General features: G+C 46.3%; 1 protein-coding gene and 4 non-coding genes across 5 annotated transcripts; 2 read left to right on the top strand and 3 right to left on the bottom strand.

The window, feature by feature from the left end:
- Positions 1 to 24,202: 24,202 nt before the first annotated feature.
- On the top strand, positions 24,203 to 24,340 carry LOC114806750. The gene has a single exon (XR_003754812.1). It is a non-coding gene; the product is annotated as a small nucleolar RNA SNORA7 (small nucleolar RNA).
- Positions 24,341 to 83,658: 59,318 nt separating this feature from the next.
- Positions 83,659 to 83,796, bottom strand: LOC114806825. Its single transcript, XR_003754883.1, has one exon. It is a non-coding gene; the product is annotated as a small nucleolar RNA SNORA7 (small nucleolar RNA).
- Positions 83,797 to 88,300: 4,504 nt separating this feature from the next.
- PDLIM4 (PDZ and LIM domain 4) lies at positions 88,301 to 230,615 on the top strand. The gene is made up of 7 exons (XM_029050829.2): positions 88,301 to 88,487; positions 131,818 to 131,969; positions 171,226 to 171,310; positions 215,737 to 215,906; positions 220,523 to 220,680; positions 228,681 to 228,801; positions 230,068 to 230,615. Exons 1-7 carry the CDS (start codon positions 88,395 to 88,397, stop codon positions 230,270 to 230,272), a joined length of 984 nt encoding a protein of 327 aa, XP_028906662.1. The 5' UTR covers positions 88,301 to 88,394; the 3' UTR covers positions 230,273 to 230,615.
- Positions 140,525 to 140,660, bottom strand: LOC114806969. Its single transcript, XR_003755022.1, has one exon. It is a non-coding gene; the product is annotated as a small nucleolar RNA SNORA7 (small nucleolar RNA).
- A 28,387-nt stretch (positions 230,616 to 259,002) lies between the features above and the next one.
- LOC114806872 lies at positions 259,003 to 259,140 on the bottom strand. The gene has a single exon (XR_003754928.1). It is a non-coding gene; the product is annotated as a small nucleolar RNA SNORA7 (small nucleolar RNA).
- Positions 259,141 to 288,358: the final 29,218 nt, after the last annotated feature.

Below are 288,358 nucleotides of genomic sequence, written 5' to 3'. Positions count from 1 at the left end.
TTCTCCCTGTCCCGCTGACTAATGTCCCAGGCAGTGACGTACTCCAGGAGGTCAGCCGTGGAGCGCAACATTTTGTCATGACTCCAAAATCCAGGTCTCTGGCCCCCTCCTCTGACATCCACCCAGTTTCAGCCAAGGCCAGCTCCTTTGCTGACCCACATTCAGCAAAAGCCAGCTCCTTTGCTGAGCTTCTGGGCTTGAGGCCTGGTTAATGAACTCAAACACAGTTGGAGAACTACCAGCTGTCTTCCGGGACCTGCTTCTGGCCCTAGCTGCCCAATGCACCTCGGGGGCATTGTCCTTCCACAGGAGAGTTGGAATTTGCATTGGAGGGAGTGGAGGGCCGATGCAGGAAAGACCTCCCAGAGAGCTACTGCCTAGGCGCCTTGAACAGGCTGGAGCTCTGCTGGAGCTGCTGGATGAATACGAAGGAGCTAGCAAATGCTAGTGAAAGGATCTCACCATCAAGAGTCACCTTTATTGCATTCAAAGGATGATAACAATAAGAATAATAATAATAGTAATGACGATGATAATAATAATAGTAATATGTGTTAAGTGTTTACTATATGCCAAGCACTGGGGTAGATATAAGAAAAGCAGATCGGGCACAGTCCCTATCCCTCACAGGGCTCACAGTCTAATGGGGAGAGAGACTGTAAGCTCGTTGTATGCAGGGAATGTGTCTCTGTACTCTCCCAAGCACTTAGTACAGTGCTCTGCACACAGTAAGTGCTCAATAAATATGATTGATTGTAACAGGTTTGAATCCCCGTTTTACAGATGAGGAGATGGAGGCACAGAGTAGTTAAGTGATTTGCTCAACATCACACAGCAGGCAAGTGGCTGAGGGCAGGTGCATAGAGCCCTTTTAGAGAGTGTGGACAGGAATGGGAGGAGAGAAAAGGGGTGATAGCTTAGTGCAGTGTGATCCAGGGAAGACTTTTTTTCTTTGGGAAAGGGGATTCGTGGGCAGTTAGGAGGGCAGAAGACAAAGAATCATCAGAGAGTGAATTACTGAAGATGGTGGCCAGGGAAGGGAAGAAGTGCAGGCGTGAATGCAGGTATTTTTAGTAGGTGAGAAGGGGTGGAGTTGGAGCCTCAGTCTGAGTGGGTAGATCTTGATGAATAGATGTTGGTGTGGTAGGGACCTGGGAAGGTGAGGGAGAGATATAGGGGGGTTCCAGCCTGATGACTTTGATGTTCATTCATTCATTTAGTCATATGTATTGAACACCTACTGGGTGCAGAGCACTGTACTAAGCGCTCGGAAGAGTTTAATATAACAATAAACAGACACATTCCCTGCCTACAACGAACTTACATGCTACACAGACTACAGAGTGTCAATCAGTCGATCATATTTATTGAGTGCTCACTGTGTGTAGGGCACTGTACTAAGCACTTGGGAGAGTACAATATAACAATAAACAGACACACTCCCTGCCCACAGTGAGCTTACAGTCTAGAAGGGGAGACAGTCATTAATATAAATAAATTACAGACATGTATATATTTGCTGTTGGGCTGGGAGGGGGGAAAGAGAGACGAGTAAACACAAAAGCCTTATGCCACCCTGCTTTACTGACTGTAGACGACTTGCTGGAATTTTAGTCCATTTCTCAAGGACACTGGCAAGGCTTACCTCAGTGTATCCCGGATCTCTGTCACGGGAGTCATGGGGGTCCCTGGAGGACTGACCCCTCTCCCCACCTGTGGGTAACACAGCCTAGACCCCCAAATGACAAACAGAACTCCACTGAGTAGAGAGCTGCTCCCCTCCCTCCCCTCCCTCTCCTCCCTCTCCCAGGGCTGATATAATTCCCAGGCTAGATGTCAGGAACACATTCCCTTCTTCTTCATGAATGAAGGAAACAGCACATCTGAGAATATCATCAGGAACAGCGCCAACAGCAAGAGATGCCCAGTACAAGTTGTTTTGGATTCACTGTGCTTCCCAGACTCACGGCAGGAAATACTGGAGAAAAACCACACACATGCATACACATGTATACGAATAAGTGTACACATGCACACAGAAAGAACACAAGTGCATGCACACGGGCACACATATGCACCTATACAAAGCAATGTTTTTTGGGGGAAGTTGATGTCATCAAAGCAGTCTATCATTAACACAGATAACCATACAAAGAGCTCTCCTCCCATAATATGGGGGCTACATTTCTGTTGAGCACCGAGGTAAGGAGAAATCGTGCAATAACAGGTTTGCTTTGATCAACACCACTGGCATTCATGTCCACATATGCTTCTTCTGACTCCGCATCGTGCTGTAATATCCGCACAGGTGTGCCCTCTCAATTGATCAGTGGTATTTATTGAGCCCTCACTGTGTTCAGGCAATGTACTATGTGCTTGGGAGGGTTCGAAGCCATAGATCTGGTAGACACTTCAGCCTTCTCTGGAGGATCTTACACACTAGAGGGGGAGACGGACATTAAGATAAATTACAGCATTATCAAAAGAATGTTATCAAGCGTATTATGTTCTCTTCAGCACTTATAACAGGGAAGCAGCGTGGCTCAGTGGAAAGAACCCGGGCTTGGGAGTCAGAGGTCATGGGTTCAAACCCTGGCTCTGTCACTTGTCAGCTGTGTGACTGTGGGCAAGTCACTTAACTTCTCTGTGCTTCAGTTACCTCATCTGTAAAATGGAGATTAAGACTGTGAGCCTCATGTGGGACAATCTGATGACCCTGCCAGTGCTTAGAACAGTGATCTGCACATAGTAAGAGCTTAACAAATACCAACATTATCATTACTGTTACAGTGCTCAATAAATTCACCGATTGATTAATTAACCACAAAAACCGGTGGAAATGAATAATCTGAAACAGGGACATCTGAGCAATCCAGTTGGTCCCACTGTCCAGAGAAGGCAGTTTCAACCCCTCCCATCAGCAGTCCAGTTTCCCATTGGGCCGGTCAGGCCACGGTGAGGTCATTGTGGAGCATTCATTCATTCATTCATTCATTCATTCAATCGTATCTATGGAGCACTTACTGTGTGCAGAGCACTGTATTAAGCACTTGGGAAAATACAACAATAAACAGTAATAATAATAATAATGTTGGTATTTGTTAAGTGCTTACTATGTGCCGAGCACTGTTCTAAGCGCTGGGGTAGACATAGGGGAATCAGGTTGTCCCACGTGGGGCTCACAGTCTTAATCCCCATTTTACAGATGAGGGAACTGAGGCACAGAGAAGTTAAGTGACTTGCCCACAGTCACACAGCCGACAAGTGGCAGAGCTGGGTTTCGAACTCATGAGCCCTGACTCCAAAGCCCGGGCTCTTTCCACTGAGCCACGCTGCTTCTCAGCCACGCTGCTTCTCAGTGACATTCCCTGCCCACAGAGAGCTCACACAGTCTGGGCTGGGGGAGATTCAGACATCTTTACAAATTAATAAATGCTTTTGGGCTGGGATGGGAAAGAGCAAAGGAATAAATAAAATGACATATGCATGTAAGTGCTTTGGGGCCGGGATGGGGGAAGAGTAAAGGGAGCAAGCTTGGGAAAGTACCATACGACAGTAAACAGTAACATTCTCTGCCCACAGATAGCTCACAGTCTGGGTGGGGGTGGCGGGGAAGACAGAGTGCTCTGGGGCCGGGATGGGGGAAGAGCAAAGGGATAAATAAAATGACAGATATGTACATAAGTGGTTTGGGCCTTGGATGGGGGAAGAGTAAAGGGAGCAAGCTTGGGAAAGTACAATACCACAATAAACAGTAACCTTCCCTGCCCACAGATAGCTCACAGTCTGGGGAGGGAAGGAGGAGGGAGACAGATATCAATACAAATAAATAGACAGATATGTACATAAGCGCTTTGGGGCTGGGATGGGGAAGGGCAAAGGGGTAAAGAAAATGACAGATCCGTAGATGAGTGTTTTGAGTTGGGATGGGGGAAGAGCAAAGGGGCAGATAAAATGACAGATCTGTACCTCAGTGGTTTGGGGCTGGGATGGGGGAAGAGCAAAGGGGCAGATAAAATGACAGATCTGTACCTCAGTGGTTTGGGGCTGGGATGGGGGAAGAGCAAAGGGGCAGATAAAATGACAGATCTGTATCTAAGTGGTTTGGGGCTGGGATGGGGGAAGAACAAAGGGGCAGATAAAATGACAGATCTGTACCTAAGTGGTTTGGGGCTGGGATGGGGGAAGAGCAAAGGGGCAGATAAAATGACAGATCTGTGCCTAAGTGGTTTGGGGCTGGGATGGGGGAAGAACAAAGGGGCAGATAAAATGACAGATCTTTCATTCATTCATTCATTCATTCATTCAATAGTATTTATTGAGCGCTTACTATGTGCAGAGCACTGTACTAAGCGCTTGGGATGAACAAGTCGGCAACAGATAGAGACAGTCCCTGCCGTTTGACGGGCTTACAGTCTAATCGGGGGAGACGGACAGACAAGAACAATGGCAATAAACAGCGTCGAGGGGAAGAACATCTCGTAAAAACCGATGGCAACTAAATAGAATCAAGGCGATGTACAATTCATTAACAAAATAAATAGGGTTACGAAAATGTATACAGTTGAGCGGACGAGTACGGTGCTGTGGGGATGGGAAGGGAGAGGTGGAGGAGCAGAGGGAAAAGGGGAAAATGAGGCTTTAGCTGCGGAGAGGTAAAGGGGGGATGGCAGAGGGAGTAGAGGGGGAAGAGGAGCTCAGTCTGGGAACGCCTCTTGGAGGAGGTGATTTTTAAGTAGGGTTTTGAAGAGGGAAAGAGAATCAGTTTGGCGGAGGTGAGGAGGGAGGGCGTTCCGGGACCGTGGGAGGACGTGACCCGGGGGCGGGGGTCGACGGCGGGATAGGCGAGACCGAGGGACGGTGAGGAGGTGGGCGGCGGAGGAGCGGAGCGTGCGGGGTGGGCGGTAGAAAGAGAGAAGGGAGGAGAGGTAGGAAGGGGCAAGGTGATGGAGAGCCTTGAAGCCTAGAGTGAGGAGTTTTTGTTTGGAGCGGAGGTCGATAGGCAACCACTGGAGTTGTTTGAGAAGGGGAGTGACATGCCCAGATCGTTTCTGCAGGAAGATGAGCCGGGCAGCGGAGTGAAGAATAGACCGGAGCGGGGCGAGAGAGGAGGAAGGGAGGTCAGAGAGAAGGCTGACACAGTAGTCTAGCCGGGATATAACGAGAGCCCGTAATAGTAAGGTAGCCGTTTGGGTGGAGAGGAAAGGGCAGATCTTGGCGATATTGTAGAGGTGAAACCGGCAGGTCTTGGTAACGGATAGGATGTGTGGGGTGAACGAGAGGGACGAGTCAAGGATGACACCGAGATCGCGGGCCTGAGAGACGGGAAGGATGGTCGTGCCATCCACGGTGATAGAGAAGTCTGGGAGAGGACCGGGTTTGGGAGGGAAGATGAGGAGCTCAGTCTTGCTCATGTTGAGTTTTAGGTGGCGGGCCGACATCCAGGTGGAGACGTCCCGGAGGCAGGAGGAGATGCGAGCCTGAAGGGAGGGGGAGAGGACAGGGGCAGAGATGTAGATCTGCGTGTCATCTGCGTAGAGACGGTAGTCAAAGCCGTGAGAGCGAATGAGTTCACCGAGGGAGTGAGTGTAAATGGAGAACAGAAGAGGGCCAAGAACTGACCCTTGAGGAACTCCAACAGTTAAAGGATGGGAGGGGGAGGAGGCGCCAGCGAAGGAGACCGAGAATGACCGGCCAGAGAGGTGAGAGGAGAACCGGGAGAGGACAGAGTCCGTGAAGCCAAGGTGAGATAAGGTATGGAGGAGGAGGGGATGGTCGACAGTGTCAAAGGCAGCAGAGAGGTCAAGGAGGATCAGAATGGAGTAGGAGCCATTGGATTTGGCAAGAAAGAGGTCACGGGTGACCTTAGAGAGAGCAGTCTCGGTAGAGTGGAGGGGACGGAAGCCAGATCGGAGGGGGTCTAGGAGAGAATGGGAGTTAAGGAATTCTAGGCATCGATTGTAGACGACTCGTTCTAGGATTTTGGAAAGGAAGGGTAGTAGGGAGATAGGACGATAACTGGAGGGGGAAGTGGGGTCGAGAGCGGGTTTTTTTAGGATGGGGGAGACGTGGGCATGTTTGAAGGCAGAGGGGAAGGAGCCCTTGGAGATTGAGTGGTTAAAAATAGAAGTTAAGGAAGGTAGGAGGGCAGGGGCGATGGTTTTAAGAAGGTGAGAGGGAATGGGGTCCGAGGCGCAGGTGGAGGGGGTGGCACTTGCGAGGAGGGAGGAGATCTCCTCTGAGGATACTGCAGGGAAGGATGGGAAAGTAGGGGAGGGGGTCGGTGGGGGGGAGGGGAGAGGCGGAGGGGTGACTTTGGGGAGCTCAGACCCGATGGTGTTGATTTTCGTGAGGAAATAGGTGGCCAGATCATTGGGGGTGAGAGATGGGGGAGGGGGAGGAACAGGGGGCCTAAGGAGAGAGTTAAAGGTCCGGAACAATCGGCGGGGGTGACGGGCATGGGTGTCGATGAGGGAGGAGAAGAAGCTTTGCCTGGCGGAGGAGAGGGCAGAGTTAAGGCAGGAAAGGATAAATTTGAAGTGTGTGAGGTCGGCTCGGTGCTTGGACTTTCGCCAGCAGCGCTCGGCAGCTCGAGCATAGGAGCGTAGGAGGCGGACGGAGGAGGCGATCCGGGGCTGTGGGTTAGTGGAGCGAGAGCGGCGGAGGGAAAGGGGGGCGAGAGAGTCGAGATGAGTAGAGAGGGTGGAGTTGAGAGCGGAGACCCGATCGTCGAGAGTGGGAAGAGAGGACAGGGCGGCGAGGTGAGGAGAGATGCTATTGGAAAGACGGATGGGATCGAGAGAGCGGAGGTCTCTGTGGGGCAGTAGCGAAGATTTGCAGGGGGGAGAGGGAGTGTGAGAGATGAGGCAGGTGAGAAGGTTATGGTCAGAGAGAGGGATTTCAGAGTCGGAGAGGGAGGAGATAGTGCAGCGGTAGGAGATGACGAGATCGAGGGTGTGACCGAGTCGGTGAGTGGGCGCGGTACGGTGGAGGAGGAGGTCGGCAGAGTCGAGGAGGGATAGCAGGCGGGCGGCAGAGGAGTCGTCGGGTACATCCGTATGGATGTTGAAGTCTCCGAGGATCAGAGTGGGCAGAGAGGAGAGAAGGAAGGTGAGAAAGGGGTCAAGGTGGTCGAAGAAGTCAGAGGTGGGACCGGGAGGGCGGTAGATGACGGCGACAAGTAACTGGAGGGGGTGGTAGAGGCGAATGATATGGGCTTCGAAGGAGGGGAAGGAGAGGGAGGGAGGGAGATCTGTGCCTAAGTGGTTTGGGGCTGGGATGGGGGAAGAGCAGAGGGAGCAAGGCAGGGCTTAAGCCGAAGGGAGTGGGCGCTGAGGCCAGGTCGGAGCCGGGGGCGCGTGCAGAAGCCGGGCTGGCGGAAAGCCCCCTCCCAGGCTCTTGGACCACCGTTAAAGTCCCGTGTCCGCGGGCCCGGGCGGGGCCGAGGGAGGGAGGGAGGGAGGGAGGGCGGGCCGGCGGGCGGCGGGCCACGGCTCGGGTAATTACGGTACTGAGCGGATGGGCGGGCGGGCCGGGGGGCCAGGGCCAGCTGAGCTCCATCTGACACTCACTGCTTGTATCTGGACATTTGCTGCTATCCACCCCAGCGCTTACTATGCTGTCTGCCACATAGTAAGCGCTTAACAATGCCATTATTTTTTTTTTATCATTATTATTATCATTATCCGGGGTTGGGGGGATCTGAGCCCCATAGGAGACAAGAACTGTATCCAATCCGATTTATTTGCATCCACCCCAGCGATTAGTACAGTGTCTGCCACATAGTAAGAGCATAACAAATGCCATCATCGTTATTATCTTTATTATTATTATTATTATCCGGGGGGTGGATCTGAGCCCCATAGGAGACAGGGACTGTGTCCAACCCGATTTGCTTGCATCCACCCCAGCGATCAGTACAGTATCTAACACATAGTAAGCGCTTAACAGAATGCCATTATTATTATTATCATTATTATCTGGAGGGGGGAGCCGACAGGAGAGGGAGGATCTGAGCCCCATGGGAGACGGGGACCGTGTCCAGCCCGCTTTGCTTGTATCCACCCTAGCGCTTAGTACAATGTCTGCCACATAGTAAGCGCTTAACAAAACGCCATTATTATCATTATTATCCCGGAGGGGAGTGGAAGCCCCGTAGGAGACAGGGACCGTGTCCAGCCCGCTTTGCTTGCCCTAGCGCTTAGTACAGTGTCTGGCACATAGTAAGCGCTTAACCAAATGCCATCATTATTATTATTTATTATTATCCGGGGAGGGGGGAATGTGAGTCCCATGGGAGACAGGGACCGCGTCCAGCCCGCTTTGCTTGTATCCACCCCAGCGCTAAGTACAGTGACTGGCACATAGTAAGCGCTTAACCAAATGCCATCATTATTATGGGGGGGCGGGGGCGGGGGGATGTGTTGGCTTTCCCGGCCGTGCCCGGCTGCACGTTCGCGGGCTCCCACGTGGGCGGCCGGGTCCCGCTCCCGCGGGGGGGCTGCCTGGTGGGGGGCGTGGGGGGGAAAAGAAGACGCCCCCTCCTGGCCCAACCCACACCCTGCAGACCTGGGGCGGGGGGCGGGGGGCGGGGTCCCCTCCGGACTTCCCCAAGGTCCCCCACCCCCCCACCCCGGCCACCCAAGTCCCCCTCTGCAGCGGTCCCCTCCTACCGGACTGTAGCTCTCTCTGCTCTTGAGCAGGGGAAACTGGCTCCTCCACTTGTCTGCTGCGTGACCTTGAGCCAGTCACTGCACTTCCCTGGGCCTCAGGGACCTCACCTGTAAACCTGTCTGCTGTGTGACCTTGGACAAGTCACTTCACTTCCCTGGGCCTCAGGGACCTCACCTGTAAACCTGTCTGCTGTGTGACCTTGGACAAGTCACTTCACTTCCCTGGGCCTCAGGGACCTCACCTGTAAACCTGTCTGCTGTGTGACCTTGGACAAGTCACTTCACTTCCCTGGGCCTCAGGGACCTCACCTGTAAACCTGTCTGCTGTGTGACCTTGGACAAGTCACTTCACTTCTCTGGGCCTCAGGGACCTCACCTGTAAACCTGTCTGCTGTGTGACCTTGGACAAGTCACTTCACTTCCCTGGGCCTCAGGGACCTCACCTGTAAACCTGTCTGCTGTGTGACCTTGGACAAGTCACTTCACTTCTCTGGGCCTCAGGGACCTCACCTGTAAAATGGGGATTGAGACTGGGAGCCCCATGGGGGACAGGGACTGTGCCCAACCCGATTTGCTTCTATCCACCCCAGTGCTTAGTACAGTGCCCGGCACACAGTAAGCGCTTAACAAGTACCACAATTATTATTAAACTGGGGATTGAGACTGTGAGTCCCACGTGAGACAACCTGATTGCTTTGTATCTACCCCAGCACTTAGAACAGTGCTTGGCACATCATTATTATTATTAGATTGAGGTCCAGAGACCTGCCTTGGAGCCGAGCGGAAGGATCTTTGTCTTCCTAGACCGAGAGGGCCACGACCCTTCGTCTACCGCTGCCTTTGTCCCCTTGCACCCTGGCTCACCTTGCCCTGGTCTGTCTGGACCTGTCAGACTTTTGCTACTGCTTAAACTGCATAAAAGTGGCTCAGTCACTTGTCTGTTGTGTGACTTTGGACAAGTCACTTCACTTCTCTGGGCCCAAGTTACCTCATCTGGAAAATTATTGTTTTCCCAATACAATACAGTACAATATAGTACAGTGCTCTGCACACAGAAAGAGCTTAATAGATATGATTGAATAAATGAATTGAATAAAATGGGGATTGAGACTGTGAACCCCATGTGGGACAGGGACTACGTCCAACCCAGTTTGCTGGTGTCCACCTCAGCGCTAAGTACAGTGCCTGGCACATAGTAAGCACTTAACAAATACCATATTATCATTATCATCGTTAACTCACGGGGTGCCTTTATTATTACACTATTATTGTATTTGCTAAGCATTACTATATGTCAAGTACTGTTCTAAGGGCTAGGGTAGATACAAGTTAATCAGGCTGGACACAGCTACTTTGTCTCATAGTTTCACAGACTAAACAGAAAGGAGAGCAGGCACTGAATTCTATTTTATGAACCCCATTTTACGGATGAGGAAACTGAGGTGCAGACTATTTAAGCAACTTGCACCAAGTCATACAGCAGGCAGCTGGCAGAGCTGGGATTAGGACGCAGGTCCTCTGATGCCCAGGCCTGTGCTCTTTCCACTAGATGCATGACTGCTCCACTGTTGCCCGCTACTAAGCCTCCTCTGACTAAGTCGAAGGTAAGTGGCCCCCAGTGGCCCCCAGGAACTCTGGATGCCCCTTTTCCCCATGCCCTACCCTACTAGCATTCTTATTTGAATACATATTTGTAACAACTACTAAAAATATGAACAATAAAAATCAGTGGGTATTTTACATTGTTTTCATACTTGTGTTTATACATACATCCATTCCTGGAAATATTCATGAGGTTTTGTTTTGAAGACAGTAAGACAGCTACTCTTGCATTTTGCATGTGCAAGCAACAGCCCTAACATTTGCATCTGTATCCGAAGGACACACATGAAAAGCTTCTTAGCAGGAATTTGAAGAACCTACATAGTTGTGCATCTCAAGATAAAAACACTGGACATAAAGACGCTCAGTGCCATATCAATACCGGACAGGGTTCAGACCAGCTACAAACCGGACTGTCTCAGCAACTGGCCACTATAATATCATAGAGATGGCCTGATTACTCATCAATGATATTTATTGAGCTACTACGGTATGCGAAGGCTCTGTACTAAATTAAAAGACATGATTTCAGCCCTCAGGGGTTTACATTCTAGGGATCGAGTCAGCTGGACAGTTTCCTCCTCAGGCTTTCCTAGAGTCACCTCTCTGACCACACCCAGGCCTTTTCCCACAGCTTCCTCCTCCTACTTAGTCTGTGAGCTCCATACAGTTCATTCAGTTAATCAGTACAGTTAACTTGTACCCATTCCGGGATAGAGTCCACCAACCTGATTAACTTGTACCTATTCAGGGACTGAGTCCTACCTGATTAACGGATACCTATTCCACTGCTTCGAACAATATTTGATGTATAGTAAATGCTTAATAAATACCATAAAAAGCCCTCTCTGGCTTCCTTGAGAACTCCTCATATAGGGTGGAAAACAGCCCTGCTGGAGCCACTCCTCCGTGTCTCCATCCCCTACCCCTTCATGTCTCCATTCCCTGCTTCTCTCCTCTCCATTCCCAGACCCTCTGCCTCTCCATCTATGCTCACTGAGGGGAATGAATGCCCTTGAATTTAGCAAACCTAAGTTTAGCAAACCTCCTGTGGTCTCCCAGAGGACTCAGCTGCCATCAATCCCTTCTGGTTCTTGCAACTGGATTCTAATTCCCGCTCTGCCACTTGCCTGCCCTAAGACCTTGGGCAAGTCACTTAAGACCTTGGGCAAGTCACTTAACTTTTCTGTGCCTCAGTTACCTCATTTGTGAGCCCCATGGATTGTTTCCAAGCTGATTAGTTTGTATTTACCCTAGCATTTAGAACAGCACCTGGCACATAGTAAGTGCCTAACAAATAGCATAAAACCCCCCAAAACCTTTGGGTTTGGAGCCCGTCCCTTATTTTCAGCCAAGCTCAGTTACTTCATCCATAAAATGAAGGCACGTCTCCTCCAAGAGGGCTTCCCTAAGCTCTCATCTCCTTTTCTCTCACTCCCTTCTGCATTGCCCTTGCACTTTGATTTGCTCCCTTTATTCACCCCTGTAGACTGTAAACTCATGGTAGGCAGATACTGTGTCTACTGATTGTTATAGGGTACTCTTCCAAGAATTTAGTACAGTGTTTTGCACACAGTCAGCGCTCAATATGATTGAATGAATGAATGAACCCCTCCCTCAGCGCTACAGCACTAATGTATGTAGCCATAATTTCGTTATTTAATTATATTAATGTCTGTCTTCCCCTCTAGACTGTAAGCTCGTTGTGGGCAGGGAACATGTCTACCAACTCTACTCTACTGAACTCTCCCAAGTGCTTAGAACAGTGCTCTGCACACAGTGTTCAATAGATATGATTGTGTGATTTGATTATTGTCTTGTCTTTCCTTATGTTTCTGTCCCCAGTCCCTTTTTCTCCTTTAAGCTTAGATTGTGAGTCCCCAGGGACCTTGTCAGATGTATTCTCTCACAGTGTTTTGCACGTAATAAGGAGCTTAATACATCCTATTACTCCTCCTCTTCTCTGTCTGGTATTTTGTTCCCTTGGGAAATACCATTCCGCCTCACCAGGAGATTGTGACATACGACTAGGTGGTCCCAGCTGACCAGTGAAATGGTGTGTCATATGCTGAGAGAAGGGCCCTCTAGGCCACACTCAGATAGGGTCTGGGTTAAGCACTGCACGGGGAGTCTGTTCGTTGGAATAAATGACATCATCAAGCAAATTACCAAAGGGGGAGCCTCAGAGATGGAAAAAGAGGGCTGACTCATGCTGCTCCACGGGCTCTGTAAGGAGCAAGATTCCTCTCAGAGCTTCTGGGACCACAGCCATTCTGGGTAATGCACACTCTGTGCTTAGCCAGCCAGAGGGGAGTCTCTTAAAAACTCGCTGCCACACAGAGAGAAGGAGAGAGCCCGTGGCTAGGGGGACAGAGCTTAGGGATGCCAACCTTCTCACTGTTCCTCGATTTTGTCTATCTCGCCGCCGACGTCTCACCCACGACCTGCCTCTGACCTGGAATGCTATCCCTCCTCAAATCCTACAGACAATTACTCTCTCTCCTTCAGAGGCTTACTGAAGACACATCTCCTCCAAGAGGCTTACCCTAAGCCCTCCTTTCCCCTTCCCCCACTCCATTCTGTGTAGTTCTGATTTGCTCCGTTTATTCATCAACCCCTTCCCAGCCCCACAGCACTTGGGTACATATCTGTAATTTATTTATTTATATTAATGTACGTCTCCCCTTCCAGACCGTGAGCTTGATAATGTTGGTATTTGTTAAGCGCTTACTATGTGCCGAGCACTGTTCTAAGCGCTGGGGTAGACATAGGGGAATCAGGTTGTCCCACGTGGGGCTCACAGTCTTCATCCCCATTTTACAGATGAGGGAACTGAGGCACAGAGAAGTTAAGTGACTTGCCCACAGTCACAGTGGGCAGGGAATGTGTCTGTTTACTGTTATATTGTACTTTCCCAAGCACCTAGTACAGTGCTCTGCACACAGTAAGCACTCAATAAATACGATTAAAAGAATGAATGAATGAATAAGTCCTCCATCGCCACCCAAAGCTCTACCTGGGAAAGTCAGCTCTCCCCCACTCCCCCACCCCATAATAATAATAATAGATATAATCATGGTATTAATTAGGCACCTATTATGTATAGATCACTGCACTAAGCTTTGAGGAAGATACAAGATAGCTTGGACACGGTCCCTGTCTCACATGAGGCTCAACAGACTAAGAGGGAGGAATAATGGGATATTTTATACTCAGTTTGCAAGGAAGGAAACTGAAGCACGGAGAAGTTGAAGTCAGTAGACCAATCAATCAACGATATCTACTGAGCCCTTACTGTGTGCAGAGCACTATACTAAGCATTTGGGAGTGTACGATATAACAGAGTTGATCGACGCATTCCCTCCCTACAATGAGCTGGTGACTTACCCAAGTTCACACAGCAGACAAGTGGTAGAGCTGGGATTAGAACTCTTGATTCCTGAATCTCAGTCCTCAGGTCTTTCCACTAGATCAGAAAGGCAAGAAGACGAGGGCTGAAAGGGTCAGATCTAGGGTGGCCACTTGTGGCTCTTGAGGCTACCACACACTCAGGCCAGCATAACATGATGTGCATTACATTGAGCACCCAGTGTGGTGTAATGGAGCCCTACTTTGCCGTCATCCAGCCGAGCCCATAGCGTTTCTCCACAAGCACTCCCATCCTCACCTTCCTTGACCCAGAACCCCTCCATCTCCCTCCCAGGTGGCTGGGAACCCGGGCGCTGCTTCCGAGCCACGGGGCTCTGCGGCAGGAGCTGAGGTGGAGGGAAGCTGCCACTGAAAATAAAGTATCAGACATAAAGGTGCCTGGTACCGCAGCTGCACTGGACAGGATCTCAAAACGGACTCTCGACTATTATTCAGACCCCCTCACCCGCCCATCCTGGAGAGAGGTCAGAATCACCAGCTCTGCTTGGACCTGGTTGGGGGTTCAGCTGCTGGCGATGGCCATTGGGAGGCCCTGCCTCTCCTTCCTCACCTGCATAGCTCTCACAGCCCAAGTGGAGTTCCCAGGGGGCTCAGAAGAGCTGGAGGGGGTGCCCAGGAGACTGACTGGAGGGTTTGTTGCAGGCTGCTAACTGTGGAGCTAGAGCTCTGAACTAGGGCCTGCAGAATCATGCACTGCGGAGCTGTGGGCTGTGGAGCTGTGGGCTGCAGAATTGTGCGCTGCAGAGCTGTGAGTTGCAAAAGTGTGGACTGCAGAGCTGTGGGCTGCAGAACTGTGGGTTGTGTGCAACTGTGGGCTGCAAAACTGTGGATTGCAGAGCTGTAGACTGCAGAACTGTGGGCTGCAGAACTGTGGCCTGCAGCGCTGTGGGCTGTGGGGTTGTGGGCTCTGACATATTGCTGTCTCCTGTCCAGAACTCCAGCCGCAGGCTGCTCCATTCCTGGACTCCTCCGTTACCGCCTACCCTGGCCAGGTCCCCGTCTAGGTTGGGGAGGCTCAGAGCCTCTGGGAGAGCCACAGCTGGTCAGGGGAGGGGTCCCTCACAGGGGATGGGGGAGGGAGGGGAGCTTGTGGGGAAAGGAAAGAATCCCTCTGTTTCTGGGAAGATTTGGGTCACTCGGAAGCAGCGCGGCATAGGAAGCAGCGGGCATAATGGCTAGAGCAAGGGTCTAGGAGTCAGAAGGCCATGGATTCTAATCCCAGCTTTGTCATTTGTCTGTTGTGTGATATGGGCAAGTCACTTCACTTCTCTGGGCCTCAGTTACCTCATCTGTGAAATGGGGATTAATAATGTTGGTATTTGTTAAGCGCTTACTATGTGCCGAGCACTGTTCTAAGTGCTGGGGTAGATACAGGGTAATCAGGTTGTCCCACGTGAGGCTCACAGTTAATCCCCATTTTACAGATGAGGTAACTGAGGCACAGCGAAGTTAAGTGACCTGCCCACAGTCTCACAGCTGACAAGTGGCAGAGCCGGAAGTCGAACCCATGACCTCTGACTCCGAAGCCCAGGCTCTTTTCCCTGAGCCACGATTGAGACTCTGAGCCCCATGTGGGACAGGGACTGTGTCCAACCAGATTTGCTTGTATCCCCCCAGTGTTTAGTGCAGTACCTGGCACATAGTAAGTGCTTAACAAATTCCATAATTATTATTATTATTATTTAACTAAAGGCTACCCCCAGCCTCACCCATCCTCACTGTCATTGAAACTCCCCTGGGACTGTGTCCCGGGTCTGCCTGGATCTCCTAGCAGGTAAATAATAGATGAGGTGTCCTGCTGGGGCAGGATATAGGGTTTACAAAGGTGGGAAGCATGGCCTGGTGGATAGAGCAAGGGCCTGGGAGTCTAAAGGACCTTGGTTCTAATCCCTGCTCTGTGACTTGTCTGTTTTGTGACCTTGGACAAGTCACTTATTTTCCTTGGGCTTCAGTTCCCTCATCTGTAAAAGGAGGATTAAGACTGTGAGACCCAGGTGGGACATGGACTCTATCCAATCTGGTTACCTGGTACCTACCCCAGCCCTTAGTACAGTTCCTGGTACTTAGTAGGTGCTTAACAAACTGCCATTTAAAAATAAAACAAGCTCCAGACAGTAAGCTATTGAGGCAGTCCCTTCAGGGCTCCACATGAGAGGGGCTTGCAGCCTGGTTGCAGGGGAGGCAGTGGTAAGCAACCCCTATAAATTGGAAAATACCCAGCTTCTCTCCGCCATTTCAGAAGGGGCTTCCGTGAAGGAACAGGGATATTGCATCCACCCTCTTGTCCTTTTCAGCCATCGCTCAAGAGGAGCCCTTTCAGCTCACTTTCAAAAACCTGTCCCCTGTGCCCCTTCCCTTCTAACCGCCTAAAAGCATCTGCAGCCCACAGGGCCACCACCTGACTGAAAATTCAGGGTGAGTCCAGAAGAGAGCCTGTGGGGCAACAGCAGGCTGGATCCCAGAGAGAAAAACCTGAACTACCACCTCCTCCTCTCCTCCTCCTCCTCCTCTTTCCCTCTTCCTCTTCTTCCTTCACCTCCTCCTCAGCTCTCTCTCCCTCCCTCTTCCTCCAGACTGCTGCTTCTCCTTCCCCGCAAAGTGCACACACACACAAACACACACAGACACTAACATTCTTGCGTGTCTGGGTGTGCCTGCAGATGTGTGTGTGTGTGTTTGTGCAGACACGCACCAGAGGCTTCTCCAACAGGCAAGACAACTCTCTGCAGATGCATAACCTCCCCCAACATTTTCACACGTCTCTCTCTCTCTCACACACACACACACATATGTGTGTGCAGACACCCACCAGAGGCTTCTCCAAAAGGCAAGAGAACCTTCTGCAGGTACGCAAACTCTCCCGACATCTCCACACTTCACAAACACACACACACACACGCCTGTATACGCACATTCAGATATGTGCAGACACCCACCAGAGGCCTCTCCAATAGGCAAGACAATCTTCTTCAGATAAACTACCTCCCCTGACACTTCATGATGTAGTGGATAGAGCATGGGCCTGGGAGGCAGCAGGTTATGGGTTCTAATCCAGAAACCAAAACTTTTCTCCATGTGGCCTCTGCTGAGAATTATTGCCAACTACTGAGAATTATTTTTTACAAAGTCTGTGGCGAATCTGGTCAGAAGCTGCCACATGCAGGGCCGTCGACACCCCCAATTCCCCAGAGGCCCGGCTATGACACTTTCCATCAGACCAAAACATCCAGGACAGGGCTATTGGTCACTGCCAGTCGGATCACCAGAGGGCGCAAGGAGACCAGGAATCATTATTAGCCCCTGCTTGCTGTAGCTTGGGCCTTTCCAAAAAGAGCCAATCGAAGCACTGGGGGCAACGTTCCCCTTATTTTTTAGTTAGAGCACATGCAAGACACCCCCCCCGCAGAATCCCAATCCTGGAAAATCCAGAGCAGGTGCCCTGCAGTGCCTTGATAAAGATTGATAGAATGGGGTGGTGGTTAGAGCACTGGCCCGGGAGTCATGTGGTCATGAGTTCTAATGCCTCTTCCACCATTTGTCGGCTGGGTAACCTTGGGCAAATCACTGCACTTCTCTGTGCCTCAGTTACCCCATCTGTAAAATGGGGATCGAGACCGTGAACCCCACGTGGGACAGGGACCGTGTCCAACCTGATGAACTTGTATATACTCTAGTGTTCAGTACAGTGCCTGGCGCATAGCAATCACTTAACACATACAAACATAAGTATCATTATTATTATTATTATTATTAACTAACTCCTTTCCCAAGTCCCAAATTCCCACAATGAGTCAGCTATGAGGGGAAGGACTCAGCTGAAAAAGGGAATCCTGGAAATGACGATGCTCAACTAGCACCTCGGAGCCACCAGATACATAATAGTTTGGTGGCACCAAATGTAATTTTAATTCATGGGAGAGGAGGAGAAAGGAATGCGATAGTGAGGTGAGAGAAGAAGGAGTAAAACTGAGGCAGGACCTCCGAGGACGTGGGAGGCCGGGTGTCAACGAGTGGAAAGGACAGGTGGTTGCCTGGTTCATAGGGTCCTCTGGGCTTCCCCCTTGGAACCATACTTTCTCTGTGCACCCACCTCCCCACCCCAGCCTGGAAGTCAGAGGTCAGCGAAGGTGGGACGGGACGCCCAGAGAGCAACAAGATGAGGGGTTATTTTCACAACCAAAGAATGCCAAGTGGAAACAGCTGTCCAGTGTGCAGCAAGAAAGGAAATAACTGGGCACAAATCCGTCCTCAGACATAGGCAGATGATTGATTGAATAATAGTCTCTGGGGGTGCTACAATTCTTAGAACAACACTCATTCATGCCGCTAAGCCTGGCGAGCAGGATGGAAAATGCTTGGATCCTGAGGGTTTCATAATAAAATACCTCACTGCCATGTTTTCACCAGAAATGCGCCAGTGAGCTTTAAGGTAACGGCATGAGCCTCATTAATATGAGCTTTAAAACAAGCAGGAGAATTGCTGGTAGAGAGAAAACTGACCACCACCCTGACCTAATCCGTCAAAGGGCAGGGACTGTCTCTGTCTGTTACCGATTTGTACATTCCAAGCGCTTAGTACAGTGCTCTGCACATAGTGAGCTCTCAATAAATACTATTGAATGAATGAATAATTAGCCCCTTTGATTTTTCATCTGGGGGTCAGGAGAGAGAAGCAAACTCTCCATTACTGTGTCCCCACTAGCGTGGACAGTGATGAGCCTTGTGAATTCCGGTCAACCGGACACAAGTGATGTCATGTGTTGTGCTGAGCTTGCAGGGAAATGAAATGGTGTAATAACAATAGTATTAATAATAATAACGATCGCGGTATTTGTTAAGCACTTACTATGTGCCAAGCACTGTTCTAAGTGCTGGGAGAGATACAAGTTAATCAGGTCACAAAGTAGACGTGTGGCAGAGCCGGAATTAGCACCCAGGTCCATGCTCTTTCCACTGGGCCATGATGCTTCAAAATTAGGAACTGTCTCATTTAGTTCTCTAAATTATTTATTGTAAATTATTTATTTATATTAATGTCTGACTCCCCTCTAGACTCTAAGCTTGTTGTGGGCAGGGAACACGCCTACCAACTCTGTTGCACTGTACTTGCCCAAGTGCTTAGTACAGTGCTCTGCACACTGTAAGCACTCAATAAATACCATTGGTTGATTGACTGATATGCTCCTTAAGGATCTACCCTGTGCTCTGCACCCCATGGATGTTTAGTAAATTTGGATGAAATGATGATTACGATGGTAACAGAGATGGTGTCTTTGATGGTGATGGTGATGATGATGATGGGGGGGTGGGGCGGAGGATAGTGATGAAGATGGTGCCATTTCATAACCACCTTATTATCCCTAAGTATGAGGTGGAAGGAGGACATGCCCTCAGAGCAATCCTGTCACCTGGCTGGGGAGAAGGGAGGAGACACGAAGAAAGTCAGGACAGGGGAAGAAGCCTAACTCTAGGGACTAGGGCTGAGTGGTTGGATGGTGAATGAACGATCAAGTGGGAAGAAGCAGGAAAATACATGTTTGGGTTCAGATGTAATAAGCACCAGTGAATACAGAGCAGCAGCTCTGACTTCCCTGAAAAGCAGTGTGATCTAGGGAGTCAGAAGGACCTGGGTTCTAATCCAGCTCTGCCCCTTACCTGCTGTGTGACCTTGGGCAACAAACTGAACTTCTCTCTGCCTCAGTTACCTCATCTGAAAAACGGCGATTCAGTACCTGTCCTTCCTCCTATTTAGACTGTGAGCCCCTTATGGGACCTCATTATCTTGCATCTACCCCAGCGCTTAGTACAGTGCTTGGTACATACCACTATTGTTATTATTTCAGCCATACCACCAGAGTGCCTATCAATCATTCAAAGCTGAGGAGAAACATTAACACTTATTCATTCATTCTTTCACTCAATCATGTTTAATGAGCACTTACTGTGTGCAAAGCACTCTACTAACTGCTTGGGACAGAACAACAACACACAGACACATTCCCTGCCCATAATGAGCTCACAGTTAAGAGGGGGAGATAGACATTAATATACATAAATGAATGAATGAATATATAAATAAATTACAGAAAAATACATATGTGCCGTGGGGCTGGGAGTGTACAAGTCAGAGAAAGCTTCTTGGAGGAGATGTGCCTTCAATAAGGTTTTGAAGTGGGGAAGAGCAATTATCTGTCTGATAGGAGGAGGGAGGGCGTTCCAGGCCAGAGGCAAAATGTGGGCGAGGTGGGGGGTGAACGCTATCTAGCAGTTTGGCATTAGAGCTAAAAGGTTAGCTTCCAGAGGTGCCTAAGTCAGATGGGTCCCCCACATGGCAGAATTTGCTCTATGTCTGTCACGAGAAAAGCACGTCTGCCTTAAATGAAGACAAGTTCCCCATTTAGTCACTGCCATCAGGCCTGGGGAAGGATTTTCCTCTTTTCCTACTAAAATGTCTTCAAGCACAAGGCAGAAAGAGAACAGAGGCAGTTTTGTTCAGAAAACACACACGTATTATTGGACATGTCAGTTACTAAATGGCCTAGATCTCATTAGAGGCATAAAAGACAATTCAAACCACCAGGAGGGCTGAGTAGACATGAGAGACAGTTAATACACTGAGCAACAATTAGCCATGCTAATTCAATTGTTACACAGGCCAATTCCTTTAGGGAAAGTCGGCTCTCTCTGCTTCTGGTCTGGCTGTTTCCATCAGTTTGGGTGAGAACGCTGGTTCCCATGGTAACCGCTCTAGTAACAATATCGGTACTTTCCATGCAATCATGTAATTTCCACTAGGTCCAGGAATAGCCATCAGAGCAATTCCTCAAAGTGTCCTAGTCTCTTGGCAGAGATATGTTTCCAAACTGGAGTTCCTGACTACTGGGAGAAAACGCGTGATCCGCTTTGGGATGCCGGAACTTCTCCGGTCCAAATTAGATCCTGAATTCCTATCTGGAGCCTATGCTCTTCTGCCCTGTGGGTTAGCTGAAGCAGGGACAAGTAATCATTTTTTTCTTATTGCTATTATGATATTTGTTAAGGACTTATTATGTGTGAAGCACTAGGAAGTGGAAAGAGCATGGGCCTAGGAGTCAGGGGACGTGGGTTCTAATCACTGCTCTGCCACGTGTCTGCTGTGTGATTTTGGGCAAATCACTGAATTTCTCTTGTCCTCAGTTTCCTTATCTGTAAAATGGGGATTAAGACTGTGAGCCCTCTGTGGATCAGGGACTGTTTCCAGCATGAGTAGTTTGTATCTACTCCAGCATCTACTCCAGCACTTAGAATAGTGTTTGGCACATAATAAGTGCTTAACAAATACCACAATTATTATTATTATTGTTAAGTGCTGGGGTAGATACAAATTAATCTGGATGGACACAGTCCCTGTCCCAGATGGAACTCATAGTCTAAACCAGAGGGAGTACAGGTATTAAATCCCCATTTTACAAATGAGGAAACTGAGGCACAAAGCAGTTAAGTGATTTACCCTGAACCACCCCACGGGCAAGTGGCAGAGGCAGGATTAGAATCCACGTCTTTTGGCTTCCAGGCCTGGAATCTTTTCCACCATGCCAGTAATATTTATTTAGGGCTAACTGTGTACAGAGTACTATACTGAGCTCTTGGGAGAGTACAATCGTGAGTCTCCTTAAGGAAACAGGGAAGATGTCTAACTCCCAATTGTGTATTCTTGCCCAGTGCTTAGTATAGGACTCGGCACCCAGTAAGAGCTTAATAAATGCTATTGCTTCTGCAACAGAAATTGCTTCTACAATACAACAGACTCGCTGTTCGCGATGAGCTTATAGTCTACAGGAGGCGGTCATTTGTTTGGTTTTCAGTTGCTTTTATTCATTCAATCCTATTTATTGAGCGCCTATTGTGTGCAGAGCAGCCAGTAAAGAATAGGGAGAGGGCTAGGGGATGGGTGGCCACTAATGAGTACAAGACCCAGAGACACACATATGGTCATATGTGTCATGCCAGGCACGCAGCATGTTGAGATGATGCCATAGGTGCCATTTTGAGGAAGTACGCCGAATTTGCGCCAAGCCGGGGTGTTCCTCAGGGAAGACCTGTACCTCCTCACTCCCTCCAGAGATGCCAGGAACAGGTGTCACTTCCAAGTTGCTTCACTTAGAAGCAGCATGGCTTAGTGGAAAGAGCACGGGCTTGCGAGTCAGAGGTCATGGGTTCTAATCCCGACTCCGCCACTTGTCTGCTGTGTGACCTGGGGCAAATCACTTAACTTTTCTGTGGCTCAGTTCCCTCATCTGTAAAATGGGGATTAAGACTGTGAACCCCACGTGGGACAACCTGATCACCTTGCTTCTACCCCAGTGGTTAGAACAGTGCTTGGCGCATAATAAGCTATTAACAAATACCATTGTTATTAATCATTAAGCCGCAAAATCCAGAGTCGGGAGGCTAGGTGCTGAAAATAAAAACAGTGCTGAATCCATCCCAGGCAAGCGACAGGCCAGCTGAAAACTGGATGAATGGCCAAACTATTGGCCAGGAAGGGGACAGGCCAGGGGAGGTCAGTATTCTAGAGGGCCTCCACAGGTCCCACTGAGTGTGGAAAGTGTTAATCTAGTAGCTTGCCAATGTATTTATAAGCCATTAAAGGATTTGCACCCTAGTAGAACTCAGTGAAGAAAGGACATAAGGAATCAAATAGAAATAAGGAAGTCCTCTCATCAAGGATCATTGGAAGAGTCCATTTCCTAGAAATGGCTTGATAAGTCTCTAGGGATTCCACTTGCTATCAAAATAAAGAACCTTTGGATTTGGCCATTTAGTCCAAAGCTCCCACTGTTTTGCGCTAGTGGGCTTAAAAATCCACCGCATGTCAAGAGACTCAAAATCTGAGAAAGAGGCCCCATCTTAATGAAACTTGCCATCCAAAAGGATAAAAATTTGTGATGGGGATTTCAGGCTGCCCGTGAGTCATTCTTTTTCCAAAGGATGGATGTGTGTGTGTGTGTGCGCATTTGCGTGTGTGTGTGTGTGTGTGTGTGTATCTGTCATTTCAGCTCCAAGAACTCCACAGATGGGGTAATCCAGAGGTCAAAGGATGAAGTAGTAAAGAAAAGTTTTATGAAGATCCCTTAGTTGTCCAGGGGCAAAAATCCCGTCCCCCGCCCCACTGGAAAATCCATCCAGTTGCATGCTTGTCTAATTAGGATAACACTGCAAAAAATGACCTTCTATTTTTTTCCTAAATGACTGTGGCGGTTAATGGCTCGAGCTGAACATCCTCTTAATCTTTCTGAAAATATGCCAAATAGTTTTGAACAGCTGAGGCCATAGTTTCTCAACCTACTAGATTAACTAAAAGCCAAAAGACTCGGAACCCACTGGGAGAGATTTTCCAGTAGTTTGAAGAAATTATCTCATTTCATCCATACCAGAATGGTTTCAGGAATCAGACAAGCACATTTGTTTTGATGTCCTGTCGGAGGGCGGATGTTGACTCAGAGAGAAATTTCAGATCTGACATTCATAAAATCATCACCCTGTGCTAAGCTTTTGAGTGGGAGTGGCTGAGCACAGCTGTTACCTTCATTTAGGGCCCCCACACCCAAATGGTGCCATTTGGTCTTTAGCATTCTCCCAGCACCCTCTCAAAATGGTGACCATGTCAACTTCCACTGACTTCAAAGCTTCATATCTCCAGCATCTTCAAGGCCAGCTGGGACCCAAGTATTTTGAGGTAAATCTGGTCTGGTTTCTTCTAAGGCTAAATTCACGATTCTCCAGGACATGCATATCCAACTCCCCAGAAGCCCTTTGTCTGTAGAAAAAGCTATTTCTACATTGGAGATAGAACTTCTTTGACTGTGGATCTTAGGGAGGGCTGGCTGACTTTCTCCTAGAGGCTCTGGAGGTGGTATCTGGACCAGTTAATGTCTTGGATAGGGGTTTTGATAGAGGATCCTTCAGCTACTCAGATTTCTAGATCCTGGTGAAATTTGATGTGTCCTCAGTTTTATGGAGGAGGAGTCTGACAGCTACATAAAACACCACCCACCTACAAAATGTCTTCAGTGACTCTGAAAGTCCAGAAGGTGATACTAGGAAAGAAAGGAAAGGTGATCCTGAAAGGCAGTTTGTTAGGGGTGGATCTAGGAAGAAGCCTGAAGATGCTCCAAAATTCCCTTCCTTCCCTCAAGATTGCTTCCTAGAGGGAATGGGGTTCTATAGTTTACAGTAGTCAAGGCAGACTGGTAAAGCCAAATGAAGTGAAGGAACAAGAGACTGACTCTAAAAGACCAGTTATCCCTTTGGAAGCCATATCGCACCTCCTTTGAAGAAGCTCTGTGAATTCTTCAATGATAACAATAATAATACTAAAGTAATAATAAAATAATAGAATACTATAGTACTTATACTTACAGTATTATAGTATTTACTGAACATTTACCAGGTGCTGAATAATCCTGACAGGGCTTACAGTCAACGTTGTAGGAAAAGTAGGCATTTAGTCCCCAGTCTTCCTCTCAGGGTCACACCTGGAGAGTTTCCAGTACACTACCAGTCTCGACTACGGAAGAGAGAGTCAAGAAGAGACCTACCCATTCCATTCCTAGCTTGGCCAGTGGCTAGCGAGTGGAAGGCAATCTGCTACAAGTCGAAACTCCCCTGTGCTGGGCAGCAGCAATATGGGAGACAGTCAAGGGAGGAGACTCAAGTTGACTGTGTGGAAGGAGGCAGTGGTAAACCACTTATGTATTTTTACCAAGAAAACTCTATGGATACACTTCCTAGAACGATTGCAGGTGGAAGTGGGGCATTCTGGAGGGGTGTGTCCATAGTGTCACTGTGTCGACTCTACAGCATAAGACAAGTCCCCAATCAATTAATGATATTTATTGAGTGCTTACTGTGTGCAAAGCACCATACTAAGCACTTGAAAGAGTCCAGTAGAATTTGTAGAGACATTCCCTGCCCACAAGCCGCTTACAGTCTAGAGTGGGAGACAGACATTTAAATAAAGTGTGGATAAGTTTATAAATGCTATGGATCTGAGGATGAGCTGAATGTCAAGTGTTTAAAAGAATAAAAATACAAACACATAGGTAATGTAGAAGGGAACTGGAGTAGGAGAAATGAGAGCTTAGTCAAAGAAGTCCTCTTAGAGGAGATGTGGTTTTAGAAGGGCTTTGAAAATGGGGAGAGTGAGGAAACTAAAGCCCAAAGAATGAATGAATGAATGATGGTACTCGTTAAATGTTTATTATGTGTCAAGCACTGTTCTAAGAGCTGGGCTAGATACAAACTAATCAGGTTGGACACAGTCCCTGTCCTACATGAGGCTCACAGTCTTAATCGCCATTTTACAGATGAAGTGACTGAGGCACAGACTAGTTAAGTGACTTGCCCAAGGTCATACAGCAGACAAGTGGCAGAGTCAGAATTAGAACCCAGGCCAAAGAGGTTAAATGACTTAAATCCTGGTTAAATCTCCGGTTAACATGGGGATTGAAACTGTGAACCTCATATAGGACAGGGACAGGGACTCTTATCACTGGGCTAGATACAAGTTAATCAGGTTGAACGAAGTCCCTGTCCCCCTTGGGGCTCACCGTCTCAATCCCCATTTTCCAGATGAGGGAACTGAGGCATAGAGAAGTTAAGTGACTTGCCCAAGATCACTCAGCAGACAAGAGGTGGAGCTGGAATTAGACCCCAGGTTCTGACCCCCAGGCTCTATCCACTGTACTATTACTTTTTCCTCCATTTTCCCTCCATGTGCCTGTTTCCGGTCTGCCTGTCACCCTTCTTGAGCTAGGGAAACATGGATTTCCCCCCACTCTCTTTCTTTCCTCTTAACTAACCAATAAGTAGTAGTTAATGAGAGTCTGAATAATACAGAACACTGTGCTATAACTTGGGAGAGTATAACAGGAGCAAGAATCACACTCCTGGTCTTCAAGGGGTGGACAAAAATGAGCTACAGAGGAATGTCAGAAAAAACAGATGTTAGGATGAAATAACTGAAAAAGTAATCGAATATACAAATAAATGTATACGTTTCTTGTTTTACTCTGCACCAGTTTCCCATCATAAATGGCCTTCCTCTTCTCCACCTGGGTTCCCACATTCACAGGCTGGCCCACTCTTTGGTATTGCCAAGTGGTCCATATGTCTTTGGGGAGCGGGAATTCCCACGCTCCCTGAGGCAAGGCCAGGAAAGTTTGCCAGTGCTGCATTTGGAGATGGAGAGTAGGGGATGGGCCATCATGGAGGTGTAGCCCTGGGGATCCCCGTAGGTATCCCCGGGCATTGGCCAGACGTGTCACTGATTCCCGTGGTAGCTGGGGGCAGAAGGGAATGGTGGGGATCTCTCCCTTCTCCCCCTGAGAAACCTGGCTGGTTTTGTTCTGGAATAGAGACACACTAGCCCAGAAGCCAAGGCAGCAGGCCAGGAAGAGGGACAGAACAGCTGGAAAGGGACAGCCAGGCAGCAGCTGAAAATAAACCGGCCATCGACTGTGGACAGGAGCAATGTGAGGGTGGAAGCCCAAAACAGATCTTGGTGATTAACCTGGAATTTGATGGAACTGGCCCTGCTGATGTCCTAAGCCCCAAGTTGTCTCTGCCGCCAGACAGTGACTCACGAGACAAGCCTGCCTAGGATCCGTCATGGCTCTCTTGTCCAGATGCATCGAGACAAAGGGTGGGAGGCTGTGGGAAGGTGCAGGCTCTCTTCAAGCAGTTTAAAAATATTCTCCCTGAAGAGTAATTCAATAATCGTGAGTCTGATGGGCTTCAAGGTGGAAAAGCCAAGGCATCCCTGGGCCTCATTTAGACTTAGGTCTGGGGTGGGGTGACTCACAACTTTGGATTTTGTTTTTTTTTAATGGTACACATTAAACACTTACCGTGTGCCAGGCACTCGACTAAGCACTGGAGTAGATACAAGCTAATCAGGTTGAACACAGTCCTTGTCTCATGGGTCTCACAGTCTTAATCCCCACTTTATGGACGAGGTCACTGAGGCACAGAGAAGTGAAATGGCTTACCCAAAGTCACACACAGCAGACAAGTGGGGGAGCCGGGATTAGTACCCAAATCCTCTGGCTCCCAGGCCTGTGCTCTATCCACTACGCCACGCTACTTCTCAGGCTAGATTCTGAGTGTGAATTTCCATGGCAGCAGACTGCTCTTAGTGAGGGTCCTGCCAGAAGATTTTACCGTGATGTCATTTCTAGGGAGCTCTGACATTAACTGGAGCTGGCCCGAGCAGGGCCGGTAGTGTTTGAGGCCAGTTGTGGATGTGGCCGGTGAGGCTGGACTAATCCGGGCAAGTGTTTGGCCATTCTTTTCAGAATCCACCAGTCGGTCCACCAACCACAGGGCTCACTTCAGACACTTGGCCATCCTGAAATGGGAGGAAATTGCCCCCCTCGCTTCCTTGTAGTTCTAGAAGCTGGATGGGTGTAATGCTGTAGGTGCTATGCTAGATCCTTAGGTACCATAATGATGTCATAGGGAAGACCATCTGAGTTGGCCCAAACCTAGAGTACTTCTCTAGGGGAACCCCTGATTCACAACACTTTCCATTTGGGTCCTTCACGTTCTATTCCCAGGTCCCTGTGTACCAGGATTCGGCACAGGCATCAAGGAGGAAGGAGGCTGAGCCATTTCAAACTTTCCATCACATCAGCCTTGTCTCCTGGCCTCCAGTCTTCCCCTCTCCAACTCATGCTTCATCTCCAACCCAAGCTTCACTCTGTTGCCTGGATCATTTTTCTAAAATGATATTCCAAACATCTCCCCATTCCTCAAAAACTTTCAACCGCTGCCCACTCCACAATCAAGCAGAAAGTCCTGACAATTGATGTTTAAGGCACTCAGTCTGATCTCTCCTTCCAATTTATCTACTCCTCCCACTGTACCCCAGCTCACACTCTCAGTTAATCTCAAACTAACCTACTCATTGTCACCTGCTGTTGTCTTTCTTCTTTTTTATGGTATTTGTTAAGTGATAAAAATAATAATAATAATGTTGGTATTTGTTAAGCGCTTACTATGTGCAGAGCACTGTTCTAAGCGCTGGGGTGGACACAGGGGAGTCAGGTTGTCCCACGTGGGGCTCACAGTCTTAATCCCCATTTTACAGATGAGGGAACTGAGGCACAGAGAAGTTAAGTGACTTGCCCACAATCACCCAGCTGACAAGTGGCAGAGCTGGGATTCGAACTCATGAGCCCCGACTCCAAAGCCCGTGCTCTTTCCACTGAGCCACGCTACTTCCCAATAAATTTACCAGCCAGCCAGGACTCGAACCTAGAATCTTCTGATCCGTAGTCAGACGCGTTATCCATTGCGCCAAGTTCTTACTATGTGGCAGGCACTGCTCTAAGTGCTGGGGTAGAAACAAATTAAACAGGTTAGACACAGTCTCTGTCCCACATGGGACTCACAGTCTTAATCGCCATTTTATAGATAAGGTAACTGAAGTTCAGAGGAGTGAAGTTCCCTGGCCAAGGTCTCACAGCAGACAAGTGACAGAGCCAGGATTAGAACACAGGTCCTTCTGAGTCCCAGACCCATGCTCCATTCACTAGGTCATGCTGCTTGTCTCAACCTTTTCACTCTCACTCTAGGCTTCAAGGCTGTCCATCACCTTGCCCCCTCCTACCTCTCCTCCCTGATCTCTTTCCACTGCCCACCCCACACGCTCCGCTCCTCTGCCGCCCACCTCCTCACCGTCCCCCGTTCTCGCCTATCCCGCCGTCGACCCCTGGGCCACGTCCTCCCGCGGTCCTGGAATGCCCTCCCTCCTCACCTCCGCCAAACTAATTCTCTTCCCCTCCTCAAAACCCTACTTAAAGCTCACCTCCTTCAAGAGACCTTCCCAGGCTGAGCTCCCCTTTTCCCTCTGCTCCCCCTACTCTCCCTTCACCACTCTGCAGCTAAACCCTCCTTTCCCCCCTTTCCCTCTGCTCCTCCCCCTCTCCCTTCCCTCGACACTGTACTCATCTGCTCAACTGTATATATTTTCATTACCCTATTTATTTTGTTAATGAGATGTACATCACCTTGATTCTATTTATTTGCTATTATTTTAATGAGACGTTCATCCCCTTGATTCTATTTATTGCTATTGTTCTTGTCTGTCTCCCCCAATTAGACTTTAAGCCCGTCAAAGGGTGGGGACTGTCTCTATCTGTTACCGATTTGTACATTCCAAGTGCTTAGTTCAGTGCTCTGCACATAGTAAGCACTCAATAAATACTACTGAATGAATGAATGAACCTTTTGCTCATGAACTCCATCTTCTTTCATGTCCGACCACTACTGCTCTCTGAAAACCATCAAAAATCACCTATACTCCTGGATTTCTTCCCTGATTCATCTCTAATCTTCCTACCTTTTATCCCCTAACTTCCACTTGAGCATTTTTGCATTTCCTAAGGGCATAATTACTTACAACCTCACATAGTCCTTATGTATATTTTTTCTGTGTGGCATTTGCTAAGCACTAACTCTCTGCCAGGCACAATTCTAAGTGCTGGGATAGATACAAGTGAAACAGGTTGGACACAGTCCATGTCCCACATGGGGCTCAAAGTCTTAATCCCTATTTTATAGATGAGGTAACTGAGGCACAGAGAAGTAAAGTGACTTGCCCAAGGTCACCCAGCGGCCAAGCGCAGGGCTGGGATTAGAACCCAGATCCTTCTGACTTCCATGCCTGTGCTCTATCCACAAGACCACACTGCTTCTTTTTCAGATGTAAAGCACGGTCATCCAGACCCCACAGAAAGTTCTCATAAAACCAGGTTTAAACTATTCCCATTTGCAGCAAATGTTCTGTGTCACCTAGACCCCTCCCGCTCCAACCCCTTACTTCCCCCAACCCCCACATTGGCTCTGAGCTACCTCAGACAGAGCACCCATTGTGGCATTTGACAGAAAATGCCAGCACAAGGCAATGCTCCTTTGTCCTGCCTACCAAACACTCCTTTTGTTCTCAACTATTTGGTGGATTTGCTCCCATATAATGGAGCTCTAGGGGCAGAAAGGGTTGTTTACATTCCATGAAGTGAAACAGAATTCCAACTGCACCCTACCCAGCATAAGAGGAAGGTGCCATCCACCAACTGACCAATTTAGCCTTGTGTTGGGCTGAGCCATAAGCATGGGAATAAGAGCGGCCCTTCATGCCCTTTTATACCTGACAGTCCTGTTTTTAGTCATACCCCATCCGGTTCAGATATGGCTCCAGATTCCTATATGCCTGGGGTTTTTATTTTAGGCTCCCAGCCTCCCTCCTTCTCAATCAGTGACATTTATTGAACACTTACTGTGTGCAGAACACTGTACTAAGCACTTGGGAGAGTACAGTACAGTTAGTAGACATGATCCCTGCCTTCAAGGAATTTACAGTCCTGTTCCTGAGTCCCACAACTCAGAAGTAGTAACCAGACTCAGAGAGCCCTGGGAGGGGGATGCGGTCAATTTGGAACAAGTAGGGAGGGGGCCAGGAGTCCTCCAGAGTACTTCTCAAATAGGCTTCCACCAAATGATGCGTATGACATCATTATGTTGCTTGCCTATTTCACGCTCATGACCTCACTGCCTCAGCATGTCCAGAATCCATGATGCCTACAGTATCCACCGTCTTGGCAGTCCTTCCTCAAGCCAACTTTCATTCATTCATTCAATCGCATTTATTGAGCACTTACTGTGTGCAGAGCACAGTACTAAGCCATTGGGAGAGTATAGTATAACATTAAACAGACACACTCCCTGTCCACAATGAGTTTACAGTCTAAGGGGGAGACAGACATTAACAAAAATAAATTATAGATATGTTCATAAATGTGGAGCAGGGCAGGCGGGGAGTGTCAAGCAGAGGCTTACCCATTCCATTCCTAACTTGGGCAATGGCTAGTGAATGGAAGGCAATCTGCTACAAGTCAAAACTTACCCGTGCTGGGCAGCAATGGCAAGGGAGAGAGTTGAGGGCAGAGACTCAGGTTTAAGCATTGCGCAGAAGGACGCAATGGCAGACCATTTCCATATTTTTACCCAGAAAACTCTATGGATAAACTACTGAGATGATTGGGGGGTAGGGCATTCTGGGAGAGACGTGTCTATGGTGTCACTGTGGGTCGGACTTGACTCAACAGCATAATACAACAACAAGAAGAGAGAGAGGGATGAATGAAAGGAGCAAGTCAGGGTGAGGCAGAGGGGAGAGGGAGAAGAGGAAAGGAGAGCTCAGTCAGGGAAGGTCTCTTGGAGGATTTGTGCCTTCAGTAAGGCTTTTCGAGAGAGAGAGAGTAATTGTCTGTCAGATTTGAGGAGGGAGGGCATTCGAGGTCAGAGGTAGGATGTGGGTGAGAGGGCGGCAGTGACTGTTTGAGTGCATTACTGGTTTTATAAAACAACTTCCATACCTGATGTGTTCATCTGGCCAATGGAGCCCAGGAATTTGGGGTTAACTCCCAGGAGGAGAGCTGGAAGCATCCTCGTGCCAGGCCACAATTTCCATGTACCAGGGCCTGCTCAGGAATGGGCCCCAGGGGCCAAGAATGTTTTTTTGATTTTTGTTTTAATGGTACCTTGTTAAGCAGTTATTATATGCCAGGCACTGAACTAAGTGCTAGAGTAGATCAAGTTAATCAGGTTGGACATAGTCCATGTCCCACAAGGGGCTCACAGTCTTAATCTCACATTTTACAGATGACGGTACTGAGGCACAGAGAAGTTAAGTGACTTGTCCCAAGTCAAACAGACAAGTGACAGAGCTGGAATTAGAACCTAGGTCCCTCCAACTCCCAGGCCTGTCCTCTGTCCACTAGGCCATGCTGCTTCTCAGTGGTTGGGTGTCATACCGTGACAATGGGCCTTCACCAGGACCGTTGGGGACTCTGGTTCTTCCTCCGGGAGAGAAATCAGGCCCGAGGCCTGAAGGGGAGCCAGAGGACCAAGGGAACACTGGACACTGAGTCTCACTTGGCTTTGCACATTTTTTACTGTGCTCAGGGTGTGACGTACCAACATCATAGTCATCATTTTGCAAAAGGCTGCCCCAGTCCGCCTGATCCCAGGGCATTTCCTCCATGGGGGACCCCGATTCCCAACCTAGAGTTGTTTTGTTCCACATATCTGTGAACACAGGCAGAGGGAGGTTGCATGCTGAAAATAAAAATACCGGACACAGAGGTGTCCAGTGCTGTATCAGTTCCAGATGGAAGAGGTCAACTGAAAATCAGACTGCCCAGTACATTACTGGATGAATGGCCACCCCACAAGCAGCTCCATGTACAGAATTCCCAGCCCAAATGTAAGCATCACTGTATCCCTGCCACTGCCAAAACAAGAGACAAGGCATCCCATTATGCCCAGAGACAGGGGTGAATCCACCTGGAGAAACATTCATCCAGGGAAGGCGGAATTTGACAATCTCCACAGCCCCTACCTAGAGTGCTTTGGACCTGGGGGGAGTCTGGAACAACATGGACTTGCCCTCCCTCCTGCTGTGCAGGTAATACTGCACTCAGGACATTTCAATGCTCCCTAATGAACAGGAAGCTCATTTTGTTGGTTTATCTGAACCTGTTTGAGAAGGATTTGGATCTCTCTTTCTGTGGCAGGAGAGAGAGTGGGGGATGAGGGAGAGGCAGAAGGAGAGGGAGAAGGAGAGAAAGAAGAAGAAGAAAAGAAGAGAGGAGAGAGAACAAAGAGAAAAAAAGAAGAGAAAGTAGATGAGAAAGAAAGGCAGAGATAGAAAAGGAGAGGGAGAGAGGTGGAGAAAAAGAGTGAGAAAAAGGGAGAGCGGGATAGAAAAGGAGAAAGAGAAAATGGGAGTGAAAGAAAAGAAGACTGGGAGAAAAGGGAGAGAAAAAAGAGGGAGGGAAGGGAGAGAGCAGGAGAGAAAGAATCAGAGAATAGAAGAGGAGAGAGAGAAGACAGGTGAGAGAGGCAGAGACAGCGACAGAAAGGGAAAGGGGGAAAAGGGTTAGAATGGGAGAGTGAAAAAGAGGGAAGGAGAGAAAAGGAGAGAGAGAAAAAGGGAGCAAGAGAAAAGAGAGAGATAAAGACAGGGAGGGAAGGGAAAGAGCAGGAGAAAGACAGAGAAGGAAAGGGAAGGCATAAAGGAGGTGAGAAAGGGCCAGAGAGTTCAGGGGCCAGACTATAAAGGGGTCAGGCCCCCAAGGGCCACAAAGATGTGTGTGCCAACGCCATCAGGCTGCTGAGCGAGGTGGCTTAGATCCCAGAGAGCTCTGAAACATTTGTGCCAGGAAAGAGGGATTCCAGCATGGCTCCATGTAGCCATTCCCCCTTTCAGGGCTGACCCATTCTATTAGCATAAACTGTTCCAGATGCTCAAGGCGGCTGAGGTCATGGGCCCGTAGAAGGCTTCAGGCCGCCTTGGGTGGGGGTCGAGCCAGGCCAGGCCATTTCCCTCAATACAGTAAGGGAGGCGCAGGGGGAAGGGTTGGGGGCTGTTGGGGGTCGGACAATTTCCGGATGCCTGCACCAGAGGTGGCTGCTCATAGCGGGAATGGGGACAGGCTGTCAGCCTTTATTTTTTCATTCATTCATTCAATCGTATTTATTGAGCACTTACTGCGTGCAAACCACTGTACTACGTGCTTGGGAGAGTACATTATGGGCAATGGGATGGACTCCAGCAGCCGGACATGGGCTACACTAAACTACAGGTGCCCTGGGGTCAGATGGCATGGACTAAGCCTCCTTCAACACTAATGGACATGTGAGCTCATTCTCTAGACTAGAAGCTTGTGAGCAAGGGACCAGGTCTATTAACTCTGTTGAATTATATATATATATATATAATGTATATATATTTTCCCATGCATTTCTAAACCCACCAGGAGCTTATACTCCAATGGCTAATAATAATAATAATTAATAATAATTATGGTATTTGTTAAGCACTTACTATGTGCAGAGCACTGTTCTAAGTGCTGGGGTAGATAGAGGATAATCAGATTGTCCCACATGGGGCTCACATTTTTTAATTCCCATTTTTACAGATGAGGTACCTGAGGCACAGAGAAGTTAAGTGACTTGCCCAAGGTCACGCAGCAGACAAGTGGCAGAGCCGGGATTAGAACCCACAACCTCTGACTCCCAAGCCCGGACTCTTTCCACTAAGCCATGCTGCTTCTCTAAATCCCAGCTCCGCTACTTGCCTGTTGTGTGACCTTTGGCAAGTCACCTAACTTTTGGTTGTTTCAGTAACCTCACCTGTAAAATGGGGATTAAGACCGTGAGGCCCATGCAGGACAGGGCAATCATGGTGTAGTGGATAGGGCACAGGCCTGGGAGTCAGAAGGTCATGGGTTCTAATCCCATTTCCACCATTTGTCTGCTGTGTGATCTTGGGCAAATCACTTAACTTCTCTGTGCCTCAGTTACTGAGACTGTGAGCACCACATGGGACAGGGACTTTGTCCAACTTGATTTGCTTCTATAAAACCCCAGCTCTTAGTACAGTGCCTGGCACATAGTAAGCACTTAACAAATGCATAATTAACATTATTACTACTCTACCACTTAATACAGTGTCTGGCACATAGAAAGCCCTTAACAAATGCCATTTAAAAAACCTCAGTAGAAACAGATATAAAAACAGCTAGAAAGTGGAATTAGAATAATACATTTATCTCAATGTACATAGATGCTCATTGCGGAAGAGGGGTATAAGTAGATATTCTTGGTGAGGCCTATTACCCAGCTTGATTAGCCAAAGAACAGCAGTGGCACAAAGATGAATCCTCAGAAAATGTGGGTGACTTCCGCCACTCATTAAAGTGGGGCATCTGGGTCAGAAATAGTGAGCTACTGATGGCAGTACAGATTTCAGGACACCTCTTTGCTGACTCCATTTCAATCTAGTCAATTATATAATAATTTAGAAAGCAATCAAAAATGAAAACCAGTTCATTCATTCAATAGTATTTATTGAGCTCTTATTATGTGCAGAGCACTGTACTAAGCGCTTGGAATGAACAAGTCGGCAACAGACAGAGACAGTCCCTGCCCTTTGACGGGCTTACAGTCTAATCGCTGTGCATTTGTCTTACGGAAATGGCTAGTGTCTGTACTGTTGATTCCTGATGACACTCATAAGCTTTTTGTTTTGAAATGAATAAGAAAACAACCACTCTCAAGTTCATGGTGCTGCAAGCAACTGCTCTCATGATGTCAGAACATCATAAGGACACACCTGAAAGGTTCTAGGTGGAGGTTCTGCGAGATGGATGCCTTCTCTCTATTCCGGGCCACTGCGTTCCCCTCCGAGGCCCATGCAAACACAAGGATGGCCCTTCTGACTTGGCAGTGGGAATGGAGGCAGGGAAGGATGAATGCTGAAAACATAAATGCCCAACATAAGGGCATCTAATGTGAGATCCATAATCATTAGGGGACAGCTAGAAACTGGACTGTCCAGACTAACAGCCAACCATCAGGCAAATGGCAGATAGTTTCAGATGGCTTTTACCACACTGCATGATCTTATCATCAATGATATTTATTGAGTGCTTACTATGTGCAGAGCCCTGTACTAAGCACTGTAAGAGTACAATGCATCATTTCTCCCCACAACAACCTTTATTTTTAAATAGTATTTGCTAAGCACTATGTGCCAGGCACTGTACTAAGTGCCGGGGTAGATACAGCTGAGGTAACCAATGCCCAGAAAAGTGAAGTGACTTGCTCCAGGTCACACAACTGACAGTGGCAGAGCTGGTATTAGAACCCAGGGCTTTCTGACTCACAGGCTCTGTCCACTTGGTCACACTGCTTCTCAACAAAAGTAGTTTACAGTCTAGTGCTCCCAACTACATGTTTTCTAGGGCAACTTTGCTGTTTGCCACTGGTGCCCTGCTGCTTCCAGGAACACTAACCCCAACTTGAGCTCACCATTCATTCATTCAATCGTATCTACTGAGCGCTTACTGTGTGCAGAGAACTGTACTAAACACTTGGGAAAGTACAATACACCAATAAATAGTGACAATCCCTGCCTCAGTGAGCTCACAGTCTAGAGTTGGGCAGACAGACATCAATACAAGTAAATAAAATCACAGATATGTACTTAAGGGCTTTGGGGTTGGGAGTGGTGAAGAGCAAAGGGATAAATAAAATTACAGATATGAACATAGGCGCTTTGGGGCTGGGAGGGGAGAAGAGCAAAGGGAGCAAGTCAGGGCAACACAGAGGGGAGTGAGAGCTGAGGAAAAGTGGAGCCTAGACTGGGAAGGCCTCTTGGAGAAGCTGTGCCTTCAGGAAGGCCCAGTAAGCGCTTAACAAATACCAACAAATACCAACATTAACTTGGGCAGTGGCTAGTGAGTGGAAGGCAATCTGCTACAAGTCAAAACTCACCAGTCCTGGGCAGCAGCGGCATGGGAGAGAGTCAAGGGCAGAGACTCGAGTTTACTGTGCAGAAGAAGGCAAGGGTAAACCCCTTCTGTATTTTTACCAAGAAAACTCTATCTTTAAACTACCAGGATGATTGCATTGGCATTCTGGGAGAGGTGTGTATGGAGTCACTATGGGTCGGAGTTGATTCGACAGCGTAAGACCAGAATAAGAACTGCAGAGAAAACGGGTCCCAGAGCAACGTTTTACCCATTCCTATAGTGGGTATAGTGGGTATACCCATGACTTACTTTACCACCTAACCCTCACTTTAGTCACTCTGTCATTTTCCAGTCAGCAGGGCTCCACCAACATTCCTCTGCCAACAGGGCTACAAAAGCCACACCAAAGCAATCACCCCATCCTGGAAATTAAGATGTTGATAAACTAAATGTGCACAGCTGTTGCTGCTTTCCCTTATCCAATCACAGAGGGGAATGTGGTCACACAGAAGAATTCAATCTCACAAGAGAATGCAGTCATCAGTCATCAGTGCTAAGTAATTAATGAGCACTTTGTGCAGAGCACTGTAGTAAGTGCTCGGGAGACTACAATACTCAACTGAGTTGGTGGACGTATTCTCTGCCCAAGGTGTATTTACAGTCTAGAGGGGGAAGTGGATGTTAATAAGAATAAATAATTTACAGATATGTACATAATTGCCAGGGGGCTGAGGGTGGGGTAAATACTAAATGCCCAAAGGGTACAGATCCAAGTGCATAGTTAATGCAGAAAGAGGAGACAGTTTGGGAAAAAGGGCTTAAACAGGGAAAGCCTCTTGGAGGAGATGTAACCTTAATAAGCTTTGAAGGTGGGGATACTGGGGCCTGGCATGTATTGAGGGGGAGAGAGTTCCAATGCAATTTCCTGGGAGAAAACAATCTCATAGAATACAATCACAAAGGTGAATGCAGTCACCCAGCTCAAACTCCATGTTGCCTCAATGGCAATGTCCTGGGCTTAATCGCTCAATCAAAGGAATTTACTGAGCACCGACTATATGCAGAGCACTGTAGTAAGCGCTTGGGAGAGAACAATACAGTAATATTAGCAGACATGCTCCTTGCCCATAACAAGCTTATAGTCATTAAACCAAGCAAATTCTCCAATTTGGGCCCTCCATTCACCAATCTTAAATGAGCCCAGACCCTCTGATGACATTCACATCACCTACCAAGCCCTTCTGGGTCAAGGCTGAGCCCGTGAGCATTACTTGAGGTGGAACCCAACCAGACATCACAGAAGCAGGCAGCTGAGCCAGCCTCAGGCACTGACTCTTTTGAGGTGGTTTGAATTGATGTACGGCCCTATGATGGGGGATCAATTACTGCAATACTGCCCTTTGGAATACCCTTTCATCAGCTTGGAGGTAGGGCAAGTAGGCAAGGTTGTTGGGAGGGGTTATCTTGGCTTACTTACAAATGAGAGGAGGTGGTCTGCAGGCCCAGGGTCTTACCATCATTCCTTTGGACAGGGCTTGACTCAACTCTGCTCTGCTCGGGTTGACCCAACAGCTTCCAACCAAACTTGAATTGTGACACGCCATGAACTGTCTGCCAATCTCCTTGGAGGAGTTGGGTGTGTGGGAGTGCCACCATGAAGGAAGTGGAATGAGGATTTTTCTTTGACATGAATGTTGGCTTTTGCACTTATAGTTACATCCACATAGCACAGTGCCAAGTGAATTTATCAATTATCCACGTACCTGCCTCAGTGCAGACCTCCAAAGGTGGCTCCTGAAAAGGAGAGTACCTCTCACTCATGCTCTGAGAGTTTGGGGCCCCCATCCAAGGTGTGAAAGCCACAGTATTTCTTAAGTTTCTCGGATCAAGAACCATGTGGACCTTGGATTTAGTCAATATTTATTGAGCGCTTACTGTGTGCAGAGCACTGTACTAAGCACTTGAGAGAGTAAAATATAACAATATAACAGACATATTTCTTCAATCAGCTGACAGTCTTGAAGGGGAGACAGACATTAATATAAATGACTTGGAGGGGAACTTTGCGTAGGCACTGGGAGCAGAGGCGTAGGGTTAACTTTAGACATTTGACTGCCTTGAGGCGAGAACAAATTAGTCTCCTCCCCACTAGAGTGGCTATCCCAGCACTCAGCAGCATGGCCTAGTAGACAGAGCAGGAACCTGGGAGTTAGAAGGACCTGAGTCATAGTCCTGGTTTCGCCACTTGTCGGCTGTGTGGCCTTGGGCAAGTCACTTCACTTCTCTATGCCTCAGTGATCTCATCTGTGAAATGGGGATTCAGACTGTAAGCCTCACATGGGACAGGGACTTTGTCCAACTTGATTAACTTGTACCTTCTACTTAGTCTAGTACCTGACACATAAGGAGCGCTAAACAAATACCATAAAAAGCCCCACAAAACCCCCCATGGCTCTCTGTGCACTGTGCTGGACAGGCAGTATAAACATGTCATACAAAGCGCATTGGGGAAGTCTCCCTGAGCGTTTGTCAAGATTGTAATAATAGTAGAAAAATGAAGGCATACATGATAAATGCAACAACTAGCAATGTTAATCTTACAGTAAGCTGTTTTCAAAATGGTCCTACTTGAAAAATTGTGAATAGAAAGTCCTCCCCGTGTTACAGGCCACCCTTTTGGTGTCTTTCTCTCCCTGCTCTGATTGTGCAGCTTGAAGTGGTTGCCAACCTCACTTACCTGTACATCAGTTTTGCTAATACTGATTCAAGATAACACTTTAGTTGGGGGTCGGAAATTAATCCGAATACCCCTTCTTAGTTTAAGAACAATATATTATAGTTCAATTCCTTTAAGGCACCCTATTTGGTTTTCATGAAGTCCTAATTTCCTTTATGGTTTGGGACAACTGGGCCATTGTTTAGTTTACTGGCTGAAAGACCTTTAGTAATATAGAAGATGGCAATGGTGAATGAGAAATTGATAGATCAAAAGACCTAGACATAGATAGATTAATAGACAGATTTATAAGCTGTTTATAAGTTTCCGTTCTCCCCCTCTAGAACGGAAGCTCATTGTGAGAAGGAAATGTGTCTGTTTTAGTGCTATATTGCACTCTCCCAAGTGCTTAGTACAGTGTTCTGCACACAATAAGTTCTCAGTAAATATGATTGTTGTTTTTTCTCCCATGTATCTTAAGTGAATTCTTATGTTTCTGAACTTTGGGTTTTTTTCCCCTTTCAGTGTTTTTGTTTCTATTTTTGCTGTCTCCCACATAAGACTATCAACTCCTAGAGGACAGGATCCATGCCTTCTTCTTCTTGTTTTCTTCCTCCTCCTCTTTTTTTTTTTAAAATTAAATGGTATTTGTTAAGAACTTTCTCTGTGCCGGGTACTGTATTAAGCACTGGGGTAGACACCAACTAACCAGGTTGGGCACTGTACTAAGCACTTGGGTAGATGCAAACCAATCAGATTGGACACAGTCCAAGTGCCACGTGGGGCTCACAGTCTTCATTCCCATTTTACAGATGAGGTCACTGAGGCACAGAGAAGTGAAGTGACTTGCTCAAAATCAAACAGCAGACATGTGGCAGATCTGGCATTAGAACCCAGGTCCCCTGACTCCCAGGACCACGCTCTTTCCACTAGGCCACATTGCTCCTTCCTTCTCCTCCCCTGTGGGTCCAGACAGGGGCTCTGTCCATAGCGAACACTCATTAGATACCGCTGACTGATGGACTGTCGGGAATTTTCTGAGAACACCATCCGAGGAGCAGTAAACTCCGCAAACCAAATGGAAAGATCTTAAATCTGTCAACCTTCAGGCAGGCATTAGGAAATCTTAATAAGTCACTCTGGCTTGGCACTTTTTTGGACCAAAAATTCTTCTGGGTGAGCATTTGCTTGACGGTGAAACACCTTACTTAACATTCCTTACATGCTTTTTGGAATATCTTGGGAAACACAATGCCTGCTCCCTCTTGAAAATATGAAATCAATTTATTTGATGAAAGATCTTTTGAAGCCAGCCAACTGGCAGGGTAATTTTTCACCTAGCCAAATCAATAACAATATCAAATATCTACTCTAAATTATTTTTTCTTGACAATCAATAATGAGCCTGGTACTGAAATGTAGAATTCTTCCTGTAACATAAATCTAGGCCCGCACCAAGCCGGAAAAATCCACCCTTTTGGAGAAGATCAGAATATTTTATCTCAGGAAATAGATAATATCTCTTCCAGAAAGCTTTCCCTGATTAACCTCTCAACTTCCCTCTCTTTTCTCCCAACCTTCTGCATCACCTAGGCACTTGATTCCATACCCCTTAAGCACTTTGAAATCCACTCTGCACCATCCCCACAGCACTTATGTACATATCCTTATACTTTGTTTCTTCCCCTCTGTAATCTATTTTACCATCTGTCACCTCTAATCAATCAACCATATTTATTAAGCACTTACTGTGCACAGAATACAGTACTTAGAGCTTGGTAGAGTAAAATACAACAAAATCGGTAGACATATTCCCTGACCACAAAGAGTTTACAGTCTAAAGGGGATTTTACAGTCACTAGATTGTAAGGTCAGTGAGGGCAAGAATCATGTCTACTGACTCTGTTGTACTCCCAAGTGCTTAATACAATCCTCTCCATAATATAAGTGCTCAATTAAAAGTATTTGATTGATGGCCTGGATTTACTTGCAGACTGAGTTGAGCCTCGGTGCTCCATTTTTCAAGCCACATTTTTCCACTCTCTGGAATTAACTTAGAATTGCTGCTGAATAATGGGAGAGCAAGATCTCTGTGCTACTTTTGGCAGTGTCATTTTGAAAACTAGTCTTCCAAGCACTTCCATGCAGTTCCTGGTGTGGAGATGACTCAGCCTTTGGTATAAATTCTGGGCAGCAGTTTTTTTCTCCTCCACTCCCCAAACAACAGTGATGTTGAAGATTATCACTAAGGAAATGGCAAATATTTCCAAAATACTTTGAAGAAACCAGGTGCTAATTCTGCCTTGATGAATCCCTCCCTAAAAGTGGGTGGATAATGGAAAAAAAAAGTCGAATTCTCTCATTTTAGGGTTCAAATTTTCAAATGGAGCTCTGTTAGTTTAGAAACAGGGGAATTTGATGTTTGGAACATTGTCGGGCTATAAGCTCCCTTGTGGGCAGGGAATATGCCTAATGACTCTGTTGTATTGTACTCTACCAAGTGCTTAGTTCAGTGTTTTGCACACAGTAAACAGTCAATAAATTTGGTTGGTTGTGGACAGAGAATGTGTCATCCGACTCTGTTGCACTGTCTTCTCCCAAGCGCTTAGTATAGTGCTCTGCATACAGTAAGCGCTCAGTAAATACCACTGATTGTTTTAGTGAAGACAAAGAACTAAAAAGACCAAAACAAATAACAATAATAATAGTGGTATTTGTAAAGCACTTACTCTGTGCCAAGCACTGTTCTAAGTGCTGGGGTAGATACAAGGTAATCAGATTAGACACAGTCCCTGTTCCACATGGGGCTCATAGTCTTAATCCCCATTTTATTGATGAGGGAACTGAGGCCCAGAGAACTGAAGTGACTTGCCCAGGGTCACACAGCTGACAAGTATTGGAGCCAGTAATAGAACCCAAGTCCTTCTGACTCAGACCCATGCTCTATCCTCTAGCCATAATGCTTCTCAAAAGTAAATCCAACAGAGAATCTGAAGGGATCCCATGTGTTATTTGGAAAAATTTCCAGAATTATTTGGGCTTTCAGATTAGCCTGTTCCTGGATCTCAGGAAGGATGGTGACACAGATATTATTTGATGAGAGGAAAAGCTATGCAATCCATGCCATTAGCTACCTTCCAAAAGAGGAACAGAAGTAATGGGATATGTCCATTTCAGAGGTTGATCTCTTATGCTTCCCTAGAAAGACCGGATGAAATCAAGTTCAGAGGCTAAGAAACTGTATTCAGCCTGACTGAAGCCATTAGTTTTTGGACTTCTGTGATCACGCTGTTTTTAAAAAAAAATGCTTTATGTGTGAGATCCTGGGTTTACAATGCTATTTTTGAAATGTCGAGCTAACACTTTCATTTCATTGAAACTATAAGAACAAAGGCAAGATAGAAAATGTTTAAAATATTATCCTCAAGAGACAGGCCCGGGGAATGAATCCTCCAGCTGAATAAACCCAACCTAGTCCTCCCATTCTCTAAAGCAAACATTTCGGCTATTTCTCCACCCTTCCCATTGCTGGGTAACATGATACAACCAACTGAGACATAGCTTAGCATGCCTTCCTATTTACGAGCAATTCTCACCTTGTGGATGTTAAAACGGGTTGTCATTTTCAGATCCACAGGCCATTTAAGGATTGGTTGAACCTCCAGGAGCACCCAGGAGGACAGGATGGACCAGTGAGACTGAAGAAATATTTGACCCTAACTCCCATTTGCTTCTTCAGAGAAGCAGCATGGTCTAGTGGCCAGAGCACTGGCCCGGGAGTCAGAAGGACCTGGATTCTAATCCCAGCACCGCCACTTGTCGGCTGTGTGACCTTGGGCAAGTCGCTTCCCTTCTCTGTGCCTCCATCACTTCATCAGTAAATTGGGGATTAAGACTGTGAGCCCTATGTGGGACAGGGACTGTGTCCATGGGACAGGGACTGTGTCCAACCTGATTATCTTGTATATACCCCACCACTTAGAAGAGTGCCTGGAACACAGTAAGCGCTTAACAAGTACCACAATAATTATTATTCCATCCAGGGCCTTGTAGAAAATGACCTCTTTTCCCTGCTATTCCTGTCATTCAGGTCCCTCTCCCCAGGAGTTCCCCATTGTAACAAGCTTAACTTGTTGGCTCCAGAACTTCGCATCTGCTGAAGTCATTAGAAGAGGTTTATTGGACACTTGAGAATGGAAAGGGCTCCATACTGGGAATCAGGAGGCTTGGGTGGATTCTAGCATTGACCCTGAGGCTGCATTCGTGGGTCGAGGATTCAAATCCCGGCTCTGCCACTTGTCTGCTGTGTGACCTTGGACAAGTCACTTAACGTCTCCGTGCCTCAGTTGCCTCATCTGTAAAAATGGGGATTAAAAAATGTGAGCCCCACGTGGGACAATCTGATTACCCTGTATCTACCCCAGCACTTAGAACAGTGCTCAGCACATAGTAAGCGCTTAACAAATACCATAATTATTCACGCCGGCCACAGATGGGTCCTGCAAGTCAAAGTCCTTTGCACTTTTCAATTTGCTACACCGAAGCCTGTCTACTGCCTCGCTCACCCATTACCCCAGAGAGAAAGATTACTTTCAGGGGCAAAAGAATGCACCACTAGCTCTACAGTCAATTTGGTCCTTGGGCTGGAAATTTAAGGACTGGGGCTTATTCCATTATTCTCGACCAATCAATCAACGGTATTTATTGAGCATTTACTATGCACAGAGCACTGTACTAAGTAATTAGGAGAGTCCAGTACAACAGGTACGTTCCCTGTTAATAATGATTCTCAAGGGGGAGATTCCATCATGTCAAAATGCCAAATACCTTGACCAATCTCCTGGGCAACTCATATGCTACTGTTGAAACCAGCAGTGTGGCCTAGTAGAAAGAACCTGGGCCTGGGAATCAGAGGACCTGGGTTCTAATCCTCTGTCCTCACTTGCGTGCTGTATGACCTTGGGCAAGTCACTTAACTTCTCTGTTGCTCAGTTGTCTCATCTGTAAAATAGGGATTGAATACCTGTCCTCCCTCCTACTTGAACTGTGAGCCCCAAGCGTAACAGGGACTCTGCCCCTTCCGACTGGCTAGTATCTACCTCAATGTTTAGAACAGTGCTTGACACATAGGAAGTGCTTAAAAAATACTTCAAGAAAACCCAAGGGTCAGGAACTGCAGTGCTGTTATAATAATGATAGTAATAATGGTATGTGTTAAACGTTTACTATGTTCCGGGCACCTTACTAAGAGCTGGGGTGGATACAAACGAATCAGGTTGGACAGAGTCCCTATCCCACATGAGGCTCAAAGTCTCAATCTCCATTTTGCAGATGAGGTTACTGAGGCCCAGAGAAGGGAAGTGACTCGCCCAAGATCACACAGCAGATGAGAGTTGGAGCCGGGATTAGAACCCGTGGTCTTCTGATTCCCAGGCCCTTACTCTATCCATTAGGCCATGCTGCTTCCTGCCAACATTAAATCCAGCTCAAGATTAAGGATGGAGCCCATGGGCTGTGGGCTATGAGCTGAACTACCTGGTCCAGAATCAACACTGACCTAAGGGAGCTACTGTTCTGGTCTGCTGTCCACAGGAGGATTTTCATGTGGTCATCTTGTCAGCAACACCCTTAATCACTTTCTCTGAGGAGCAGCATGCCCTAATGGATACTAGTGCCCCATGTGGGCCATGGACTCTGTCTAAGCTGATTAGCTGGTATCTACCCCAGTGCTTACAATAGTGCCTGGAACATAGCAAGTGCTTAACAAATACCATAAAAAGAGGTAGAAATAGCTGAGCCGTATTAGGCAGGAGAGTTTCCTGGGAGATAGCATGGGCCTGGTTGTCCCTTCCAGACATGAGAGAGCACCCAGATTAAGTCTGGGTGGTCTCCCGAGCTTCTGCTTACTACCCAAGATCCTCTATTGTTCTCTCCCAAGAGCCTAGTGCAGTAACAATAATAATAATAACAATACTACTACTAATATTTGTTAAGTGTTTCCATAAGTCAAGTACTGGGATAAATTCAAGTTAATCAGGTTAGACATTATCCCTTGTTCCTCTTCAGGTTCACTGTCTAAGTTGGGTAGAGAACAAGTATTGAATCTCCATTTTACAGATGAGGGAACTGAGCCCCAAGATCAAACAACAGGCAAGTGGCAGAGCTGGGATTAGAATCCAGGTCCTCTGACTTCCAGGTTTATTCTCTCTCCACTAGGTCACACCACTTCTTCGGTTTGAACAGTATACAGTACCCGGAATACAGTATCAAAGTGGCTTAGTGGAAAGAACATGGGCGTGGGAGTCAGAAGGACCTGATTCTAATCCCGACTCCCCCACGTCTGCTGACTGACCTTGGGCAAGTCACTTCATTTCTCTGAACCTCCATTACCTCATCTGTAAAATGCGGATTAAGACTACGAGCCCCATGTGGGACAGGGACTGTGTTCAACCTGATTAACTTGTATCTACTACAGTGCTAAGGACAGTGCTTGGCACATAGTAAATGCTTAACAAGTAACAAAATTATTATTATTATTGTTAGGTGCTCAGTAGCTACTCTTGATTGATGAATTGACCAATGGAGCCACTATCTGACGTTGAGAGTAGGCAAATTGGCACTCATAGTGTTGAGAGTTTCATCCAGTGTCACTAGCAGATGCCTGGAAGGTTCCAAGCTAAGACATGGTCCTTGACCTGGGCCCTGTTCAGACTTGTAATTTCACAACATCCCCTGTTGAAGTGTCCCCCTGGCTTCCCTGCCAGTGGTGTTCCCCAGAATGAGCCACGTGTCGTGCCTCGGGCTGGCCAGCTGGCCCTGGGGAGCATCTGTGAAAGTGGACTTCTGTCTGACCATAAAAGGAAACTGTCGGTTCTCCCTTTGGCAAATCCATCTGCGATGCATCCATCAAACGGCAGGTCGTGCGGGGTGTAGACATGACATACAGGAACTGCTTGTTTTCATAGCATAAGGGTGGGAGGTTTCATGCCGACTGTCCTGACTTTACCCCTTCCGCTGCTCTTAAAGCCACAGCAACATAACTCTTGGACACGATCTCTAGTCTCTCAACACTTTATTGGTGAAGCAGATCAAATCCAGTAGAAAAAGCTGACTGATTTTTTTTTTCCAGTCTGGAAAGCAATGGGGCAAGAAGTTCTGCTTGCCGGCAGTGGGAGGAAATCCTGTTTCTGCTCAAAGAATCGGAGATGTTGCCCAAAGTTGGCTCTCGGGTCAGAAGAAGAAACCCCCAAATCGATAAAATTCTCACTCACCACGGTGGTAGCCATGGGAAAGCTTCAGTCATTGTGCCCAGAGAATTTTAACTGGGTTTGAATCCACCATCAGTGGTATATATTGAACTCTTCAAGCTCTTGCAGAACACTGCAGTAAGCACTTGAGAGAATACAGTAAAGTTAGTAGACATGATCCCTGTTCTCAAGCGGTTTATTGTATAGTAGTGGTAATCCCATTTATTAAGCAAGATGTCTCGTCTTGTCTTATACTGTCTAGTCATCTCTGAGCCATAGTGACGCCATGGACACATCTCTCCCAGAACGCCCCACCTCCATCAGCAATCATTCTGGTAGTGCATCCATAGAATTTTCTTGGTAGAAATCTGGAAGTGGTTACCTTCTTCTAACTCTAATCTCCATCCTTGACTCTGTCCCATGCTGCTGCTGCCCAGAACAGGTGAGTTTTGACTTGTAGCCGATTGCTTCCCACTCACTAGCCACAGCCCAAGCTAGGAATAGAATGGAGAGGCCTCTCCCTGACTCTCCCTCCCATAGTCAAGACTTGCAGAGAACTGGAAACTCTCCAGGTGTGACCCTAAGAGAGGTAAGCAAGGAGACAGACACTAAAATGTAGTTAGAAGGAAGCAACAGAGAAGGAAGCGAAATCTACGTGAGTTGTGTAGAGGGTTCAGGAGTGACTGGGTGCATACGTGAAGCCAGAAGACTGAAGTTATAGTAAAAAGGGAATCCTGATATCGAGGAAGGTGTTTTTTGGTGAGGTGGGGTCTATTTGGGACAGTTGCCCAACTTCAACCCCAACTTGGGAACTTAAGGTTTTCTGCACTGACTCCCCATTGAGCCCATTTCTTCCAGATTGCAGATGGACTCAGAGGGAACTTGATTATTGCATCTGCCTCCTTGATGACCTCCCCACCTCCTGTGTCTCCCCACTCCAGTCCATACTTCACTAATAGTAATAATTTATAGTACTGTTAAGTGTTTACTACATGGTAAGCACTATTCTTATCACTGGGTTAGATACAAGTTAATCAGGTTGGGCACAATCTCTGTCCCACATGGGGTTCACCATCTTCATTCCCATTTTACAGATGAGGTAACTGAGGTACAGAGAAGTGAAGTGACTTTCCCAAGGCCACACAGCAGACAAGTAGTAGAGCTGGGATTAGAACCCTTGACCTTCTGACTTCCAGGCCCATGCTCTATCCACTACGCCATGCTACTTCAGTGTGTTGTCAGGATTTTCAGTGTATGAACTTGGTGTGTCTGACCTTTTGGGTTCATAAAATTAAGAAACATTTACATTATGGGGAAAATATTTCCAATTTAGATTGTATTAATCATTCCTTGAATTTTACGGAACCTGAATTTTACCAAAGCACCTTCCTGTTGTTTATCCCCCTATGTCCTCATAACATCCCTGTGAGGTATGGAGAGACAGGTATGAAACAGATGAGGTAGCTGAGGCATAGAGAGGTTAGGTCTCTTGCCCATGGACACACAGGTGGCAGAGCAGGGACTTGAACCCAGGTCTTTTAACTCATAAATTTGTGCCCTTGCTGCTAGACCATTCTGACATTATTCCATTTTATATCCTCTGAAGGAGAAAATGCAATTGTTTATAAGCCTACTTGAATTGCCACCTAAGACATCTGTAGCGTGGTGGGGGGCAGGGGGAAAGGGTGTGTGTGTGTGTGTGTGTGTGTGTATTTGTGTGTGTAAAAATCATCGTCAGTGATATTTGCCCAGAGCCTACTGAGTGCCCAGCCATGCACTGAACACTTGGGAGAGCACGGCAGTAGCAAGATACACAATCACTGCTCTTTAGAAGCTGTCAATCTCCCCTGCAGAGGGCTGGATTTTATGAGCGTGTGGGTGAAAGTAGGGGGTTAGACCAAGATTTAATTCTCCCATTTAATAATTATGGTATTTTTTTTAGTGCTTACTGTGTGCCAGCCGCTGTACTAAGCACTGGGGCGGGAGGGAATAAAAACAACTTTTGTATTGTGGTATACAAACTTTGCTTCTCGCCCTGGGCTGGATCAACCAAAGCTGAGGTAGCAGGAGTAGAAGCATGGCCTAGTGGATAGGGCATAGGCCTGGGAGCCAAAAGGACTTGTGTTCTAGTCCCGGCTCCATCACTTGCCTGTTATGTGACCTTCGGCAAATCACTTCACTTCTCTGGGCCTCAGTTACCTCATCTGTGAAATGTGGAGTAAGACCATGAGCATCACTATGGGACAGGGACTGTGTCCAACCTGTTTAGCCTGCATTTACCCCAGCATTAAGAACAGTGCTTGACACATAATAAGAGTTTAACAAATACCTTCATTATTATTTTTTCTGAGTCCAAGGGGCTAGGCTGCCCTGCCCTGCTCCTCACGTGGACCGTGATGCGGTTGACGTCAGGTTTAGCACTCCTGAAAACCATGCAGTGGGCCGGAATCTGCCTTGGTCAAGTGGTGGCCTGCCTCCTGAAATACCTTCTCACGTTATGTGTCAATCTTCCATCACATGGTCACCAGGAATGCCCCTAAGGGAGCAAGTGGACCTCACTGGGCCTTCCACCTGGGCAGTCAAGGTATAGAGTGGACAGTCATCCAGTGTGATCCTGGACTCCACTGGTTGGTCCCTTGTCTAGCACAGATATGACACCAGACATCTGTATGGTTGGCTTTTAAAATATAATTACTAATAAATTTTAATTTAATTTTAATAATTAATAATAATAATGGTATTTGTTAAGCTCTTACTATGTGTCAAGTACTGTTTTAAATGATGGTATAGATAAAAGCTAATCAGTTTGGACACAGTCCCTGTCCCACACGGGACCACAGTCTTAATCCTCATTTTATGGATGAGGTAACAGAAGCACAGAGAAGTGAAGACACTTTCCCAAGGTCACGCTGCAGGCAGGTGGGGAAGCTGAGATTAGATCCCAGGTGCTTCTGCCTTCTAGGCCTGGACTCTTCCCAACAGGCGACGTGGCTACTTTCATGGCCCAACCACCCTCCACTGAGTTCCATAGATCAGAAGTGGACCCCGTGTCCTCAGAGATGAGGGAGGGGAATGGCTCTGGAAAAGTTGGGCGTCAAGGAGGTACCCAGGAAGAGTGTTCTATGTTCCAGTGGTTTTGGTTACACTTTCACAAAATGTGGCCTGAGCCATGACTTCGTTCAGTTATTTGCCTGGCACAGTGCATGTGAAGTCTCCTGTGATTCTTTGCTCAGAAATCTGCCAGTGCCACCCTGAATAATGGACATCAGTGGCCTCAGAATACTGTGCCAGGATCTGATTTGGCTTTTGAGCTCATTGTGGTCATGATTCTTGGAAGGTCAAAAAATGTGAGCTTCTCTTAACAAGAACAGACATAAAAATTTGCTCTGTCTCCCTCCTCCTCATCCAGAGTGTATACAGTATGTCTAACATGAACCAGAAAAAAAACAACCCAGAATATCAGTTTGCGGGGAGCTTTATATATTGTTTCCTGAAGAAAAATAAACCAACAGGGTATTTTGGTTTTGTTTCAATTAAAGAAATGAAGCAGAGGAATGGCTCCTCTGGACTGTAAGATCCTTGTAGTAAGCGCTTAACAAATATCGTTATTATTATTATTATTATTACTTAATTTATTGGTGCCTCAGTTACCTCATCTGTAAAATGGGGATTAAGATTGTGAGCCTCACGTGGGACAATCTGATTACCCTGTATCTCCCCCAGCGCTTAGAACAGTGCTCTGCACATAGTAAGTGCTTAACAAATGCCATAATTATTATTATTATTACTTAATTTCTCGGTGCCTCAGTGACCTCATCTGTAAAATGGGGATTAAGACTGTGAGCCTCATGTGGGACAATCTAATGACCTTGTATCTACCCCAGCGCTAAGAATAGTGCTTGGCACATAGTAAGCGCTTAACAAATACCAACGTTATTATTGAAGGCAGGGAACGTATCTACCAACTCTGTTGAATTGTTCTCTACCATATGCTTAGTACAGTGCTCTGCACAAAGTAAACGCTCAATAAATTCCATTGGTTGATTTTATCATGTTGCTTTTAGAAGAATAAGGTGATAAATCAATCAGTGGCACTTACTGAGTGCTTGCTGTGTGCAAAGCACTGTACTAAGCTCTTGGGAGAGTACAATAGAATAGATAAGCATGATCCCTGTTCTCAAGGACCTTGTAATCTAGCTGGGGAAGACGGACACTCAAATAAATTACAGGTTAGGGAAGATTAGGGGGTGCTTTCTCCAGAAATGGAGGTTGAATGTAAGTTTGCTGTGGGTGGGGAACATGTCTGCTAACTCTGTAGTACTGCACTTTTCTAAGAGCTTAGTATACTGTTCTGCACATAGTAAGTGCTCCTTAAAAATGTGAAGCTCACATTTTTTGACCTTCCAACCACTGATTGATTGATAACCCCTAAACAGTAGCAGAATCACTTTGTATCCTCCTAAAAAGAGGGGCTCAGAATCCCATTCCACTTCAAACCTTGCTAATATTCAAAACACTGCTTTAGAAAATGAAGTTTCCTTCCAAGAAGGCTGAGTCACATTAAAGGCGTCTCCTCTTTTTTTCTACCTGAGGGAGATGGAAGACAACATTATTTCAGATGACACTGTCACTGTTCAGAGAGGTAATGAATTCTAGCTCAACCAGCAAGACAGCAGCATTCCAGGAATGGAAGGGAACCCCCAACAGGACTGTGGCTTTCTGGGAATTGAGCAGCACGACCTAGTGCATAAAGCCCAGGCCTGGGAGTCAGAAGGACCTGGATTCTAATCCCAGCTCTGCCATTTGTTTTCTGTGTGACCTTGAGCAAGTCACTTTACTTTGCTGTGCCTCAGTACCCTCATCTGTAAAATGGGGATTAAGACTATGAGCCCTTGTGGGACATAGATTGTGTCCAACCTGATTAACTTGTATCTACCCAAGAGCTGAGTACAGTACCTGGCAAAAATTCTATTGATCTATTTTGATGCTATTGATGCCTGCCTACTTTTTTTGTTTTGTTGTCTGTCTACCCCCTTCTAGACTGTGAGCCTGTTGTTGAGTAGGGATTGCCTCTATCTGCTGCCGAATTGTACTTCCCAAGCACTTAATACAGTGCTCAATAAATATGAATGAATGAATGAATGAATGAATGAAGATTTTAACAAATACTCTAAAAAAATGGAAGGTAGGCACCAGCAGGATTGCAGCCTTCTGGAAACAGAATGTAACCCCCAACACGGTAGAGGAATTCTAGCAATGGAAAGTAGCTTCCACCCTGATCTTCCTTCTGCTCCTGGCTTTACAAACCTAGGACATAGGTCCCAGATGAGACACACTTTGGTCCTTGTTCTCCACTTCACTGAACTCCCTAAATTTGATAGAACCTGCTTGATGTGGAAATTTGGTCAGCATAACTAGAGAGGGATGGGTGGGCAAAATGTAATACTCTTGGTAGGACATTTTTATTAACGGCAAAAATCATTTACTTTATGGATTTGGTTGTTAACTTGGGAACCTCCCCCCGACCCCAGGTGGTGATAAATAAACTACATTTAAGAGCCACTGAATGCTCCATCTCCTGGACCTGTCAAGGGGACCCATTGTGTCAGGAACAAATTAGGAAGAGTTCTGTGAAATTCCCTTAGATCTTTGATATGAGCATAATTTAAATACTGCAATGGCATCTGAGGAACTTGGCCTTTAAGAACAGTTGGTTTGCTGCTGTTATCTGGATGATGAAAGGGAAACTTTCCTTGACCTGCATAAATTAGGAATGTTCAGTTTAATCTCCACCAGTTGTCTGCATTCTACAGTCGTGTGAAACCCACAATGGGTTATGTTCCTCTGGAGTGAGGCACTCATGAGCTCATGTTTATGCCCAGAGAAAGCGTGCAAAGTTTCCAGATTGTAACAATAGTAACTGTGGCATTTATTAAATGCTTACTCTGTGCCAAGAGCTAGCATTGGGGTAGATAGAAGATACTCAGGTTGGACACACTTCCTGACCCATATGGGTCTTAATAGGAGGGAGAACGTGTTTGGATCCCCATTATACAGATGAGGTTACTGAGGCAGAGGGAAGTTACAGTGAATTGCCCAAAAATCACAAAGCGGACAAGTGGCGGAACTGAGATTAGAATCCAGATCCTCTGACTCCCAGGACTTTGCCTGTTCCCCTTGGCCACACTGCTTCCCTTTAAGCTACCTGGGGAGAGTCTAAGGTGATACGTCCTTGGCCACTGATGCTTCACTCCAAAATGGTAGGGCAATGTCAAATCATCCATTTATCAATGGGAAAACCCTTCAGAGACTGGCTATCTTATGCACAAAAGGAAAAAGCTTTGTTTGTTCCTCTAGGGCACTGTGACTCACCCTTACTTCTGTGCCCCAGCTCTGTTCTTCTAAGCAGCATCCGGAGAGGAAACTGATGAAATACATCATAGGCTTCTTTAAACCCTTCACTTGCGTGATCCTTCTCCAGACATTGTTCTTGAACATAGTCAGAATTTCCTCTTGGTGTCTTGAATTTTCACCTCTGGGCCTCAATTGTGTCTCTAAGAGGCCCCTGGGAATTCTGGGCACTTTCTAATTGACACATCCTAGTTCCGCACCTCCCTATTGCCTTATTTTTTATTTATTCTTGTTTATGGTGGTATTTGTTCAGCACTTACTCTGTGTCAAGCACTGTTCTAAAGCTGAGGAAGATGCATGTCAGGTGGACACAGTCTCTGTCTCACATGGGGCTCACAATCTAAGTAGGTGGGAGAACAATCATTAAGCCCCCATTTTACAAAAGATGAAACTGAGGCTCAGAGAAGTTAAGTAACTTGCCCAAGATCACACAGCAAACAACTGGCAGATCTAGGATTAGAACCCCGGTCCTTGTTTTCATGCTCAGCAAATCAATCTTCTGGATTGTTATCTAACCATCCTCACGTAGATCGTGCCCCCTATTTTATTCCTCCATTTTAAGAGGAGGAGCTGAGAAAGTGATAGTTTAAAGGTATAGGATGTGGTCATCTCTACCAAAGTACCCAACTAGAGAGGAATTTCTAGCTAGTCTCCCTGCAGCTCCCGAAATCCCAAAATAGCTACTGAAATCCCATTGCTCCCTGCTTGCTTTCAGACCTCTCAACTGTTCATCTTGAGCACTTATGTTCATATCTGTAATTTATTTATATTAATGTCTGCCTCTCCATCTAGAATATAAGTTCATTGTGAGCAGGGAATGTGTCTGTTTATTGTTGAATTATATTCTCCCAAGAGCTTAGTACAGTGCTCTGCACACAGTAAGGGCTCAATAACTAGGATTGACTGACAAGTCATTTGGCCCTTCTTCTCCCTTCTTTTCCTCCCCAGCTCCTTCTTCTCCTCATCCTCCACAGATCACTAAGAAAGATGAGGTTTCAAAGATGTGATCTCCCTCTTCAGATATATTATGGCTCTCTTTCCTCCAGATATAACCAGACTCCCCAAAGCCACTCTAGTGCATCTCTTCTTTTTTCCATGTCATCTGTCAAAAAAACCTTGTCCCTCCCCACAAAAAATCCAGCAGACTGTAGCTCTCCTCACGTTCAGCCTCCTCCTAAAATTCCACCTTCTTCAAGAAGCCTTCCCTGATTAATTTGCAGCATGCTTTTTGTGTCCATCCAACAGCCACACTTACATATTTAAATACTCTTCTCATCACTCAGGCATATATGTACATTTTATTAATATTCTCCAATATTTATTTAGCCATTCCCTCCTGATATACTGTAGTTCTTCCTACTATATCCTTAATCTTCCTTTTTCATCCACTACTCTTAGATGATCTGTGTCTGTCTACTGCATTATATAGTAATAATAATTAATAATTGTGACATTTGTTAGGTGCATACTATGTGTCAAGCACTGTTCTAAGTTCTGGAGCAGATACAAGGTAATCAGGTTGGACTCAGTCCTTGTCCCTCAAAGGGTCACAATCTTGATTCCCATTTTATAGAGGAGGTAATAGAGGCACAGAGAAGTTAAATGACTTGTCCAAGGTCATGCCACAGACGCACAGCAGAGCCGGGACAACCTCTGACTCCCAGGCCTGTGCTTCTTCCATAGGTCATGCTGCTTCTGAAGTAGGTTCCTTAAGGGCAGGACATATGTGTCAACAGCGGCCGAGTGGTATTTATTGGTTATTTCAACATGGAACTGCATGCTTGTCAGCCCCATTCATAAAAGGGACCACTCACTGATGCTCGGGAGAGTTGCAGGGGTGAAAGGGAATTCAGTGCCAACTCTTTTTTTATTTCAAAGCTTTTTCTGGCTTATCACGAAGTAGGGCTTTCAAGGCCCTTTAAGAGGGCCTGTGGTAGCTGAGGTTGAGTGGCTACTGGTCTGGTTTCCTAGCCCTTTTCAGTAGATCTCGCCCCCCTCCATTATGGATGCAGGCCAGAAGGCCTTTATGTCGGGCATCTTTATTTAAAAGGCCTGGCCTTCTGCTTTGGATCCTGCCACTGAGACTCACAGCTCAGAAGCTAAGAAGCAGCACAGCCTAGTGGAAAGAGCTCAGGCCTGGGAATCAGAGGACCTGCGTTCTAATCTCATATCTGCTACATGTCTGCTGAATGACCCTGGGAAAGACACTTCACTCCTCTGTGCCTCAGTTCCCTCATCTGTAAAATAAGAATTAAGAGAGTGAGCCCCATTAGGGATATGGAATGATTATCCTGATTATGATTACCCTGATTATCTACCCCAGCACTTAGAACAGTGCCTGGCACATAATAAGTGCTTAACAACTACCAGGTTTTATTATTATATCATTAAAAGGAGATGGGATGGTGGCTTTTGGGCCTGTTAGATCTTGAAAGACTGTTCCCAGAGTATTAAAATCACTGCCCATTCCTTCCCCCTACTCACGATGAAAAGTCAGCCACTGTGCCCTTACTGAGGGTGTCATGATGTCCTGAGGAAGGAGGTCAGCACTTGGGATTTGAATGGTAGCCAACAACGCCACTCCAGAACCCGAGACACATGTGCAGTCACACACATCACACTGGCACGCCCCATAACTTGATTTTTCAGAAAGCTGCTAGATTCGGCCTGATTCAGGCCGAACCAAGAGCTTTCCCTGGATGTACCCTGACCCCCTCAACTGTCCCAGGGCCTCTGGACTCCCCTTGGTAGAGCACCTGAGTTATAGAACTTGGCATCAGTATCAAAGAGACAGGGAGGCTCACTGAAGGAAATAAAATAGACCACATAAAGACAACCGGCCTGTCCAGTGAAATTCTGGCTGGCCTTCTGGCCATCCTAGAGGCATTCACAAATTCAGTCGTTGTTCCTCAGTTCTGAGAATCAGTTGGGGAATAGTAATGTAATAATAATGTTGGTATTTGTTAAGCGCTTACTATGTGCAGAGCACTGTTCTAAGGGCTGGGGTAGACACAGGGGAATCAGGTTGTCCCACATGGGGCTCACAGTCTTAATCCCCATTTTACAGATGAGGGAACTGAGGCACAGAGAAGTTAAGTGACTTGCCCACAGTCACAGAGCTGACAAGTGGCAGAGCTGGGATTTGAACTCATGAGCCCTGACTCCAAAGACCGTGCTCTTTCCACTGCGCCACGCTGGGGAATCTGAAAAGGAGAATCGATCAATGGCATTTATCGAGCATTTACTTTGTGCACAGCACTGTACTAAACGACTGGGAGAGTAGGACACACAGAGTTGGTAGATGCTACCCCTGACCTCAAAGAGCTTTCATTCTAGTGGAAGAAAGGTCTCCAGCCTGATACAAAAATGAAGAGCTGAAAGCACTTTGTTCATTTATTGCTATGGAAATCTTCTGGGGGAGTGACACTGACTTTTTAGGGTCAGTAGTAAGAATAGTTTTTTCAGAACTCCTGCGGGGTGCAAAACACTATACTAAGTAATAACTGTGGTACTTGTTAAGCATTTTCTATGTGTCAAGCACTGTTATAAGCGTTGGGGTAGATACAAGATAATCCGGTCGGACACAGTTCCTGTCCAACATAGGGCTCAGTCTTAATCCCCATTTTTTAGATGAGGTTACTAAGGCACAAAAAAATGAAGAGACTTGCACAAGGTCATACAGCAGACAAGTGGCGGAGCTGGGATTAGAGCCCAGGCCCTCTGACTCCCATGCCCATGCTCTTTCCACTAGGCTTCTCAACTTCTCTAAGCACTTGGGAAAGTACAACAGGAGCACAAGATGCATTCCCTGCCAAGAAGGAAATCACCCGCTCCACCCAAAGACAGACATAGAAATGTTTCCAACAAATACTAATTTCTGCAAAGGAAGAGGTGCAGAAGTCCCCTTTGGGGATCATAGGACTGATTTACTTGGGAACCTGGGGACAAGCTGGTCTAGGACCACAGAACAAAGAATAGCTGGCCCCACCGGAGGTAAAGACAAGAAACCTGCGGGGAGGAAAGAGTGAAGGGTGGAGGTGGATTCTGTGGAAATGTGGTCAGATGGTTTAAAGATGTGGGAGGCCAGGCACCGCCCTCTGGCCCTCGCCAAGCTCCCATTTGAGCACCTATTAAGTTCCAGCAAGGACCCAAGGCCTTTTCCTAGGAAGGAAATTGGCCTGTAGTGGGTCCACAAAGTTTCACTGCAAATGTTCTGAATCTGCACTGCTCCATAATGCTACTTCTTGGAGAAATTTATAAGCCAGAAACTACATGACCACTCTCCTGGGATTAAGACCCAGCACAGCTGGAGTGGCTGAAAGTGCCCTCCCCAAAGAGTCTTTTCCAACCTTCTAGAGTCTTCCTCCTAGGGGGAGGAGGAAGAAGGGGAAGAGAAGAGGCTGGAAGGAGAGAGGGAGGAGGGAAAGAGGAGATGGGGGAAGAGGGAAGGAGAAGGAAGGGCTCTGTCTTCCCCTGTGTAGATTTTCCCCTCCCTGCAGTGAAGCAGTGTGGCCTAGAGGAGAGAGCGGGGCCTGGGAGTCAGAGAACCTGGTTCTAATTCTGGCTCCGCCACTTGCTGGCTGAATGAAATTGACAAGTCACTTAACTTCTCTGTGCCTCAGTTTTCACATTTGTAAAATGAGGATACAATTTCTATACTCTCATCTACTTAGACTGTGATCCCCATATGAGACAGGGACTGTTTCCAACCTGATTAATTTGTATCTATCCCAGTCCTTGGGCACATACTAATAATTATGGCACTTGCAAAGTGCTATGTGCCAAGCACTGTTCTAAGCACTGGTGTAGTACAAGTTAATCAGGTTGGACACAGTCCATGTCTCACACTCTTAATCCCCATTTTTTACAGATAAGATAGCTGAGGCACAGAGAAGTTAAGTATCTTGCCCAAGGTCACAAGCAGACATGTAGCGGAGTTGGAATTAGAACCCATGACCTTCTGACTCCCAGGCCCATGCTCTATCCATTATGCCATACTACTACTAATAATAGCAATGATGGTATTTGTTAAGTGCTTACTATGTGCCAAGCACTGATCAAAGCACTGGGGTAGATACAATGTAATCAGGTTGTCCCGTGTGGGGCTCACAGTCTTAATCCTCATTTTGCAGATGAGGGAACTGAGGCACAGAGAAGTGAAGTGACTTGCCCGAGGTCACACAGCTGACAAGTGACCGAGTCAGCATTAGAACCCACAACCTCTGACTCCCAAGCCCGTGCTCTATTCAGTGAGCCACACTGCTTCTCTAAATATTTAACAAATATTATTCTTACCCGAGACACCCCCAAAGAGCAGTTTGTATTTTCTAGCAGTAATGTTTCATTTCTGGCCCAGTGAGTATGTCAGTGAGTAGCAAGGCAGGCATAAATATGCATTACAGAGCATTACATTAGGGAAGCAGCGTGGCTCAGTGGAAAGAGCCTGGGCTTCGGAGTCAGAGGTCATGGGTTCGACTCCCGGCTCTGCCACTTGTCACCTGTGTGACTGTGGGCAAGTCACTTAACTTCTCTGTGCCTCAGTTACCTCATCTGTAAAATGGGGGTTAACTGTGAGCCTCACATGGGACAACCTGATTACCCTGTATCTACCCCAGCGCTTAGAACAGTGCTCTGCACATAGTAAGTGCTTAACAAATACCAACATTATTATTACATAGATGCACAGCAATCCCCGTGGGAACCTGCACTTCTTGCTAAAGGGATCAGTGTGGCCATGGATAGAGCCCAGGCCTGGGAGTCAGAGGACCTGGTTCTAATCATTCATTCATTCATTCATTCAATAGTATTTATTGAGCGCTTACTATGTGCACAGCACTGTACTAAGCGCTGGGAATGAACAAGTCGACAATAGATAGAGACAGTCCCTGCCGTTTGACGGGCTTACAGTCTAATCGGGGGAGACGGACAGACGAGAACAATGGCGATAAATAGAGTCACGGGGAAGAACATCTCGTAAAAACAATGGCAACTAAATAGAATCAAGGCAATGTACATTTCATTAACTAAATAAATAGGGTAATGTTACTATACAGTTGAGCGGACGAGTACAGTGCTGAGGGGATGGGAAGGGAGAGGGGGAGGAGCAGAGGGAAATGGGGGGAAAAGAGGGTTAAACTGTGGAGAGGTGAAGGGGGGGCGGTAGAGGGAGTAGAGGGAGAAGGGGAGCTCAGTCTGGGAAGGCCTCTTGGAGGAGGTGAGTTTTAAGTAGGGTTTTGAAGAGGGGAAGAGAATCAGTTTGGCGGAGGTGAGGAGGGAGGGCGTTCCAGGACCGCGGGAGGACGTGGCCCGGGGGTCGACGGCGGGATAGGCGAGACCGAGGGACAGTGAGGAGGTGGGCGGCGGAGGAGCGGAGCGTGCGGGGTGGGTGGTAGAAAGAGAGAAGGCAGGAGAGGTAGAAAGGGGCAAGGTGATGTAGAGCCTTGAAGCCTAGAGTGAGGAGTTTTTGTTCAGAGCGGAGGTTGATAGGCAACCACTGGAGTTGTTTAAGAAGGGGAGAGACAGGCCCAGATCGTTTCTGCAGGAATTTGAGCCAGGCAGCGGAGTGAAGAATAGACCGGAGCGGGGCGAGAGAGGAGGAAGGGAGGTCAGAGAGAAGGCTGACACAGTAGTCTAGCCGGGATATAACAAGAGACTGTAGCAGTAAGGTAGCCTGCCGTCTGCTGTGCAACCTTGGTTGAATCACTTAACTTCTATGTGCCTCATTAAATTCATCAGTAAAAAGGGGATTCAGACTATGAGCCTTATGTGGGGCAGGGATTATTTCCAACCTGACTACTCTGTATCTACCCCAGTGCTTAGTACAGTCCCTGGCACATAGTAAATGCTTAAGAAAAAAAAGACCTCCTTTGCCTTCCAGGCTGACATATCCCTTGAGCTCTTCCCTTCCCTTCCTAGACGATTCACTTCTGGCCTCCCACAGCCTATTAGTCAGACCCATAGCGGGTTTTTTGATATGAACCAATAGGAAATGGGGTGGAGCCCTCCCCCCTAGACTTTACAGTCCTGTGAACAAAGGGAAGCCAGGTTTAAAGTCTGATTTTTATTTGAGGCAGGATTTGGGTGTCACCCTGTTGCAACAAAAGGAAAATTCTCTATTGTCCATCATCATTTTCCCCACTGTGATTATCATCAGAGTATTTGATAAGTACACAATGCTGTGCAAAGTTCTGGGTTAGTGTCTAGATTATCAGATGAAACTCAGTTTTCTGTCCTGCATGGGGCTCACACTCTAGGAGGGAGGTAGGGTGAACTGGTATTCTATCTCCGTTTTACAAATGAGGAAACTGAGGCCCAAAGAGGTTAAGTAATTTATCCAAAGCCAGATAACAGGCCACTAGCAGAGCAGGGGCTAGAACTCGAGTCCTCTGACTCTCAGGCACGTGCTCCTTCCACCAGCCACACTGCCTCCCTGCGGCCTGGGACTGGGACCAAAAGGACCCAATCTTGGGACAGATTTGCCTAATTCATTCAATCATAATTATTGAGTGCTTTCTGTTTGGAGAACAATGTACTAAGCAATTCATGAGAAAAGAAACCAAGAAAGGGAGAAAAAAAGGAGAGAGAGATTCCCAAGGATGGTAGGAACTTCTTGAGAAAAGAGGCCAAGAATGGAGGAAAGAAAGAAGAGAGAAATTCCCATGGGTGGGGGGAACTGAATTTTGGGGGTACAATTGCAGCTTTCTCTCGCAAACCAATCTTACCCTCCACCCCCTTGGTGAGTCTTCATACCCATACTCCTTCCTCCTCATTGCCCAATTTGACATTCACTCAGTCAATCAATCCATCATATCTATTGAGCAAACGTTTACTGTGTGCAGAGCACTGTACTAAGTGCCTGGGAGAGTATAACAGACAGTTCCTGCCCACAACAAGCTTGCAATCATCAATCAGTGAATGGTATTTTGAAGATGTTTCCTGTGTGTAGAGCAGTATACAATATAAGAGAGTTAGTAGGCCCAATCCCTGTCTTCAAGGTGCTTCCAATCTAGTGAGGGAGACAGATATTAAAATAAATTACAGAAAGGAGAAGCAGCTGAAAAGGGGTTGAAGGATACACCGGGAGTTGCAGTTTCCCTCCACTTTCCCCTAATTCAAACTGCCTTCTCCACCTGCTGCACCCTCTCACCTCTTTAAGCTTCCCACCTCCCTCCCTTTGCCCCCATCCTCCAGCCCTCACCGTATGTCAGCACTGGGATCATTCTGTGGGTGCCAGGGATATTCAGCCAACATCTGTGCAGTTTTTCTAAAATCCTCTCAGGTGATATTAATCACCTCAGACTTGGGCTGGAGTCCTTTCTCTACCCAGAATCCTGAAGGGTCATGCCAACCTTTCATTTCATTCAAGGCTGGGGGAGAACAAGGACCTTCTTAAGGACCCAAGTGAACAAAGACAGGAAAGAGACCCAGAGACCTAAAGAGGCTGCCAGGGGCCAGAGATGCAGTCAGAGATACAAGCAAGACAAGAAGAGACACAGCCATGACTGTGGAGACACAGGTAAAGTCCCAGATGCAACCAGGGACATTTCAGGGGACACGGTGCCAGAAATTCAGACTTGCTAGACCTGAAATCACCAGAGGCTGGAACGAGGCTCTCAGAGGGTGTGGGGAGGAGAGGCCAAAGAAGAGCCTGGGGCTGGGGTTGGGAGGCCATTAATAGCACTCATGGCAGAGCAAATTTGCAACCTGTGTTCACTCCTTTCTCAGCCCCTCAGCACTTCTCCCCTCTAGACCGTAAACTGGTCTTCTAGACTGTAAGCTCATGGTGATCAGGGAATGTGTCTGCTTATTGTTATATTATACTCTCCCAAGTGCTTAGTACAGTGCTTTGCACACAGTAAATGCGATTGAATGAATGGACTGTCAGCTCATTGTAAGTAGGGAATGTGTGTACCGACTTTGATATTTTACTCTCCCAAGTGCTCAGTACAGTGCACGGTAAGCACTCAATAAATATGATTGATTGGACTGTAAACTTGTTGTGAGCAGAGAACGTGTCCACCTACTGTTATACTCTACTCTCCCAAGAACTCAGTACAGTAAAACTGATTAAGACCCATGCGAGGCGGCAAACATTATAGGGGCCAAAGGAATGGTGTTCTGTAAAGGGGCCTTCTAAAGCTGGGGGTTTCTCCGGGAGGGACCCCTCGCCCAACCCACTTACTTGTTTCAGTAGTCCGATATGGAGAAAGTGTTTACTCTGCTGGATAGCTTGCTTTTTTTTGGCACCGTACCCCTTTCTCGTAGCTTGAATTTCCCAAGTAGTACCGTGGCCCAAAACTGACTGTCTTTTTGCCCAAACTTCTGATTTGCTTGGAAAGGCAGCTGGATTATTATTTACCTCTTCAAAAGTTTGTCAGCTTCTTGTGAACAAAACAAAGGTAATACAAAATATTTTTGAAATGCAGTTTGTTTGGGTAAAACAACTCCCTGGAGGCCTTGAAGGGAACAGTGATATTTTTACTTTTAAGATGTATATAGCTTGTTCATTGTAAGAAAACTGTGGTATTTTGACAACACACTTGAGCAGATCTCTCACTTTATAATGGCCTTATGGTAATCAGGGAATCAGTTAATGAAAGCTGTGTTGCCAGCCTGACTTTCAATCAAGTAGAGGGGGATTGGTAATTAGCTTTTCTTTGGTTGAAATGCACTTGTACTCACCTGGAAAATCTAGAGTAAGGTAGGACTTTCTTGCCTATTGTTTATGAGCAGATCATGAAGATCTATGTAATAGTTTGTCAGAGGCTTTGTTTTCTGTACAGATATAAGGTATGTGTGATAGTATGTTATTGTGAACTACGTGAAAACACAGAAGCCTTTCCTTTTTCCCCTCTCTCTTCATATCTTTCCTCTAAAGTTTCAACTTCTCCCTTGTCTTCGCTATCTTTTACTTGCTCTTCCAGCACTTTATGTGCAGGTCTTTTCTTGTGTGATCTTGAGTTCCCAAGTGTGTGTATAAAAACTCCTTATCTCCATCTATTACTTCATCAGTGTCAGTGTGTGTTTGACTCCCCATGTATAGTAACTGTATTTGTATGTGTCCAATTATTTCCATCCATGAACACCTCTTTTCCTTTGTACTTCTGCCACGTGCATGCATGCATGTGACCCGGCTATCACTGGACAGTCATACTGTGGTTAGACTATTGCGCTGCCTGTCCACAGCCTCCTACTTTACCCCTTGGTCTCCCTGCCTCCAACCTTTCTGTCCTCCAATCCAACCTACCACAGTGTCCCCTGTGTTCAAACCTCCCAAAACTCCACCCTTCTCCAATGAGCTCTGAACCCCCCTACAGAACTTTTTGCTTATCCACGACACTTACACTGTGTGTATATAAGTATATTCAGTTGCACACCGCATATCACATTATTCATTCTGATCCCTCTTATTTGTCGATATTTTTCTATGTCAGTGTGTCTCCCTCTTTCCTGCATCAGTCATCTCCTTGTAGGCAGGAAATATATTGCTTCTGTTCTGTTCTGCTTCTGTTATACTATGCATTACACCCACTGGATACTCAATAAATACAGTTACTATTAATGACCATCTCTTAGATGTGAGCTAGAGCAGAGGTTGAGGAACCTGGTCTTTTGAGCTCTTCCTGCTTCTAATACAATGCACAGAACAGTGCCTGGCACATAGCAAGTACTTAACAAATACCATAGGTATTATTAATTATTATTACTATGGGTCTGGGTTAGGGCGTGAGTTTAGCTCACCGGCATGGGCACGGAGAACCTCTACTAGACTGTAAGTCCGTTTTGGGCAGGAAATGTATCTGTTATATGGTTGTACTCTCCCAAGCACTTAGTATAGTGCTGTGCATTTAGTAAGCGCTCAGTAAATACAATTGTCCATCCGACTGACAATTTGTCAGTCAGATGATTATAGATATTGATGTCTATTGATGTCTGCCTCCTCTCCTCTAGATTGTGGGTTTGTTGTGGGCAGGAAATGTGTCTGTTTATTTTTGTGCTTTCCCAAGTGCTTAATACAGTGCTTTGCACACAGTAAGCACTCAATAAATACAATTGAATGAATGAATGACTATCACATTCCCCTCCCAGGTCCCTCTGAACCCAGGGGTCGCTTCCACACTGCAGAACTCTGATCCTGGGAGCCAAGGGAGGTGGAGGCAGCTTGCTTAGAAAAAAAATAAAAAATACCAGTGCCTCATCCATCCCAGGCAGAGGAACACACCAGCTGGAGAGCAGCCTGTCCGGAATAATAGTGGAAAACTGGCCAACCCAGCCCAGGGTTGGTGGGGATGGGGAAGTGGGTGGGGGGAGGGGGATCAGGGCCAAGATTTGCAGGAAAATGAAAGGAAATGCATAACTTCTTGTTACTGGGCTACTACAGATTATGCTCTGCATACTGACGTATGCACTATGTATAATTAGGCAGATGGAAATGCCATGTCAATCAATCAATCAACCATATTTATTGAGCGCTTACTATGTGGAGAACACTGTTCTGAGTGCTTGGAATGTACAATTCAGATAAGCACTGTTGCTGAAAATGCCCTGAGAAAGAGGTGGGTTCTTCTAGCACAGCTGGGACAGAGAAACAGCATGGTCTAGTGGAAAGTTCTCAGGCCTGGGCATCAGAGGACCTGGGTTCTAATCCTGGCTCTGCCACTTGTCTGCTGTGTGACCTTGGGCAAGTCACTTCAATTCTCTGTGCCTCTGTGCCTTCTCTGTGTAATTTTTTATGCTGTTTGTTAAGCACTGTGTCAGGCACTGCTCTAAGTGCTCGGGTAGAGTCAAGAAAATCAGGTGAGACACAGTCTCTGTCCCACGTAATCACAGTTTAACAGATGAGGAAACTGAGGCACAGATCAGTTAAGTGACTTGCCCAAGGTCACACAGTAGAAAAATGGAGTTGGGATTAGAACTCAGGTCCTCTGATTCCAAGACGGTTAGCCCCTTGTGAGACAAGGACCATGTCCAACTGGATTTGGCTTGTATCTACCCCAGTGCTTCATAAAATGCCTGGCACACAGTAAGTGCTCAACAAATAACAGTAAGAATAAACAAAACCACAAAAATCCCCAAAATACAGAAAGTATCTAGCCCTCCGGAGGTTGGGAGGTGCTAAGAGAAAGTGGAGGCCCCCAAATTTTAGCTTTGCTCCATTCCACAGCCATTTCAGGAAATAGATTCCAATGAAATTTTCTAGGAAAGCACCTCCACTTGACAAATAGTGATTTAAATAGTTTATTCAAGGGAAAGGATTGTCCTTGTTAGAAAGCAAAGCGCGAAATTCTCTTTTCCCCGCAACTGCTTGATTGATGAGTTCAGGTGAACTGCAGGATTAATAAACCAAGATCTATTAATATTGAAGAGTCCAATCCAGGGAGATTTTATATATATGTACATTTCTCTATGGTCTAAGTGTTTAGGAACAAAGAATTGCTTCTGTTCCATAATCCCAAAAGAAGTGTGGCTTGTTCCAAGCTTCTGTCTTGATTCACTATTACTTTTGAATTGACTTATTGGCAGGGGATTTTTATAATGAAGTCATCATTTCCAGAAGCGTTTTTTAATGAAAATAATTCCATTTGATTCATATGGAAGAAATTTAGGCCTTTATAAATTGTAAATGTAAACCTCAGCACCATATAACTCTCTCTATCCACACAAAACTTCTCAGGAAACGAGTGAGGGTTTCTACTACAGATCATAACCAGAATATGGAGCTACACAGAGCGTGGGACTAATATAGCATTACAACTGAGGAGCTGCTCTATTTTCAGCCACATCACTTGAAAAAGTTTTCTCTTAAACTCCATGATCCTTCTCTCTTTAAGGCTTGGATTATCTTCTACCTCGGGTCCCCAGGAATGTGTAGGAAGCCCTAAAAAATCAAAGCCGGGCAAATCACTCTTGTTGCCAGGGGATAACAGTTCCTGCAGACATTTGCACAAACAGCCTGCAGTTTTATCACAGGGCATGATTTAATAATCACTCTGCAAAGTCCACAGGCATGTTTGCAGCTGCTGACACACCCCGACAAGAGAGAGGCTATAAAAAGTCTTCTGAAGGAAGCACTCCAGCCAGGACAGATGTGTAGTACTATCTGATGGTCCATTATCAGTTAAACATTCTACCTGCACCGGGATGGGGGGTGATCAAGGGGCCAAGGGTTTGCGAGGGAGACAGGGGAGGAGGTAGAATCTCTCTCCACCTGGGGTTCATCTCTGATCCGAAGAGCGAGGCCTCTACCTAGCCTTATCCAATTAAGCCCTCCTTTTCCTGGCTCCCTCTCCCTTCTGCGTCATCTATGAACTTGGATCTGTGGTCTTTGGGCATTTGATATTTGTCGTCTCCCCCTTCCCCCCTCCCACACAACCCAGTAAATGCTTAACAAGTACTATTATTATAAGAATGGGGATAAAAAACATTCTCCCTCCTCCTTAGACTGTAAGCTCCAGGTGGGAGAAATACTGTGTCTGACATGATTACCTTGTATATGCCCCAGCACTAAGTATGGAATAATCACTTAATCATGCTATTATTATTATTTTTGCTATTATTATCATCAACATCACTGCATTTCTTAAGTGCTTACTATGTGCCAAGCACTGTTGTAAGCATTGGAGTAGATACAAATTAATCAGGTTGGACATAGTCTCTGCCCCATATGGGGCTCACAATCTAAGTAGGAGGGAGAACAGGCTTTGAATCCCTATTTTACAGATGAGGCAACTGAGGCCCAGACAAGGTCACACAGGCATGAGGTCACACAGCAGGTAAATGACAGAACTTGGATTAGAACGCAAGTTCTCTGCCTCCCAGATGTGGGCTCTTTCTGCTAGGCCATGTTTCTACCTCACTGATTATTTTGAATATGATGATTACTACTATCAGTAAATACTGGACATAAAGATAACCAGACCCACAGCTGTATTACACAGGGTACAGATAAGCTGAAATCTGTCTGGCCAGTATAAAATTGGATGACAGGTCACTGTAATGTTAATTCTCAAATAATAAATTATTGATAACAATAATGGCATTTGTTAAGTGCTTATTATGTGCCAAGCACTGTTCTAAGCACTGGGGTAGATACTAGGTAATCAGGTTGTCCCACGTGGGGCTCACAGTCTTAATCCCCATTTTACAGATGAGATAACTGAGGCACAGAAAAATTAAGTGACTTACCCAAGGTCACATAGCAGACAAAAGACAGAGCTGGGATTAGAACCCACGATCTTTGACTCCCAAGCCCGGTCTCTTTCCACTAAGTCACACTGCTTCTCTAATTGTATTTATTGAGCACTTACTGTGTTTAGGGTACTGTACTAAGCATTTTGAAGAGTATGATATAAAAGAGTTGGTAGATATGTTCCCTGTCCACAAGGAGCTTAGATTCTAGAATCTCCAGTCTAACAATCCAACAAGAGAGAAAGGGAAACAAAGAAAGTGGCCAGTGACGGCACTATGGAATACTGGACATCCCTTTATTAACTCTTTCTTCACATGAAGAAAAGGATGCTCTCAAAACCACTCATTCATTCCTCTGTCCCTTTTTCTGATCTCATACTGCTAATCCACAGGTCGGGATCACCTCCACAGTCCACTTCCTTCACTCCTGTGCATGAGCCACAGAGCGTTGCTGGTGGAAATCCAGGTATCAGTATGACTTCATCCGTCTCAACCTTGCCAGTTGTTTTGCACATTTAAGTCCCTCCTCAAACCACCTGCCCCAGAGCTCCGTCCATCTTTCCCTAATGAGTTGATTGCATACTTTATTAATAAAATTGAAAGCATTAGGCATGCTCTCCTCCAATTTTCCTTGCTCCAATCCAGTCCCTCTCTCATCCTGCCCCTTCTTTGATGGCCAACTTTCCCAGCACTTTCTCAAGAAAAGATTCCCCTGCTCCCTCTCAAAATTTACCCCCTCACCTGCACATCTGACCCCATCCCTTCACCCTTTATCAAAACACTCGCCCCCTCCTTTCTTCTCTCTCTGACCACCATTTTCAACTGTTCACCCTCCAGTTGGCCACTTTCCCACTGCTTTCAAACATGTTCATCTTTCTCCTATCCTAAAAAATCCCTCCCTTGACCCCACGGCTCCCTCCAGTTAGCTCTCCATTTCCCTCCTACCATTCTCTCCAAACTCCTTGAGTGAATTGTCTAGATCCGCTGCCTACCCACCCTCTTCTCCAATTCTCTCCTTGACCCTCTCCAATCTGGCTTCTACCTGCTGCATTCCACAGAAACAACCCTTCTCGAAGGTCCCAGAGAGCTCTTTCTTGCCAAATCAAATGGCTTCTGCTCCATCCTAATCCTCCTCGATATCTCAGCTGCCTTTGATACTGTTGGCCACCCACTTCTCCTGGTAATATTACCCAACGTTGGCCTCACTGATCAGTATCCTCTCCTGGTTTCCCTCATCTCTCTGGCCACTCATTCCGTCTCCTTCACGAGCTCCTCCTCTGTCACCACTCCCTAACTGTGGGAGTCCCTCATTGTTCAGTTCTGGGTCCCCTTCTATTCTCCATCTATACCCCCTCATTTGGAGAATGTATTAGCTCCCATGACTTCAACTATCTATGTGGATGATTTCCAAATCTATTATCTCCAGCCCTGATTGCTCTCCTTCTCTGCTGTTTCATACTTCCTCCTGCCTTCAGGACATCTTACTTGGATATCCTGTTAACATCTCTTAACTTAACATGTCGAAAACAGAACTCCTAATATCCCCACACAAACCCTGTCCTCCCCCTGATTTTCCCAACGTCATCATACTCCCAGTTTCACAAGCTCATAACCAGTGGCATTATCTTCTAATCATTTCTCTCATTCAACCCACATGTTCAACCCGTCACCAAATCCTTTAGCTTCTACTGTCACAACAGTGTTAAAATCTACCTTTTCCTCTCCATCCAATCAATTAATCAGTAGTATTTATTGAGCACTTACTATGTGCAGAGCACTGTACTAAGCCCTTGGGAAAGTACAATCCGTAATTAGCAGACATGGTCCCTACCCATAATGAGCTTCCAGTCTAGAGAGAGAGATAGACATTAATATAAATAAATAATTTATAATATGTATTTTGAAGATATGTAAGGTCCTTGTGGGCTGGGAACATGTCTACCAACTCTGTCATATTGTACTCTCCCTGATGCTTAGCACAGTGCTCTGCACACCGTAAGTGCTCAATAAATACAATTGATTGATAGTAGACAAAAAATTGGACTGTCTGGCTTCTGTCTACTGCTAATCAGTCAAGGAGATTACAGTCCACAGGGGGAAGACAGGCATTAAAATAAATTACAGAGAGGGGAAATGGTAGAGCTTAAGGATATTTATATTTTTGTACATATCTTTAAATTTCCACTATTAATTATTTATATTAATGTCTGTCTCTCTCTCTAAACTGTAAATTCATCATGGTCAAGGAATGTGTCTGCTCATTCTGTTGTACTGTACTCTCCGAAACGTTTAGTACAGTGCTCTGCACGTAGTGCTCACTAACTACCACTAAAAAAAATTACATTAGCCTTGTAGTGGTGGCGTGAGATAAAGAGTGTTTAAGGGGTACTTACTGCGTAGTTGACAATGAGGGGAAAGTGCATAGGAGATATGAAGACTTGGTCAGTGATGGTCTCTTAGAGGAGATGTGTTTGTTAAGAGGATTTTGAAGAGGGGGAGAGAAATGACAAAAGCTGTTGGAGATTCCTGTCATTTCCTAGTCACAAACTAGCTATTGGCAATATCAGTGAATTAAAGATTACCAACACACCAGATTTCCAAGAGAAACCTTAGTGTGTGCTCCACATAGTGGAAGCTGAATTGTCTAGACTGTAAATAAGAAATAAAATGAAACTGGATCTCATGGTTCAATGGAGAGTTTTCACGGAAACAATAAAGAAGACAAAGCAAACATGCTAAGTGGGAAAAAAAGAAGGTTTAAATTCTCAAACAGAGAGGCCATTTCCAAAGGCCTCTCTTAAGTGCTTGCTACGTGCCAAACACTGTGCTAAGCACTAGAGTAGGTACAAGAGAGTCAGATCAGACACAATCGCTGTCCCAAAGAGGCCTAGTAGTCTAAAGGGGTGGGAGAACAGATTTGTTATCCCCATTTTACAGATGAGGAAACTGAGACATAGGGAAGTTAAGTGACTTGCCCAAATATTCCTGATTCACAGTCCCAACCTTGTTTCTCTTACAAAATTGTACTTAGAAATTAGTTTGGGAAATCAAGAGAACCCACCCACACATTCAGAAGAGTTGGTCAAGTTGGACCATTGTCATGCAGAGCCCAAAATCTGAGGGCTTTCTCGATGATTCAGAACAGAAAAGCCAAAATCCCTGAGAGGGTGAAAGAAAACATACAAAAACTGTACTACATACTGGGCAGCATGGCCCAGTGGAAAGGTCCCGGGTCTGGGAGTCAGGGAGCCCAGTAGATGCTGCACAAATACCATGGTAATCACAAGGAAAACTCAAAGTTGTCAAGGTTGAGACGGGAGAAAAGTCAGAAGGCTGGGAGCAGCATGCCTCACCTCTCCAACTCCCCTGAGCTCCCTTTTCCTAAAGAATATTGCCCCCTCCTCTGACTGGGAACCCTGGACTCATCCTCTATCCCTTCCACTCCCTCCCCCACTGCCCCAGGATCATCTATCTTCCCCCATCTCATCCTCTCTAATTCTTCTCCACCCCCACAAAACAGAGACCTCCTGGACCTGGCTGATTTCCCTGTGGATTTCTGTCTCACTGCCCTCTAGACTGTAAGCTCGTTATGGGCAGGGGAATGCATCTATTTTTACTGTACTCTCCCAAAAGCTTAGTACAGTGCTTTGCACACGGTAAGTGCTCAATAAATATGATTGAATGAATGAATGAATGAATGTTCTCCTCCCCGGCCTTTCCAGCACCCTCTGTCTCCCTCCCCATCTCCAACCCAAACCCCAGAAGCCAAGGCTAAGCTTCCCAACCCTGCTCTGGGACCACATCCCACCCCCTCCACTCCCCAACACCTCCCACCCTATGGGCAGGGTCCTGGGCCGGCCCGAACTCCAGGGGCCTTGGGTCATCTAATGTAGCTCGGTCTCCAGGAGACAAAATAACAGTCTCTCTGGCCGGAATGAGACATTCTGCCAAACTACATCATCACCCGTCCTTTATGTTCCCTTCATTTGACTCAAGCACAACCCCAACCCAGTTCCTCCCAAGTCAACTCCCCAGAACCTCCCCTCATCCCAAGAGAACCCCAGCCTTCCTTCATCCCCATGTATAATAATAAAAATAATAATGGTATTTGTTAAGTGCTTACTTTGTACCAGTCACTCTTCCAAGCACTGGGGAGGATACAAGCAAATCTGGTTGGACACAGTCCCTGTCCCACATGGGGCTCACAGTCTCAATCACCATTGTACAGATGAGAGAATTGAGACACAGAGAAATGAAGTGAGTTGTCCAAGGTCACCCAGAAAAGAGGGGTGGAGCCATGTCTAGAAACCAGGTCCTTCTGACTCCCAGGCCTGTGCTCTATCTACTGCAACATGCTGCTTCTGGAGGTAGTATAGCCAACTTCAGCACTTAAGGATCCAGTTATAACCATCCTCAACCCTTTAGGTATCTGATTCCGATCACTCTCATTGCACATAGTTGTATCTCTGCTTCCCCTGTTAGCATGTAAGCCTCATGTGGGCAAGGAGTGAGTCTGTACCTTCTTAGAAGCAGTGTTGCCTAGTGGAAGGAGCACAGGTCTGGCAGTCAGAGAAATTGGATTCTAATTCCATCTTTGCCACTTGTATGAGGTGCGACCTCGAGTATGTCACTTAACTTCTTCGTGCCTCCACTTCCTCATCTGTAAAATGGGGAATAAATACCTCTTCTCCCTCCCCCTTAGACTAGTAGAGTGCCTGATATATAGTAAGCACTTAACAAATGCCATTTACAACAACATCGACAACAGGCGGCATCCATAAGCCTTTGAGGAATTTTTTGCCCTGGCAGATATGAGCACTAAGGAACTTAAGGAAAAATCCTCACCCCAAACAAATTTTCTTGTGTTGGAGTCAGAGAGGTCACAGTGAAATCCCGATTCACACAAGGGGGTGGGACTTGGTGGGTTTCCGTTCCTTTCTTGGAAGGCGGCTGCAGTGGCTATGGAAAGCGGAAGTTCAGATCTGCCACGCCTCCAACAACAGTGATTGACTTTGCCCAAAGATACAAGCCTGCATTGCAACATTCTTGAAATTCCTAAGTGATAATAATAATTATTGTAGTATCTGTTAGTGCTTACTATGTGCCAGGCACTGAATTAAAAACTGAAGTGGTACAAGCAGATCAGGTTGAACACAGTCCCTGTCCTACATGGGGCTCACCATCTTCATCCCCATTTTATAGATGAGGTAACTGAGGCACAGAGAAGCAAAGTGACTTGCTCAAGGTCACAGAGCAGACAAGTGACAGAGCTGAGCCAAGTCAGGTGCTTCTGACTTCCTGGCCCACGCTCTATCCCCTAGGCCACGCTGCTTCTCATGATATGAAGGGATACGGAAAAGATCTTTAATTCATCAGTCAAGGGTATTTACTGAGCCCTTGAGAGATTACAGCAAAGTAGACATAATTTAAAACTACATCCAGGACTTATTTTCCCATGGGAATAAACAGGAACTGGGTCCTGGATCCTCTGGTAACACGGGGGGGTGGGAGGGTGATAATGTCCAGTAGGTGCTCAGTAAACAGTCAACGAGGAAGAGCAGGAGAGCAGACCCTTAGGCTAAGGAAAGCTAAGGGGAGGGAGGAGTTAGCCTATCCCTATCTCACACCTCAGTCAGTCCATCATATTTATTAAGTACTTACTGTGTGCAAAGCACTGTACTAAGCACTTGGGAGAGTACAATAATAACAGTAAACAGACATATTCCTTGCCCACAACAAGCTTACAGTCTAGACAATTCTGAACGCCTGTTCAGAACCTTCTGGCTTTGGGGTCGGAGGACCAACATTAATGAGAAATTGTCTTCTCTTCCCTGCCTCTCACGCAAGCTCAGTCAAGGAAATCAATCCCTCAAAACCCTTTGCTCTTTGTAGAAAATTAATAATAATGCCATAACTTCATTTTCCCTGTCGAGTTCTCAGATCTGCTTTTGTTTTCCTTAAATGGCATTTGCTAAGTGCTTCTCTGTGCCTCAGTTCCCTCATCTGTAAAATGGGGACTGTGAGCCTCACGTGGGACAACCTGATTATCCTGTATCTACCCCAGCGCTCAGAACAGTGCTCTGCACATAGTAAGCGCTTAACAAATACCAACATTATTATTACTATGTGCTAAGCACTATACTAACTGCTGGGGCACAAGAAAATCAGTTTGGACACAGTACCTGTCCCAGTAGGGCTCATAGTCTTAGTCCCCATTTTATAGTCAAGGTAACTGAGGCACAGAGAAGTTAAGTAACTTGCCCAAGGTCTCACAGCAGATGAGTAGCGGCGCTGGGATTAGAACCCAGGTCTTACTCCCAGGGCATTGTTCTAAATTTAGATTCAGAAGCTCCATAGGTATAGAAGTTGAGTGTGGCTTATACAGACATGTGAAAAGGACAGCATGATCTAGTGAAAAATGCAGAGGATGGGAGTCAAGAGGCCTGGGTTCCAAACCCAGCTTGGCCACTGGCCTGCTGTGTGACCTTGAGCAAACCACCTAATCTCCCTGGACCTCATTTACCTCCTCTGAACAATAGGAATAAGACACTTGCTCTCATAGCTCTTAGAATCTGAGCCCAATGTGAGACAGGGACTTTGCCCAATCTGAATAGCATGTAACGACCCCAGCTCTTAGCACAGTTTTTAGCACATAGTACGCGCACAACAAATATCACAACTATTAATTATCTTTAAAGAGCACTTGATGAATACTGTAATTCATTCAATCGTATTTATTGAGTGCTTACTGTGTGCAAAGCGCTGTACTAAGCGCTTGGAATGTACAATTCGGCAACAGATAGAGGTAATCCCTACCCAACGATGGGTTCACTGTAATGAAAAAACTAAGGCTTACTGTGCTGACAAAGAGCAAAAAATAAATTGAATACTAGGGAACTGAAGAGCTAATGAGAAACACCGACCTTCTAGCCATGGCCCCTGGCTGTTACCCAGAGGAAATCTCCTTGACTAGAATGTGTATCGCCTGGTCAAGACTGTACAGAAAGTGTAACACTGTACCCAGAAATTCCATGAAGAGGAAGGGGCCAGGAGGTTCCTCTGGAAATAGCCACTTGGGCGAACGCTGAATGAGTTCATCAGCTTGTAATGCCTCCACACCTTTAAACAGCCGGAGAGCACCGCTGATGTTATTAACTACATAGTTCCTAGATGGGGCTGGGCAGTTTGTACTTACATTCACAGTTGCTGCCTAGGAACCCGCCAAAAAGGGTAATAAATGGGAGTTCAAGGGGCTGTCCTCTGATGTGGAGTTGGGCTCCTATAAGAAAGTCATCTGTAGAGTAACCATCATTTCAGTGGCAATTAATTTGGATGCAGGGGAGCTAGTGGTTGAAAGACACTATTATGAATAATGCTTTTTGATACAAATTCCTATATTATTGCTGTGTCCGATACTAACAGAAGGCTTAAGCCTCTGGCCACAGTATCAATAATAATGGTATTTCTTAAGGGCTTACTATGTGCCAGGCACTGTACTAAGCGCTGGGGTGGATACAAGCAAATTGACTTGGACACGGCCCCTGTCCCACATGGGGCTCACAGTCTCAATCCCCATTCTACAGATGAGGTAACTGAGGTAAAAAGAATTGAAGTGACTTGGCCAAGGACACATAGTAGACAAGTGGCAGACCTGAGATTAGAACCCAGGCCCTTCTGACTTCAAGGCCAGTGTTCTATCCACTGCTGCTTCCTAATCAATCGATCAGTCAATCAATGGCATTCATTTAGTGTTTACTGTGCACACAACAATGTACTAAGCACTTGGAAGAATAAAACACAACAGAATTGATAGACAAATTCCCTGCCCACAGTGAGCTTCAGTCTAGAGGAATATTATTAAATACTGTAAAATTGCAAAAGTCCACAAAAACGAAGTACTGCACGGTTAATTTCATAAAGCTGAGGCAGAGCTGGGAAGAATAACAGCATCAAAGCAGCAGGACTTAGTGGATAGAGGAGCATGAACCTGAAGTCAGAAGGACCTGGGTTCTAATTCCAGTTCTGCCACTTGTCTGCAGTTTGTGACCTTGGGCAAGTCACTTCACTTAGTGCCTCAGTTACCTCATCTGTAAAATGGGGATTAAGACTATGTAATATTTTTATTTATCGTATGTTTGACGATTTACATCCACTTCCTCTTGCATTGGACTGCAAGTTCCTTGAGGGCATAAATTGTGTCTTTTCTTCTGATGGATGTACTCAAGTGCTTGTTATGGACTGTTGCCCTCTGGATACTAAATGTTACCAATGATGAGGCATTTCAGACGTGGAGACGAGGAGGCTCGGTAAGCTCTTTGGGTATAAGGAATGTGTCCATTTATTGTTGTATTTTACTCTCCCGAGCACTTAGTAGCCTCTCAGAGGCACAACTGGAGAGTTTCCAGTCCTCTACCAGTCTCGGCTATGGGAGGGGAGAGTCAAGTAGAGGCCTACCCATTCCATTCCCAGTTTGGACAATGGCTAGCGAGTGGATGGCAATCTGCTACAAGTGAAAACTCAGCTGTGCTGCAGCATGGGAGAGAGTCGAGGGTGGAGGCTCAAGTTAACTGTGTAGAAGGAGGCAACGGTAAGCCACTTGCATATTTTTACCAAGAAAACTCTGTGGATACACTACCAAAACGATTGCAGATGGAGGTGGGGCGTTCTCAGGGAGATGTGTGTATGCTGTCGCTATGCGTCAGTGATGACTTGACAGCATAAGACAAGATGAGACAAGCACTTAGTACAGTGCTTGAGATGCAGTAAGTGCTCAGTAAATACAATTAAATGAAAGCCACCATATTTCACCCTGCCTCCTAAGTCCCCAAACTGTCTAGCACTAACTACTGAGAGGAAATTGAAGAATGCATAAGGTTCTTTCCTCGCGGCAAAACACTGGAATTCCTTTGATCTTGCAAGATACTGGAAATATTGGAGGATAGATATACTCCCTTAAGGATCCCCTATGTTTGTTTTTGTTTTTTTATTTTAAATGGTATTTGTTACGCTCTTACTTTGCATCCCTCTAGACCGTAAGTGCATTTTGGGCAGGGAATGTGTCAGCTAACTGTGGTATTGTACTCTCCCAAGCACTTACTACAGTATAGTGCACATGTGCTATGTGCACATAACATAGCACATATCCAGGCTCTGCCACTTGTCAGCTGTGTGACTTTGGGCAAGTCATTTCACTTCTCTGTACCTCAGTTACCTCATCTGTAAAATGGAGATTAAGACCGTGAGCCTGATGGGAGGCAACCTTACTCCTTGTATCTGTCCCAGCTCTTAGTATGGTGCCTGGCACATAGTGAGTGCTTAACAAATACCACCATCATCATCATAGTAAGCACTCGATAAAAGTGATTGATTACTTGATTGCCAGGCACTGTACTAAGTGCTGGGCTAGATACAAGATAATTAGGTTCATCCTAAGTCCATGTTCCGCATGGGGATCACAATCAGTCAGTGAATTGTATTTACCAAGCACTTAGTGTGTGCAGAGCACTTTTTTAAGCGCTTGGGACAGTACAATATAACAAAATAGACACATTTCCTGTCCACAATGAGACTACACGTAACTGAGGCACAGAGAAGTTAAGTGACTTGCTCATAGTCACACAGCAGGTAAATGGTGCATCTGGGATTAGAATCCAGGTCCCTCTGACTCCCAAGCCCACGCCCTTTCCACTGGGCAGTGCTGCTGCTAAAAACACCCTTTCCTCTCCATCCAAAAGGCTACCAGGTTGATCCGAGGACTTAATCCCGCACCATTTTGACTATTGCACCAGCCTCCTCACTGAATTCCCTACCTGCTGTCTCTCCTCACTTCAGTCATACTTCACTCTGCTACACAGATCATTTTTCAACAAAAAATGTTCAGGCAGTGTCTCCCCATTCCTTAAGAACCTCCAGTGGCTGTCCATCCACCACCTCACCAAACAGAAACTTCTTGCCACTCAATCACCTGGACACCTCCTGCCTCTCCTCACTAATCTCCAGGCCAGCAACCACCCTCTGCTTCTCTAACTCCAATTTACTTACTGTGCCCTGATCTCCTCTGTCTCACCACTGACCTCTTTCCCACATCCTCCCCTTAGCCTAGAACTTCCTCCCACTCCACATACATCAGATCACCGCCTTCTCCACCTTCAAGCACTGTTGAGGTCACATGTCCTTCAAGAGACCTTCCCCAATTAAGCCCTTTCTTCCCCTGGCTCTCTCTCTTCTGCATCGTCTCTAACTTGATCTGTGACCTTTGGACATTTGATATTCATCCTGTCTCCAGCCCCACAGCACTTATGTACCTATCTTTATATTATATATTATAAATTATTTTTATTAATGACTGTCTCCCCCTCTAGACTGTAAACTCATTTTGGGCAGGAAGCATTTCCACTCATTCTGTGGAATTGTACTCTCCCAGTTGTACAGTGTTCTAAACATAGTAAGTGCTCAATAAATACCATTGATTGTGTCTCATATTTTGCAAAATCAGCAGTGGGACAATCACAAAAATTTACAAACCTCCAGCAGCCTTGCAAAAGTTATAAAAAACTTGAGAAGCAGCATAGCCTCGTGGACCGACCACAGGTTTCGGAGTTAGAGGGTCCTGGGTTCTAATCCATATTCCGCCACTTGTCTACTGCGTGACTATGGGCGAGTCACCACTTCTCTGTACCTCATTTATCTCATCTGTAAAATGGGCATTAAGACTATGCCCCCCGATTTACTATGCCCCCCGATTACCTTGTATCTCCCCAGCTCTTAGAACAGTGCCTGGTACATAGTAAGTGCTTACAAATTCCGTAAAAGCAAAATAGAAAAAACCTAAATCCCAGCTCATTTTCACCCTCATTCGTGTAGGAAATAAATAGCTCCAACATTCCACCAGTCCACCGTAAAGTGCTATTGGTCTGGGCTTGTGAGCTTGTGACTATTTGCAAAGGTTGCTCTGTTGCATTAAACTTCCACTCTGGAGTTTTTTTGCAGTGTGAGGATTTATGCAATTGTATTGCTGATTTTACTGCTCCTATCTTGGCAGCTTGACCTCTACCCAGTACTAAACCAGGAAATGCAGTCAGAAAGAGGATGAAAGATTTTTGCTGATCTGCAAATAAACTACTGTGTGAGGGGTTTTTTGGAATCCAGCCCTAGAGAATTTTAATTATCTCATTCCAAATATCACAATCCCTTAAATGTGCATTTTGGGCTAGAATCACTCATTAGTTGCTCCGATCTAGTGTGGATATTGAAAATCTGACACCCCGCTCTCTCCAGAGCTCAGATCATTCAATAGTATTTATTGAGCGCTTACTATGTGCCGAGCACTGTACTAAACGCTTGGAATGAACAAGTCGGCAACAGATAGAGACAGTCCCTGCCATTTGACGGGCTTACGGTCTAATCGGGGGAGACGGACAGACAAGAACAATGGCAATAAATAGAGTCGAGGGGAAGAACATCTCGTAAAAAAACAATGGTAACTAAATAGAATCAAGGCAATGTACATTTCATTAACAAAATAAATAGGGTGATGGAAATATATACAGTTGAGCGGACGAGTACAGTGCTGAGGGGATGGCAAGAGAGAGGGGGAGGAGCAGAGGGAAATGGGGGGAAAAGAGGGTTTAGCTGCGGAGAGGTGAAGGGGGGGGTGGTAGAGGGAGTAGAGGGAGAAGAGGAGCTCAGTCTGGGAAGGCCTCTTGGAGGAGGTGAGTTTTAAGTAGGGTTTTGAAGAGGGAAAGAGAATCAGTTTGGCGGAGGTGAGGAGGGAGGGCGTTCCAGGACCGTGGGAGGACGTGACCCGGGGGTCGACGGCGGGATAGGCGAGACCGAGGGACGGTGAGGAGGTGGGCGGCAGAGGAGCGGAGCGTGCGGGGTGGGCGGTAGAAAGAGAGAAGGGAGGAGAGGTAGGAAGGGGCAAGGTGATGGAGAGCCTTGAAGCCTAGAGTGAGGAGTTTTTGTTTGGAGCGGAGGTCGATAGGCAACCACTGGAGTTGTTTAAGAAGGGGAGTGACAGGCCCAGATCGTTTCTGCAGGAAGATGAGCCGGGCAACAGAGTGAAGAATAGACTGGAGCGGGGCGAGAGAGGAGGAACGGAGGTCAGAGGGAAGGCTGACACAGTAGTCTAGCCGGGATATAACGAGAGCCCGTAGCAGTAAGGTAGCCGTTTGGGTGGAGAGGAAAGGGCGGATCTTGGCGATATTGTAAAGGTGAAACCGGCAGGTCTCGGTAATGGATAGGATGTGTGGGGTGAACGAGAGAGACGAGTCAAGGATGACACCGAGATTGCGGGCCCGAGAGACGGGAAGGATGGTCGTGCCATCCACGGTGATAAGGAAGTCTGGGAGAGGACCGGGTTTGGGAGGGAAGATGAGGAGCTCAGTCTTGCTCATGTTGAGTTTTAGGTGGCGGGCCGACATCCAGGTGGAGACATCCCGGAGGCAGGAGGAGATGCGAGCCTGAAGGGAGGGGGAGAGGACAGGTGCGGAGATGTAGATCTGCGTGTCATCTGCGTAGAGATGGTAGTCAAAGCCGTGAGAGCGAATGAGTTCACCGAGGGAGTGAGTGTAAATGGAGAACAGAAGAGGGCCAAGAACTGACCCTTGAGGAACTCCGACAGTTAAAGGATGGGAGGGGGAGGAGGCGCCAGTGAAGGAGACGGAGAATGACCGGCCAGAGAGGTAAGAGGAGAACCGGGAGAGGACAGAGTCCGTGAAGCCAAGGTGAGATAAGGTGTGGAGGAGGAGGGGATGGTCGACAGTGTCAAAGGCAGCAGAGAGGTCAAGGAGGATCAGAATGGAGTAGGAGCCATTGGATTTGGCAAGAAGGAGGTCACGGGTTACCTTAGAGAGAGCAGTCTCGGTAGAGTGGAGGGGACGGAAGCCAGATTGGAGGGGGTCTAGGAGAGAATGGGAGTTAAGGAATTCTAAGCATCGATTGTAGACGACTCGTTCTAGGATTTTGGAAAGGAAGGGTAGCAGGGAGATAGGGTGATAACTGGAGGGGGAAGTGGGGTCGAGAGCGGGTTTTTTTAGGATGGGGGAGACGTGGGCATGTTTGAAGGCAGCGGGGAAGGAGCCATTGGAGATTGAGTGGTTAAAAATAGAAGTTAAGGAAGGTAGGAGGGCAGGGGCGATGGTTTTAAGAAGGTGAGAGGGAATGGGGTCCGAGGCGCAGGTGGAGGGGGTGGCACTTGCGAGGAGGGAGGAGATCTCCTCTGAGGATACTGCAAGGAAGGATGGGAAAGTAGGGGAGAGGGTTGGTGGGGGGGAGGGGAGAGGCGGAGGGGAGCTCAGACCTGATTGTGTTGATTTTCGTGAGGAAAGATCATTGCTTTTAAGCTTTCGCCAGAAATAACCATCTTCACTTTGTGTGGTGAGAATTGCAGAAATGAATGAGCGTAAAGAGGATGTAACCTGATGATTAAACAGTCACATTCACCTCAGTTTTCTCTCAATCTCATCTATCTCACTGCTGACCTCTCACCCACATCCCGCCTCTGACCAGGAACTCCCTCCCTCATCATATCCGACAGATGATCACTCTCCGTGTCTTTGAAACCTTATATTAAGATCATCTCCTCCAAGAGGCCTTCCCCAACTAAACCTTCATTTCCTCTTCTCCAAATCCCTTCTGTGTCACCCTCGTACTTGAGTTTGCACCCTTTATTCACCCTTCCCTCAGCCTCACAGCATTGATGTACATATCCATACTCTAAGTTAATATCTTCCTCCCCCTCTAGACTGTAAGCTCATTGTGGTCAGAGAACATGGCTACCAACTCTGTTATGTTGTACTCTCCCAAGGGCTTAGTTCAGTGCTCTGCACATAGTAAGTGCTGAATAAATACAATAGATTGACTGAGTGATTCACCCTGGTCGACCCTCCTAAATAGTTGATGCAAGATTCCGCGGTGCGGTTAGCCACAAATTGCACTTGCCTTTTTTAAAAAAAATGGCATTTGTTAAGAGCTTACTATATGCCAGGGACTGTACTAATCACTGGGATAGATATAAGCTAATCAGGTTGGACACAGTCCATGACCTATGGGGGACTCACAGTCTTAATCCTCATTTGAGAAGAGGCATGAAGTAAAGCATGGGCATGAGACTCAAAGGTCATGGGTTTTAATTCCAGATCCACCAGTTGTCTGCTCTGTGACCTTGGGCACAGTTTCTTCACTTCTCTATGCCTCAGTTACCTCTTCTGTAAAATGGGATTCAGATGGTAAACTCCACTTGGGACAGGGATGACGTCCAAACTGATTACTTTGTATCTACCCCAGCACTTAAAACAGTGCTTCGCACTTAGTAAACATTTAATAAATATCATTGTTATTATTATTACAGGTGACTATATTATCATTATTATTACAGATTACTGACTCCCAGGACCGTGCTCTATCTGCTAAGCCATGCTGTTTCTCAATTTACTTGAGGTTGCAACTTGCTTGTTGCATTCCTTATCACAGCGGGAACATGGCTGGCAGGATGTAGCCAAGCTCTCTCTGAACATAATGATCTAATTCTTCTTTACTGTACTGATTCATCTATTTTTCTGGCAAAAAGTACGTGCTCGTGGCTACGAGCTGCTCTCTCTCCACCAGCCACAGAGAGCTCACTGGTGACAAAGTTTACTTGGGGGTGTGGGGTGAGAAGAGGGTGACCTCTAGCTCACATCTCTCCCCCGCCCCCAATCTAGCAAGGATGGGGAAACATAGTACAACCAGCAGCTCCTCCTACCTAGAGGGAGTGGAGTGGAATGTGCTTGGGACCAATGTTTTGAAATTCTTGCTGTTGCACTAAGCTGCAGGGTGCACATTAAAAATGAGTCTCTGGCGTTAGGAATCCTAAGACTCTGAAGGGAAGAAAAGATGGGAAAAGGAAGGGAAGGAATGGTGGGGGCTTACAGACAGGTGGCTGGAACCCAAAGGATTAAGGGATTTTTACTTTGTTTTCTCTTTCATCAGTCGATCAATCCACTGATAAGTACTGAGTGCTTATTATGTGCAGAGCACTGTACTAAGTGCTTGGAAGAGTACAATGTCCTATGTTCATCCCTTGAAGGAAGACATAAGACTGAAGGGGAAAGATGACAAGAGGATAATAATAATACTTATGGCATTTTTAAGTGCTTACTATGCATGTCAAGCACAGTTCTAGGCACCGGGATAGATACAAGTTAATCAGGTCAGACACAGTCCCCGTCTCAAACCATCTCACAATGGGCTCACAATCAATCTAAGTAGAAGGGAGAACGGGTATTTGAGAAGTAACTTGCCCTAGGTCATGCAGCAGAAAAGTGGCGGAGCTGAAATAAGAACCCAGGCCCTCTGATTCCCAGGCCTGCACTCTTCCTGTATATCATGCTGTTTACCAGGATAAGTGTGAGAAAGGACTGAAACTCAAGGGCGGAGAGTGTTAATATCCCACTACCTTGTTGGGATATTGAGAAAGTCACACAGCTTCTCTATGCTTCTGTTTTCTTATTGTAAAGAGGGACAGTAATTTTGACTTTAGTAGTTATGCTATTTATTCCACTCATACTAGATACCAAGCATGGAACTAAGAGCTGGGGTAGGTACATGATAATCCGATTGGACCCAGTCCCTATCCCACCCAGGGCTGAAGGTCTAAGAGGGAGGCCCAACAGGTTCTTGTGAGGAACATCTAAGAAAATATCACTGGAAAGTCCTTGGCAGTCTTTGCAGGAAGCACAGGGATTGGGATCGGTGCCTCACTGAACTCAAAGCAAAGGCGAGGTCCAAACCTATTTCCGGGGCTGGGAATCTTGGCAAGTTCCAGCTGGACCTGAGAGGAAATTAGCCCACCAAGGAATGTGCAGCAGGTCCCGGAGAGTCTCCTCCTGCCCCTCCCCGACCTGGGGATTGATCGGGGGGCTGGGACGGCAACAGTCACTGTGCAGAGGGCAGGTTGGATGGCCGAGGGACAAGGAGCCTGGACTCTAGAACCGAGACCCCTCCATGTCCCAGCAGCTGGCAGAAGTAAAGATGGGCATAAAATCACTCTAAAAGGCAAGCTGGGATAACACTCTTGGCTTGGTGACAAATCACCAACATCATCATTTTCTCTAAACTGTAAGCTTCTGGTGAGCAGGGAGTGTGTCTACCAACTCTCCTAGCATTTAGTACAGTGCTCTGTGCACACAGTAAGCATTTTCACTGCCTGGTGGTTGCCCTCCCACTCCAGGGGGCTCTCTAAAATCAAGTTTCAGTGGGGTAGAAATCTGGTGGCCAGGATGGCCTACTGGCAAATGCACAGGCTTGGAAGTCAGAGAACATGGGTTCTAATCTCAGCTCCTCCACTTGTCTGCTGTGTGACCTTGAGCAAGTCACTTATCTGTGCCTCAGTTCCCTCATCTGTTAACTGGGGATGAAGACTGAGAGCCCTAAGTGGGACAGAGACTGTGTCCAATCTGATTACCTTGTATCTACTCCAGTGCTTGGCACATAGTAAGTGCTTAAAAAATACCATAATTATAATTACTAATTGCACACAAGGAGTAGGTGCCTGGCAACATGGAGATATCTCATATGAGGAGACGGCATCCTACTCACTGAACTACAACTTTATCCATCTCGTCACAGATTCCTTGCCTGTGTTCCCCCTCTGGCCTGAAACTCCCTCCCACTTCATACCTGGCAGACAGTCACTCTCCTCACCTTCAGAGTCTCACTAAAATCTTATTGCCTCCACGAAGCCTTCCCCAATTTAGCCTTCATTTCCCCTATTCCTTCTCCTTTCTTTGGCATCTACGCACCTGCACCTGGATGGGTAGTCTGTGTCTTGTCTTATGCCGTCAAGTCGTTCCCGACCCATAGAGATACCACTGACACATCTCTCCCATGAAGCTCCACTCTCCATCTGCAAATCATTCTGGTAGTATATCCGTAGTTTTCTTGGTAAAAATACGGAAGTGGTTTACCACTGCCTCCTTCCACGCAGTAAACTTGAGTCTCCGCCCTCGACTCTCTCTTATGCCACTGCTGCCCAGCACGGGTGAGTTTTAACTTGTAGCAGATTGTCTTCCGCTCATTAGCCACTGTGCAAGCTAGGAATGGAATGGGTAGGCCTCTGCCTGACTCTCCCTCCCGTAGCCGAGACTGGTAGAGGACTGGAAACTCTCCAGGTGCGACCCTGAGAGGGGTCGGTAGCCTTTAAGCCCTTAATATTCAACCCACCATCAGCCATCACTGTGGTTTTGTACATAGCCATAATGTATTTTAATGCCTGTCTCCCCCTCTAGACTGTAAGCTCCTTGTGGGCAGGGAACGGGTCAACTAACTCTATTGTATTGAACTGTCCCAAGCAAGCACTTAGTACAGTGCTCTGCACATAGTAAGCACTCAATAAATACCACTCATAATAATGGTAGGTAAGTGCCAAGTTTCTTTACTAAGTGCTGGGGTAGATGCAAGATTATCAGTTGGTCACAGTCCTTATCCCACATGGGGTAGGTAGGTAGCCAGGAGAAAAGGTATTTAATTCCCATTTTACAGACGATGAACCTGAGGCAAAGGAGGTTAAGTGACTTACCCACAGTCCGACTGCAAGCAAGAGGCAGAGCCCAGGATTAGAACCCATGTCCTCTGACTCTCAGGCCTGTGCTTTTCCCACCAGACCATGCTGCTTCTTGATTGGATTGATTGGTTGATTGACTCCATGGCCTAGTGGATCAAGCACAGGCCTGGGAGCCAGAAGAACCTGAGTTCTAATCCTGACTCTGTCACTTGTCTGCTGTGTAACCTTGGGTAAGTCACTTCACTTCTCTGTGCCTCAGTTACCTCATATGTAAAATGAGGGTTAAGACTGTGAGCCCCATGAGGGGCATGGACTGTGTCCAACTTAATGAGCCTGTATCTACCCCAGTGCTTAGAGCAGTGCCTGACACAGAGTAAGCACTCAAAGAATACCATCAGAAAAAAACAAGTCTCACCTACAGTTTCGGGTAGTGAAATCATCCCTCTGGCCTTCCCCCATCTCACCCCCATGCACTTCCAAGTCCTCCCTCCTCAGTGACCGGGTGAAACTTGGGAATGGCTCGGTCTCCAAGGATCCAGGTCCACCCTCTCTCAACACCTGGTGGGACAGATGAGCCGAAGAACACACTGATGCACTATCTCCTTTCCAGAGACTGATCTTGGTTTTCTCCTCCCTCTGTGTGGGGGTTCCCTATCAAGTTGTCTGAGTTGGAAGTAGTCTGGGAATTTCCCAACTCCACGTCATCATGGCTCACTTACTTTTCGTCTCCCCGTCTCTCCCTGTCTGTCAGGAACCCCCAGACTTGCTGGCCCACTTCTGCCGCTCCTATGAGGTAGTCTTCATCTCTCCCGGCAGGGAGCGTGGCCCGAAGAAAGCTTAAGGATCCAATGCAGCCCTGGAGATTCTGCAGATGGGGCTATAAATCCTGGGAATGTTTAATCTAATCAACTTGGAAAATGAAGGATGGACTCCAGATCTCCTCGGGTCTTCCAATCTACTGCCAGATACATCACCCCACAGAGAGTCCTAGCTGCTGCAGAGCTGACTCTTTCCTTGTGGAATTAAACTGTCTTAAAGCAACAGCAAAATCTGGTAGAAAAAAACAACCACTACCATCCTTGTATTCAAATAGCAACTTACCTTATGGAGCTCAAAACTTCTCCTATCTGTTATTTATATTAATGTCTGTCCCCACCCCTAGACTGTGAGCTCCTTGTAAGCAGTGATCATGTCTACCAAATCTATTACGTCGTTCTCTCTCCTGTCCTTAAAATTCAGTGCACACAGTAAATGCTCAATAAATACCACCTATGGTTTGATTGATTGAGTGGGGCCTTATGACCCTTCTGGGTGGTAGGTCAATAGGTGAGGAGAAGTATTTATTAATTTTATGCCCCATCTTTAGCAGGTGAATACAAAGAAAGAATCAATCAGTCACATTTATTAAGCAATTACTGTGTGCAGTGCACTGTACTAAGACTCAAAAGGGCATTCGGTTGTCTATTCAGTTATTTTATCCTAACAAAATTATGCTACTACCTGCTCCTTCTTTTGTAAGGCTACAGTGCTTTAAAAAGGAACGTGGTCTAATGGCTAGAGCCCTGGCTTGAGAGTCAGAAGAATCTGGGTTCCAATCCTGGTTCTGCCACTTGTTTGCTGTGTGACGTTGGGCAAGTTGCTTAACTTCTCTATCCCTTGGTTATCTCATCTGTAAAATGGGGATTAACACCGTGAAACCCATGTGGGATCTGGACTGTGTCCAACCTGATCATCTTATATCTACCCTAGGGTTAAGTATGGTGCCAAGCACATAATAAGCATTTAATCCTCTAGACTGTAAGCTCATTGTGGGCAGGGAATGTCACTGTTTATTGTTGTATTGTACTTTCCCAAGCACTTGGTACAGTGCTCTGCACAGAGTAAGAGCTCAATAAAGATGATTGATTGAATGAACAAATACCATAAAGAAAGAAAAAAATCAACACTGCTATCTGCCCCCGTTAGACTGTAAGCTTCTGGAGAGCAGGCGCTTATTGTTTTGTCCTCAATAGGAGATCAAACGAGACCATGACTGAATAATTGATGGAATGAAGGAGTGTCTAAATCTAGGACTCGGCGGGGTTGCTGAGAAGCTGCAGAGGTCGGGCCAGATAATGAGTGAGCTGGAGATGGGATCAGGTCCTGTGTCGGATAGGCCGGGGGACCCCCTGGATCTGCCTCCCCATATGTGATGAAGGTTGGGGGTCGTCCTCCCATCCAGGAGCAAAGGGCAGGCTGGAAGAGGCAGTGAGTCAGAGAGGCGTTGTCGGGAGTGGGATGGGGCAGGAGGTAGCGGAAAAACCTAGGCTCTGAAATGGAAAGTGCTGTTCAATCATCCCTACGTGATTTGGAGGAAAAACTAGTTTCGGGAACTGCTATCTCTGAGCTCGGGAAGGAACTCCATTGTGAGGAAATTCCCCTAAAAAGCCATCCCCACCCCCAACTCCGTTCCCTGTCCCTGATGGCCCTGTGTCCAGCTGGGGAAAGCTTCCCGATGGCGAGCTTTTCCTCCTTTCTTTTGCCCTGCAAAGGGCGATGGAGGTGGGAGAGGGACCGGGGTGGGGGGTGGGGGGAGTGGGCAGCCCTCGGTCCAGCCTCCCCAGGACAGGATGCGGGGGGCCAGTACAGGTTACATCCCCCCTTCTGGACCCGGGGTGATCACAGTGGCCCCCTTTAACTGACCCCTCCCAGGTGGGCTCCATTCACCTCTTCAGCATGTCCTGGGGAGGGTGGGGGGTTTGAGGGAAGTGTTGGGGGGAAGACCTCAAGATTCTCAGAAAGTGAGGCTCAGGACGGGAGAATGAGGTTCAGGGTGGGGGAGTGCAGTTCAGGATGGGAAAGTGAGGCTCAGGATGGCCCCTGCGCCCAGATCCTCCGACCACTCTGTGCCCTGAGCCCCCAGACCTGTGGTCCCGCTGACCCCTGACCCCTCGGCCCCCCGATCCCTGACCCTCTGGCCGCGATGAACCTCGACCCTGCCGGCCCTCTGCCTCCCCTGAGCTCCGACCCTCTGGTCCTCCGGCCCTGCTGACCCCCGACCCTTTGCCCCTCCGGCCTCGCTGACCCCCGACTCTTAGCCCAGACTTGGGAGTCAGAGGTCATGGGATCGAATTCCGGCTCTGCCACTTGTCAGCTGTGACTGTGGGCAAGTCACTTAACTTCTCTGTGCCTCAGGTACCTCATCTGTAAAATGGGGATTAACTGTGAGCCTCACGTGGGACAACCTGATTACCCTGTATCTACCCCAGCGCTTAGAACAGTGCTCTGCACATAGTAAGCGCTTAACAAATACCAGCATTATTATTAACATTATTATTAGCCCCCCCGGACCCCTTCACCCCCGACCCTCCAGGTTCTCGACCCTTCGCCCCTCCGGCCTCGCTGACCTCCGACTCTTAGCTCCCCCGGACCCCTTGACCCCAGACCCTCCGGCCTCGACCCTCGGCCCCTCTGGCCCCGCTGACCCCCGACCCTCCAGCCTCGACCCTCGGCCCCTCTGGCCCCGCTGACCCCAGACCCTCCAGCTTCTCGACCCTTCGCCCTTCCGGCCTCGCTGACCCTCGACTCTTAGCCCCCCCGGACCCCTTGACCCCAGACCCTCCAGCCTCGACCCTCGGCCCCTCTGGCCCCGCTGACTCCCGACCCTCCAGCTTCTCGCCCCTTCGCCCCTCCGGCCTCGCTGACCCTCGACTCTTAGCCCCCCCGGACCCCTTGACCCCAGACCCTCCAGCCTCGACCCTTCGCTCCTCTGGCCCCGCTGACCCCCGACCCTCCAGCTTCTCGACCCTTCGTCCCTCCGGCCTCGCTGACCCCCGACTCTTAGCCTCCCCGGACCCCTTGATCCCCGACCCTCCAGCCTCGACCCTCGGCCCCTCCGGCCCCGCTGACCCCCGACCCTCCAGCTTCTCGACCCTTCGCCCCCCCGGCCTCGCTGACCCCCGACCTTCCAGGCTCCGGCCCCGCTGCCGTCGAGGCGAGTGGGGCGGGGGGTCCTGGGCAGTCCGGGTGCCGGCCCTGGGCCCGCCCCTCTCCCCGGCCCGCCCCTCTCCCCGGCCCCGTCCGGCCCGCCCCTCGCCGGGAAGCGGTGACGCCAGGCGGCGGCGGCGGCGGCGGCGGCGGCGGCGGCGGGAGTTGTGCGGGCCGGGTTCGTTGGCTGCGGTGGTCGGGTCCCCTCCGGAGTGCCCCTGCCCCGGAGTCCCCAGTCCCCCGGCGGCCGGCAGCGCCATGCCGCACACGGTCACCCTGCACGGCCCCTCGCCCTGGGGGTTCCGGCTGGTGGGGGGCAAGGACTTCAGCACCCCGCTGACCATCTCCAGGGTGAGTGGACCGGGGCCCGGCCGGGAGGGGGGCTCGGACCGGAGTCGGGGACTCCCCCCCTCCGGCCCCTCCTGCCTCCCATCCTCCTTCCGCGCCACCCACATCCATCCTCCCTGGGGGGTCGGGGGAGGGGGCTGCTGCCGGGGCGAAGGGTTAGGGGCGTCCGGGACCCCTGCTACGAGCTTCCCCCCAACCTCCCTTCTGGGGGGTGCCCTGATACCCGGGGGGATCTTCTCTAGGGGCTGGGGGTCACTCCCAGCGGTACAATACAGGATTGTCCCCCCATCTCCCCCACCCGCTTCTCGGGGCTGCCCTAATACCTGGGGGGAATCTTCTTTAGGGGGCGGGGGTCACCCCCAGCAACACTTCAATAAGGGACTGTCCCTCCCAACTCTCTCCCCCCCTTCTCTGGGCTGCCCTAATACCTGGGGATGGGGAGGATCTTCTCTAGGGGCGGGGATCACCCCCATAGCACTTCAGGACACGACTGTCCCCCCCTTCTCGGGGTTGCCCTAATACCTGGGGGAGATCTTCTCTAGGGGTGGGGGTCACCCCCATAGCTCTTCAGGACACGACTGTCCCTCCCCCTCCCCCAACCCCCCCCGCTTCTCGGGGCTGCCCTAATACCTGCGGGGGGGGATCTTCTCTAGGGCTGGGGATCACCCCCATAGCACTTCAGGACACGACTGTCCCTTCATCCCCTTTCTGTGGCCTGCCCTGATGCCTGGGGGGGATCTTCTCTAGGGGTGAGGGCCCCCCCCCGCCCAACAGCACTTTAAGATACGACTATCCCCTCCACCCCCCTTCTGGGAGCTGCCCTGATACCTTGGGGGGATCTTCTCTAGGGGAGGGGGTTACCCCCAGCAGCACTTCAGGACATGACTGTGTCCACCTTTCTGTCGTCCGTTCCCCCCACGGTGTCCCTCTGATCAGTCTAACCTCTCCCCGGCCCCCTCCTCTCGTCCTGGAGGGCGGTGGGGAGAGGGCGAGGGGGTCCATTTCCCCCCTCATGGAGGGAGGCAGGTGGAGGGGGTCGCCTGGGGACCTCTGTCCCGACCCTCCGTCCAGCAGTCTTCCCGGTGTCCATCTCCGGGATGTCCCTCTGGGAATGGAGGGATCGCTAGGCTTGGCCAGGACCTGAGAGGGGGTCGGAGGAGCGCCCGAAAACTGTCGGGGGGCAATGCAGGGGGTCGCAGGGAGGGGCCTTCACTCCGAGATCCCCCCACACACTGTGAGCTCGCTGTGGACAGACGGTCTCTTTTTATTGCCGAATTGTACTTTCCCAAGCGCTTAGCACAGTAGTCTGCACACAGAAGCGCTCACTAAATACTATTAAATGAATACTTCGCTCCGAGATCCCCCCCCTCTCCTCTATACCGTGAGCTCATTGTGGGCAGGGATTGTCTATTGCTGAATTGTCCTTTCCCAAGCGCTTAGCACACTGCTCTGCACACAGAAGCGTTCGATAAATACGATTAAATGAATGCTTCGCTCCGAGATCCACCCCCTCCCCCGATAGACCGTGAGCTCCTTATGGGCAGGAATTCTCTCTTTCTATTGCTGTATTGTGTTTTCCCAAGCGCTCAGTACAGTGCTCTGCACACAGTAAGCGCTCAATAAATATGATTGAATGAATGAGATCGGGCTGCTAGAATGTCCGTCCGTTTTGGGAACGAGGGTCGGGATGCGATGGAGAGAGTGGGGAGGGGGAAAAACGACCCCCTCCTCCCGCCCCAGGAGCTTGAACTTTCCGGTCGGTGGGAGACTCTCGTCGCTGGCCAGGCTGGAACCTCCTAACCTGGCAAAAGGAAGGAGGGTCGGGACGCCTGGGTCCCTAGCGGCCCTAGGCCCCCGCGGGCGTGTGAGGGGTCTTTAAGTCGTTAAATGAGGAAAGGGCAAAGCGGAGCATCCCTTCCCTCGACCCTTCATCCCCAGCTTCTGGTCAGACTGGTTGACTGATTGATTGGACGGGCTAAGTGGTTCAGAGGGTGACATCTGGCCTAGATCGAGGGCATCTAGAGAAGAGCTGGTGTTATCGGTCAAGGTGGGGGGACGTGCCCGGGGTCTCCACCCTCTCATAAATCTGGCTTTCGAGTAGCAACGTGGCCTAGGGGATAGAAGGTCTGGGTTCTAATGTTTAAGACTGAGGTCTATCGGGGACTGGGTCCAACCGGATTTGCTGGCACCCACCTTAGCGCTTAGAGCAGTGCCTGACACATGCTAAGTGCTTAACAAATATCATAATGATTAATTTAACGGGGTTAAAAATATCCATATACAGCATGGGTTTCGTTCCCGGGGAGAAAACTGCTGTCCAGAAAACATAATGTCTGCCCTTTTAATAGCCCATTACATTGGATAACAACTTTCTCTTTTCTCTATCTAGTTTTACTTAGGGTGTACTTGAGTTTATAGATTTGAATCAGTTAAGGAATGTTACCTGGGAGAAAACCGGGCAGCTCTCTAAAAAAAAGTGTGCGATCTGGGGTGCTGGATTGACAGCCAGCGGGCCAGATAAGAGAGACTCATTAAGTGTCCTCGGGGGAGTTCCTTATCAAGTTGTGGAGTACTTAACAAGCGCTAACTTGGTGCCAAGCACCTTGCAAAGTGCTGAAAGAGATACAAGATAATCAGATCAGACACAACGAGCCCACCTGGGCCTCTCAATCTAAAAGGGATTAGAGAGCAGGTATTTTATCCCCTTTCACAGTTGAGGATACTGAAGCCTAGGGAGCAGCGTGGAGTAGTGGAAAGAGCACAGTCCTGGGAGTCAGAAGGTAATGGACTCTAATCCTGACTCTGCCACTTGTCTGCTGTGTGACCTTGGGCAAGTCACTTCACTTTTCTGGGCCTCAGTGATCTATCTGTAAAATGGGGATTGAGACTGTGAGCCTCACGTGGGACAGGGACTGTGATCAGCCCATTTTGCTTGTACCCATCCCAGTGCTTAGTTCAGTGCGTGGCACATATACAAATACGATAATAATAATAATTATTATTAAATGAGTTCATTAGTGCCTGAACTGGGCTTAGAAAGCAGGTCTGGTGACACGCAGCCAGCCTGCCCCAGCGTCTTTCCTTCTTATGAGCGGTTGGTGACTCAGGCAAGATCCCACACTCCCACTCAGTCCCTTTCCTGTGAACCCAGAAGGAATTTGCCGAATTGTACTTTCCAAGCGCTTAGTACAGTGCTTTGCAAACAGTAAGCACTCAATAACTATCGAACGAATGAATAAAGAGCCTGAGAAATTGACTGGTTTGGGAAAGTGGAACCCACCACCCGAGAAGGAGGGAGAAGGGCATCAGCTTTGAAAGAAATTGAAGTTTTTTGGGAAGTGTTATCTAAGTACTGGGTGATCATGTGTAAGGGCCAGGAGCAAAGGAAATCAATCAATCAATCAGTTGTATTTATTGAACAATTACTATGTGCAGAGTACTGTTCTCAGCACTTGGGAATGTGGAGAAGCAGTGTGGCTCAGTGGAAAGAGCACGGCTTTTGGAGTCAGAGGTCATGGATTCTAATCCCGGCTCCGCCACCTGTCAGCTGTGTGACTTTGGGCAAAACACTTGACTTCTTGGTGCCTCAGTTACTTCATCTGTAAAATGGGGATTAAGACTGTGAGCCTCACGTGGGACAACCTGATTACCCTGTATCTTCCCCAGCGTTTAGAACAGCATAGTAAGCGCTTAACAAATACCAATATTATTAGTATTATTATTACCAGACAACAAAATTAGCGGACACTTTCACTGCCTATAACCAGTTACCACTTTCAGAGAGAAATCGAGTTTTTAATGTCCTAGGCTGGGCAGTGCATTGTGTTAGCATTGTGATCAGAATGTCAGTGTAGTTTTGTTGACTATATTGACATCAGCTGTGCATACAGCATGGCCTAGTGGATAGAGCATGGGTCCGGGAGTCAGAAGGTCATGGGTTCTAATTCTGGCCCTGCCACTTGTCTGCTGTGTGACCATGGGCAAGTCATGTCACTTCTCTGTGCCTCAGTTACCTCATCTCTAAAATTCATTCATTCATTCAATAGTATTTATTGAGCGCTTACTATGTGCAGAGCACTGTACTAAGCGCTTGGGATGAACAAGTCGGCAACAGATAGAGACAGTTAAGGGACAGGGACTGTGTCTAACATGATTTGCTTGTATCTACTCCAGCACTTAGTACGGTGCCTGGCACAAAGTAAGTGCTTAACAAATACCATCATCATTATTATTATTTTGTATATATAGAATTGAATAGTTTTAAGCACGTACTCTGGGCCAAACTCTGTAACAAATACAAGAGAGTCAGATTGGATATAATCCCTGGCCCTCACAGAGCTCACACTTTTGTTTTTTAATAGTATTTAAATGCTTGCTATGTGCTAGATGCTGTACTAAGTGTGGGGTAGATAGTCCCACATGGGACTCACAGACTTAGTCCTCATTTTACAGATGATGTGATCAAGCGACAGAAAAGTTAAGTCACAGGCCCAAGGTGACACAGCAGACCCCAGATGGAGCAGAGATTAGAACCCAGGTCCTTCTAACTCTCAGGTGGTTGCTCTATCTACTATTTTGCTGATAAGGGAATTGAAGCCTAGGGACATTAAGCGACTTGCCCAAGGTCACAGAGCAGGGCAGGGGCAGAGCTGGGTCTCCTGATACTATTACTAAGGATGGTATTTGTTAAGCACTGTTCTACCGTCTGGGGGTAGGTACAAGTTAATCAGCTCAGACACAGCCCCTGTTCCACATGAAGCTCATCATGTAGGTAGGAGGGAAAACAGGCATTGAATCCTCATCTTACAGATGGGCAAAATGAGGTGTGGGGAAGTTAAATGACTTGCCCAAGTTGAGCCAGGAGGCAAGTGGCAAAGCCTGAATTAGAAACCAGACTACCAGGCCCAAGGTCTATCCATTTGGCCATACTGCTCCTGATGATGTCCTGCTCCTTGCTCCTTCCACTATTGAAGAAATCCTGTTGTTGCAAATGCCTCTTGAAGTCAGAGGCCTCAAATATTCAGTTGGCAATGTCAGATTCTCCTAATAGGACAGCTTTCAGGAAATAACTGTCACCTGTTTTGTAAACTGCTCTCTGCTTCCAAAATAAAAGGAATGAGGGATGGGTGTCTTGTCAGGTTGCTGAGTCTCAATCCTCTTCTGACTGGGGATTTGCTCTTTGCTCCGTGATGTCAAAATTCTGCAATTCTTGGAGGAGAGAGGGAAGCCCTTTGCTCTCGAATATGTAGTCATTTGACTTTCAGAACACGGAGGATAGAATGGTTCATAAAACTTTTGTAAGTATTACAAGCAAAAGCAGCTGCGAACCTGTACCATTTTCTTTTTCTTTAAGCAGAAGATTGTTCATCAAATGTGCACTTAGCAGCAGGAGTCACCATAGAAATAGGAAAATATCACAAAAGACACCATGCATATCCCTGCTTGTAACTGAGCCAAAAATGCATTTTGGAAATCTTTCGATATTTAACCTTGAGCTCGTATATTTTACTGGATACTTTTACGAATCTGATTTGTGACAATTAAACCATTAAGGTGAGAGGTAAACGATAGTTTGCAGCATGCTACTGATGAAGGGTGAGCAAAATAACACAGACATCTGTTAAATAAACATAAACTAGATATGCCCAGCGGGAAAATAATTGGCCTTTAGGCATCAACACATGTTTTGAGGAATTTAGCGAGTCTGCTAACTGGGGTTTCTCTCTTTCTTTCTGTTTTGATTCTTTTTATGTTTTTCATAAAAGAATCTCACATTAAAATGAGCTCTGGAGTGAGGATTTGATTCACCATCTTCCAGTCAGCTAGCAAAAGGAGTGGTGACCTCAAAAATACCAGACCTAGATTAAAAAACTCCCAAACTGTTATTTTCTACTGTTTGTATGGAATTTAAAAGTTTACTGTGGAATTTAAGAAACCCCAAGAGTCTGACTTTCAGTTAAGAAGTCTGACCTTCTTAAACCAAAAGTCAGGAACCCACTCTAATTTCTCATAAAAAAAAGTCTTTTCAAATGAGAGGTGATTGTTTAATGGAGATGACACCTGGTTTCTCTAAGCTTTTACCTTATGCAACTTGCATTGGGTGACGTGAATAACAAGCAATTAAATGCAGATCTGTTTTTTCAGATACCTACCAAAATAGGGCTGCAATGTCAAGCAAATTTCCTGCTTCTCTGTCCCATTACACACTCTTAATTGCCATTGCCCTCTAAAATTGACATGCAGTCTCCATGCACTTTGACCAGTCAGACAGAATATAAGCAGGAAAAGAAATCCACAATTGGTTAATGCACTGGAGAGTGCATTCTGTGGGTGGATTCTAGGGCAATATTTGAGAATTAAATTGTTACCCAGTGGCCATTGGATAGTTTAAACAGTACAGTACTAGTCTCTTTCCAAGAAAAGGGCTGAACACAGTGGAAGATTATACTGTGGTCTCTGGCAACTTTGTTTAGTTTACGGAACTCAAGCAATTTTTTTCTCCTTTAATCACGAGCCTGGGACTAATATATTATCCCAAAATGGTGTTTCGAATGCAGACGAACAGCCGGTATTTCAGTGAGGGGAGACCATTCGCGTGTGGCAAGTTAGTATTTGCTTTACAATGACTGTTGCTAGACTAAAAGAATAGGTTAGCAGCCTCCCTGAACCAGACAATTTACTAACAGTAATGGAATGTTGGGATCTGGCCTAACGTTGAGTTCTTCAAGGAGGAAGTGGGCCACAGAACCTGGGCAGCTGCCTCCAAGAGGCTTCAGACATTTCATAGCAAAAAGGCATTCTCTGATGCATTCTGTATCACTGACCAGTTCATTAAAACTTAGACTCAAATTCACCATCCTTTTATGGTGAGTTGGGAAAATGTGGACTGCAGTTCACAACTATGGACCAGGTCCATGCTTTTTAAAATAATAATAATAATAATAATAATAACTGTGGGGTTTGTAAAGTGCTTACTATATGGTTCCTGGAATACCAACTCCTTTGTATTGAACTCTCCCAAGCACTTAGTACAATGCTCTGCACACAGTAAACGCTCAGTAAATACCATTGATGATGAATATAGATGAGAAAAGTTAGGGATGCTAAGTGTCACATCCCTAAACCTTAGAATGGATGTTAAGAGGGGTGGCCATCATAGAAATCTTTCAAATATTTTGTTACTATAGACAGAGACTCCATATTGGACTAGATGGACTTTTTGTTTTACTTATTAATGGTGTTGCTTATGGTCCTATGTTCTCACATACCCTATTGTCACTAGATAGCAGGGATCCGTCATTCAGTGGCATTTATTGAGTGCTTACTATGTGCAGAGCTCTGTACTAAGTGCTTGGGAGAGTGCAATAAAACAGAATTAGTGGGCATGTTCCCTGCCCATAATGAGCTTAAAAACTATAGCGGGATGACTGGGGTTCCCAAAAGATGAAGCTTGACAATCAGGTGGACCCCCACAACCTTGCCCAAAATAGAGTTGTTGTTCAGTTTGAAGAGAAAGCTGCTGACAGTGAGATTGAAACCATGATGGTGAGTGGCACCCTGAAAGTTTCCCACACAATGCATCCCTGAAAATGTAGTTGAGCCCGATTTCTGACCCTTGCCATTTGGGGAGGACCCTTGGCATTTGGGGGCTCAGAGACCAAAAGTTAAGAGGGGAAAGACATGTCCTATGACCAGCAGGTCATGTGCTTTTTGCAGGAGTGGTGGTTTGCACTTAGCCATCCACATTTGTTCCGACTCAAGTGCCTTTCGAGATGGTGGAACACAACTGCACCCTTACCCATTTTGGAAGCTATATCAATCAATCATTTGCATTTATTGAGTGCTTACTGGGTGCATAGCACTGTACCAAGTACTTGGGGGATCTGGATGTGTTGCTCTGTTTATAGAGTGTGACACTGTGACTTGTGACACTTGTGACACTGCAAAAACTCGGGAAAAAGAAAAAGAAGAATAAAAAGGGACAGTAATAACAACCCAGTAAAGATTTGGCATCTGGATTTAGCATCTGGGGCCCTGCTTATCTGAAGAGTAGCTATAGAAGAAAAGGCAACTGCCCAATGTAATTGTGGTAGAGGCTGGTTTAGATGATTGAAAGCTTGGGTGACCAAACAGTGTTGGATTTGGGCATCTCAGATACAATTTATTTTGTTTGGTTACTCAAGTGCCTTCCCCCAAGCTGGTCTTGGTGCAGACAACTGGTTGATTTAGATAAGGTATTGGGAAACGCAACATCCATTTGGCCCTTTTTTTTTTTTTTTTTGGTCTTAAGGGCTTACCGGGTGCCAGGCAGATACAAGTTAATCAGATTGGACACAGTCTTTGTCCCACTTGGGGCTCACAGTCTTAATCCCCATTTTACAGATGAGGGAAATGAGGCACAGAGAAGTTAAGTGACTTGCCCAAAGTCATACAACTGACAAGTGGAGGAGCCAGGATTAGAACCCACCACCTCTGACTCCGAAGCCCGTGCTCTTTCCACTAAGCCATGCTGCTTCTCAATACAGCAGAATTAGCAGACATGTTCCCTGCCCATAAGGAGCTCACAGTCTAGAGAGGGAGACAGACATTAATTGAACTACAGAGCTCGTACTATGTACAGAACATTATATTAAGCACTTGGGAAAGTACAACAGCATTAGACATGATCCCTGCTCACAAGGAGTTTGTAACTCAGTGGGGAAGGCAGGTACTTTATAGATAGGAGGAAGTAATAGAGCACAGGTATGCACATAAGTGCTCTGGGGCTCCCTGTGAGAGGTTGAAATTCCACTCATCTGCTGTGAGGCCTTGGGCAAGTCACAACTTCTCTGTTCCTCAGTCACCTCATCTGTAAATCAATCAATCGTATTTACTGAGAACTTACTGTGTGCACTAGACTAAGTGCTTGGGAGATTACAATACAATAGTATAACAGACGCAAATGAGCATAAAATGAGGATCAAGATTGTGAGCCCCTTGTGGGACATGGACTATGTCCAACCTGATTTGCTAGTATCTACCCTGGTGCTTAGTTGAGTGCCTGGCCTATAGTAAGCATTTAACAAAATAAAATAAAAAGCCAAGTCCAGTTGGTATCTTCATACCTCAGTCTTCCCATTTACAGGATGTGGAGGACAAGCCAGAGCCATCCATCCTGCAGAGTAGCTTCCAGCTTCTGGATATGGAACTTTTAGCTCATTTGTCAACCACTCACTCTCCAATGGCTTCTTCCCCTCTGCCTTCAAACATGCCTATGTCTCCCCCATCCTAAAAACCCTCTCTCGACCCCACTTCCCCTTACAGTTATCGCCCTATCTCCCTCCTACCCTTCCTTTCTAAACTCCTAGAACGAGTCGTCTACACTCGCTGCCTTGAATTCCTCAACTCCAACCCTCCAATCTGGCTTCTGGCCCCTCTACCGAGACTGCTCTCTCAAAGGTCACCCAGGATCTCCTTCTTGACAAATCCAATGGCTCCTACACTATCCTAATCCTCCTCGACCTCTCAGCTGCCTCTGACACTGTCGACCACCCCCTTCTCCGCCACACTTTATCTCACCTTGGCTTCATGGACTCCGTCCTCTCCTTGTTCTCCTCTTATCTTTCTGGATGTTTATTCTCACGCAGGGCAGAGTTGTGGCTAGGCCTTGGGGGATCTCACCCTTCCAGCCGGCCCAGAGACGCTTCAACAGACCCATCAAATGGCTCCTCAATGGGATTACCCAGAAGCCAAGGGATGTAGAGGACATTTAGACTGTGAGCCCATCATTGGGCAGGGATTGTCTCTATCTGTTGCCGAATTATATATTCCAAATGCTTAGTACTGTGCTCTGCTCATAGTAAGCGCTCAATAAATACTATTGAATGGATGAATGAATGATCTTAATGGAATTGGGGGCTTGGGTTTTCATTCAGTTATATTTATTGAGCACTTACTGTGTGCAGAGCATCATACCAAGAGCTTGGGAGAGTACAGTATAATAATAAACAGACACATTCTCTGCCTTCAGTGAGCTTTAGGCTCAGCTCTGCCACTGGCCTTCATGTGACCTTGGACAAATCATTTTACCTCTTTGAGCCACCATTTCTTCATCTGTCAAAAGGGGATAAGATTCCTGCTCTCTCTACCTTTTAGACTGTGAGCACTTTGGAGGACAGGGTTTTTGTCTAATCTGATTATTTTATATTATTTTATCTAGCCCAGTGACTGGTGCAGAGTAAGCACTTTAGAAATGCCGTCATTATTATTATTATCATTCATGGATCTCACTCTTGGCCCTGGAATAATTCTTTCCATCCTGAGCATTTGACCACTCAGTAAATATACAAATTAAAAAAAGAAAACATTTGCAGTTAAATACCCTCCTCCCACTAAAATGTAGCAGAAAGATTTAGAATGAGATGAGATCGTCTCAGACAATACAGAAGAAAGTGGATTCCAGATTATTTTAATTAAAACCATTGTAAAAGTTTAGGCGAACCCCTCCTCCCACAATGTTATAAATCCAAATATTTTTTTCACATTTTCATAGCATCCTCCTCCCCTTTACACCCAGCAGGAAAAGTGGACAACGCAAATAAACAAAATATTTCTTTCAGCGGGACAGGTTTTTAAGAGATACTTACCACTCTTATTTCAAATAAACATGGACACATAAACGCAGTAGTCTATTTCTGATTGTTAGATATTTTCAAAAAAAATATTTACAGAAAAGATAGTGAAATCTTTCATATCTGGTTGAAAGGATAAGGAGGATGACCTGTATGAATCACTGAAGAGTCTGAATTGAAGTGATTTTTAAAAAATTGTGTTTCATTGCTGGAGGTCACTCTCTTAGCCGAAATGTAAGACGTTCAAAGTATATTTTTCAGGCGTTTTATAGCTTTGAGGTAAGGATGGAGAAGCCCCCGTCTCAGCTGGAAAATTGATGTTGGGGTGACAGGAGGGCAGCTGTGATTTCTCTCTCTCTGCACTCCTCTCCCTCTCTCTTTCTCTGTCCCTCTCTCTCTCATCCCAACTTCTTCATCTCCCCTCTCCTTTTCCTTTCCACGTTTAAATCCTCTCTAACCTCAAGGGGTTCAGGACTTCATGAAATGTGGAAACTAGGCACCAGATCCTGGCTTTTCTGACATTTTCTGCTGTCTTCCTCCTCTCTCACCTGCCATCATCTCGCTCTCTCACCTCCTCATCTTTTGGGCTGCCTCTTTGTTCACTCTGCCCCCATTTTCTATGGTCAGTTTCCAGTGTAAAAACTGTCAATGATCCTGCACAGTAGGCTGAATGATCACAAGCTCCCATTAATGGATATCTCTTCATGGGCCTTTAGTGTACAGTAACATTCAAAATTGCTGATCACAAAGAAAGTTATGGAGAGAAATCAATGAAAACTGGTGGGCTGTTTTCACTCTAGTTTCACTCTTTGTTAGAAATGGACTGTGTCGAACCCGATTAGTTAGGGAAGGCTTCTTGGAGGAGACATATGCCTTCAATAAGGCTTTGAAGGCAGGGAGAGGAATTGTTTGTTGGATTTGAGGAGGGAGGGTGTTCCAGGCCAGAAGGAGGATATGGGTGAGAGGTCAGCGTTGATATAGATGAGATTGAGGTTCAGTGAGAAGGTTAGCATTAGAAGAATGAAGTGAGCGGGCTGGGTTGTAGTAAGAGAGTAGCAAGGTGAGGTAGGAGGGAGCAAGGTGATTGAGTGCCCCAGTGATAACTGGGGTGTTAACTAGGGCGATCACTTCTCCTATAACTTCAAAGCAGTAGGACTCAGCATTGAGGCAAGATGGAGTGGGGCTGGCTGCTTAAAATAAAAATTCCTTACATGGAGCATTAGGTGCTAAATTCATTCCAGACAGGGGACAGACCAGCTGGGCATTGGACAAATGGCCACCATGCAGCTGACTTCAAAACCTTATTGAAGGCACATATCCTCCCAAGAAGCCTTCCCTGAATAAGCCCTCCTTTCTTCTTCTCCCTTTCCCTTTGCTAACCCTGACTTGCTCCCCTCATTCATCCCTCCCATCCCAACCCCACAACAGTTATGTACATATCTGTAATTTATATATGTTAATGTCTGTCACTCCCTCTAGATTGCAAGCTCTTTGTGGGCAGGAAACGTGTTTGTTTATTGTTGTAATGTACTCTCTCAAGGCCTTAGGTCAGTGCTCTGCCACATAGTAAGCAATCAGTAAATATGATTGAATGAATGACAGACGTAGGGTAGTAAAACTCTGGGCATTGGAAAACTGTATGCATCCTATCTTGTTCAAATGTTTGTGCTCACTGGCTGTTTTCTTCCAAACCCCTCTAAGCCTTCATTTTGGAGGAGCACTGAGGTCAGGAACCAGGAATTTAAAGGCAGTGACTTGCTGGGAAGACAGTGGGAGTACCCTGGGACACTCACTCCCATTTCCACCACTGGTTACAACTCTATCTGTCCTCCAAAATGGCGGACATGGACAATGGCCTTAGCTTTTACCAACAACCAATGCTATTTATTGAGAGTTTACTCTGTGCAGAGCACTTGTAATGTTGGTATTTGTTAAGCGCTTACTATGTGCCAAGCACTGTTCTAAGCGCTGGGGTAGACACAGGGGAATCAGGTTGTCCCACATGGGGCGCACAGTCTTAATCCCCATTTTACAGATGAGGTAACTGAGGCACCGCGAAGTTAAGTGACTTGCCCAAAGTCACACAGCTGACAAGTGGCCGAGCCGGGATTTGAACCCATGACCTCTGACTCTAAAGCCCATGCTCTTTCCACTGAGCCATGCTGCTTCTCTACTAAGCCCTTGGAAGAGTACATTATGACAGTTGGTAGACACATTGCCTGCCCACTGAGATCAGCAGAAAACCATGTTCCTGGCTCTCCAAGGTTAATGTCGGCCACTGAAGCCAAAGCGCAGTTGCTGCTGACCAAAATGAGGCCAAGGGAAACAGCCCCCAGTCTTTAATGACCCCTCTTGCTGTGCCATCGGAGTCTGGATCTTACTGAGTGGAGTCCCTGAGCCTCAGGAAATAAACTTTTGCAGCTTGTGAGGGGGTTCAGAGAGGAATGCTTGGCTTTGAAAGCCTCCCTGACGCTGATGAATTTCCTGACTTGAACATTTTGATTTGCCTTGGGCCCTGGGGCACATTCTTAACTCACTATTTCATAGACTACCTCAGGACTTTTCTGACTCCCCACAGAGGCGTTTACATTAGATTAGAGTAAGGCTAAATATACTGCAGAGTGGTGTGTGTACCAACTCAATTACATTGTACAATCCCAAGTACTTAGTACTGTGCTATGCACGCTCTAAGCACTCAAATACCAGCAGCAGCCTGGCCTAGTGGATAGAGCATGGACCTGGGAGTCAGAAGGACCTGGGTTATAATTCCTGTTCCGCTACTTGTTTGTATGACTTTGGGGCAATCACTTCACTTCTCTGTGCCTCAGTTACCTCATGTGTAACGTGGGTAACATGTGGGACTGGGACTTGTCCACCCTGTATCTACACGAGGGCTTAGAGCAGTGCTTGGGACATAGTGCCTAACAAGTACTGTTATTATTATTGTTATTACCATCACTGATTGATTGACTGAGTGTCAGAACCACGATTCTGTCCGACTCCCACTGGACTAGTTGAGCAAAAAGCCCATGGGAAAGGGGCAGAGGGTACAAAAGGATAGTGGTCCTAACATTTTCAAGAAGAACAAAATGACCCCTTTGAGCAGCCCACCTGATTAACTGAAACCTACCTCAGTGCATAGAGCAGTGCTTGACACATAGTAAGTGCTTTACAAATCTCATTATTGTGAGACAAGGAGACAATCGTACAGTTTAAATAGAAGTGGGGAGGAGAGGAGGAAAGAAAAAGACGGGGTGAATAGCAACCGAGGGTGGGAAAGAAAGGAAAGAGAGAGAAGAAAAAATAGATTTCTGTGTCACTGGGAAAGGGGGCAGGGAGGTAGCAGAGTGGCAAAATATTGAGTGCCTGTTGGAGTTGGGTCTCACTTGCCCCTGCCGTCACTGCTTCAGGCCTGACCCATGACTAGGGTGCTTGTCCTTTTGACTGTAAGCTTGTTGTGGACAGGGAATTTGTCTTTTTATTATATTGTACTCTCCCAAGTGCTTAATATAGTGCTCTGCACACAGTAAGCGCTCAATAAATATGATTGACTGACTCCTGTGACTGCAGGGACTGCAGAAATGTGGTATCTTGTGGAAGGGCTGCTCTGATCCCCTGCTCCTGGGATTCCCTGCCTGGTTGCAGTTCAGGATGTCAGGATACCTGGTGTCTGTGGGACGATTGGGTGTTCCCCTTCCCTGCCTGACTCACCTGTTTGCCTCAGGATGGCAGTTGCTTGCGCACGTGCAGCTCTGGCTTGCCTTGCCTTCCACTGAGGATGATGGGAGTCACCAGGTCAGGTGGGCTGCATCCTGCTGGAGGAGGGCTGGGAGTGGAGCTGCCATCTTGACTCTGCCTTGGACCTTATTCAGCTCAATAGGAAAGTGTGGGCTGGCTAATTCTGTGGAATGGGCACCTCTAGCTGACAGTCATTCCTGGTACCCAGAAGAATCAGATGTCATCATCATCAATGCTATTTATTGAGCGCCCCCCAGTAATATGGGGGGCATCCTCAAGGAGCTAAGCCAGAACTCCTGGGTAGCCACTCTGGCTTGGTATAGCCCCAAGGAGTTACCTCTGGACTGACTCGTTCCTCATCTGGATGCTTCCCTCCCTTCTTCTCCCCTTCTCCTCCCTGCCTTCCTCTTCCTTTCAGTGAATTTAGATGAGCTCAGAGCTGGAAGGATAGGGGTGCAGGGAGGCAGAAGCATCATTCCAATCCCACCCACCCATATCCCCACATCCATTTCAGGACCCCGAGGCCACAGCATATCTGAGGGACCACCACTCTCCCCATCTTCAGAGCCCTACTAAAATCACATCTCCTCCAAGAGGCCTTCCCTAACTAATCTCTTTCACACCATCCTTTTTGCCCTTCCATCTGCATCACCAGTGCATGTGGGTCTGTATCCCTCAAGCACTTTGATATTCACCTCACCCCCAGCTTCACAACATTTCCATACAAATCCTTCTACTCTACTGCTTCCCCTACCTGTAATTTATTTTAATGTATGTTTCCCCACTATCAATCAATGGTATTTGATGAGTTCTTAGTGTGTGCAGAGCACTGTACTAATAGAGTATAGTACAACAGAGTATACAGAAAGTGTAATACAATAGAGTTGGTAGGCCCCTTCCCTGCCTCTTGACTGTAAGCTCCTCAAGGGCAAAGATCATGTCTACAACACTATTGTATTATATGGTCAGTGTTCACACCATTGATTGACTGATAGGTTTGATCATTTATTCAATCGTATTTGTTGAATGCTTACTGTGTGCCGAACACCGTACTAAACACTTGGAATGTACAATTCAGCCCATCCTGCCCATCCCGGCCGTCCTGAGATTCCCAAGACCATTGGCCTAGTGGAAAGTGCACCAGCTTGGAACTCAGCTCTGCCACTTGTCTGCTCTTGTGACCTTGGGCAAGTCGCTTACATTCTCTCTGCTTGTTTCCTCCTCTGTACGTTGATCAATCAGTGGTCTTTATTGAGCATTTACTGTGTGCAGAGCACTGTTCTAAATATTTGGGAGAATACAATGGGGATTCAATTAGCCTATTCTCCCTCCTATTTAGACTGTGAGCCCCATGGAGGCAGGGACTGTGTCTAATCTGATTAACTTGTATCTACTCCACTGTTTAGACTAGTGGTTGACCCATAGTAAGAGCTTAAGCAATGATAATAATAATTATAACAAAAATAATAATTGTTGGATTCAGGAGGCCAGGCCAGGGCTGCCGGGAATAGCTAACTGGCTTGCAGTGGGTCATGGAGTGGACTGGGACACGCTAGAGTCTCTAGGTATCCGTAGGGTGGGTTGAGGGTAAAGTCCAGAGTGGAATTTTCTTCCACCACAAGGTAAGTTTGCCTCCTGTTCCTTCCTGAAGGGGAACAATTAGAGCCCCCTTAAGTATTTCAGTTCAATTAGTTCGAGGTCAAGGGGCAGAATTTGGATCATCTCGCTACCTGGAATGGGTCTGGGGACAACCTTGACTCTCCTTCATATGTCAGCTTCCTGCCGACTGGCAGATGAGGTGGACTTTAATTTCTTTTCAAGAAGCAGATTGGGCTATGTCTGTATGAGCCCATTTGAATTCTGTTCCTGATTTTCAATTTTTGTGGGTGGTGAAGGAATGTGAGGATTAATTTTAAATGTCCACCTGAGGAGGCTGGGGGCATTGGGTTAATGACCTGGCAAAATGTGGGGAGAAGCACCCCAGAACTGAAGTTGAACACAAGGGTGACTGTATTGAATGACAATTTGGATTTCCTGCATATTCATTTTTGTAAACCATGCTCTTTTTGCTATTCATAGGATGTTTACTTCAGAAAACAAATTGTGCTGTTTCTTGTGGATGCTAATTTCAAGTAAATTGACTTAGACAGGGACTTTTACAGAAATTTTGGTTTGGGTACATTGCCAGTTTAAAAGGAAGGGTTTCAGGTTTTCCAACATAGCTGTGAGTTAAATCTTGAAAATCGTTTGTTTTCCATGTAGCACGCACTCCACCAACGATGATATTTTTGGAGCACTAGGGTATAAGGCTGTACAGGGAATTACCAAAGGAAAATCCCACCCTCTGTCCTGTGTTTGTGACCGGGTTGGAAAACAAAAAGAAACAGTTCGTTCAACTAAGAGTCAATTGCACCAGATTGTACCTGAACACCGTGGGGGTGACACAGTCGCTTTCTTTGGGTCCACATTCAACAGACTGGTTTGGGGAAGAGTAAATAACAGGGTACATTGCAAACCTCTTGGATTAGGAGAGCCTTTTGATTTACAAAAACAAGAAAGGCCAACAGGAAGGGGGGGAATTGAGTAGCTCCTTGAAGGAGCATGTGCCTGTAAGGGGTATAAAGAGAAGTTACTAGAGGTGAAGCTCCTTGGGGACAGGGAGTGTGTTTTGGGCTTTTTTATGGTATTTGTTAAGTGTTTACTATGTGTCAAGCACTGTTTTAAGCCCAGGATAGACATCAATCAAGTTGGACACAGTTCCTGTCCCACATGGGACTCACAGTCTCAGTAGGAGAGAGAACAGGTTACTGAATCCCCATTCTACGGTAGAGGAAACAGAGGCACAGAGAAGTTAAGTGATTTGCCAAGGATCACCCAGCAAACAGGTCATTCAATCGTATTTATTGAGTGCTTTCTATGTGCAGAGCACAGTATTAAGCGCTTGGAATATACAATTTGGCATCAGATAAAGACAATCCCTGCCCAACAATGGGCTCAGTGTAAACACGGGCTCACAGTCTAAACTCAGAAGAGAGTCAGAAGGACCTGGGTTCTAATCCTGGCTCTGCCACTTGTCTGTAGTGTGACCTTGAGCAAGGCATCTAACTTTTCTCTGCCTTAGTTACCTCATCTGTAAAATGATTATTAAGGCTGTGAGCCGAATGTGGGACATGGACTGCATCCAATCTGAGTAGGTTGAATTTCCCCAGTGCTTAGTACAGTGGCTGATACATAGTAAGTGTTTAACAAATACTAATTTTTAAAAAATTGCAAGTGGCAGAGCCAGTTTTAGAATCCAGGTCCTCTGACTTCCAGGTCTGTGCTCTTTCCACCAGGCCGTAGGCTGCTGTTTAAACTTTCCCGAGTGCATTGCCTGATCTTGGTCATGTCACTTAACTGCTCTGTGCCTCAGTTATCTCATCTGTAAAATGAGGATTAATACTGTGAGTCTACATGGGACATGAATGGAGTCCAGTTGATTAGCTTGTATCTACCCCAGTGCTCAGTTCAGTGTTTGGCACATAGTAAGCTCATGTCCATAGTAAGCATAGTAACAAATGCAGCACAAAAAAAGCAGGAGCTCAATAAATACCTCTACCATTCATTCATTCAATCATATTTATTGAACACTTACTGTGTGCAGAGCACTGTACTAAGCACTTGGAATGTACAATTCGGCAACAGATAGAGACAATCCTTACCCAACAGTGGGCTCACAATCTGAAAGGGGAGTCAGAAAACAAAGCAAAACAGGTAGTCAGGCATAAGTACCATCAAGATAAATAGAATCATATATACATATCATTAATAATATAGAGTAATAAATAATACATACAAATATACACAAATGCTGTGGGGAGGGGAAAGGGGGTAGAGGGGGAATAGGGAGGGGAGGAGGAACAGAGGGAAAGGGAGGGCTCAGTCTGGGAAGGCCTCCTGGAGAAGGTGAGCTCTCAGTAGGGCTTTGAAGAGGGGAAGAGAATTAGTTTGGGGGTTGTGAGGAGGGAGGGCATTCCAGGTCAGTGGTAGATCATGGACCAGGGGTTGACAGTGGGAGAGGCGAGAATGAGGCACCATGAGGAGGTTAGCGGCTGAGGAGTGGAGTGTACGGGGTGGGCAGTAGAAAGAGAGAAGGGAGGTGAGGTAGGAGGGTGCAAGGTGATGGAGAGCTTTGAAGCCAAGAGTGAGGAGTTTTTGTTTTGTGCCGAGGTTGATGGGCAACACTGGAGGTTTTTGAGGAGGGGAGTGACATGCCCAGAGCAGAGTAGAAAGATAATCTGGGGAGAGACAGGAGGATGGGAGATCAGAGAGGAGGCTGATGCAATAATCCAGTTGGGATATTATGAGAGCTACCACTACCACAATTATTATTACCATCACCTCAGGACACTTTTGGTAGCTCCAAAAGGTTGGGGTATTCCTGTTTCAGAAAACAAGTTTTTCCCACACTTGAGCACTAGCAAATGACTGTATCTTATTTCTCATGGGGAGGTGGAGGCTGGAGGAGACTCCCAAATTACCCATGGCCCGATGTCAGAATTAGGGCCTCGGGCCCTCCTGAATGCTGGCTTCAGATCCCTTTTCTTTTGGAGAGGTTTTTCTAGTTCACATGATAAATATTGGGGGTTAATAAAGGCACAGGTTGTACCAATTTAGATCTTTGAGGTAAATTTTCTTCAGAGAAACTGATGGATCATGTGGTTGTTGATTAGACAAAAATTTCACATGAGAAGCAGTGTGGCTTAGTGGAAATCAATATATTTGATTCAAGAATAATGATAGTTATTGAACAACTTAGCGTGCGCAGAGCTCCATACTAAGCACTTGTGAGAGTACAACACAACAGAGTTGTCCCTGCCCATAGGGAGTCTAGAAATTGATGCCGCTTAACTCCAGTGCCTGGACCGTAGATGGGGGTCAATAAGCATTATCCACTATTGATTAGAACCCTCTCCTACATCATTACTTCCCTCTGCCCTTGGGAGGGAACAAGAAAGGATCTGAGAAATTCATTTCTTTCTACCCCATGAAACTCTCAGTCCCTCTTCCCTGCAGCAGTGTGGTTTCAAGCCTTGGTTTCAGAGATAAAGGACATTTGCACTAAACGATGTGGGAAATCACTGGTTGGTTATCACCATAAAGCCACTTGGACGCCAAGGTCTAAAGGCAGGGCATTCTGCCACTGACTTCCGCAGGCTCCTTAATTGCTGCCGTCTCTTGAACGAGGAACAGAGAGCCATCTGCTTTAGTGGTGGTGGAAGTGAGTATTGAGAGAGAGGCCTTTTTAAGAAGAGTTCTGTTTACTGTCTGATTTTTTTTCCTTCCTTTTCTCTTTTCTGAGTTGTTTTCTTCAATAACTGTGGTTTAATGAAACAAAAGCACTTGAGCTTTCAGCAGTTTGGCCTGTCACCCCAGGTAGGGACTCAGAAGATCCAAAGAAAGCATGGCCTAGCGTTCGGCAGCTCTGCTGGAATTCCCTCAAACTCTGGGTAGGTTAGCAGTGGGAGATTCTGGTGGAAAGTCCTGCAGCCCAAGACATATCACAGAGAAGCTTCCTGCCCTGGCCCAGGAGCAGGTTTGGAAGGTTGAAATCAATTGTATTTTTATTGAGCATTTACTGCACTAAGCACTTCAGAGAGTACAATACAACATTGTTGGTAGACACCTTTCCTGCCCACAAGGAGCTTACAGTCTAAAGGTGGAGGATATTAATAAATTATATATATGCGAAAAAAAAATAATGTTGGTATTTGTTAAGCGCTTACTTTGTGCAGAGCACTGTTCTAAGCACTGGGGTGGACACAAGGGAATCAGGTTGTCCCACAGTCTTAATCCCCATTTTACAGATGAGGTAACTGAGGCACAGAGAAGTTGTTAATATATATATGCACTGTGGTGCTGAGGGAGGGGTAAATAAAGTGTGTAAATCAAGTGCAAGGGTGAGGCAGAAGGGAGTGGGAGAAGAGGAAATGAGAGCTCAGTTGGGGAAGGCCTCTTGGAAGAGATCTGATTTTAATAAGACTTTGAAAGTGGGGAGAATGATCATCTTTCAGATATGATGAGGAAGGGGGTTTCAGGCTGGAGACAGGACATGGGCAAGAGATCAGGAGTGAGATAGACGAGATGAGGTACAGTGAGTAGGTTGGCATTAGGTGTCCGTCCTGTTGTTGTTCACCAGACCTTGTTTTTGAGGGTCTGAAGGACCAGGGCACAATTGCTTGGACCTGACAGAGCCTTAGTTGAGGCTGGTGCCCAAGCAGACCCATGTTTTCAGTGAACCTCACACCATGCAGTCTGTAGTTCAGCTAGAGAGGAAACTACCTGAAGGCCCTCTCCCCATCTATACTTGTCCGCTTCCCTTTCTCTAGATCAGAGTGGTCAGGAGAGGAGTTAAGACCCTTTAAATTACCCACTGGTGGCATGATATGCCCCTTCTTTCCAGAAGGAAAGTAGATGGTCAAGGTGGGTGAGCCGAGCTGAAAATTCAGATAGAGAAGCAGCATGGTGCAGTGGATAGATCATGGGCTTGGAAGTCAGAAAGTCATGGTTTTTAATCCTGGCTCTGTCACTTGTCTGCTGTGGCACCTTGGGCAAGTTGCTTCACTTCTCTGGGCCTCAGTTACCTCATCTGTAAAATGGTGATTGAGACCGTGAGCCCCACATGGGACAGTCCCAAGCACTTAGTACACTGCTCTGCGCATAGTAAGAGCTCAATAAATATGATTGAATGAACGAAAAAGACTCTGTCCAACCCGATTTGCTTGTATCCACCCCAGCGCTTAGTACAGTGCCTGACACATAGTAAATGCTTAACTAATACCACAATTATTATTGCTGACTGCCTTGGACCCTGCCTTCTCAGTGAACCCCACTTTCAGAAAAAAATGTTCTGCTGGCCTCCACTGTTCTGATTTTATGTGCTTGCATACAAACTGTTTCTTCTGACCAAGAGGTGTTGTATCCCTGCAGGCTTTTGTGTTTGATCACGTGTTCCCTAATTCCCTTCAATGTCCTAGCTGAAAAGCACAGTGAAGACACATTTTACAGCAGCACTGAGTGTATTGAAAGAAGACTGTAGAAATCAATTACGATCATTATGATATAATTAATCCCTGGGTGTTCCAGAAACATTTTTTTTGATATTTGTAAATCGCTTGCTACATGTCAAACACGGTTGCAAGTCCTGGGATAGATACAAGTTAATTAGTTCAGACACAGTCCCCATTCCACATGGGGCTTACAGTCTAAGTAGGAGGTAAAACAGGGATCCCAATTTTACAATTGAAGAAACTGAGGCACAGTGATGTGACTTGTCCAAAGTCATACAACAAGCAATTGGGAGACCTGGGATTAAAACCCAGGTCCTTCTGACTCCCCGGCCCGTGCTTTTTCCACTAGGTCATCCTATTTCTTGACTTTGCGAATTACGCTAGCAACCTGATTTCTCAGTCAAGTGACGCCTTGAAAGGTTAAGGAGAAAGTTTCACTTCAACTGCTCACATCTGGATCATGGATAGCAACATAGGGAACTACGTAGAAACAAGAAGTCTAGACCTGCTGTTGGCAGTAGAAAGAGCACTGCTCTAGGAATCAGGAGGCTTGGGTTCTGCTCTCAGAAGTGCTTAGTATAGTGTTCTGCACACATTAAGCATTAAATAAATGCCATTGTTGATGCCTGCAGCTGACTAATATGGGTGAAGACTGCTCATCAATAAGTGAATGGTGTTGAGTGCTTACTATGTACAGAGTAAGTGCTTGGGAGAGTACAGCAGAATAAGCAGACACATTTCCTGCCCATAATGAGCTTACAGTCTAGAGGGTACTTTGAAGACCAGACTGTACCCTTGCCTGTCTCCTTGCATATTCCACACTGTGCCCCAGCAGGTCTGTGCCTGGCAGAGATGACACAGTGTGAGTGTTGCTGCTCAAACCGCCATCACTAATCAATCAGTTATGATTAATCAGCATGGCTTAGTGGATAGAGCATGTCTGGGAGTCAGAAGGACCTGGGTTAAATAATAGTAAAATAATTATTGTATTTAAGTGCTTACTATGTTCCAGACACTGGGGTGGATTCAGCAAATTGGGTTGGACACAGTTCCTGTCCCAAGTAGGGCTCACAGTCTCGATCCCTATTTTACAGATGAGGTAACGGAGGCACAGAGAAGTGAAATGACTTGCCCAAGGTCCCACAGTACACAAGTTGCAGAGCCAGGATTAGAACCCATGGCCTTCTAATTCCCAGCCCTGTGCTCTGTCCACTACAGCAGCACTGCTTAGTGCTAGACCTAGACCTGGCTCTGCCACTTGCCTGCTTTGTGACTTCGGGCAAGTTACTTAACTTCTCTGTACTTCAGTTAGCTCTACTGTAAAATGGGGATTAAGAATATAAGCCCCATGTGGGACATGGACTGTGTCCAATTTGATTAGCTTAGATCCATCCCAGCGCTTAGAACAGTGCCTGGAACATAAAAAACACTTAACACTTAACTGTGGGTGGAAGATTGTACTAAGCGCTTGGGAGAGTACAATATAACAGCTAATAGACATGTTCCTGCCCACAAAGAGGTTATAATCCAGAATTGATCACTTATTATTAATAATATTAGTGGTACTTGTTCAGCTAAGAGTGCATTCTGTGCCAAGCACTGTTCTGAGCACCAAGGTAGATATAAAATAATAAGGTTGAACACAGTTCCTGTCTCACAAGGGGTTCCTGGTCTAGTGAGAGGGAAAACAGACATTTCATCCCCCTTTTTCAGATGAAGAAACTGAGGCACAATGAAGTAAGTGACTTGCCCAAGTTCACACAGTAGGCAGGTGGCAGAGCCAGGATTAGAACCTAGATCCCCTGACTCCTAGGCCCATGCTCTTGCCACTAAATATTGCTAATTCCTTGGTACTTATTCTTGGTCTTGCAGGACTGAGGCTCATTTGCTCTTCCTGGTGGGAAATGCCATCATCATCACTTATGTCCAAGCTGCCCTGAGCTTACAATCTGTATTGAAAGAAACCCTTAAATATCATTAAGTTTCTCCTTGACTTTCTAAGGTAATGCTCTAAGAATTGCTCTATTGGGTTTTTACAGCATTTTCTAAATATCAGCTTAGTGATGTAATATGATGGACTCCATTTAATTCTTAGGTTATCACTTTCATCACAAAGTCGCTGGAAGAATATGTTCTTGATTTTCAAATTCCAAAGGATGGAATGACCCTTTCTGATCCTTTGCCCATATAGTGGATAGAGCACTGGCCTGGAAGTCAGATAATCATGGGTTCTGATCCCAGCTTTGCCACTTTTCTGCTCTGTGACCTTGGGTAAGTCCCTTCACTTCTCTGGGCCTCAGTTACCTCAGCTGTAAAATAGGGATTCATTTGTTCATTCAATCATATTTATTAAGCATTAACTATGTGCAGAGCACTTTACTAAGTGCTTGGACTGTACAGTTTGGCAACAGATAGAGACAATCCCTGCCCAACAACGGGCTCACAGTCTAAATGGGGGAGACAGACAATAAAACAAAACAGAACAAAACAAAACAAGTAGTTTGGGATTGAGACTAAGGGCCCCAAGTGGGACAGGGACTGTATCGAACCTGATTTACTTGTATCCATCACAGCACTTAGTACAGTGCCTGGCACATAGTAAGTGCTTAACAAATTCCATAATTATTACAGAAGACTGATGATGAAACAAATCATAATCCCCATACTCCAGTTCTGGATTGGGCCATTTGGAGAAGGAGAGAGATGTTGTCATCCTACCCTGCCCTACATTTAGCACTTTCTTCTGTCTGTATCTAAGCCACGTACATTCCCTTCTTCAGAATTCATTCCTGCTTTACTGGTTACCTCCCCTGTCTCCTATGTATTCTCTACAGTTCACTTAAATTTTACTTTGAAGTTTGGGGGAAAGGCCTTTGGGAGGAAAACAAGTTTGGCCAGAAACTATCTTCCAGGCAAGGAGGCCGGCACCGATGTGGGCTTTGGAAGGTTGTATGCGTTTTTCGGTCTCCAGTTCAAGCTCTTAGACATTTATTGCAACATCCTATGATGATCCAGATATAAGGAATGTGAAAAAAAATACATTTTGCTTCCCCTGGAAGGAGAGCAAAAGATTAATTCTGAAGTGAGTGTGTTCGATTTGCCTGGGATTTTCTGCTTGCACAAACATCAAAGAATTACCCGATAACTCAGTCCCATAAACCGTGAGTCCCATGTGGAACAAGGATTGTCTCTAATCTGATTATATTTTAACCACCCTAGTGCTTGGCACCTAGTATGTGCTTAGTAAGGGGACCCTGGAGACAAACCCTCAAACCTCACTTTGTGGGGAAGGGGGCTGGGAGGAGATGCTTGCTTAGAGTACCTTGAGTGTGTGAATAGTGCTCTATCCACTATACGTATGGATGTGGGCAAAAGATCAAAAAGGGTCATTCCATCCCTTGGAATTTGAAAATCAAGAACATATTCTTCCAGCGACTTTGTGATGAAAGTGATAACCTAAGAATTAAATGGAGTCCATCATATTACGTCACTAAGCTGATATTTAGAAAATGCTGTAAAAACCCAATAGAGCAATTCTTAGAGCATTACCTTAGAAAATCAAGGAGAAACTTAATGATATTTAAGGGTTTCTTTCAATACAGATTGTAAGCTCAGGGCAGCTTGGACATAAATGATGATGATGACATTTCCCGTCAGGAAGAGCAAGTGAGACTCAGTCCTGCAGGACCAAGAATAAGTACCAAGAAATTAGCAGTATTTAGTGGAAGGAGTGTGGGCCTAGGAGTCAGGGGACCTAGGTTCTCATCCTGGCTCTACCACCTGCTTGCTGTGTGAACTTGGGCAAGTTGCTTAACTTCTGTGCCTCAGTTCTCCTCTTCTCCCTCCTATAAAACTCTGTCCAGCCTAATTAACTTGTATCTACTCCAGTGCTTAGAACAGAGTTGGATACAGAGTAAACTGAACAAATACCATAATAAAAAAACTCTTCCAGAGGTGGTTGTCACTGTTCTTTCCAGAACTTTCTTCTTTCATATTGATCTGAAAGGGGTCATTGGGCTACTGTGTAGGTCCTGAATCAATCAATTTTATTAATTGAGCACTCACTGTGTGCAGAGCACTGTACTAAGCATTTTGGAGAGTTGGTAGACATGCTCCCTCCTTCAGTTCATCTGTAAAATGGGGATTAAGACTGTGAGCCCCACGTGGGACAACCTGATTCCCCTGTGTCTACCCCAGCACTTAGAACAGTGCTCTGCATATAGTAAGCAATTAACAAATACCAACATTATTAACATTATTATTATTATTCAGTTAGCTAGCAGTCTGGGTCAAGGAGAAAGACATTAATATAATAATTGACAGATTTATATATATATATAAGTGCTGTAGGGCTGAGGGAGGGGTGAACAAAGGGAGCAAGTCAGAGTGAAGCAAAAGGGTGTGGGAAAAGAGGAAATGAGGGCTTATAGCTGGGAAAGGCCTCGTGGTAGGAAATTTGCCTTCAATAAGGCTTGGAAGATGGAGATAGTAATTGGCAGGATGTGGGTGAGAGGTCAGCGGTGAGATAGATGAGATCAAGTAGGTTGGCATTAGAGGAACGAAGTGTGCGGGATGGGTTGTAGTAGGAAATGAGTGAAGTAAAGTAGGAGAGGCTAAGGTGATTGCTTTGAAGTCAGTGGTAAAGAGTTTCTGTTTGAGTTTGAGACTGAGGAGTGGGGAAAAATGGTCTGAACGTTTTTGTAGAAAAATGATCCGGGCAGTGGAGTGAAGTACGGACTGGAATGAGGAGAGAAAGGAGGCAGGAAGGTCAGCAAGAAGGCTGATACAGTAAGCTCGTTAAGGTCAAGGAATGTGACTGCTAATTCTGTTGTACTCTTCCAGGTGCTTAATACAGTGCTCTGCACATAATATGCCCTCAATAAATACCATTGATTGATTAATGTAGTAGCAGTTGGGAAAGGAAAGGGTGGATTTGTGAAGGTTGAAGTGACAGGATTTAGTGATACATGAAACATGTGGGTTGAATGAGAGAGATGAGTCAAAGATAAGGTAAAGTTATAGACTTGTGATATAGGAAGGATGGCGGTGATGTCTACAGTGATGGGAGGACAGGGTGTGGGTTGGAATATAAGGAGTTCTGTTTTGCACATGTTTAGTTTGAGGGGTTAGCAGGGCATCCAAGTAGAGATGTCTTGAAGGCAGGAGGAAATGCGAGACTGCAGAGAGGGGAAGAGATCAGGGGTGGAGATGAAGATTTGGATACCAACCACATAAAGGTATTGGTTGAAGCCACGGGAGCGAATGAGTTCTCAACACTCAACACTTTCAGACTGCTTGACCATTGCCTTTCTGTGCCTGTAATCACTTCCAGCTCCTTTAGAGATAAGTATTTAGATACAAAATTTCTGATGGACCAGGAACTGTGTGGTAAGAGTCCAGTAACCAGCTGCTGCCGTGACTCTGAGCTCACATGCATATTCGGCCAGATCACTTCCACATTTGGGGATCCCACGGTTTGATCAAAATCTTTATAATGATTTCCCAGTCACTTACAATCATTTACCATGATTCACCCTTGTACTTGGATTTGCACCCTTTATTCACCCCACCCTCAGCCCCACAGTACTTATGTACATATCTGTAATTTATTTTAATGTCTCTCTCCTCCGCTGGACTGGAAGCTCTTTGCGGTCAAGGAACTTGTCTGCGGACTCTGCTTATGTTGTACTCTCCCAAGCACTTAGTATGGTGCTTTGCATACAGTTAGCACTCTATAAATGCAATTAATTGATTTATTTTGGCCATCATATCCACACAGGCACTGGAGAATCCAGTCTTCATCTCTGTTGCCTCCAGTTAAATGGAGCTAATCATATGCTGATGTCAACCTGATCATACTACTATAGAAAATAAAGCTATTTTGAAAAGCAAAATTATTTTAGAAAGTAACTATTTTGAAAAATACAGCTATTCTAGAAAATATGACCGAAAATTCCCTTTAGATCAGGGGTTGTGCGTACTAATTTTATTGTGCTCTCCCTTTAGACTGTAAGCTCCTTGTGGGCAGGGAACTAGTCTACCAACTCTGCTGTATGAACTCTCCCAAGTACTCTGCACACAGTAAGTGCTCAGTAAATACTATTGATTGATTGATTGAGCCCAAGTGCTTAGTACAGAGTCCTACACCCAGTAAGCATTCAGTAAATACCAGCAGATGATTAATAGCACAGAAAATGTAACTTGAATCTTTCCTTGATAGTGTATTGAGATTGAGAATGTGAGGTTTTGAATCAAAAGTTAATTCTTTAAAATAAGTGGTCTGTCATATGTAAAATAAAGTTAGCTAGGATCGCGGAGTATATCCAGTTCTTTTATGCCACTTTGTGTTCCTAAAATTCCTAATGTTATGGGAGACTTGCATTAATAAAAGGGCACTTAATGGATAAGTGTTCTTAATATAGATGCAGAGTGTGAGAAGTTTAGCTGTGACAAAGTTGGAATGTTTCTTCCAACGCTGAATCTCTCCATGTGCCCAGAAAAAACACATTCTAATCAGTCTCATTTGTGTTGTTGGGAGAACGGTCTCTAAGTCCCTAATATCATTCTATCCAAATCACTCGATGAAAATCCTGCTCTAGAAGACCCGAGGGTCAGTTCTAACTTCAGCGATTCTCCTAAGCCAGCGTGGCTACAACCCAGAAAGTTGTCTTTCCTTAAAAGTCACCCTTTCTGAAAGCCGAGAACTTGGAATTTTGGTGACTGTTAGAGGGTCATCTCCTGTTCACCTGTTAGCCTACTGGCCTTTTTATAATTATGAAGAAGTTGGGTCTAGAGATGCTGGGAGAAAAAGCTGGGGTTGGCGATGCCTGGAGGATAGAAACATGGCCAATCAGAAGAGGGTGTAGAGAAGGGCATTAGATGTGGGTTTGGCTTGGAGTGGAGTTAGGGCTTTGGAGTGGCCCAAGGATTAGTACTTGCAAATTCAAAATGCCCAGTTCCCAGTGCAGTGGATTCTTTATGTGATTTTTAATGAATCAATCATATTTGCTGAAAACTTACTGGGTAATAAGCGTTTGGAAGAGTACAATAGAACAGAGTTGGTAGAAACGTTCGCTGCACACAGGACTGTAACCTTATTGTGAGCAAGGAATGTCACTGTTTATTGTGCTTTCCCAAGCGCTTAGTATAGTGTTTTGCACACAGTAAGGACTCAGTAAATATGAATGAATGAATGAATGAGCTCCCACCTTAGGCTCAGAGTTTAAAGGGGGGTGAACAGAACTGTGTGCTAGGAAGAAAAGCTACCTGATTCTTCTATTGTGTCATATTCAAATTGTAATAGAAACACGTTAAAACACGTTAAACAACGAATCCACATGTGAATGTTCTTAAAGTCTTTATTAAGCATTTACTCTGTCTCACCGCAGAGTACTTCCTTTTCATATCCAAAAGATCACTCTCCATCCTGAAAGCCTCACTAAAATCAAGCTCCTCCAAGAGGCCTTCCCAGACTATCCCTCATTTCCTCACTCTATTCACTCTTCTGCATCACCTATGCACTAGGTTCTATGTTCCTTAAGCACTTAAATGCTCACCCCACCCTCAACCTCACAACCCTAATGAACACATCTTTATAATAGTAATAATGTTGGTATTTGTTAAGTGTTTACTATGTGCAGAGCACTGTTCTTAATGCTGGGGTAGATACAGGGTAATCAGGTTGTCCCACGTGAGGCTCACAGTTAATCCCCATTTTACAGATGAGGTAACTGAGGCACAGAGAAATTAAGTGAGTTGCCCACAGTCACACAGCTGCCAAGTGGCAGAGCCAGGATTCGAACCCATGACCTCTGGCTCCCAAGCCTGTGCTCTTTCCACTGAGCCACGCTGACTCTGCCACTTCCCCCATCTGTAATTCATTTTAATATCTGTCTTTCCCTCTAAACTGTAAGTTAATAATAATAATTAGGGCATTAAGTGCTTACTATGTGCCAAACCCCATTCTAAGCACTGGGGTAGATATGAGGAAATCAGATTATCCCGTGTGGGGCTCACACTCTAAATCCCCATTTTACAGATGAGGAAACTGAGGCACAGAGAAGTTAAATGGCTTACCCAAGGTGTCACAGCTGACAAGTGGTGGAGCTAGGATTAGAACTCACATCCTCTGGCTCCCAAGCTTGTGCTTTTTCCACTAAAGCACGCTACTTTCTTGTGGGCAGATATTGTCTTCCAACTAAATTTTACTGTACTTCCCCAAGTGTTTAGTACTATGCTCTGCACACAGGCTTACTTACAGGCTCAGTTAATATGACTGACTGACAGTAAATGTCACAGGTTGACTGACTGCTAAGGTCTGGGATGGATATGCAAGGTAATCAGGTTAAAAAGTGTCCCTACCTCACATGGAGTTCATTATCTAAGAGGAAGGGCAGGAATCCAATCCCTATTTCCCAGAAGAAGAAATGGAAGCCCAGAGAGGTTAAGTGACTTTCTCAAGATCCCTCAGCAGGCCCATGATAAAGTTGGGTCTAGAGTCCAGGACTCCTGATTCCAAGGCCTAGGTTTTTTCCTCATGCTACTTTCTGGGCAGGGATAGTACAGGGATTGTGTTTATTTTAGGACCAAGTATAAAACATTATCATTTTATCTCCTTGGGAATTTCTACCTCCTAAGGAACAGGTATTCAACCCCCATTTTACAGAAGAAGGAACTTAGGTCCGGAAAGGCTAAGTGACTTGTCCAGGGTCACACAGCAGGCCAAGGAGTAGGACCCAGAACTCACAACACCCAACCCCAGGGTCTTTCTACTAAGACATGCTGCCTCCTTTGTAGGCCTATGTAATAAATGCATTTTTGAAGCAAAAAGGTGGGAGGGAGAGGGAAAGTAGATGCAGAGAGCTTTCTAGTTTTACCTCGTAGAAGTAGTTCTTAAATCCTTATGGAGACAAAGGAGGGGAGAATCCACCAAGGCGTAGTCTCTGGACACAGGAGCGGTTTGGTCTCTGTTGGTTGCTGAGGTTGATCTGGGTTTAATTGGTTTCTGTCTTCTCCTCAGGGGGAGAAATGATATGCAAGGCCTTGGTATGTCAATTTTCATTTTCAATTACCTTACTTGTTAAAAGCTTCCCCTACTGTTCAGATAGTAGCATTTAGCTTTACCATATGTTTATGAAGCCTGGTTATGTTTCAGACTTCTCAGACAAATGTTCCCTGTAAAGGCACCAAAGACAGGCTCTGGCAGAATGCAGATAAGATGCAGTTAATTTATCTTAAGACCTGCTCAAAAAGATCTATGTAGGAACTGTCATGCCGCTGGGGCACTGTTTACTTTATTAAATCATAGGATAGGGAGAGCCAGGCGGGATCATGAATTTGAAAGAGAGAACTCTTCAGATCAGTCCCCCAGGGAGCCAGACTCCATACATTCAAGAAGGGAAACAGTGTTCCCGGCTTCAGAGAAAGATTGCTGAACTTAGCCACGCTTCCCATTAGCAGCTGTAGCTGCCACACAAAGAGAATCATTGAGAATTCTCTCTCCCCTGCAGAACCTGGTTGGGGAGGGGGAGAGAAGGAGGTGGGTAGGAGGGCCGAAAGAGCAGGAGAGGAAGGCGTGGGTGAAGGGAGATTTCTGTGGTTTTCTTTCTTCCTTTTAGAAAGGCGATTAAATTTGAATTTACAAATGCCTTTGGCATTGTAGTGCCTCCTGTGGGCAGTGGTGTAAGTGGACTGGCTTTCTGGCAATGGTGAGTTCAGGGTTTGCGGTGAACTGTTCAACAGCCTAAAGTGCTGGCCCTGGGCTCCTTCCCTTCCACTTCCCAAAGCCTGGCTTCTCGCCCGCTCCGTCGACTGAGAGGGATCGAAGGATGGTGTGGATGTGTGGAGAGGGAGACCCTTGAAAAGTGTTTGTGGCGTCTTGCCTCTGCTGAAATGAAAACAGTGTGGTCTAGAGCGAAGAGCACGGCCTGGGAGGCGGGGGATGTGGGTCTGGTGGGTGACCTTGGGAAAGTCACTTGACTTTTTGGTGTCTCCGTTTCCTCGTCTGTAAAGTGGGGATTCAATACCTGTTCTTCTGACTCCTTAGACTGTGAGCTCCATGTAGGATTGGGTCTGTGTCTGACCTGATCAGCTTGTTTCTATTGCAGCACATAGCGCTCAACAAATACTACTATTTCTAATTTATTTATTTACATTAAGATCTGCTTCCCCCTCTAGACTGTGAGCTCACTGTGGGCAGGGTATGCATCTGTTTCTTTTTGTATTCTCCCAAGTGTTTAGTACAGTGCTCTGCATAGAGTAAGTGCTCAGTAGATAGGAATGACTTACTGACTACTATTTCTAATATTATTAGATCAGCTTCTTGGTTCCCAGATGACCAGCCAAGACATTCTGGCTCTGAAACTCGGCAACTCAGGATTCAAAGCCTTTTCTTCTGTTCCTCCTCTCCTCCCCATCGCCCCGACTCCCTCCCTCTGCTCTACCCCCCTCCCTGTCCCACAGCACTTGTGTATATATGTACATATTTATTATTCTATTAGTTTTATTAATGATGTGTATATATCTATAATTTCATTTATTCATATTGATGTTACTGATGCTTATCTACTTGTTTTGCTTTGTTTTGTTGATCTGTCTCTCCCCTTCTAGACTGAGAGCCCCTTGTTGGGTAGGGATTGTCTCTATTTGTTGCTGAATTGTACTCTCCAAGTGCTTTGTACAGTGCTAGGCACACAGTAAGCTCTCAATAAATATGATTGAATGAATTGAATGAATGATTGAAATAGAGGAGTCTTCAGTAGGCTGGTCAATTATCTAAAACTTTTAATGACACCGTAGTTATTATTTTCCATGTCCAGCCTACCTCCTTCTTGGTGCCTGAGTTCTATGGCTCAAAAGCAGTACCCGTGTCCCTGTGTGCCTGGGAGGGGGACACAGTGCCTTTGGAATGAGTTGTAGGGACGGGGTCCTCCCCCAGAGAAATGTTCTAGGTTTGGCAGGCTCGGTTGGACTTCCGCAAAACATCCCTCATGGATGTATTATGCATCTAGAGTATGGTATTCTCCCAAGCACTTAATATAGTGCTGTGCACAGAGTAAGCCCTCAGTAAATACCAGTGATGATCCAGTGTTCTGTGTGACTGGTCATCTGCTGTCTGCAAGCACGGTTCTTAGCCATTCTAGTCTCCAGGCTCTGGTGGGCTAGAGGGTCCCCTTTTCTTATAGATGGCAGAATTGGGGATGGGCAACACTGATAGGCTAAGGGGACTTCCTCAAGGATGCAGAAGCACATAAAACTCTCTGTTTGGACTAGCCCTTCTCCAACTAATTCCTTCCCATGCTTCCCTGAACAGCCTGTCAAATAGGTAAGAGCATTGAGCAATAAGTAATGGATGAAGCCCCTTTAAGGACTAGTGGACTTGGAGTTTCAGTGATCTTCTTGTATCTAGCCCAGTGATGAGCATGGAGATTTGACCCATAATAAGCACTTAATAAATGTAATCATTATGATTTCTAGACAAAAGCTCTGGAAGGGAACACTGAAGCTGAGCTACTGCAGAAGGTGACACAGAGACAGGGTACAGCTTAAATGTGGGATGAGCAGTGGGATGGGCTGTTGGTGGGCTCTTGGGCTTCCTCCAGGGACACCTTTACCTCCCCCAGGGGGCCAGAGTGCACCCAAAAGAGCACCCCTCCTCACTGCAAGCTTGTTGTAGGCAGGGAATGTGTTTACCAATTGTGTTGCATTGTACTCTTCCAAGAGCTCAGTACAGTGCTCCACACACAGTAAGCACTCAATAAATACTACTGATCTACTGATTGCTCACCAAACTCAGTGGAGACCAGAGTGGCTGGGGAGGACACTTGTGAATACCAAACAGCCAGGCACATGTGACATTATGTGTGTTTCCCCGGGCAAGCAGCCTAAGTAATGATATCAGGTGTAGCCCTAGACGGCCTTCCTTGGGGGATCCCCACCTCGCTACAAGCACATTTTGCTTTAGAGCTGGGGCATATGTTCTCAGGTCCCTGGGAACACGGACACCGCTTCTGAGCCGTGAAACTTAGCAGAAAGAGCCAAGAAGGGGGAGGTTGGGTGCTGAATTAGAAAAACAATGAACATAAAGACTATCTGGACTGTAGCCATACTGGACATGGGACAGACCAGCGAAACCAGATTGCTGGCCACCTTAGAGGTGACTCTGAGTATGGGGTAGGAATCAATCAATCATTGTACAGAACACTGTACTAAGCACTTGGGAGAGTACAATATAATAGAGTTGGTAGACACAGGAGTGAAGTAAGTGCTGGGAAGGGAGGGGTGCTCGTCTGCTTCTTGTGCAGATTGACCCAGGTTGTTTGGGGAGAAAGACTTCTGCAATTTGATTGAATCTTTCCAGTAGGACCTCAGGAGCTTCTGCATCTTCCAGCAATTTTGTTTGCCTTTAGCCAGTACTGTTCCAGCGGCCCATCAAGCTGCCGATATCAGACATGGGCCTTGTCTCTCAGCAGGGAGGGAACTGCCTCTTCAACTTTCTGCTGTCCGGTCCTCTCCAAGGATGACCCTCCCCGAGAAGCTGAAGATGATAATAATAATAATAATTGTGGTATTTGTTAAGTTCTTTCTATGTGCCAGGAACTGCACTATGTGCTAGGGTGGATACAAGCAACTCAGGTTAGACACAGTCCCTGTCCCCGACATAGGGCTTACAGTTTCAATCCCCATTTTACAGATGAGGTAACTGGGGCCCAGAGAAGTAAAGTGACTTGCCCAAGGTCACACAGCAGACAAGTGGTGGAGCTGGTATTAGAGCCCATGACTTTCTGACTCCCAAGCCCGTGCTCTATCCACTACGCATGCTGCTCTGGGAAGATGAGAGCATGGCCCAGGGAAAAGAGCATGAGGCTTGGGAGTCATGCCGGACCTGTTTTAGCAGCTGGCCTACTGTGGGATCTTGGGCATACAACCTCAGTTTCCTGATCTGCAAAGTAGGTTTAGGATCCTGGCTCACCCTACCTCTTCAACCATGAGTCCCCATGTGGGACAGGAACTCTGTCCGATCTGATTACCTTGGGTGGACCCCAGCGCTCGGCGCAGTGCCTAGCACAGAGTAAGCACTTCACCAGTACTGTAAAACATAGATGGAGCCTGGCAACCCTCTGGAGAGTCAGCTGCAGTTTCCCTTGAGCTGTGCCAGGAAGCAGAGGCAAGCCAGGCTTCTGAATCGCCTTGTAAATTTAGGAGCGAAAGTGTCTGCCCATGGTTCGTTTCTGGGCTGGCTGGTGCATGAAGTTTATGATCATAGCGCCGAGGAGTCTTAAAATATCATGTGGCCTGTCTCTTGGTCTGGCTTGTCTGGGTGTTTAGACTGGAGCAGTGACAAATCCCACCCCAACTTCTGTGTGACCTAAATTCATCTGTGATTCAAGCACCATATGTGCTCCTTTGGTTTCTCCGAAAACCAAAGAAACTCAGGGAGAAGGAGGAAGAGGAAAAATAGGAGGAGAAGGAAGAAGAAGGGAAGGAGGAGGAGGAAGAATAGGAGGAGGAGGGGGAGAAGGAAGAGGAGAAGGAGGAGGAAGGGGAGGTGAAAGAGGGAGGCGCAGGAGAAGGTTGAAGAGGAGAGGTAAGTAGACCATTCCAAGAACAGGATGAGTGGAGTGAATAATCCAGAGAGAGAGAGCTGGCCTTCCTCCTGGCTAAGCTTGAACTGGAGGAAAGGCTGTTCCTGTTTGTTGAAGGGTTGTCTCCACAGGGAGCTAGGATGGTCTCAGTGTTCTAGTGCAGGAGCACACCTGCCCAGGGAGCAGGAGTGAAATATGCTGTAATAATAGGACTAATATCAATATTAATGATTGGTTCGTATCTATCCCAGCACTTAGTACAGTGTCTGGCTCTTAGGAAGGAAAGGGAAGATTCTCTCCCTTTTTTTTAAAATGAAGCTAGTTACCCTAAAACAAAATCCATCTGGCGAAAAAAATAAAATAAAATACACAGGCTACAGTCTTAGACTGGTGGTTAGAGTCAGTGTTTTTCTAGAGAGTCAATTTGCCATGGGTAGAAAAAGAATGCACAGTGCCATGGCAATCAAAGTGACTTTCTGGACAGAAGTTGCTTAGTTCCAAACCACTCCTTTTTCAATATGGGGGAATCAGGAATGGGTACGTTTCGTTGACATGTGTTTCAGCTGATCAGGGAGGATGTCCGGCAGATTAAGAATGGCCATAAGTATTAAACTGTTGAAAGGCCATATGGCCCTGCTCAAACTGAGTACTGCATAAGCCAATTCCTCCCAGCTGAAATGAACTGCTCCCTTTTATCCATTTTATTGGCTCTCCAAGCAGCTCAGACATCAGCATCCTCAGTGCTCCTCATGGCTCCATCAAAAGCCCCCGCCGGAGGGCAGAGCTGGGATTAAGTTTTTATTTTGAGGTATGGATACAGAGGTTGCCAGGGTTTTGTGGCTTCAGGTGTCTGCAGGGGTCACTCATCCAAACAGGTCCCAAAAGTGAAACAGCATGGTCTAGTGAAAAGAGCATGGGCCTGGGAGTCAGAAGGACCTGAGTTCTAATCCTGGGTCCGCCACACATCTGCTGTGTAACCTTGGGCAAGTCGCTTAACTTCTCTGTGCCTCAGTTACCTCATCTCTAAAGTGGGGATTGAGTCTGTGATCCCCATGTGGGATTGGGACTGTGTCCAACCGTATTTGCTGGTGTACACCCCATCGCTTAGTACAGAGCCTAGTATGTAGTAAGCACTTAAGAAATACCATAATTATTAATATTATTGAATAAATATGCACGTGTATAATATATACACATACACACACACACAAACACCCATGGACAGAAGATGGTATAAATATGCAAGAGTTCAAGGTAACCGTCAGGTTGCTACAACTTTGGTATATGGGGAATTATTTGGGGAATGTTTCTTAGCATTCCTAATGATTATGGTACTTATTAAGTGTTTACTATGTGCGAAGCACTGTTCTAAGCATTGGGGTAGATAGAAGTTAATCAGGTTGGACACAGTCCCTGAACTTCATGAGGTTCATACTCTTAATCCCCATTTAACAGAAGAGGTAACTGAGGTCTAGAGGAGTTGTGACTTGCTCAAGGTCACACAGCAGATGTGTGGCGGAGACAGGATTAGAACCCAGGTCCTTCTGACTCCCAGACCCATGCTCTATCCACTAAGCCATGCTGCTTCTCTACAAAATTCTTACAGAATTCCTTGTCTTGGCTTCATGTTGTGAACCTAGCAAGAGACTGAGAACCTGCAGTTGTTGAGGAGTGGGTAGTGTCCATGTGACCCCATCCCGTCAGACCCTTCTGCAGCCCTTGTGTCCCCCTGCCATTCTCAAGACTTCCAGCTCGGGCTTGGACCAACCTGATGATCTTGGATTTACCCTAGCACTCGGTACAGTGCTTGGCATGTTTGCACACTCCGCTCCTCCGCCGCCCACCTCCTCACCGTCCCTCGGTCTCGCCTATCCCGCCGTCGACCCCTGGGCCACGTCCTCCCGCGGTCTTGGAATGCCCTCCCTCCTCACCTCCGACAATCTAATTCTCTTCCCCTCTTCAAATCCCTACTTAAAGCTCACCTCCTCCAAGAGGCCTTCCCAGACTGAGCTCCCCCCTTTTTCCCTCTGCTCCCTCTACACCCCCTTCACCTCTCCGCAGCTAAACCCTCTTCTCCCCCCTTTCCCTCTCCTCCTCCCCGTCTCCCGTCCCACCCCCTCAGCACTGTACTCGCCCGCTCAACTGTATATATCTTCATCACCCTATTTATTTTGTTTAATAAGATGTACATCACCCTGATTCTATTTGCCATTGTTTTTATGAGATGTTCTTCCCCTTGACTCTATTTATTGCCATTGTTCTTGTCTGCCCGTCTCCCCCGATTAGACTGTAAGCCCGTAAAAGGGCAGGGACTGTCTCTATCTGTTGCCGATTTGTACATTCCAAGCGCTTAGTACAGTACCCTGCACATAGTAAGCGCTCAATAAATACTATTGAATTAATGAATGTACCTGCTGAACAAATTCAAAAAAAAAATCTGGGTAATTTTTGTAAAAACAGAGAAGCCAATTAGAGGTAGTAACCAATCCCCCATTTAAAACACTGCTCCAATGAGGAAATTGGTTCCAACTTATATCTGTTGTCTGAGGAAGGCCCATATGCTATTCTTTTACGTGCTTTATACTGTTACAGTAAACATCACTGAAGTACTGTTTAGTCTTTGTTAAAGTAATTCAAAGGTTACCATCTGAATATATAATAAACAAGTGATTGTAAAATGAACACGTCTCCACAGGAGGCTGCAGAAGTAGAACCGTTGCCCGCCAGCTGTGATGGTGGCCTTTCCATTTCAGTGAAGAATTTATCCAATTTAGGAGGAATGGCAGCCTTATTCTTTGATTCTTAGTGCTCCTTGAAGCAGGGAAATTCCTTCTTGAGAAGCAGCGTGGCTCAGTGGAAAGAGCCCCAGCTTGGGAGTCGGAGATCATGGGTTCGAATCCCAGCTCTGCCACTTGTCAGCTGTGTGACTGTGGGCAAGTCACTTAACTTCTCTGGGCCTCAGTTACCTCATCTGTAAAATGGGGATGAAGACTGTGAGCCTCACTTGGGACAACATGATTACCCTGTGTCTACCCCAGTGCTTAAAACAGTGCTCTGCACATAGTAAGCGCTTAACAAATACCAACATAGTTATTATTATTATTCTCAACACCTCTGCACACCTCTCCGTTAGGATCACTTCAGTCATATTCTTAAATTCATTCACTTCCTCAAATTGCTGTATGATTTTTGAATCTCAAGATTTTAGCTGGTGGTGGTGGAGCTGCTAGAATGCAAGGTTCATGAAGGCAGAGATGGGGTGTATTCTTTCAAGTGCTCAAAACAGTGCCCTGCATAAACACTCAGTAACTCTGCAGCTTCATGATACCAGGAAGTGGTACCATGATTCTACCTGAGAAAGTTCACATCTTCAATAATATTGTAGCTAATTTAACGAGAACAAAAGAATGTTTGCCTGAACAGAATAGCTATATTAAACCACCCACAGGGGAAAGTTTAACCCAGAGAACTCCTTTGAACTGAAGATTTCAATGTGATCTTTCCAAGCCCATGACTAAAATGGGGATAAGATATCTGTTCCCCCACTCCCCACGCCACCCCTCTCCCGCCCCATACTGAGACCCCCATGTGTGATCGGGACTGTGTTCAATCTGTTTATTTTGGATCCATCCCAGGGCTTAGTAAAGTTTGGCACATATTAAGCACTTAAATGTCACAATCATCATTTTCATCATCAACTTCTCCCCATGTTTCACAACTTCTTTGGTTATCTGCTCAGGGATCTCTTTGACTCCTTGAAAATCTGGTCCAAACTTTGGGCAGGTTGCTTTGGACACCCATTCTCCACTAATGGAGTCAGATGGCAGGGCTGGGAGGGGCAGGGAACAATACCCTCAGTTAACCATCCATTTGTATTTAAAAGCAGTATAGCCTAGTGGATGGAACGTGGGCCTGGAAGTCAGAAGGTCATGAGTTCTAATTCCAGATCTGCCACTTGTCTGCTGTGTGACCTTGGGCAAGTCACTTCACTTCTCTGGGCCTCTGTTATCTGTAAAATGGGGATTAAACTGTAAGCTCGACATGGAACAGGGACTGCGTCCAAACTGATATGCTTGTATTCCCCGCCAGCACTTAGTACAGTGCCTGGCACATAGTAAGTGCTTAACAAATACTACGATTATTATTATTATTGAGCCCCTCCTGAGTGTTCCTGACCAAGAACTGATGATGGCCCAACAGTCACTCAGTGGTATTTATTTATGTGCGAAGAGCACTGTACTAAGCGCTTGAAAGAGTGCAACACAATATACAGTTCAATTAGGTGGGGTGTTTTTTTGTTTGTTTTGTGTTGCTATTTGTTAAGTGCTTACTATTTGCCAGATACCCCTCTAGATTGTGAGCTCACTGTAAGCAGGGATTGTCACTGTTTATTGTTGTAGTGTACTTTCCCAAGCGCTTAGTACAGTGCTCTGCACACAGTAAGCGCTTAATAAATATGAATGAATGAGTAAATCAGTCAATCCACCAATGGTATTTATTGAGCATTTACGTGCAGAGCTCCAATTGTAAGTGCTTGGGAAAGTACAATACAACAGAATTAGCAGGCAGGTGGGATAGATACAAGCTAATCAGGTTGGACCCACAGTCCATGTCCCATATGGGGCTCATCGTTTTAATCCCCATTTAACAGATGAGGGAACTGAGGCACAGAGAAGTTAAGTGATTTGCCCAAAGTCACAGCTGGTAAGCGGTGTAGCTGGAATTAGAACCCAGATCCTTCTGACTCTTGGGCCTGTGGTCTATTCGCTAGGCCAAGCTGCTTCACTGAAATCTTCTTGTTTCTTAGAAAACTGTGTTATATGAGTTTTTACATTTCTCTACTGATATTTTTTTTTCCTCCTACTCCCATCTGGATCACCCTAGCATTGGATTTGCCCCTTTATTCACGTCTCCCTCAACACCTAGGTACAGATCCAAAATTTATTTATATTAATATCTGTCTCCTTCTCTAGACTGTAAGCTCATTGTGGGCAGGGAATGTGCCTACCAATTCTGTTATATTGTATTCTCCCAAATGCTTAGTACAGGGTTCCACACACAGAAAATGCTCCATAAACATGATGGATTTTCGTGTATTTCTCAATCCACAGGGAATGAAATAAAACACGTGTAAAACCAAACTCATCTTCCCACTCAAACCCCTTCCTTCCCCTGATTTTCCCTTCACTGTAGATGGCACCACCATCCTTTCTGTCTCATAAGCCCATTACCTTGGCATTATCTTTGACTCCTCTTTCTCAATCCATCACTAAATCCTGGCTGTCTGACCTACACAACATCACTAAAATCCACCCTTTCTTCTTCTTCCAAACTCCTACCACATTAATCCTACCATATGAAGCAGTGTGGCTCAGTGGAAAGAGCACATGGGCTTGGGAGTCAGAGGTCATGGGTTCTAATCCCAGCTCTGCTATTTGTCAGCTGTGTGACTTTGGACAAGTCACTTAACTTCTCTGCGCCTCAGTTACCTCAATTGTAAAATGGGGATTAAGACTGTGAGCCCCATGTGGGACAACCAGATCACCTTGTAGCCCCTCCCCCCCCACCCCCCAGTGCTTAGAACAGTGCTTTGAATATAGTAAGCGCTTAGCGAATGCCATTATTATTATTATCATTGTTAATCCAAGGATTTATCCTATCCCACATTGATTACTGTGTCAGCTTCCTTGCTGACCTCCCTGACTGCTGCCTCTCCTCACTCTAGTCCATACTTCACTCTGCTGCCCGGATCATTTTACTACAAAAGCTTTCAGGCCATTTTCCCCCACTCCTCAATAACCTCCAGCAGTTGCCCATCCACATCTACATCAACCAGAAACTCCTCACCACTGGCTTTAAAGCACTCAATCGCATTGCCCCCTTGTACCTCACCTTGCTACTCTCCTACTGCAACCCAGCCCACACACTAATACTAACCTTTTCACTGTACCTCAATCTCATTTATCTCACCGCCGCACTCTCGCCCACGTCCTGCCCCTGGCCTGGAACGCCCTCCCTCTTCATATCCCACAGACAATTACTCTCCCCACCTTCAAAGCCTTATTGAAGGCACAGCTCTTCCAGAGGCAGTCCCAGACTAAGCCCTCTTTTCCTCTGCTTCCACTCCCTTCTGCGTCACCGTGACATGCTCCCTTTATTCTTCCTTCCTCCCTCCCAGCCCCACAGCCCTTATCTACATATCCATAATTTATTTATATTAATGTTTGTCTCCCCGCTCTAGACTCTAAGCTCTTTTTGGCCAGGGAAGATGTCAGTTATATTGTACTCTCCTAAGTACTTAGTACACTGCTCTGTTCACAGTGACTGCTCAATAAATGATAGATAACTAAAATCTTCTAAAGGCATTGGCATTTTGAAGCCATAAATATGCAGTCAAAATTATGGAGGAATAATAATCTATGATACTTGTTGCCCTGCCTGTCTCTCCAGCTGAAAAGATGCCTTTCTACAGGGCACTCCTGTTAGTGTGACTGATATTACAGCCTGCTATTTATTCTAGTTGCTACCCTCCATTTTATTGGGCTTATTTTGCCAGTCAAACTGCATTCTTATGCTCCTACTCCTAAAGAGAAAGGGTAGGAATGTGCCCAGAGGAGCTCAATAATCTAGCTCACCCAGTGAGACTTTACCTAGACCACTTAATCAAACAAAAGCATTGTGGTTTGCCTAAGAAGGGCTGGGGAAAATCTGACTAATTTTGGTTTTAGGTAATGGTTGTTGGTCTCTAAAATGAAGGGGAGAATAATGGGTAAAGTTTTCTTTGACCTTTTAAGTGTTATTTCAGTTCTTTCCTGGGATCTTCCTGCCATTCCCTCCTTCCCCTTAGTGAGACTTTTTTTGCTAGGATTGAGTGGCTGCTTCAAAAAGTTGAATTAATTCACAATGCAATGCTTTTTTCCTATTCACAGTTATTATTAATAATAATAATGATGATGATATGGTATTTCTCAAGTGTTTACTACATGTCAAGCATTGTCCTAAGCTCTGGGGTAGATACAAATTAAGTTGGACAAAGTCCTTGTCCCATATGGTGCTTACAGTCTTTATCCCCATCTTATAGATGAGGTAACTGAGGCCAGAGAAGTGAAGTGACTTGCCCAAGATTACACATTAGACAAATGCCACAGCCTGGATTAGAACCCAGGTCCTTCTGACTTCCAAGCCCAGGCCCTTTCCACTAGGCCTCAAGTTGAGAAATGGGTGCTGGATCTTTGGGAGCTTTTGCATGGGCAGTGTAATGTTTGTGGGGTGTGTGTGTTTGTGTGTGTGTGTGTGAGAGAGAGAGACAGAGAGAGAGAGAGAGAAAGAGAGACTGTGATGATGATAATGGTATTTGTTAAGCGCTTGCTATGTATCAGTCACTGTTGTGTCCAGCACTGTAGATGCAAGCTAATTAGATTGGACACAGTCCCTGTCCCACATTCATTCAATCATTCAATTGTATTTACTGAACATGGGGCTCACATTCTTAATCCACATCTACAGATGAGGTAACATATAACCTCACATCTGAGGCCCAGAGAAGTGAAATGGCTTGCCTGAGGTCACACAACAGACAAGTGACAGAGTTGAGATTAGAACCCAGGTCCGTCACACAACAGACAAGTGGCAGAGTTGAGATTAGAACCCAGGTCCTTCTGACTCACAGGCCTGGGCTTTATCTATAAGGCCACGTTGTGAGCCATGCTATGATCCTTGTGGAAGGATCAGGAGTCTTTTAATATAGGCTGAAGTTTCCCTAAAGGACTTGACACCACATATTGGTACTTGAAATTCCAGGTTGCCAATCATCCCTCATCTAAACCTCTGTTGAATCCAATTATTACCAAATTATTACTATTTTATTATTATGCATCCAGCACTGTTCTCAGCGCTGAGGTAATAAAGGAAAGTCTTTAGACAACTTATTTCCATCTTTATTGACAGTCATAGGTGTAATTAAACATAAAAATATCTACAGCCTGAGTGGTCAAAATAAATATTTGTGTCCTTCAGTAGAGTGTAAGCTCTATGTGGTCAAGGAATATGTCATTTCTTAATTGTGTACTTGCCAAGCATCTAGTACAGTATACTGCACAAGATAGATGCTCAATGAATGAATAACTACTACTATTATTGTTCTAAAGGACACCATCAATTGTATTTGTTGAGCGCTTACTGTGTGCAGAGCACTCTATTAAGCACTTGGGAAAGTACAATATAACAGAGTTAGTAGACACATTCCCTGCCCACAATGAGCTTACAGTCTAGAAGGTGAGCAGGATATATTATGGACATATCTACATTATATTATGAATCTATCCCCTAATGCCACGTTTCTTTTCTCATATAGATTAATCCCGGGAGCAAGGCGGCACTGGCTAATCTTTGTCCAGGAGATGTCATCCTGGCAATTAATGGAGAGAGCACAGAATGTATGACTCACCTGGAAGCCCAAAATAAGATCAAAGGATGCATGGACTACCTGTTGCTGTCGGTGAACAGGTAAGCGTGGTTGGGTGTGGCGGACAAACAGTTGGCCATTGTGGGGCCACTGGAGGGACAGAATCCATTTGTCCCTGAAATAATAATTATGGTATTTGTTAAACACTTACTATGTGCCAGGTACTGTACTAACTGCTGGGATGGATATAACCAAAGCAGGTTGGACACAGGACCTTGTCCCAAGTGAGGCTCTTAGACTTAATCCCCATTTTACAGATGAGGTAACCGAGGCACAGAGAAGTGAAGTGACTTGCCCAAGGTCACACAGCAGACACGTGGTGGAGCTGGGATAAGAAGCCATGACCTTCTGACTCCCAGGCCCTTGCTCTACCCACTGCACCACACTCCTTAGATATGGGGAATCTGTGTAATATCACAATTATTATCTTTTTGTTAGGGGAATTAGTATAGAGTCGGTTCGGCTCAAGTGAGATCATTGGTAACCTTGAAGAGAGTGGTCTCAGTGGAGTCAAGGAGGAGGAAATTTGATTGAGAAGCAGTGAGGCTTAGTGGATAGAGAGCATGGACCTAGGAATCAGAAGGACCCCACCACATGTCTACTCTGTGACCTTGGGCAAGTCACTTCTCTGGGCCTCATTTACCTCATCTGTAAACTGGGGATTAAGAATGTGAGCCCCATGTGGGACAGAGACTGGGTCCAACTTGATTATCTTGTATCTACCCCAGAGAACAGCGATGGGCACATAGTAAGCACTTAACAAGTACTATTATTATTACTGTACACAGTCAAGAAAAAAGTTGGAGGACAGGAAGTGGAGGCAAAAGGTGTTCAGCAACCCTATCTGGGAGTATGGACAGGAATGTAAGCTCGTTATGGGCAGGGAATGATACAATATAACTTATTTTGCTGCACTGTACTCTCCCAAGTGCTTGACGCTGCAGCCTTGCCTGCTGCTGCCAGAACTACAAAGGATCAGCAAAGGTTCAGCTTGTGTTTCAGCACGGTAGCTTTCCAGGGGAGATACAGAGTCTCTACTCACCCCCGTGGGCAAGGACTCCCTCCCTCCCGCAGCCTGCCTGTCAATGCTGTCCTTTCACTGTGGAGAGGGTCTTGTTGGAAGAATTCTTGCTTTGTCAGGGCTGGAACTGGCAGTTTCGGTGGGGACCGAAGGTTTCATTCAAAAGTTTGTGCCCATAATCTCCTGTCCTCTAGGGTGAGGGATCGCCCATGGAGACCGGTGGAATGGACCGAGGAGGTTGGCAAGACAGGCTTGGTTTTGGATAGGTTTGGTCTGTTGGGAGCAGAACGTCCGCTCAGTTCAAAGGAATGAAAAATGGTTAGATTGTAAATTCTTCTGAGGCTGTCAGCTCCTCAAGGACAGGGACTGTGTCTCTTACCTCTACTATACTCCCCCATCCAGTCCATCATATTTACTCAGCGCTTACTGTGTTCAAAGCACCATGTTAAGCGTTTCAGACCCCCATGGACCTGGGACAGAGCACAGCATACAGCTAATGCTATGCTACTCATGCCTGCCTACTTGTTTTGTTTTATTTTGTTGTCTGTCTCCCCCCTTCTAGACTGTGAGCCCATTTTTGGGTAGGGATTGTCTCTATTTGTTGCTGAATTGTACTTTCCAAGCGCTTAGTACAGTGCTCTGCACACAGTAAGTGCTCAATAAAAGTGATTGAATGAATGAATAATAATAATAATGATAATAATTGTGGTACTTAAGGGCTTTCTATGTATTAGCTGCTTGTGGGCAGTGAATATGTCAACCAAATCTATTGTACTCTCCTAAGTGCTTAGTGCAGTGTTCAGCACACAGTAAGAACTCAATAAATTAAAGGCAGTATGGCCTGATGGATAGAAGATCATGGGCCTGAGAATCTGAAGGACCTGGGTTCTAATCCTGGCTCTGCCACTTATCTGTTGTGTGACCTTGGGCAAATCAGTTAACTTCTCTGTGCCTCAGTTCTCTCATCTGTAAAATGGGGATTTACTGTGAGTACCATGTGGGACATGGACTGTGTCTAACCTGATTAGCTTGTATCTATCCCAGCGCTTAATTCAGTGCCAGGCATGTAGTAAGCACTTAAAAATGCAAAAAAAAAAAGCCATAAAAAATACCATTGGTTGATTGCCAAGCTCTTGCTAAGTACTGGGTTGATCCAATATGAGCAAATCAGACACAATCTCGGTCCCAAATGGGGCTCAGAGTCTAAGAGGGAGGCAGAACAGCTAGTTAATCCCCAATTTACTGGTGAGGTAACTGAGTTAAGTGATTTCACTCAATCACGCGTTGGAGGAAAATAAGCGTGAGCTAGTGGCAAGAACATAGGACCAGGAGTCAGGAGGCCTGGAGAAGCAGCGTGGCTCAGTGGAAAGAGCCCGGGCTTGGGAGTCAGAGGTCATGGGTTCAAATTCCAGCTCTGCCACTTCTCAGCTGTGTGACTGTGGGCAAGTCACTTAACTTCTTTGTGCCTCAGTTACCTCATCTGTAAAATGGGGATTAACTGTGAGCCTTACGGACAACCTGATTACCCTGTATCTCTCCCAGAGCTTAGAGCAGTGCTCTGCACATAGTAAGCGCTTAACAAATACCAACATTATTATTATTATTCTAATTCTGGCTCTGCCACTTGCCAGCTGCGTGAACTCAGTTCAGTTCTCTGTCAGTTTCTCCTTCTGTAAAATGGAGATTGAATATGTGTTCTGTCTCTGCCTCAGATTGTGAGCCCCATGTGGGACGGGGCGGTGTCTGCTCTGATTACCTGGTATCTACCCTAATGCTTAGCACAGTCCTCAGCAGAAAGGAAGTGCTTAACAAATACCACTAATTTTTTTGTTGTTAAGAGAATTAGAATAGAGTCGATCCAGCTAATGAGGTCATTGGTAACCTTAGAGAGAGAGGTCTCACTGGTATCAAGATTCTAGATGGTCAAGGAAGATGTTGGAGGACATGAAGTGGAGGCAGTAAGTGTACAGCAACCCATTTTGAGAGATTGGATAGGAAACTCGTTATGGGCAGGGAATATATCCGCTCATTCTCATTCTGTTTTATTGTACTCTTCCAAGTACTCAGTACAGTGCTGTGAACATAGGAAGTGGTTTAAAAATGCCATTGATCGATTGAATGAGAGGAGGAGGGAAATGGGGCCTTAGCTGGATGGTGCAGTAGGGACCAGAGAAGACTTTTTTTCATTTTTAGGTGAAAGCATTTGAAGGCAAAGGAGAATTCATCAGAGAATGAGTAGTCAAACACGGTGATCAGGGAGGGAAGAAGAGTGGGCTCAAGTGTTTTTAAAAGGGAAAAAGGGTTGGGGTCAGAGACACAGTTGGAAGGTGTAGATTTTGAAAGCAGGTGGGAGATCTCTTTTAGAAGGAGAGGAGCCCCATCAAAGGCTTTGAACTGATCTGATCTTTTTGGTGAGAGTTCAGATCAGGTTCTGGGGTCGAGACTTCTTAGCTGTTCTTCGCATTAGAAGGTGACACTCTTGGTTGTGAGATCGCACCAGGGCATCCTCTAGGCTGTAAGCTCACTGTGGGAAAGGAATGTGTTTTATTGTTATATTGTACCCTCCCAAGGGCCTAGTACAGTGTTCGACACTCAGTAAGCACTCAATAAATACTATTGACTGGATGTGAGGATTAATGGGAGCTGGAGAGGTGAGAGAGAGATCTTGGTAAACTCACAACTCATCCCTTTGGAGTTGAAATGATTTTCTCCCAGAAATATGTTTTTAGGAGAAGTGCCTAATAGAGAATAGAAGATATGTTTAGGACTAGTCATCTTCCTGGTCATAAAATTTATTACGGACTTAGTGTGTACAGTGTGCTGTACTAAGTGGAAAAAATACATATGAGGATTAGACACAGTCTCTGACTCCTAAGAAGCTCATATTCTAGGAATAAAGGATTCATGACAGATACTAAGAAAAGATGAAATGATCAAATCGCAATCAATGATATTTATTAGGCACTTACTGTGGGCAGAGCACCTCAACTGTATTTATTTTCATTACCCTATTTATTTTGTTAATGAAATGTACATCGCCTTGATTCTATTTAGCTGCCATTGTTTTTACGAGATGTTCTTCCCCTTGACTCTATTTATTGCCATCATTCTTGTCTGTCCGTCTCCCCCGATTAGACCATAAGACCGTAAGCCCGTCAAACGGCAGGGACCGTCTCTATCTGTTGCCGACTTGTTCATCCCAAGCGCTTAGTACAGTGCTCTGCACATAGTAAGCGCTCAATAAATACTATTGAATGAATGAATGAATGAATAGAGTTGATAGATGCAATCCCTGTCCACAAGAAGCTTGCAGTCTGCAGGGGGAGATGGACATTAAAAGAGATTATGGAGAGGGGAAATAGTAAAACAAATGTTAAGAACAATGACTTGGACTGTGAGCCCCATGTGGGACAAGGACTGTGTCAACCCGATTAACTTGTATTTATTGCAGCACTTAGTACAGTGCCTGACACATAGTTAAGCACTTAAATACCATATGTATTAACAGTGATAAATACAATAAGAGCAAGCGATACAGTGGCTAAGGGAACAGAGTTTGAGGCTCCTCGCGTCTGTCAGTCTAAACATCACCATAGCCACAGTTATCCCAACATCCTCAAAGTTGAGCTTGTCTCATATTAAGAATTGTGGTATTTTGTTAGTCACTTTCTCTATGCCAAGCATTTTACTGAGCACTGGTAAGTAAGTAAGCAAGCACTGGTAAGTGAGTAAATATCAGAATACAAGATAATCAGACCGGACACAGTCCCTGGCCCACCTAGGGCTAAGAAGGTAAATAAGATGAACAGGTATTCAATCACAATTTGACAGATGAGGAAACTGAGGCACAGGGAAAGTAAGTGACCTGCCCAAAGTCACCCAGCAGGCAGTTGGTGGAGTCAGGATTGGAACCCAGGTCCTCTTAACCCCACAGGGCTTTGCTTTTTCCACTGGGCCACATCTCTCCTAGGCCTGAGTAGGAGCGGATGGGGAGTCCCAGCGGCATGAGGGACGGTCACCTTCCTTCCAAACTGCTGTTGTTGTCTGCAGGGTGAAGCAGGGGTTGATGGGATGTCCTGATGTTGGGGAGACTGGACAGCTTCTCTCCCGAGCTGCAGGCCTCGCTGGTCTGGGGCCAATCCATCACCTCCGTTGAGCCACCTGCCACCTGGTCCTTTCCAGCAGCTCTCTGGACACTTCTTGTCCCTTGCCTTCATGAGGAACCCATCCTATGACCAATCTTCCTGAGTATTTAGAAGAGAAAGCAGGATCTGCCCCAAGGGACCATCAGAGCCTTCACGTCTCTTTGGCTCAAAAAGAAAAAAAGTCCACTAGTCCAATATTTCTTTTTAAACAGAAAACAGTTGATGTTCTCCTGTTTTTCAGCCCTTAGAGTTTAGACCTCCGTAAAAGATGTGTTCCATTAGTAAAGAAATCTTAGCAGACCATTCAGTTTTGTTTCCATTAGTGAGAGATATTTTTAGCGGACAGACAGCCCCCCGCCCCCCCTAACCTCAGAGGTAAAGCTGGGGCTCGGGTTTTATGACCAGCTGGAGCCTGTCCACATGGCTGTTCGCCAGCTGGGGAGGCAGCCTGTAGCTGCTGGGCGTCCTCGGCCCCAGCCTGCGGACTGGTCCCCGCTATCATGAGGATGGAGAGTGGGCGACAGTGTTTGCTCGCCACAGATGTGCAGCCTGAAACTTAGGGGTTGAGCAAGAAAGCGACCCATGTTTTTGAATTCAGTGGGGCAAATGGCCCTTCTGGGACACAGAAAAAAGCCACCTCCCTCTGCCTTCGCCCCCGTCTGTGCGCTCCCTGCCCCCCTCAACTCTCCAGTCCCCCTGCTTTACGAACCACAGCATGGACCCGGAGTTCAGCGGCAGTTGGCTGGTCTGATTCTTATTCCTTGCTGGACTGCTCGTTCTGAGAGAGGTCTTGTCAACCCCTCTTGCACTGGGTCTCCTCTGGCCTCTGTGGCATAAAGGGGTGTGTGCATGTGCGCGCGCGTGTGTGTGTGCGCGTGTGTGTGTCGGGGGGTGTCATCCAAGCACCTTGGGACCAGGCTGTCGGGTAAGGCCCTTCCTTTCTCCTCCTTCAAGTTCCTGGGGAGTCCCACTTCTTTACCCTGGCAGAGCCCTCTCTGGATTGGGCACTAGGAATCTTAATGCCAGGGGTCAAACCCCTCCCAACCCAGACCAACCCCTAATAATAATAATAATTGTGGCATTTAAGTGTTTACTATGTACCAGGCACTGTATTAAGCACTGGGGTAGATGCAAGATAATTGAGTTGGACACGATCTCTGTCCCTCATAGGGATCACAACCTTAATCCCCATTTTCCAGATGAGATAACTGAGGCCCAAGAAAATGAAGTGATTTGCCCAAGGTCACATAGCAGACAAGTGGAGGAGCCAGGAGCCAGGATTAGAACCCAGATCCTTCTGAATCCGAGATCCGTGATCTATCCGTTAAGCCACACTCCTTTCTGCCTAGAGATCAGTGAAGCCGCTGCCCCACAAAGGGCATCGTGACATCTGCCATCTCACCTTGGGCAAGCCACCGAGTGGGGGGTTTGGCGGTCCTCACTGTGCTCATATACGGACTTGGTCTCTCTCACCCAGAGAGAGAAGCTGCTATCTCATCACATAGTTTGCTCTTCGTAAGAGATGGTGAAATCCCCCATTGCCCACAAATTATCTGTAATCCCACCCGCCACCCACAAACATTTCTTGCCCGCAATCTACCAAGAAATATGAGTTCTTGGCTGTTCAATGATCTGTTCACACAAGACGGGGATTAGCACAAGATTGTTCAAAATAGGGAGCCAATTCAAACTGAACTGTACTTTCCAAGCACTTAGTACGGTGCTCTGCACACAGTAAGAACTCAATAAATACGATTGCATGAAAGAATGAAAAGTGTTTCAACAAATGTTCCTCCAGATATACAATCTAATACATATAGTAGGAATTACATTAATAGCTGTCTACTCTAGATTGTAAACTCATTGAGGGCAAGGAGCATGTCTACTAATTCTGCAGCATTGTACTCTCCCAAGCACTTAGTACAGTGCTCTGCACATAGTAAATGCTCAATAAATACCACTGACTGATTGATTACCTCTCTAGACTGTAAGCTCTCTGTGGGCAGGGAATATGTCTGCCAACTCTGTTGTACCTGTCCTCTCCCAAGAACAGTGCCCAGCACACTGTAAGCACTCAATAAATTACACCGATGATGATGTGGAAGAGATAGATCCCCAGGAGATCCAGCAGGGGATATGGGAGTAATTTTCATTTTGAGAGAAGGGATAGAGATGGAAGTGCTTAGTACAGTGCTCTGCACACAGCGCTCAATAAATACTATTGAAAGAATGGAGCATTCTCTGATTATATCATCATTCCCCAGCCTCATCAACCCTATGGCTTCTTTTAACCCTTGATAATAATAAAAATTGTATTTGTTAAATGCTATGTCCCAAACACTGTACTTGAATACCCTTCTATTATCTTCAGCACTTTTGTAGGATGTATTTTTTATTTTGTATATCTAATTTCTGTGCAGCTATTTCCTCCTGATGTATTTTTGCTCTTTTCTATTATACCCTTGCTTTTTCTCCTACTCCCACTCTTTGTAAAGTGGAAAGAATACAAGGCTGGGAACCAGGACAGGTGTGCTCTAATCCTGGCTCTGCCACTTTGCCTGTTGTGTGACCTGAGGCAAGTCTCTTCACTTCTCTGGACCTCAGTTTCCTCATCCGTAAAATGGGGATTCAATACCTCACCTGTCTCCCCATTAAATTATAAGTCCCAAGGGGGACAAGGACTGTGTTTGGGCTGATTATATTGTCTCTGGTCCAGTGCCCAGCACAAGGCTAGACACCTAATGCTCAACAAATCCCACAATTATTATTATTATTATGATTATACTGTAAGTTCCCTCTAGACTGTTAGCTCAACATGGGCAGGGAACGTGGCTGCCAAATATGTTATACTGCACTCGCCTAAGTGCTTAGTACAGTGCTCTGCGTATTGTAAATACAACTGAGCGAATGATTGATCCTTGAGGGTGGAGATTATGCATCTTACTTTTTTTAATAGTCTCCCAGATGCCTTGTTGTAGTCTGTAGGTGCTCAGTAAATATCACTGATTAGCGACTGGGAAGGACGAAGGGGACAGGAAGAGAGAGGGGAGGAAACACCACCCTATCACCTCTGCTGCAGCCACCACATCCAGCAAGAGACTATCTCTTTGCCCTTTATTTCCCCTATCTGCCCTCTCCTCTGCATCGACTATGAACTTGGTCATGTACCCCCTAAGCACTTTGATACTCATCCCAGCCTCACAGCTTGTTGTTGTCTTATGCCATCGAGTCACGTACCCATAGCCACGCCATGGACACATCCCTCCCAGAATGCCCCACCTCCATTGCAGTCATTCTGGTAGTGGATCCATAGAGTTTTCTTGGTAAAAATATGGAAGTGGTTTACCACTGCCTCCTTCCATGCAGTAAACCTGAGTCTCCTCCCTTCACTTTTTCCCATGTCACTGCTGCCCAGTACGAGTGCATTTTGACTTGTGGCAGATTGCCTTCCATTCGCTAGCCACTGCCCAAGCTAGGAATGGAATGGTTAGGCCTCTGCTTGACTCTCCCTCCCATAATCAAGACTGGTAGAGTACTGGAAACTCTTCAGGTGCGACTGAGAGGTGAGCCGTACAGTACTTACATATATATCCTTTTCCTTAACTACTTCCCTTATCTGCAATTTATTTTAATATCTGTCTCCCTGTATAGACTTATAAGTGCCCTGTGGGCAAGGATTGTGTCTACCAACTCTATTGTTCTTTCCTGAGTCCTTAGTACAGTCCTCTGTAACCAGTTAGCTCTCAGGTGGGGCTCATTCGTGGCCTAGTAGTTAGAGCACAGGCCTGGGAGTCAGAAGGACCTAGTTTCTAATCCTGGCTCCATCACTTGTCTGCTGTAGGACCTTGGGGAAGTCACTTAACATCTCTATACCTCAGTTCCCTCATCTGTAAAATGGGGATTAAGACTCTGCACTTTATGTGGGACAGGAACCGTGTTCAACCCAATTAACTTGTATCTACCCCAGAGGTTTAGAACAGTGCCTGGCACACAGTAAGTATTAACAAATACCACAGTTATTATTATTAGTAGTAGTAGTAAGTACCATTGATTGATATTGACTGATTGGTTTCCAACACTAGCCTCGGACAGTCAGCTGGCCCCGAGCGGCCGACGGCCTGGGTGTCCGGAATCCGGCGGGGCCACCAGTTGCCACTCCAGCTACATATCATTTACAGGAAGAAGAAGCAGTGACATTTATTGAGTGCTTACTGTGTACAGAGCACTGTACTAAGTGTCTGGAAGAGTACAATCCAATAGAGTCAGCCGACCCATTCCCTGCCCACAGTGAGCTTCCAGTATTGAAGTCTGAAACATGGCCAGATTTCAAAGCCATTGCCTCACCCGGGAACAGAGAAAGCTCTGAATGAAGGTTTGGGCAAGTTAACCATCTGGACCAATCAAGCCGGAGGATACATCCCACTGATAAATAATTCAAGGGGGAAAGTTTCAGCCTGGCCCCCTGTTAATCATTCTGAAACCTCTTTTTGAAACGGAAGGTTCCAGATGAAATGATGATGAATAGGGTTTTTATCGCTGCAGAAGTTTCCACTGTGTCGATTCCAAACAGTTAATTTCCTAATTGAGATGAGTCTAGGCGTGTGCATGCGTGCATGCGTGTGTGTGTGTGTGTGTGTGTGAGAGTAAGTGTTTGTGTTTGTATGTAAGTGTGTAATGGGACCTGGAACCAGCAAACAGATCCGGGAGTTAGAGGAAAGGCTCCAGCTCCCCCGGGGGTCCCTTGTTTTGGCAGCTGAATGCTAATCATGCCCAGAATATTGAAACCAAATGGCGGGGAAGAAACAGCTCGCAATTCATCCTCTGTTCTCTGAGGTTATTTCTCTGCCCTGGGCGGCAATGGCGGGGGAGGGGAGCAGTTAGACAGACAGTTGCAAACATGCGTACCAAGATTGGTTGAAATTAAGCCCTCTCTGCTGACTGCTCAGTCACTTCAAACAGCAGGCCGTTCCTCCGGGGTCAGAGGGCTCATCGTGGCCCTGTGGCTTGTAACTAGGCTGCCCGTGTTATTTTTGTGAAAAACTGGGGCACCGGGATGCCATTCCATGCTCGCATGCCTGTGAGAGGGTGGGGATCGATGGGAGGAAGGGAGAGAAATACTGAGGCAGCGTGGAGAAGCAGCGTGGCCTAGTGGAAAGAGCCTGGGTCTGGAAGTCAGAGGACCTAGACTTTAATCCCGGCTCCACTACTTGTATTCTGTGTGACTTTGGGCAAGACACTTTTCTTTGCCCCAGTTACCTCGTCTGTAAAGTGGGGAATAAAACTGTGAGCTCCATTTGGGACATGGACTGTGTCAAACCTGATTATCTTGTATCAACCCCAGTGCTTAGTATAGTGCCAGCTGCATAGTAAGCACTTAATAAATACCATTTAAAAAAAGGAAAAGGCTTAAATCCCCCAGAATGCCTTTACGGTTATACCACCCATCTCAGAATGAAGTGGGAGCTACCAGAGCACTCACCAGCCCGAACCAAGAAGTCCAACATTTTAAAATGGGCACCGGGAGCTGGAGGACAATGCCAGGGAGGTTGACTGTTTAAGTTGGATGGTCCTGACTCTGAAATTAGCATATATTTTTCTAAAATTGCACGACAGCCTACAAAAATCTGGGACTGGTTAGCCAGGACAGCTTGCGATATCCTCTAGCGATACCTCTGCCTCCTAGCCTTAATCCTGGATTTGTATGTAGAAAGGTGGCTTTGGCATGTATTTGGGGAGGAAAAGCTAAAAGCCAGACTTCTTGCAGGCCAGACTTGAAAGATGTGTAGCTGCTGCAGGATATGCGAATACATAAAGGGGACAGAAGGGGTTGCTGTGGAAAGAGCAGGGGTCCGGGAGTTGGAACTTGGGCTTGGAACCTCCCCCTCTAGATTGTAAGCTCATTGTGGTCAGGGAATGTGTCTGTTGTTGTAGTCTCCCAACTGTTTAGTACAGTCCACCACACACAGTAAGTGCTCAATAAATACGATTGAATGAATGAATGAGTCCCAGCCCTGTCACTGGCCTGCTGAGAGTGACCAGGGGCAAGTCACTTGGCCTCTTTGTGAACTTGGTGTCCTTTGGTTCTTCAGTGCAATCGGTGAGCCATATGCTAATATAGTAAGCATGCTATGTGACCTTGGACAAGTCACTTCTCTATGCTTCACTTCTCATCTGTAAAACGGGGATTCAATACCTGTTCTCCCTCCTAATGTGATTGGAGCCCCATGAGGGACAGGGACTGTGTCTAACCTGAAGTTCTTGCTGGGGCAGCCCAGCACTTGACAAATAGTAAGCACTTAACAAGTACTTAATATGTACCACAGTTATTATTATCATTATATCATAGACCTCCAATAATTAATCTATCAAAAAACTGGGACTGACCAAAGAGAATTTTAATGGCAGGGAGTTGGAGTATCTGCAGAGAGAGTTGGAAGACTCAGTGGGGCACAGAGGATTAATCCTGGGTCCTAATTCCAGCTCAACTCTACCCCTGCTGTGTGACCTTGGGCAAGTTACTTAACTTCTCTATGCCTCAGTTCCCTCATCTGCAAAATGAGAATACAGTGCCTGTTCTCCCTCCTATTTAGATGCCCTTGTGGGACCTGATTATCTTGTATCTACCCCAGTGCTCAGCACAGTGCTTGGCACATAATAAGCACTTAACACTGTGAGCCCATCATTGGGCAGGGATTCTCTCTATCTGTTGCCGAATTGTACATTCCAAGTGCTTAGTACAGTGCTCTGCACATAGTAAGCGCTCAATAAATACTATTGAATAAATGAATGAAATACTGCAATTTTTATAATAATCGGGTCTGTGCTATTGGCAGCTCCTTTCATGAGGCCAACAGCAATCTCCTGAGAGGAAGAGTGTGGCCTCTCTGGTCCCTCATCTTGCTCCCAGGATGGCTGTGTGAGAAACCTTCTCTGACTAAGCCCTCCTCTCCTCTTCTCTCACTCCCTTCTGCGTCACTGCTTGCTCCTTTCATTCGTCCTCCCTTCCATCCCCACAACACATATGTATATATCTGTAACATTTATTTATTTATGTTCGTTAAGGTCTGTCTTCCCCTCTAGACTGTGAGCTCATTGTGGGCAGGGAATCTCTCTGTTGTTGTATTGCACTCAAGCGCTTAGTACAGTGCTTTGCACACCGTAAGTGCTCAATAAATACAATTGAATAAATGAATGAGCCAATGGTCCCAACCAGCTCCAAGCCGTGGCTTTGTTGTCGGGACGCTCTGAGAGCCGGTCTTCTAGGAATGGTGAGCTCATGGTGGAAGGGAGGGAAGCTGGATCTAGAAGTGTTTCTCTGGGGACACCCCAACCCCGCCCACTGCTCCAGATCCTCCGTGCTTCCCTCCCTGGCCCCAGAGGACTTGGCGGTAGAGCAGAGGTGGAGAGGTGCTGGCCGCTGAAAATACGAATGCCGAGCTGCCTGAAGGCCTCAGGAGCCAGGGCCATGTTTGCACCGGTCCGGGGACAACCCAGCTGAAAAGTGTACCATTCGGAATTAAAGCAGACGAACAGCCACTCCTAGTTGCCTTGCTTCCAACCTGGAGGGCATGAGTTCTGAGGAGGAGGCCAAGCAGTTCCGGTGAGGCCTGAGTTTGGCACTGAAGGAGGAGAAACCAGTCTTGGAGAAGTTTCCACTTCTCTCTTGTCCCCACCCTATTTCTCCCCTACTGCCTCTTCAGCTCTTCTGCATCACCTGAGCAGTGTGGCCTAGTGGAAAGACTACTGGCCTGGGAGTCAGAGGACCTGAGTTCTAATCTCAGCTCTTTCTCTTGTCTGCTGTGTGACCTCAGACAATTCACTTAACTTCTCTATGCTTCAGTTCCCTCATCTGCAAAATGGGGAGTCAAGACCTGTTCTATGGAGAGTACAGACCCATTTTCCATCCTACTTAGACTGTGAGCCCCATGTGGGACCTGGTTATCTTGTTATTGTCACATAGTGCTTAACAAATACCAACAGTATTATTATTATTATTATTGTTATTACTAAGCACTGGGGTAGATGCAAGATAATCAGGTTGGACACAATCCCTGTCCCACATGGGGCTCCCATTCTAAGTAGGTAGTAGGGAGAATGGTAAGAAGCAGCATGGACTGGTGGATAGAGCATGGGCTTGGGAGTCAGAAGGACCTGGGTTCCACCACTTATCTGCTGTGTGATCTTGGGCAAGTCACTTAACTTCTCTGGATCTCAGTTCCCTCATCTGTAAAATGGGGATTAAAACTATGTCCAATATGATAAACTTGTAACTACCCCAGAGCTTAGTACCATGCTCGGCACATAGTAAGCGCTTAACAAGAACCATAAACAAAACAAAATAAAAAAAAGACAGGTATTGACTCCCCATTTTACAGATGAGGTGACTGAGGCACAGAGCTGCTAAATGACTTGACCAAGGTCACACAGCAGACATGTAGTGGAGTTGGGATTAGAACCCAGGTCCTCTGACTCCCAGATCCATCCCAGTAGGCACACTGCTTCTCAATTGAATACTACAGATTGATGGACTGGACGGTTAAGGGCCGAGCAACCTAGATGTAAGCGGTCTGACCCCAGTGACTCCTGGAGTTCCCGTCCAGCTCTGGGATCCTTCCTCTCTCCCATTCTTCATTTAATAATGATGGCATTTAGCCAGAACTTCCTTTGTGCTAAACAGTGAGCTAGATTCAAGGCTATCAGATGGGTCACGGTCCTTCTCCCAAAGGGTCTCAAGGTCCATCTTCAGCCCTTTTGACCAAGGAGCGATTCCCAGTAGCTTCCTGAGGTCTTCTGAGATGTGTGTTTCCGGCTCCACTAGCGCCTCACACATGGCGCTCCCACATCCAGGGTGCTTGCTGCAGTGAGGGGGAGAGGACTAACAGCGTTGACCCTCAAGGGTTTCCAGCCTCGCCCACGGGAAAACAAGAAGAACCCAGGGGTCCCATCTTTCCTGCCCACCCCTTCCCCCTCGGACCCAACAAAAACAAAGAATAGGCCAGGGAAGGGGTGGCAGAACCTGTCCCAGGAATTCAGGGGGCTGAGGGAGTAGAGATTTCCTGTAATTCCAAAGCCCAGAAGGAAGCTCTTTGAGATGTGGGGGCACCTCGCTCTTTCTGACAAAATCATGTGATGGTTTTCACCATCAAGGCTCCTTCCTGTGACTGCCACTGTCAACTTCAGTGTGATTCTCTACCAGGTTCTTCTCAGCAGCCCTAAACTCAGGCTGAGGTGAGTTGGTCTCTGACCATCCTCGTAGTTTCTTGGCCTTCTCTGCACCCTCTTTCTCATCCATCTACCACAATCTCAAGTGGAAGATTTGGGGCTCTAGCTCTTCCAGAAACAACCTGAATGGGAAGATTCACGTGGCTGTTTCTTGTGGCCTTGGGGCCTTGGTCCAGCAAGGCATCACCCCCTTTTCTCCCCCAGCCTTCCCACCTTCCAGATTCTCAAGGAGCCTGTGAAATATCACTGCTCAGTGCCTCCCTCATTTTCTCCATCCCTTGACCTTTCTCAGTGAAATGACACCATTCTGTATTCTCCAGCTTCCCAGCAGGATGGGGCCTTTTATCCCTGAGTTCCTTGGGTGGGAATGCACTTGGATCCCTGGGAGAAACCCACTAAGAAAATCAAAGCTCAGCGGTAGGACCTTAACCTGGAGTGGTTAAGATCCATTCGTCACTGTAGGTGGCATACCCAGCTCCTCCTGCACTGTAATGATCCCTCTCTCAACAAGGGAGAAACATGAGGAAAGAAAATCCAGATTTTACATCATTAGCGTGGGGAGGTGCCGGAATTGTTTGCTCTAACAGTCTGTAAATCACTTTGGCATTTCCCCTGATTTAACAGATACCCAGAGCTCTCAAATGGGAGGAAAACAATCCCAGAGCCAGGTCTTGGGGTTGAGGGGTGTGAGGTTTGGCCTCCGAACAGTCTTTCAATCCTTAAGTATATTCATTCAATTGTATTTATCGAGCACTTACTGTGTGCGGAGCACTGTAGTAAGCTCTTGGGAAAGTACAACAATAAACAGTCACATTTCTTGCCCACAATGAGATCACAATCTAGAGTGTGGGAGACCGACATCGATACAAATAAATAGGTTCCAGATATGAACATAAGTGCTGTGGGGCTGGGAGAGGGGAAGAGCTAAGAGAGCAAGTCAGAGCAACACGGAAGGGAGTGGGAGAAAAGGAAAGGAGGGGCTTAGTCTGGGAAGGCCTCTTGAAGGAGATGTGCCTTCAGTAAGGTTTAGAAGCTGGGGAGAGTCATCGTCTGTCAGATTTGAGGAGGGAGGCGTGCCTGGTCAGAGGAAGGACGTGGGCCAGGGGTCGCCAGTGAGATAGGTATGTGATTTAACTATAGCTCTGGGACATCAGCCTAAGGTGATTGGAAGTCCTGTCCTGCTTTTGGTGAGGTCCATCCCACATCCTGAAAGGTCAAAGGCAGGAACCATGAAGGGAACTGGGAATTGGTGATGCTGTTCACCATCTTCAGCGCTAACAGTAATCGATGCTGCAGCCGCCACCACAGTCTGAACAAAATCAGCTTTTCTGAGTGTCTGCAGCAGGGCCAGGTTAGATAGGTAGGTGGTGGGGTGGGATGAGGGGGGTGAAGGGGAGAGAGGTGTGTGTGTGTGTGTGTGTGTGTGTGTGTGTGTGTGTGAGAGAGAGAGAGAGAGAGAGAGAGAGAGAGAGAGAGTGTGCATGCAACCGTCTCCCCCTCTGTCCTTTTTATTTGCCTTCATTCCTCTTTCTTTGTCTCTTTCCATCTCGGTCCTTCTTCCAAGTTCCCAACTGTCCATAACTACCTGGACAGTAGGTATAGCTATGCCAACACTGGCTGTGTACATGAAGCCCTTATAATCAGTCAGTGATATTGATTGAGTGCTTACTATGTGCAAAAGCACTATACTAAGCGAAGTAGGAGAGTACACTTTAGTGGAGTTAGTAGACATAATCCCTACCCTCAATTAACTTGGAGTCTAGTTGGGAGAAGAACATTAAAATAAATCTCAGATAGCGGAAGTTGTGGAGTATAAGGATATGCTTATATGTGGGGGTGGGGGTGACAATTCATGTGCTTTAGGGGAACACAACCATGTTTATAGGCAATGCAGAAGGTGACTAGGTTAGGGAAATGAGAAGTTAAGGTAGGCTTCTTGGAGGAATTGCAATTCAAGTAGGATTTTGAAGATGGGGAGGGGGTGGTCTGTCGAATATGAAGAGGGAGGGAACTCCAGGAAAGATGGAGGGCATAGGCAGCATGAAAAGTAGTGTGGCTTAGTGGCAAGAGCAGGCACTTGGGAATCAGAGGCTGTGAGTTATGAGAAGCAGCGTGGCGCAGTGGAAAGAGCACAGGCTTTGGAGTCAGGGCTCATGAGTTCGAATCCCAGCTCTGCCATTTTGTCAGCTGTGTGACTGTGGGCAAGTCACTTAACTTCTCTGTGCCTCAGTTCCCTCATTTGTAAAATGGGGATTAAGACTGTGAGCCCCACGTGGGACAACCTGATTCCCCTGTGTCTACCCCAGCGCTTAACAAATACCAACATTATTATTATTATTATAATCCTGGCTCCGCCACTTATCAGTTGTGTGACTTTGGGCAAATCACTTAACTTCTTGGGCCTCAGTTACCTCATCTGTAAAATGGGGATTAAGACTGTGAGGCCCAACCTGATTGACTTGCATTTACCTCAGTGCTTAGAACATTGCTTGGCACAGAGTAAGCTCTTAACAAATATCATTATTATTATTATTATTTTTTTAACGGGCAAGAGATTGACAGCAAGAGAGAAGAGAATGAGGTACAGTGAGCAAGTTGGGGTTAGAGGAGCCAAGTGTATGGTCTGGGTTGCAGTGAGAGATGAGTGAGGCTATGTATGAGGAGAGTTGACTGCCTTAAATACAGTGGTAAGGAATTTCTGTTTGTGGAGATTAGTTTAGTGCTTAGTACAGCGCTCTGCATTAGTAACCATTCAATAAATACAATTCCTTGCTTGAGATGGGTAAAAACACCTTGATGTCTGTTCATAGAGAGACAGCAGCCACAGTGGGGTAGGGACAGAAGGAATCTGGGGGACATACTTCCCTCTGTCTCATCATTTAAGGAGGCTAGAGTCTGGACATGGAGTTTATGAGTTTGGGCAACTGCTCCCATGCGAAGAGTGGCCACCCACCTTTCCCCTCCACGAAAGCCTGCTCTCTGCCTTGTGATCTATCTTTCAGAAAGTTTAAAAGTCAGTCATTTTTATTAATATTCTTCATAAAGATCACTCTCAGTACTTAGAAACTGTAATCTCTGCCGTTTTCCTTTTCCCTTCCACTCTTTTCTCCCCTTCCTTCCCAGTCATTGTGGCTTACTCAGAAGAGCCCAAGTCTGGAGTGAGAGAAAACAGGAGTTCTAATCTCAGCTCTACCACCTACCTGCCCTATGTCCTTGGGAGAGTCATTTAATGTCTCTTTGATTCAGTTTCTTCTCATTAGAAATGAGGATTAAATACTTTTCTCTCCTCCTGGGAGCCCCATGTGGGGCAGGAACTGTGTCTCACCTGATTACCTTGTGCTTAGTAGAGTGTCTGACACATAAGCATTTAACAAATACCACAGTTATGACTATTGTTATTATTATCTCCCTTTCTTATTTTGGGCCACTGGCTCCATTCCTGGAGATCCTGCTGTCCACCAACTTTCTACCCCATCCCTCCCACAATCCCATTTTTGGTTTTTGGAAAATCCAGTCACTTTTGATAGCAGAATCTTGACACTTTAGGCCAAGAACTGTTCTACAAAATCTCCACCTGCCCTTAAAATATTCCTAAATAATAATAATAATAATAAAATGGTATTTTTAAGTGCTTACTTTGTGCCAAGCACTGTTCTAAGTGCTAGGGTAGATAAAACATAATCAGGTTGGACAAATCCGTGTCCCACATGGGGCTCACAGTTTCAATCCCCGTTTTACAGATGAGGTAACTGAGACTCAGAGAAGAAGTTAAGGGACTTGCCCAAGCTCACACAGAAGACAAGTGGCAGAGCTAGGATTAGAACCCATGACCTCTGACTCCCAAGTCTGCTCTTGTCACTAGGCCATGCTGCTTCTCCACCCCACCTACATTTTCTAACCCCACATCGGCTGTTCCCAATCAAGTCCACTTCCTCCTTTGGATCCCCACAGCCCTAAGCTACACAGGCTCCTCTGGCGCTAATCTCCTCACTGGGCCTCGTACTCGCCTGTCCCGCCATCGACCCCTGGCCCACATTCTCCCGCTGTCCTGGAAAGCTCTCCCTCCTCACCTCTGCCAAACTAACTGTCTTCCCCCCTTCAAAGCCCTATTGAGAGCTCACCTCCTCCAGGAGGCCTTCCTGGACTGACCCCCCCCTTTTCTTCTGCTCCCCCACCCACATCACCCATACTACCTCCCTCTGTTCTAGCCCCTTCCCCACCCCATAACACTTGTGCATATTTGTACATATTTGTTATTCTATTTTATTAATGATGTGTATATATCTGTAATTCTATTTATCTATTTTGATGATATTGATGCCTGTCTACTTGTTTTGTTTTATTGTCTGTCTCCCCCTTTGAATCTGTGAGCCTCTATCTTTTGCCTAATTGTACTTTCCAAGCACTTAGTACAGTGTTCTGCACACAGTAAGCACTCAATAAATACGATTGAATGAATGAATGAGTAACAGGGTTCTAAGATGGCCACCTCAAGGTGGGTGAGAAAGATAATGAATCTGTAATTTGTTTTATTGTCATCTCCCCATCTCGACTCTAAGCTTCTTTGGGGCAGGGGTCATGCCTACAAATTCTTTTCTGTTCACCAAGTACTTTGTACAGTGCTCTGCATATGTAGTTGATGGATAAATACTAATTATTGATTGATTGATTGAGTCAATGAACTATTTCAACAAGGCTCACACCTGCTGTGTCCAGAGAACAGGAGTGAGAGCGCTGGAGGGCTAGGAGAGGGAAATTGGGACAGAATTGGGTCTGGAACTGTGAGTTGGGGCTGCTGGTCTCAAGTAGGATGGCTACTGGAAGCCCGCATAGATACCAGACCCCCAGATGCACATGAAGCACATGAAGTGTGAGGTCATGGGTTCAAATCCCAGCTCCGCTACTTGTCAGCTGTGTGACTGTGGGCAAGTCACTTAATGTCTCTGGGCCTAAGTTCCCTCATCTGTAAAATGGGGATTAACCGTGAGCCTCACGTGGGACAACTTGATTACCCTGTATCTACCTCAGTGCTTAGAACAGTGCTCTGCACATAGTAAGCACTTAACAAATACCAGCATTATTATGTGTTACACTGGGCATCACTCCTTATGTCACAAGCACCATTTTCCATGGATCTCAACAGTGGGAGGCGAGGGAAGGGAAGGTTGGGAAAATAAGATAAAAATCTCTGCTAAAAACACTTCCCATGCTTTAGCAGTAGCAGACGGGACAGACCAGCTGTAAACTGGTCCATTCAGTGTAAAACTGGATCACCGGCCTCCCTAAACAGGGGACAGACCAGCTGTAAATTGGACCATCCAGTGTAAAACTGAATCGACAGCCTTCCTACCCTGAGTCAGAGCCTTCTAACCACTATGGCTATGAATGTGTCCATGAAGAGAATTTAATCAAATATTGTCAGTGGTCTCTCTGCCTATGGACACAAACCAGTGGAATTGCAATAGAAATAATGCATTTGTCGTGCAGTCTGATTTCTCAGTGGACTGGTCTGATTCCTTTTAGCTTCTGGCCAGTCTGGCCTTTTTTAACTAGAGGCATCCAGGTGTGCTAAATTCTGACTCTAAACCTTTCATTCATTCAATTGTATTTATTGAGCACTTACTGTGTGCAGAGCACTGTACTAAGAGCGTGGGAGAGTACAGTATAATAGTAGACACATTCTCTGGCCACTAATAGCCACTGATTGGCTGTTCCTATGGAGAAGCAGTTTCACTTCCCAGTTCCTGGGTTCCTCACCCAGGAAGGACAGAAAATGTTAAACTCATAATCATATGCAAACTCCCAGTGATTGCAACTAGCCCAGCCTTTGTTCACCCAGTTCCCAAAAATGCTGGAGTTGAATTTTTGCAAAATGCTACATTCAGGAAAACTCCCCCTGTAATCCTCACCCGTGACCAACATTTGCACACCTGCACACAGCTGTTTCTTCCAACACCATAATACTTTGCATTCAAAAATGCTTGAGGGATCAGTTCTGGCAGAACTGGGAAGAAAAACTTGAATCAGGAAGCTTCAAACTGGCAGAGAGGAGTACAGGGAGCAACAGCAAATGCTAGAGCATTGGAACCTAAGCTAGCTTTCTTTATGGTTTTTGTTAAGCACTTGTAATGTGCCAGGCATTGTACTAAGCACTGGGAAAGGTACAAGCTAATCAGGTGGGATACAGTCTATGTCCCACTTGGGGCTCACTGTCTTAATCCCTATTTTAAAGATGAGGTAACTGAGGTGCAGAGAAGTGAAGTGACTTGCTCAAAGTCACACAGCAGGCATGTGGCAGAGCCGGGATTAGCAGTTAGGTCTTCTGTCACCCAGGTCTGTGCTCTATCCACTAGGCCACATTGCTTTAAGTTTCATGTCCCATTTTGCCAAACAGTTTGGTGGATGAGACAGGAGGGCCGCCTGACTCTGATAGGTTAGAAGTGATTCTTTCCAGTTTTGCGCAGACAGCTCTAGGGATGACCAAGACCCATACTTATTTCATTTATAATATATATTAAGTGTCTATACTGTGCTTAGCGCTGGGATAGATACAAGAGAATCAGTGTGATTCTCAGCATGAAAAGTACCCGGGCCTGGGAGCTCACTGTGGGCAGGGAATGTGTCTATTTACTGTTATACTGTACTCTCCCAAGAGCTTAGTACAGTGCTTTGCACACAGTATGTGCTCAATAAATATGATTGAGTGAATGAATGACTGGGTCCTAATTCCAGCTTCACTAGGTGCCACATTTCCCTCTAGACTGTAACCTCCTTGTGGGCAGGGAATGTGACTGTTATATTGATATATTGTACTGTCCCAAGCAAGTACACTGTATTGCATACAGTGTGACCAATAAAAATGACTGATTAGTTGATTCATTCATTCATTCATTCAATAGTATTTATTGAGCACTTACTATGTGCAGAGCACTGTACTCAGCGCTTGGGTTGTACAAATCGGTAACAGATAGAGACAGTCCCTGCCCTTTGACGGACTTACAGTCTAATCGGGGGAGACAGACAAAAACAATAGCAAGATTGATGTATCTGCTGTGTGACCTTGGGCAAGTCACTTCACTTCTCTGTGCCTCAGTTGCCTGAACTGTAACATGGGGATTAAGACTGAGCCCCATGTGGGACATGGACTGGGCCCAAGGTAATTAGCTTATTTCTTACCCAAGTGCTTAGCACAGTACCTGGCACATAGAAAATATTTTTAAAATGCCATTAAAAAAAAGAATCTAATCAGACCCAATCCCTGTCCCTCAGAGGACCCGCAATCGAAGAGGGAGGAAGAGCTCGTATCGTGCCCCAATTTTGCAGATGGAAAAATGAGCTTTAGAGTGGCTACTTGGTTTAACCAAAGTAAAGCAACAGGGTCATGAAAGAACTGGGAGTCTGGATCTCCTGACTCTCAGTCCCCTGTTCATTTTCCTAGATGATGTGATTTTTCCCCCCACTTTTTGGGGATCCCCAAGAAGGGAAAAACAGTTTAGACCACTGTCACCTGCTCAGTGACCAGAGAAATCCCCTTGCCCAGGTGTCAGAGCCCATTCTGGAACCAGCAGGCAAGGGGTGTCAGTTCTCAGGCTCCAGGCCCTGGATATAGCTCCCGTGGTCTCCAGCTTCGGTCCCCTTTCCCAGCACCAGGAGCCAGGCAGAACAGGCTGGGATCCACTCCGGGATAAGGCAAGGGGTTGGATCCACCATTACAGTTATGAAAATGGTTTGGCAGTGGCAGACCTTTCACCTGACCCTGTCACTGGAAGATGAAGCTAAAACCAGGCTTCTGGCAGGGGGTGAGGAGTGGCAGAGGACTGGGTAGAGTCAGACTCTCCCTCCCCAACCCCCGGAAACCCACGGGAGTGAGTCCCACCAGGGGAAGTGGCTGGAGACAAAACCAAGACAAGATGGAGGCTTCTCGGCCTCCGTAACCCCGGCCATCCGGTACCCACTACTGATCCCGTCCCTTGCCCTCCTTGAGTCCGGTTTCCAGTCAAAAGAGGTGAATGGTACCCCACCCGCTCCCACCTTCCCCAGCTTTTGCTTTCCCTCTCTTCTTTCTCCCCCTGCAGCCACCTCTGCTGGGATGTTCCGAAGAGGAGAGGGGACACTTCATTTCAAGTAGGAGTTTCCCCTCTAGACTGTGAAATGCAGGGAAGGTGTCTGCTATTTCTGTTGTATTGTACTCTCCCAAGAACTTAGAACAGTGCTCTGCACACAGTGAGCACTCAGTAAATACCACTGATTGATTGAGATGCAAGTCCAGGCTTACAGAAGCGTGGCCTGTGCTCCCACCCTGCCATGGGATGAACTGCTCCAGCTGTAGGGGCGAGAGGGTAAAAGGGAGCATCCTTTCTGTGGGGGCTTCTATCCCCTAATTGACAGGTAGAAGCCAGGGGGGTCAGATCATCCGGCTTCCGGCCTCGCTGTGACAACTCATTAAGCTGCATGCCCAACAAAATGTGTGATGTCATCGGCATTCTGAGAAGAAATATATTCTAGTTTCAGCACTGCCCAGCTCCACTGATTTCCAGCCAGAATCCATTTGTCCGGATTGATGAGTTTGAATGTGACAGGATGGTAGTTTTTTTTGGCTTGTTTTGGGTTTTTTTTAGTGGTATTTGTTAAGTGTTTCCCATGTGCCAGGGACTCTATTAAGAGTGGGGGTTGATGCAAGATAATCAGGTTGGACACAGTCCATGTTCCACGTGAGGCTCACCGTCTTAATCCCCATTTTACAGATGAGGTAATTGAAGCCCAGAGAGATGACTTGCTAAAGTCACATAGCAGACAAGTGACAGAGCAAGGATTAGAACTCCAGTCCTCTGATTCCCAGGCTCACGCTCTTTTCATTAGGCCATGCTGCTTTTATTTCAGGTTTGGAGTCTAGCAAACATCTCTAGACTGTAAGCTCATTTTGGACAGGAAAGCCGCCTACCAACTCTGTTACACTGTATTCTCCCAAGTGCTTAACACAGTGTTCTGCACACACTTAAGTGCTCAGCAAATACCACCGATGATGACCTCTTCCCAAATAGCCCCCCGAAATCTGCCTAATTTGGGAAACTGCTGAGCAGTGCATTTGGCTAGACTTGGTCTCAGATTCCACCAAATATTTTAGGAGAAACATTTTCTGTTAGCTCTGTTAAAGAATGATGGGTTCCTATGCATTTGCCAAAAGAGCTGTGATCTTTGGAAGCTTGTACTGAGGTATGGATTGGTCCAAATAGTTAATAGTTTGCTACAACCGAGAACATAAAGACAATAGCCCTGCCACCCAGACCTTGAAATTCCTCCTTGAACCACAATGTTCTTACTCTGTTTAATACTGTCCTATATGCTGTTCTGTACTTCTGTTGTTTCCTTTTTCCCTATGTGTTTGTTGCCAACCCAGCTCTTAGAGCAGGGCTTTGCATTCAGTAGAAGCTTAGTGAATATTATCTAACGAATGAATGAGAGGCATGTGATGGTTGCCCTCCCTGATATGTCCTAATGTACATATCTGTAATTCACTTATTTATATTAATGTCTATCTCCCCGTCTAGACTGTAAGCTCACTGTGGGCAGGGAATGTGTCTGTTATATTACTATACTGTACTCTCCCGAGTGCTTAGTACAGTGCTCTGCATACAATACTTGCTCAATAAATACAATTGACTGACTCATAGTTAGGGAGGAACCACTTAACATCCCTAATTTTCCCTCTACAGTCTTAACTTGCCCCACAGTAACCCATTAGTTATACCTCTTGATCTTTTTGATATTCCTGGCCTGTGGGAACCAAATTTCATTGGCTTTCCACCGACTGATGTGGTGAGTATCTTCCCCCATCCTGAGGATTAGAAGAGTTGGGAATGGCCCCTCTCAGGCCTCTTGGATCAAAAGAGAAAAAAAGGGGAATACAGGCTGCCCCTCCAGCAGGAGGACCTTGGCTAGAGAAAAGAGGCAGCCTTTTCCTCCCAGGTAGAGTTCTTTTTGACAGAAGATCCTCTGCTGTCAAGGTGGGAGAGTAGCGTTTGACCCCCGCCAGCTGGGCTCTGGAAGAAATTCTTCTGGACCAGTCCAAAGAGTAACACTTTGGCGAATTCTGGTCCAGGAAGTAGAACTTGAATTCGCACTTGGCTGATTTTCTCCTTATTCTGCAGCTTTCGCTAGGGCTTGAGCCGGTTTTAATCTTTAGAGTTAAGCCATTTCCTCCTTTGCACCCTCTGTGTCTCCCCACTAAAACTCCCACCTACCGAGGGGGTTCAGCTCCTACAGGCAGGCTCAAGTCGTTCCCCTGGCCATCAAATTCATGCTCTCCCAGTGGCCGGGCCCCTGATGGGCTGTGGGTGAGGCTGGGGATCGTTAAATCGGGCAGGTTCTCCGGGGACCTGACTGTTCTGATATCACCCACCGGAACTGAGAGAAGCAACTTGGCCTTATTGGAAAAGCACAGGCCTAGGAGTCAGGCAACCTGGGTTTCAAATCCTGGTTCCTCCAATTATTTGCTGTGTGAACTTGGCCAAATCACAACTTCTCTGTGCCTCGATTTCCTGAACTGTAAAATGGATTAAATCCAACTGCTTCCTACTTAGACTCTGAGCCCCATGTGGGACAGAACTGTGTCAAACTTGATAAACCTTGTATCTACCCCAGCGCTTAAAAGAGTGCTTGACACACAGAGTAAGCCCTAACCCTAACCACCTTTTTTTTAAAAAAAGACCTGGGTTCTAATTCCAGCTCTGCTAGTTGTTTGCTGTGTGACCTTGGGCAAGTCACTTTACTTCCCTATGCCTCAGTTGCCTCATCTGTAAAATCGGGAATTAGATCAGGAGAGACTGCATCCAACCTATCTTGTAACTACCACAGCGCTTAGTAGAGTGCCTAACACGTAATAGGCGATTAACAAATACCATTTAAAAAACAAAAAAAAAATGCCCTTTGTCTTCTCCAGGGGCATCAGTGAGTTCAAACCCACTCGTGCTCCAGCTCCTCAGTGCTTCCACCCTGCTGCACCATGATTCCTCTATCTCAGGCTCCTCTTTCCTCAGCACCATCATCACCTTGCAGTGCCTCATCCCCTTCCCTCAACACTCCAAAGTAGCCTCACTTCATCTATCAGACCTGCTGCAGTTCCTTTCTACCTTGTCATCACCCTTCTCCTCCTGGAAGCCACACTGATTTCCTTCCTCATCCAATTAAAATTACCACAAACCAACCCACTTCCTACAGCGCTTCTCTCTTCTAATATCCCTTCCTCCCTTGCCTGCTCCTGTTTGATCTCTCACCTTTCCTCCTTCCCCCACCCAGGAATTCCCCCAGCTGAAATCAGGGCTCTGCATCTCTCCAACCATGATCTTTTGGCCAATCCCATCCACCCCAGGCCCCTGTCATATCTCCCTCCCTTCCAGCCCAAATCTACCACATCCTTCCCCTTCTGTAGGCAGGTAGCTAATGCCTGCTCTCCCCCAAATTTTAATTGAGTGGTCAGGGAGAAATAGCTGCAGCTTTCGCCATCTGATTTGAGTCACTGAACACTTTATAAAACCATCATCTCAGAAAATAGCCAACCATTTCTGAACACTCTTTCCACCTCAGGAGTCTTCGGTCCTCACGTACACCAAAGTCCTCCTCAAAATGAAAGCTAAACTGTTGACTCTTTAAAGCTCCGATGTGTAGATAGACTCGGTTCTTCCATGCTGCGTGTTTTCACTATGTGTTTTAGGTAGAACAATGTGAGGGAATTAGGGAACAATTCTTTGGGTATTGCACGTCAGAATCCGCTGTAATGATGTCAGAAGTGGCTTGTCTCCTGCACGTGGTGCTGGTCAAGGAGTGTGTCATGTAACATGCATTTTGCCAAGAATGTCCACCCCACGTGATGGGAGAGCTGGGTGTGCCTGGTTTCAGTTTATAAATGGGGACATTTCAGCTTCTCCATAGAGACCAAACCACTGCAAAGAAAATATCCTGACCTGTAGGTGACCTGGAAATGGTGCTCTTTGCCTCCTCCACTGGACTGTAAACTCCTGGAGGTCAGACAGTATGTGTCCTGCTCTTCCTGAGTACTTAGCACAGTGCCTACCACTCAGTAGAGGTTCAGTAAATACCGATGATTGATTGATCACTTGATCAAAAAGGCTCTGCTTCTGCAGAGGTCAAGGGATGAACAAGAGCCTGGCCCAAAGCTTTCAGGACTCATTCATTCATTCAATAGTATTTATTGAGCACGTACTATGTGCAGAGCACTGTACTAAGCACTTGGAATGTACAAATCCCTCCCATCCTCAACCCAAGGTGTTCCAGAGAACCAATCCCCTTTCTTTGTTCCTGCTGCCACACCACTCCAGGCGGAAAACTGTTTCTTGCACTTCCCAGGCCAGGGACTCAGAGGACCTATGTTGTAATCTCGGCTCGGCTGCTGGTCTGCCGTGTGTCCTTGGGCAAGTCAGTTCACTTATCTGTGCCTCAGTTACCTCATCTGTAAAATGGGGATTAAGACTATGAACCCCTTGTAGGAAATGTCCAACCTGACTAGCTTGTATCTACTCCAGCACTTAGTACAGTTCCTGGCACATAGTAAGAGCTCAACAAATGCCATTTAAAACAAACAAACCAACCCCAGTGGTGATCATTACAGTTGTTGGAGAAGATAATACAGTGTGCCTGAGTCAGACTTGGTCTTTCCGAAACCAGAAGGGGAAACACTGTAGGGATGGCTGGAGACAGAATTTGCTGAGGATTTTCTCTTGCTGCCTTTTTAAAACAAGGCACTTCTGATTTCCTCTTATCTTTCTCCCTCCCCTGTCAGGTCTTCACATAGCTGGGTATCATGGGAATTGTCTCAAGGCATCCAGGTGACTAGCATGCGAAGGAATGCAAAAAAATATAGCCCTTTCAAGGCAGTATTTGGTGAACCAATCTTTGCTCAGGAAAAGCAAAGAAACAGAGAAGCGGTGTGGCCTAGTGGATAGAGCATGGGCCTGGAAGCCAGAAGGACCAGGACTCTAATTCTGATTCTGACACTTATCTGCAGTGCGATCTTGAGCAAGTCAGTTAACTTCTCTGTGCCTCAGTTACCTCACCTATAAAATGGGGATGAAGATTTTGAGCCCCATGTGGGACATGGACTGTGTCCAACTCATATCTACCCCAGTGCTTAGTATAGTGCCTGGTACACCGTAAGCGCTTAGCAAATTCCAATTTTTTTTTAAAGGAGCTCCACTTACCACATTTAATTCTATACTAAAAAGATTACTGGATTCCCCTCATCCTGCCACTCCAAAAGTTCAGGTATATTCTTCTGAACATGTTGGTGGGTTCTAGGTTTACCAAATGCCATTTTGAGAGGGACTTTATTGAGTTCTTTGGAGATCCAATCACCCTAGATGCCTTGAGATAAGGCACACATAACAGGGTAAAAAAAAGAAAATCCTGAGCAGATTCTATCTCCAGCCCACTCTGCAAACATCCTTGCTTGTGGTTTCTGATGTAATGGGGGAAGAATGATCTCAGGATCTCTGAGACTAGGGACTTGAAGGCAGAGTTGAAATTAAGGGAGAGCTCCAAGACCAACTGGAGAATCTCAAGTCCGATCGCCAAGGCAGCAGTAGCCGAGGCCCGCGCGGGGAGGCGGGGGGAAGGAGGCAGGTTTGTAAATCAGACGTCCGTCGAAAAGCCTGAACTAACTTGACTTATAAATCAGCCCATATGTCCTTGGGTGTTTCCTGCCTCCTTCTGTAGAATTCCAGCTCGGGGCCAGTGATGATGTTCGATGCATTTATCATCTTGCTGTATCTGAAGGAGGCTAACACTGGAAGCTTTTCAGATGTGGGTTTTAATCGCTTGGCTCTGAGTTTCTGCTTGACAGAGGGATTCGATAGACCACTTGTTGCTGGCTGGAAATCAGAGCACATGTTATTTTAGAGTAAACATTAGATTGCAAGCTCTTTGAGGCCAGAGAACATCTGTCTTGCTACTGCTGAGCTCTCCCCTTAGTACAGTGGTCTGCACTCCTTCGATCACTCTTACTGATTGATGGGTGATTGTGGGCAGGGAACTTGTCTACCAACTCTGTTACACTGTACTCTCCCTAGGGCTTCGTACAGTGCTCTGCACAAATAAGTGCTCAAGAAATACCATTGATTATTGAAAGGAACTTATATTTTGATGAGCTCATATTTGGGGACAGTTTCTTGCTCACTTTAAGGTGTTTGGCAGCCATTTGGTATTCTGACTCTGAAAGTGTGTTTATGTGTGTGTGCACATCTGTGATGGAATTAGGATCCTTTATTTCCTTCAGCAGAGAGCCCCTCTAGATCCACTGGAAATATGAGGGAAAGCTGAGAGTGGCCTCTGAAATTCTTTTAACCCAAGACAGCCTGGGATTTTGAAGATCAATTTTTTGGGGGTCTCTTTAATGGTTTTTGTTAAGCGCTTACTGTGTGCCAAGCACGGTACTAAGCACGGGAGTAGGTAAAAGATAATCAGGTTGGAAACAGTCCACGTTGGGGCTCACAATCTGAATCCCCATTTTACAGAGGAGGTAACTGAGGCCCAAGGAAGTTAAGTGATTTGCCCATGGTCACCCAGCAGAAAAGTGGCAGAGCTGGAATGAGAATCCCGGTCCTTTTGACTTCCAGGCCAGTGTTCTAGCCACTAAGCTCTGCTGCTTCTGGGAAAGTGTTCCCAGAAAGAAAAATATTCAAGCATTCTGGAATTGGGGCAAGCCCTGCATGGTCTTCTTAATTTGGGATGGGGTGGAGTCTGCCTCTGTCTGAGGCATGCTGAGTTGATGCTGCTGAGACTTGTATTCTGGGCATTCAGAATGCTGGGTAGCCTTTCCCCCTGCAATAGTTCCACTTTTGCCCACTAGCATGGTTACTGGGAGGTAAGTACAAAGGGGTGAAAGTTTGAGAAACTTTGAGACCCCAGTATCCTTCATAAATAATTTGGTCAACCAATTAGGGAGGAGTCAAGCAGGGCACAGTGATGGAATATCGAAGTGACTTGTAAAAGGAGTGAGACTTCCTGACAGGATCGCAGGATCTCTGCTCCTCCTCCCCTCCCCATCGCCCTTACTCCCTCCTTCTGCTCTACCCCCTTCCCTGCCCCACAGTACTTGTGTATATTTGTACATATTTATTATTCTATTTATTTTATTAATGATGTGTATGTATCTATAATTCTATTTATCTATTTCGATGCTATTGATGCCTCTCTACTTGCTTTGTTTTGTTATCCGCCTCCCCCTTCGAGTCTGTGAGCCCATTGTTGGGTAGGGATTGTCTCTATCTTGCCTAATTGTACTTACCAAGCGCTTAGTACAGTGCTCTGCACACAGTAGATGCTCAGTAAAAATGATCGAATGAATGAATGAAGATTATTTTTAAAAAGTGCAGTGTGTCTGTTCCCGCATCGTCCAGAACACAGAAGATGAGCAGGCCTGAAGACTAGATGTATGAACCCATGGGGACCCAAACAGGTCCTGGTGGTCAAGAAATAAGCAGGTCAAGGTATAGTGCTCAGAGCATGAGTCACTGCTGGGCCTCAGGGGTACTAGGCAGATGCACATGAGGCCTCATGCTTTAGCTGCAGTAAGGCCTAAGGGATAGAGCACAGGCCTGGAAGTCAGAAGGATCTGGCTTCTAATCCCAGCTCTGACACTTGTCTACTATGTGACCTTGGGCAAGTCACTTTACTTCTCTGTGCCTCAGTTACCTCATCTGTAAAATGAGGATTAAGACTGTGAGCTCCATGACAGACAGGGACAGTGTCCAACCTGATTAGCTTGTATCTACCCCAGAACTTAGAACAGTGCTTGACACATAGTAAGTGCTTAACAAATACCATTATTATGATTATTATTATTATTATTTTTCTGCAGATTCAGAACAACACCTGTTCCCCCTCCCTCTTAGAATGTAAGCTCCGTTTTGGACAGGGACTGTGTCCAACCTGATTAACTTGTATCTACTCCAGTGCTTAGTACAGTGCTTGACATCTAATAATTTAACCCTAATAGCCTGATCACTTAACCATAACCCAGTGCTTAACCCTAAAAACTAATTCGGGTTAGGGTTAAGGTTACAGTTAGGGTTAGTAAGAGCTTTACAAATACTATAATAACAATAATAATAATAGTGCAACATGATGCTGTCTTAAGGCACATTTTGCGAGTGTCCATCTACGTCCACCTGAACATACAGCGTTTCTCCGAGGAAGCCCCTGGCCCACACAACTTGCTCCATGTCTCTGCGTTCACCTCCCAGTGAACCCTCTCGAGACATGGGTGCCACTTCTGAGTCAAAGAACTCTGCTGAAGAAACCAAGGTGGAAGGAGGCTATTCAGTGGAAATAAACCCCTACCCCAACACGAAAGTGGCTGCCCACTACTGCTCTGGCTCCAGATGAACTCCAGGCCACACTCTAGCCCAGTGGCCTGAGTTTCAGCATCTGAATCCGAAAAATGTATGGTGACGCTTGTTGGAAGCCTGCCATGGTGGAGGGCTGGATTCAGTTGTCTCCAGCCCAGCCACGCCGTCCAGGCATAGGTGAGGCCCCGCAGCCTAAGGTTTGGCCGGCCAAATGGGCAAGACAGCCCAACGCTCTCAGAAACTCCCCACGGAATGAGGAATTGAGAGGGTAGGAAACAGTGTGCATCCCAAGTGCTTAGTACAGGGCTCTCTGAACACAGTAAGCATTTAATAAATACCATTGATTGATTGCATTTGTAATATTCAATCCCAGCCTCCTGCCTAGTCCTGCACCTGGAAAACAGCACCCATGGCCTCAGAGTCCTGGGAGGGAATGCAGTGATGTTGAAGCAAGGGAGGGCATGAGAGGACCAGGCGCTATCCACTAAGCCAGGCTGTTTCTGTGTGCAGACCACTGTACTAACTGCTTGGGAGAGTAAAATACAACAGGATTGGTGGATGTAATCCCTGTCCAGGAGGAGCTTGCAATCTACAGGGCTCCTGAGACTCTCCTGGATATTTGGAGGCTCAGGCTGGCACTGCTGAAGGCCAGAGAATGAATGGATTGGGAATTCCTACATCCTTAAAAGAGAGGTGTAATGTTAAAGCAGAATGGCCTGGCCAGAGTATAGCCAGATGACCATGCTAGCCATAAAAAATGCTGCATGGAAGCAATTTCTTTAAATTCGATTTAAGGAACTTGCTGAAAGACTGTAATCCAGGACTGTCTTGCTTTTTCATCTTCCCCATTTAATGAATATGTTCTCAACCCATAGTCGAGGCAAGATGTGGGACTCGAGGTGTCTTTAAATTGCTTCAGTTTGAAATTAGAGAGGGGAGATAAAAATGAAGTAGGACTTTTCTTTTAAATGATTTCTATTTCATCTTGTTTTAAGCCTTTACAACATGTTACAACCCATCTGAAGGCAATTTTCCGGCTGGGGCAGGACCTTATGGCTGCCTTCCAGCAACCCATTTAGGGGAAAGAACAGATTCAGGAGACTTGTAAGGCAAAGGAACAGCCCAGTCTCCTTCCTTGGAGCTGGGGCCATGAGTAGCGGAACCCAAGGATTTGGACCGTTCTAGCTCCTTTAATCTCCACTGCCCAATTTGCCAAAGCATCAGAGAAGCAGCACGGCTTAGTGGAAAAAGCACGAACCTGGGAGTCAGAGGACCTGAGTTCTAATCCTTCCTCTGCCACTTGTCTGCTGTATGAGCTTGGGCAAGTCACTTCATTTCTTTGTGCCTCAGTTTCCTCATCTGTAAAATGGGGATTAAGACTGTAAGCCTCATGTGGGACTGTGTCCAACATGATTATCTTGTATCTACCCCAACACTTAGTACAGTCACTGGCAGATAGTAAGTGCTTAACAAATGCCATTAGTATGATTATTGTTATTATTACTATTGCTATTATTAGAGGACCGTTAGAGTGGCCAGCAAAGGCCTTCTCAAATACAGGGCACAGACTCACAGGGTTCCTGCTAAGGGTGTTATGCTAGGCAAATAGCAAAATGCGATGGTGTCATGTAGAACATGTTGTCAGAGCCTGGTTGAGGCCGCCTGGACCCTTGGGCACCCTAGCACCGCCTCCCCGAGGACCTGGATGTTTTACTCCCCCTAGTCCCTGGAACACAGGCACCGCTTCCAAGCCATGGCACTAGGCTGGCGTAGGGATAGCGAGAAGGATTACGTTGAAGATAAAAATACTGGACAAAAAGCATCCAGTACCAGATCTTTGCCAGACAGACAGATCTTTGCCAGGCACTGTAATAAGCACTGGAATAGATATAAGCAAATTGGGTTGGACATGGTCCCTGTCCCACAGTCTCAATCCCTACTTTACAGATGAGGTAACTGAGGCAGGGAGAAGTGAAGTAACTTGCTAAGGTCTCTCTTTATTGCTGTACTTTACTTTCCAAGGGCTTAGTACAGTGCTCTGCACACAGTAAGTTCTCAATAAACACGATTGAATGACTGAATGAATGAATGAAGGTCACACAGCAGACAAGTGGTGGAGTCAGAATTAGAACCCGTGACCTTCTCACTCCCAGGCCTGTGCTCTATCCACTGCACCATGCCGCTTCTCTTGAAGCTCAATGTCTCTGAAGAGACTTCTGTAATAGGAGAGATTTCCAATCTGGGTTCCATTTCTGTCTTAATGGTGCTGGCCACTCACCTGGTTTCATACAGGACAGTCTAGTTTTCAACCTGACTGGCCTCTGTCCATACTGAGGCAGCACTGGACTCCTTTGTCCATCAGTGATATTTATTGAACACCTCCTCTGTTTGGAGGACTGTTCTGAGCACTTGGGAGAAAATAAGAGAGCTAGTAGACCCAGTCTCTGTCCTCAAAGAGCTTACAGTCAAATAGCGTAGGTAGACAGTAAAACAAATTCCAGATCAATCAATTAATCATATTTATTGAGTGCTAAGCACTGTACTAAGTGCCTGGAAGAGTACAATATAACAGACACATTCCCTGCCCACAACAAGTTTACAGTCGAAGGGAATGACAGACATTGATATAAATTGCAAATGTATTTATAAGTCAACCTCTCAGGATCACCCCTGGAGAGTTTCCAGTACTCTACCAGTCTCAATTAGAGAGTCAAGCAGAGGCATACCCATTCCATTCCTACCTTAACCAGTGGCTAGTGAGTGGAAGACAATCTGCTACAAGTCAAAACTCCCCTGAGCTGAGCAGCAGTGGCATGGGAGCGTTTCGAGGGTGGAGACTCGAGTTTACTGTGTGAAAAGAGGCAATAGTACACCCATTCTGTATTTTTACCACGAAAACTCTATGGATACATTACCAGAACAATTGCAGATGAAAGTGGGTCATGCTCGGAGAGATGAGTCCATGGCGTCACTATGGGTCGCACATGACTCGACAGCATCAGACAGCAACAACAACATGTACATAAGTGCTGTGGGGTTGGGGACGAGTGAATAATTCAATCAATAAAGTGTATTAATTGAGTGCTTACTATGTGCAGAATACTGTACTAAGAGCTTGGGAGAGTTCAATAGACCTCTAAACTGTCAGCTTGTTGTGGGCAGGGAATGTTTCTGTTATATTCTTGGGTTGCACTCTCCCAAATGCTCAATAAATTCCATCTATTGATTAATGACAATACAACAGAATTAGCAAACGCATTCCCTGACCATACCAAGCTTACAGTATAGGAGAGCAGCCAAAAATATGAATACATTAGTAATTTATAATATGATATATAATTTAAAAATATGTTCCTAAATGCTGTGGAATTGGGACAAATATCAAATGTCCAAAGGTCAGAGGAGAAGTGCATAGACGCAGAAAGGAGACCGAGCCGTGGGAAAACCAGGCTTAATTGGGGAAAGCCTCTTGGAGGAGATGTGACCTTAATAAATGCTTTTAAGAAGTGTGGCTCAGTGGAAAGAGCATGGGCTTGGGAGTCAGAGGTCATGGGTTCGAATCCCAGTTCTGCCACTTGGCAGCTGTGTGACTGTGGGCAAGTCACTTAACTTCTCGGTGCGTCAGTTACCTCATCTGTAAAATGGGGATTAACTATGAGCCTCACGTGGGAAACCTGATTACCCTGTATCTAAACCAGCGCTTAGAACAGTGCTCTGCACATAGTAAGCGCTTAACAAATACCAACATTTATTTTAAGGTGGAGAGTCTGACATATATAGAGGAGGAGCGAGTTCCAGACTGGGGGAAAATGTGGGAAAGGGGTTGGCTGCGAGATAGATGAGATCCGGGCACAATGAACAAGCTGGCACTAGAGGAGCAGAGTGTGCGGGCTGCACTGTAGTAGATCAGTGAGATGAGGTAGGAGGGGGCAAGATGATCGAGTGTTTTAAAGGGATTAATCAAGGCAACGCAGAAGGGAGTGGGAGAAAAGGAAATGAGGGTTTAGTCAGAGAACTGCACACAGTAAGCGCTTAATAAATACAACTGAATGAATGAATGCCCCTTGGAGGAAATATATCTTCAATAAGGCTTTGAAGGTGGGGAGAGTAATTGTCTGTTGGATATGAAGAGGGAGGGTGTCCCAGACCAGAGGCAGATCGTGGGCTAGAGGCAGCAGTGAGATAGACGAGATGGAGGTACAGTGAGTACGTTGGCCTTTGAGGAGCGAGGTTTGTCAGCTGGATTGTAGTAGGAGAGTAGTGAGGTGAGATAGGGAGCGAGGTGATTGAGTGCTTTAAAGCCTATGGTAAGAAGTTTCTGTTTAATCCTGAGGTGGATAGGAAATCACTGGAGGTCCTTGAGCGGGGGAACGTGGCCCTAACGGTTTTGTAGGGAAATGTTTTGGGCAGCAGAATAAAGTATGGACTGGAGTGGGGGAAGAAATAATAATAATGTTGGTATTTGTTAAGCGCTTACTATGTGCAGAACACTGTTCTAAGCGCTGGGGTAAACACAGGGGAATCAGGTTGTCCCACGTGGGGCTCACAGTCTTAATCCCCATTTTACAGATGAGGGAACTGAGGCACAGAGAAGTTAAGTGACTTGCCCACAGTCACACAAGAAAGGAGGCAGGAATGTCAACTAAGATGTTGCTACAGTAATCAAGGTGGGATATAATAAGTGCTTGGACTAGCATAGGAGTAGTTTGGATGGAGAAGAATGGGCGGATTTTAGCTATGTTGGGAAGGTAGAACTGACAGGATTTAGTGATAGATTACGTAGGTTGAATGAAAGAGAGAGAGGAGTCAAAGGAAACGCCAAGATTACAGGCTTGTGAGACAAGAAAGATAGTGGTGCTGTCTTCAATCATAAAATGGGTAATGCAACTTATGGGTAAAATGGGTAATAATGGGTAATTTCTTGAGTTGGGGTGGTGGTGGTAAAGAAACAAACTGCAGACTGTTGTCATGAGATCACACTCTTAAGCAGACATCTTTATGGCTTTTTTTTCTTTCCTCCCCCAACTCTTAGGCTGGACTTCTGAGGCTGAGGTTAAAAGTTCAGGCCATCCTCCAGTAACCCAAAGACAGATTTTAGGGAGAGGGGCTGGAAATTTACAGAGACTGTAAAATGGTTTGTTCTGTCAGACTGGCCACTCCCACTTCTACCTCCCTTCCTCTGCCTCTCATCTGGAATGGAGAGGAAATGGGGCCAGGCGGAATGGCTGGAAAGAGGAGGAGCCTACCAAGTATAAAGGTATGGGCACAGGGGCTGTTGAGGGGGCTGGGGTGGAGAAGAGGTCGTTAGTACCTAAGTACTCTGCAGAGTATGGATTTAAGTGCATTGGGTGGGAAAATAGAATATGGAGGTGCAGTGAAGTCTAGTGGAAAAAGCACAGGTCTGGAAGTTGGAGGATGTGGGATCCCTTGCTGGCTCCCCCACTTCCCTTTTGTGTGACGTTGGGTAAGTCATTTCTCTGAGTGTCAGTTACCTCATCTGTAAAATAGGTTTCAATACCTGTTCTCCCTCCTACTTGCACTGTAAGCCCCATGTCGGACCTAATAATCTTCTGTTTACCGTAGCACTGAGTACAGCGCTTGGTATGTAGTGAGCACTTAATAAATACCACAATTACTATTATTATTAGTTGAGCAATTAGTCAGGGAAGGCTTCCTTTATGTCCATTATCTTTATTTTAAGGTCTCAGCCACCCTCTGCCGTGGCTCCAAAGTGACATCCATATTTACAGAGACCTAGTAGGGGAACGGAGTAGCTTTGGACACAGGGTTTGGACAGAGGTCACCCAGAAAAATGCTCTTGGCTATGGTGGAATTGGACAGTCTTCTGCAAAATGTTCCACATGACCTCATTAAGCTATACCGTGTGCCTGCTATAATATGTCACCCACCGTGAGGTTTGGATTTCCAAGGGGGTTCCCCCTTCCTCCCCCATCTTCCCATCACCACTCCAGTTTTGATTAATCAAAAACAGAATCTGGCGGATTTGTGGGGGCGGGGGATGAGGAGATGCATGATGCAAGCATTCAATCAGTGTACATATCAAGTGCCTACTTTGGCCAAAGCACTGTGCTAAGCATTTCAGGGAGTGAAATAGAGTTGGTAGACACATTCCCTGCCCACATTTCATTCATTAATGGATTCATTTATTCAGTCATATTTATTGAGCACTTACTGTGTGCAGAACTCTGTACAAAGCGCTTGGGAGAGTACAATATACAATAAATGGACACATTCACTGCCCACAGTGAGTTTACAGTTTAGAGGATGTAATCTTGTCTCTGAAATAAACCTGCCTTATCAATCCTTATTCTTCCGGCAAAATCAATTCCTTCCCCCACCACCACCCAAACTGAATCGGGCATTTAATTTCTGGAGAAAAGAAGTAATTTCATAATGGCCTGTTTCCCATCTGGACTGTGAGCAAATGTCAAATGATATCAACCAAGAAGGGATGGAAAAATCAGATCATCTAGTGAATGAGATCTTTCTCTTTCAATTCCTCTCCTCTCCCCCACCACCCCCACTTAGCCTGATCAGAGTAATGAACCCCCTTTCAGCTGTTGGCATTTCCAAATGAAACTCTCAAGGGTTAGTAACAAAGAGTAGTCCTTCTGTAGAAAAGGCCCTGTTTGTGGGGAAAGGAACGTTCTGATGTTTTTTTCTGCAGGATCCATTTTTTCCCATCAAACCACCATGTTTCTGGTGCTGTTTCTAAAAGCTACTGAGCAGGGATAAAGGGTGGAACTCCAACTTCCTGGAGTGTTCATCAGAGTAAAGTTTTCCTATCATGTATCATTGGAATAATGCTACCAGCAGCTAGTAAATGCCCTAAGAGATTACTTAGTGGTGGCTATAATTGGAATCACTCCACAAAAACAGGCCTGGGGTGGGGGGGGGTGTGGAAAATGTGTTTGATCATCAAGTTCTCCTGCCCATTGTGTGTTTAAAAGAGTGCTACAGATAATATGCCAAACATCAGCTGTGGTCTGGATGAGGGGGTTTGGGTGGAAGGGATTAGCCAGTATCTGTTGGTTATATGGGTGGGGGAGGTCTCTAATTCCTTCCCTTAACTGAGAAGCAGCATGGCCTAATGGATAGAGTGCGGGCCTGAAAGTGAGAAGGACCTGCATTCTAATCCTACCTCCACCACTTTTCTGCTGTATGACCTTGGACAAGTCACTTTTCTTCTCTGGCCTCAATTACCTCATGTGGGATTAGGGACCTCGTCCAAATTATTAGTTTGTATCTACCCCAGTGCTTAGCAAGGTGCCTGAAGCATAGTAAGTGCCTAACAAATACCATAAAAAAAATCCAATTCAATTTTTCTCTGTACGTCTTCAGGCCCTTGGTTGGGTGATGTGCATTCTCTATATGCTCCATATATCCAATGCCGTTTCTAAAAGGAGAGTTCCCTGGAGCACTGGGTTTCCTATTGTCCCCATTCTGCATGGGATAGAGCCAGGTTCCCATGGGATCTTGAAAGGCAACCAATTAGTCAGTAAATCAATGATATTTACTGAGCCTCTACCCATGCATATCACAGATATCATAAGTGCTGTGGGGCCGAGAGTGTGCTGAATAAAGTGTAAAAATCCAAATGCAAAGGAGATACCAGAGGGAGAGAGAGTAGTGGAAATGAGGGTTTAGTTGGGGAAGACCTCTTGGCTGAGATGTGATTTTAATAAGGTATTGACAGTGGGAAGAGTGATAGTTTTTTAGATAAGATATGAGGTGAATAAATAGGTGCTTCCTAAGTAGAGGACATCAAGTGAGCAGGGAACAAGTCTGCTAATTCTGTTGTACTCTCCCAAGCACTTAGAAGTTGTACTCTTCCAAGCATTTAAAATAGCAATCTGCACATAGTAAGTGCTCAATAAATACCATTTATTGAGTGATCAATTAAAATGTTCAAACAGGCTCTGGGTGGTTAGTTGAGAGTTAAGAGGAACAGTGTGACAACCTAGTGGACAGAGCTCGGGCCAGGGAATCAGAAGGTCATGGTTCTACTCCCTGCTCCACCACTTGTTTGCTGTGTGACCTTGGGCAAGTCACAACTTTTCTGTGCCTCAGTTCTCTCGTCTGGTAAAATGGGGATTAAGACTGTGAGCCCTATGTAGGACAGGGACTGTGTCCCACCCAGTTATCTTGTATCTACCCTAGCGCTTAGAGCAGTGCCTGGCACAGAGTAAGTGTTTAACAAATATCAAAATTCCTCTAGACTATAAGCTCATTGTGGGCAGGGAATGTCACTGTTTAATGTTGTATTGCCCTCTCCCAAAGGCTTAGTACAGTGCCCTACACACAATAAGCTCTCAATAAATACGATTGAATGAATGCTTGAATGAACACATAGATTTCTCTGTGGTAGTTCAAGGGATAAGATCTAAGAAGAAGAAAAGCACAATCAGGAAAGGCCCCCTGGAGCAGGTGGGATTTTGGGAAGATGGGGACAGCTGGGGTCTGGTGGTTTTGATGGGGGAAGTTCCAATGAATACATTCACCGATCTTTCGCAAATTCCCGTTGCAGGACTGAAACCAAAAGCTGGGCCCCTGCTGCTCCAGAGGATGGTAAAGCCCAGGCTTACCGAATCAACATTGACTCAGATTCACAGGTACTGCGGTGGGGGAGTGCGTGGGGGAGGAGGTCAGCAGCAAATGAAACTTTGTTTTGTTTCTGTGGTTGCTCAGAGCCCATCATGTCAACCGATCGTGGTCAGCTGATCGAAGTCACATCCAATCCGTACCTCTTGACCCCAGGCTGGACTCTGAGATGGCCACCCTTCACTTAGCCAAGCCAGAGAGAAAAGGACTAGGAGTCCACATATATATATATATATATATATATATGTGTGTGTGTGTATATGAGAAGCAGCATGGCTCAGTGGAAACAGCACGGCTTGGGAGTCAGAGGTCATGGGTTCAAATCCTGACTCTGCCACTTGGCAGCTGTGTGACTGTGGGCAAGTCACTTAACTTCGCTGTGCCTCAGTTACCTCATCTGTAAAATGGGGTTGAAGACTGTGAGCCTCATGTGGGAAAACCTGATTACCCTGTATACCCCAGCACTTAGAACAGTGCTGTGCACATAGTAAGTGCTTAACAAATACCAACATTATTATTATATATATATATATATACATACATATATACATATACACACATTTATATATGTATATATATATATATTCTGGATTCCCGTATAAACCCCAAATCATGGGCAGGAAATGAATCTGTTATATTGTTGTACTGTATGCTCCCAAGCAGTTAGTGCAGTGTCCTGTATGCAAGTGCTCAATAAGTACAATGAACTGACTGACTGGCATGGCTTGGCCATCTGGCATATCCTCCTTTGCTATTTCTGTTTGGTATTTCAGTAGCTACCTGGCCTCAGCACTGCCAGAAGAATCAAATGTTAGGCCCGTCTCTAGACTGTGAGCTGCCTGTGGACAGGACCATGTCTGTTTCTTGTTATACTGTACTCTCCAAGTGTTTAGTACAGTGCTTTGCATACAGTAAGTGCTTAATAAATACAACTGAATGAAAGAATCAAATGTTCACCCAAAATCTGTGTCTTATCTAAAAATCAGTGGAGACCTGCATCCCCAGATGGATTTCATTCCTCGATCTTATCTTGTAGGTGATCCTGCTTGTACTCACCCACACAGCCCTTAATCTACATTCTTATTCTCTCCCATTTCCCCGATCTGTAATTTAGTTTATTGCCTATCTACCTATCTAGTCTGTAAGCGCCTTGTAGGCAGGGAGTGTGTCTGCCTACTCTATTGTATTGTACTCTCTCAAGTGCTTAGTGTAGTTTTCTGCATACAGTAAGGCTCAGTAAATACCACTGATTGATTTATTGATCAATCATGATCAATAAATTGATGGTATTGATGGTATTTAAGTGCTTTATATATACTATCTCCCTTATCACTAATTTATTTTATTGTTTGTCTTGCCCATCTTACCCATCTGTCTTACCCTGTAGATTGTAAGCTCATTATGAGCAGGGATCGTGTCTGCTAATTCCGTTCTATTGTACTCTCCCAAGCACTTAGTACAGTGTTCTGCCCTAGTAACTGCTTAATAAATGCTATCGATTAATTAATTGATCTTATCCGTAAGCTCCTGGGTGGGATAGACATCATGTCTGATTGGATTATCTCTGTTTCTAACCCAGTGCTGAGCATGGTGAGGAAGAAGCACTTGGAGCCATGATAAATAATAATAATAATAATCCCCCGGTCTCCTGAAGCCCTGCTAGTTTCTTCCTCACTAATCTCTACTGTGTTTAAGCTCTGCCTGGTTTAGCTAGCAATGCAGGAATACCTATCTAGCTGGCTTTCCAGGGCCAGCTTTCCTTCAACATTCCCTTCCCTCCCTTCCTCCCTTCTTCTGTGCCTCCCTTCCTCCTTTCTTCCCTATCTGCCCCTTTCCCTCCACCCATCCCTCTCTCTTACTCCCCAAGTCTCCAAACCACACCTTGAATAACCCCATAGTCCATTTATCCATGCCTGCAGTCTGTGCAGCCTAACACATCTCTCCCTCTCTCTCTTCTTGTTTCCTCCCCTCTATCAGTGGTATTTATTGAGCTCCTACGGGGCACTGTTCTAAGCTTCTTCAGGAGTACAATTAGTGGTATTTATTGAGAACTTTACTGCACCCAGAGCTCGGGAAAGTATAACACAACACAGTTGGTAGGTGTATTCCCTATCCAAAAGGAGCTTACAATCTGCAGCACAATAGATGATAAAAGGCATTTATAATAATGATGGTATTTGTTAAGTGCTTACTATGTGCCAAACACCATTCTAAGCGCTGGGAGATATATAAGGTAATCAGGTTGTCCCACATGGAGCTCACAGTCTTAATCCCCATTTTACAGATGAGGGAACTGAGGCACGGAGAAGTTAAGTGACTTGCCCAAAGTCATGCAGCTGACAAGTGGTGGAGCCAGGATTAGAACCCACGACCTCTTACTCCTAAGCCCTTGCTCTTTCCACTGAGCCACGCTGCTTCTCCAGCATGTTTGTTCTGACTCTGTTCCTTGGGCTAGTTCTCAAAGGAAACAGAATTAGGGAAGAACAAGGGTAAGCGGCATGGCTAATGGAAAGAGAATGGTCGCGGGAGTCAAAGGATCTGGGTTCTAATCTCACCTCTGCCATTTATCTGTATTGTGACCTTGGGCAATTCACTTCTATGCCAGTCCTCCCTTGTCTGTAAAATGGGGATTCAATATATGTCCCCTCTCTTGCTTAGAATATGAGCCCCATATGGGACCTGATGATTTTGCATCTACCCCAGCACTTAGAAGAGTGCTTGGCACATAGTAAGTTCATAACAAATACCACAGCTATAACAAGCCTGAAGGAAGATAGATTTATCAGAAGCTTCCCTTACCCCCTGCTTCAGTAAAGAATCTTGGCGTAAACAAGAGAGAAAACCTGTGCTTACCTCCTGGGGAATTCTTCCTTTCACCTCTTCCCAGGTCCTTAAATTGACTCAGTCTCTCTGATGAGCAGACAGAATGACATAAACTTGGACTGGGGACATTTGTTTAATCAAAATCGAATCCTATACATTCTACAGAACTCATCCATCACTGAACCTTACAGAAACTCTGGATTAACAATAAATGCTGGGGAATTTTAAGGGCAAGACTTAGTAGAGTCAAATCCTCATATCCATGATATGTGTTGAGCCAGTGTTCCAGAACATCAGTGGGGAGGAAATCCAAGCTTACAGAAGCCTCTTTAACTCTTTAAAGCAGCTGTACCTCTGCTATGTTTCTATTATATTTCCACTACAATCAGTCAAGCAATGGTATTTATTGCACGTTTACTGTGTGGAGAGCACTGTACTAAGAGCATGGGAAAGCATGAGTGAGTACAACAGAGTTGACAGATGTTTCTCTGCCCACAAGAAGCTTTCAGTCTATAGGAAGACAGATATTAAAATAAAATAAGGATAAAGGAAATATCAGAATCTAAGAACATCTACACAAATATTGTGGAGCTGGGAAAAGTATCAAAGTGCTTAACAAATATTAAATAAAAGAGGAAGAGGCCGAACTGGAGCGGGGGGGGTGAGGGTTAGGGTTACCTTTGGATTCTGGAGAGGGAGACCTTCAAAACCAACTAATTACCATTACTTATTTTACTCCCTGTAGCTCAGCAGTTGTTGGCTGGGAGGAAGGGGCTGTGATTGATTGTTTTAAAACCCCAAATTCCACTTGTAGCCTTGGGGTAGCTACTCCACACTCCAGCATAATGGTTGTGGATTTCCCTTTATCCAAAGGTGAAAAACCTCAGAGATTGAGGGCTGCCTTTCAGAGCAGCTGGCAGCGGGTGCAGAAGGGGTTGGTGAGGAATGTTGTTGTGATGTGAGCCTCTCCTCCCCCCTGGTGTGGACTGACCCAGTACCATAATTATGGCCCCTCTTTCCTTGCCCATGAATGCCATATTGGATTTGTCGGCCATTCCCTGCCCTTTTCCTGCATACAGATATTTCTATTTTCAAGTCCGTACTGCTTCAGACTAGGGAGCAGGAATTAGGGACGAGGCCTTAGAAAATGCCAGGGTTCAGGATTCAGTTTGACAGCCTCAGTGCAGATTCCTCTGTCATTACCCCGATCACCCAAGCTCTCCCAGGCCTGGAACAGAAAAGGACCATTGTCAAAGAAGAATTTGGCTCAGAGCTTCTAACCGCTGCTGTGCTGCTCTTTACCATCTGGGGATAGGAGGAAATAGGGGCTTTTAAAAAGAAAAAACAGAAAAGAATTCTGTGGTCATTTTGTCCCCCGAATATTTTACTACAGGATGCATGGGAAGTGAGTTTGAGTGTGTGTTTGTGTATGTACGTAACACAATTCCCAGAATCAGCTGGCTTTTGGGATTCCTGGGTTCCCCAAAGAACTGCGGCAGGCTAAGTGAAATGGGGCACTTTTGAAAGACTCGAATGAGATGGCTGAATGTTAAAGTACCTCGGGGATCCTACTGCCACACCCATCGGCCCCCCCCCAAAACTTTTGCCTCTGACTGCTGTACACTCTGCACCCTGGAGAAGCTCACACTGGCAGGAGTAGAGGGTTCATCTGCCATCCAGTTTTATATCTTCTCCACTCCTCCCCTCCTGGCCTGTCTTTAATTCAGCAGCAGGATGACTGTGCTGACATGAGGCTAGTTCCATTTCCTCTCTGTTTCCTGCGGTCGATAATGAACAACACGGAGCGTCCGGGCGGAGAACGAGGCGGGCCTGGAACTCTGGCCAACCCGGCCGCTACCCCCTGTGTCCTTCTGCAGCCTCAGCCACCCGGAGTGGTAGTCAGATATGCCCGGCACTGAGGTAGATGAGGAGATTTGGCCCCTTTCAAAGAGTTGGCACTATGGTGGTGGGGGATGAACACTTCAACTGTGAGGACAGAGCCTGAGCTTGTGACTGACTATCAGCAATTTGGAAACCTTAAAAAGCCATTCTGCTGTGGGAACATAGTGTTCCTCCACCCCAGAACATCCTGGGACCTTTCCCCAAATCCAGTCTTCTGAGGAAGGATGGGGTTCACCAGCTACTACTCAATAACTGTTTAATGTCAATCAATTAATAGCATTTATTGAGTGCTTACTGCGCAGAGCACTGCACTAAGTGCTTGGAAGAATGCAACATAACAGAGTTTGATAGACACATTTCCTGCCTTCAGTGAGCTTACAGTCTAGAAGGGGAGACAGATTTAATATAAATAAATAAATTATGGATCTGTATGTAAGTGCTGTGGGGCAGAGGGAGGGGTGAATAAGAGTACAAATCCAAGTGCACAGCAGTGAAAATAGAGGAAAAGAGGGTTTATTCAGGGAGGGCCTCTTTGAGGAGATATGCTTTTAATAAGACTTTGATTAATAATGATAATAAAATGTGTCCTGATTAGTTGACTAAATCCTATGGAAAAGAGCCACTTGCTATGAAGAGGCCTAGGTACAATGGCCTAGAGCAAGGAGCATAGGACTGGTAGCCAGGAGAGCCGGGTTCTAATCCTAGCTCTGACACCAGCCTGCATGTGTGACCTTGAGCAAGTCACTGATCCTCTCTGGGCCTCAGTTGTGTCACCTGTAAAATGGGGTTAAAATAGCTCCTCTTTATTCCACCTCTTAGATAAGGATCCCCAAATGGGAAAGGAATTGTGTCCCATCTGATTATCTCAAATCAATCCTGGTGCGAGGCCCATAGTAAATGCATAATAAATACCGTGATACTTATTTTACGAAAGTGAATGAAAAGGAGCCCAATTCTGATACAAAGAAGCAGCTTTGCTTTGTGGAAAAAGCACAGGCCTGGAAGTCAGAGGACCTGCGTTCTAATCCTGGCTTCACCGCTTGCTTGCTCTGTAACCTTGAGGAAGTTATTTATTTCCCTGTGCCTCAGTTTTCTCAACTGTTAAATGAGGATTGAACACCTGTTCTTCCTACTTGGATTTTGAGCACTGAGCAGGACAGGGACTGTGACCTACCAAATTGACTTTGTGTCTACCCCAGCACTTAAAACAGTGCTTGACACATAGTAAGTGTTTAACAAATATAAGAGTAGCAGAGTGGGCTAATGGATAGAGCATTGGCCTGGGATTCAGAAGGACATGGGTTCTAATCCTGACTCAACCTCTTTGCTGTGTGACCTGGGATAAGTCACTTCACTTCTCTATACCTCAGTTACCTCATGTGTAAAATGGGGATGAAGACTGTGAGCCCCATGTGAGACAAGCCATTAGTGTTGCATCTAGCCCGGCCCCGAGTACAGTGCCTGGGACATAGTAAGTGCTTAACAAACACCATAAAAGATAACAATATTAATAATAATAGTATCTCAGGTCTGACACAGAGAATGATCCCCCAAGCGGACACTGAATTAAACTTTCATTTTGTGTCAGTCCTGGATTGAGTTAGATTCTGGAGCAAGCCAGCCAACTGAAATGAGGAAGTCTGGGTTGGGAAGCAGCGTGGCCTGGTGGATAGAACATGGGCCTGGGAGACAAAAGGACCTGAGTTCTAATCCTGGCTCTGCCACCTGTCTGCTGTGTAACCTTGGGTGAGTCACTTCTCTTCTCTGTGTCTGTTACCTCATTTGTAAAATGGGGATTAAGACTGTGAGCCCCTGGTGGAACAGGGACTGTGTCCAACCTGATTAGCTTATATCTGTCTATACCCTAGGGCTTAGAAGAGTGCCTGGCACACAGTAAGCAGGTAACAAATGCCATTATTATTATTAATAAGTCTTATGGAGGTGCATGGCAGTGTTGCTGGCAAAGGAGCAACTCCCTTGAAAATGGAAAGCTTTTGGTCACCTTTGTTATTTGTAACCCACCCTAACCAAACACTGGTTTATAACCTGCCTCCCCCTCCAGTTGCCCCAGCCAGAACTGATGGGTGGGCACATCCACTGGTTGAGTACCAGTGCCCATCTTGCCCCCTCTCTGTTTCTCTCTTAGGCCTGAAATCGATGCAAAGGAGACCAGAAAAAGGGACTAATCACTCTGTAAAGCTGCCTGCTAATTAGTCAGATGTCGGCCGGTTAGCCTTTCCCGAAAATTACGTTCGAGAGAGTCAATCCACCTGTCACAGTGACCGATTGTGCAGGTCTTCAGTCCTGGGCTCTCCCTCCCTCACTCAACTTCCCACTGCACCGGAAACCTCTCAAGGTGCCCCTGCAGGGAGTGATTTGTGAGTTCTTTGTTCCCCTGTTGACCCTGACCATGGTACACAGGGAGGCTAAATCCATTGTGTGGAAGCTGGGTCCCCCAAACATTTTTCCTATATCATTGTTTTGGCGCTAATGGAATCAAGGAGAGAAGCTGAGCTGAGAAAAGATTCAGAGAAAACACCCAAAACTTAGCAGTCCCCCCTCCTCTTCTAAGACCCACAAGTGAAGTCCTGGGAGGAGAAGCTGCCCCCTGAATCACCAAAATATTTCCTGACATTCCTTCTGGGTAAAAGGCAAGATTTTGGAAACCGGACTGTGTTTGCCTCTATGTACTGCCTAAACTTTCTTTTGAAAGTTCCACAGAGTTCTTTTGTCTTGACCAGAGAGGAATTTATTGATCTTCTGGGCAAAGGAGGCACTTTGTTTCACCCTTTCAGAAAACACAGGATGAGCTAATGTTTTGGCACCAGTGAGGTTGCACATTGCGGGGGAAAGACAGGCTTTTTGTCGGAGTCCTGATTTAATGATAAAAACACGCAGAAGCCTTGCAGCTACTGAAATTCAAGTCAACCATGAATCCATGGGGTGTTTTTCCAGCATTTCACATTTAGATGTCCGCTCTTGGACAGTCTGACATTTATGGGTCAAATTACTAGGCAAAAGGGCCAATCCAACTTGGGCATAATAGCTTCAGTTTTCTTTACTGTTGCGTGTGCGATGCACTTTAACCACATAGGGTGATTCTGGGCAGGGCCGTGTTTGACATTCGACCACCTGGACGCAGGGAAAATTTTTCTGTGCTTTCCTGTTCTGTACAGTGTCATACGGGAGTCTGTTCAAGCCCCCCAAACCTAGAATATTTCTCTGAGGGATCCCTCCCCAACATGCCACCAATGTTCCTCTCCCAAGTGCCCAAACTAGTCTGCCATTTGACTTTGGACAAGTAATTTGACTTCTCTGGGCCTCAGTTTCCTTAACTGTAAAATGGAGATTGAATGCCTCTTCTCCCGCCCTCATAGACTGTGAGCCTCAGTTGGGACGGGAGCACTGTTCGTTCTAATTATCCTGTATCTACCCCAGGGCTTAGTACAAGGCTCGACACATTGTAAGCGCTTAACAAATATCACTCATTATCATCATCATCCAGTGGGCTGAAAGCTTTCCAAATTTTAATTGCTGCCACCTTGTGGCCTCCGCTCATGTCTCCCTGACCTTCCACACCCCTACCCAAAAGCAACCGTCTCATTTACTTCCCCCAAAAGCCACTCTGGATTATGCAGCAAAAAGAAGAGAAGCAGCATGGCCTAGTGGAAAGAGTATTCATTCATTCATTCATTCATTCATTCAATCGTATTTATTGAGTGCTTACTATGTGCAGAGCACTGTACTAAGCGCTTGGAATGTGCAAGTCGGCAACAGAAAGAGACAGTCCCTGCCATTTGACGGGCTTACAGTCTAATCGGGGGAGATGGGCAGACAAGAACAATGGCAATAAATAGAGTTGAGGGGAAGAACATCTCATAAAAACAATGGCAACTAAATAGAATCAGGGTGATGTACATCTCATTAAACAAAATAAACAAAATAAATAGGGTGATAAAGATATATACAGTCGAGCGGATGAGTATAGTGCCGAGGGGGTGGGAGGGGAGAGGGGGAGGAGGAGAGGGAAAGGGGGGAGAAGAGGGTTTAGCTGTGGAGAGGTGAAGGGGGGGTAGAGGGAGCAGAAGGACAAAGGTGGGGAGCTCAGTCTGGGAAGGCCTCTTGGAGGAGGTGAGTTTTAAGTAGGGATTTGAAGAGGGGAAGAGAATTAGATTGTCTGAGGTGAGGAGGAAGGGCATTCCAGGACCGTGGGAGGACGTGACCCAGGGGTCGACGGCGGGATAGGCGAGACCGAGGGATGGTGAGGAAGTGGGTGACAGAGGAGCGGAGCGTGCGGGGTGGGCGGTAGAAAGAGAGAAGGGAGGTAGGAAGGGGCAAGGTGATGGATAGCCTTCACCATCACCAAGAGGATGGGCCTGGGAGTCAGAAGGATCCAGGTGCTACTTCCTGCTCTGCCACTTGTCTGTTGGGTGACCTTGGGCAAGTCACTTAACTTCTCTGTTCCTGTTACCTCATCTGTAAAATGGCGATTAAGACTGTGAGCCTCAAGAGCTTGACAGATACCATAAATAATCATAAATAATAGCTGCTGAGGGTTTAAATGTTCATCAAATCACATCGATTGAGAGAGTCTTTTGTTTGTGCAACCTTAGAGAATCAGGTTCTGACACACAGACCTCCTTTTCTGGCCAGCAGAAGTGAGTGAGTGACTGGCTTCTACTCGGGACCCCAGTGATCTCAACCTTTGACTCTCCTATGCCCAGATGCTGGAACTTGTCTCTCTGGGGAGAGTGTGCAGTGGAGACACTGGGCAATTTAAACACTTTCCACACAGCATCCCATCAGTGGGATCCCCCCTGGATTTTTTTAAAATGGTATTCATTAAAGTAATTTTGGTATTTGCTAAACACTTGCTATGTACCGGGCACTGTTCTAAGCGCAGTGGTAGATACGAGCTAATCAGTTTGGATACAATCCTTGTCCCATATGAGGCTCACAGTCTTAATTCCCATTTTACAGATGAGGTAACTGAGGCATAGAGAAGTGAAGTGACTTGTCCAAGATTCTACAGCAGACAAGTGGCGGAGGCGGAATTAGAACCCAGGTCCTTCTGACTCCCAGGCCCGTACTCTATCCATTAGGCAACACTGCTTCCCTTTCAACAGCGATAACTAAAGAAACTAACAATTTCCCAGAAAGAATGTGGGTGGACTCAAAAAGGACACAGTGCCACGGGACTGAGGAAACCAAGGCCAGAGACAGCCCAGTGAAGTCTATCAGGAGAGTGAGAGGAGGCTTAATGACCACTGTAAAATGCTCGGGGGACATTTTGTTCTGGTGCCAGCCATTTCCTCCTCGGTTACGCGTGGTGCCCGGCAGGTGGTATGGACCAGATCTCGAGCGGCTGGAACGAGGCCATGGGGTGTGGTGAGGTCTGGGCCTCAGACTTCACTGTCCCTGCCTCCTGAGATGAGGTGGTTCTCTGTTCAAAGCAAAATGCCGTGACGGAGACTCTTTAGTTTGCTTTCTTCCAATCATTCATTCAATATATTTATTGAGCGCTTACTATGTGCAGAGCACTGTACTAAACGCTTGTACTAAGCACTGTACTAAGCACTTCCAATCCTGTTATTGTTGCTTTCTGAAAAACTCTTAATAGCTGAAGAGTTTGGAAAAAAACAATTATGGTATTCAGCACTTTCTCTGGAATAAGCACTGACATAGACACAGGAGAACGGGACTGGATGCAGTACCTAATAATATTAATAATTATTATGGTACTTGTTAAGTGCTTACTATGTGCCAAGCACTGTTCTACGCCCTGGAAGAGATAGAGGTTAAATAGATTGGACACAGTCCCTGTCCCACATGGGACTCCCACTCTTATCCCCATTTTATAGATGAGGTAAGCCCTGTACCCAAAGGGGCTTATAATCTAAGGGACTAGGAATGGCGTATTTTACCTCAATTTTTTTTTATGGTATTTAGGTGCTTAGTATATATCAAGCATTGTACTAAACACTGGGATAGATACAAGCTAATCAGATTGGACAAAGTCCCTATCCCACTTGGAGCTCACAGTCTTAATTTCCATTCTACAGATGAGGTAACTGAGGCACAGAGAAGTTAAGCAACTTTCCCAAAGTTACACAGCCAACAAGGGACGTAGCTGGCATTAGAACCCAGGTTCTTCTGGCTCCCAGGCCAGTGCTCTATCCACTAGGCATGCTGCTTCAACATTCTTAAGGCAACTGAAGCCCAGAAAAGTAAAGTGACATGTTCAAGGTCACGTAACAGATGAGTAGAAGAGCTAGGACTAGAACCCAAACCTGGGTTATTTCCTCTAGGCCGACCTCCCTCAGTTCCTGCCTCTGAGCTCTGTGTCCTGGAAGTAACTCGGAAGTGGCCCACACTCCATACTCCTTTTCCTCAGTCAACTCCCCTTCCATGCTTCTTTCCTCAAGGCACCGTCTCCCACTTTCTCTCCTCCAAGGTAGATTTTGGTTCTTTCTCCCCACAAATCACCATCCTGGCTCATGTGGGCCTACTACCTCAGGGGAACTCTTGCATAGCCCCCAGGTTTTCTTTTTGCTGTTTTTTTCTTTTTATGGTTATTTATTAAGTGCTTACTATGATCTAGGGACTGTACTAAGTGCTGGTGTAGATACAAGATAAACAGGTTGGACACAGTCGATGTCCCACTTGGGGGGCACAGTCTTAATCCCTGTTTTACAGATGAGGTCGGTCAGTCAATCATATTTATTGAGCATTTACTGAGTGCAGAGCACTCTACTAATCACTTGGGTGAGTACAATATAACAGAACATTCCCTGCCCACAATGAGCTGACAGTCTAAGGGGGAGAGAGACATTAATATAAATAAATAGAATTATGTATATGTACATAAGTGTTGTGGAGCTGGGACGGGGAATGAATAAAGGACGCAAATCAGGGCGACATAGAAGGGAGTGGGGGAAGAGGAAAGGAGAGTTTAGTAAGGGAAGACCTCTTGTAGGAGGTGTGCCTTAGATAAGGCTTTGAAGAAATGGGGAGAGTTATTGTCTGTTGGGTATGAGGAGGGAGGGCTTTCCAGGCCAGAGGCAGGACTTGGGCAAGAGGTCGGCGGTGAGATAGATGAGATGGAGTTATAGTGATTAGGTTGCCATCAGAGGATCGAAATGTGTGGACTGGGTTGTAGAAGGAGAGTAGAGAGGTGAGATAGGAGGAGGAAAGGTGATTGAGTGTTTTAAAGCTGATGGTGAGGAGGTAACTGAGCCACATAAAAGTGAAGTGACTTGCTGAGGTTGACCCAAAATAGGGACTGACCTTGGACCAGACCCATAGGAGACCAATCAGTGGGAGGGAGGGACAGATGATAGACCCAGAATGGAAAACTGAAACGACGCTTAGAAGGTCATAGTCATCTGTACCTGGATTCAGCACTTCTGTACTGGGGAGACAAATTGTGCATCTCCTCCTTCGATAAAGCATGCGCTCTCAAGCAGTCAATCTATTCATGGATGGTATTCATTGAGAGCTTACTCTGTGTGGAGCATTATACTAAGCGCTTGGGGTGGCACAGTACAATAGAGCTGGTAGACACATCTCCTGCTCACAATGAGCTCATAGTCTAGAAGGGGAGATGGATGTTAAAGTAAATAACAGATATGTACTTAAGCGCTGTAGGGCTGAGGGGGTTGTGAATAACAAGTGTTTACAGGGTACAGATCCAGTGCAAAGGTGATGCAGAAGGGAGAGGGTATAAAAGAAAAGATGACTTTATCAGGGAAGCCCTCTTGAAGGAGATGGCATTTTAATAAGGTTTTGAAAGTGGGGAGAGTGGTGATTTGTAGCATATGAAGGGGGATTGCGTTCCAGACCAGAGAAAGGACATGGGTAAGGGGTTGGTGATGAAAAGAGAATAGCATGGCCTAGTGACTAGAGCATGGGCCTGGGAGTCAGAAGGACCAGGGTCCTAATCCCGGCTCTGCCACTTGTCTGCTGTGTGACCGAGGCAAGTCACTTCACTTCTCTGGGCCTCAGGTACCTCATCAGCAAAATGTGAATTAAGACTGTGAGCCCCCTGTGGGAAAGGGACTCTAACCAGTGTGATTAGCTTGTTGCTATTCCAGTGTTTAGTACAGGGTCGAGCACATAGCGCTTAACATTTTAAGAAAGAAATAGACAAAGAGAGACATAGAGTGAGTAAATTGGAATTAGAGGAGCGAAGAGTGTGGGCTGGATTTTAGTAGGAAATCAGCAAGGTAAGTAGGAGGGGCAGGCTATTTGCTTTAAAGCTGGTGGTAAGGATGTTCCGTTTGATGCAGAAGTGGACAGGTAAATCCTAGGGGTTGTTGAGTGGGGAAACTGGTTTACGCTAAGCCCTTGAGCTAATTCATGCAATTCAATTGGATTTATTGAACAGTTACTGTGTGCAGAGCATTGTACTAGCTTTTGGGAGAGTTCAATAAAACGTAAGCAGACACACGCCCTGCCCACAAGGAGCCTACAGTCTAGAGGCTATGAAGCACTACTGCTGGTTAGCATTCACCTCACCAGTTGGAACTGTGAGTGGTAAAGTGGCACCATTTCTGCTGGACATTTGGAGGGGGAAGGGGATGCCCTAAGAGAAGGGACAAGCAAGAGATAGGCGAGATTCCCAGCATTTAAAACCCACAAGAAACTAGGTAGCCCCTCCAGATGAACCTCGGGGCTCTGACCTCCGTCTTCGACTAAGGACAAAATGGGAAACCACCAAGCATAAGTGAAGGGCCAGAATCCTCCTGCGATGGTCAGTGAGTGGGAGGCCAGCATCAGAATTGAGTGCTGATGTGGGGAGGTAGAAAAAGGCCTTATTTTACTTTTGGACACATTTTCTCTTGTGGAATTGGATGCGGTCCAGAGACATTGCCAAGACATGTCTTTGGAATGAAGACTTGAGCCCCTTAATGTGCCTTGAAAAATCTTTGCCCCCAATCATTACCTTATAAAACCCTGATGGATGAGCTTTTTCAACAGAGAATTCTCCCTTCTCTTCCTTTCCCTCCCCTCCCACCCCTACAAAAGAGTAAACCCTATATCTTCCATGGAACTCTCACTGATTGAACTGCAGTTTTATGAAGAGTGAGAATGTCTAGTTAGCTTGGTCTCTCTGAGCAAATGTCTGTAGTTTTCCAGTAGCTGGGGATAGCAGACGAAGCATATTGCAATCATCGTATTCACGGAGATTCCTGGGATCGTTGAGCTTCTTTCCCTTCTGAACAAAAGAAATTTATTTTGGGTAGAACCTTTATTTTTTTAATACTGGTTAACCCTCTGTAATCACACATCATCCATCCTCTGTCAGAAAGGATGTGCTCCCATCATAGAGGGAGCATGGGGGCTGGGTGAGTCAAGAGTTTGACCAGGATTGGGGTGGCTATTATTTCTCCCACTTCTAATCTACTTGAATATCTCTCTCCCCCTGTAGACAATAAGCTCTCTTGTGGGCAGGGATTGCATCTTCCAACTCTGTGATAGTATATCTTCCCAAGTGCTCAGTACAGCACTCTGCACACAGTAAGCACTCAATAAATATAATTGATTGATAGATTGGTTGAGATGGCCCTTGGGGATACAAGCCACCCAGGAACATATGATGTCACATTCAAGCAGCCAGCATAGCGGGATGACGTCGCGAGCACTGTTTTGCAAAAGTCCATCCAAGTCCATACAAAACTGTATCCATACCGAACAGGGGGCTTCTCAGCTTAGCACCGGATTGTCCAGTCTAGAACCACACAAATGGCCCCCCTGCATGGAGTGCTTGCTGCGGTAGGTCTTGGAGAAAGGTCACAGCAGCAGCAGCAGAAGCAGTGTGGCCTAGTGAATAGAGCAAGGTCCTGGGAGTCAGAAGGACCTGGATTCTAATCCTTGCTCCACCATTTGTCTGCTGTCTGACCTTGAGCAAATCATTTCAGTTCTCTGTGCTTCTGTACCCGTATCTGTAAAATAGGGATTAAAACTGTGAGCCCTACATGGGACAGGGACTGTGTCTGACCTGATTTGCTTGTATTCACCTCTGCGCTAAGTACGTGCCTGACATATAATAAGCGCTTAACAAATATCACAATTGTTATTCTTATTTGACAAAAGCCTACATAAACAATTGAATAACTAAATAAATCCCAAATAAATAAACAGATCTGCAAATGAATGCTCCAGTTCTAAGTAGGGAATCTCTCAATTTTATTTTTCTCCTGGTTTCTCAACTTCCAAAGTCAGTTAGCTGAAAAGGGAGATTGTCAATTATGGCAGTTCATCCAGGGAGTGCTTGAGAAGAGAGGAAAAGGAAATGGAAGCTATTTAGGAATTGATTCTTGGTAACTTTGAACAAAATCTATGTGTCACAAAGAGAAAAAGACCAAAAAGAAGTAGATTTAAATAGATGTTAGTCAGTTGTATTTATTGGGCGCTTGCTGTGCGGAGAGTGCTGTACTAAGCACTTGTGGGAGTACAGTACAACAATACACAAACACATTCCCTGCATAAAACAAGTTTCCTGTCTAGAGGGGGAGGCACACATGAATATATATAAACTACAGATATTTACATAGGTGCTGTGGGGCTGGGAGCTGGGGAATGGAGTAAGTCAAGGTGACACAGAAGTGGGTGGGAGAAGAGGAAAGGAAGGCTTAGTTAGGGAAGGTGTTTTGGAGCAGATGTGCCCACAATAAGGCTTTGAAGCCAAGGAGAGTCATTGTCGGATATAAAGAGGGCAGACTGGTCTATCCTCAGACAATTGTGTCTTTTCACTCACCTGAACCATAAGAGAGTAGAACAAGGAAAGCATAGAGAGACAGTAGACTCCAGAGAGAAATGGGCCGATCCAACAATTGGATGTAATTTTCCCTTTTACATGAATATAAAAAGGATAGCCTAGGGAATTAATGACAATATGAAGTAAGCTTCCCAAAAGGGTTATTTTCAGAAAATTGAAATTACAAAGGGTTGCCTTTTATTATCAAATTAAGCACCCCAAAGAAAGATGATTCCTTTTTGCCATTTTTGCATCAAAATTATCAAGTGGTCTAAATTGCCATTTATAATGGTCGAGAATCTGGTATTACATGGCAGGATCGAATAAGAACATGATTCTTTGGACCAATTAAAAGTTTTATACAGGCATTGTATTATAGTAAACTCTAACATGAAAGACTCAAGATAAAAAGGAAATGGTTTGCAGAAAGTTACTACCGGAAAAGTTAAACTATTTAACAATGGAGATTAGTGCTTGGATATGACATGTGGCTCTTAGCATTTCCCAGGTGGCAACCAGGGAACACTCAATATATTCCTCAGAGGTTATTCGAGGATGAATGAGGTCACCCTTACAGAAAACATGGTGATTCGAGTTGCTTAAGGACCTGCCCAAGGTCACCCATCAACCTAGAGATGAAGATGGATGTCAGATTTTTTTTATTTTAATGGTATTTGTTAAGTGCTTACTACGTGGCAGGCACTGTACTAAGTCGTCAGGTAGATACAAGCTAATCAGGCTGAACACAGTCCTGCCCTGCTCAGAGTCTTAATCTCCACTTTAAAAAGAGATAACTGAGGCACAGAGAAGCTAAATGTCTTGCCCAAGGTCACACAGCAGACTCTGAGGCCTCTGCTTTATCTGGCAGGTCACATCTCTAAGGACCTAATCCCTATGCCCATGATTTCAGGTTCTTCACGGCCAACCTCGTTTATATTTTCCTGATTGGTATAAGAATCCCCTGGCTGCTCAGCTATCTTTTAATCCTAGCTAAAGACCTGAAGATTGACAAAACCCTCTGGACAGCTGATTCACTAAAATAAGCACTTACAATGCCCAAAGCACTGTATTAAATGCTGGGTTAAATGCAGGACAGTCAGGTGATATACAATCCCTATCCTCATATGGGGCTCACGGAGAAGTTGAGAGACTTGCCTAAAATAACAGAGCAGGCAAGGGGTGGAACCGAGATTAAAACCCAGGTCTCCTGACTCCCAGACCTGTGCTCTTTCCATTAGCCCTCATTGCTTCTCTTTAGATTTTAAACTCCTTGAGGACTTTTCTTAATACAGTGCTTGACACTCAGTAAGCATTCACTAAATGCCATATCAGGATTGATCGATTGATTGGTTTTTCATCTCCATTGCATGGCATTTAATCACCCAAAAGAACTCTTGTCATCTGGAAATCTAGAAATTTCACTGTGCGTGCCCTCTTCCTACAACGTTTATGAAGATGTCAAAATTGATCCTGCCACTGAACCCTGGGAGACGCACTTCTCCAACCTGAAAAGTGGCCATGTTGATATTTATTAAGGGCCTACTCTTTGCCACGCACTGGGCTAAGCATGGGTAGAGTTACAGGATTAGACGCAGTCCCTGTCCCACATAAGGCTGTCATTTCAAACCAGTTTTGCAGATGGGGAAACTGAGTCACAGAGAAGTTGTGCCAGCACGCCTCCCACCCAGAATCCCTGCTGTCTCCAGTAAGCAGCATGGCCTAATAGGAAGAGCACAGGCCTGGGAAGGACCTGAGTTCTAATCCTAGGTCTGCCACTTGTCTGCTGTGTGACCTTGGGCAAGTCGCTTAACTTCTCTGGGCCTCAATTACTGGATCTGTAAAATGGGAATTAAGGAATTATGGGACAGGGACTCTGTCCAACCTGATTAATGTGTATCGACCCCAGGTTTTAGAACAGTGCTTGGCACATAATAAGTGCTTAACAAGTACCATAATTATCATTATTATCATTTGGCTGTACCTGCCCTTTTTTTTTTTTTTTTTTAGCAATCTCTATCCACAACAGAAGAACACTCCCTCCAATTCTATGTTTACTCAGCCTTTGTAAAGCTTTTGGTATTGGAATTTTGTCAAAGGTTTTTTTAGAAAATTGAATCATATCTCCCCGGTTCCAGTCTCTCCACATGTTTGTCAATCCCTTCATAGAATTCCAGCAGATTAGTCACAGTGGATTTTCCCCTGCAGAATCTGTGATGTCTTTCTCCCAGGTTCTGGTTTTCTGTTTGCCAATTCCAAGCTTCATCAGAACAGCAGAGCAGTCTAGAGGAAAGAGTGCAGGCCTGGAAGACCGCGGACCAGCATTCTAATCCCCGCCCTGCCACTTGCCTTCTGCGTGACCTTGGGCAAGTCGCTCTTTGTCTCAATTGCCTCATCTGTGAAGTGGAAATCAAATACCTGTTCTCCCTTCCCTTTAGACTGTAAGCTTCATATGGGACAGGAGCTATGTCCAGCCTGATTGCCTTGTCTATGTTTATGTTTGAAACATAAACATATTTATGAATAGAGTGATCAGAATTAATATTTTTATGGTATTTGTTAAACTTTTATTATGTGCCAGGCACTGTACTAAGTGCTGGGGTAGTCTAAGTAAATCAGGTTGAATACAGTCGCTGTCCCACATGGAGCTCACAGTCTTAATCCCCATTTTCAGATGAGGCAACTGAGGTCCAGATAAGTGAAGTGACTTGCCCGAGGACACACAGTAGACAAATGGGGAAGCTAGGATTAGAACCCAGGTCCTCTGACGCTCAGGCCCGTGCTCTATCCACTAGACCATGCTGCTAATTGAATACACAAGTGAGTATTCATATAGACACAAGTACAGAAATTGAATGTAAATAAATAAGAACTAGAAGCCAGCCCCACTGAACTTGATCCTCAGGGTGCAATTAACTAAAAATGTAAACTAATGGGGAATGCCTGGACTCTAATCCTCCTAGAGCCTACGCATGTTTAAAATCCAGTGGAAAGTGTGGTGTTCTTTTCTTATTCAATTGGGTTCCATCTCGGCTAAGGTTACCTTAAACACATCTTTCTTCAGTATATGATCTCCCGGTGGGCTATGTCCCTTTTTGGGTCGGGCAGCTGAAGTGGTTCACTGGGCTTAGAAACTTCAAGCCAAACAGTCTTCTGGGAAGAACTTCGTGAGCTGATGAAACTGTTTATCCACATACTATCACTTAGCCAGGGGACAGGGTTGTTGGTTGGTCGGTCGGCAGAGAATCAATCAATCAGTGGTATTTAATGAGCACCCACTGGCTTGGAGACTAAAACACCTTGGAGACTAAAATAGAGTTAGAACACCTGATTTCTATTAACTATGTGCAAAGCACTAGGCTAAGACCCGTAAAAACTACAATGGTAAGGGATTCCTGCCTTCAGGAAGGGTACAATCTAGGGGGCTGATAAAGCAGAGCTGAGGCTGGACTTCAGGAAGCTCTGGGATCTGGGGCAATCCCAGAGGCAGGAGACATTAAGATCCTGGAAGTAGATTTAGACCTGAACTTAGTAGTAATAATAATAATAATGTTGGTATTTGTTAAGCGCTTACTATGTGCAGAGCACTGTTCTAAGCGCTGGGGTAGACACAGGGGAATCAGGTAGTCCCACGTGGGGCTCACAGTCTTAATCCCCATTTTACAGATGAGGTAACTGAGGCACAGAGAAGTTAAGTGACTTGCCCACAGTCACACAGCTGACAAGTGGCAGAGCCGGGATTCGAACCTATGACCTCTGACTCTAAAGCCCGTGCTCTTTCCACTGAGCCACGCTGCTTCTCCAAATTAAAGTTATTAGTTATTAAAGTTAAAGTATTAAAGTTATTTATTGAGCACCTACTAGGTGCAATGCCCTGTATTTGTATTTGGGAAAATAATCAGGAGCGCGAGACACATTCTCTGCCCACAAAGAGCTAACATTCTAACAGGGGGATATTTTTGGTATTTTTAAAGCCTTTCCTAGGTGCCAGGGGCTGGGGTAGATTCAGGATTGCCCAAGAGACACAGTCCGTCCCACTCGGAGCTCATAGTGTAAGAGGAGAGAGGTTACTAATGAGGGAATGGAAGTCCAAGAGAGGTTAAGCGACTTGCTTCAAGTCACACAGCAGGCCAGTGGCTGAGCTGGGATGAAAACCCAGGTCTCCTAAATCCCTGTATGATGTTGTACTGGGACCTGCTGCTTACTGGCTGATTGGAAGTCTGATCGGTAGTCTGATTGCTTGCCTGGTTGATAGATTGTGCTTAATTAGAGGGCGTTCCTGAACTTGTAATATTCACTGCCTAGCCCCTAGATGTTTATTCTTAAACCTGTAAGCATTGTACCTCCATTGTTTCTTGGGGCAACTGTTTTATTAAAAAGTTTGGCACAAGGAAGAAAGGGGTGTTTGATGAAAATGTAGCAGTGGTGTCTTCTCCCTGGACCTCCTGACAGAAGTGAGGGAAAGGGAAGAAGGGAGGGAAAAGAGGTGGCTCTGTGGGTTGCCTTGCGATTGGAGGCAGGGTGTGTCATGACTCAGAAAGATCTCTTGAGTGGAATAGAGGAAGGAGGCTGAGAATGGCATGAGAGAGGAGAAGTGCCAAAAGAAAGGGCAGACTGGTGCCTCACCATGTGCCAGCTGCAGATGGAGCTGCCTCAAGAGGGAAATCAAGTTAGGGAGATGCCTCAGGGGACACTACTGAATGACGGGCGGTGGTAAATGGCAGGTAATGGGCATTCTGCAACGATTTTCCATCCAGCACTTTCAGATCCAAAATTGATGAAATATCTATCAAGAATTTTAAATTTACATTCAGCTGTTTTCACTCTCGGTCTATTCTTGACATAGGTTTGGACTGACTTGGGCCAAAGTTTCCGGACGATGCCATTATAGCGTGGTACATACCTGTCAGGACGCGTGCAAATTCCCATGTGTCGGGGCAGCCCCCCAAGGGAAGGGCAGGAAATTTTTTCACAACTCAGTTTGGCTAGGTGTCCGAAGTCAATATCAGAAGCCAGGTCCTGACCACAGTGAGGTTAGACCAGATGGGGTCGGTGAACAGGTCTTGGATCGGTCACTTTGTGGTTGCTTCCCCAAAGGCCTGACAGGATACAGTTCTTAGAAGGGTAAAAGCCTCATCGATCAGGTTAAGACCTTCAGTAGCATCTCTCATTTGGAAAACCAACTCTCTAATTTGAATTTGGGGATGACTGGAGGACGTGACCGGTGGTAATGAACCAAATAACCGTGGTAAAAATTCCAGGATCTTAAAAGTTCTTAATGCACCAAAATATCATGTACCCCTGAGACCCTGAGGTTGTCGTTTAACAAGCAAGACCAATATAGTAGCAGTGTTTTATGGAGGAAACAGGGCAAAGTGAGCCCATTTCTTCCCTCTAGTGCAGTGGCTGAGTTCAGTTCTGGGTGGGTGCTTATGACAGGGTAATGTCAACACATACACTCATTATTCCAGTGGATAACAACCTATCCCATACTGCCCCAGGCATTTTAACTTGGTGATCCTTCAAAATATGAGCGATGGTAACATGTAGATCTTTAGCTTCTTGAGGGCGGGATGTGTGCTTACTATTTATCATATGTCCCAGGTCTCCTGCAGACCCCTCCACAGAAGCTTTTCCATTTGAAAGTTCAGAGATAGTGGCTGACTGTGATTTTCCAGGACAACCAAGAAACCAGTCCAATCCTGGGAAAGTCGCCAGAGTTCCAAGCTGCAAGAACGACGCAGGCCTGCAAATGCCTGTCTTGCACTTGGCGCCCAAATGAGGCATTCTTTTGTTTCATTTTAGCCGTTAAAGAACAAAAGCACCCTTTCTTGGGTGTCCCATGGAGCCCCCGAGAACACACTCTGCCTTCTCTCTCTCTCTCCTACAATCTCATCTGTTCCATATTAACTGGAGAGCTGTTTCAGGATAAATTCCACCTTATTAGGAGCGGATACAAACCTATTACTTATGACAGGCTCCAGTGGAGTCATGTTACAAACAAACGTTTTGCACTCCTTTGTTAAGCCCCTGAAAGACATTTTTTTTTTTTTACAAAGGGAATACAAAGTCTTTCTAACATAAATGTAGACATGGATATCAGACAAAACTCGGCAATTTAACTCTCAAGTGTGAAGAGAAACACGCGGCACTCGGGAGTTTGCTTATTCAAGTTCCATCTCACTTTCTTTCATTTTAGAGGTTAAATTCTTTATTTGACAAGGCCGGATAGCTTTTTAATTGTATTAAGGAAAAGTAATGAGCGATGGGCTTTTGTCATAATGGTTGTTTATGGAAATCGGGGAGCATTTTATTATCTCTGCAGTTCCTGACCCGAAGCCAGGACCCCTTTCTCCACCAAATATTGTTGGAATTACAGCATATCTCCCTGGGTGGGATTCCATAGTTAGGCCAGCTGCATATGCAGTCAACTGACCAGGGTCCTGAGCTACTCTGAGGCCCAGGAAATGAACTTCTGCCAGGTTCGCAAATTTCCTGCCCGCCTGTCACTTACTGCCATCAGTCAATCGATAGTATTTACAGAGCACTTACTCTGTCCAGAGCATTGTACAAAGCACACTGGGACATGGAGTATTTCTACTTGGGGACATCTGCTGAAGAATCCACTGAACAAGAAGCATGGATAGAGCATGGGCCTGGGAATCAGAAGGACAAGGGTTCTAACCCCAGCTCCACCACTTTCTCTGCTATGGGACCATGAGCAAGTCACTTGCTTTCTTCTGCATCATTTACCTCATCAGTAAAATGGGAATTAAGACTGTGAGCCCAATCTGTAATTTATTTTTATTGATGTCTATGTCCCCCCTACTTCTAGGCTATAAACTTGCTGTGGGCAGGAAACACGTCTACCAGCTCTGTTATATAATAATAATAATGGTATTTGTTAAGGCCTTACTAGGTGCCAGGGCCTTTACTAAGCGGTAGGGTAGATCCAAGCAAATCAGGTTGGACACAGTTCCAGTCCCACTTGGGGTTTTCAGTCTCAATCCCCATTTTGCAAATTAGGGAACTGAGTCGCAGAGAAGTAAAGTGACCTACCCAAGGTCACACAGCAGAAAAGTGGTGGACCCGGGATAGTCTTCCAAGTGCTTAGAACATTGCTATTGTTGCTTGTACTATCCCAAGGACTTAGTACAGTGGTCTATACACAGTAAGCACTCAATAAATAGGATTGACTGACTGACCAGGGAAAGAACCTAGGCCTGGGAATCAGAAGACCTGAGTTCTAATCTCTGCCCCACATTTACCTGCTGTGTGCTCTTGGGCAAGTCACTTAACTTTTCCATGCCTCAGTTCCCTCATCCCCAAAATGGGCATTCAATATCTGTTTTCTGTGGGCTCCATGTGGGACCTGATCATCCTGTATCTACCCCAGCATTTAGTACAATGCATGGCATATAATAAGCGGTTTATAAATACCACAATTATTATTATTATTTTGTGGAGGAATGTAAGTGGATTTGAAAGGAAGATAATGAGGAAAGTGAGGAGGGAGGAGCGAGCGAAAGGGCAGAAGAGAGGGGGTAGACCCCGGGCCAGGTACTTGCTAGCAGGTGCCAGTCGACCACAGGATGCTCCAACTGGGGCTACCAATCCCAGTCAATCGCATTTATTGAATGCTTACTGTGTGCGGAGCACTGTACTAAATGCTTGGGAGGGGACAGTATAACCCTACAACAGACACATTTCCTGTCCCCAATGAGCTTACAGTTTAGAGAGGGAGACAGACATTAATATAAATAAAGAAATTACAGATAGGTACATAAATCCTGTGGGGCTGGGTGGTGAGATGAATAAAGGGAGCAAGTCAGGGCAACATAGAAGGGAGTGGGACATGAGGAAAGGTGGGCTTAGTCAGGGAAGGCCTCTTGGAGGAGGTGGGCCTTCTATAAGGCTTTGAAGGTGGGGGGAGAATCTGTTGGATATGAGAAGGGAGGACGTTCCAGGCCAGAGGCAGGACGTAGGCGAGAGGTCAGCGGCGAGATAGGCGAGATCGAGGTCAAGTGAGAAGGTTAGCATTAGAGGAGTGAAGTGGTGAAGTGTGCAGACTGGATGGCCCTGCGGGCCCCACCCCCCAGCTGCTTTGATGGCAGCTACAGAGAAGTCCCCCCAAGGATCAAGGGCTGGGGGATCAAAGGCCATTGCATGACAAAAAGGAAGGAAACCTTTAGGTGGCAAAACTTTAAAATGAGTGGCAATACTGGGCCTGGTGGGAAGAATTCACAGAAGAGGAGATGAAAGAAATCTTCCATGGTCTGAGTGAGATGAATGGGAGCAGGAGGCAGAAAGACGATATAGCTGGGGAGGTCGGGTAAACTAAGGGTTAAAGTCACCATTTTAAAAAAAGACGGTATTTGTTAAGTGCTTGCTGTGTGTCAAGCACTGTTAGGAGTGCTGGGATAGATACAAGATTAGCGGGTTGTCCCATATGGGGCTCACAGTCTTAATCCCCATTTTAAAAATAAGGTAACTGAGGCATAGAGGAGTTAAGTGACTTGCCCAAAGTCACACAGCTGACAAAAGGGTGGAGCCAGGATTAAAACCCATGACCTCTGACTCCCAATCCTGTGCTTTTTGCACTAACCCACGCTAATTGTTTTTACGAGATGTTCTTCCCCTTGACGCTGTTTAGTGCCATTGTTCTTGTCTGTCCGTCTCCCCCGATTAGACTGTAAGCCCGTCAAACGGCAGGGACTGTCTCTATCTGTTGCCGACTTGTTCATCCCAAGCGCTTAGTACAGTGCTCTGCACATAGTAAGCACTCAATAAATACTATTGAATGAATAATTCTTTACATGAAGGCAGGAGGACACATGTTATGGACCAAGGGGAGATTGCAAAGTATTAGCCAGGCAAAAACAGCATGGGCAAGTGAAAGGAGCATGGGCCTGGGAGTCAGAGGCCATGAGTTTGAATTCTGGCTCTGCCAGTTGCCTGCTGTGTGACCGTGGGCAAGTCACTTAAATTCTCTGTGCCTCAGTTTCCTCATTTATAAAATGGAGTTTCAAAGTCTGTTTTCCCTCCTACTTAGAGCATGAGCACCGCATGGGACAAGGACCATGTCCAACCCGATTATCTTGTATCTACCCCAGCATTTATTATGGGTGCTTGACCCATAATAAACATTTAACAAATACCATAACAATAATAATAATAATAATAATAATGATAATGAGGAGCACCTTTCCCCAGAGGGAGAGGTGGCCAAAGACTTAGAGGGCTTGGGTCAAGGAACTGGTGGGTTTGAATATGTAAGGGACGAGTGTATAATGCTTTGCAAATGAGAAATTGTAGTTAAAACTCGCTCTAGGGAGAAACATTGCCCAGGAGAGCTCCACCCCACAGCACTGATGTACATATCCATAATTTATTTATTTAAATTAATATCTGTCGCCTCCTTTAGACTGTAAGCTTATTGTGGACAGGAAACGTGTCTACCAGCTCTGTTATATTATAGTCTCCCAAGTGCTTAGAACATTGTTCTGTTCACAGTAAGCACTGACTGACTGACTGATTGAGAGCTGGAATGCAGAAGAATTTAAGGCAGACCCAAGGAAGGATTTGAAGTGACGAAAATGGTAATGGCATTGGAAAAGAAGGCAGGAAAAAATAAAGGGATGAGGTTGGGTTTTGTAAGAGTCTCCAATGGAAATTGGTTTAGATGAACTGCTTTTAATGAAAGATTTTGCTAATACTAAAGAGAAACATCCCCAGACCCCTGCAGCACAGACCCTGCTGGACTCTGCTCTGAGTGTGGTAACCAGGTTCCACTTTCAGGGCTTACAGTCAAACGCCTTTCCGAAGTTTCCCACTGAGAAGCCCAGAATCCTTCAACGAGATGGGCTTCCCCTGGGGGGAGAAGGGAGGGTTACATCCCAGGATGCCTGTGGATGGGAATCAGGAGAGAATCACCAAACAGGACCAGAAGGATTCCACTGCAAGGCCTTATTGGGTCCTGGATGGATCACCAGGCTCTGGGAGGCTCCTCAGAAGCCTCGTCAGCCTTCAGTGGGGTCACGATGTGGGTGGCTGTTCTCCACACCTCAGTGGGCCCAGTCCAAGTTCTCCACACTCTCTTCCTACCTTTCCAGTGCTCAGGACCTGTGCCATCTTCTCCCAGCTGGATGCTCTCACCGGCCCATAAGAGAAAGGAATGACGAACTGGGACCATACTGTCTGTGGCCATTTCCACCGCTGGATGGAATGAACATTTGTTGCTCTCGGCCTAAGGCTTTATTTGCTTGTCAGGATTGTCATAATCCTTTATGTCGAATTACTTATAGTACTTCAGAACTGCTTACTATGTGCCAAGTTCCGGGGTAGATATAAGACCCAGCCCCTGTCCCACATGAAGCTCACAGTCTGAGGGAGGAAAAGTGGGTATCATTCCCCCAATTTACAGATGAGGAAATGGGCCCAGAGAGGTGAAGTGACTTACCCAAGATCAGGCAAGCAGCAACTCCTCATCAATGGCTTTAAAGCATTCAATCACATTGACCCTTCCTACCTCACCTCACTACTTTCCTACAAAGAAACGACCCAGACCACACACTTCACTTCTCTAATGCTAAACTTCTCACTGTAGTTTGCTCTCATCTATCTCGCTGACGAACTCTAGCCCACGTCCTGCCTCTGGCCTAGAACGCCCTCGCTCCTCATGTCCGACAGACAATTACTCTTCCACCTTTAAAGCTTTATAGAAGGCACATCTCCAAGAGGCCTTCCCTGACTAAGCTTTCCTTTTCTCTTCTCCACATCCCTTCTGCCTCACCCTGACATGCTCCCTTTATTAATCCTCCATCCTAGCTTCACAGCACTTATGTATTTACCTGTAATTTGTATTAATGTCTGTCTCTCCTTCTAGACTGCAAGCTCATTACGGGCAGGGAATGTGTCTGTTCATTGTTATATTGTACTTTCCCAATTGCTTAGTACCATGCTATGCACACAGTAACCACTCAGTAAATATGATTGACTGACAGGCCTGTGTCAGAGCTGGGATTAGGACCCAGTTCTCCTGACTTCCAGGCCCATGCTCTTCCCAAAGGCCTTTGTAAGTCTTAAAGCGCTTACTGAAGGGATTTCTCCGATGGCTATTGGATGTTTTTGAGGGCACAGAATGGATTGTTGTCCTGCCACACATTAGCTCCAGGAGACTTGGGTCCAGAGGAGGCAGAGAACAGACTTCTGGGAAAACAAGCTACTATCTGGATGAGTTTCAGAACACCATGTGAAGTCATTCTGGTGTGAGGGGGTGAGACAAAGACACTCCCTGGGCCATTGACAGGTGGTCTTTAAGTTAATTTTAGCCTCGTGATTATTTAGAGAAATTGTTTTTGGAGGCTTTAAAAGACTCTGCCTCCAGCTCAAAATATTTACATGAAGATGACAGTGAGCACAAACAGTAATGTGCTCTGGAATTGTGGTGCGCTTTATGACTCACCCCCTCAAGTGGAGAGCGCACTCTCGGGAAGGAGAGAGGGAGGTCTTGGAAAGAATCGTGCTGAGATTTCCAGGCCCGTAGCTTGTCCCTTGTCGATTTGGCTGTGTGTACGTTCTGCTGAGGCCGAACATGGAATTCCCCGCCAATTGGGTTTCCACCGAGAGCATCATCACTGGATGACCAGACCAGATTGGCCGGATGGACAGGAAGAATTCTCCCAGTGGTTGGTGCTTTCCCAATCCCCTTCCTTGTTGTGACCCAACCCTGGGGCAGTTGTGATGATGGAAGCGATAGGTTCTGAGATTGTCAGCAATGAGACAATATTTGAATCTGCAAGCCATTTGTGGATGCTAGCCTAACCCTAATGCCAAGGCACTGGCTGAGGCTTTCAGGAGTTCAGGGAAAGTCAAACAGGCCACAAAGCCATTTAGATTGGCTGCTTATACTCCACAGAGAAACAATGAGGCAAATCTAGGAAAGAAACCTGTGAAATTGGTTTGTTTTAGGGGAATCAATGATAGGCCATAGCTCCATCCATTCAAGAGCCTAAGTCCCTCCCTGTGGTGTTGTGAGGATGAGAGGATTTATAGATAGTGAGCCCCTTGAAGGATGGGGTCTGCATTTAATTCCCATCAGTGTTGTTTCCTAATGCCAAGTACAGGACTCTGCAGACATAAAGTGCTTAATAAATATCATTATCACTACTACTAGATTAGTCAATAAATAAATAAGTACTATTTATCAAGCGTTTACTTTATGCTCAGCATGTTACTATTTGGAAAGTACAATGCAATACAATCCCTGCCTTCAAGGAGATTACAAGGAATTGTCTATCTTGTCTATCTCACCGCCGACCTCTTGCCCATATTTTGCCTCTGGCCTAGAGCGTCCTCCCTTTTCATGACCGAAAGATAATTTACTCACCCCACCTTCAAAGCCTTACTGAAGGCACAGCTCCTCCAAGAGACCTTACCTGACTAAGCCCTCATTTCCTCTTTGCACACTCCATCCATTGTCACCCTGACTTGCTCCCTTTATTCCTCTAGACTGTAAGCTTGTATGGGCAGGGAATATATCTGTTAATTCTGTTGCATTGTCCTCTCCCAAGTGCTTAGTACAGTGCTCTGCTCTTAGTAAGTGCTCAATAAATACCACTGATTGAGTGGAGGAGGAGGGTGTTTCAGATGGAGACAAAAGGCTCTTGTGGTAATTTCAAAACCATGATAACAAATCCTCCATTAAAGTAGGTGATGGAGCAGATGGTGGTGGAGGAAATGGAAGGATCTTTTGGCCCAAGTGAGTAGTAAACTCAGAGAAAGCTGCTCTTGAGGTAGCTCAAGCCATCCAAAGGGTAGGCCATTGACGAGACCTACCGCTTAGTAAGTCAGTGGTATTTATTGAGTGCTTACTGTGTGCAGAGCACTGTCCTAAGCACTTGGGAGAGTAAATATAACAATATAGCAGACACATTCCCTGCCCATGATGAGCTTACAGTCTAGAGGGGGAGATAGACATTAATATAAATAAATTACAGATGTGTAAGTAAGTGCTGTGGGGCTGGGAGGGGGGATGAATAAAGGGAGCAAGAAGGGAACAAATTTAAGGGAACAAATACCATTGATCAATCCATCGGAATGTATACTCCTTGCCTTGACAACTGTACCTCCTACTGGATTCTTTTAAGTAATTTGTGCAGTGCTCGTCACACCGTAGGCATTGCGTTAAAGAGATAGTATTTATTGGTCTCTCTTTAGATCATAACCTCCTTGAGGTCGGAGACCATTTCTACTGACTACTTTGCACTCTTACGACTCTTAGGATGTGGGTTCTAATCCCCGTTCCACCACTTGTCTGCTATGTCCTTGGGCAAATCACTTAACTTCTCTGGGTCTCAGCTACCTCATCTGTAAAATGGAGATTAAGACTGTGAGCCCCATGTGGGGCAACCTGATTACCTTGAATCTACCCCAGCGCTTAAAATAGTGCTTGGCACATAGTAAGCACTTAATAAATACTATCATTATTATTCCAGGCACTTAGTACAGTGTTCTGCATAGAGTAAATGCTCAATATTGATTTTTTGATTGGGTGCAACTCAAATGTGCTGAGTGCTTAAGAAAGTATACCAGAACTATAAAACACATTCCCTACTCTCAAGGAACTTAGATTCTAACAAGGGAGATAGACCTAAAAGTATTTACAACTAGGGAAGCAAAAATAAATAATTGAATGCCTATATATGTAGTTAGTATATATGGCTATTGATCAATTGACTAATCCAATGTCCATCTGTTTTTTGCATGTGTGGTACTTGTTTAATGCTGGAGCAGATACAAGATAATCAGGTTGGACACAATCCCTGTCCCACATGGAGCTCACAGTCAAAGTTTCTTTGAATTCCTTTGAATTTCTGTCCTTTTAATTCCTTCATTTCTTTGAGACCCAGAGACATCCACACTATCATCTGAAGGCACACACTCACCCTGCCATATAACTTGTCTATATTGTTACTTTTTTATGGTATTTGTGAAGAGCTTACTATGTGCCAGGCTCTGTTCTAGGCAATGGGGTAGATACAAGCTAATCAGGTTGGACACAGTCCAAGTCCCACATGGGCTCACAATCTTAATCCCCATTTTACAAATGAAGTAACTGAGGCACAGAGAAGTGAAGTGATTTGCCCAAGGTCATACAGCAGAGAGGTGGTGGAGTCAGAATTAGAACCCAGGTCCTTCTGACTCCCAGGCCTATGCTCTATCCACTAGGTGGATTTTGGTTAAAAATAGGAATCTCCAGACACACCCAACACTATTTTTCTTTCTGAATGCTCAGCCCATTGCTTCCTTTGTAGCCAAAATAAACATTCATTCCAAGATTTTTCCAGTCAGATGCTCCCAGTGTTGGATGCCTTTCCTACAAAAACACCTCTAGGACACCTAATGTAAACTTCCTGAGGGCAAGAACTGGGTCTCTGGTTGAATCTGGGCCAGACAACAGGAAACAAACATTGCCAGGTTTTGTCTCTGGTTGCCATTGATGACCCTCAAAGATACCAGACACACCCTTGCTGACCCAGAAGTAGCAGACATATGTCACACAGACTCCATTATTCAGGATTCACAATGTGATAAAATGATGTCATACTGAACCTTCGCGGATGTCTGCAGAATCTAAAGTGTGTTCATTCCCAGGGGGGATTCCTGACCTAGCCCCACCTAATAATAATCATGATGGTATTTGCTAAGCACTTACTATGTGCCAGACACTCAACTCAGCGCAGGGGTGGATACTAGCAAATTGTACCCATTTTCTCCAGAGCCATTGAACCGCTTCCAAGTTACAGGACTCGGCAACCAGAACCAAAGGAAAGGGAAGCTGGGGGGTTAAAATTTAAATGCTGCACATGAAGATGTCCGGAGCCATATCTATCCTGACTGGGGAAGAGTCTAGCTGAGATCAGGATGGATGGATGGATGGATGGGCGGGTGGTTGGATTAGATATATGAATGGATGGATGGGTGGATAGGAAGCAGCATGGTCTAGTAGATAGACCATGGCCCTGGAAGCCAGAAGATCATGGGTTCTAGTCCAGCCTCCGCCACTTGTCTGCTGTGTGACCTTGAGCAAGTCACTTCACTTCTCTGGGCCTCAGTTACCTCATCTGTAAAATGGGGATTGAGACTGGGAGCCCCACGTGGGACAGAGACTGGGTCCAACCTGATTTGCTGGTATCCACCCCAGCACTTAGAACAGTGCCTGGCACAGAGCAAGTGCTTAACAAATACCATAATTATTATTATTATAAAATGATGATTGGAAAGAGAGAGAGAAAGAGAGAGGTATTCTTCACTTTTGACTAACAGTGAAGCTTTATCAGGGCACTTGAGGGAAACCAAGGTAGATGTCCTCCCTCCTACGTTAGCCCTGTTTATTCATTCATTCATTCAATAGTATTTATTGAGGGCTTACTATGTACAGAGCACTGTACTAAGCACTTGGAATGTACAAATTGGCAACAGATAGAGACAGTCCCTGCCCATTGACAGGCTTACAGTCTAATCGGGGGAGACAGACAAAAACAATAGCAATAAATAGAATCAAGGGGATGAACATCTCATTAAAACAGCAGCAATAAATAGAATCAAGGTGATGTACATCTCATTAACAAAATAAATAGGGTAATGAAAATATATACAATTGAGCGGTCGAGCACAGTGCTGAGGGGAGGGGAAGGGAGAGGAGCAGAGGGAAAAGGGGGAAAAGAGGGCTTAGCTGAGGAAAGGTGAAGGGGGGGAACAGGGGGAGCAGAGGGAGCAGAGGGAAATGGGGAAGCTCAGTCTGGAAAGGCCTCTTGGAGGATGTGAGCTCTAAGTAGGATTTTGAAGAAGGGAAGAGAATTAGTTTGGCAGAGGTGAGGAGGGAGGGCATTCCAGGACAGCGGGAAGATGTGGCCCAGGGGTCGGCGGCGGGATAGGCGAGAACGGGGGACGGTGAGGAGGTGGGCGGCAGAGGAGCGGAGAGTGCGGGGTGGGCAGTAGAAAGAGAGAAGGGAGGAGAGGTAGGAGGGGGCAAGGTGATGGAGAGCCTTGAAACCTAGAGTGAAAAGTTTTTGTTTCGTGCGGAGGTTGATAGGCAACCTGTTTAGGACAGTTACTGTGTCTGATCTGCACATACGGAATCTACCCCATGCTTAGTACAATGTTTGCCATATAGTAAGCGCTTAACAAATACAATAATTATTACTATTACTATGTGGGACAGACAACTCTTTCCTACTAGGAGCATGTACAGATCTCCTTTTGTGCTGCATATTTGCTGACTGCAGTTCCTGACATTGTACTTGTTTCTCCCTCTCGGTGTCCCCATCTTCTTGAAGCTTCTGTTCTTTAGGAGAGTCACCCTGTTCCTGATTGTTGGACTTATCAGACCAATCTGCTTCTGCTGTCTCTGTCCATGGTTGGGCCCTTTGCCTGAGGTCTTACCTCAGTGAACCTCGACAGCATTTCTTCTGTCAAGCAATGGTGTTCAGTGAGCACTTTCCATGTGCAGAGCACTGTACTAAGCTCTTGGCTGAGTACATTGCAACAGAGTTGGTAGGCACATTCCATTTATGGTTTCCCCGCTTCAGCAGCCGCGTAGGTCACTAGTTTACTATCCATTCCCCTCATGTCCCAAATACTGTGACATCTGCAGCTCCAGTGGACTAAGTATGTTCCCAGGCCTCAGCTGGTGGAAGTCCTGCCCTTCCAAGTCAGAAGGTCATGGGTTCTGATCCTGGATCTGCCACTTTCTGCTGTGTGACCTTGGGCAAGTCACTTCACTTCTCTGGTCCTCATTTACCTCACCTGTAGAATGGGGATTAAGATTGTGAGCAGCATGGCCTAGTAGAAAGAGCACGGGCCCGGAAGACAGAGGACCTGGGTTCTCATCCTGGCTCTGCCACTTGCCTGCTGTGACTAAAAGTTACTAGTGACTAGTAAGCGCTTCACAACTACAACAATTTTATTATTATAATGGTTTTCCAGGGAGAAGCAAAGCTGCTTGACTTAGTGGGCCAATGGGCCAGGAGTTTGCAGGATCTACCCAGGGTCTGCATTGACCCCATTGCAATAGCACTATCTCTTATAATTAAGACTGATCAAACGAATAGAGGTGTCTGGTATTGGGATATTGCGGGTGGCTTCATATTAATAATTGTTGTAATAAAATTGATTGCCCCTAAAATAGAAGAAACTCCAGCCAGATGGAGAGAAAAAATGGCTAGGTCTACTGAGGCTCCAGCATGGGCTAAATTACCCGCTAAGGGTGGATATACGGTTCAGCCTGTTCCTGCACCAGCTTCTACTGTGGAAGAAACTAGAAGTAAGAGAAATGAGGGAGGTAGAAGTCAAAAACTTATGTTATTTATTCGTGGGAATGCTATATCTGGGGCCCCAATTATTAAAGGAACCAATCAGTTACCAAATCCACCAATTATAATGGGTATGACTATAAAAAAGATTATTACAAATAATAATGTTGGTATTTGTTAAGCGCTTACTATGTGCCGAGCACTGTTCTAAGCGCTGGGGTAAACACAGGGGAATTAGGTTGTCCCACGTGGGGCTCACAGTCTTAATCCCCATTTTACAGATGAGGGAACTGAGGCACAGAGAAGTTAAGTGACTTGCCCACAGTCACACAGCTGACAAGTGGCAGAGCTGGGATTTGAACTCATGAGCCCTGACTCCAAAGCCCATGCTCTTTCCACTGAGCCACGCTGCTTCTCCAATGCATGGGCTGTAACAATAACATTGTAAATTTGATCATCTCCTAGTAATGAACCAGGTTGACCTAATTCGGATCGAATTAGGATACTACGGGCTGTGCCGGCTATACCGGCTCATGCACCAAATAGGAGATATAAGGTTCCGATATCTTTGTGATTAGTTGAAAATAGTCAGCGGTTAATGAACATAGGTAAAATGGCTGAGTTTAAGCATTAGACTGTAAATCTAAAGACGGGGAATGTTCCCCTTTTGCCAGGCCCCCAAGTGTAATCACGTTGAATTGCAAATTCGAAAAAGCATCTGCAGAAGTGCCGGGGCTTTTCCCGCCTCCCCTTTTTAAGGCGGGAAAAGTAGACTAAGACTTGCTGGTTAAAGTGTTTAGCTGATAACTAAAATATTATAGGATCAAGGCCTATTAGTCTAGGAGAATTTAGCTTAAAGTAAAGTAGTTGATTTGCAGTCAAAAGATGGGAGAGAGACTTCCAATTTTCGGGGCAAAGGTTAGGTACTAATTACCTACTTAGAGCTTTGAAGGCTCTTGGTCTAATTAACCTAAACCTTTAGCTCAATGTAATGAATATGGGTGTGAGGGGCAAAAGAGTTGTTGATAAAATGACTAGGGTTGGGAGAGATAAAGGATTCTTTGTTGATTTACTCTATCAATGGAATTTATTATTAGTAGTAGGGAATGTTGTTAATGTTGATGAACAAATAATTCGTATATAGAAGAATAAGTTAAGAAGGGCCGTGATAGCTAAGACAGTGGCTATAATCATGTTGTCATGTTTAATCAATTCTTGGATTACTAATCATTTTGGGGCAAATCCTGTAAGCGGAGGCAGTCCTCCTAGTGATAAAAGTAGGAGGATGATTGCTAAGGTTATGATTGGTGCTTTGTTTCATATAAGGGAGAGGGGTTTGGTTTTAGTGATATTAGTGGTGTGAAATACTGTGAATAAGGCTACTGTTGACATAATATAAAGAGTTAAGTTAAGGGTTGTTAATACTGGGAAATAAATAATAATAAGGACTATTCAACCTATGTGAGCAATTGATGAGTAGGCTATGACTTTTCGTAGTTGGGTTTGGTTAAGACCGTTCCATCCTCCTAATAGTGTTGATGAAATTGCTAGGGTCAACAAAATATCTATGTTAAGGGTAGGGGAGATTTGGTAGATAATTGAGATTGGTGCTAGTTTTTGTCATGTTAGTAGAATTATTCCTGACATGAGGGATGAGCCTTGTAGAACTTCGGGGACTCAATAGTGAAATGGGGCTAGGCCTAATTTCATAGCTAGGGCAAAAGTTATAATGCCTGATGAGATTGTGTTGTCAATTTGTATTAGAGTTCAATGTCCAGTTATTCAAGTATTGAGTGATGCTGCGAATATGAGTAGTATGGATGCTGTTGCTTGTGTTAAAAAATATTTAATTGCTGATTCAATGGATCGTGGGTGATTGGTGTAAGTAAGAAGGGGGATGATGGCAAGGGTGCTTACTTCAAGTCCTATCCACATTAGTAGTCAGTGGGAGCTGGTTAGGGTGAGTGTCGTTCCAAGGAGTAGGCTGAATAGTATAATTAGGGCGGTTATGGGTGTAATATAGTATGGGAAGGATATAAACCAACATTTTCGGGGTATGGGCCCGATAGCTTATTTAGCTGACCTTACTAGAGTATAGTGTAATTGAGAACACAGAAGTTTTTGAAGCTTGAGATGTAGGTTTAAATCCTATTATTCTAGAAATAAGAGGACTTTAACCTCTATAATTTACGCTATCAATGTAACTCTTTTGTCAGACATATTTCTTTATATTTGTGGTGGAATTCCTGAGAATGTGGTGGGGAGTATAATATATCAAAGACATGTAACAAGTGTAATTGGTAAAAAATTTTTTCATAATAAATGTATGAGTTGATCATAACGGAATCGTGGATAGGATGCTCGAATTCATAGGAATAGGGAGGTTAATAATATAGTTTTAATTATAAAGGTAGTTGTAGATATTTCGGGTAAGAAAATAAAATGATAAGTGCCAAAAAATAGAATTACTGTGAGGGCATTTATAATAATAATATTAGCGTATTCAGCTAGGAAGAATATGGCAAATGGTCCTGCTGCGTATTCTACGTTAAAACCAGAAACTAGTTCAGATTCCCCTTCTGTAAGGTCGAAGGGTGCGCGATTAGTTTCAGCTAGTGTTGAAATAAATCATATGAGTATTAATGGTCAGGTTGGTACAATTAGTCATATATACTCTTGGGTTAGGCTTAGAGCAGCTAGGGTAAATGATCCGTTGATTAGTATAATTGAGAGGAGGATAATAGCTAGGGTTACTTCATAGGAGATAGTTTGGGCTACGGCTCACAGGGCTCCTGTTAGTGCATATTTAGAGTTGGAGGCTCAACCTGACCAGAGAATTGAGTATACGGAAAGCCCAGATACTGATAGTACGAGGAGGAGTCCTAGGTTTAGGTCAATGAGGGGAAGAGGTATAGGAAGTGGAACTCAGATTGTTAGGGCTAGAGATAGTGCTAGAATTGTGGCAAGAATGAACATGTAGATGGAAGATGTGAGTGGTGGTAAAGGTTCTTTTGTGAATAGTTTAACTGCATCTGCAGTGGGTTGAAGGAGGCTGTGGCCAACAGGTGGCCAACAGGAGAAAACCTCAAGCATAGTGGGGAGACAGAAACAAAGCAGACAAGAGGACCGAAACAGAGAACTTGGAAGAAGCTGCCCCTCCCACTCTCCCACTGCCCCCAGCAGTAGAGAAGCATCATGGCCTAGTGGATAGAGCACAGGCGTGGGAGTCAGAAGGACCTGGGTTCTAATGCTGCCTCTGCTACTTGTCTGTTGTGTGATCTTGGACAAGTCACTTCACTTCTCTGGGCCTCAGTCACCTCATCTGTAAAATGGAGATTAAGACCATGAGCCCTTTGTAGGACACAGACTGTGTCCCACCAGATTATCTTGTATCTAGTTTGTCCTTAGTACTGTGCCTGGCACATAGTAAGCATTTAACAAATACCATTTTTTAAAAAAAGGAGCTGCTCATTTTCTTTATAAGATCTCTCCGGCCCTTTAGAGCAATTATTCCAGAGTCACTATCCCTCTGAAACTGAAACCGCCTCTTCTCCTGAAATGACTCCCAGGTCTCTATTAATTTGCTCCATGCCTCTCGCACTGAGAGCAGCATTTATTACATGATTGTGTGTACGTGTGTGTGTGCACGTGTGCATTTCTGAGCCCAGGAGAGTGTGTGTGCATGTAAATATGTTTTTAGTTGTGGGACTGTGTGTGTGTGTGTGTGTGTGTGTGTATCTGTGTATGGTTATGATGGGTATGTTTTATTTTCTTCATTTGGATGATGAACTCCAGTGTGAATCCAGGGATATGTTTAACCTGATTCACTTGATTCTACCCCAGTGCTTTGAAAAGGAGCAGCATGGTTTAGTAGAACACAGGTCTGTGAGTCAGAATAACAAGGGTTCTAATCTCGGCTCTGCTACTTATCTTGCTGTGTGGCCTTGGGCAAGTATTTGTGCCTCACTTACCTAGTGTATAAAATCGGGATTAAGACTGTGAGCCCCATGTGGGTCAGGGACTGTGTCCAACCCAATTTGCTTGTATCCACCCCAGAGTTTAATACAGTGCCTGACATTCATTCATCATTCATTCAGTCATATATCTATTACACTTACTGTGTAAACAGCACTGTACTAAACTCTTGGGAGAGTACAAAACAGCAATGAGCAGTCACATTCCCTGCCCACAACAGGCTTACAGACTGGGGTTGGGGAGATAGTAAACGCTTAACAAATGCTCTAATTACTATTATTATTATTATTGTTATCAGTTCTTGGCACAAAGTAAGTGCATAATACCATAATCATTTAAATTACAAAATCCCCAATGGCATATTTATGAATTTTTAAGTGACAGAGGGTGACTGTGGTGGCCTTTTTCAATTCACAATGTCACAATCTCTTTTTTTTCCTGAAGCAGTTGTTTCACAAGCGATCGCTTGCCTCCTTAGAAGACCTGCCATTGGCTCCAAAAGGGATGGGGAGGAAGCTGGCACATAAACATTGCAAACTCTAAACTTTGAGCTAGTCATTTGTTTCAAATTATCTTTCATTTTCATGGGGACTGGGCCACTTGAGCCGTCACCATGGTGATTTATCAGAGGCCCGAGGCCCAGCTGAATTGGGGAGTGCTACCCAATAGATTAATGCAGAGAAGAGTATTTATGCTATCCATTAGGTGCTTATCATGTGCCAAGCTCTGAGTTGGTGACAAAATAATCAAACCAGGCAAAGTCCCCCTGGGGCTTAACTACACATAGAAAAGTCTGTTGAGTGCTAGGCACTGTGCTAAGTGCTTGGGAAAGTATGCCAGAAGCAAAAAGACCTCAAGGAGCTGACAATCTACTGGGGGAGACAGACAGAAATAATTCACTAATATGGGGAGCAGAGAGAAGGACAAAGCAAGTAGTCTGAATATGTCAACATGAGATAGCTGAATGAATAATTGAGTATACAAATTAAAATATACATATTAACATAAATGCTTATTTTAGGAATTAAAAATCGTTTCCATGCAGGAAACACGGATGGCCAAAGTGTCTGTATCACCAGAACCCAGCAGATGTTTGCCTTCATAGCTGCTATGGTGACTGCCCCCACATTAGCCAGTCATTTTTCCAGGATTCCTTCTTGGGCTTGTCCACTTCCCAGAGTGCCTTAAGTGGTCTACCCACTGGAAACCTTCCCTTCCGGTGGTGTGGCTCCAGTAGGCACTCCTCTACCTCTGGAACCAGGTCCAGATCTTGATTCCCAGAGCGGTGCTCTTTCCCCTGGGCCTACAGCAGTGTCCCCATCCAAGCTCTAATGATACCACCTGACCCTCCATCTTTGCAGCGAGGACCTGTGAGTCCAGTAAGATACACTTGGGGCAGGCAGGACTCCATCTCGGGGGCAGAGGATGCCCTCTCCACCAGGCAGAGATTGAAGCTCTGTCAGTTGGCTCATTGAGAGAGTGAGCCAGTGTCCTATCTGGCAGATTTCAATCAACTGGTCTGTGGGATCTAGTGCTCTCTCCACTGGACCAACAACAGGCTCGATGATGCTGTCATGGTTGTCACCACAGCTTTCTCTACCCAACTGCAGGGGAACCAACTCTTGGTTGGCAAAGACTCATGGAGAAAAGAGGGATTAGGGACCCCGTGGCATCAGTCACACTGGGTAAAGTTTGCCCAAGTCCTACTGGCCTGGCCATGTGGTAACATCAGCTCCAGGCCCACACATTCCGAGCCACGTCAGAAACCTGCGGGTAGGGTCTGGGAAGCAGCCATTATAGCTGTGGAGGCCACTACCTAACTACCACCAAAGCAGAGGATAAGGTTTTGCACTCTCCTCTTCCTCATTCTCCCTTGCTCCTCTCTATCCTGCCCTCCCTCCCCTTCCCCTTCCTCCACCCCTCTGCTTCTCTGCTACTGTATTGCGGGAGGGGCCACCATACCTGTCAGGTCCCTGGACCTCACTCGGAGACCATATGGACAATAGGACGCAACCCTAAAATTTTCAAAGTGGAATGTCCTGATCAAGTTAGACTAGAGCTGTAACCATCCGTGGCAAGCTGAGACTGAATGGGGCTACCAGTGGACCAGGCCTGAGATTTCTAGGGGTCTTCCTAAACCCTCTTACTGCAGGTGGTATAGACCATCCCCTTTTGTTCTGCCCCCATATGGCCCCCATGAGAGGAGTCACCATTGCTAAAGCCATGTCCAATAGCCAGGCATGAGGGACTAGTTCCAGCCTGATGGCTTCAGATCTCCTGAACCTGGTGTCCAGAGAAGAGAACAGATGAAATCCTCATGCCGGCCCTCAGGCCCAATATACCTGTCAACTCAGGGAGGACCCGTTTAGCTGAAGAGACTTTTCCAACTTGAAGATTTTGTGGTTGATATCTTCCAAAGCATGAAAAAAAAGCCAGCAATAGAGCCCTGCTGGGTGCCATCAGCCAATCAATTAATCATTAGTATTTATTTAGTGTTGACTGTGGCAGAACACTGTACTAAGCAGATGGGAGAGTATGATACAACAGAGTTGGTAAACACTTTCCCTTCCCCAAATGAGCTTAGTCTATAGAGGGAGACAGACATTAATATACATAAAGAAATTACAGAAAATAGAAAATATCAACTATGATTGTGAGCTTCCTCGTGGGGCTCCATGAAGGACAGGGACTTTGTCCAATCTGATTATCTCATATCTATTCCAGCACTTAATACAATACCTGGCACATAGTAAGTGCTTAACGAATACCACTGTCATACTATCACTATCTTGGTTATCATAATCATCAACTGATAATACGCAAGCCTCATTTCCTGACAATCAACGAACTACCACCATCTGGAATGTACAGCTCCTCAGTATAACTCAGGAGTGATTTACTCCTCTAAGACAGCTGAAAATAGCAGTCCTTTTTCTCAAGTCCTGTGAAACGAGCGGACATTGATAACAGGGGCAGCCTCTGATAGCTTGAAAGACTAGCGGATACAACTGAATGAATAGAGCCAATCTGGAACAAACAGACATATGTACATTATGTTACAGGCAATATGTCGCTATGCAACATAACGAATGACATGATATAGATCATCGTGGAAATCAGCAGAACCTGGACCATCCCTGAGCGGCAACTCACTTTTTCCCTTTCTCCACAACAACTGGGGGGGTTTTTTGTTCTTTTTTAATGGCATTTGTTAAGCACTTATTATGTGCTAAGAGTTGGGAGAGAGTCAACATAATCAGGTTGGGCACCATCATGTCCCTCATGGGGCTCACAGTCTGAATTCCCATTTTGCAAGTGAGGTAGCTGAGGCACAGGGACGTTGTGATTCATTCAAGGTCATACAGCTGATGTGTGATAGGGGCAGGATTAGAACCCAGGTCCTGACTCCCACACCCATGCTCTTTCCACCAGGCCAATCTGTTTTCCCCTCCCAGGTCTGTGTGAATACAGGCCCCATTTCTGAGCCATGGAAAATGCAGACCCTGGACTTAAAAGCATCGGGAGCTCTATTAGTACCAAACAGGGGGCCCAGCTGAACCCCAAACAGTACGTTTAAGATCAGAGAATTCCATTTCATTCCATTTCAGGGAGAAACAGTTTATCCACTACTGCAGGCTTAGCCACAGCTCCACAGCAAACAAAGAAATGTTTGTTTAGTTGGTTTCATTTTCCTTCCCAGAATCGCCTGAAACAATATTCTGTTGAATCGGTGAGGACTAGTTTCAGAGAGCACATTATCTGACCTGGATGGCTTCAGCAACAGATTCTTAAATGGGGCTCGGCGATTTCTCACAGTGCTGTCTGACCCAACTGTGGCCTCATGTTTCACAGCCTTCCCAAATTCTCTTCGGGTGTGGAAAAATGAATTTTGCTTGGGAGGGTTCCCAAGGAGATGGACAGTGAATTCATTCATCCATTTAATCATATTTATTGAGTGCTTACTGTACACAAAATGCTGTACTAAGCGCTTGGGACAGTACAATACCAGAATAAACAGAAACATTCCCTGCTGAAAATGAGCTAACAGTCTATCTCCGACTGGCTCTAAAATCCCAGTGTGGCAAAGGACAAGGAAACGGAGTTCCAGAGGCCTGGCAAAGAGCTCTTTGGCACGTGATGAGAATTTGTTCATCTTGTGTCTCTTTAAAACTGAGTGGCAAAGTGTATGTTTTCAAGTGAGGCACCAGATCTTGTTCTAGTTAACTGATTACAAGTCAGGAATTGTGGGTCCTGACCCTACCTGAGCCCTGGCACAGGTGCCTCTGGGGTTCAAGCCACTAAGCCTTCTTGGCTCTCTCGCATGGTTACAAGAAAGGAGGAGGGCTGGGTAACGATTTGGTTGAGGTAGACGGTGCTTGGGAATTGAATAATTCCCCTGGAGTCATTCGTTCCCAAACTGTCTATTGTAAAAGACTTTGGATGTCCTTAATTGAGATTTACTGTTGGGAAAATAGGAAAAACTCATAATACTTGTAGTTGTTTTGTTAAATAATTATACCAGTTGGTTACTGAAGAAAATTATCCAAAGGACTAACTGCATGTTGTTAAAGGCTGTTTACTGCCAGTAAATGTCTGCTGCTTTGGTGTGTGGGCTGGGTCGTAGTCGCCCAACTATTCAGGGTGAATCCCGGAGATTGGAGTAATTCACCTCTCCCCGCCTTCCCATGTGTCAGCTTTGACTCCCTCTGATAAGTCTCCCTCCTACCTGGGCTGTGAGTCCCATGAAGGACAGGACTGTATTTGACCTGATTAACGTGTATCTACCCCAGCGTTTAATACAATGCCTGTCTCATAGTAAGTACTTGACAAATTTCATTTTTTTAAAAAAAGTCATTTATCCTCCCAGGGCCTCAGTTTCCTCAGTTTCCTACACTTCCTCCCTCTTAAGCTCTGAACTGTTCATAGGGCAGGGACAACATCCAGACTGATTATCTTAAATCTATGCCAGCGCTTAGCACAGTGCTTTAGCACATAGTAAGAGCATAATAAATACCATCGTTATGATCTCCCAGGGCCCCACTGGGACATCCCACTGATTCGTACCATGCGGGCTCTGTTGGCCACAATGGACAGAGAACTTTGCAGATGTTTTTTATCTGCCATGTCTCTTTACTGTCTCTGAGGAGAGAAGTCTCTCAAAACCAGGGAGGACAGTGAGGCAGATGGAAAAGAGCTTCTGGGCCCATTCCCCCAGTGCTTGCCCCTCTTGCCTGCTCAGGATGTTTTGATGTGGTCCCGCCCCAGGCTGCTCGCCTCTGAACCTGACACTGAAGATGCCACTTTTGCCCTCCATTTTATTCATTCATTCATTCAATAGTATTTATTGAACGCTTACTATGTGCAGAGCACTATACTAAGCACTTGGAATGTACAAATCGGCAACAGATAGAGACAGTCCTGCCCATTGACGGGCTTACCGTCTAATCAGGGGAGACAGACAAAAACAATAGCAATAAATAGAATCAAGGTGATGAACATCTCATTAAAATAGTAACAATAAATAGAATCAAGGTGATGTACATCTCATTAACAAAATAAATAGGGTAATGAAAATATATACAATTGAGCGAATGAGCACAGTGCTGAGGGGAGGGGAAGGGAGAGGGGGAGTAGCAGGGGAAAAGGGGGGAAAAGAGGGCTTAGCTGAGGAGAGGTGAAGGGGGGGTAGAGGGGGAGCAGAAGGAGCAGAGGGAAACGGGGAAGCTCAGTCTGGGAAGGCCTCTTGGAGGAGGTGAGCTCTAAGTAGGGTTTTGAAGAGGGGAAGAGAATTAGTTTGGCAGAGGTGAGGAGGGAGAGCATTCCAGGACAGCGGGAGAACGTGGCCCATGGGTCGTCGGCGGGATAGGCGAGAACGGGGGACGGTGAGGAGGTGGGCGGCAGAGAAGCAGAGTGTGCGGGGTTCGGAGTAGAAAGAGAGAAGGGAGGAGAGGTAGGAGGGGGCAAGGTGATGGAGAGCCTTGAAACCTAGAGTGAGAAGTTTTTGTTTCGTGCGGAGGTTTATAGGCAACCACTGGAGGTTTTTAAGAAGGGGAATGACATGCCCAGAGCTTTTCTGCAGGAAGATGAGCTGGGCAGCAGAATGAAGAATAGACTAGAGCGGGGAGAGAGAGGAGGAACAACAGTGGAGGAAAAGGAGTAGGGCTGAGAGAAGCGTTCAGCACCGTGACCTAGTGCATAGAGCATGAGCCTGAAAATCAGAAGAACTTGGGTTCTAATTCGGACTCCACTACCTGTCCGCTGAGTGACTTAGGGCAAGTCACTTTACTTGTCTGTGCCTCAGTTCCCTTATCTGTAAAAGGGGGATGAAGACTGTGAGCCCCATGTGGGACAGGGACTGTGTTCAACCTGATTTACTTGTATCTGCCCCAGAGCTTAGTGCTTGTCTGGCACATAGCAAGTGCTTAACAAATACCACAAGTAATTAGTGATGATTCATTCAAATGGAGCACACCTACGAAGCCAGGCCATCACAGCCCAAAGCCAGGCCAGAGAGGAGCCGTTCACTATCTCTATGAGGCCGAAATCCCATCTTGGCCTTAGGCAGAGCACCTGGTCCAGTGGGAGCTCCAAAGTTGGGCTCAGCTGGAGAGGGACCAGGGCATGGACTCAACCTAGAATGCTGAATCGAACAGCACTTAACCCTTGCCATCTCAGAGGTCTAAAGTCAGGACCAGAGGCCTTGACCTTATGTCAGAAGGTCACAGGCCAGCAGACTCTGGGCCCCCAATTTGAGCGAGTCATTCATTGTTTCAGCTGTCTCCATTTATCCCAAGATCCTGCCCTTTGCCCTTAGAGCAATTCAGAGGGGAGTGAGGTCTCTCTGGACTGAAACATGAACCAGGGCCCTGGAAGATTCGGTTACAGTTATAGAAGGGTTATGGGAAGATTCAGCTACAGTCAGAAATGGGTGATGGGAAGATTCAGCTGAAGTTAGGGTGGATGATGGCAAGTTTCAGCTACAGTTAGGGTGGGTAATGGGAAAATAATAATAACGATGGTATTTGTTAAGCGTTTCCTATGTGCCGAGCACTGTTCTAAGCGCTGGGGTAGAAGCAGGGTTATCAGGTTGTCCCACGTGGGGCTCACAGTCTTAAACCCCATTTTACAGAGGAGGAAACTGAGGCACAGAGAAGTTAGGCGACTTGCCCAAAGTCACATAGCTGACGAGTGGTGGAGCTGGGATTAGAACCCATGACCTCTGACTCCCAAGCCCATGTTTTTTCCACTAAGACATGCTGCAAGATTCAGCTGCAGTTAGGGTGGATGACAGGAAGATTCATCTGCAGTTAGAGATGGGTGATGGGAAGATTCTGCTGGAATTAGAGTGGGTGTTCAGAAGACTCAGGTGCAGTTACGGTGGGTGACAGAAAGATTCAGCTGCCATTAGGGTGGGTGACAGGAAGATTCAGCTGCAGCTAGAGATGAGTGACTGTGAGATTCAGCTGCAGTCAGGGTGGGCTACAGGAAGATTCATCTGTAGTTAGAGATGGGTGACAGGAAGATTCAGCTGCAAAAGATGGGAAGATTCAGCTGCAGTTAGGGTAGGTGACAGCCTCCAGACTCTTTTTCCTGGCCTGCCAACTCCCTTCATCCTAGCAACGCCTGCAGCCTCACCCCCGCCCTCTCGGTTTCTCCCTCCTTCTAGGACAATGGGCCGGCTCTCAGCCGGAGGTCATTGGCCGGTGGAAGCCCCGCGGAAGGCAGACTGGGTTTGGCTGTCCAACACAACACACCCACGAGGCTCTACGCCCACAACAACGGGGAGACCAGTCTGCAGGCCCAGATGAACGCCCTCCACATGAGCCCTCCACACAGGTAGGAGGTTGAACAACCCCCACCAACAGAGATTCCACGTGTCCAGATCCAGAGGCTGCGGTACACGCCAGGTGCCCGGAAGGTTGGCCCAGAGCTGGTAGGAAGAACCTGATGGGCCGACTTGGGCCAATCCGCCAGGCTTCACCCACCACAGAACTCCTCCCCCATTCCACTGGCTCCTCACCTTGCTTGCTTTCCAAAGTGCCTTCACGTGGCTCAGTGGCAAGAGCATGGGCTTGGGAGAAGCAGCGTGGCGCAGTGGAAACAGCACGGGCTTTGGAGTCAGGACTCATGAGTTTGAATCCCAGCTCTGCCACTTGTCAGTTGTGTGACTGTGGGCAAGGCACTTAACTTCTCTGTGCCTCAGTTCCCTCATCTGTAAAATGGGGATTAAGACTGTGAGCCCCACGTGGGACAACCTGATTCCCCTGTGTTTACCCCAGCGCTTAGAACAGTGCTCTGCACATAGTAAGCACTTAACAAATACCAACATTATTATTATTGGGAGTCAGAGGTTGTGTGTTCTAATCCTGGCTCTGCCACTTATCAGCTGTGTGACTTTGGGCAAGCCACTTAACTTCTCTGTGCCTCAGTTACTGCATCTGTAAAATGGGGATGAAGACTGTGAACCCTTCATGGGACAAACTGATTACCTTATATCTACCCCAGTGCTAAGAACGAACAGTGCTTGGCACATAGTGCTTAACAAATACCATCATCATTATTATTATCATTTTGTCCTTACAACATTCCTGTGGGGATGGCATTTTAAGCTATATTTTACAGATAAGTAAACTGAGGCCCTGAGAAGTTAAACTACTCACCCACATTCACACAACAGGCCAGAGACAGAGGTGGAACAGTGATTTCTCCTCTCAATATCTGAAGTTTCTTAGGTGTGGGGTAAAAAAGGCAATCAATTAATCAATCAGTCAGGGGTATTTATCAAGCACTTACTGTGTGCAGATCACTGTACTAAGCACATGGGAAAGTATAATACAGTAGAGTTGGAAGACACTGTTCCCTATCCACAAGGAGCTTACAGTCTAGTGGAAGAAAATCTCTTTCCCTTGAGGTGAGAGAGAGCCCCCTCAGCTCATCAAAGCCTGGTCTGACTCATATTGTCACCCCAGAAAAGTCTCCCCCTTCTCATTTTGTGGCATTTGTGGAGCTGGGAAGGAGGGTACAGATAGGCAGGTGGACAGGAGACCTGGTGGCACTTTCTCTCAGTACCCACTATAAAGGGGCTTAATAATGACTGTGGTATTTAAGTGCTTTCAATGTGCCAAGCACTGTACTAAGTGCTGGGGTCGATAGAAGCTAATCAGGTCCTAAGTGGGGTTCGCAGCCTAAGTAGGAGGGAGAACAAGTTTTGAATCCCATTTTGCAGATGAGGGAATGAGACACAAATAATAATAATAATAATAATGGTATTTGTTAAGTTCTTACTATGTGGCAGGCACTGTATTAAGTGCTTGGGTGGATACAAGCAAATCCCTGTCCCATGTAAGGCTCACGGTCTCAATAGCCATTTTACAGATGAGATAACTGACGCACAGAGAAGTTAAGTGACTTGCTCAAGGTTACAGCAGAAGTGAAATGACATGCTCAAGGTCACCCAGCAGGGAAATGGTGGACCCGACATTATAACCCGGGTCCTCTGATGCCCAGGCTATGCTGTTTGCCCAGAGACTTGTCCCTGGCTGTATGGCAGGGCCTCTGAGGGCAATGGGTTGTTTTAATGGATTTTTCACTCGTCCCTCCAAAGGCTACCTTCTGGCTCTGCTTGCCACACAATTCACCAGGCTCACTTCTAGACAATCAATCGATTGTATTTATTGAGCACTTATTATTTGCAGAGTACCGCTAAGTGCTTGAGAGAGTACAGTATAAGAGAGTAGACATATTCCCTGCCCACAACAAGGCTTCTCCACAACATTTCCAGCGTGAAGGGAGAAACAGGGAGAGAATGACCTCTGCTCACCATCCCTATACAGGACTGATATTCATTCAATCATATTTATTGAGCCATTACTATGTGCAAAGCACTGTAGTAGTGCTTGGGAGAGTACACTATTACAAAAATGGACACATTCCCTTCCCACAGGGAGCATAAGCTAGTTAGTCTAGACTAGATAGTCTAGTTAGATCCTTCCACCAGAAGCCTGGCAGGACAATTCAAATAGCCTCCGAGGATAAACAGTGCCAAAGAAGCACCCTGCCCACAGGGTCACTGGAGAGCCTTGCCCTCCCCTTACCCAGAAAGCCCACCAGGCAAGTCCCTCCTTTCCCCAAGATGGAGCCAGAAGGGAATGGGGAGGGCAAGGAGCAGGCCTAGATCCCCGTTCAAGGATCACAGCTGCGTGCTTGTTGAGTGAAGGGGAGCCGGCTGCCTGCAGAAGGTGCCTTGTTTAGCAGTGACAAATCCGGGCCTCTTGTTTAGGAAACCAATCCCAGAGGTTTCCTCCAGGAGCCCCTGCTCTGGTCTGATTCCAGATGGCTAAACTCCACATGCCTCTTCAGCCCCCTCTCCACGCTTGGCAAGGGAATCACCAGCTCCCGGGCTTTGAGGGGTTGGGCTTTAGGTAAGCAGGGTGGGAGGGAGGTCAGCGTCCAGCCACTTTCCCTCCTCCCCTGCTTCTCATTTGCAATCCTTAGTGATATTTCTTAAGGGTATTTATTAAGCACTTACTATAAGCCAAAACGCTAAACTGCACTGGGGTAAATCAAAGATAATGAGAGCAGACGCCATCCCTGTCCTTCACGGGGCTGAGTCCAAGAAGTAGAGAGAGAAGGTTATCTTATCTTCATTTTATAGTGTGGCCCAGAGAGTCTAAGGGACTTGATTCAAGTCACAGAGCAGGCCAGTTGGCAGAGCTGTGATTAGAACCCTGGTCTTTCGAATTACAGTCCCATGCTCCATCCACTAAGCTACCCTGATGTCCTTGGTCTTTTCTGCATATGGTGTGAACCATATGGAGGATGAGGGTTTCTGACTATGCACAGGCTATCCTCACTGCCTTGGGTGGTGAGTGGGCTTTGTCTGAAGCAAACCTGACTGGTTTCACCCCTGTCATCTACTTCCTTACTAGGCATCCCAGCATCAGAAGTATCACTCTCTGGCAGAAGAGGAATGAACTGGTTTCCTCTGTTCTGCAGCCTCCTCCTCCTCCCCCATCGACCTATCCATCCATCATTCATCCTCCATCCATCTAGGCCTGAGTTTCTGCAGCCAAGGAAAAGTGTTCCTCCCTGCTCTTAGAAATCAGTCTCATACTGGTACACTGCTCAGCTCAGAATAAGCGCTCAATATATGCTACTGATCGATTGATACTCTGAGTCCTGAAAGAAGGCGGGATTTCACTAGTCTGCATTTAGGGGATCAGAGAGCACCATCCTGCCTATGGAGAGTTATCTGGACTTGGGGTGGGACATCAGCGAGGACACTGCTTGTGAGCTTGCGCTCAGCGTTGGCGCGGGTGAGCACTGCAGCCTGGGGTATCCAGTGCAGGGCTGGGCCAGAACACAACATGGCAGCATAGCGTAGTGGATGGAGCATGGGAATGGGAGTCAGAAGGTCATGGGTTCTAATCCCGGCTCCACCACTTGTCTGCTGTGTGACCTTGGGCACAAGTGGCTTCCCTTCTTTGTACCTCAGTTATCTCATCTGAAAACGGGAATTGAGGCTGTGAGCACCGTGTGGGACAGGGACTGTGTCCAACCCTGATTTGCTTGTACAGTGTTGGGCATATAGTAAGTGCTTTACAAATACCATAATAATAATAATAATAATATTAACATATGCCCTATGCCTGAGGAGACAAGGATGTGAGGCTGCCTGGGTTGGCCCTCACTGGACCCTTAGAAGCAGAGGCTGTCCCTGCTCCAAACTCATGTTCATTCATTCATTCAGTCATATCTACTGAGTGCTTACTGTGTGCAGAGCACTGTACTAAGCGCTTGGGAGAGTACAATATAACAATAAGCAATTTCCCTGCCCACAACGAGCTTACAGTCTACAGGGAGAGACAGACATTAATATAGGTACATAAATTACAGATATGTCCGGAAGTGCTGTGGGGCTGGGAGGGAGGATGAATAAAGGGAGTGGGAGAAGAGGAAAGGAGGGCTTAGCCAGAGAAGGCCTCTTGGAGGAGATATGCCTTAAATAAAGCTTAGAATTTGGGGAGAATAATTGTCTGTTGGATCTGAGGAGAGAGAGTGCTCCAGACCAGAGGCAGAATGTGGGTGAGGGGTTGGCAGTGTTGTCTAGTGGATAGAGCCCGGACCTGGGTTCAAATTCTGGCTCCACCACTTGCCTGCTGGGTGATCTTGGGCAAGTCAATTCACTTCTCTGAGCCTCAGTTACCTCATCTGTAAAATGGAGATTCTGTGAGCACCATTGGGAACGTGTACTGTGTCCAACCTGATTAGCTTGCATCTATCCCAGTGCTTAGAGAAGTGCCTGGCACATAATGAGTATTTAACAAATACCATATTAAAAAAATAAAAGTGTCTCGGGGCCAACCACTTGCCACTGGGCGCCAGGGAGGAAGGGCGGGCGGGACAGCTCTGTGACTCCTGCCCCCAGTGCTCCTCCCTGTGCTCTATTGCAGCACCGAATCCTTGAGGTCCCTCCCAAGGAACAGGAACGGCATCGATGTGGAGTCAGATGTCTACAAGATGCTCCAGGATCCCGGCGAGCCCGCTCCGGCGCCCAAACAGTCTGGCTCCTTCAGATATCTGCAGGGCATGCTGGAGGCCGGAGAGAACGGTAGGGCCTAGCCGAGACCGCTTCTGCCCCAACAAACTTTCAGCTCTCCGTCGCCCTCCCTCCCAACCACTCACCCTGCTCCCTGCTCAAAGACAAATCTTGTCTCATTTCCTCAGGGCACGTACTTTTGTTGTTTCCTCGGCCTTCCTCCTGCTCCGTTTACTTGGAAAACATTTCCAGTTGGCCTGTTGTCCCTATTAGGTTGTTAGACCCTAGATGGCAGGGATCCTGTCTTTGGCTTCTGGTGTACTGCCTGAGTGTTTAGCATAGCACTTTGCCTACAGTAGTAGTAGTAATAATAGTAATAGTATAATAGTCAAAGTAGTAGTGGTAATAATAATAGTAGTAGAAGGACTAGTGATAATAGTAATAATAATTATGATATTTGTTAAGTGTTTACTATGTGCAAGGCACTGTATGTACTAAGTGCTGGGGTGGATACAAACAAATTGTGTTGGGCACAGTCCTTGCGGAAGGAGCCCGGGCTTGGGAGTCAGAGGCCGTGGGTCCTAATCCCGGCTCCGCCACTTATCAGCTGTGTGATTTTGGGCAAGTCGCTTGACTTCTCTGTGCCTCAGTTACCTCATCTGTAAAATGGGGATAAAGACTACAAGCCCCATGTGGGACAACCTGATCACCTTGTATCTACCCCAGCGCTTAGAACAGTGCTTGGCACATAGTAAGTGCTTAAAAAAATCACATCATTATCATTATTATTGTGAGGCTCACAATAGAAGTAAGAGCATTAGTAGTGGTAGAAGGAATAGAGATGATACTGCTAGCGGTAATAGAAGTAATAATGATAGTAGTGTGATTTTATAGCTCTTGGTACACAGTAAGTATTCAGTAAATAGAAGTGATTGATTGATAGTAGTGGAAATAGAGGCAGTCAAAGTAATAGTGGAAACAGTAGTAATTTTTGTAGTAATAATAGTACTACGCTCCCCTCCCCATCGCCCCCACTCCCTCCCTCCGCTCTATCCCCCTCCAGGCCCCACAGCACTTGTGTACACATGTATCTATTTATTATTCTATTTATTTTATTAATGATGTGTATATATCTATAATTCTATTTATATTGATGCTATTGATGCCTGTTTACTTGCACCTGTTTTGCTTTGTTGTTTGTCTCCCCGCTTCTAGAATGTGAGCCCGTTGTTGGGTAGGGATTGTCTCTCTTTGTTGCTGACTTGTAATTTCCAAGCACTTAGTACAGTGTTCTCCACACAGTAAGTGTTCAATAAATGCGATTGAATGAATGTAGCAGATGTAACAGTAGTAGAATAGAGGTAATAGTAGTAACTCATTACAGGCAGAGAATGTGTCTGCTAATTCTACTGTACTCTCCCGAGTGCTTAGTACAGTGGTCTGCACATAGTAAGTGCTCAATAAATGCCACTGATTGATTGATAGTGGTAATAATAATGGTAGAAGTAGTAGCAGGAATAGAGGTGATAATAGTAGAGCTGAAGATACACTTGGGATGACCTTGTTTGAGCCTAGAGTTACTCCCTGGTAGTGAGCGCCATACTTTGACAGAAACATTGACTGCATTGTACCACTATCTGGACCACCTGACCCCTGAGGGAAGCTGAGCTTGCTTTCTGTCACCTGCTGTTTTTGTGCAAATCAGCCCGGGTTTCTCATTAATTCAGATAATAATCATGGTAATGAATTGAACACAAGCAGACCCAAGCTGATCAGACATAGCTTTGGTCCCACACGGAGCTTAGAGTCTAAGAGGTAGACAGAGCAGGGATCTTATTCCCCTTTTAGAGATGAGGAATCGGAGGCCCAGAGAGGTTAAGGGACTTATCCAAGGTCACACATCATGGCTAGAGACTCCCAACTCCAAGCTCTTTCCACTAGTCCACACTCCCTCTCTCGGCTTCTCAGGAATGAAAAGAGCAGGTCTCCCAAAGGGAAGCCAGACCCCACTTTCTTCCCGTGCCCAGCTCTTTCGATCCCGAGATATTCCTAATAGATGCCCAGACACAACTCGGCATGCATCATGGATGATGGCCTAAGAAATAACCGATCCCATTTATGGAAGCTTGTGGAAAGTTCTCCCACTCAATCAATCAACTGTTGGAGTGGTATTTATTGAGCATGTACTGTGTTCCAATCATTTGGGAGAGTATAATACAATAGAGCTGATAGAAGTGGTCCCTGCCAGAAAGAATTTACAGCCTCTAGGGGGAAAATGGGGAGACAGACATCAAAATAAATGGCAGAGGGGGAAATAGTAACAAACTGCTTAAGGGTACATAGCCAAGAGCATAGGCGGCACAGAGGGGAGGACAGGTAGGAGAAGGCCTCTTGGAGGAGATGTGATTTTTAAAAGGGCCCTAGATTTACACCTGTGGATTAGTTTGGGAAGTACACATCTTTAATAATAATAATTATTATTGTTGTGGTACTTGTTCAGTGCATCCCAAACACTGCATTAAGCACTGGGTAGACATAAATAATCAGATTGGGCACAATCCCTGTCCCTCAAGGGACAGTTTTAGGGGGAGAAAATACAAGTATTAAATCCTCATTTTACAGATGAGGAAGCTGGGTACAGAGAAGTTTAAATGACTTGTCCAAGGTCACACAGCAGGCAAGTGGCGGAGCCAGGGTTAGAAAACAGGTTCCCTGACTCTCTGGCCTGTGCTCTTTCCACTAGACCACGTGGCTTCTGGGAGATGCATGGAAGGAGGCAACATGGTCAAGTGAGAGAGCCCAGGACTGGTAGAGCCCAGGGCTCCAGCCTTCATACTGTGGCACAGCCTCAGACCAATCACTAAATTTCTCCGGGCCACTGGATTCCTCATCTCTGTAATAGGGATAAGATCTCTAGAGAGAAGCAGCGTGGCTTAGTGGAAAAAGCCCGGGCTTGGGAGTCAGAGGTCATGGGTTCTAATCCCGGCTCTGCCACTTGTCAGCTGTGTGACTTTGGGCAAGTCACTTATCTTCTTTGGGCCTCAGTTACCTCACATGTAAAATGGGAAGTAAGGCTGTGAGCCCCATGTGGGACAACCTGATGACCTTGTATCTACCCCAGCACTTAGAACAGTGCTAGGCACATAGTAAGCACTAACAAATATCAGCATTATTATTATTATCCCAGCTCTCCCTAACCTCTTAGATTGGGAGCTCCACAAGGGACAGGGAACAGGTTTGAGCTCATTATTGTTCTCTGGATTTAGCACAGCACTTAGAGTATAGTAATGCACCCCTCTGGCTGTAGTTCTGCCTGCAGAACTGTTTCAGTGCAGGCTTGGCCAGGCCTCAGAGACACTCAAAGAAGATTTCTGGTCAGATCAGACTCTTCCTGGGTCCCAGTGGAGCCCCTACTCCCTCTACTTCATCTGCCCAAATGAGGAAATAACAGGGAGGTTAATTTTGCTTTTCCTGAGAGCAAGATGATAGTGTTGCAGCTTCATACCGCTGTTCCGCCTCCGCTTTCATAAACTTCAGCAGTGCTCCTTTCATGTGAGGGCCTGGATTGCCCTGCAGAGATAAAGCGTCCTCCAAGCCTGACGCACATAGAATTTTTAAAGGCAGATCTGGGTGGCCCTATTCCCCAGCAGTGTTTGAAATAAAAGAATCCCAAATAGGGCCTGCCTGCCCAATCCACTCTCGGGAAGATTTTTTTTTTAGTATCTGTTAAGTGCTTACTATGTGCCAGGCATTGTACTAAGCGCAGGGGTAGATTCAAGCTAATTAGGTTGGCCACAGTCCATGTCCCAGATGGGGCTCACATATTTAATCCCCATTTTACAAATGAGGTAACTCTGGCCCAGAGAAGTTAATTGACTTGTCCAAGGTCACATAGCAGACAAGTGGAGGAGCTGGAATTAGAGCTCAGGTCCTGATTCCCAGGCCCGTACTCTTTCCACTGGGACGTGCTGGATTCTGAGCATTCAGCAGTTGGGTAGAAGAACAGAAAGTAGGCAAATAGGATTATGAGTATTATAGAGAAGCAGTGCAGCCTAGTTTAAAGAGCACAGGCCTGCTAGTTTAAAGAGCACAGACCTGGAGGATCAGAGGATCTGGGTTCTAATCCTGACTCTGCCACTTGCCTGCTGTGTGACCTTGGGCAAGTTACTTCACTTTCCTGGGCCCTGTTATCCCTCCTACTTAGATTGTGAGCCCCATGTGGGACAGGGACTGTGCCCAATCCGATTAACTCATATCTATCCCAGCGCTTAGAACAGTGCTTGACACGTAGTAAGCATTTAACAGTTCTTATTACTGGGATGTGTCCCCAAGAGTGGGCTCAGAAAACATGATGAAGATCATGACCCACTCTCTGTCACCCTTATTCCTCTGATAAGAGGGTCCAAGAGGTAAGGCAGCCTGCCTTCCTGTCCCTAGGCACTGAGCGCTGACTGTCAGGTGAGAGAGGAAGTGGCGATGGGGTGGCTGGAGGAGGAAAAGAGTTAGAGCTAAATCCCCCTGCAGAAGGGTTTCATGGGCAGGGAAGGTAGCAGAGACAAGTCAGGAGGATCAGACCACTTTCTTTCTTTAGGCCAAAGTAGGGGACAGCTGGGCCTATTGGTCAAGGAATGATCGATCAGTCAACAGCTAACCTCTGACATTTTTCCTCTGTCTCCCCTCACAGAGAGGGCCAGTCCAGAGCTCTGTCTCCTGGGCCCCACTGACTATCTCAAAGAAAAGGCAACTGGGTGGGAGAAGCACTCACCACTTGTCTGCTGTGACCTTGGACAAGTCACTTCACTTCTCTGTGCCTCAGTTACCTCATCTGTAAAATGGGGATTGAGACTGTGAGCCCATGTGGGACAGGGACTGTGTCCAACCCGATTTGCTTGTATCCATTCCAGTGCTTAGTACAGTGCCTGACCCATAGTAAGCACCAAACAAATACCATTATTATTATAATTGGAAATGAGTCCTTCATCTCTCCTGGACAACTAGAATACAAAGCAAACCTCCAAGAGTTAGCTTTCCCTATCCTCATCCTTATTTGAGAAGGGGAGCCAGGGAGAGAGGAAAGGAAGGATGGAGGGGTTGGGGTTACGAGTCTGCCCATTTAAAGCCAAAATGCAGCTTTCCGTCCATTATGAGGCAGAGATGGAGGGAAGAGCTTTCTTACTGGAAGGGAAGGTTTAGAAAAGCCAAGTTTCCTAGGTACCTGGGGCGTTGCCTCCAGATTACCCCCCCAAGGCTGGGAAATGGAGGTAGCTGTGTCTCTGTGGGGCCCACATAGAACTAATTCCACAAGAAATTTCCGCATCTAATGTGGAGAGAGAGCCTCCCCGGCTCAGTGTCCCCACTGCTGGGCTCTGAAGAAAACCCCAGCAGTCAAGCCAGGAAAGCAGAAAGCTTGGAACATGCTGTTTTACTTTTGCTTCGGGTCGATGAACGTGATCTTCCTTCTCTTCCCGACTCATGACAGGTACCATTAAACACATCTCCGGGGAGAAAAATGCATTTGCTTTACCTTTTGTCCCGTTAAAAGGTCTTAATCTTCTTCTCCTTAGAGCTTTCTAGATTTACAACTTGCCCAGATGAGTAAAAGCTCACTGTTTATGTCATCCTGGAGCATCAGTGGGGAGGGAGAGACCTCAAAATGACTCGGCATGTGAACCAAACTGCCGTAACCTCTAACGGCACTCTGATTAAAGGTCTCCATTTCCCCTTTTGGACAAAGCATCCAGCCACCTGTCTCCCATCACCCTCTGAAGCCCCAGAGCTGTGTCCTCAAGGGGTAGGGGAGGGAGAGGTTCAGAAGGTAGGAGAGAGGTGCACCAATTGAGCACCAGTTGAGAACATATGTTCCCCACTCCAGGCTTAGGTCAGGTCATTGCACCCACTGAGAGATCAAAATATGCCATTACTCTGACTTCTACAGCTGGGATCATGACTTTACCTTCATGGGATCATGGGATCATGGGATCATGACTTTACCTTACCTTCTCATGCTTCGTGAGAAGCAGCATGGCTCAGTGGAAAGAGCACGGGCTTTGGAGTCAGAGGTCATAGGTTCGAATCCCGGCTCGGCCACTTGTCAGCTGTGTGACTTTGGGCAAGTCACTTCACGTCTCTGTGCCTCAGTTACCTCATCTGTAAAATGGAGATTAAGACTGTAAGCCCCACGTGGGACAACCTGATTCCCCTGTGTCTACCCCAGCTCTTAGAACAGTGCTCGGCACATAGTAAGCGCTTAACAAATACCAACATTATTAACCTCTGTGCCTGTGCCATTTCTCTCTGGGCGCCCACCCGAAGAATCAATTGGTGGTATTTATTGAGCGCTTACTGTGTGCAGAGAGTACAGTGTAACAGAGTTGGTAGACACATTCCCTGCTCACAGTGAGATTACAGTCTAGAAGGGGAGAAGGAGTTGGGTGGACTGAGAGGGGAGTAGCCTAGTTTCTACCAGTCCAGGGTTCTCCATCCCAGTCCCAGGGACTTCTGGTGTCCTGAGGGTAATACCCAGCTCCTTTCTCAGGCCAAACCCTATTGTAAATAAGGAATTCAGGAGGGCGACCATGCAAATCCTTCTCTGTCCTGAACTTCTCTCCATGCCCTGGTTCACACCATTCTCTTGGTCTGGAATTCTGTCATTCATTCAGTTGTATTTATTGAGGGCTTACTATGTGCAGAACACTGTACTAAACTCAATCTTCACAGTTCTCCCCGTGTTTGAAGCCCTCCTGAAATCTTGCCAGCTCTAATAAGCCTCCCCTGATTAATTCACAGCATCCCAAATCACATCCACCCCACAGCCACCCTCTAACACTTCCATTGTGTGTGTGTGTGTGTATGTGTGTGTGCGCCCGTGTGTTCCAGTATACAGTCCATTATTAATTTTGATGCCTTGATTTGTAAACATTTTAAGGTCTGTTTCACCCTTTAAGAATAAGTTCCTTGCAAGCAGGAAACAGATCCTGTTAGTTTTGTGTGTTTTTTAATGGTACTTGCTTAAGTACGTACTATATGCCAGACACCATATACTAAATAATGGGGTTGATAAGAGATAATTAGGTTGTCCCTGTCCCACATGGGGCTCAGAGTCTAAATCAGAAAGAGAAGGATTTAATCCTTATTGTACAGATGAGTTAATAGTAATAATAATAATTTTAGTATTTGCTAAGTACTCATTATATTCCCGAGAACTACACTAAGCACTGGGAAAGATACGAGATAATCACGTCACACATGCAACTCACAGGAAGGAGAACAGGTATTAAATCCCCATTTTGCAGGTAAGAGAACTGAGCCACAGAGAATGTAAGTAACTTGCCCAAGGTCAAACAGCAGGCAAGCAGTGGAGATATTACATTAGATTCTAAACCTGGGTTTGGGATTAGAACCCAGGTCCTCTAACTCCTAGGCCCGTGCTCTTTTCACTATGCCACACTGCTTCTCTACATCCTTCTGTGGTACTTTCCCAAGTGCTTTGCATAGGACATTGCACCCAATGAGAGATCAAAATGTGCAATTACTATGGCTTCTACTCCCAGGATCATGAGTTTTCTCTGAAGCTTCGTGATAGCAGTGCCTGCCCTTAGCCCCTTAATCCTTTCCCCATGTCAGTCAGTTAGTTGTATTTACTGAGTGCTTACTGGTGTAGAACATTGTATTAAACACTTGGAAGAATACAATACAGTAGAACAGACAGATTACCTGCCCACTGTGAGCTTTAGAGGGGGAGACAGACATTAATATACATAAATTAATTACAGATATGTACATAAGTGCTGTGAGGCTGGGAAGGGGGATGAATAAAGGGAGCAAGTCAAGGTGATGCAGAAGGGAAAGGAAGAAGAGGAAAGCTGGGCTTAGTCAGGGAAGGCCTCTTGGAGGAGATGTGCCTTCACGTGTCTTTGAATGTGGGGAGAATGATTGTTGGTTGGGTTTGAGGAGGGAGGGCGTTCCAGGCCAGAGGCAGGATATAGGCAAGAGGTTAGCAGCAGGACAGACAAGTTCATATCAACGAAACCATGGTCATCTTCCAGCTTTTACATCCGCCGTACTGTTGGCAGGTGAAAAGACGGACCGGCCAGCCGGCCCCAGGAACCTAAAGTCTCCAGGCTCCAAGCTGGGAGGAGCCATATCTGGCCTGCAGATGCTCCCTGAGTGCACCAGATGTGGAAACGGGATCGTGTGAGTACCAACCACTTCCCACCCGGACCCCAGTTCTCCCTGCCACACTGAAGCCTAGCGATAGCCAGGCAGTCTGGCACATCAGCATTGCTCCTGCCCCATCTTCAACTAAGTGGCCCTCTGGACCCCTCTTGTTTGTGCCCTGGGGTGTGAAAGAAGCCCCGAGCCCCCAGACCCATTCCTGCCAGATAGATCGGATTTGCTTCTGTGGATGCGGATGGGTTTTATATCTGTGACGGTGCTGCTCTGGGTTTGAAATAGCTGCCCTGGTTGCTGAGATCAAGGCTGGTGACTGACCTCGCAGATGTAGGCTGGGTCGTCTCTCTTGCAACAGTGCGGACATCTAGGTCCAGAATACTCTTCCCGATGACCTAGAAGTAGCTCTTGTGGCCCGAAGCACGCTGAGGTTGGGGAACCCCTTGGCTCAGACTCCTCTCTGGGCCTTGCCAGGGTAGGCCAGCTCTGAGATGGCCCACTCGAGGATAACTCAGTGCTGGGCTACTCAGATGGCCAGTAGGTTTGGGTCATGTTTCCTGAATTAACTCTCCCCGCTCCCACTACCTCCCCAAAGTCCCAGGAATTTGGTCAGTTTGAATGGCTTGGAGGTTAAAGAACAGATCCAGCTCCCTGTCAGGCTCAGATCTCTGGAACCCTCCCATGTGGGAATGGTTTCCAGGTGTCACGTATGGGTTCCTGTTCCTTTCCTCCATTACCAACTCCCGAGCTGGTCTTACACAACCACCCCACCCAGTGCCCCCACTGGGAACAGGTGGAACGACTGAGCATGTGAGGAGGTAGCTAAAGGCCATCCACTGATTGACCTTTTTTTTTAATGGTATTTGTTAAGCACTTAATAAGTACTAGGCACTGTTCTAAGGCCTGGGGTAGATACAAGCTAATCAGGTTGGACACAGTCCATGTCCCACACGAGGCTCACAGTCTTAAGCTCACTGTGGGCAGGGGACACGTCTATCAACTCTGTTGCATTGTATTCTCCCAAGTGCTTAGTACAATGTATTGCACATGCTAAGCGTTCAATAAATACCATCAATGATGATGATTTACAAATTACTTAACTGAGGCACAGAGAAGTAAAGTGACTTGCCCAAGGTCACACGGCAGATGAGTGGCAGAGCTAGAATTAGAACCCAGGCCTTCAGGCTCCTAAGCTTTCCACTAGGTCATGCTGCTTTTCAAGACCTAGGCTTTCTCCTCCCAAAAGGGAAGCTCCAATCTGCTTCATTCTCTGTTTCCTCCACCCACCAGCGGGACGATTGTCAAAGCCCGGGACAAACTCTACCACCCGGAATGTTTCATGTGCGACGACTGTGGCCTGAACCTGAAGCAGAGAGGGTACTTCTTCATCGAGGAGCGACTTTACTGCGAAACCCACGCCAAGGAGAGGGTCAAGCCCCCGGAAGGCTACGATGTGGTGGCCGTCTACCCGAACGCCAAAGTCGAACTGGTCTGAACCGGCAGTCCTGCTCCCCTGCCCCCTCTCTCTCTCCCTCCCCACTTCCCTCCCTTCAAACCTTCCCCAGACCCACTCCCTTCCACAGGCTGAGCTTTTGCAGGTGACCAAAACCTCACAGTCACATAACATCTCCCTCCATACAAATGGTTTGCCCTCCCAGATCGAGAGGGCGTGAGGCTGGAAGGTTCTGTATGGTTAACTTCCTTCTTACGCTCTTCAGTGTCTCGGTTATAGTCTTTGCTTTTGTTAACATTTCTGCCGTGGCCTCATCCCAAATCTGTGTAAATATCTGAATTATTTTCTACCTTGTCTCAAATAAAACCAGTCTTCTTTATTTTTATTTCCCTTTGAGAGTATACAGGAGATGTGTCTGTGCTCAGACTGCTGAGGTAGAGGCTCTTTAAAGGGAACAAAGCCCCAGATTTATAAAACAGTTTTTAAATAAGTATATTTCCTGCTGGCCTTCACCAATGCAGACATGCCATAAACATTGCCTTGTGGCTTTGGAGCGATAAAGATGGTTTCCACATGGTACTAATCATCAAGACAAGTTCCAGAAACCCAAAAGCTCTGGAAGAGTTTCCTTTCTTTACTAAATCTGATAACAAGGAGAGAAAACTGATTCATGAAAGAAAAAAAAAGCCTAAAATGAAACCAAACCACGGCCCAGGTTCTCCTTTAGTCATGGGGAAATCAACTAGTTGACAGATGCTGAAACCTCCCCGCTTTTGGTTTAATTGGATTCAAAGGAGTTTTATTTTATGCTGCTCTGGTTAATGGGCGTTGGGTAGGAGAGGGGGTCAGTGGTCTGGTTTTAACTGGTCTGTGCCCTGTCCAGAATTGATTGGCACCAGACCCCTTTAAGGCAGATATGTTCATTCTCAACACCTAGCCTCCCACAGCCGAGTTCTGTGACTCAAATACGGTGCCCACGTTCAGGAGGATCTGTGAACATGGTGGTTCTGGAGCAAGTGGAAGTTCAGAGATCCTCACCCCAGAGAAGCATTCTATGTTTGGACTAACTCAACATAACTCCACAAAACGTCATCTGGATCGTCACCTGCGCCTCTGAGTCTGGGATTCTTGGGTGCGACTGTGTCCTCCCTGGCCAAGTGCCGATTTCTTTCTCTCTGGCTCCAAGGTCCCTTTTTCTCCCTCACATGTATCCTGGTCCATCCAACTCCTAATCTTGGAATGTCCCTCCTCCATTTTCCCTTATTTCAGGCCTGGGTTGAAGACAACCAATTCCATGCCTGGAGCACCTCCATTCACAGCAAAAGAGTTTCAAAGCCAAGAGAAGCAGCATTGCCTAGTGGAGAGAGCACAGGCTGGGGAATCAAAAGAGCCTGAGTTCTAATCCCTGCTCTGCCAGTTGTTTGCTGTATGACCTTGGGCAAGCTACTTAACTTCTCTGTGCCTCATTTTCTTCAACTACAAAATGGGGTTATGTTCTCCTTCCTACTTAGATTGTGAGCCCCATGAGGGACAGGGATTGTCTAATTAGCTTGTATCTATCCCATCACTTAGAACAGTGCAAAAGATTCCACCAACTTCCCAGGCACCAGGAGAGAGAGGGAATCAACAGTGATGGCTATTAAAATCAAAATGTCGGGTCAAGATTTCCGGATTTTTCTGGTCTTTCCGAGGTGTGCATGTTGCCCCAGGATACTTGCTGAGAAACACTGTGAGGTAACCTGGGAGCCGGGTGGCATTCTATTCTACAATTGCAAGACTCCTGCTCTGTATGTAGACAATTTGGCAGCTTAGATTCCCACTTCTGTATTTGAAGCCACATGATTCAGTTCCTGAGAGACTGTCTATAATTTCCTGTGTAGTCACTCAGCTGTACCCAAAGTCCTTTGTGAAAGGAAAACAGCTTGGACAGCATCCGTGGCTCAAAGACCTTGAGAGAATGTAACTTTCCCAGTTAGGATCCACACTCCAGCCATTCTGATCTCATTACCTCATGTGGGGTTTATTCAATGACAGGAAGAATGCCACTCCTCCAAATGAGCAGTGTGGAAATTCATTTGGAGTTTCTCCTCAACAGGCCATAGCCTCAGAATAACTGGGTTTCATGTCCCCATTAGGATCAGAATGGGGATGACAGGAAGGAGTGAGAATCATAGTCTGGGGGGTGAGAGACCCCCTCCCTCTGAGCTCCTGGAGGAGAGCTCAGATCCCTCCTTCACCACTGGAACCCTACATCTTTCCCTTGGAACCTCAAGTAGTCTTCTGAGGCAGGCTGGGAATCACTGCCAGGAAGGGCTTGGGTGGTGCAGGCTTTGGCATGTTCTCACATGGAGCGGGGACATTTGACATTGAAATCCTGCTGCCCCAGTTCAGGGGAGGCCATAAGGAGGCCTTTTGAAGGATGAGTCGTCCTCTCTGTAGCGTCAGTGGGCAGGGCCAGACTGGGAGAGGAAACCTGTGTGGATGCAGTCATGACAACCACCCACCGGTGCAAACAAACGGTCCTGTCGGGTGGAAAGTTGTGACGATTTCCCGGTTACAGCCATCTCTGTGGCAGGACCTGGTGAGGTGATTGGACTCCAGAGCCAGGAAATCCTGAGTCTTGGTGTCAGTAGTTCTGACTTCAACACCTCATTATTGTGGTAGAGGAAGGATGACCTTCCTGCCCCTGGATGAGCCCTGTGGGATTGGGCACTGGAGGATGAGGGCATTTCTACATTGAGGCAATGTGGATACAGTGGGCTCTCCCAGGGAATTTCCCAGAGGAATGACACTTTCATCATCAACCGCCATTTCATTCCTCCTCAAGGTTCTCGTACACAAGACCCCTTAGATAGAAGTGTATAGTCTTGTTGGACTGATTTCTACTACTAGTAATAATAATTACTGTGGTATTTGTTAAGCACTTAGTGCCAGGTACTGTTCAAAGTGCTGGAGTAGGTACAAGCTAATCAGTTTGGAGACAGTCACTGTTCCACATGGGGCTCACAGTCTTAATCCCCATTTTACAGATGAGGGAACTGAGTCACAGAGAAGTTAAATGACTAGCCCAGGACCACATGGCAGACAAGAGGCTGAGTCAGGACTATAACCCCCAACTTTCTGAGTCCCAGGCCCGTGCTCTATCCACTAGGCCACACTGGTTCCTCTCATAATAATAATCATGGTATTTGTTAAGCACTTACTATGTGCAGAGCACTGTTCTAAGCGCTGGGGTAGATACAGGGTCATCATGTTGTCTCACGTGAGGCTCACAGTTAATCCCCATTTTACAGATGAGGTAACTGAGGCACAGAGAAGTTAAGTGACTTGCCCACAGTCACACAGCTGACAAGTGGCAGAGCTGGGAGTCAAACCCATGACCTCTGACTCCGAAGCCCAGGCTCTTTCCACTGATAATAATAATAATAATGTTGGTATTTGTTAAGCGCTTACTATGTGCCGAGCACTGTTCTAAGGGCTGGGGTAGACACAGGGGAATCAGGTTGTCCCACGTGGGGCTCACAGTCTTAATCCCCATTTTACAGATGAGGGAACTGAGGCACCGAGAAGTTAAGTGACTTGCCACTGAGCCACGATGCCCTCAGCTGAGATCACCCACTTTCTAGAATTTGAGTTTGCTTGTGGAGTCCTCAAGCTTCTGCAACCTCTTTTTTAGTAATCATCAAAATTATGATGCTATTAATCTCCCCCGATTAGACTGTAAACCCGTCAAACGGCAGGGACTGTATCTGTTGCCGACTTGTTCATTCCAAGCGCTTAGTACAGTGCTCTGCACATAGTAAGCGCTCAATAAATACAAATGAATGAATGAATGAATAAGATGCTTCCTAAGTGCCAAGCACTGGAGTAGAGGCAAAATCATCAGCTCTAACACAGAGCTGCTGCTCCATATGGGACACACACAGTCAAAGAGGTAGGGAGAACAGGTATCATGCCCGTTTTACAGATGAGGAAACGGAGTCAGCTCTTGCCCAAAGGGTCACACGTAAAGCGGGGCAATGGCAGAGGTAGAACTAGAACCTGGGTTGTTCCTAATAGTATTTATTAAGGGCTATGTGCAGAACACTGTTCTCCTGACTTCTCATCCTAAACTCTATTCACTAGGCCTCTGAAAAATCCCTTGCCCTCAGGCTATCTGCCAAGCACTCCATTTAAGCCTACCTGTTGGCCTTAAGTATCCTCTGGTTAAATCAGGTGATCTTCCTTTCAAAGGAAAAGTTTTTCAGCTACCTTGGAAACAGCATGTGGCAATTTTTCAGTCAGTGAAATTTCATGCTCACTCTTCCATTGTTTCCCTTCTCAGTAGGTGGGTCCTCCTGGATTTAAAGGTCTTGGGCAACTAAACCGTTAGGGGTTCTTGTTTTATGCCGTTGAGTCATTTCCGACCCATAGAGATGCCATGGACACATCTCTCCCAGAATGCCCCACCTCCACCTGCAGTCGTTCTGGTAGCGGATCCATAGAGTTTTCTTGGTAAAAAATACGGAAGCGGTTTACCATTGCCTCCTTCTGCACAGTAAACTTGAGTCTCCACCCTCAATTTTCTCCCATGCCGCTACTGCCCAGCACAGGTGAGTTTTGACTTGCCTGCCACTCTCTAGCCACTGTCCAAGCTAGGAATGGAATGGGTATGCCTCTGTTTGACTCTCCCTCCCATAGTGAAGACTGGTAGAGTACTGGAAACTCTCCAGGTTGTAACTCCCGAGAGGGAGTTACGGGTTCGGTGATAATAAAATGTAAAATGTTCCTGCCATCTGCTTGTCAGCTGCTAACTGCAGCTTATTTCCCTACCAGGTTCACTGATGGATGGGCACCTGACGTTGCTCGGGCCGGGTTTTGCCAAGAGGGCAACCCCAGTGCTGGAGGAATAGCCACAGTAAGGGCAGTGGCCACAGATGGCTGTATGAATGGTGGCAGTAAAGGGAGGAAGGGGGGGACGACGCTTCAGCCAGCCATCTCCCTCTGTTCCCTCCCTTTTTTTTTAAAGGTATCTGTTAAGCGCTTACTATGTGCCAAGCACTGTTCTAAGTGCTGGGGTAGAGACAAGCTAATCAGGTAGGACACAGTCCACGTCCCCCATGGTGTTTATAGACTTAATCCCCATTTTACAGATGGGGTAACTGAGGCTTGGAGGGAAGTGACTTGCCCAAGGTCACAGAGCAGGTAAGTGGCAGAGCCGGGATTGGAACCCAGATCCTCTTGACTCCCTGCCCCGGGCTCTATCCACTAGGTCATGCTTTCTCTCTTCCCTCCCTTTCTCGTTGCCTCATCTCTCTCTCTTCCCTTTCTCTTTGTCTTCTCCTCTTCCTCCCTCACTTCCCCTGCCTTCCTTTTTTCTGTTCCCACTGGAGGAACAGAAAGCCTTAGAAAGTCATCGACATTCCAATTTTGTCAGTCACGAGTCAGGTTGGCCTGATATCATTTGGAAGCGGCACATGTCCTGGTCAGTTCACCAACCTATGCAATTTACTGAGCATTTATTTTGTGCAGATCAGTGTACTAAGCTCTTGGGAGAGGGTGAGGGTAGTGAAAGGCGCTATCCCTTCCCTCAAGGAGCTTCCATTCTGTTTGCCATGTGGTTCTGATTCCTGGTTATGAGAAGAACTGGCTGATGGGCACCCGGCCTAGTGAGGCCCCCCATACTTCCAACTCCAGCCCCCCAAGGTGCCCCCCAGGACCCAATCCCAGCACCTGAGCCATACCCAGCCAACTCCCAACGGCCAACTCTGGGAAGGGGCGGTGTGCGGCAGGGGGGTTAGACACAGAGCCGCTCTGAAGTGAGAGCATGTCTTAAAGTCACCGAGTGGGTAACTAGCCTGACCTGAGGTTTCTCCCCATAAATGCATCGTTCTGTTTCTTTACCCAGACTGTTCTAGAAGCAAAAGCCTAACGGGAAGGATTTCTGGCCTTAATGGATTTTAAATCCTCCAGCCATTCATTCCTGGGTTTCTTCAGCCTCGAGTTTACATTCAGCAATAAAGCTGAAGGCAGTGCTCTAAGACAGCAGGGCTCGGGCATGCCGGCTCCAGGCATGCTCAGCAAGCAAAGCACCTGGGTAACCTGCAGGCACAGCACATGTGGCAGCGCACAGTGAAAGTGTGCATGTGTGCAATTTTGCCCATATTCCCTTGGCGAGGCCTTGCCAAACATTAGCTCGCTCCTGCTTAGTTTGTGCCCAGTTCTCTTTGCCTCTGAGTTTCTTTTTAAAGGTTCACAGAGACCAGCACTAGTCCAGTGTGCGGAGGGACGCAAGCACACACACCCACACACACACACCCCTCCTCTCCCTGCCCCCCATCCCCCATGCCCTCTCCTTCCTACTCTGACCACACTGCTTGCGTGGTTCCACACCCTTAGTACAATGCTTTGCACACTGTAAGCTCACTGTGGGCAGGGGATATATCTGTCTATGATTGCATTGTACTCTCCCAAGCACTTTGTACAGTGCTCTGCACACGGTAAGTACTCAGTAAATACGTTGAATGAAGTAAGCACTTATTACTACCACTACTTCTACATAACGTGCTGGGTACTGTATGAAGCAAGCACTGGGGAAAACTCAACAGATTCAGTCCCTGCCCTTAAGAGGTTTCTGATATAAAATGAGTAGAGATGTGAATCTGTTTTGATGACCTCATAGCTACTTCAACTCTAAGCACGATGTGTGATATATAGTAAGCACAAAAATAAGGTAGAATGAATAACACACCAAAAAAATCCAGTTTCCAATTAAAAACTCAGTAATGGGGTCATAACATATTATAATTATTGCATTTATTAAGCATGATTTAGGTACCAAGCACTGGGGTAGATAAAGATAAAGACCAATAATGATAAAAAGAACAATAGCAAAGCCCATCAGACACTAGATCTACCTGCCCAAGGCCTCAGTAGGATCCAATTTCCACATGGTTTCCCAGCTTGTCATGGCCCCGGCCTCCCCACCTCTGGACTAAGGGTGGTCTGGCCTTCTCCTCTCTCAGATGGTGGTGGTGGGTGGGTGGAAGCACGAGAGGGACTCAGGCTTCCCCACTCCCAGCTTGGGACCTCTGCACTGGAGAAATCCTAGCTTGCCTTTGGACAGAAACAGCGGGACCGAGTTGAAAAACATGGCCCTTTGCCTGGTTTACAACAGGTCATTTTCTTGCAACTGCTTTCGCATCAATGACTTCATCTGTTCTCACTCTATTCCTGGGAATCAGGGAGGGGCAGGCAATATTATTCCTGTGAAATAGAGGGGGAAGGCACAGAGAGGCTAACTGACCTACCCATGGAGTCCAAGTCTGCTGCCATCCCGATTCTCTTCCACTAGACCAACCTGTTCCCCACGAACATCTAAGCACCAATGAGATGATCACTGGCTGAAAACTCAATTGAACTCTCCCTTTCTGCCTACCCCCTAACTCCTACCTCTGCCACTGCTGCTGCTTCCACTGGCTCTGGATGGGAATGGGGAACGTTTGTAGAGCCCACCCACCAGGGCCCTTTACCCCCAGGGGAACAGGAAACTCCCAGAGTGGGGCCACTTGCTGGGCTAGTAGTTCCCCTTTCTTCACTGCCCTGTCTGAGACCTATTACTTCTGGGGGTCCTCTATTCAACTGATCCCCCATAATTGGTGAATGTGTTGCCCCCACCCCTCTCTCCCTCTTCTAACAGGCCCCCTGCCTGCCTCCCAACTAATGGCTGCCCTGCTCCCAGTCCCAACCGATCAAGAGCAACAGTGAAAAACAGAGGTTTGTCAAATCTGGCTTTCAATCCTGGAGTTGAGGTTAGCTAGCCAATCAATGACAGTAGTAATAATATCATTTATTGAGCTCTCACTGATTTCTCTGCACCGTCCTAAGCACTTGGAAAGATACGAAAGAAGTCTGAGAGATATCTGGAGCCCTCAAGAAGCTCACACTCAGCCGACCCGGTGAAGCCACATTTCCACACTGGTCATCTAGGAGCTGTTGCCCACCTCATGCAGCCTTTAGCCTTCATAGGGGCCCACTGACATAGTGGATAGGGCACAGGCCTTGGAGTCAGAAGGTCATGGGTTCTAATTCCAGCTCTACCACTTGTCTGCTATGTGATCTTGGGCAAGTCACTTCATTTCTCTGGGCCTCAGTTATTTCATATGTAAAGTGGGGATTGAGACTGTGAGCCCCATGCGGGACAGGCACTGTGTCCAACCCAATTTGCTTGTATCTACCCCATTGCTCAGTACAATGCCTGGCACATAGTAAGAGCTTAACAAATACCACGATTATTATTATTACTGTTACTTTCTCCAAGCACAGTAACCTTGGGGAGTCCTGATGGGTTGAAGAAATGTAGTCGACAAATTATCTTTTTCAGCATCTAATGAGACATGCACTGATACTTTCCATCCGCTTCCTGTTTGTTCTTTCAGAAAGCAGATCACGGGGAAGATCAGACCTGAGATTTCGGCCAGGGAAGGGAAGCAGGGAGAACCCAGGGAAACCCCAGCCTCTGTGTCAGGAGAAGCTTCCGGCCAGGAAACTCCACCATCAATCAGTCAGTGGTATTTATTGAGTACTTATTATGTGCAGAGCACTGTACTGAGCACTTGGAAGAGTACAAAACCATGAGGGAGAGAAGGAAAGGATTTGATTCCCCAGGCTTCTGTCCAGTTGCTCCAAGTGCTTGTTCCAGCAAGTCTAAGCGGATGGGCTCATTGCAGAGTTTTCAGTACAACTGGGATGAGCAGTTGGAAGCCAAAATAAATGACTTTCATTTCCAGTCCCTGCTAGAGAGCAAGACTTTTACTTACACTGGGAGCCCCAAGTGGGATTCCCACTATGTCCGACCCGATTACCAGCTCAGCGCTTAAGGTAATAATAACAGTGATGGCATTTGTCAAGTGTTTACTATGCTCCAAGCACTGTTCTAAGTTCTGGGGTAGATACAAGGTTAGCAGGTTGGACACAGTTCCTGTCCCACGTGGGGCTCACAGTCTTAATCCCCATTTTACAGATAAAGAAACTGAGGCCCAGAGAAGTTAAGTGATTCACCCAAGGTCACAGAGCAGATAAATGGCAGAGCTGGGTTTAGAACCCAGATGCTTCTGACTCCCAGGGCTATGCTCTATCCATTAGGCCACACTTCTAGGCACATAGTAAGAGCATTACATGCTCTATTATCATTATTATTATTATCGGTCAATCAATGGTATTTCTTGAGCTCATACTGAGGCAGAGCACTGTAGTAAGCACTTGGGAGAATACAATAGAGTTGGTAGATAACGTTTCCTGCCCACAGTGAGCTTGCAGTCTAGTGGGGGAAGCAGATATTAATATAAATAAATAATTTACAGATATGTATGTAAGTGCTTGGGCTGAGGGAGGGGTGAATACCAAATGCCCAAAGGTCACATATCTAAGTCTATAAACACCACAGAAGGCACAGGGAGTGGTATAAAGGAGCACTTAATCAGGGAAAACCTCTTGAAGGAGATGTGACATAACAAGATTTTGAAGTTGGGGTGAGGGGTGGTCTGGTTTGTATGGAGTGGTTGAGAGTTCTGTCCCGAAACAGGGCAGCACAAGCTGGCCTCCTCTGGCTCTTCCTTGAGTTGGATGTTTGCCATCTTCCTGCAGCTAGGTCAGCTTGACATATTCAAATGACCACCTGCTAGATCCTAATTCTTCCTCCTGTTTCCACTGCGGACAGACACAACATGTTTGTCTACACCCAGGGAGAGGACAATAAACCAGAGCACAAGTCAGGCCCCCTCCCTAATCTCATTCCCCTCCCCCTCCTGTCCTCCAGTGGGGCAGGGAAGTGTGTGTGTGTGTGTGTGTGTGTGTGTGTGTGTGTGTGTGGTGGGGGGGGGAGGTGGCAGCGGACCTGGAAGCCCTGCCATTCAGCTTCTAAGGAGGAGGAAGGAGAGAAGTGAAATCCTCCTGATAGCATCATGCCAGCCATGTGCCAGGACTAACTGCCTGAACCCTGGGCTCTCAGGAAACCTTCTTTCTAGCCTTCTTTCCACCTATCCTTAGGGCAGCCGGAGAAGGGGGTGGTTTAAAGTAAAATGAGGTCTTAATTCTGAGGTAACCTAGCTCATTCTGCCAATCAATTCACTGTTCTGCAGACCAAATACAATTTCGTTTCCTGGCATATCTGCATCTTGAGAAAACCGATTTTGTCTTTCCATTAAAAAAAAAACCACCCAGAAAAACTCAATTATTCACTCAACTCTAGCCTGCCAGTCTCTGCTTGGGTCCCTCAAAAACGGGCAGAAACTGTGACCCCAAATGCCCACCCCATCTACCGGGCATCAGTTTTTGAGTCCCAGGGGCAGGCAAGGGACTAGGTTTTCACTTGGCCACTTCCAAAGGCCATCTCTTTCCCACCGGCAGCGGCTACCGGAATGGCCCGTGTCGCAGAACTGCCCTCTGTGCTGCCGCGTCTCGGTCCGTAGGATCTGTGATTACCACGCTGTGCGGTGACCCTATCAGAAGCACCATCTGCCGATGTGGCTGCTTTTCTTGGAGAATATTTTCCCTCAGCCACCATCTGTAAAAATGTTTCTCATGCAGCATGAAGTCACTTTTTTCTCAGAGGCTGAAGCTCTTCATCGTCCCACCCCCAAACCACTATGATAGCATGTTCTAAATTTAAATCACAAACACGAAGGTGGATTTTATGGGGCCTGTTCGGGACTGCCCAGTCTGACGGCTTCCATTCTGAGAGGCATAGAAGAAGCACAAACATCCGGGCTCGGGAAAGCGGTCGGTGGAACTCAGGAAGAAGATTGAAAATGTAACGGGGATTTTTCACCTCTCTCCTCTTCACTGTTATGTCTGGACAGAGGGAACCCCTGCCGGCCCTTGTGGATACTGGACCAGGATATCGAGTGACATTGCAAACGTGACACCAGGCGTGCAGGGTCCCGTGATAATGTCCCACCTGATCAATCAATCAATCAGTTGTATTTTTTGAGTGCTTGCTGTGTGCAGACCCCAGTACTAAGAACTTGGGAGAGTACTGTACCTCAGAGTTCATTCAATAGTATTTATTGAGAGCTTACTATGTGCAGAGCACTGTACTAAGCGCTTGGAATGAACAAGTCGGCAACAGGTGGAGACAGTCCCTGCTGTTTGATGGGCTTACAGTCTAATCACGGGCTTACAGTTTAATCACGGGCTTACAGTTGGTAGACGCAATCCCTGTCCATAAGAAACTTACAGTCTACAGCCTAGCCTGCCCCATTCTGCCATTCTGGGAGGAGAGTTTCCTGAGGGAACGCCTTGGCCCTGCCTCTTGCTCTGGAGCCTTTCCTCCCCGGTCTGAGTGATTCAGAGGTCATGTCCAAGCCATGGAACTCAGCAGTGGAGCTGAGAAAATGGAGATACCAGCAAAAGAGGCATCTGGTGCCAGATAATAATAATTATTGTTATTATGGAATTTGTTAAGCACTTACTATGTGCCAGGCACTGTACTAAAAGCCAGGGTAAATACAAGCAAATCGGGTTAGGCACTGTCCCTGTCCCACTTGGGGCTCACCGTCTCAATCCCCATTTTACAGATGAGGGAACTGAGGTCCAGAGAAGTGAAGTGACTTACACAAGGTCACACAGCAGACAAGTGGCAGAGATGGGATAAGAACTTCTGACTCCCAGATCCATGCTCTATCCACTAAGCCAAGCTGCTTCTCCATCTGTAACTGGACCAGAGACTGGCCAGCTGAAAACTGGACAACTGCCCACCTCAGAGTGGACTGACATAAATCTCCCAAGTGCAATGCACTCTGTTGAGCATTTGCAAAAACACAACAGGTGAGGAGACACGCTCCGTGTCCATGAGGAGTTTACAACTTAATAAGGGGGCAGATGTTCAAAACATTTACTGAGAGTGGGAGCGGGAGGAAGATGGAGCATCAGATTGAAAGTAGACCAAACCCGCAAGGATGAAAAATTAATATCCCCGTAAAGTGCTGAGTTTGGGCGGAAATATCTTGGGCCGTTGCAGAAGGCTTCCTGGAGGAAGTGTGGTGCTGAGAGGGCTTTAAAGGTGGTGAGGGTGGAGGTCTGGGAGATATGAGTGGCAAGGGGGAGTGCAGAGGGGGCTCTGCAGTCTCGAAGACCTTTCTGGGGGAGGCACCATATCAGAGCTGCCGGAGGGTGGATGTTGAAGATGGACAGGTCCCCCTCCACCACTCAACAGTGGATGACTGCCACCCACGGTGGAGTCAACCTAAGAGGTTTATTCGGGAGAAACCTCCAGGATGAGAATTCAAAACATACAGCGGCAGGGTGGGGGAAGGGAAGGCACAGGGAGGTGCTGAAAGCAGCTGGGACTGGTTTTAACATTCCTCCGCTCGTAACTCTTTATTGAACGATGACAAAACACCAGGCGTAATTACATCCACAATGCACCTGGAGCTTTGGTGTAAATCTCTCGTGCAAAGGGAAGGGCCGGGGAAGACGATAATCAGTAGTTGTCCGTGGTAAATGCTGTTTACGCAGGGTAGTCGATATTTAACAAGCATGAACCGAAAAGCGGCTATTTTCCTATTAGGTCACTGTTCAAAACTGCTGCTGCTGCTGCCTCTGCTGCCTGCTCAGTTCCCAGCAAGCAAACTCCACTGGCCCCCTGGCTCCAACATGACCCATCGTGGGCCAAATCTGTTGAGATGGAAGCGGATCGTTTTACTCAAAAAGCCGATATTCTTTCAGTAGTCACCCCAAGAAGAGGCTGGGGAGGATGTGGCCGGCATTGTGGGAAGTGGGAGGGCATCCCCCCGTCAATGCTCTGGCAGAGACTGAATCCATGAAAAGACCATCCGAGGCAGTGGACAGCAGCAAGGCCTATGGAAAAAGGCTGGATGTGGGAGGCAGAGGATCTGGGTTCTAATCCTGGCTCTGCCACTTGCTTTCAGTGTGACCGTGGGCGAGTCACTTCACATCTCTATGCCTTAATTTCCTCATCTGTAGAAGTACCATAGCCTGAGAAGCAGCACTGCCTAGTGGATAGAGCACAGGCCTGGGAGACAGAAAGATCTGGGTTCTAATCCTGGCCCTGCCATTTGTCTGCTGTGTAACCTGGGGTGAGTAGCTTAACTTCTCTGTGTCTCAGTTACCACATCTGTAAAATGGGGATTAAGACTGTGAACTCCACTGGGACAGAGTCTGTGTCCAACCCAATTTGCTTGTCTCCCCCCAGTGCTTTGTACAGTGCCTAGCACATAGTAAGCACTTAACAGATACCACAATTATTAGAATAATTATTTTTAAAATGGGGGGTTAAATTCCTGCTCGCTCTCCTGCTTAGGCTGTGAGCCCCTTGTGGGACAGGGACTGCTTCTGACCTAATTATCTTGTATCTACCCCAGCACTCAGTACAGTGCTTGGCATGTATTCGTTTATTTAATCATTCATTCAATCATATTTACTGAGCACTTACTGGTTACAAGGCACCATACTAAGAACTTGGGAGAGTATAATACAATAACAAACAGACACAATTCCTGCCCACAACAAGCTCACAGTCTAGAAATAGTAAGCGCTTTCCAAATCCCACCATTGTTGTTATTATTATTAGGTGCTGGGCTGGACGAGTTAGGGAGATGGAGGTAGCCGTGTGATGCTGCCTTCTGAAGGAAACATTCCCTCCTGTTCCTTGCGGCCACAACGCAGACTCCTGGCTGGGTTGTGCCATGCTAAGAGGGAGATTTCTGGGAAACTAGCCCCATCCAATTCCCTCTCTTAGCCCACCCCAAGGACTGTGAAGTCAGCACATCCACTTGATTGATGTACACAACCTTGGGTCTCCCTTCCTCCTCCTATCAATCAGTGGTACTTAGTGAGCACTTACTGAGTGCAGAGCACTTTACCAAGCTTGCTTGTGGTGAGCAGGGAATGTTACTGTTGTATTGTACCTTCCCAAGCACTTAGTACAATGCTCTGCACACAGTAAGTGTTCAATAAATAACTACTGAATGCATGAATGAGAGTTCAGTACAACAGAGTTGGTAGACATGTTCCATGCCCACAGTGAACTTACAGTCTACAGGGAAGACAGATGTTATAATAAATAATGTACGGATGTGTACATAAGAGCTCTGGTGTTGAGGATGGGGTGAATTCCAAATTACCAAAGGGTACTACAATTCCAAGGGCATAGACAACACAGAAGGGAGAGGGAGACAGGGAAAATGGGGCTTGATTGGGGCCTTGTCCTTCATCCTGCCCCACCTTAAGATGCCCTCAGCCCCCTAGCTCAAGCAGGGACCAATGGGAGGAACCCCTTTGTTACCTACAATCCCCTAACAATAATAACAATAATAACTCTGGTATTTGTTAACTGCCTATTGTTTTCTGTCTCCCCCTTCTAGACTGTGAGCCCTTTGTTAGGTGGGGATTGTCTCAATTGCCGAAATGTACTTTCCAAGCACTTAGCACAGTGCTCTGCACACAGTAAGTGCTCAATACGATTGAATGAATGAATGAAAGGCACTGTACTAAGTGCTGGGGTAGATACAAGCAAGTCAGGTTTGGTACAGTCTCTGTCCCCCATGGGGCTCACAGTCTCAATCCCCATTTCACAGATGAAGTAACTGAGGCAAAGAGAGGTTAAGTGATTTGCCCAAGATCACATGGCAGACAAGTGGCCCCTGAAGAAAGTGTCCTATGGTCTCAGCAAAACGTACATCTTAGCAACCCAACTGGACTGAACTGAACCCTTGTAGTTGTGCAGGTGAAGACTCAATATAAGAAAGGGTTTTGCAATTAAAAGGAAAAAAAAAAGCTTGTCTTCACCGGGGACTAGTGCTTCCCACCTCTGGAAATGGCTGTTCAGAGCACCTCTGGATTTGCCATTTCTATTGTTTGTCAACCCCTTAGATCAATCAATCAGTGGTATTTTCTGCCCGCTTACCGTATGAGCACTGTATGATGCAATGGAGATGGAAGACATAATCCTTGCCCACAGGGAGCTTGACATTGTACAGGGGGAGACAGACTATTCTACACTACTGTCTGATCTTTCAAATGGCTGCATAGATGGCAGTTTTATTAGCAACGGCAAAACTGCAAACTCCAAGTCATTCCAAGCTTAAAATATAAAATTACCCAATCTCTTGAGTGTCAGCTCTTTCTTTTCTAATGAAGTGCTGGCTCAGAGGAGGGTTTGCTCTGCCCAAATCAACTATTGTGTCATTTTCATTATGACAACGACAGCTTTGTCTCCTTTCCTCCGGTGGGATTCTCCCTTCAGATTACATTTGTCTTGCCAAATTTCCCCCGAAGTGGAAAAAATCCCCAGTCACTACCAGGCTAACGGGTCTAGACCATGAGCCCCACGGCAAACAGCAACCGTGTCCGACCCAATTACCTTGGAGCTCGTGGTGGGCAGAGAATGTGTCTGTTTATGGTTATATCGTAGTCTCTCAAATGCTTAGTACAGTGTTCGGCACACAGTAAGCGCTCAATAAATATGATTGAGTGAATGAATTAGTGAATGATTGAATCTCCCCCAGTGTTTAGTCCAGTGCTTGCCACAGAGTTAACATTTAACAAATGCTTCATGCTTGGTATGAGAAGGAGCATGATTAACTGGTTAAAGCAAGGGCCTATGAGTCAGAAGGACTTGGGTTCTAATTCTGGCTCTGCTGCATGTCTGCTGGATGACCTTAGACTAGTTGCTGCACTTCTCTGGGCCTCAGTTACCTCCTCTGTAAAACGGGGATTAAGATCATGAGCCCCATGTGGGACAGGGACTGTGTCCAACCTGATTAGCTTATATCTACCTCAACATTTAGAACAGTCCCTAGCACATAGCAAGTGCTTAAAAAAGACAATTAAAAACAAACCAAAATACCGTAGTTTTGGGCATTATTATTGGGTCAGACGCCACTGCCCTTCAGGTCCTGGTATGCAGGTGGGATCTGTGTGATTCTTCTGCCCGGGCTGATTGGAGGCTGGCTGGCTGGCTGGCTGGCTGGCCGAGCCCATCTGGGTTAGATTCTGGGCTGGGATTTCCCAGAGGGAACTTTCCGTCTTCCACCTACACCAGCTGGAGCCAGCTGGAGTTTAACTGAGGGATTACAGGCAGTGAGACATTCGGGCCCCAAGTTTTCTCAAAATAGGTGAGCTCCAGTCCACCCCCACTCACCCCTAGAATAGAGATACCTCTGACCTGGATTTGGATGTTCCAAAGATGGAGGCAGAAATTCTGATCTCTTGCCTTTTTTTTGGTATTTGATAAGCACTTACTATGTGCCAGGCACTGTACTAAGTGCTGGGGTAGATGCAAGTTAATCAAGTTGGACACCGTCTGTGTCTCACACGGGGCTCACAGTCTTAACCCCTATTTTACAAATGGTGTTACTGAGGCACAGAGAGTGGGTTTTTTTTGGTATACGATAAGCACTTACTATGTGCCAGACACTGTACTAAGTGCTGGGGTAGATACAAGTTAATCAAGTTGGACACCGTTTGTGTCCCACACGGGGCTCACAGTCTTAACCCCTATTTTACAAATGGCGTTACTGAGGCACAGAAAAGTGAAGTGCCTTGCCCAAGTGGTGGAGGCGGAATTAGAACCCAGATCCTGCTGAACCCCAGATCCATGCTCTATCCACTAGGCCATGCTGCTTGGGATCACACCTGGTCATACCCTCTGGGATAGTTGGGACAGTTTAAACTGAGGCGGGGCCGCTGTCTACAGAGTCAGTTGGTCAGCCAGTGGTATTGATGGAGCTCTTACTGTGTGCAGAGCACTATTCTAAGTGCTTGGGAAAATACAGTATAACAATAACAGACACATTCCCTGCCTACAGTGATCTTACAATCTAGAGGACAGTGAAGGAGAAACCACCTACTACTCATAGTAATGATAACAAATATGGTATTTGTTGAGCACTTACTGTATGCCTTATTATGTGACTCTGAGGCCCATGCTTTAACCACTTAATCACGCTTCTTCTCATACCAAGCATTACGCTTTCGTTAAACGTTAACTCTGTGGCAAGCACTGGACTAAACACTGGGGAAGATTCAATCATTCACTCATTCATTCACTCAATCATATTCATTGAGTGCTTACTGTGTGCAGAACACTGTACTAAGCACTTGAGAGAGTACAATATAACAATAAACAGACACATTGTCTGCCCACCACAAGCTCCAAGGTAACTGGGTCGGACACAGTTGTTTGGCCTGGGGCTCTCGGTCTAGTCCGTTCACTGTTCGAAGCCCTGGGGTATTCATTCATTCAATAGTATTTATTGAGCGCTTACTATGTGCAGAGCACTGTACTAAGCACTTGGAATGAACAAGTCAGCAACAGATAGAGACAGTCCCTGCCCTTTGACGGGCTTACAGTCTAGATACCAGATAAGCAGGTTGTCCTACGTGGGGCTCACAGTCTTAATCCCCATTTTACAGATGAGGTAACTGAGGCACAGAGAAGCTAAGTGACTTGCCCAAAGTCACACAGCTGACAAGTGGAGCCAGAACTAGAACCCACGACCTCTGACTCCCAGGCCCGTGCTCTTGCCACCATTCAGCTTCCCTATCTTATGGGCCATCCTTGATTTAGGAATACAGCCACCGGGGAAGAGGTTAATAGTGCATGTGGAGGTTAGCGAAATCTCCGTCAGTAACAACAGGGGAAATGAATAAATCTGTATCGTAGTTAAGTTTTATGAAGGATGCTTTTATATACTGCTTAAAACTTCCTTTTATCATGGTTATGTCAAAAGGTATAAAGTTTAAAGTTGTGCAAGGGGCTTTATGAATGCCCTGCAGGGAAAGACACCCAGAATGCAATGGATGCTTTAAGTGTCTAAATTACTCCCGAGTTAGTGCTGAATTTTGACACTCGTGGCATTAGCATAATAAGGTAAGACACTGAATAAGGCAAGATGAACCTGTTGACAGTAAAACTGTACCCACCGGAATGTGTGTCACTATGATCTTCTCAATCAGTCAATCACTGGTACTTATTTATGGAGCCCTTACTGTGTGAGGAGCACTGTACTAAGCAGCAGGAGAGAATATGCAGGTGAGAATTAGACACGGGAATTGGTAAACGAGTGTAAAGGAAGGAAACATCATGGCACAGAGGATAGAACATGGGCTTGAGAGTCAGAAGGTCATGGGTTCTAATCCCAGCACCACCATTTGTCTGATGTTTGACTTTGGGCAGGTCACTTCACTTCTCTGGGTCTCAGTTATCTCTTCTGGAAATGGGGATTCAGACTGTGAGCCCCATGTGGGATGACTCCACCCTCTCTACTCATCTCGACTCTCTCGCCCCCCTTTCCCTCCACCGCTCTCGCTCCACTAACCCACAGCCCCGGATCACCTCCTCCGTCCGCCTCCTACGCTCCTATGCTCGAGCTGCCGAGCGCTGCTGGCGAAAGTCCAAGCACCGAGCCGACCTCACACACTTCAAATTTATCCTTTCCTGCCTTAACTCTGCCCTCTCCTCCACCAGGCAAAACTTCTTCTCCTCCCTCATCGACACCCATGCCCGTCACCCCCGCCGATTGTTCCGGACCTTTAACTCTCTCCTTAGGCCCCCTGTTCCTCCCCCTCCCCCATCTCTCACCCCCAATGATCTGGCCACCTATTTCCTCACAAAAATCAACACAATCAGGTCTGAGCTCCCCAAAGTCACCCCTCCGCCTCTCCCCTCCCCCCCACCAACCCCCTCCCTTACTTTCCCATCCTTCCCCACAGTATCCTCAGAGGAGATCTCCTCCCTCCTCGCAAGTGCCACCCCCTCCACCTGCACCTCGGACCCCATTCCCTCTCACCTTATTAAAACCATCGCCCCTGCCCTCCTCCCTTCCTTAACTTCTATTTTTAACCACTCAATCTCCAATGGCTCCTTCCCCGCTGCCTTCAAACATGCCCACGTCTCCCCCATCCTAAAAAAACCCGCTCTCGACCCCACTTCCCCCTCCAATTATCGCCCTATCTCCCTACTACCCTTCCTTTCCAAAATCCTAGAACGAGTCGTCTACAATCGATGCTTAGAATTCCTTAACTCCCATTCTCTCCTAGACCCCCTCCAATCTGGCTTCCCATCCCTCCACTCTACCGAGACTGCTCTCTCTAAGGTCACCCATGACCTCCTTCTTGCCAAATCCAATGGCTCCTACTCCATTCTAATTCTCCTTGACCTCTCTGCTGCCTTTGACACTGTCGACCATCCCCTCCTCCTCCATACCTTATCTCACCTTGGCTTCACGGACTCTGTCCTCTCCCGGTTCTCCTCTCACCTCTCTGGCCGGTCATTCTCGGTCTCCTTCGCTGGAGCCTCCTCCCCCTCCCATCCTTTCACTGTTGGAGTTCCTCAAGGGTCAGTTCTTGGCCCTCTTCTGTTCTCCATTTACACTCACTCCCTCGGTGAACTCATTCGCTCTCACGGCTTTGACTACCATCTCTACGCAGATGACACGCAGATCTACATCTCCGCCCTTGTCCTCTCCCCCTCCCTTCGGGCTCGCATCTCCTCCTGCCTCCGGGACGTCTCCACCTGGATGTCGGCCCGCCACCTAAAACTCAACATGAGCAAGACTGAGCTCCTCATCTTCCCTCCCAAACCCGGTCCTCTCCCAGACTTCTCTTTCACCGTGGATGGCACGACCATCCTTCCCGTCTCTCAGGCCCGCAATCTCGGTGTCATCCTTGACTCGTCTCTCTCGTTCACCCTGCACATCCTATCCGTTACCGAGACCTGCCGGTTTCACCTTTACAATATCGCCAAGATCCGCCCTTTCCTCTCCACCCAAACGGCTACCTTACTGCTACGGGCTCTTGTTATATCCCGGCTAGACTACTGTGTCGGCCTTCTCTCTGACCTCCCTTCCTCCTCTCTCGCCCCGCTCCAGTCTATTCTTCACTCCGCTGCCCGGCTCATCTTCCCGCAGAAATGATCTGGGCATGTCACTCCCCTTCTTAGACAACTCCAGTGGTTGCCTATCAACCTCCGCTCCAAACAAAAACTCCTCACTCTAGGCTTCAAGGCTCTACATCACCTTGCCCCTTCCTACCTCTCCTCCCTTCTCTCTTTCTGCCACCCACCCCGCACGCTCCGCTCCTCTGCCACCCACCTCCTCACCGTCCCTCGGTCTCGCCTATCCCGCCGTCGGCCCCTGGGCCACGTCCTCCCGCGGTCCCAGAACGCCCTCCCTCCTCACCTCCGCCAAACTGATTCTCTTCCCCTCTTCAAAACCCTACTTAAAACTCACCTCCTCCAAGAGGCCTTCCCAGACTGAGCTCCTCTTCTCCCTCTACTCCCTCTACCACCCCCCCTTCACCTCTCCGCAGCTAAACCCTCTTTTCCCCCCATTTCCCTCTGCTCCTCCCCCTCTCTCTTGCCATCCCCTCAGCACTGTACTCGTCCGCTCAACTGTATATATTTCCATCACCCTATTTATTTTGTTAATGAAATGTACATTGCCTTGATTCTATTTAGTTACCATTGTTTTTTTACGAGATGTTCTTCCCCTTGACTCTATTTATTGCCATTGTTCTTGTCTGTCCGTCTCCCCCGATTAGACTGTAAGCCCGTCAAATGGCAGGGACTGTCTCTATCTGTTGCCGACTTGTTCATTCCAAGCGCTTAGTACAGTGCTCTGCACATAGTAAGCGCTCAATAAATACTATTGAATGAATGAATGAATGACAATTTGTTTGTATCCATCCCAGCGCTTAGTACAGTGCCTGGCACACAGTAAGCATTTAACAAATACCACAATTTCCCTGCCCTCAAGGAGCTCATAGTTTAGTGGGTAATGTGCAGGCTTGAACACTGCTTCTATGGAAATCCAGTCCTACACTGTAGTCATCTGTAGACCCAAAAGCCCGAATCCCAGCCCTGGGTTTATACTTCATGCAACCAAAAAGAGGGCACATTCAGATGCGAATTCAGGAACAGAGACAGATCATTCAAGGGCCTGGAAAGAAATCTTTCTGGAAATATTATGAATTCCTTCATATATGCTGAAAAAGGATGAGGTTGCTGGGAGGGAGAGAAATCCGCTCTGTCTTTTTGGGGGAAGGTTTAGAGCAATCTCCAGGCAGAGGGTTGGGCCTCGGAGGAGACCAGGGCAGTGCTGAGAAATGGTCCTGGTCCTCTTTGAACCTACCTGGCCACTACTCTGTGCCTGACTCCCACCTTAGCCCTTGGAGAGAGTGGCCCAGATTAGGGTTGGGGAGAATTGGGGCATGATCCTGACAGCTCCCCAGGGTGGTTCAGACCCCCATAGTCCATCAAGCAGCGTGGCCTAGTGAGAAAAACATGGTTCTGGGGAGTCAGAAGGACCTACGCTCTAACCCCAGCTCTGCTACTTGTCTGCTATGTGACCTTGAGCAATTAACTTAACTTCTCTGTATCTCAGTTACCTCATTTGTAAAATGGGGATTAAGACTGTGAGCCCCATGAGGGACAGGGACTGTGTCCATCCTGTTTAGCTTATATCTACCCCAGCCCCCAGTTCAGTGCCTGGCACAGATTAAGCACTTAACAAATACCATCATTATTATGATTATAGTCTCAAGTCATTTTCTACTTGGTGCAGTCAAAGATGGCCCCCAAGAAGGATATGCTGGGGAAAGCCCAAAGGAATTGGTGGAGCCAGATAACCTAGACTTCTGTCAAGCATAAAAAAAAAAAAAAATAGAAAAAGAAAAGAAAGAACATTGAGGTGCTTGAACTTGTTTTGAGAAATCTTGTATTTCCAGTTGGTACTTGCAGCCCTGATCACAATAGACCCTGTCTTCTTGGGGTTGGGGGGGGGGGTGTCCAGATTTATTGGGGCACTGAAGCCTCCCTCCTTTCAAAGGGAGGCGTCCCAAGGGCAACCACTCGCTGATGGCAAAAACATCTGCAGACAGTTTGGGTCCCAGAATAAAATGTGGTAGAGTGTTTGCTAACTACAAATGTTCCTAGGCAACTCTGTCTCGGCCCCTGCTCTGGGACCAGGAACCATTTGTTCGCAAACAGACGTCAAGTCTTTAGCGTAATGAAGAATCCGGGAACAGATCAGATCGAACTCCTTGTGGGCAGGGAGTGTGTCCTGTGCTGCTGCTGTACTTCCCTAAGTGCTTAGTACAACTTAGTAGGTACTCAATAAATACCATTCCCACCACCTGTACTTCAAATTTGAAGAAGTCATCTCTGATGGTGACAGTAATAGAGAAGCAGAGTGGCTTAAAATTAGTGACAGCACAGGCTTGAGAGTCACTCTGCCACTTGTCTCCTGGGCAAGTCACTTCACTTCTCTGGGACTCATCTGTAAAATGGGGATTAAGACTGTGAGCCCCATGTGACCATGTCCAACCTCATCAACTTGTATCTACCCAGCACTCAGTACAGTGCCTGGCACATAGTAAGCACTTAACAAATACCATTAAAAGAAAAACAAAACAGTTCACCAGTGTGTGCGTATGTGGCTAAAAAAAACCAATGCAGGACCCGTAGTCCCGGACACACCAGATACCCAAAAAGGATGTCCCATGTTTTGTTGTCATGTATGATGTCTGCAGTGCCTGGAGCTTTTTTCTCTTTTGTCTTCTTTTCTCTCAAAGAGAGCCGCTACTTTGACCATCACGAGTATCACCACCCATTACGACTACTCCTCCTCTTCCTACTAATCTGGCCAAAGCTGTGCTTTCTCTTCTTTTCACTACTGAGTGGTATAAGCGGTGTAGTTCGATGGGGGTTAAGTCCAAGAAGATTTAGCGAAGTCCCTCAGAATGATCAGGGTACCGCATTGCTTAGGAAATGCTCACTGATGCTGAAAGTGCCAGTCATCTGTGCCCACACCCAGGTTGGACATTGACCAGCAATCTGTTTGTGGGACAAGGCTACAGACTGGAGCAGGCTGGGGTTTGGACAATAGCCTGAGCTCAGTTCCAACAGTCTGAGCCTACCCTGCAGCCAAATGATGTAGGTGGGATAGGTAATTGGGAGCCAATTCAAGGCCTGCTGGGAAATGTGCATAGCAGGTTAAGGGTCTTTCACCATGCTCTCACTGTACCGCAGGTAGCCGGGGTCCTAGTCCCGGCCCAGCCCCTGGTCTGCCGCTTGAGCTTGGGCCAGTCGCTTTTTTTACAGTATTTATTAAGCACTTACGATGTGCCAACCACTATTCTAAATTTGGGGAGGGTACAAGTTTATTAGGTTGGACACAGTCTCTGCCCAGCATGGGACTCACAATCTAAGTAGGAAGGAGAACAGATTTTTAATCCCCATTTTGCAACTGAGGAAACTGAAGCTCCCCTCAGACAAGCCCCCTTTTTCCCTCCTTTCCCTCTGCTCCTCCCCCTCTCCCTTCCCCTCCACTCAGCTCTGTGCTCGTCCACTCATTTGTATATATTTTTATTACTCTATTTATTTTGTTAATGAGATGTACATCCCCTTGATTCTATTTATTGCTATTGTTTTTGTCTGACTGTCTCCTCCGATTAGACTGTAAGCCCGTCAGTGGGCAGGGATTGTCTCTATCTGTTGCCGAATTGTACATTCCAAGTGCTTAGTACAGTGCTCTGCACATAGTAATCGCTCAATAAGTACTATTGAATGGATGAATGAAGCGCAGGGAAATCAAGTGACTATCCAAGGTCACGCAGGAGACAAGTGGTAGTGCCGGGATAAGAACCCAGGTCCTTTGACTCGCAGGTAGGAAGAAGAACAGATTTTTAATCCCCATTTTGCAACTGAGGAAACTGAAGCACAGAGAAATCAAGTGAATACGCAAGGTCATGCAGGAGACAAGTGGCAGTGCCGGGATAAGAACCCAGGTCCTTTGACTGGCAGGTTTGCTCTCTCTCCACTAGGCCACACACCTTTTTAGCCTTTTAACCTTACTTAACCTCGCAGGGCCTCAGTTTCCACATTTGTAAAATGGAGATCAAAATACCCACCTCTTCCTACCTAATGGGACTGTTGTGAGGACAGAAAGGTGAAAGTGCTTTGGAAAGAGAAAGGAGAAGTACAAATTCAAGGGATTATTATCATAATCATTCATATCCCCCTAGACTATAAGATCCCTGTGGGCAGGGAATGTGTCTTTGATATTGTTATATTGTACTCCCCCAAGCACTTAGTATGGTGCTCTGCACACAGTTAGCACTCAATAAATACAATTGACTGACATCCAAAAGATTACAATCTCCCCCCTCGGGACTATAAGCTCATTGTGGGCAGGACACATCTACCAACTCTGTTATATCGTACTCTCTCAAGCACTTAGTAAGGCTTTATACATAGTAAGCGCTCAATAAATATGATCGATTGAATGATCTAATGCTTATGATTGTTCACTGACACCACCCTCATTCATTCAGTCGTATTTATTGAGCAACTTACTGTGTGCAGATCACCATACTAAGCGTTTGGGAGAGTGCAGTATAACAGTAAGCAGACACATTCCCTGTCCCCAACGAGTTTACAGTACAGAGGATGAGCTTACAGTCCTCTCCCAAGGACCCCCTGTCAGAAACTGGCTGATTAGTTTTGACGGGACAATGGATTCACCTAAGGGGTTGTGGCTGAGACGGCACCACCACCACGTATCTGGACACAAAGTTGATAGGGTTTCTATGCTGACCGGAGGAAGAGATCATGGGCCGAAACTAGACCCTGGGGCTGGGCCTGGGGACAGACAGCTTTTCCCTGGAGAGTGAAAGATATTCTTTAATGAGCCTTTAGGCTCTGTGCCTTCACCCCCAGCCCCACCCCCAAGTCAGTGCATCCTGGCTGAGGAAACAGTTCTCAGGATCAAAAGGGACCTCGACTTTAATTAAACTTGAGTCGCCCGGGGCCCATCACACCATCTTTCCCACAAATCTCTGGCTCCAGAGCGAGGGCAGGGTTTTCCACTGCAGTGCTGGGGGACCATGTTCTGCTCTCAATCCCCCTACCCCTGTATGAGTTCAGCCCAAAGTTATTTCCCTTTTTTTCCAGTCACCAGACATAGCCTCGGGCCTGGGGAAATGCTGAACTTTTCATGTCCTGGTGGCTTGCTGCCCTCACCCACAGGCAGATGGACAGAAAGACCGACAGACAGGAAGGCAGACAGACCATGAGCTCCTGCCCAGAGATGCGAGAAGATAAAGTAAGATGGTGTTTCCCAAACTCCCTTATCTTCTCGGCTGACAAGTGTGGCCTAGTGGAAAGAGCACGGGCCTGGAAGTCAGAGGACCTGAGTTCTAGTCCCGGCTCTGCCATTTGCCTGCTGTGTGACATTGGACAAGTCATTTAACTTCTCTGTGCGTTAGTTTCCTCATCAGTGAAATGGGAATTCTAAACCTGTTCTCCCTCCTACTTAGAATGGGTGCCCCATGTGGGATAGGGACTGTTATCTGAACTGATTATCTTGTATCTACCCCAGTGTTTAGTACAGTGCTTGACACAGACTTGTTGTTTTTGTCTTGTGCTGTCGACATAGTGACACCATAGACACATCTGTCCCAGAATGCCCCACTTCCACCTGTAATCGTTCTGGTAGCATATCCATAGAGTTTTCTTGGTAAAAATATGGAAGTTGTTTACCATTGTCTTCTTCCACGCAGTAAACAAGGCTCTGCCCTCTACTGTCTCCCATGCCACACAACACAGGTGAGTTTAACACAATAAATACCACAATTACTCTTAGTATTTCTGATCCTCTTATAAAAACAAGAAGTGCTGGGAGTCAGGTACCCCAGGTCTGGAATCAGGAATGGAAAACAGGCCAGTTTGTGCTGGTCGGGGAAAGCATCCAAGTTTGACTGTAAGCTCATTGTGGGCAGGGAATGTATCTGTTTATTGTTGTATTCTCCAAAGCATTTAGTACAGTGCTATGCAAGCGGTCAGTGCTCAACGAATACAAAAGAATGACTAAATGACTGGTCCAGAGGAAATAACCACCATCAGCAGCCACCATCCTGATCCTGGACTGGGATTGTGTCCCTCCATCTGTGGATAGGGGCATCAGCAGCCTTTCAGACCCGCCTCCCTCTCCTAAGACAAGAGGCCACAAAGCCAACTTTCCTGAAGCCAAACCAATCAATCAGTCAATCGCAAAATGCCTGTGTACCCAGAGCTGTAATCAATCAACAGTATTTTTTATGGCACTTGTTAAGCACTTACTTTGTTCACACCACTGAGCCACTGAGCAGCGTGGCTCAGTGGAAAGGGCACGGGCTTTGGAGTCAGGGCTCATGAGTTCGAATCCCAGCTCTGCCACTTGTCGGCTGTGTGACTGTGGGCGAGTCACTTCACTTCTCTGTGCCTCAGTTCCCTCATCTGTAAAACGGGGATTAAGACTGTGAGCCCCACGTGGGACAACCTGATTCCCCTATGTCTACCCCAGCGCTTAGAACAGTGCTCGGCACATAGTAAGCGCTTAACAAATACCAACATCATCATCATCTTGGGCAAGTCACTTAACTTCTCTGTTTCTCAGTTTCCTCATCTGTAACATGGGGCCTCAATATCTGTTCTCCCTCCTCCTTAGCCTGTGAGGCCTGTATGGGACAGGAACAGTGTCCAACCTGTTATTCCTGCATCTACCTCAGCACTTACTACAGAACTTGGTATTTGTTAAGCACTTGATGGGCTGTGTGACCCTGCACAAATCATTTAACTTCTTGGGACTTCATTCCCTGATGGGTAAAATGGGGTTGAAAACATCCACCCCTTTCCAGGTTCTCTGGGAAGATGCTGGGTTGATAACATAGAATATCAAGGTTCTGTTTTTTAAAAAAGCAACCAACTCCCAGAGATGGGTGCCAAATAAAGTCAGGAAATAGTTCATTCTGGTTTGACTGGAGGTGAATTGAGAGATTCGGGTTTGTGTTGTTTGATTTTCGTGACTCAGGTCACGTAGACCTGTCCGTTAAGGGGCAAGACGCTCAAAGAAATTTCAAGGGATCAGGCAAAAAAATGGACTCTCAGGTGTCATTTTAGTCCTCTCCTTTTTCCCATCTTATCCTTTGCTCCCCTGGTTGAGCAGAGAGATCTAGTGTCAAGGAAGAGTTTTCATTTAAACCAAAACTGTCGTCTCTCCCCATGCTTCCACCTACCCTCCACCCCAACCCCCATGTAAACATTTGCTTTGCAACAAATCACTCAAGCTCCTGGGGCTCTGGGAATAAAGGCCAATGACCCTTTCAGAGTCCATTTCACGCTTCTGATGTAGATTACACACTTCGAAATGATTTGGTTCTTCCTTGGATCTGTCTTTAGTTCCTCCCCTCCCCTCACAAAGCTCCTCAAACTTGGCTTCCAGTTCTTTTTAAAACTGGGATTCTGGGTTGGAGAGGGGTTGGGAGAAGATATAGAAGTTTCTCAGGAAAAAGACTCAACCCAGCCTTACCCTCTTTGGTGTTTCCCATTAGCTTCTGGAGAATTCATCATAATTAATAATTATGGCATTTACTAAGCACTTACTATGCGTGAAAGCACTGTGCTATGCAGTCGAGTAGTTAAAAGACCATCAGATCGAACTGGACCCTGCTCCAAATATAGAAGCAGTTTGGCCTAGTGGAAAGACCGTGGCCCTGGGAGTCAGAAGACCTCACTTCTAATCCCACTCTGCCACTTGTCTGCTGTATGACCTTGGGTGAGTCACTTCCCTTCTCTGGGCCTCAGTTTAGTCATCTGTAAATCAGGGATTAAGACTGTGAGCTCCATGTGGGAGGGACTGTGTCCAACCTGGTTAGCTTGTATCTACTCCACCACTTAGTACAGTGCCCGGTACCTAGTAAGGACTTAACAAATATGGTTTTAAAAATTAGAGTTCTCAATCTAAGAGGTAGGGAGAGTTAGTTTCTTATCTCCATTTTACAGATGAATAAATCGAGGCACAAAAAAGGTAAGTGACTTGCCCTAGGTCACACATTAGGCTGATGGCAGAACCGGGGCTAGAACCCAGGTTTCCCAAATCCCAGCCCCCATCTTCTTTTCCATTGGGCCAGATATGGATCCTCGAGGTCAATGAGAAGGTGCTGAAGGAAAAGAAATTTACTCTACCAGACCAGAGAAATTTTTTCATTCATTTATTCACTCATTCAATCGTATTTATTGAGTGCTAACTGTGTGCAAACCACCATACTAAGCACTTGCCAGACCCTTTCCACTTTCGGGCCATCAGAAGTCCTCAGATAATGAAATAAATGACACCAGGGTTCTCCATCCAGAACAAGTGAAGTTGTATTCATATGTCCCCAGATCTAAGGCGATGGTCATTTTTCATCCTGGACAGGCAGGTGAGTAGTTATTTGCAAGGCAAGGGTGGAAACTGGGCAATAATAATAATAATAATTGTGGTATTTGTTAAGCACTTACTGTGTTCCAGGCACTGTACTAAGCATAGGGGTGGATACAAGGAACTCAGGTTGGAAGTATTGGGCTCACAATCTTAATCCCCATTTGACAGATGAAGGAATTGAGGCACAGAGAAGTGAAGTGACTTGTCCAAGGTCACACAACAGATACATGGCAGAGCTAGAATTAGAACCCATTACCCTCTGACTCCCAGGCTCGTGCTCTTTCCACTACACCATGCTGCTACTTGTCTTGTCTTATGCTGTCGAGTCATCTCCGACCCCTAGAGATACCACAGACACATCTCTCCCAGAACACCTCACCTCCATCTGCACTTGTTCTGGTAGTGTATCCATAGACTTTTCTCTGTAAAAATATGGAAGCGGATTACCATTGCCTTCTTCCGCGCAGTAAACTTGAGTCTCCACCCTCGACTCTTTCCCGTGCCACTGCTGTCCAGCACAGGTGAGTTTTGACTTGTAGCAGATTGCCTTCCACTCGCTAGCCACTGCCCAAACTAGGAATGGAATGGGTAGGCCTCCGCTTGACTCTCCTTCCCCTAGTCGAGACTAGTAGAGTCCTGGAAACTCTCCAGGTGCGATCCTGAGAGGGTGATGCTGCTTCTAGGATAAGTATTACTGTGGTATTTGTTATGTGCTTACTATGTGCTAGGCACTGTACCAAGCCCTGGGGTAGATACAAGGTAATCAGGTTGGATACACCACAGGGGGCTCACAGTCTGAATCCCCATTTTACAGATAATGGGACTGAAGCACAGAGAAGTTAAGTGACTTTCCGAAGGTCATACAGCAGCCAAAATTCAGGTCCCAGGATCCAGGTGGCAGGAGTCTTCAAATTATTGGGAGCTCAGGAGTGTGGGGCAGAGGGTGAGGGCGGAGGAGGGGAGACCACCGGCTAGCCAGGGCATTCCCTTCCCACTCCCCACGTCTCCTGAGATTGGCTTTCTATTGTCTTTCTGAGTTACTTTCCCCTTTGGGAGGAGCTGGGCTGTGACAGATGGTAGAAGAACGACATCCGGTGGCCGAGAAACCTCTCGCAATGGTTTTCCTCGGGTTTCCAAGCCTCAGGGCTCCTAAGGGCTCACCTGGCCCAGCCAGACTCCGCCTGGCTTTGCCTAGGGCCCTTTTGGAGGGGTGATAATAATAATACTAATAATTGTAGTATTTGTTAAGCGCTTACTATGTGCCAGGGACTGTACTGGAAAAGCTGTGTGGCTTAACGGAAAGAGCACGGGCTCGGGAGTCAGAGGTCGTGGCTTCTAATCCCGGCTCTACCACTTGTCAGCTGTGTGACTTTGGGTAAATCACTTAACTTCTCTGTGCCTCAGTCACTTCATCTGTAAAACAGGGATTAAGACTGTGAGCCCCATGTGGGACAACCTGATAAACTTGTACCTATCCCAGTGCTTAGAACGGTGCGTGGCACATAGTAAATGCTTTACCAAATACCATCATTATCATTTATTATCAGTGTGTACAACAGTGCTTGGCAAATAGTAAGCGCTTAACAAATACCATTATTATTATTATTATTATATCCACTGTGTTCCGATCCCTAGGAAATGCTAAGTATTTTCTTCTCGTATTTGTACTACCCTAGTAAATGCTGGGGAGATACAAGGTAATTGGGTTGGAGGCGGTCCTTGCCCCACATGGGACTTACTGTCTTTTAATCTCCATTTTACAGATGTGCTAACTATGGCACAAAGCAGTGAAGTGACTTGTCCATACACACAGCAGACGAGTGGCAGATCCGGGATTGGAATTTCTGTCTTCCAGGCCCTTGCTCTTTCCACTAGTCCACACCGTTGCTTCAGATATATCATATTTGCTTGGCATAATATTAATAATTGCTATTTTTATTTGGCTGCCAGATGCCCTGGTTTCCCATCTAGAGTTGTGTGAAAAGGGAAATAAACTGCCTTGCACTGTTCCCCAATCCCACATTTATTTCTAACCAAACCGTCTTTCTCTTGCAGGTCTCCCTCCCACCGGGAGTGAGAGTGGGTTGGTAACGAAGGGAAAGGGCGCCACCTCCCGGTTCTTACCCTCCCTGCAACAAGATTCTTTCCAAGTCCCTTTTAGGTGAAAGCAAGATTTGCTAAAGGCAAAACGTGGAATTCGCCTCAGGCTTGTCTCAGGAAAACCTTCCCTCTAAATAGAATGGCACAACCTGGAGGGGGAAATGGGGATTTAATGATAAGGAGGGGGCAGAGGATTTGTCTTGATCTTCCAGCAAGACAGTTAACTAGTTACACAACTCCCCAGACACATATACACGCTGAGATCGCCGTCCACCTTTTGCCAACATCTTGCCTCTGGCCTGAAACATCTTCCCTTGTCGTAGTCAACAGACAATTACTTTCCCCACCTTCAAAGCCTTAGTGAAGGCACATCTCCTCCAAGAAGACTTCCCTGATTAGGTCCTCATTTCCTCTTCTCCCACTCCCTGCTGCATTACTCTTACACTTGGATTTGCACCCCTTTATTCACCCCTCCTACGGCCCCATATATACATTATGCATATAATTATGGCTAGTATATACATAGCCATAATTTATTTATCTGTATTAATTTTTGTCTCCCCCCCACAGACTGTAAGCTCAATATAGGCAGAGAACATATCTATCAATTCTGTTGCATTGTACTCTCTCGAGCGCTTAGTACAGTTCTCTTCACAAAGTAAGCACTTAATAAATATGATTGATTGATTGGTGGTGGTAGGGCTAGGCAGTGTCAGTCTGTATACATGTGAATTTACATGTCAGCCAGCTAGAAATAGGAGGTGAAGCTCTTTAGTTCAAGAGAGAGTCAGACAGACAGTCAGTCAGTTGTATTTATTGAGCACTTACTGTGTGCAGAGCACTGTACTAAGCACTTGGGAGAGTAAAATATAACAAACACGTTCCCTGCCCTCAACGAGCTTACAGTCTAGAGGGGAATAGCCGCAGTGAGCCCACGTTTTAGCCAATGATACAGCACAGAGCCATCGAGAGAGGCCTCCCCCCACATCATGAGCTAAAGTGTCCACAGACAGTGCCTCGTGACCGCAGACACCCGTGACATCAAATGTTTTATGTCCGGCACTCAGTGGAATGTAATGTCATGCAAGGCATCCTGCAGTAGTCTGAGTTCACCCCAACCTAGACCCCATTGCTAGGGCAACCCCAAACCTCTCCCCATCCCAGGTGCCACCTTATGAACCTGGGTGCCAATTCTGAGCTTCAAGCCTTGGTAGCAGGTGGCGGGGCAGAAGGAGGCTGGGTGCTTCGAAATAAACCACCCGACATGCAGAGGTCAGGGCCTACAGAATTTGAGGCAGACAAGCAGAAAAACAGTCCGTCCGGAATAAAACCGGACAAATGGCCACCCTCCTCCCTAGCCCTCATCAATCTCTCTGGCCACCCTCAGTGTTTTGTGGCTGCCACTGTGCTGGGATGTGGGACCGCGGCTGACCCGGGACTGGGGGAGGTATGGAAAGTTGTGGCACCTCAGTAGTGTTGAAAACTCATTCCCCCTCACCAAACTCACTCAACTGCCTTTTTTTGCATAGTTTGGGGAAGGAGTTGGGATCTGGCCCATGTGCTTACATTGGAGAGAGGGAGTTTCAACAAACCCATCATGGAGCTTACTATATGCAGAGCAGTGTACTAAGCGCTTCAGAGAGTTTTATACAGTAGAGTTGATAGACATGATTCCTGACATTAAGGAGCTTACAAACTAGTGAGGGATCCAGGGCCCATATATTTTCAGACTTATTATTTAAATTTTATATAGCATCTTTATTTTCTAAAACCCTTTCACCTTATTTCAAATAAGTATGAGATTTTTATCTAATTATGGTATTTATTATACTCTTACTAAGTGCCAAGCACTACACTAAACCCTGGGGAACAGATCAGATAAAGTCTCAGTTCTGGGTCCCCGTCTATTCTGTATCTACATCCATTCCCTTGGAGACCTCATTAGCTCCCATGGCTTCCACTACCCGCCTCTAAGGGGGTTGATTTCCAAATCTACTCTCCAGCTCTGATCCCACAATAAGCGCTCAACTGCTCCCTGTGAAGGCAGGGAGAGTAATTGTCTGATATGAAGGGGGCAGACAATTGAGTCCTTCCTCTCACCTGAATCAGAAGGAGATGGAACAAGGAGAGCAAGAGAGAAATCATTCTCTCCAGAGAGAAATGGGCTGGTCCAACAATCCCCAAGACAGCTCAAGATCTTAGTCTCCATTTTACAGATGAGGAGACTGAGGCACAGAGAAGTGACTTGCCCAAGATACCACAGTAAACAAGTCACAGAGTTGGGATTATAACCCAGGTCCTCTGATTCTCAGGCCTGTGCTCTTTCCTTTAGGCCCCACTGCTTCATGCTGCTCTGTTGTCGACTATCGGTTAACAACGCTGATAGTGAGGCAGAAATTAGGCGAGAACGAACAATGGGAAATCAAGGTTCTGTCCAGAATGATCTTGAGTTGTGAATTTAGTATATCACTGACATTTCTCTGAAATAACAAGTGATCGTTATTTATGTTTAAGTGCAGTTAGTTCTACTCTAGCCTGTGTTTCTATTACACAATTTGGATATGACACAATTGAAGAATTAGGCAACTTTTCTTCCTAACACACAATTCTGTTCTCCCCACTTAAACTGTAAGCCTAGAGTTAGAGCTCGTTATGAATGTGTCTCCCCACTTGTATCGGACTCTCCCAAGCGCTTAGTAGAGTGATCTGCACCCAGTAAAAGCTCCATAAATACCATTGATTGGTTGATTGATTAATTAACAGGAACTGTTTACAATCTGGGTTGTGAGCCCAGCTTCACCATGCTAACTGCTATGTGACTTTGGGCAAATCACGTAATTCCTCTGTGACTCAGTTCCCTCATCTGCAAAATGGGGATTTAGTATCTATTCTCCTTCCTACTTACTCTGGGACATGATTATCTTGTATATCTATCCCAGCACCTAGTACAGTGTCTGGCACATAGTAAGCCCTTAAAAAAATCACAATTATTATTATTATACATATAATGAGAAGCAGAAATGAGAAGCAATCTGGCCTAGTGGAAATTACTCTATCAATGATATTTATCAAGCGCTTACTGTGTGCAGAGCACTGTACTAAGCACTGGAGAGAGTTGGTAGACTTGTTTCCTGCCACTACAAGCTTTCAGTCTCTTTATGCTAAATGACTGTTTGTTACATAGGCTATTGATCCAAGCAGCACTGTCAAGAGGGAAGAGGTACGGAGTTAATATTTAGAGACACTCTCCTATGCTTAAAGATTGGGAATTGAGAGACGACCCCTAACTGGAAGATAAGCTCAGCTCTTCCTGTAATGGCAAAGACCTTTTCGCTACAGATTTATCTACTAGAAGGAAATTCCGGATAATCAATCAATCAACGGTATTTAGTCATTCATTCGATCTTATTTATTGAGCACTCACTGTGTGCTAAGAACTGAACTAAGTGCTTGGGAGAGTACATTATAACAATAAATTTATTGAGCACTAATTGTGTGCAGGGGACTGTACTAAGAGCTTGGGAGAGTGGAGTGCAATAGAGCTGGTTGAGATGCCTGCCATAAGGAAAGGGGAGCCGGATGTTAAAATCGGTTACAGGTGAAAAAAATAGTGAGTACAAGGATATGTGCACAGGTGCTTTAAGCCTGGGGTGAGAGTGTTTAAGGGATTATTACAATTCCTGAGGTGTTTGATTTCACTGCTGAGGGCTGGGGCCCTGGGAGGCTGCAGATCTTTGTTGGACTCTGAGCTTCTCATTTGTCCCCTCTCCTTCCTCATTTGAGGGTTGGGAATCCACAATGTTCAACCGCAAAATGATTTGAGGAAAAGTCAGGTCACGTGGATTGTCACTTCTTGCCAACAGTCAGTGTCCCGGAGACGGACTTCTGCAAAAGACTCAGTCTCATGCCGGAAACGGAGCACTGAGTCACGGGGCCACAGTTCTCATGCCCGGATCCAAACCTGCAGTCGTGGATTTCCTTCGCTGGCTTCGCTTCAGCTTTCCAGCCACAAGAAGCAGTGTCGCCTAGTGGAAAGAGCAGGGGCCTGGGACTCAGGAATCCTGGGTTCTAATCCCTGCACTATCTCCCTGCTTTTGTGATCTTGGGTAAGCCCCAACTGCTCTGTGCCTCAGTTTCCTCATCTGTCAAATGGTTACTAAACACCTGTCCTCCCTCCCACTTTGATTATGAACCCAGGGTGAGCAAGGACTGAATCTGATTTTTTTTTTAATGGTATCCATTAAGCACTTACTACATGGCAGGCACTGTACCAAGGACTGGGATAGATACAAGCTCAGTTTGGACATACTCCACGTCCCATGTGGCTCTCACCATCTTAATCCCCCTTTCTAGATTAGGTAACTGAGGCACAGACAAATTATATGACTTGCCCAAGACCACACAGCAGACAAGTGGCAGAACCAAGATTACACTTCAGGTCCTTCTGACTTCCAGGCCCAAGAACTATCTTCTAGGCCGCACTGCTCTGTGTGGACTAGTATTGTCTTGCATTATCTGATGATTTTATATCTTCCCGAGTGCTTAGAACAAACTTTGGCACAGAGTAGAAGTAGCATGGCCTAGTGAATAGAGGGTAGGCATGGGAGTCAGAAGGACTTGAATTCTAATCCTGCCTCTTCCTCTTGTCTGCTGTGTGAACATGGGAAAGTCACTTCACTTCTCTGTGCCTCAGTTACCTCATCTGTAAAATGGGGGATTAAGACTGTGAGTCCCATGTGAACGGGGACTATGTCCAACCTGATTAGCTTGCATCTACCCCCTCTACCATTGAATAAAGAGTTTTCACCTCCCTAGCTCCTGCCTCTCTCCCACTCTGTCTCTCTGTTTCTCTCTGGGTGTCTCCTTGCCCTCTGTTTCTCTCTTGCATTTTTTTTAATTAATGCCAGCGTGAGGCAGCTATAAAACAAGGCCATGATAGAAGGTCTAGTGGATAGAGCACGGGCCTGAAAGTCAGAAGGACTTGGGGTCTGATCCCGGCTCTGCCACACGTCTGCTGTGTGACCTTGGCCAAGTCACTTCACTTCAGATTGTGCACAACCTGAGAATCTTGTATCTACCCCTGCGCTTAGTATAGTGCCGTGCCGGACACATAGTAAGAACTTAACACAGTACATAAAAAAGAGACGGTGAGGGTGAGGGCTATCCGGGCTCCATGAGTCGGTTCGGAAGCAGAACCAGAATATGTGGGGCCGACTGCTTTCATTCATTCATTCAATTCAATTATTTGAGCGCTTATTGATGTGTAGAGTACTTTTACTAAGTTCCTGGAGAGTACAATACAACAATAAACAGAAACATTCCCTGTCCACAATAAGCTTACAGTCTACAGGTGGAGGCAGACATCAGTACAAATGAATAAATACAGATACGCACATAAGTGGCTGTGGGGCTGGGAGCAGGGACGAGCAAAGGGAAGGAGTCAGGGTGATGCAGAAAGAAGTGGGGAGAAGAGGAAAGGAGGACCTTAGTCAGGGAAGGCCTCCTGGAGGAGGTGTGCCTTCAATAAGGCTTTGAAGTGGGGGGGAAGTAATTGTCTGTTGGAGTAGAGGAGGGTGGTGTTCCAGGACAGAGGCAGGAAAATCAGCTAGGGTTCAGTGGCAGGCAAGTGAGATGGAGGCACAGTGAAAAGGTGTCATTAGAGGAGCGAAGTGTGCGGGCCTGGGATTGTGGAAGGAGAGTAGCGAGGTGAGGGAGTGGGCAAGGATGGTGGACTGCTGTATATCCAACAGTAAAGACTGCAACCCAACCACACCAGAGTCAGTTGCCTCACTCCAGGATGCAGTTGCTACAGAGGATGTTGTGGTCTCCATGTACGGAGCAGAGCATTCCTCCCAAATGTCCAGAGGGTGTTTCGTCCGGAAACCGTTGAATAAAGAGTTTTCACCTCCCTAGCTCCTGCCTCTCTCCCACTCCGTCTCTCTGTTTCTCTCTGAGTGTCCCCTTGCCCTCTCGCGTTTTTTTTAAATTAATGCCAGCATGGGGCAGCTGTAAAACAAGGCCATGATAGAAGGCCTAGTGGATAGAGCACGGGCCTGAAAGTCAGAAGGACTTGGGTTCTGATCCCGGCTCTGCCACGCGTCTGCTGTGTGACCTTGGCCAAGTCACTTCACTCCTCTGTGCCTCAGTCATCTCATCTGTAAAAAGGGGATTAAGACTGTGAGTCCCATGTGGGACGGGGACTACGTCCAACCTGATTAGCTTGCATCTACCCCATCTACCTGGCACACAGAACTTAATAAATACCACAAAAAAAAAGAACGAGCCAGATTTTGGGTTTTCCGAGTCCATTTAATTTCATTTGCAATGAGCTAACTGTGGGGGAAAAGAGAAAATTGAAAAATTAAGGTTTTACCACCACTCCTCCCTAAAGGGAGTAGCATGGTCTGGGAGTCAGAGGTCTGGAGTTTTAATCTCAGCTCCGCTGCTTGTCAGCTGTGTGACCTTGGGCAAGTCACTTCACTTTTCTCTGCCTCAGTTATCTCATCTGTAAAATGCGGATTAAGATTGTGACCGTCATGTGGGTTACGGACAGTGTCCAACCTGATTAGCTTGTATCTACTCCAGTCCTTAGAACAATGCCAGGAACATAGTGAGCGTTTAACAAATAATTAAAAAAATGGGAAAGTTGGAGAACTTTCCATTCTTAGCACAGTGTAAGCACACAATAAATGCTATTGATTGATTATCCAAATGAGGCTGACCTCATGGGACACTTTAACACTCTACAAGCACAGAACCCTTATTATCATTACCTTCTTTTGTTTATAAAGTCCTTTCTATGCCCTGAGTACTGTGTAAGAGTCACTATAATAAGACAAGACACATTTCTTGTTATAACATTAATATTAATAAGAATATAAGAAGAAGAAGTAGGAGGAGCAGGCATTTTCTCTGTATTTTGAGATGAGGAAACTGAAACCCAAAGAGGTTAAGTGACTTGCCCTAGGTTACACAGCAGGCCAGTGGCAGAGCTGGAATTAGAATCCAGGTCTCCTGACGCCCAGTTCCATGTTCTTTCCACCAGACTACTAGCAAATTACTGTCCAAAATCACACAGCAAATAAGTGAAAATCATAATACCAATAATAATAACGATGTACTTATTAAGGATTTATAAAGTCACTGTCAAAGCACTCAGGAAAACCTGACCCCTCCTTGCCAACTTGGAAGCAACACAACCCCGGAGGCAGCATGGCCAGGTGGAAAGAGCACAGGCCTGGGAGCCAAAGGACCTGGGTTCTAAATCCAGCTTCACCACTCTTTTTTATGGTATTTGTTAAGTGCTAACAGTGCCAGGCACTGTACTAAGCACTGAGGTAGGTAGGAGCTACTCAGGTTGGATGCAATCCTGGTCCCACATGGGGCTCACAATCTTAATCCTCATTTTCAGATGAGGTCACTGAGGCCCAGAGAAGTAAAGTGACTTGCTCAAACTCATACATCGGAACTGGAATAAGAACCCAGGTCTTTCTGACTCCAAGGCCCGTGTTCTATCCACTAAATCACACCACTTGTCTGCTGTATGACCTTGGACAAGTTACTTGTCTTCTCTCTGCCCAGTTTCCTCAACTGCGAAATGGGGAGTCAATACCTGTTCTCCTTCCTACTTGACAGTAGGACAGAGACTATATCTTAACTTCTATATTCTTAACTACTATATCTTAACTTCTGTCTTCTCGAGCACCTATATCAGTGCTTAACAGATACCATTAAAAAAATCACATAGGCATGGTTTTATTATGTATGAGTAGTTTATGTAATGATAATCATAACTGTGGTATTTATTAAGTGCTTACTATGTGCCAGACACTGTACTAAACACTTGGGTGGATACAAGCAAATGGAGTTGGACACAGTCCGTATCCCACATGGAGCTCACAGTCTCAACCCCCATTTTACAGAGGCGTTAACTGAGATGCAGAGCAGTGAAGTGACTTGCCCAAGGCCATGCAGCTGACAAGTGGCAAAGCCGGAACTAGAACTCAACTGACTCCCAGACCCGTGCTCAGTCCACTACGCCGTGGTAACGTGACAACCTCATTAGTCCCTCCATCCCCGAGCTCTGCAGTTCCCTGTATCCCTCTGTGTCCTTCTGTAGCCCATCACTGTTGAACCTGGGCTCTCAGCCGTCCTGGCATTGGCTTTTAGGGGCTGGCTAGATCAGGCCCGGGTTCTTCCTCTGCCTTGTGAGTTTCCTGATGCATACACTGGATCTGGATGCAAACTGGCAGGGGGGAACTTGAGGAGGGGCTCAATGCCCAGTCTCTTCATCACTGCCTCACCGGGGATACACTCGGACTCAGGTGGCCGTCCTGGGATCAGGTTAGAGGGGTGGGGGACACACAATCTGCCCTGCTGTGACTTCCTCATCCAGCCTGGGCCCTGCTTTGTTCCACGGCCAGGGCAAATTGCCTCACACGGCCCTGCCCTTCCTCCCACTGACTCTAGGTGCGAAGTAACTAATGAGATGTCAGCTTCCTGTGTCGACTTCCCTTGGTCCCATGATTCACCACACCAGCGGCTAAGGATTGGGGAGGGAACCACCAGAAATGAGGCAGGACATCTATGACCATGGGCCACAGCCTCGTGGGCCATTCCTCCTGTTTAGTTTGAATCTCTCCTCTTCCTTTTCCCCCTCCCACAGCCTCCTTGGGTGGTGGGGAAGGTGGCCATTAGCCCAGGACGAGGTGCCAGCCAAATGGCTGTCTAAACAGAACAGTTCCTCAAGACCATGAATCCATAAGCCCAGCCTGAAGCATGGAAACACGGGGAGGGAATAAAGTCAGAGTCCCCACCGTGTTTTTTATGATATTTGTTAACGCTACTATGTGTCAAACTCTTTTTTAAGCATTGGGGTAAATACAAGTATAATTAAGGTTGGACACAGTCCCTGTCTCTCATATGGGGCTCACATTCCAGACTGTTAACCGTGGTCAAGGAATGTTCTGTTTATTGTTATAACCTGTACTCCTCCCAAGCTCTATAATCACGTGCTTCACACACAGTAAGTTCTCAGTAAGTACAGTTGAATGAATAGGAGGGAGACTAGGCATTTTACAGGTGAGGAAACTGAGGTACAGAGAAGTTAAGTCACTTTCCCTAGTCACGTCACCACAGCAAGCAATGGCCCGCAAGCTCAATATGAGCAGGGAAACGTATTTGCTAATTCTCTTGCACTGTATTCTCCCAAGCACTTTGAACAGTGCTCTGCACATAGTAAGTGCTCAATAAATACCACTGGCTGATGGACTGATTGAACTGTGATGTGGACCCAGGTCCTCTGACTCCCAGGTCCATGTTCTTTCCACTAGACCACACCGCTTCTTGCCTGACATGATACCTATGGAGATTTGGGCATTTTCCAGACATCACACTTGAGACATTGACTGGGATTCCAGCTTATTCCTGGGCAGTTCTAGCTTGGGGTGGTGAGGGAAAAAGTCAGTTCACATTGAGCTGCCATAGCTTTGACCCCAGGATGCTCTCGCTCCCACCCCGAGTGCTCATTCAGGGAGGCCACCTGGGGAATACCAGACACTTCTGGGCTGATCCGGAAGTAATCAGTGTTGGTTACCTTCTCTGTGTTTTTTTTTTATGGTATATATTAAGAGTTTAATATGTGCCAGGCCATATGCTAAGCACTGAGGTAGATGCAAGATAATCAAGTTGGACACAGTTCATGTCCCACTTGTGGCTCTCAGCCTTAATCTCCATTTTGCAGATGAGGGAACTGAGGCAAAGAGAAATGAAGTGACTTACCCGAAGTGACACAGCAGACAAGTGGCGGTGCCAGATTAGAACCCAGGTCCTCTGATAGGGCATGTTGCTGTTGTTGTTGTTAATGGTGTTTATTAAGTACTAATTATGTGCAAGGAACTGTACTAAACTCTGGGGTACGTACAAGATATGGGGTTGGACACAGTCCATGCCCCACATGGGGCTCTCAGAATGAACCCCCATTTGACAGATGAGAGAACTGAGACAGAGTAAAGTGAAGTGACTTGCCCAAAGTCACACAGCAGAGAAGTGGAGGAACTGGCATTGGAACCCAGGTACTTCTGGCATCCAGGTCCATACTCTATCCACTAGACCACACTGCTTCTCTATGTATATTATGTAATGTAGAGAGGCAGCGTGGCTCAGTGGAAAGAGCACGGGCTTGGGAGTCGGGGTCATGGGTTTGAATCCCACCTCCGCCACTTGTCAACTGTGTGACGGTGGGCAAGTCACTTAACTTCTCTGTGCCTCAGTTACCTCATCTGTGAAATGGGGATTAAGGCTGTGAGCCTCATGAGGGACAACCTGATTACCCTGTATCTACCCCAGCGTTTAGAACAGTGCTCTGCACATAGTAAGTGCTTAACAAATACCAACATTATTATAATTATTATTATTATTATTAATCTAATGGGGATTTCAGTCAGGGTCCCCACATAAAGTTGTTTGCTGAAAGTGGAGGAAGTCGGAAGGTGCCTCTGGGGGACACCCACACCCCCTGCCTGGCCCAGAGATTTTGGGATCTTCTTCCAGGTCTTTGGACACATGGGAGCCACTTCCTGACTCAAGAGGAAGCAACATGACATGATGGATAGAGCACAGGCCTGGAAGTCAGAAGGTCATGGGTTCTAATCCTGGATCTGCCACTTGTTCTATCCCAGAACTTAGTAGAGTGGCTGGCACATCAGTAAGCACTTAACAAACACCATTAAAAGAAAGTTTACTTTTCAGCATTTCTTATTAGATATTTAAAATAAAAGGTGGAAAAATTGTTGCTTTCAAGTGAAAATGACCTTGGAGGCTTTCTATTTCCATTTACGGCAGAATGCTAATCACTACTTTTCAGGGTGTAGAGTGGAAGGGCCTACACCCCATTTTTCCTCTGGGGAAAATTGTGCCATCTACAATAACCTGGGAAGATACAAGATAGAAAAGGGGGTGGGGAAGGGGCATCAACCTCAGACACTGAACTGAGAACATAAACAAATGGGGATTGGCAGCATCTGCCTGCCTTTGACCCATATACCCCACTATAATCCCCTGGGCAATCCATGCCAAAGCCATATGGGTCTAGTTTCACCTCTCACCAAGATCCCCTCAACAGTCCCCTTCCCAGCCATCCTAAAAATAACCCCTTTGGTATTTTTTAAACCCTTGCTATGGGCCAAGCACTGTACTAAGCACTGGAGTAGATACAAGATAATCAGATTTGACCTAGTCCCTGTCCCACGTGGAGCTTGTCACCTAGGAGGAGAGGGAGAACAGGTATCTTGTCTATCTGACCACCGACTCCTCGCCCACATCTTGCCTCTGGCCTGCAATGTCCTCCCTCCAACAGACAATTCTCTACCTGCCTTCAAACCCTTATTGAAGGCACATCTCCAAGAGGCCTTCCCTGACTAAATTCCCCTCTTTTCTCCCACTCCCTTCTGCTTTGCCCTGACTTTCTCCCTTTGTTCTCCTCTCCTCCCAGCCTCACAGCACTTATGTACATATTTGCAGTGTATTTATATTAATGTCTGTCTCCCCCCTCTAGACTATAAAACTGTTATGGGCAGGGAATGCATCTGTTTGTTGTATTGTACTCTCCCGAGTGCTTAAGAACAGCGCTCTGCACACAGTAAACACTCAATAAATACGATTGAATGAACTGAATGAATGAAAAGTATTAGTCCTCATTTTAGAGCTGAGGAAACAGAGGCCCGGAAAAGTTAAGTAACTTGACTGAGGTCACATGGCAGGTAAGTGGAAAAGCTGGGATTAGAACCCAGGCCCTTTGAATTCTAGGCCTGTGCTTTTTCCACTGGACCATGGCTGCTCCAACCTCTGCATTCCGGTGGCACCAGAATGCTTGGAAGAATAATAAAAATAGTAGAATTTATGAAGCACTTCCTACATGTCAAGCACTGTAATGATTATAATAACAAAAATGGTGTTTGTTAAGTACTTACTATGTGCCAGGCACTGTACTAAGCACTGAGATGGATACAAGCAAATCGGATTGGACACAGTCCCTGTTCCAGGTGGGACTCACAATCTCGATCCCCTTTTTACAGATGAGGTAACTGAGGCACAGAGAAGTGAAATGACTTGTCCAAGATCACACAGCAGATAAGCGACAGAGCCAGGATTAGAACCCATGACCTTCTGACTCCCAGGCCTGTGCCCTATCCACTATACCATGCTGTTTCTGCAGTAGGCACTGCGGTAGGTACAAGATAAGCAGATCAGACACAGTCCCTGCCCTCCTCAGGGGAGGGAGAACAAGCTGCTGGGCACACAGGAAGCGTTCAATAAATAAGATTGAATGAAGGAATGAATGAATAAGAGGAACTGTGATTTGGTTGCCTGCCTAAATGTCCATCCCTAATTTTCCCTCTAGTAAACCCATTATTGCCTGCCGGTCCATGAATGCATCCAAAACAAGTCCTCGGAAATTTTTGTCTCTGATATTTCGATCATTTTTGATTCACATTTTTGACTGAGATCCACGAATCCAATTTCATCAAAGCCTTCAAATCCACCAGAAGAGTCATTTTTAGCTCGGGCCGTGAGGAAATTACTAATGTCTGATGTATCCTTTAATTATTTAACACAGTGCAAATATTTTTGTTCCTGCCAGACTGACTCATGGAAAGCGATGCCATTACAAAGAACTGTTGTGTGGACTTTTTCAGACGATTCTGGAAACGTTTGACGGGGATGAACTCTCCACAAGGATGGCGGAGATGGTCAGGAATCAAAATCACTCTTTTCGGAAGATTTGTGGCTGGGGACGGAGAAAAGATTGATTGATTTTTCTTCTTTCCAGTTTACATCCCCCCAAATACCATCTCAGCACTTTTGCACCTATTCAGCATTTACCTCTTGTTGTGATTTTGTACATGGTGATTACATACTCTACTACTCTTCTCTCCTCCTATTTGTACATCATTTTGGAGCTGTCTCCCCCATTAAACTATAAGCTCCTTGCAGGCAAGGTGCATGTCTACCAACTCTATTGAATTGTACTTTCCCAGGTGTTTAGTAAAGTGCTCTGCCCATAGTAAGCACTCAATAAATACCACTGATTGATTGATGTCTTACTTCATTTATTCAAACGTACTTATTGAGCACTTACTGTATGCAAAGCACTGTACTAAACACTGGGAGAGTACAATATAACAGTAAAACAGAGACATTCCCAGCCCACAATGAGCTTACAATCTAGAGATGAGCTTCTCCCAAGTGCTTAATACAATGTTCTGCATGTAGCAGGTGCTCATAACTAGCACTGATTGATCAATTTAGTGTGGTATTTGTTATTATTATTAATAGTAATAATTTTGATATGGTTCAGCACTTGCTATGTGCCAAGCACTGTACTAGGCACTGGAATAGATACAAGATAATTAGGTCAGACACATTCCCCAAGACTTACAGTCTAAGGGGAGGGAGAACTGGTATTTGATTTTATAGATGAGGAAACTGAGGCACAGAGAGCTTAAATAATTAGCCCAAAGTCATATAGTAAGCAAGTGATGGAGCTGGGATTAGAACCCAGGATTCCTGACTCCCAAGCCTCTGCTCTTCCCACTGTTGTGACTGCTCAGCTCTGGATCAACTTGATCAAGTTTCAGGGTGGATCAATCGCTAAGTCTGGGGGCATGTGACCGCCTGTCTGGCTGGCGGGTCATGGTGAGGGACAAAGAGGTCTGATCAGTGAGCCACTTTGTTCCTTCATTTGAATGCCTTCTACATGCCCTAATGAGTGAACACAGGTGAACCCGTAATTTCAACAAAAAACAGGATAGAAAGAACATTGATTCTTTTGAAATGTGGGGTTGGAGAAGGTTTTGAGAATATCATGGACTGCCTGAGAAACAAAAAAATGGATTTTGGAGCAAACTGAACCAAAGTGGTCTTTGAAAGGCCAACTGACTTAGATTAGCATATTTTGGACACATAATCAGGAGGACTAATTCTCTGAAGAAGACACTAATGCTAGGAAAGGTTCAGAGAAAACATGGAAGAGGCAGACTGGCAGCTAAATGGATAGAGACCATAACAACTATAATGAAAGAACAATTAGAAAGGTTGCGGACTGTGGCAGAGGACAGGACGTTCTGGAGAATGATTATCTATGGAGTCACTATGAATTGGAAATGACTCGATGGCACTTAACAATTTCTTCAAAGAGGCCCAGGTGTGAAGCCCAGTTTAAGCTCAGTTCCTACCAACCTTCTGCATAACCCAGGTAGGGTGCTGTTAGTCATCATAATGATGATAATAATAATATAATAATGGTATTTGTTAAGTGTTTACTATGTGTCAAGCACTGTTCTAAGCACTGGGGTATATACAAGATCATCAGGTAATAATGGCTTTTGTTAAGCACTTCTTATGTGCCAAGCAGTATGACTGGGGAAGAAATGGATAGAACAGAGGCCCTGGGATGGTCATGGGTTCTAATCCCAGCTCCACCACTTGTCTGCTGTGTGACCTTGGGCAAGTCATTTCACTTCTCTGGGCCTCAGTTCCTTCATCTGTAAAATGGGGATTGAGACTGTGAGCCCCACGTGTGACAGGGACTGTGTCCAACTCAATTTGCTTGTATCCACTCCAGCGCTTGGTACAGTACTTGGCACATAGTAAGCGCTTAACAAATACCACAGTTATTTTTATTCTTATTTTTACTGATGAAAGATACTAAGGTCCCAAATAAGGCTCACAGTCTAAGTAGGAGAGAGAACGGGTATTGAATCCCCATTTTGCAGATGAGGAAATGGAGGCAGAGAGAAGCAAAGTGACCTGCCCGAGGTCACACGGCAGGTATGTGGCGGAGCCGGTGTTAATAATAATAATAATAATGATAGTATTTGTTAAGCGCTTACTATGAGCCAAGCACTGTTCTAAGCACTGGGGGAGATAGAAGTTTGTCCCACATGGGGCTCACAGTCTTAATCCCCATTTTACAAATGAGGTAACTGAGGCACAGAGAAGTTAAGTGACTTGCCCAAAGTCACACAGCTGACAAGTGGCAGAGCCGGGATTAGAACCCCCAGTCTCAGAGTCCCAAGCCTGGGCTTTTTCTACTTAAACCACACTGCTTCTCTAGGTGTTTCTGCTTCTCTGGGTTAGAACCCAGGTCCTCTGGTTCCCAGGCCCGGGATCTTCCCAGTAGGTCATGCTCCTTCTCACTGGTCCCTGGAGGATGGCAGAAGGGAGAGGAGAGAGCCGGCTTGGGGGAACTGGAGGAGGAGCGGAATCAACAGGATGCCAACTCAAGTCAGTTAGTTGAGGGATGCATGTCCTTCGCTCATTCATTCATCTTTCATTCACAAGAAGCAGCATGGCCTAGTGGAAAGAGCACGGGCCTGGGAGTCAGAGGACCTAGGTTGTAATCCTGGCTCTGCCAAAAGCTTGTTGTGTGAACTTGGACAAGTCATTTAACTTCTCTGTGCCTCAGTTCTCCTGTTCTCCCTTCTACTTAAACTATGAACCCCAAGTGAGAGAGGGATTGGGTCCAACCTAATTCACTTGTATCTACCCCAGAGTTTAGAACAGTATTTGACACACAATAAGCACTTACATGCCATTTAAAAAACAACAACATGCTACATGACCCTGCTGAGGGGGTCTTTTTAGGACTTTAGGTCTTTTTTAGGTGAATAAAGGTGTCCCGTGCATCTAACTCTAGCTTATCACAGCTATTGCCTCATGCTCTCTGGCATACTGGATAGAACATGGGCCTGGGAGTCACAAGGTTGTGGGTTCTCAACCCGGCTCTGCCACTCGTCTGCAATGTGACCTTGGTCAAGTCACGTCATTTTTCTAGGCCTCGGTTCCCTCATCTGTAAAATGGGGATTGAGACTGTGAGCCCCACACGAGACAGGGACTGCGTCCAACCCAAGTTGCTTGCATCCAGCCCAGTGCTTAGTACAGTGTCTGGCACACAATAAGCTCTTAACAAATACCACAATTATTATTTCCCTCTTTCACTTCCTGAGTTTTCTACTTCCCTGCCTTGTCTTTTAAAGAGTTGGATTAGTATATTCCAGGGCCAACTATTACATCCATTTATTCAGAACCCCTCTTTGCAGGAAGGACAATGCACAAGACTGTCTATCTTAAAAATCAGGATGGCCTTCCGGGGTCCCGGAGCCACCAAAACAGCCAGCTCAGTGGTCTGCACGAGTCCACATTCATGATCCATCCCCGGCCTAGTGAAGAGGCAGAACCTTGCACCCTGGTCTCTCTGCCCCCAGTCGACCACACCACCAAACTCCCACACCTCCAAGCCTCTAGTGACATGGGGTGTCAGTTTGTGGTTAAGTCCTCTGTGCTTACAGAGAACTGTTGTGATTTCACTGGTGGTGAAATCAGGGAACTCAGAGGAGCGAAGATGAACTCAAAACCCTGCTGAGCAAGGCAACTTGGGAGTATCCCTGATCCAGGGCAGGGAAGGGGAAGCTCGGTGGACTCTGACGGGGCCCATTCAGCAGTTGACTCTAATTCACCCGGCGTGGCAGAATCCCTGTTCTAGTTCATGGAATCTTAAAAAAATAGCTGGCTAACACAGGCGATGGAGGACTCCGAGGCATGATGCTACAGCTCAGTATCGTTGATTTAATAATAATGTTGGTATTTGTTAAGCGCTTACTATGTGCCGAGCACTGTTCTAAGCGCTGGGGTAGACACAAGGGAATCAGCTTGTCCCACGTGGGGCTCACAGTCTTAATCCCCATTTTACAGATGAGGTAACTGAGGCACAGAGAAGTGAAGTGACTTGCCCACAGTCACACAGCTGACAAGTGGCAGAGCTGAGATTCGAACCCATGACCTCGGACTCCAAAGCCCATGCTCTTTCCAGTGAGCCACGCTGCTTCTCCATTTGCCCACACATGGATGTGTCTACAACATCGCTGTGTGAAAGCTGTGACAGGCTGCACTCCTGACCTCCCACTTGCTCGTAGCACTCTGTACCCCAGAGGAAACACAATTGGCAGGGATAGGATTGGTGCTGTGTAAACCAGCTCGTTGCGGGCAGGGAATATGTCCATTTATTGTTGCAGTGTACTCTCCCAAGCTCTAAGTACGGTGCTCTGCACACAGTAAGTGCTCAATAAGTATGACTGAATGAATAATCACGTGCTTCCTGTGAGTTCTCAGTCTTGAAGATTCAGGACAAGAGGCTCATCAATCAGCAGTATTTCTTGAGGACTACTAAAAGCTTGGGGGAGTACAATATAGTAATATAACAGACACATTTCTGCCCACAACTATCATCCCAGCGCTTAGAACAGTGCTCTGCACATAGTAAGCGCTTAACAAATACCAACATTATTGTCTCGAAGGTGGTGCCATTATCAGTCACATCATGGCTCAGCCCAGGGAGGATGAGAAGCAAGGCAGCATTTTGCCCTTTCCCACTGCCTCCAAGCACATAAGCACGCTGTTCTCTTCCTCCGCTGACCCTGTTCATGCCAACTCGTGGATCGTCTTCTACCACAACAGACTTGTCTGGTTAAAAAGAACATCCCCGATTTCTTCCATTGTGTAATAATAATAACGATGACATTTGTTAGTGCTTATTGTGTGCCAGGCACTGTTCTAAGCACTGGAGAAAATACAGCGTTACCAAATTGAGAAAGGCAGTACGATCTAGGGAGTACCATGAGCCTAGTGGAAAGAGTTTGGACTTGGGTGTCAGAAACCTCGGTTCTAATCCCAGCTCTGACACCAGCTGCTGCATTACCTGGAGCAAATCACTTAACTTCTCTGTGCCTCAGTTTCCTCATGTGTAAAATGGGGGTGAAATCCTACTCTCTCCTACACACTGGGAGGCCCGTGGGACAGGGACTATGTCCAACCTAATTATCTTGTATTTATCCCCAGAGCTTAGTTCAGTGCTTGGCACATAGTAAATGTTTAATAAGCACCATTATTATTATTAGGAAGATTGCCTTTGTTGATTTCAAAGAAGGGATGGGATTTACAAATTTGACAAGCATGGCCTAATGGAGAGAGTACAGTCCTCAGAGTCAGAAGGTCATGGGTTCTAATGCCGGCTCTGCCACTTTTCTGCTGTCTGACCTTGGGCAAGTTACTTCATTTCTTTGTGCCTGAGTTACTTCATCTGAAAAAGGGGGATTAAGTCTGTGAGCCTCTTGTGAGACAGGGACTGTGTCCAACCTGATTACTTTGTATCTACCCCAGAGCTTAGAACAGCACTTAACACATAGTAAGTGCTTTAAAAATACCATAATTATTATCATTACTATTATTATTTAGAGAGGTTCAGCATGGTACCTTATTTATTTTGTTGATGAGATGTACATCACCCTGATTCTATTTATTTGCTATTGCTTTAATGAGATGTTCTTCCCCTTGATTCTATTTATTGCCATTGTTCTTGTCTGTCTCCCCCGATTAGACTGTGCACCCGTCAAAGGGCAGGGACTGTCTCTATCTGATACTGATTTGTACATTCCAAGCGCTTAGTACAGTGCTCTGCACATAGTAAGCACTGAATAAATACTATTGAATGAATGAAGCCGGCAGAACTTCAACAGCAGTCCTGCTTATCAAGTCTTCAATCTGTGAGTCCCTGTTCCTGGCTCCTGTGACAGTCTCAGCTGGCTCTAATTTCCCACCAAGATTACCAGGCTGTGCTCTTCTCAGATCCCAGGCTGTGTTTAATCTCTTTTGATTTCTAACTTTTGAACTGAGTCGTGAAACTCAAACAAAGTTAACTTCAATGCCGTTCTTTCAGAACGCCCTTGGTATCTCTGAGCAACGAGAATTAAACATTTTCTCTTCAAACCAGTTAGTTAAAGTGAAGCAGTGTTGGATAAAGCATGGATTTGGGAGTCAAAAGGACATGGGTTCTAATCCCAGCTCCGCCACTTGTCCACTGGGTGACCTGGAGTAAGTCGCTTCACTTCTCTGAACCTCAGTGACTTCATCTGTAAAATAGGGATTAAGATCCTGAGCCCCATGTGGGACAGGGATTGGGTCCAACCTGACTAGCTTCTAACTACCCTCAGTGCTTAGTACAGTGCCTGGCATATAGTAAGTGCTTAACAAATACCATGAAAAATAGAAAACAAAACCCAAAAAAACCAGGAAGGCCCAGATCTCATCAGGCTCTGGTGGTATGCTCTAGATAAGCAGCATGGCTTAGTGGAAAGAGCATAGGCTTGGGAGTCAGAGGTCGTGGGTTCTAATCCCAGCTTCCCACTTGTCAGCTGTGTGATCTTGGGCAAGTCACTTAACTTCTCTGTGCCTCAGTTACCTCATCTGTAAAAATGGGGAATAAAAAATGTGAGCCCCACGTGGAGTAATCTGATTACCCTGTATCTACCCCAGCACTTAGAACAGTGCTCTGCACATATTAAGCGCTTAACAAATACCATTATTATTATTACTACTTTGGCAATCAGAGGAGCAATGCATTAATGACCAGCAGCAGTAATAGTATGTATTAAGTGCTTACTACGTGTAAACTCATTATGGGTAGGGAACATGTCTGCTAATTCTACTGAATTGTACTCTCCCAAACACAGAGTAAGTGCTCACTGAATATCACCGATTAATTGCAGAGGATTATACTAAGCAATGGGAAAGAAAACATGGATGGGAATTAGACATGGGAATTAGTCCCTGTTCCTCGAGGAGAAAGGGGTGGAAGGGGTAACCGTAATAAAGCAGGCCTTCGGGGTTGGAGGAGGCTGCTGTGACTGACATATGGTTATGAGTGTAACTGATTGTCCCTTTACTGCTGAGGCATGTCAGTCTCCACCCTGACTGCACTGTGACATCAGCTAATTGGAAAACTTGGATGGGTATTCACTTGTCCTTCTCTGTTTCTCACCTCTTCTCGGAGCCTCTGAATGAATCACCCCACTGCTCACTGCCCTTTCCCAGGCTGGTTTGTCTTTGGCTACCGCCTCTCAAAAGCCTGTGGCCAAGCCATGTCTTATGAGGGTTTGTTGCTCGGCATCTTTACGACGTTTCTTCTTCTTTCTCACCAATCAACCGCTGCTTGGATCAAATGAACAAACTCTACCTGGAATCAGTCATATTTACTGAGTGCTAACAATAATAATAATAGTAACTGTGGCATTTGTTAAGCTCTTATTATGCGCCAGGCACTGTACTAAGTGCTAGGGGAGATTCAAAGTGATCAGGTTGGACGCAATCCTTGTCCCACAAGGGGCTCACAGTCTTAAACCCCATTTGATAAAGGAGGTAACTGAGTCACAGAGAAATGAAGTGACTTCCCCAAGGTCACCCAGCAGACAAGTGGCAGAGCCGGGATTAGAACACTTTTACCCGGTGAGGAACAAAAAAGTAAAATACAAGTAAAATACAACAGATTTGATAGACATGATCCCTGCCCGCAAGGAGCTTACAGGCAATAAAATCAAATCAGAAGGTTCGTGTGATTGATAATATAGTAAATGAGAAGCAACATGGCCTAGTGGAAAGACTAGAGGCCCTGGATCAGAGGTCCTGGGTTCTAATCCTGGCTCTTCCACTGGTCTGCAGGGTAACCTTGGGCAAGTCACTTCATTTTTCTCCTACTCAGTTTCTCATTTATAAAATGGGGATTAAAGCCTACTCCTTTTTTCTAAGACTGTGAGGTCCATGAGGAAGAGGAACTGTTTTCAACCTGATTATCTTGTATTCATTCATTCAATCATTTTTACTGAGTGCTTACTGTTGTGCAGAGCACTGTACTAAGCGCTTGGGAGAGTAATTTTAACAGTAAACGGGCATATTCCCTGCCCACAACGAGCTCCACAGTCCTAAAGGGGGAGACAGACATTAATATAAATAAATTACAGCTATGTACATAGTGGAGGGAGGATGAATAAAGGGATCAAGTCAGGGTGATGCAGAAGAGAGTGGGAGAAGAGGAAGAAAGAGCTTAGTCAGGGAAGGCTTCTTGGAGATGTACCTACCCCAGTGCTTAGTATAGTGCTCAACACAGAGTATGCACTTAAAAAAAACATAACAAACACCATAATAATAACACTAATGATGACCTACACTCTCCTGTCCCACAACAGCTTTGCTTTGCTCTGAGCCAAAGGGGCTGAGGGGGCCACTCCTCTTGCCCCAATTTAAGACCGCAAAGTAGGATGGCTGGTCAAAGATTCAGGGGCATGCGGCACATTTCGCCTGGAACACAGTGAAACATAATGAACTCCCATGTAGTATTTTATGGAAATCATCAGAACCTAGAACATCTCTCCAAGGGGGTGTCTGTCTCCCCCAACCCCCAGTTGCTCTTGAGTGGTCCTATTTCCTCTCAGTACTCCAAAAACACAGGCACCACTTCTGACCCTTGGCACTCCTCAGCAGGAGCTTGAGGAAGAGGGAGATTGTAAGTCATTTGGTCAGTCAAACAATCATATTTATTGAGGTCTTATATGTGCCGAGAACTGTACTAAGCGCTTGAGAGAGTACAATACAACAGAGTTAATGGACTTGTTCCCTTGCCATAACCAGATCACAGTCTAGATTAATACTGTGAGCCCCAAGGAGGCATGGACTGTGTCCAACCTTCTTCTTCTATCTTTATGGTATTTGTTTAACACTTACTAAGTGTCAAGTACTGGTCTAAGCACTGGGGTAATTACAAATTATCAGGTTAGACACAGTCCCTGTCCCACATGGGGCTCACAGTCTAATAAGAAAGAGGAATTAATCAACATTTTGCAGTTGAAGGAACTTTCATTCATTCATTCATTCAATAGTATTTATTGAGCGCTTACTATGTGCAGAGCACTGTACTAAGCGCTTGGGATGAACAAGTCGGCAACAGATAGAGACAGTCCCTGCCATTTGACGGGCTTACAGTCTAATCGGGGGAGATGGACAGACAAGAACAATGGCAATAAATAGAGTCAGGGGGAAGAACATCTCGTAAAAACAATGGCAACTAAATAGAATCAAGGCGATGTACAATTCATTAACAAAATAAATAGGGTAACGAAAATATATACAGTTGAGCGGACGAGTACAGTGCTGTGGGGATGGGAAGGGAGAGGTGGGGGAGCAGAGGGAAAAGGGGAAAAAGAGGGTTTAGCTGCGGAGAGGTAAAGGGGGGGGTGGCAGAGGGAGTAGAGGGAGAAGAGGAGCTCAGTCTGGGAAGGCCTCTTGGAGGAGGTGAGTTTTAAGTAGGGTTTTGAAGAGGGGAAGAGAATCAGTTTGGCGGAGGTGAGGAGGGAGGGCGTTCCGGGACCGCGGGAGGACGTGACCCGGGGATCGACGGCGGGATAGGCGAGACCGAGGGACGGTGAGGAGGTGGGCGGCGGAGGAGCGGAGCGTGCGGGGTGGGCGGTAGAAAGAGAGAAGGGAGGAGAGGTAGGAAGGGGCAAGGTGATGGAGAGCCTCGAAGCCTAGAGTGAGGAGTTTTTGTTTGGAGCGGAGGTTGATAGGCAGCCACTGGAGTTGTTTAAGAAGGGGAGTGACATGCCCAGATCGTTTCTGCAGGAAGATGAGCCGGGCAGCGGAGTGAAGAATAGACTGGAGCGGGGCGAGAGAGGAGGGAGGGAGGTCAGAGAGAAGGCTGACCTGAGGAATAGAGAAGTTAAGTGTCTTGCCCACAGTCACACAGCAAGCAATTGGCAGAGTCAGGATTAGAACACAGGTTCTCTGACTTCCAGGCTCATGCTCTTTCTGCTAGGCCATGCTGCTTTTCTAAACTTATTAACTTGTCTCTATCCCAGGGCTTAGTACAGTGGCTGGCACACAGTAAGCGCTTAACAGATATATATTAAAAAAAATGGGCCAGAGAGGATGTATTAAATCCCCTCAGAGACTTTTGAGGGGGAAATTTGGATTGTCTGCAGAACGAGCCATTCTGCACTCAAGTCCACCAATTGCTGTCCTAGAGGTAGAGGTGTTCTTCTGTGGCCAATGCAGGTCAACAGCTTTGTCCTTGCCCTTTGCTAGTGATGCAAATTCACTCTCCTCCAGCAACATGTAAACACGCTGTTCAATAGTGGCTGCTGTTAGGATGCCTCTTGTGGATCTGAGGAAGAGATCGGATTGTCCTCCAAGGTCGGAAGACTAATCGTAACCAAAGGGGCTATTGGGTAACGCTGAAATTTCACCATTGTTATTCATGCCCTGATCTGCCAGTTGGTCCATTTGCCAGCAAGACTTGGGCTCCTGCCTGATGCTGACTGTGTTGATTCAGATGAAAATCAGTCTCTGTTTTACATAGGTTTGGAGAGATTGATATCTTTTTGAGATTCAACATTTTTCACCTGTTGTTCTAGTTGGTAAATGAACTCGGGTTTTGAGTTTGTAAGGGATGAAAAAGATAAAAGAAGGTTTAACCCAACCCATTTCCTGATTGGACTGGTAGTTTTCCCCAGTGAATAATGCTCAGCGTAATCAAGTTCCCAGAGTGGGTTTCTGGTTGAAACCTTTGGGGCTGTTTACACTGCTAAGACACTAACAGGTCAGATTGAGAGCCCTGAGACCCTCAAATAGTAGTTATGGTTCTTATTGAGCTCCTGCTTCTGTTTATTGTCGTACTGCTCTCCCAAGCACTTAGTACAGTGCTTTGCATACAATAAGCGCTCAATAAATATGATTGAATGAATGAATGAATGAATGAATGAATGAATGAATACCATGCACTGGATCCAGTGCTGGGGTGAGTTCAAAATGAGCAAATCCTGAAATGGCCTCATCCCACAAGGTTAATGGACACTTAGAAAAGAGAAATAAATTATGAATAGGGGCCGGGCAAAAAGAGCACTTGGAATAAAACTAGAGAGGGAACTTGGCCTAGTGGAAAGAGCACTGGTTTCTAGACCTGGCTCCACCACTTGTCTGCTGTGTGATCTTGGGGAAGTCACTTCATTTCTCTGAGCCTCAATGACCTCATCCATAAAATGAGGATTAAGACTGTGAGCACCATATGGGACAGGGACTGTGTCCAACCTGATTAACTTGTATCTATTCCAGCGCTTAATTCGGTGCCTGGCACATAACAGACTGCAGACTGTAAGCTCAACGTGGGCAGGGAATGTGTCCGTTTACTGTTATAATGTACTCTCCCAAGTGCTTAGTAAAGTCCTGTGCACAGAGTAAGTGCTCAATAAATACTATTGATTGAACGAATGAATAGTAAGTGCTTAGCAAATACTATTAAAAAAAAGGTTGGAAAGAGCACGGGCCTGGGAATCAGCAGATCTGGATTTACATCCCAGCTCTGTCACTTGCCTGCTGTGTGACCCTGGGCAAGCATGAGTTTGTGTCTCAATTTCCTTGTCTGTAAAATAGAGATTCAATTCCTATCCTGCCTCACCCTTAGTCTGTAAGTCCCATGTGGGACAGAAACTGGGTCAAACCTGATTATCTTGTATCTACCCGCCAGAGCTTGGCACATAGTAAGTGCTTAACAATTCCACCTTAGTCCATGGCCTGGAAATCCATCTCCCCCACCTCTTCCCACCTCTATCGCCCCAGCAGAAGTTGAAGAAGCAGCATGGCCTAGAGGAAACAATACGTGACAAGGAGGCAGGAGACCCCCAACTCCACCACTTACCTGGTGCGTGAACCTGGGCAAGCCACTTCTCCTCTCTGGGACTCCATTTCCTCATCTGTAAAATAGGGACTAAATAGCTTTTCTCCCTCACCCTAAGACTTTGAGCCCCATGTTGTAATGGGACTGTGCCAATCAATCAGTCAATCAATGGTATTTATCGAGCCTTTACTAAGTGCAGAGCACTGCATTTAGCTCTTGGGCATGTACAATACAATAGAATTAGCAGACACGCTCCCTGCTCATATCGAGCTTAAAGTCTAGGGAGTGTCCAACCTGATTACCTTGCAGCAGAGAAGCAGCATGGCCTCGTGGGTAGAATACAGACCTGGGAGTCAGAAGGACCTGGGTTTCAATCCCGGCTCTGTCACTTGTCAGCTTTGTGACTGTGGGCAAGTCACTTAACTTCTCTGTGCCTCAGTTACCTCATCTGTAAAATGGTGATTAAGACTGTGAGCCTCATGTGGGACAACCTGATTACTCTGTATCTACCCCAGCGATTAGAACAGTGCTCTGCACATAGTAAACGCTTAACAAATACCAACGTTAATATTATTATACCTGTTCTCCCTCCTACTCAGACTGTGGGCCCCGTGGGGGACCTGATTATTGTGTATCTACCCCAGCGCTTGGAACAGTGTTTGGCACATAGTAAGCACTTAACAAACACCACAATTATTATTAATAATAGTAGTTATAGTGAAGCAGCGTGGCTCAGTGGAAAGAGCACGGGCCCTGGAATCAGGACTCATGAGTTCGAATCCCACATCTGCCACTTGTCGGCTGTGTGACTGTGGGCAAGTCACTTAACTTCTCTGTGCCTCAGTTCCCTCATCTGTAAAATGGGGATTAAGACTGTGAGCCCCACGTGGGACAACCTGATTCCCCTATGTCTACCCCAGCGCTTAGAACGGTGCTCGGCACATAGTAAGCGCTTAACAAATACCAACATTATAGTGCTCTCTGCATACAGTAATGCTCAAGAAATTCCACTGATGGATAGATTGATTGTGCGGCTTCCAAAGGCACCAAACAAATTTATTGCCTGGAATTAGCTCCAAGGACAGGAGCTATGTCAATCCTCAATTTGAAAATCAGGGATGATGATGATCAATCAATCCATCCTTGTGACCTTGGGCAAGTCACTTCCCTTCTCTGGGCCTCAGTTCACTCATCTGTAAAATGGGGATTAAGGCTGTGAGCCCCCTGTGGGACAGGGACTGTGTCCAACCCGATTAGCTTGTATCAGCCCCACCGCTTAGTATAGTGTCTGGCACCTAGTAGGCGCTCATTAAATACCATAAATATATCTATAAATATAAAACACTGAGTCGGCACCTCCCCACTCCTCAAACCCCTCCAATGGTTATCCCAGCTCCTCACCTTTGACTTTAAGGCACTCTGTCACCTCTATAATCGCTCAACTCTCACTACAACCCAGCTCAAACTCTTCATTCCTCGTGAGCCAACATACTCACTGGGCCTTGTTCTTGTCTCTCTTGCCACTGACCACTTATTTTTGTCCTCCCTCCTCTCTGGAACTCCCTTCCCCTTCATATCCAACAGACTACCCCCTCTCACCATCTTCAAAGCCCTCCTAATCACATCTCCTCCAAGAAGCCTTCCCTCACTCACCTCCCATTTCCACACCCTATTCTCCCATCCTCCTGCATCACCTATGCACTTGGGTCTGTACCCCTTACTCACTTGGATGCTCACCCTGTCCCCACAGCACCTATGTACACTGCTTTATACTCTGCTGCTTTCCCTCTCCATAATTTATTTTAATGTCTGTCACCCCCATTCGAGTGTAAGCTTGTTGAAGGCAGGGATTGTCTCCAAAAGGCCTTCCTTAATTAACTCCCATTTCCGCAGCCCCTTGCTGTCACTACAGCACTTCTTTGTTGCCTATGCCCTAGGGTACGATTTTTTTTAAATGGCATTTGTTAAGCATGTACTATGTGCTAGGCATTATACTAATCCCTAAGGTAGAAACAAGTTAATTAGGTTGGACACAGTCCATGTCCCACGTGGGGCTCACAGCCTTAATCCCCATTTTACAGACAAGGTAACTGAGACACAGAACTATGAAGTGACTTCACAGAGCAGACAAGAGGCGGAGCAGGGATTAGAACTCAGGTCCTCTAATTCCCAGGCCCGTGCTCTTGCCATTAGGCCACACTGCTAGTTAAGCCCTTGGGGAGTCTCCCCAGTAGCCCTCATGTACATATCTTCCCCCTCTATTGCTTCCTCTACGTGTAATCTATTTCCACACTGGCCTCTCTGCTAAATCATAAGCCTCTCGAGGGCAGGGATTGTATCTACTAACTCTACTGTATTCAACCAGGTGCTTACTTGATATAGTGTTTGGCACAGGAAAGGTTCAATACATAAGTTTGATTGTTGGGATTCAATTTTCTTGGTGCTCAGTATCAGTCTCCTTCAACTCTTTCTGGAGCCCACTGAGAGTCAGGGATTAGGTCTGAAATGATTTCCTTGTTAGTACCCCAGGGCTTAGTACAAGGACTTTGCACCCTATAAATGCTTAATCACTGTTCCTGATAATAATATAAATAATAAACACACACGGCGTCCCTGTCCCTGAAGCCAGAAAATAACTGGGTTAGTCCAACTCTGGCCAGGGAGACAAGCAAAAATAACTTTTCCTAGTTACTTTTTCCCACATGTCCACTTCTGGCTCCAGGAAGATATCCTGTTCATCTTGAAGAGTGCCGTCCCTGGGTGGATAAGATCTCTACATATTTCTGCTGCCACTCCTCCACTCCCCCACCCCCGCAATCCCTTACCTCATCCAAAGATACCTTGGGTGGATGGGGGTGTCAGAGGAAGAATCCTTGTTGCCTTATGCTGTCGAGTCATGTCCGACCCATAGCGATGCCATAGGCACATCTCTCCTGGAACGCCCCACTTCCATCAGCAATCGTTTCGGTAGCGTGTCCATAGAGTATTCTGCGTAAAAATACGGAAGTGGTTTCCCATTGCCTCCTTCCGCGCAGTAAACAAGCCTCAGCCCTCGACTCAAGTCTCTGCCCTCGACTCTCTCCCGTACCACTGCTGCCCAGCACAGGTGAGTTTTGACAATAGATTGCCTGCCACTCGCTAGCCACTGCCCAAGCTAGGAATGGGATGGCTATGCCTCCGCTTGACTCTCTCTCTCCTGTAGTCGTGACCGGTAGAAACTCTCCAGGTGCGAC

Source organism: Ornithorhynchus anatinus, chromosome X1 (genome assembly GCF_004115215.2).
Source record: "Ornithorhynchus anatinus isolate Pmale09 chromosome X1, mOrnAna1.pri.v4, whole genome shotgun sequence".
Classification (NCBI taxonomy): domain Eukaryota; kingdom Metazoa; phylum Chordata; class Mammalia; order Monotremata; family Ornithorhynchidae; genus Ornithorhynchus; species Ornithorhynchus anatinus.
The sequence above is the reverse complement of the archived record's forward strand: the minus strand, read 5'-3'. Positions and strand labels throughout refer to the sequence as shown.

Coding starts and splice junctions, on each gene's coding strand:
- PDLIM4 (XM_029050829.2), top strand. CDS start 88,395: ATGCCGCACACGGTCACCCTGCACGGCCCCTCGCCCTGGGGGTTCCGG. Junction 131,970..171,225: donor CTGTTGCTGTCGGTGAACAG/GTAAGCGTGGTT, acceptor TTCCCGTTGCAG/GACTGAAACCAAAAGCTGGG. Junction 228,802..230,067: donor AGATGTGGAAACGGGATCGT/GTGAGTACCAAC, acceptor TCCACCCACCAG/CGGGACGATTGTCAAAGCCC.